Genomic DNA, 242,630 nt, shown 5'->3' on the forward strand with positions numbered 1-242,630 from the left:
TTTTCTCAAGCCACTAAGTTTGTGGTCATTTTTTTCAAGCAGCCCTAGGAAACCAATTCATTCCTATTTCATGGACTGTTCAGCATGAAACCCATCCCAGGGTACATGCTTCATGGTATCACATGGGATTCTTGTCCTGTGTTCAGAGTCGACTTCAGACCCTTTTCATTCTGTGAATACCCCCTGGACACCACTCACCCAACCAAAGAACAAGAATAAAGGTCTTAGTGTTTCATTGGGAGGGAGTAGATTTACCTATTTCCTATGGACATTATTCAAAATGCAAGACAACTCATTGGCAAAGGCCCTGATGCTGGGAAAGATTGAAGGCAGAAGGAGAAGGGAATGACAGAGGATGAGATGGCTGGATGGCATCACCAACTCAATGGACATCAGTTTCAGCAAGCTCCAGGAGATGGTGAAGGACAGGGAAACCTGACGTGCTGCAGTCCATGGGGAAGCAAAGAGTCGGACACAACAGAGCAACTGAACAACAACAAATCCCCACGCGCATCCAGATACAATTATAATTCGAAAAGACACGTGCACCCCTGTGTTCACAGCAGCACTATTGACAATAACCTGGACATGGAAACAATCTAAATGTCCATCAACAGATGAACAGACAAAGAAGATTCAGTACATATTCATATATACAGACATGCAGATGATATCACTCTAATGGCAGAAAGTGAAGAGGAACTAAAGGGCCTCTTGATGAGGGTGAAAGAGAGTGAAAAAATTGTCTTAAAATTCAACATTCGAAAAACAAAGACCATGGCATCTGATCCCATCACTTCATGGCAAATAGATGGATAAAAACTGGAAACAGTGACAGATTTTCTTTTCTTGGGCTCCAAAATCACTGTGGACAATGACTGCAGCCAGGAAATTAAAAGACACTTGCTCCTTGGAAGAAAAGCTATGAAAAACCTGGACAGAATATTAAAAAGCAGAGACATTACTTTGCTGACAAATGTTTATATAGTCAATGCTATGGTGTTTACAGTAGTCATGCACCATAAAAAAGGCTGAGCACCAAAGAATTGATGCTTTCAAACTGTGGTGTGGAGAAGACTCTTGAGAGTCCCTTGGACTACAAGGAGATCAAGCCAGTCAATCCTAAAGGAAATCAACCCTGAATATTCATTGGAAAGACTGATGCTAAAGCTGAAGCTCCAATAGTTTGGCCACCTGATGCAAAGAGCTGACTCATTGGAAAAGACCCTGATGCTGGGAAAGATTGAAGGCAGGAGCAGAAGGGGGTGACAGAGGATGAGATAGGTAGAAGGCATCACTGACTCAAGTGAAGTCGCTCAGTTGTGTCCGACTCTTTGCGATCCCATGGACTGTAGTCTACCAGGCTCCTCTGCCATGGGATTTTCCAGGCAAGAGTAACTGGAGCGGGTTGCCATTTCCTTCTCCAGAGGATCTTCCTGACCCAGGGATCAAACCCAGGTCTCCTGCATTGCAGGCAGACACTTTACCCTCTGAGCCATCAGGGAAGCCCTCAATGGACACGCATTTGAGCAAACTCCAAGAGATAGTGAAGGACAGGGAAGCCTGGTGTGCTACAGTCCATGGAGTCACAAAGAGTCAGACACTACTTAGCAACAATATATACAATGGAATAATAATCAGCCCCCCAAAATAATGAAATAATGCCATTTGCAGCAACATGGATGGACCTAGAGATTGGCATATTGGCATGCTACGTGAAGTCATAAAGAAAGAGACAAACACCATATGATATCACTTATGTGTAGAATCTGAAATATGACACAAATGAACATATCTATAAAATAAAAACAGACTCACAGACATAAAGAACAGACTTGTGGTTGCCAAGTGGAAGGGAGGGTGGGGAAGAGAAGGATTGGGAGTTTGGGATTAGCAGATGCAAACTATTATATCTAGGACAGATAAACAGCAAAGCCCTACTGTATAGTATAGGGAACTACATGCAACATCAATATCCTGTGATAAACCATAATAGAAAAGCATGTGTAAAACAGTATATGTCTAACTGAGTCATTTTGCTATATAGCATAAATTAACACAACACTGTAAACATCAACTATACTTAATAAAAAATTTAAGTAAAAAAACAATTTTTAATATCAATAATAGCCCCCCAAATTTTTATTCAAAGGAATCTGAATGAGACCCAAAGAATGTATTTTGAAAACATCTCCCATATGATTCTAACACACACACACAAAAAAACATGACTGACGTCCAAGTGAACTAACTAGCATCCTTTCTATTCAGTTTGTGACTGGGTCATAATGGGTAAATATTTTGACCCTTGTCCCTGTACACAAGCACTGCTCCGCCATCTCTGCTGACAGGGAGCATCACTGAAGCAGCCCGGGAGACCTAGAAGAGACAGCTAAGAGTATCTAGCCCATGGAGTTTCCATCTTGTCTGGGGAAGCCAGTTTTACACACATGCGCCTTGGGTACTTGCCACACAGTAGCTCTGAAGGGCAGGAAAGAGCTTCTCTTTTTATCTGACTTACAAACTTGGAGTATGTATATAATCCCTTTTTGTTAAAAAAAAAAAAAACTTTAAAGCATCCTGATTTTTTTTTTTTGATAAGATGTTTAAACCACTGACATGACACATTTATTTTTTAAGCAGGAAAGTGAGATCCAGAAAGCTTGAGTGATGCAACCTGGATCACACTTTGTCCAGGGCGCGTCTGCGCCAGCCGCCACAGCCCCAGCCACCCAGCTCCACAGCTGAGGCCTTGGAGAGCTGTCATCACAGGCCCTGGTGCTTCCGTTTTGGGTGCAAGAGCCCCCACACTCCTCCAGAGGCACGTGCCTGGGATGGCAAAGGAGCCACCAGCCCCTCCTCTGGGGGCGAGCTCCGGGCAGACCAGGCTCCTGGCCATTGTTGCCAAAGGCGGTTGTTTCCCTGCCTGAAGAATCTTCCCACCGATGAGAACTTCTTTTCTGCTTGTAGCTTTTCCTTCCTTAGAGCCCACCCTCAGGCCTCATCTCCGGTGAGGCCACATCCAGGACACAGGGCCGTTGCAGTGTTTCCTGGAACACAGTTGCAAGGCTCATGTTTTCACAGAGGAGAAAAAGAGAAGGAGGCATCCAACGATCAGTGAGCTGGTTCCAAGAACAAGCCCTTATCTGCTCTGGCCCAGCTCTGGACCCAGGGCCAGGCGTCAGCCTCACAGCTGGTGACCGGGGCAGCCAGGAGAGTCCAAAGCCAGGGAGGGAGCGTGCACTGTCCCAAGCTAGAGATGCAACAAAACAAAACTCGTGAGAGAACGGGGACCGTGAAGCTCTAGCTGTGCCAGGGCAAAGTACCGCCATGGAAAAGCAATGAAGTGCTAGAAAATTCAAGCCCTACACAAGGCTCCTGGAACAAAGAAGGCTCTGGATTGCTCGGTAAACTGTAGTCAAGTGGAGAGTCTCCCCCAGGGACACCCCACTGCAGTGAGGAGGTTACTTATTGTTTAGTTGCCTAAGTCGTGTCTGACTCTGTGCAACCCCATAGACAGCAGTCCTCTAGGCTCCTCTGTCCACAGGATTCTCCAGGCAAGAATACTGGAGTGGGTTGCCATTTCCTTCTCCAATGCATGCATGCATGCTAAGTCGCTTCAGTCGTGTCCGACTCTGTGCGACCCTATGGACAGCAGCCCACCAGGCTCCTGTGTCCACAGGATTCTCTAGGCAAGAATACTGGAGTGGCTTGCCATTTCCTTCTCCAGGGGATCTTCCCAACCCAGGGATCAACCCACATCTCCTGCTTGGCAGGCAGATTCTTTACCACTGAGCTAAAAAAAAGGAAAATGCTAGATGTGTTCAAAAAGCTAAGGGTCCATAAGATTCCAACAGTAGTTCCAAGCAAGTAGTGAGGAAAGGTGATACAAACTACTATATGGTCTACATGGTCAATAACTAACCAGATAAATATTAGAAATCAATAATTACTAGAGTCCAGGGGGAAGGTCAGGCAGGAAGGACTGGCAAGACTTGGCTTAATAATATCTATCATTTATTAAGCACTGAATACCTGCCAGAGTTTGAGGATTTCACTTTCAAGAACTCTACCAGGTCTGTATAAATACCTCCACTTCCATGTCTTGGCTATTGTAAATAGTGCTACTATGAACACTGGGTTGCCCATCAACAGATGACTCATTTTATATATACATATATACACACATATATATGTATAGTAATATATACAGTGGAATATTACTCAGCCATGAAAAAGAACAAAATATTACCATTTGCAGCAACACTGATGAACTTAAGAGAATATCACACTAAGTGAAATAAGTCAGAAAAAGACATATAATATCACTCATATGAGGGATGTAAAAAAATCATACCTATGAATCTATACTTAAAACAGAACCAACTCACAGACATAGAAAACAAATTTATGGTTACCAAAGGGGGAAGCAGGGAGGGATAAGTTATGAGTATTGGATTGACAGATACAAACTATTATACACAAAATAGATAAGCATCAAGGGTTTACTGCATAGCACAGGGAACTATATTCAACATTTTAATAACATAATAGAAAATAATCTGAAAAAAATGTATATACATATAACTGAGTCACTTTCCTGTACACCTAAAACTAACACAATATTGTAAATCAATTATATATATATGATGTATGTATGTATCCACTTCAGAGAACAGGGAACAGAAACCCAGAGGCCAAGTGATGTCCTGAGAAATTCAGCTGCGGAACCAGAGTGACAGAGAGGGTCTATCTGGGTCAAGGCCTTTGTCCAAGTTTCCTCGGCTTTGAACTATAAGGAGGATTTGGATACGGGCAAAAGGAAGGAGAAGTCATTCCAGGCTGGTGAAAGGAGCTTTTGAAAATAGAAGTAGTAAAGTACAAAAAAAAAAAAAAACACACACACACAAGGCCATTAACAGAGATAGATTTAGCTGGGATGGAGATTTCTAGAATGAGTAATATTGATGGAGTACTTGCTATACCAAGTGAAGTTCTAAGAGCTTATCATCAATGAAATATATCATTTCATTTAACCCTCACAACAACCCTATGAGGAATGAAGTATAATGATTCCCAGTGTATGGACGACGCTATAGATGCACAGAGAGGTTAAGTAATTCACCCAAGATCACACAGCTGGTAAGTGGGAGAGGTAGGATTTGAACACCATCTAGATTGAAAGTCCATGCTCTCCATCACCTTGTTATACTTGAAAGAGTTCCATCCTGACATCCCTAGAGTGCCCAGCAGCAAGGATGGCCCCTGAAGACATGAAGCATGAATTGCTGGCTTGTTGGATGAACTGACTGCTATAAATTATCTCTTTGGTGCCAAAATTTCACTTCTTCAATCCAGCCTTCATGCTGCGTCTAGAGGTGTAATGCTAAAGTATTTGGTTCCTTCAAAAATGCAATCCTTTTCCTCCTTTGAGGCAGGTCTGTCCTCCCTGCTCTGCCCTCCACCCTGGCTCAGAGGCAGAGCCACTCACTTGACCCCCTCCTTCTGCTGCATTTGTATGAAGCTCAAAAGCACTTTCACTTTTCCCTTTCATGCACTGGAGAAGGAAATGCCAATCCACTCCAGTATTCTTGCCTGGAGAATCCCAAGGACGGCGGAGCCTGGTGGGCTGCCATCTATGGGGTCGCACAGTCGGATACGACTGAAGCGACTTAGCAGCAGCAGCAGCAGCAAAAGCTATCTTGCCCACGGGTGCTTTGGCATCCTTACCATGACAATCCCCTTCCACGCTGCTTGGCTGGTTCCACTGCCCTGCACTCTTGGGTGTCCACTCCATTACACTATCTACTCTTTGAAGAGCTGTCATGGCCTTCCTTGTGTCCTTAATAAATGATGGTGCATGTACACATAAAAAAATGCATGAATCTATAGATGGGTTGGTCAATGAATGAATAAATGTGCACAGAGATGACAGGAAGGAAGGATGAAGGATTGGGATGCAGGGCTTATGTGGTACCCTGTACAGAGTGGAGAAAGCGGCGGATTCTATATCAGAGGCTCTGAAGGCTGCACAGAGCTCTATCTGACTTGCCAGGTAATCTAAGAAAAGTCGCATCCCTCCTCTTGGGCACTTTTTCCTTGTGCTTAAGAAAAAAATGTCTCAAAAGACTAGAATTGATGCAACTCTGCATTCTCCTGTTCTGACTGAAAAGTTCACTGTCAGACAAACTCATTAACGGATGTTTTGCGCCTCCACTCATGAAAAACAGCCACTCCGCTCCACCAGCGTCTTATTTGAAGCCACCCTTCTCCACCTCATCTCCACCAGGAGCATTGCTATCTCACCCGGGACCTCCTCTGGGTGTTTGTGAACAAAAGCCAGGGTCTTATCTGGTCACTCTCTCGTGCACCATCCTTGGAAAATGTGAATGGATGTGCAGGGGCCTCTCATAGTCTTTCCATCCCAGGAAAGGCGAGTAAGGCAGCCTCGGCTTTCTCAGAAAGATTGTGCAACTTCATGCCGCTATCGGGGCTGACACGGAGGCAACTCCGAGCCTCGGACCCTCCAGCTAAGTTCAGCTTCAGGTCAAGTCAGGGGCCCCCAGCAGCTCGGGGGCACAGGATCCACAAGGAAGTCATTCCAGGATGTGGCCAGAAGCAACAACAGCTCCCAGCTGTTCCCAGCCGCCTCCTGCCAGCGAAGGAGTTTGGAGTGGGGGTCTTCACACAGACGCGGCAGAAGGAGGGGTCAAATGAGCGGCTGTGCCTCTGGGCCAGGATGGAGGGCAGGCCCGGGAAAACAGATCTGGCTTTGTTGTTGGCAGCTCCTGCACATCACCCCGAGGCCCTCTGCAGAGCCCTCCCTCTCTCTGGTCCCCGGGGGGACCCTGACATCAGTTGTTCTGATGCGCTGTCCTTGGGCAATGACTTCAAAACCTTCGCTTCCAGCTTGCCTGAGCCTGGGAGCCTGACTCCACAATGCACTTTGGAGCCCATGCTTTGAAACTCTCTTAATAAAAGATAGTTCTAGAACTGCCCTCCCTCAAGTGGAATTGAACCAGCACCTACCTTAGAGTGAGTTTTGCTTGTAACCCTCACCCACCCCCCTTCTTTGGCCAGCTCCTTCTCAGCCTTCAGGTCTCGCCTGTGATATCCCCACCTCAGAGACGCCTGCCTTGGGACTTCCCTACAGGCCCAGTGGCTAAGACTCCACACTCTCAACGCAGGGGGCCAATGCCTCTCAATACAGAGGTTCGACCCCTGGTCAGGGAACTGGATCCTGACTTCCATAACTAAGACCCAGTGCTGTTGAATAAATAAGTAAACAAATATTTCAGAGAGGGATGTCTGTCTTGCCCACTCTCCCAATACCTATCCGTGCCCCTCCTCCTTCCCAATACATTCATCCTTTTTCCTGGTTTTTTTTTCCTTCTTGGAATTCAAATTGCATTTGTGCACGTGTGTCTGTGTAGTGATTATATCCCATGAGTACTTTTATCTCAGGATAGGGAAGGATATGTAGGCTTTTTAGTCCTCATCTACCAAAAAACCTACATGTTGCCTGGTACACAGTACGTGATTGATAAATTGTTGACCAAATGAATAGAATCATGAATTCATTAACATAGAATAGTATTATAGTCAAAGTCCTAAAAGAAAACTTTGTAAGAGCTATAAAGCCTTTAATATCTATATATTAACTGTTTGCTTTTATGTAAAAGGATTATGGAGATGAAGAAGGCAGTGGCATGTCTTCATGGAGTTCACAGGTGACTGGGGGACCAGACATGTGATTTGTAGATTACAACAGTGAGTCTCATTAAAAAATCCTCGTGAGTGGCCGTAAGCATTAAGATCCACATTTAACCAAAGGGGCTCTGAGGCTCAGAGACACCAAGGTCTTGGCTGAAACCACAGAGCACCTGAGTTATCAGAGCTGGAACCCAGATCTGCTGAATCTCAGCACAGAAGGTTTTCTACTTCCAGTCCTCTTGCCCTCAACTTGGATGGTTTATTAATTCTTGCACTTGAGAGCAGATGGGGCCCGAGTTCTGGGAACCCACATTGTTTGCCAAGAGTGCTTCTGATAAGACCAGGATATGGTCTTGCTTCTGGATGTGTTCCTCTGCTCCCTCCTGCAAGCCAGGGACTGGATCAGCCTGAGCAGGAGGCTTGGGGGACTGCTATCATCCCTCAGATATACAGCTGATACCCCCCTAAAGGCACTTTGTCGACAAAGGTCCATATAGTCAAAGCTTTGGTTTTTCACAGCCTTCCCAGCTCTAGGAGTTTTTACCGGGTTTATGCTCAAGAGCCTTCCCTTGGGTGCCAGCAAGCACGGAGGATGCAAACCATTAGCAAATGACTGCTCAGCCTGCTCTGCTTGGTTCTCTGGACGTCAGGTAGGAAAGATATGCTCTGACTTAGAAAGTGCTCCCTCCATGCCGAGGAAACCAGAATTGAAAGAGACACGTGTACCCCAATGTTTATCAGCACTGTTTGCAATAGCTAGGACATGGAAACAACCTAGATGTCCATCGGCAGACAAATGGATAAGAAAGTTTGTGGTACGTATACACAATGAGATATTATTCAGCTATTAAAAAGAACACATTTGAATCAGTTCTGATGAGGTGGATGAAATTGGAGTCTATTATACAGAGTGACGTAAATCAGAAAGAAAAACACCAATACAGTATATTAACACATATATATGGAATTTAGAAAGATGGTAACAATGACTCTATATGTGAGACAGCAAAAGAGACACAGATATAAGGAACAGACTTTTGGACTCTGTGGGAGAAGGCAAGGGTGGGATGATTTGAGAGAATAGCACTGAAACATATATATTACCATATGTGAAATAGATGACCAGTCCAAGTTTGATGCATGAAACAGGTCACTCAAAGCTGGTGCACTGGGATGACCCTGAGGGATGGGATGGGGAGAGAGGTGGGAGGGGGCTTCAGGATGAGGGACACATGTACACCCATGGCTGATTCATGTCAGTGTATGGCAAAATCACTACAATATTGTAAAGCAATTAGCCTTCAATTAAAATAAATAAATAAATTTTTAAAAAAAGAAAGAAAGTGCTCCCTCCAAAGGTGAGTCAAGGAGCACAATTCCGTCACTGGGAAGTGCAAGGTTTCAGACTCACCCCAAAGTGACTAACTGGTGGTCCAGTGGCTAAGACTCCATGCTCCCAATGCAGAGGGCCCCAGGTTTGATCCCTGGTCAGGGAACTAGACCCCACATACCATAACTAAGACCTGACACAGCCAGAGAAATAAGTAAATATATATTTAAAGAAAAAAAAGGGACTCTGACACCATCTATGTCACTTGGGGCCAGTTACTCCAATTTTTTGAACTTCATCTTTCTAATATGAAAACATAGATCCTCATGGTTATTGTGAAGACTACCTAAGACAAATCATACAACTCTGTGGGCACTTAAGAAGTGCTCATTCTGTGATGGTGCTCACCGCCTGCCCCCCTGGTTTCTAAACCTTTATTTCCTTCCCTACTCCCTAGCCCATGTCTCGTTTGCTATTTAGCTTTTGCTGTTTTCTGACTATTCCTCATACAGTCAAGGTCCTTTGGGTTCTGATCATCTCTTCTGGGGAGGAAGTTCCACTGCTCAATGGTCAGCATGCAGAAGACCCCAAAAGGAGGAGAGGTTCTGTTTTCCTGAGAGCCAAGAAAAGTGGCAGAGAGGAGGTGATTATGACCTAATCATTGAGTATATAAGGTTACCAGCTGGAGGAACGTGCAAGGGCCCTCAGAGCCTGGAGTGGCTAGCACATCCCAGTGCCTGTCGTGAAGCTGAAGCTCGGAGCTGGGCCAGGGTGGCAGAGGAAGCAGAGAGTGACCAGGTCTCCTGGAACCCTTGTGAAAGCCCTGGATGTCACCCTAAACATCTGAAGACCATCCTGAGGCTCTGGGTGGGTTCTGAACATGGGAGAGACATGATCACATCTGTTTTTAGCTCCAGCCAGCACTAGAAATGGGAAGAGTAGACAGGAGAGAAGCAAAACTAAAGAGTTAGAGACCAGTTAGGTTTGCCAGGCTTCGCTGGTGGCTCAGACGGTCAAGAATCTGCCTATAATGCAAGAGACCTGGGTTCAATCCTTGGCTCGGGAAGATCCCCTGGAGAAGGAAATGGCCACCCATGCCAATATTCTTGCCTGGAGAATCCCATGGACAAAGGAGCTTGGCAGGCTACAGTCCATGGGGGTCTCAAAGATCAGACACAACTAAGCGACTAACACTTTCACTTCTTAGGAGGTTTTCCAGGTGAACACAGGCAAGATACAAAAGGAGCCCCAATCAGAGCAAACAGGGATGGAGAAGACAAGAGAGTGGATCAAGGGACACACCTAAAATACAGCTCACGGGGTCTGATCATTGCTTGACTGGGGAAGCAATGGAAAGGCAGCATAAACGTGAGGTTCTAGCCTGCGAGCCAGGTTTCCAGTGTCAGCATTAACAGAGATTTGGGGGCAAGAGAGGCACACCCCAAACAGGGAGAGAGATGAGATTAGTTTGTGACACGCAATATTGGAGCTCCCTCTGGGACATACAGCTGAGTCCCAAAGAGATTCAAGCAAATGGATCTGGAGTGAAACCGAGACGTCTGGACTGGGTTATGGTCCAGGGGCCATTTGTCATAAAAGTGATTGATAAAATTTAGGGGACTAGATGGGGCTTCCCCGAGAGCTCAGTTAGTAAAGAATCTGTGCCTGCAATGCAGGAGGCCCCAGTTCAATTCCTGGGTCAGAAAGAGCCTCTGGAGAAGAGATAGGCTACCCACTCCAATATTCTTGTGGTTCAGCTGGTAAAGAATCCACTTGAAATGCGGGAGACCTGGGTTTGATCCCTGGGTTGAGAAGATCCCCTGGAGAAGGGAAAGGCCACCCACTCCAGTATTCTGGCCTGGAGAATTCCATGGACCGTATAGATGAGTTCATCATGGATAGAGATTCTGTTTTGAAAAAAAAAAAAAATGCTGAAATACCAGCATTTCAGAGGCATTTAGAGAAGGAGAAACAAGCTAGGGAAAGCATGAAGGAATGGACAGACACGAAGAGGAGCGGGAGGAAAGGCTTGAGAGGAGCTGGGGAGGGTGAATGGAGGAGAGGAAGCAGCCATACAGAAGCAGCCTAAATTCACACATAAGCTACAATGCACAGAACTGTGCACCAACATATGTCAATTTTGCTCTAGAATGATTGAAAAACTAAAACAGTGAAATACAAACACTGAAAAAAACAAAATCAATAAAAAAGAAATACACAAGTGTCTCCTAACCACAAAGGAAACCAATCTTGACATTTTGGCATATTTCTTTTTTTTTTTCCTTATGCATTTCTTTGACATAGAATTCTCAGGTGGCACAGTGGTAAAGAATCCACTTACAATTCAGGAGATGCGGGTTTGATCCCTGGTTCAGGAAGATCCCCTGGAGGAGGAAATGGCAACCCACTCCAGTATTCTTGCCTGGAGAATCCCATGGACAGAGGAGCCTGGCAGGCTCATCCATAGAGTTGCAAAGAGTCAGATACGACTGAGTGCACGCACATACATTCTGTTTGTGCAGTTAACAAGTCCAAGTGTAATCTTTCCTAATTTACATTACATTGCTTAAAAAATTACATGTGTTAAATAAATAAAGTGCTGCTGACACAGGGAGGAAGGACGGGAGGACTAAGGAAGCAAAGAGAGAGGGAGAGGAAAGGGACCATTGATACTGTTGAATCCAACAGAAGGGAAACACAGAAGAAGCCTGAGAAGACGATATGATTTCTTTCAAATCCATTTTAAATCCTACCTAAAGCTTAGAAGTATACATCCTTTTAGAAAGCTCCCTCCCCAATTTTCAAAGAAGGGGGAAAAAAACAGGCTTGCTTATTTTTTTTCTGGAAAGGAAGGAGGATGCAGTTTCAAGCCACGGTTTTCATCTCCCCGTGCGTGCAGTAACATCGCCATCTGCTGGACATGGATGACATCGCCACAGAGCATAAGTGGGAGCCCAGACCCTCCGCCTAACCCAGGAGTAGGTTCCTTCCACCCTCTCCCCCGTTAAACACTCTAGCACCCCCATGGTCACAAAGAAGTAAGCATCAAACAGTACCAGAGAGTAACCGGGAGAACCCCACTGAATGCAAGAGGCGCTGGATGTGATTTAAGACATCTTATGGCCAAAAGACAAGTAGATAGGTTGGTTTGGAAACTGAGACTCCCACCTCCCGAGCCCGGTATGCTGCTGGCCTGGTGAGACTCTAGAACTCCAAACAAGATCACGGCTTTGCCACCAACGGAGAAGCGCTCAGGGCTCACATCACAGCAGCACTCTCAGTAGTGTGGGGTTGGCCAAAAATTTCATTTGGGATTGTCTGTAACAGCATATTAAAAAAAACCAACCTGAACGAACTTTTCAACCAACCCAATAATTAAGTTGGTTGGTATGCCTCCAGTCGCCAGCTCCCTTTCTCCATTTCTTAGTAAGTTCTAGACTCAGAGTTATGAAAGAGGTATGATTAATTAGCCTCCTCAAACTTCATCAGTTCACAGAGAATATCTTTGCAACAAAGGATGCTTGGCCTGGCAAAGCCTGTCCTGGAAGACAAAGGGGTCCTCAAGAGCCCACTGGGAGAAGTGATTTGAAGTGAAGGATCTCTCCTTACCCCCTTCTGTGACCCTCACATATGAGACCGCCTGTCTGCTCACACATGATGAAGCCCTGTGCCATTGCCACGCATGAGCCTTCGGTTGTAGCTCAGAGACAGGACATGTCCTAGTCTCTCTCTTCAGGTAGATGACCTGCCGAGAGCCCCGATACGTGAGGCTGGGAGGTTCTCAAACAAAAAAATGAGCTTAGAGCGCAACTCTCGGTGTTGGACTTACATGAGCGCCGAGATTAAAACGCTTCTTGGGCTCAGACTGCAGCCAAGAAGACAAATGTGGGCCTGACCACTGTGTCCAGCAGGGGAGGAGGCCGGGGGGAAGCAAGCAGCTGGCAAAGGCAGGGATGAGGAAGAGAAGAGACCAGGGGCCCTGGGTGCCCACCAAGTCCACAGTGCAGACCCACGAGCCTGACCACGACCTCATCCTCCAGGGAGCTTCATACCAGGCTCTCTAGTCACTGCAACGCTTCGACGATAGAAACTCCTGGCAAAAGGGAAAAGGTTACGCCTCCCACTTACTGGCAAGGTAAGCGAAAACACAGTTAATTAAATTCTCAGAATGGACACTCGGTCTCTCTACCATGTCTGATTCCTCTTCTCTTGCTTAATGACACCATGCAGGGAGGCAATCAAGTCATGGGGGTTTGGATGTGTTACACTTTCAGTCACAGAGCGTGTTTATTTAGTGCCTACCTTGGCCAGGCACCATATGGACACACATGGGGGATACGACATTCAGTAAAACAGACTCAGGCACTATCCTCCCGGAGCTCACAGCCATGAGAGGCTCTGGGATGGGACGGCAGGGCTCCAGTCCACCGCTTCCTACCTGTGTGATCTGGGGCGGGTTGCTAAACCTCTCTGTGTCATAACTGTCCTCATCTGGAAAATGCAGACCATAATAGTACTGTCCTCCTAAGGCTGGTGAGCATTAAGTGAGGTTGCAGCTAAGAGTTTAAAGCTGGGCCAGAGAACACGGGAAGCATCTAATGAAAGTGTTAGTCACTCAGGCATGTTCGACTCTTTGCGACCCCATGGACGGTTTCCTGCCAGGCTCCTCCATCCATGGAATTCTCCAGGCTAGAATAGTGGAGTGGCTTTCCACTCCCTTCTCCAGGGGATCTTCTCAACCCAGGGATCGAACCCAGGTCTCCCGCATTGCAGGCAGATTCTTTACCATCTGCGCCACCAGGGAAGCCCAAGCAATCAATAAATATAGGCAATTATTATCATACGACAAGTCCTAAGGGTCTTCATTCTAATGTAATAACTGTACTGAACAGTGCAGATGACAGTGTTTGAAAGGGAGGCAATTACCCTGAGATCGCACTGACTTAAAACCATACTCAGATATCATGGTAAGCAGAATGATGGTCCCAAAGATGTCCATGACCTCAGCCCTGGAACTTGTAACTTTATGTGGCAAAAAAAGACTCTGAAGATGCGACTCAGTTAAGGATCCTGAGGAGAGTAGATCACCCTGGATTATTCAGGCGGGTCCACTGTCATCACACAGGTCCTAACAAAAGGAAGGCAGGTGGGTTGGATGCAGAAATAGAAGAAAGTGGGCTTCCCTGGTGGCTCAGTGGTAAATAATTCACCTGCCAATGCCAGAGACACTGGTTCGATCCCTGATCCAGGAAGATTCTACATGCCACAGAGCCACTAAACCCATGCACCACAACCACTGAGCCTGTGCTCTAGAGTCAAGGAGCGCAACTACTAAAGACCACGTGTGCCCTAAAGCCCCTGCTCCGCAAAAAGAGAAGCCACCTCAATGAGAAGCCTGCACATCGCAACTAGAGAATAGCCCACGCAGCAACAAAGACCCGGCACAGCCAAAAGTAAATAAATAAAATTATTTTGTTTTAAAAGAGAGAAATAGGAGAAGGTGATATGATTATGGGAACACGAGGGAGAAACGGGGATGGGATGAGATTCCTTGGCCACAAGTCAAGGAATGCGGGAAGCCGCTAGAAGCTGGAAAAGCAAGCAAGACTTCAGAAAGAAGAGAAGTGTGCTGACACTTGATTTCAGCCACTTAAGATTCATTTCCGACTTCTGACCTCCAGAACAATAAGAGAACAAATTTATGATCTTATTCACCACTAAGTCTGTGGCAATTTTTCACAGCAACAATAGAAGACTGACACATATTTGAATAAGAACACCGGTTTATTTCCTTACCATGTGTACTTGTTGAAACACAGCACTACAGAGCAGACAAAGCACTGGCCTCTGGTTGGAACCCTGCCTCTGTACGTTACTGTGTGTCTTCGGATAAGTTTCTTAACCTATCTGAGCCTCATCGTTCCATCACTAAAATAAACGTAACTAGTTCCAGTTGGGATTGCAAACACACACAGGAGGGCACTCAACAGTTGCATCAGTCTTTCCATTAAAAATACAGAGCCCTCTCCCCTTCCCCCCAAAAGCTGGTAATTTAAAGGCTTCCGCTTTAGCTCAATCCAGTGTTCTGTGACAAGCTAGAGGGGTAGGATGAGGTGGAAGGGAGGTTCAAGAGGGTGGGTACATATGTACACTTAGGGCTGATTCGAGTTGTTGTATGGCAGAAACCAACACAACATTCTTGTAAAGCAATTATCCTCCAGTTACAAATAAATTTTTTGAAAAAAAGCTCTAGCTTTTCTGCACTTTAATTAAGGATACTCATTTGAACACAGGCCACTGTCCATTTCTGAGTACTCAACTTCTTGTTGCTCCTAGAGGTTGAGACTGACAACCTAGATAACGTGTGTTTGCCAGAGATAGTATTTTGGTTTCTGTTACCCTGGCCTGCAGATAACCTGAGCCCCACCCAGCCCCGCTCTCCATCCCTACTGGTGAGAGTCAGACCCCCTGGCTGACAGTCCGTCCTCTGCTCTGCGGCACCTTGTTGTCAACACACCGATTCACCACCTTATTTTGGAGTGGCTAGAGAAACATCATCAGGATCCTCACATGCCCATTGGAAACACCACTGCTACTATTACTGCTACCAACAATAACGATGGCCAGAACCTGTTACTGCCAGTGCCCAGAGACTTTGTATAACACCCTGGGGTGGGGGGAAGCTTCATCCATCCCAATTTTAGGGGTTTTGGTAAGAAGAAAATGTAACCTTGATTAACAGAACAGCATGCTGGCAGTATGCAATAAAGGTAGTCCAGATTGGCAAACAAGAAACTTGGTCTTGTAGATGTCTCACTCCAAGAGAAAGTCTCCACCCACTTCCCCACCCCACCCCAGCCCCCATCTCTGCCCCCACCTCCAGCTACAAAAGGAGTTAAGGCATTCCTTCCACCCTAAATACAGTCAAAGAAGGACAAGAGGGTACCCGTGGAAGCACAGCGTGAATTCTTGGTGGGGACTGAGATGAAGGCAGAGTGACTGCTCGCCCGTGAGGACCCTGAAAAGAAGGATGGGGTTGTCAGGGAGGAGGGACTCACAGAAGGAGAGCTCACAGAAGGAGAGACTCTCTCCCTGCAGGGTCATCCAATCGCGTGGTTCTCAGCCTGCTAGTGACAGAGCTAGGCCACTCCCTCATGGACCTCATTTCACTGAATCCTCATGGGAACATGTTAGACAGGCGATATTGTTCCCAGAGGGTAGGTGAAGGGTCGATGCTCAAGGGAGCCTCTCATTGCAGCCTGGATCCAATCCCCCGCGCCCAGGGCCCGCGCTCTCCCCGGGCCTGGCCCTGCCACCGCCGCCAGCCTTCACAACCCCTCCCAGGATGGCCTCCGGAGCCAGCAACATTTCCAGGGCCTCTCACAGGGAGGCCCAAAGGCCTGGGTGGTCTAGAAACCTTGAAGCAAGCGCCGCGCTTTATCCCGGAACAAATGAGAAACGGGAAGAGAAGGTCCGTCCCAGGCTGGAAACAGCTGGGCCCAGCTGAGGGGCAGGATAAAATCACCTCTCGGCTCAGCACCGTCCTTCAAACAGAGGCCCATCGCCCGCGGGGGCTTGGAGGGAGGCCAGGGGTGTTTGCAGAAAACAGCATGGCCGGGCCAGGCCGCACAGCCTGGGGAAGGGGTGGCCAGGGATGTGGGCCAGCTGCTGGGGTGGGGGGCCCTGAGCCGGGAAGAAACACCCCCTGCAGCTCTGGGCACAGCTGGAACTCAGGCTAAACTTCCAGGGTCCTCCCTGCCTGTCGGGAGGTGCACACTTTCCCAGAGCACGTACTGTGCGTGGCAGGCACTGCACTGTGTGCTTTCAGGGATGTTTTCAGAGACAGAGAGCTTCTCAGGGTCAAAAACCCTCCGTTGCCAGCCTGTAGAGAGCTCTCCTCCATTTACGGCTCCACCTGAATTCAAGTTCAACCCTGTAGGCTGTGCTCAGTCGCTTCAGTCGTGTCCGCTCTATGCGGCCCCGTGGACCGTAGCCTACCAGGCTCCTCTGTCCATGGGATTCTCCAGGCAGGATTACTGGAGTGGGTTGCCGTGCCCTCCTCCAGGGGATCTTCCTGACACAGGGATCGAACCCACATCTCTTATGTCTCCTGTATTGACAGGCAGGTTCTTTACCGCTAGCCCCACCTGGCAAACCCATGTTCAACCAATCCTAAGCTGGGTCTTTTTCTTTGAACTGAACTGGAACACACAGTTCTGCCCCTCCTAGGTTCATGGCTGGTTCTAAATCTTCCGTGTACGTAATAATCACTGGTTTCGTGGGTCTAGTTAGGAGACGGGGAACGTATGTGTTTAACAAGCCTCTCCAGGTGACTTTTTCTTTTTCCTCCTGCCATACCGCAAGGCTTATGGGGTCTCAGTTCCCCAACCAGGAATTAAAACCCGGACTCCTAACCACTAGGCCACCAGGGAACTCCCCTCCAGCTGACTTTTTTTTTTAAAGATTTTTTTATGTGGACCATTTTTAATGTCTTTATTGAATTTGTTACAATATTACTTCTGTTTTATGTTTTCGTCTTTCGGCCGTGAAGCTTGCTGGATCTTAGCTCCCCAACCAAGGATCTAACTTGCACGCCGCCACAGAAGAAGGCAAAGTCTTAACCACTGGGCCATGAGGAAACTCCTCTCCAAGTGACAAGGTTTCTAGGTAGGCTGGCCCCAGATTGCAGTTGGAAGACACTGCTCTTTCTCTAGACCATGGCCTCCAAGCCCTCCTTTTTCAGCCCCCGCACTAGCATGTGGTACAACACCCCTGCTCTCAGAACGCCTGGCTTCTTCCTGGACATCCAGGCCAGCTTCCTGCATCCTCAGCACCTCGATAGGACAGCCAGCCCTTTCTAGATTGAGCTTTGAACCTCATCAGGCACCTGACTGAGACAATCAGCCCTGGGTCACACTAGTGGAGCTGGGCCACAGTATAGCGTTTGCCTGCGGGAGGACCTGCCTTGAAACACGTCTTGCCTGGCGGGTGCCTCTCTTTGCCTTGTGGGACCCCCAGCGTCCCTCCCTCCCTCACTTGACTCAAGAATGTCTTCTCTAGGCTCAGTGCCTTTTCCCAAGCCCACCCCGACCCGCTCCCAATCCAGCCTCGGCCCCACAATCTTCACCAACAGAGACTGCCCTTTGCCCACCAAGGCTCCACGGCAGGGGAGACGGTCCTGAGGATTCCAGAACTCTTGGGCATCACGAAAATATGTGGTCTGACAGGAAAGAGAAATAGAGCAAAGAAGTACTTCTCATAGCTCGTAAAGGAGGTGGGCCAAATGGCAAGAGAGGAGGAATAGGTCATTGCAACAGGCTGACACGGGAGCCCAAATGAGCCCCCTGGGAAGGGGACGCGTCTTTGAAGTTTCTGGTCTCAGCTTAAAGTTTAAATGCGTGTGCGTTCGGCCCCGCCACAGCTCTGTGTTGGTTTGAAGGTATAATTAATGTTTGAAATCAGTTGTGACTGAGAAGGGTGCAGGGGGTGAAGAAATGCATCTCATGTGGGATGACATGAGAGAAGAGCATTGAAACATACACATTACCATATGGAGAACAGAGAGCCAGTGGGAGTTCAATGTGTGATGCGGGGAACACGAAGCCAGTGTGCTCTGGGACAACCTACAGGGGTGGGATGGGGAAGGAGGTGGGAGGGGAATTCAGGAGGGAGGGGACATATGTATACCTAATGCCGATTCATGTCGATGTACAGCTAAAGCCATCCCAGTATTGTAAAATAATTCCCCAATTTAAAAAAAATTATATATATATATATATAAAGAAATCGTTCTCATGATTAATCCCCATCTCTGTCTACTGTATAACAGGATTTTAGAAGTTAGGTTTTAACACTCCAAGGTGGTAGAAAGAGTCTGATTCATTTCTCAGAGGTGCCCAGAACGGGTGAGGAAAATGCACGTGGTGCAGGAAGAAAGAACCAGACCATGAAATGAGCCCGGTCTCAAGGCTCCATGACAGGCTCAGGATTTAAAGCAGAGGGCAGTTAGGACTCCCCTGGAGGTCCAGTGGTTAGGACTCCGTGCTTCCAATGCAGGGGGCAGAGGTTCAATCCCTGATCAGGGAACTAAGATTGGCATGCTGCAAAGAGCAGCTAAAAAAGGGGGGAGGGAAATTAAAGGGAACAAGGAAGGTGGCATAGACCAGGGGTCCCCAGTCTCTTGGATCTAATGCCTGAAGATCTGAGGTGGAGCCGATGTAATAACAGTAGAAATAAAGCACACAATAAATATAGTGTGCTCGAATCATCCTGAAACCATCCCCCACACCAAGCCCAAGTCCATGGAAGGATTGTCTTCCATGAAACAAATCCCTGGTCCCAAAATAAGGCTGGGGACCTCTGGCGTAGGCAACGTGACCTGCATCATTGGTCCTGCTAAGAGACACAGATGCAGAAGAATGTGAGAATATTGCTCCCGGTGATGAGCAGAGAAAGAACTGACTCCCCACCACCAGAACAAAGAAAATCTTCTTGCTCAGGCCCCTCATTTTACAGATAGGAAACTAAGGCCCAGAGAGAAGCAACTCAGCCAAGGACCTCGTGGCTCAGCTCGTAAAGAATCGCCTGCAATGCGGGAGACCTGGGTTCAATCCCTAGGTTGGGAAGATCCCTTGGAGAAGGGAAGGGCTACCCACTCCAGCGTTCTGGCCTGGAGAATTCCATGGGCTGTGTAGTCCATGGGGTCGCAAAGAGTCAGACATGCCTGAGTGACATTCTCTCCACTTCACTTCAGCCAGGGGGTCTCGATGAGCTCGGATCTGGGCTGTGCCTCAGGCCTGCGCTCCGTCCCCCATGGCATGCTACTCCCAGCCTGAGCATCCCCCCTTCCGGTACCCCATTCCTATCCATCACCATGCTTCAAGGGCTTCTGTGATGGGCACCGCCGTGCAGTGCTCTGACCTGAAATAAATCACCGCAGCTAATGGTCTTCTTGCTCCCCATGACCGATGGCAGACAGCCCTGCTCTCACTCACTCGTGTAATAAAACAGCTGAGGCCACAGCGTGCCTTGAGGGAAGTGTGGGAACCAGGAGATGGGAGAGGCCCCCCGCGGGATCTTGTTCCCCTCCCCCATGCCTCCGTCCCCCCTCCCTCCTCCCCTGCCTTCCCTCTTTCTTCCCTCCTCCTGGCATCACACACATAGGGCACTATAGGCTAACAATTTCTTTGTGATGACTCCACCACTTCGGTCATTGGGAACATCCCTCTATAACACAACAGGGTCACTTTATGATTCACAGGGTCTTACTCTGTGTGGAAGCTGGCGGAGGGCAACTGTAGTGATGACCACCCACCCACACAGGAGGCTGCAAAGATGCCCGGACCCCTGCCCCCAAATGCTCCAGGTTGGGCAGCCCTCTGCTGCTTCTGGGCCTAGCTCCAGCCTCAAGAATCCCTGACCAGCTGCCTCCGATGGCAGCTTGTCAGACAACCAGCTCCCTCTCCCTCACTTGGATCTCGAGTCCTCCCTGCAGAGCTACACGGGTCAGCACCGCTCTGAAGCCCGAAGAATCCTATCTGTTCCCCCAACCTGGGAGAATTTCCTCCAGGCCCTGGGGGCTCAGCCAAAGACTTTCCTTGCCCAGGAGTGTCCATTCTCGAGATGCCGCTTTTCCAAAGGACACAGGCCTAAGCCATTTACCTTCATGGGTCTCAGTTTCCCCTTCTATAATAGTACCTTCTCAAAGGATTATTGAGAGATTCTATGAGTTGGTACAATTACAGAAGAGGAAACTGAGATGTAATGTATTTAGAACTCTGGCCGCCATATGGTAACAGCAGATGAGCAATTACTAGGTTATTAATGGTGTACAGCAGCTGCCCCCGCTCAAGAAAATGAATGATTCCTTAGGCTGTATTAATGAGACTATAATAAGCAGATTGGTGGAGGTGATAGTACTTACGCCATATCCAAACATCAGACCAACACAGAGTGTGTCTTCATTTCAGGGGGAATATTTTAAGAAAGGGCTTCCCTGGTGGTTCAGAGGGTAAAGCGTCTGCCTGCAATGTGGGAGACCCGTGTTCGATTCCTGGGTTGGGAAGATCCTCTAGAGAAGGAAATGGCAACCCACTCCAGTATTCTGGCCTGGAGAATCCCATGGACAGGGGAGCCTGGTAGGCTACAGTCCATGGGGTCACAAAGTCGGACACGACTGAGCTACTTCACTTATTTTAAGAGAAACTTAGATAAACAGAAGGACATTCAGAGGAGATGGATCCAAATGATACAGAAACTTAAGAAAAGAGTTAGTCACTCAGTCGTGTCCAACTCTTTGCGACCCCATAAACTGTAGCCCACCAGGCTCCTCTGTCCATGGAATTCTCCAGGCAAGAATACTGGAGCAGGTAGCCATTCCCTTCTCCAGGGGATCTTCCCGACCCAGGGATCAAATCCTGTTCTCCTGCCTTGCAGGCAGATTCTTTACTGTCTGAGCCACTGGGGAAGCAACTGTCTGAGCCACCAGAGAAGCCCCTCCCTGCAACAGAAACGTAAGACTTTCTTCTTTGAAAAGGGTCTGAAAACGAGAGATGGTTAATCGGAAGTAGAGATAATTTGAAGGAATGAAGAGATGGAGTAGAGGTCAATGCGTATTTCATCCTCAAATATATGAAAGGGCTATTATGCCATCTTCATCTTTGTGTCCCTGGCTCCTGGCAAGAGGCATGGCATTTTGGTCATATTTAATCAATGTTAGCTACCGATTGAGACAGCAACCAGGTAATCCACCCACCAGTGAATATTCTTATGGACAACATATGAACAGCCCTCACAGGCAGAGACTGATACGAGAAATGACTGGAAAATAAAATAGACATAAAGAAATTCACGTAAAGAGATTGCAAGAATAATTTGTACAAAGAGTCAGGGACTTTCTCTGCTCTTGGAGGAATCTTCTATCAATGTTCTTTTCAGGATGATGTGCAGGATGGTGATGTTGCTGAATGAGGGACAAAGAGGTGCAACTGGACACCAACACCTCCCAGATTTTGTAGGTGTGATCCTAGTTCCCTAATCAGAATTGAACATGCACCCTCATCAGTGAAAGCATGGAGCCCTAACCACTGAATCACCAGGGAATCCCCCAGATTTTATATTTCACGGACCAGAAAAAGATTTCCCCATCCAAAGGTCAGAAGACCGACAGAGGGCTGCCCACATTTTGCCAACAACGGATACGAAAACAAATTCAACTATCATCTGCTACTGTAGTCTGGAGAAGGCAATGGCACCCCACTCCAGTACTCTTGCCTGGAAAATCCCATGGACAGAGGAGCCTGGTAGGCTGCAGTCCATGGGTTCGCTAAGAGTCGAACACGACTGAGCGACTTCACTTTCACTTTTCACTTTCATGCATTGGAGAAGGCAATGGCAACCCACTCCAGTACTCTTGCTTGGAGAATCCCAAGTACAGGGGAGCCTGGTAGGCTACAGTCCATGGGGTTGCACAGAGTCGGACACGACTGAAGTGACTTAGCAGCAGCAGCAGCTACTGTAGTCATTCTGCTTTAAAAGAAAAAAAAAAAAAGCACATTTACATTTTAACAATTGCTTGCTTGCTTGCTTGCTTGCTTGCTTGCTAAGTCGCTTCAGTCGTGTCCAACTCTGTGCGACCCCATGGACGGCAGCTCACCAGGCTCCGCCGTCCCTAGGATTCTCCAGGCAAGAATACTGGAGTGGGTTGCCATTTCCTTCTCCAGTGCATGAAAGGGAAAAGTGAAAGTGAAGTCGCTCAGTCGTGTCCGACTCTTAGCGACCCCATGGACTGTAGCCTACCAGGCTCCTCCATCCATGGGATTTTCTAGGCAAGAGTACTGGAGTGGGGTGCCATTGCCTTCTCCTTAACAATTGCAGAGTAAAAGAAATCCTTTAAATTCACAAATTTAGCTCTCTGAAGCCTCAGGCTCATCTCACCGTTCTTCTGTGACCCAGTGAAAGCATCACTCAGCAGGACCGGATTAAGGGTCCCCATTTGGGAATGCATGTGTGCAATGAATCCTAGGTCCTTTCTTTATCTGGGTGTTTATGGTTCCTGACCCATACCTGGAGCCAGCACCTTAGTAGATATTCAATATATATTTGTGGGAGAAAAGACTAAATTTTGTTCAGTCATTTGATATCAGTTGGCACCCCTCACCCCAAGATAGAAATCTCATCTGGATAGACACAGAAGCAAGACACCTGTCCAACACCCCCAAACAGTGCATGCTGTGTTAGTCTCTCAGTCGTGTCTGACTCTTTGCAACCCCATGGACTGTAGCCCACCAGGCTTTGCTGTCCATGGAATTTTTCAGGCAAGAATACTGGAGTGGGTTTCCATTTCCTTCTCCATGGGATCTTCTCCACCCGGGGTTGAACCCAGGTCTCCAGCATCGTGGGCAGATTCTTTACCATCTGAGCCACCAGGAAGACCAAGATCCTCCTGAGCCAGGGATCAAACCAGCGTCTCCTGCATTAGCAGGTGGATCCTTTACCACTGAGCTACCAAAGTGCATGGAGGAAACCAAATGGATCAAAATTCATGAGGACAGGGGAGAAGAACATCTCGCTCTACTCTGGCTGAGCTCTGGAAAACTATCTTCTCTGCAGTACCTATATTTTCCCCACCACTAGGGATAATCTTCCTATTTCCATAGTGTTAGGCAGTTAACAAGACATTTTCATGTTCATTACATCGTGTATTCATTCATCAAACATATATGGAGCCTTCACCACGCACCAGACACTGTGCTAGGTTCTGGGAAACAGAGTGGGGAAGGTGAGCCTCACCAGACATGGCCTTCTCCACCTCCCCACACACAGGGGTGCCCCTGTCTTCGGCTCCCCTCGCTGGACTGGAAACTCCTGACAGAGCAGGGAGTGCACCCTTTTTATCTGTGGATGGCCAGCACCTGGGAGAATGTCATGATCAGAGAGTGAAGGAACCAAGGCAAGCTCAGCTGTCTCTCAGCTAAGTACTGGGGCTGTCCAGGTCAGGCACATCAAAAATAGTTGATGGGATAAACCCTGAATGCAGAGAGAGCAACATCATTTTCGAGGCCTAGAGTAAACTAAAAAATATAGGACCCCTTGTCCCAGAGGGAAGACAAAAGAGCCCTCAGAGGAGCTGAACTTTTTCCTCTTTCATAGTCTCATTTTCAACTAGTGATTGTGTGTTTGTATGTGCTATTTAACATGACTGTAAGGAATGAATCATTAGCGTGAATTTTAGTGTTCATCTTTATATTCCTCTGAGGCTGGGTTTAGGAACCTCTTTGAGCCTAGAAAGGGAGAAAGGACCAAGACAACATTCCCAAGCTCAGCAGGACTCAAACCCCCAGGGAATTCCAGTCCCAGTTCCACAAGAAGCGTGTCTTGCATACACACTGAGGACAGAGGTCATTGGATCAGAAACAGGAGGTAGAGAGGACCAGCCCTGGTCACCGGCAGTGTAGCCAGGTGGGTTCCCTTTTAGGACACAGCCCACTCCTAGCCCTGACTCAAGCACTGCCTTATGGAAACTTGGACCACTACCCCTCACCTGTGTGCCTCAGTCAAACCCGAATCTTTGCAACCCCGTGGCTGTAAGCCCGCCAAGCTCCTTTGTCCCTGGGATTCTCCAGGCAAGAGTACTGGAGTGGGTTGCCTTTCCTCCTCCAGGGGATCTTCCCGACCCAGGGGTCAAACACACATCTCCTGCATCTCCTGCCTTGGCAGGCGGATTCTTTACCCCTGAGTCACCCGGGAAAGCCCACCCTTCACCTATGACAGACAAAATGACTGAAATCTCTCTTCAAACACTGAGTAGAACTGTTTTGTATGTTCTTCCCTCTGCTCCCGTGTTTGGCATAACCATCTCTTCCTCTTAACTGAGATCTCATTAATTTTGATGTTCTTTGATGATCATCGGGTCTAAGGAGGCCTCCCAAGGCTCCCCGATGGTAGAAACAATGTGTCTGCTGCTTCTCTCTGGGTACCTGCATCTAACACAGTGCATGACACACAGTTAGTTTGTAAGTGTTAAATGAATGTTAAGTGAAGTAAATATTTTTTTTCTTCTGCCCTATGCATGTAATTCTTTTCTGGGTGTTTTGCAAATGCAAATTGTCTCTCCCATTAGGATGCAGGCAAGGTAAGCATTATAGATTTCTTTTGTCTGCAGTACAGTATAGCACTTGTATACAACACTCAAGAAATGTTTGATGAATGAATGGCTGGAAAACTGAATAAACAAGCAGTCGGGCACTTGCCCAAACTTGCTGGACTGAATTAAGCAGACCTGCGTGTGCAAGGAGGTGCCACAGCCTCACGACAGCCAACATGTGTTCTGCATTTGTCAGCCAGGCTTTCTTACACTCAGGCCCCTCACGTGGTCCTCACCCATCAGCCCGCTAATGGGACCATAAAGGGAAAGGATCCAGGGTCCTGGGCTTTCTCAGAGTCATCCGCTCCAAGCCCTTTTAATGTGAGTTCCTGACTCAACTGGGTGTGGAGAGAAGAGAAAAGGTGATGAATGGCCCCGAGACAGGGGAAACTCAGATACCTGACTTTGTTCTTATCTTGGGAAGAATGCGGCAGCCTGAAAGAGGTGGCAGCAAGCACACTGAGTCCTGATGAACTAAGAAACTCAAGAATGTCCCTTGATAAATGCTTGCTGGATAAATGAATGGGTGCTTCTGTTGCTTATTACCTTTTAAGTGAATAGGGTCAAAGGTTGGTATGAACCCAAGGCTCATGGGGTAAAATATTCTTTGTCATCTGGCAGGAATTATTACGGAGGGCAGACTGGGCCAGCTGGTTCACATGGCTAATGAAGGCAAGGTCACAGGTTTGAGGCCCCCTGGAGGCTAGTTATCTGCAGGCAGAGGAAAAATCTGCTTCGCAGCCACACTTGGTGCACTAACTCTGGGCAACCATCTCGCAGATTCTTGTGTTTGTCCAGGAGGGGAGGAGAGCACATGAGTGGCTTAGCTGAAAGCCTCCATCAGAGAGAAACAAGCGAATTCTTATTTGCACAGGATGTCTTAAGGATGATGACAACAACCATGCTAGCAGCGTCGATTGAGAAGTTGCTCTGTGCCAGACAGTGTGCGTGGATTTTCTCACTTAATCCTTACAAGCAGGTATCACCGTCCCACTTTCCAAGAGAAACCTGAAGCTAAAGAGGTTAACAAGACGCTTTCACACCCACTTATTCACGTCATCTAATTGAATCCCCTGCAGCTCTGTGAGGGAAATTTCATTCTCCTGCTTTTACAGATGAGAAAACCGATGTCAGAAGAGATTGGCAGACTTGCCCAAGGTCACCTGGCGGGGGAGTGGCAGAGGCTGGTCCCAAAAGCAAGGGTTCCCAAATCTAGTTTCATTCTCTGAACCATGAGATCAAGAGGCACTGTTTTTTTTCTTGACAAGCAGATTAATAACGTGGTCTTTACCGATGCAAAGGGACTAGTTCAAAACTCAGTGAAAGCAATCACTTTGACTGTTGCAAAGAAATACCACCTAAGGCATCACCTGGGCTAATCTCTTGGCCCCGAGGCTGAGAAAGGGGGCAGGGAGATGCAGAGAGAGAGGCAGCCTTAGAGCCAGGGGGCCTTTCTGCAAGTCCCAACTTGACCATTTACTGTTGCTAGGCTCAACAACTCTGGGTCCAGCGAGGCACTGTTCTAAATCACAACCCTTGGAAATGGGCATTAGTAGTTTTATTGTATGAGTAAGAAAAAAAAAGACTGAGTGAAAAAGAAGCTAAGCAGCTTTTCCAAGGTGATAGTGGTTTAGTCCTTAAGTTGTGTCTGACGCTTTGCAACCCCATGGACTATTGCCCACCAGGCTCCTCTGTCCGTGGAATTCTCCAGGCAAGAATACTGGAGTGGGTTGCCATTCTCTTCTCCAGGGGATCTTCCCAACCCAGGGATCGAACCTGGGTCTCCTGCATTGAAGACAGGCTCTTTACCATCTGAGCCTCCAGGGAAGCCCCCAGTTAAAAAACAGCAGAGTCGGAATTTCAATCGGGAACTCCAGCTCTAGTGCCTGCGCTGTGAACACAGGACTAAAACAACAATAATAATTGTAATAATAATAATACCACCCACCTTATAGGCTTTGGGGATCTGATGCACGTAAAGTATTACATGCAAAGTGTCTGGCCTGTAGTACTTATTCAATACAGGACACATTTTATCCTTAAATAAATTTCCCACCTCGGAAGATTCATTCATTTTGCAGTAGGTGCGTAGGACTATCTTGAGAAGCTACAGCTGGGTGATACACAGATGGTCCCAGGCAACCCAGGATTTGAAATTAAACATTCTGTGCATGGGCTGAGCTGCAAGACCTAGGAAGGTGGCTAGCCCAGCAGACTCCGGTGCGGGGTGCATTCACTTGTAGGGGAGCTAGCTCGGGGTTTCCACCAGCCACAGAAGACAGAGCACAGCAACAAGAAAAGGAGAAATTTATGCTCAAGGTACAGGATCTACATTGAGGAGGAGGGGAAGGAAGTCTGCCTTCAGCCAGCAAGACCTCAATCTGTGGGCTGGGCCCAGGGACAAGGATATAAGCCCTGGGGAGATGATCTTCCCAGGACAAACCCGGGCTGGGAAGTAGCTACACCGTGAAAATCAAGAAGGGAGGAGGGATGGGCAGCTGGTGTCGGGGTGGCTTCATCCCAGTTACTAGATAACTGGGCAAAGATGGAGAATAGAGGAGCAGCCCAAGGGGGACCTAAATGTTAGTTTCACTAACTTCTCAAGGGTTTCTAGAAATGCTCCATCCTTGGGATAGCTGGGGTCCTGAGAGCTCCAGCCGACAGCAGAAGATGCCACAAAGGCTGGGAACCAGGCAGGAGCCCACCAACTGAGCCACCAATGGGCGCTAGTCTCTAAGGTCAGGGTGGGGTTCTTGCATTCTGTAGAATGTTGGACTGGACAACCTCTCATATGCCTTCCAAGTATGCAGTCCCACGACTGTTAACAGGCTCACTCCCCTGTGCCACCCCCACCCCCTCCTGGAATGTCACGCGGTATCTTCAGGCTGGACCGAGGCATCTTAGGACTGCTTACATGATAACTGCTGCTGTTCCAAATATGGAGGCGGCAACAGTTCTCCAAAACCTGAACCTGACAGAGACATCTACCGAGGACCATCTTCCTACAAGATCAAGGCTCATCCTGAGATCTAGGACTCCACAGTCGTGCGTCTGTTCCCCCAGGGGATGCGATGGGGAGGTCGGAGCCCCTAGCGTGGCGCCAGGTATCTCGAGGAGCAGGGATGGGATGGTCCTGGGCGTCAATGGAGCTCTGTGGCCTCTGAGCAAAGGGAGGAACGCCCTGTCTGAGGAATGCAAACCTCCAGAGAGCTGAAGACAGCCGCTCTTTGCCATTATGAAACCCCAAACACTCTGGGTGTGGTGGGGTTTTTAAAAGCGGATTCTGCCGCCACTGAGGAGCCTTGGAAATGTGGACGGCATACCAACCCAAGCCATTAAATGCCCAGACGGCTCAGGACAGAGACGCGAACAAGGAGCCAATGAGTTTGGGGCTGAGTGTCTCAAAGAAATAAACATGCGGTGAAGGTGTTTCCATACCCGGTAAATACTGTCTTTCAGGGGGTTCAGGAGGAGACTAGACAGCCTGCCCCCACGATCCCCCCGATAAAAGAGTGACACTGTGTATCGAAGGAGCAGGCAGCCAGGCACAGAAGCCAGCTTTGCCAGCCACCTTTTAATTTATAGGCCGTAAATGATGGAGCTCATGATCTATTGCCCCTGACTCGGGGGGGATTTATCCTGGCTAAGAGCACACACAGAGCCACTGATATAAGTAATGGCTTTGGGTGGAAAAGGGTCAGGCTCTCGCTAAATGCTAAGTAAAGACGTTTGGAACAGACAGTTATATTACTGAGCAATGGCTCTGAATACATCACAGGAAGCAGCTCACACCACCCGTCCTGGCTGAGGTCGAGCTGGAGGAGAGGAAAAGCTGGGAGGCTGCATCCCAGGTAGGGGTGGGGTGGGGGGGTGGTTTGCCGCCGCTGCCAGCCAGCCTTGATCCCTAACGACCTTTCTTACCACCAAGCATCATCTTTTTAAGTCGTCCACTCACCCCAGCTCTGGCCTCATCAAAACCTGCTCTCAGGTAAAGGCTGGTTCCTCTCCTTCATGTGAGTTGCAGTATCACTGCACCTTGAGATCTGAAACTTCACGTGTTCCATGATCACTGTGATGCCAGAGACAGTTCAGTGTTGTGACAGCAGAGAGGCTCAGGAAGTCTTCATTGAGTGAATGGACAGAAAGTCTGCTTCTATTCATTCATTTATCCATCCATCCATCGGTCTACCCATCTAACCATCCAATCAGTATTTCCCAAAGGGCATGATTGTTGTGAAGACAGAACATATTTCACACTCAGTGCCAGGCTAGCAACAGAGAATTTACTCATGTTTCATTTTCACTGTGTGTGTATGTATATATATGTGTGTATGTGTGTGTGCTAAGTCACTCAGTTGTGTCTGACTCTTTGTGACCCTATGGATGGTAGCCCACCACACTCTTCTGTCTGTGGGGTTCTCAACACAAGAATACTGCAGTGGGTTGACATGCCCTCCTTCTCCAGGGGATTGTCCAAACCCAGGGATCAAACTTTCATTTCTTATGCCTCCTGCATTGGCAGGCGGGTTCTTTACCACTAGCACCACCTATAACTAAAAACTACTAAACTAAAACTCTGCGAAGTAAAACCTGATTGAGAAACTTGCATTTCCATGCTGAGATTTCAATACCCATGGGTATCTCTCAAAAGTTGCTAGAACAGTGAGGATATAGAAGATATGAACAACACTATCAACCAACAAAACCCAGTTGACATTTATAGAACACCATGCGATACCAGCGTAAAACATGTTCCTTCCAAAGGTACATGGAGCACTTAGCAAGATGGATTGGATCCTGGGCAGTAAAAGACCTCAATACACTTAAAAGGATTAAAGTCACACAAAGTCAGTTCCCTGACCACATGGATCATGTAACTTCTCTGAGATGCAGTGTTCTCATCTGAAACGGAAATAATGATGGGAACTTTCCTTTAGAGGGTTCATGTGAAGCTGAGACACACTAATAGGTAAAAGAGCTTCAACATAAAAGGCACTCAACAACATAACTATTAAAATACACTATGATAATGCAATGTAACTATTATAAGATACCAAAGCTAGTACGTTGGCAGGAGCCAGAATAGAAAACTGAGTTTGACAAACGTCAAAACATGTGCTTCTCCCAACATACAAATCAGGAGCCCTCATGAGGATGTGGTGAGAACAAATAGGAGGGTGCTCATGACCACATTTTATAGGCTAAAAACCACAAATTTACTAAAAGTGAAGTTTAATAACTATTATTATTAACACCCAAGACTGTGAATGTATTTATGTTCTGATACCAGGACATGCCGCAATGTTTTCTTTTTTTGCTTAAATTCCTCTTTAAGAGAGTACATTTTAAAAGCCAGTAACATGGTTGTTTTCTGAGCCCCAAGATAAAAACACACACACTCACCTCAGTACATATACATCATACATACCACACATATATCATGCATGAACACACTTATGAAAATTCTAAACTCATAAAATATTAATACTATTATGCATTCATATATACATGATTTATTATATATTAATGAACATACACACAGACATTGCAGCCATTTGTAATAACGCCACCTTAACACATATACAAACATAAATTATAAAGGCTTATAATAGGAATGTCAGTTTATAGTCATATGTTAACTTACCATTTACAGAGCCATTTCATATTCATCGCTTCATTTTAAGGTCTCAATTGTCTCACACTGGAGTCAGACTAGAAATCAGTCCAGCAAAGCATGGCGGGAAAAGCATGCATTCTAGTCAGGAGGATTTGGTCTGAAATCCTAGCTAAGTCTGTTTCAGAAGCAAACTCATAGGCATAATGATAACAAAATGTGTTTGAATGCAGAGGGAAACTGAAATAGGTATTAGGAAGGGCAACCTCAGGTGCATGTAAGCGACAGGCAGGGAGGTCTGCCTGGAAGAGGTGCCATCTACTGTCTTACAAAGTAACTGACAGACCATTGGTTCCCAGGGGATCTGGAATACACACACTTGTCTGCAAACAAACACACACAGTAAGAAATCACCTTCACTGGTTCCTCTTCCTCCTCTCAAGTCATAAACCTGGGTCCTCTCCCTGGGGCTACCCATGGCCCATCTTTCTTACACATATGCTATGGACTGAAGTGTCTCCCCCTAAAGTTCATTGTGTTGAAGCCCTAGCACCATTGTGACTATATTTGGAGATAAGACTTTTAGGAGATAGTTAAGATTAATATGGGGCTTCCCTGGTAGCTCAACTGGTAAAGAATCCGCCTGCAGCACAAGAGATCCTGGTTTGATTCCTGGGCCGGGAAGATCCCCTGGAGAAGCAATAGGCTACCGACTCCAGTATTCTTGGACTTCCCTCGTGTCTCAGATGGTAAAGAATCTGCCTATAATGAGGGAGACCTGGGTTCATAGCTCAAATGATAAAGGATCTGCCTGCAATGCGGGAAACCTGGGTTCAATCCCTGGATTAGGAAGATCCCCTGGAGAAGAGCATGGCAACTCACTCCAGTATTCTTGCCTGGAGAATCCTATGGACAGAGGAGGCTGGCAGGCTACAGTCCACAGGGTCACAAAGAGTCGGACACAACTTAGCAACTAACACTTTCAATTTTCTCTTTCTTTCAAGATTAAAATGAGGTCATAGAGAGAATCATCCTGAGTGAAGTAAGTCAGACAGAGAAGGAGTAATATCTTATGACATCCCTTACATGTGGAATCTAAAAAGAAATGACACAAGTGAATTTAATTATAAAACAGACTTAGAAAACAAACTTATGGTTGCCAGGGGGAAGGGATAGTTAGCGAATTTGGGAAGGTCGTGTACACACTGCTATATTTAAAATGGATAACCAACAAGGACCTACTGTATAGCACATGAACTCTGCTCAATGTTAGATGCCAGTCTGGATGGGAGAGAGGTTTGGGGGAGAATGGATACATGTATTACATATAACTGAATCCCTTCACTGTTCACCTGAAACTACCTCAACACTGTTAATCAGCTATACCCCAATACAAAAGGTTTTTGGTGTTAAAAAAAATTAAAATTCAGTTCAGTTGCTCAGTTGTGTCCAATTCTTTGCAACCCCATGAACTGCAGCACACCAGGCTTCCCTGTCCATCACCAACTCCTGGAGCTTGCTCAAACTCATGTCCATTGAGTCAGTGATACCATCCAACCATCTCATCCTCTGTCGTCCCCTTCTCCTCTTGCCTTCAATCTTTCCCAGCATCAGCATCTTTTCCAGTGAGTCAGTTCTTCATATCAGGTGGCCAAAGTATTGGAGCTTTAGCTTCAGCATCAGTCCTTCCAAGGAATATTCAGGACTGATTTCCTTTGAATGGACTGGTTGGATCTCCTTGCTGTCCAAGGGACTCTCAAGAGTCTTCTCCAACACCACAGTTCAAAAGCATCAATCCTTCGGCACTCAGCTTTCTTTACAGTCCAACTCTCACATCTATACACAACTACTGGAAAAACCATAGCTTTGGCTATACAGACCTTTGTTGGCAAAGTAATGTCTCTGCTTTTTAAGATGCTGTCTAGGTTGGTCATAGGTTTTCTTCCAAGGAGCAAGTGTCTTTTAATTTCATGGCTGCAGTCACCATCTGCGGTGATATTGGAGCCCAAGAAAATAAAGTCTGTCACTGTTTCCAGTGTTTCCCCATCTATTTGCCATGAAGTGATGGGACCAGATGCCATGATGATAAAAGTGGTGTCCTTGTAAGAAGAGGAAGATTCACCCATTCTCTCCCTCCGTCCCCCTCTCTCTCCATACACATGCGCCCAGGGAAAGCAAGAAGATGCTGCCTACAAACCAGAGGCTTGAGCGTGCTGGCAACCTGAACTTGACTTCTGGCCTTCAGACAGTTATGAGAAAATAACTTTCTGTTGTTAAACCACTGAGTCTCTGCTCTTCTGTTACGGCAGCTGAAAGATTAACATATCCACCCCCATGCTCTCGTCTGGTGATTTTACCCACTACATTTTTGTTTTTAATGATTTCCTCACATTTTAAAAATTGTCTCACTCCTTAGCTGCGGTCCCAAATTTCCCACTACCAGGTTGGATGCCCAGCCAGCACTGGCAACTCAATAAGCCTGCAATGGGTGTCGTGCCTTTGCCCTACTCCAGATCATTCTCCTGGCTTCCTTACTTCAGTTAGGACACCACCGACCTAATCATCAGGCTCAAGATGACAAATCTGGGCTTCTCGGGTGGTCCAGTGGTTGGGAGTCTGCCTGCCAGTGCAGAGTCACAGGTTCGATCCCCAGTCCAGGAGGATTCCACATGATGTGGGGCAACTAAGCCCAAGTGCACCACACCACATGTCCTAGAGCCTGTGCTCTGCAACAAGAGAAGCCACTGCAATGAGAAGTCCAAACACCACAACAAAGAGTAGCTCCTGCTCACCGCAACTAGAGAAAACCCACATGCAGCAACGAAGAGCCAGTGCAGCCATAATTAAAGAAAAAAAAAAGATGCCAAATTTTATTGGTTTCCTCCTTCTCTCCTTCATCTGCCATATTCTTCTGCAGTTTTTCTCAAAAATTTCCCTAATTTCAGTTACTGCCATTGGCAGCAACATGGATGTAACTAGAGATTATCATGCTAACTGAAATAAGTCAGAATGAGAAAGACAACTATCGTATCACTTAAATGTGGAATCTAAAACACAGCACAAATGAACCTCTCTTTGAAACAGAAAGGCACTCACAGACACAGAGAGCAGACTTGTGGTTGCCAAGGGTGGGAGAGAAGGATGGACTGGGAGTTTGGGGATGGTAGAGGAAAACCATCACATTTAGAATGGATAAACAACAAGGTCCTACTGTATAGCCTGGGGAACCATATCCAGTCTCCCGGGATAAACCCTAATGGAAAAGAATATTTTTAAATATATATTTACGGGGTGGGGGGAAGGTGGGTATAACTGAGTCACTCTGCTGTCGAACAGAGATTGGCACAACATTGTAAGTCAACTATACTTCATTTTTTAAAAAAAGAACCCACACCTCAAGGACGGTTCACAGCAAAACATCTAGAAATGCCAATGCTGGCAGCTCTGGGATTTCTGTGTAGCTGTCAAAATTCTCATGCACGCCCACAGGAGTCCTCTTTGGGAGAGCTACATGAATTTTTCTCTTTCCCATTATGTCATGAGCCCCACTAGAATGTAATACTATGAGGACGAGAACTATATCAATTTTATTTATGTCTATCTTACCAGTGTCACGCAGAGGACCTGGCAGATTGTATCCTCAATAAATCTTCATTGATTGAACGAATGAATGAGAGAGGTCAAACATTATTATTCTTGCAGTTCAGGAGCATTTAATCCAGAGACCTGCATATAGCATGTGCTGGCTAGATGTTTACTGGATTTCACTTACTTCAAAACATGTAAGAAAAGGAAAGTAAGATTTTCTGGTTTGAGGCTAATGCAAATTTGGGGAAGTAGCTGGCTTTGTGTTATCTACGTACCAACATCTCCAAAATGTGTAGCTTTTAATCCTGGAACTGTAGACTATTTCACTGGCAAATAAGCCGGGTTGTATTTTCCGTGTCATTCCCATTTCAATTCAAGTGTTGCTGAAGCAAGTGTCAAGGACATTAGAAAACAAGTGTTATCCTTTCTTAGATGTGAATGATGTCATTCTTAGCCATCTGTAAGAAGACATGCTGGCTTGTATGCACACCCCTCCTCTGACCCTAGGTAAACTTCCCTCCCTGAAGGGTCTCCCCACCTTGCTGTCCCCTCTGTGCATGGCCAGGTGACCCTCAGGGCTCAGCCTCCAGAATTTCTCTGCTGCTCTAGAAACACAGTGAATTTTAATGCCGTTGAGCAACTCTGTTCCAACACTCTTGGTGTGAATTGAGAACAAAGCTCTGGTTGCTAGGCAACTGTTACAGAAGGAGAAGGATCTCCAAAATAAAAAGCAACCCAGAATACACTTGACTGGAGTACATTTGCACTCTTAATTTGCAATTGGTTGGCGTGCACCCTTACCTTGGTCAGATGGTTTATTTCTTGGTTACTCTATAAGATTTGTTGTTGCTGTTGTTGTTCCGTCACTAATTCATGTCCACCTCTTTGCAACCCCACAAACTGCCACATGGCAGCCTTCCCTGGCCTTCACCATCTTGCAGAGTTTGCTGAAACTCATGTCCATTGAGTGGGTGATGCTATCCAACCATCTCATCCTCTGTCACCCCCTTCTTCTCCTGCATTCTGTAAGATAGCTCTTCAAATTTTTAACTAAGCTGAGAATCTTCTTAATTCTTTCCAGAGTCCCAGTGAAAAAACAAAGAGTTATGTTTCACTGTTGGGATTCTGCGCAAGTAGTGGATGCTCAGTGACTGTTTGTTAAATGAATTAATGAATGAATATGTGGGCACAGGGGCCTGTTCCTGCATCCTGAGGGGATCATGACATTGGTAGGTAGATAAAAACATGCTTATACATCTATGTGATCATTTTAAAAGAGTCCACAAATTCTTTGGTACCCCTCACTTCACGAGATGGAGCGTGAATGGGAGTTGGGCTTAGGGACTAACTTCTTTCTTTTTTCTTTAATCATTATTTATTTTATGTCTTTCTTAGGTCAGACCGTGAGAGGCATGTGGGATCCTAGCTCCCCAACCAGGGATCCCATGCACCCCCTGGATTGGGAACAGAGTCCCAACCACTGCACCACCAGGGAAGTCCCAAGGACTAACTTCTAACGAATACAATGTGGAGAATTCACGATGTGTGGTAGATTGTATGAGGCGTGGAAACTTTCTGCTCTCTCTCTCTCTCATCATTCATTCTGGGGGAAGCTATCTGCCATATTGTAAGGACACTCAAGGCATCGTGGATTGGCCCACATGGTAAGGAACCAAGCCTCCTGTCAACAGCCATGTGAGAGAACCATCTTCAAATCAGATTCTCCAGCCTCAGGTAAGCCTTCTGATATGGCCTCAGCCAACAGCAGACTCTAATCACATGAAAAACCACAAGCCCAAAACATCCAGCTAAGGTCGCTTCCAATTACTTGACCCACGGAAACAGGGAAACATATAGTAAATGTTTGTAATTTGAAGCCACTATGTTTCAGAGTGATTTGTTACACAGCAGTAGATAATGCAATCTTCTTTCCCCTTTTCTGAGATGACAGCTTATAAAATATAAATTCCTTGAAGCTGTCTTATTCTCTCTGTGTCCTCAACACCTAGCATCTATGTGTGGTCAGTCAACCATAGGTAGTAGCTCATTTAATGACAAACTTGCCCTTAATCTTTTATGGAAACCTGTGCATACATGAGGCGGGCATGGCAACCTACTCAAGTATTCTTGCTTGGAGAATCCCCATGGGCAGAGGAGGCTGACAGGCTGTAGTCCATAGGGTCGCAAAGAGTCAGACACGACTGAAGCAACTTAGCATGCATGCATGCATACATGTAAAAGAGCTTCCCTGGTGGCTCAGTGGTAAAGAATCCCCCTGCCAATGCAGGAGATGCAGGTTCAATCTCTGAGTTGGGAAGATCCCCTGGAAAAGGAAATGGCAACCCACTCCAGTATTCTTGTCTGGAGAATTCCACGGACAGAAGAGCCTGGCGGGCTACCACCCAGGGGGTCACAAAAGAGTTGGACACGACTTAGTGACTAAACAACTACCTCTCCTAATTGGAGTGAGAGGGCCCTACGTCTAGAAGGAATATTGGGCCTTGGTGTGTCCAAGGTAAGAACAGTGAACCATGGGCACAGCCTGAGAAGTCCACGAGAAGGAAAGGGAATCAATGGTCTCAGGTCTTAGATCCCACTTGGGGATTTTCTTGAAGTTCTCCTGAAGCAAAGTCATCAGGGGCACTCAAGCTTACAAAGACTAGTTGGATGGCTCTTAAAGATTGTTGAAAATGAATACGAATGAATCTAAAATATCTATAATCCAAAATAAACACCAGCATTTACTTCTTGAAAAAAACAAAGAAACAACAAAAAGAAACGGCCAGTGGGAGGGATAACCCTCCGGTACCTTGCTGACTGGAGCTGCCGTAACTGGACCCCCTCCTGCCTCTGCTCCCTGCCCACCAGGGAGGCAGGTGGGGTGTGCAAAGTAAACCAAAGAGGACGACAGGACACCTGCATTGCCCATATCCAGGTTCACGTGCTCTCTATCACCATCACGGGATGACACTATCAACTTGCAAATAGGTTACACACCCCCATAGATGCAGGGCTTCCTTGATGGCTCAGCGGGTAAAGAATCTGCCTGCAATGCAGAGACACAGGAGACATGGGTTCGATTCCTGGGTCAGGAAGATCCCCTGGAGGAGGAGGATCAAGACCAGAGACAAGATCATTCCAGTATTTTTCCCTGAAAAATCCCATGGACAGAGGAACCTGGGTGGGCTACAGCCCAAAGAGTCACGAAGAGTCAGACACAACTGAGCGACTAAGCGCATACACACACACACAAACACACACACACACAGAGATAAGAGAGGGTGAATGATAGCAGCCAATCACTGTCTTGCTTCCTCAGTGATGGTAAGGATGATGCAGACTAAAAGCTGGACTTGCCCTCCAGGACCCAATGGACTATATACAGTCCATGGAATTCTCCATACTTGAGTGAGTAATCTTTCCCTTCTCCAGGGGACCGTCTCAACCCAGGGATTGAACCCAGGTCTCCCACACTGCAGGCAGATTCTTCACCAACTGAGCCACAAGCGAAGCCCCCATGGAGAGCTAACTGTACTCTAATGAAAAGACCCTGTGATGCTTGCCCTTCTTTTTAACAACTGGTGTAAGCTCTACACATGTGACACATGTGAAACGTGCAAGGAAAGTAGCATCCAGCCTCTGATTCCACTTACTTATGGTCCCACTCCAGAGGGAGGGGACATTTTTAAATATGCTCAATTACTCAAGAATACCTATAAACTTTAAATAGCGGTTTAAACGTCCCAAAATAGAGAATCACATTTTTCTCTTCTTTCCACCCACTGCTTTTAAGTTTTCCTCACTCTGGTGGCTCAAATGGTAAAGAATCAGCCTGCAATTCAGGAGATGCAGGTTCAATCCCTGGGTCAGGAAGATTCCCTGGAGAAGGGCATGGCAACCCACTCCACTATTCTTATCTGGAGAAGGAGACTGGCGGGCTATAGTCCATAGGGCCACAAAAAGTCGAACACGACTGAGCTGCTAAACACAACACAGGCCATAATACCAAGGATACAGCCTTTAAAACTTCATGTGACTTCTGCCCTTATTTCCATCCATTGAAGGAAATCTTATTGAGTAGCAGCTATGTGCTAGATGCATGGTAGGATCCTATACAACTTATTTAATTAGATCCAACAGCAGTTCCCTAAGATGAGAAAATTGAAGTTCAGAAAGTTTGAATTCTCTACCAGAGGTCACACAGCTAGTGGTCTGTCCAACTCCAAACCCAGATTCTTGCGTCTGACCCCACCAACCAGTAACAATCGCCCTCTAAGTACATGAAGACAATCTTTGTTTCCACGAAGACAGTGAATCCCAAGATTTTCACCACCCTTGTTTTCCCATGTGTTAACCAAGGTTCCAAGAGTTTGAAAAAGTTTAATTGCCTGGCTGAATTTCTCTAGAAATAATATTTCCCTGCTTTTTGAAAAGCATGTAAAACTCTCAACCTGGGCTTTGGCTCAGCCTGAAAACAATCAGATTTACCACAGAATCCGTAGTAACCCCAGCATAAGCGGCTGACATTTTACAAGTCACAGTTTCTCTGAAACACTGAAAAGAGCTCTAAGTTCCCCGTGTAATTCGGGTCTTACTCCCCGCCCAGAGATTTTTAAGACAGCCGTTCCAATCCATGTCGTGATTAAGAGGGAGATTCTATTCTCAGGATATGAAAAGAAACCACTATTAACGCCCTCTGCCATTGTCCCATTTCTCCCAGCAGAGAGGAAACCGGAAGGGGGAGGAGAGAGAAGTGGGGGAGTGCAGGGAGGGAGCGTAGATGAGACTGAGAAGACAGATGCCCGATTCAGTCGGTCCCTCCGCAAATGAAGGCATTGCAAGCAGCCCCTACAAGCTTCCAGCTGGTTGACAATGCTGCCACCTTCTGGCATAAATTGGAAATGCGTGCGAAAATACCGCCAGTCACTGTCACCCATTGGATGAACTACAAAGATGAGATCCTATATACGAATAAAGTTTATAAAAACAAAGTTATGCTCCAAGGTCTCCCTGGCATCTGTCTAAACTATAATTCAGTAGAATTCTTTTTTAAAGCTCCTACCATCTAGTGCTTGGACAATTAGAGAAACTACTTCAATGGTCTCCCTATTTCCGTCCATGCATGGTGCCCGCCTTCCAAACTATTCCCCCAAAAGCAGCCAAAGCTTCCACTGACTCTTAACTTGGAAATGAATTTTTCTTGGAATGAAAGTGTTACTCTGGCCCAGGGGGGATCCCCAGCTGGCAGCCTGCAAGCCCAATTTGCAGCAGCTCAGATGCGTGTGTGCGTGTCCAGGGCAGTGTTCGAAATGACTTTATGGGGAAGGCACCTCCTACGTCCTCAGGATGCTGCTAACCCCCTGTGCATACGTGATACAGACATGCACACACACCCCTTCACAGGTTAAATTACCCACATGGTCCCTGAACTCAGGAAAGCTCAAGATGAAATTCACATCCACATGGACACCCCCCAGATGTGACATTACTTGGGAAATAGAATCTTTGCAGATGTAATTAGTTAAGCTAAGAAGAGGTCATCCTGGATGAGAGTGGACCTAAATCCAGTCTTTATAAGAAAAGACACAGAGGGACTTCTCATTTCCATTGCAGGAGACATGGGTTCAATCCCTGGTCAGGGAACTAAGATCCCGCATGCCATGTGGCTTAAAAAAAAAAAAAGAGAGACAGACAGACAGACATGAGCCAAAAGACTGTGCGAAGAGGGAGGCAGAGACTGGAATGATGCGACCACAAGCCAAGGAATTTCCAAGATTGTTGGCGACCACCAGAAGCCAGGAGAGCTGAGTTAGGATCCTCCCCTAGAGTGTTCGGAGAGAGCACGTCCCTGCTGAGTCTTTAGAATGTATTTGAGGAGACACAAAGAGAGAGAGAGAGAGATAATAGAATATAAAAAGTTTGACTTTAACACAAGGAAGTTCCCAAAGATCTGTGCAAGCCAAAGCAAGCATGAGAGTTTAGCTAAAAATAAAGTGGTTAATCAGAACAGGAGCACATTAGAAATAACTAGAAATCATTGTTTAAAAAAAAAAAACCTCACTTTTCAAAAGAGAAAGAAAAAATCACAAAGTAACTCGCCTGTATCCCTTATCTCTCCTGTGTCTTCAACCTTTCCCTCTGCACTGATACGTCCCATCGGGTTTTATTTATTTATTTTGGCGGTACCGTCTTCACTGTTGTGCAGGCTCTCCTCTAGTTGCGGAAAGTGGGGGCTACTCTCTAGCTGTGGTGCGTGGGCTTCTCATTGCAATGCCTTCCCTTATTGCGGAGCACAGGCTCTAGGGCATGAGGGTTTCAGTAGTTGTGGTGCGTGAGCTTAGTTGCTCCATGGCACGTGGGATCCTCCTGGATCAGGGATCAAACCATGTCTCCTGCATTGGCAGGTGGATGCTTTACCGCTGAGCCCCCCCCATAGAAAAGCCCCTCATCAGTTTTTAATCACGCACAAATGAAGAAGTTCTCACCCCACCCTCCAAACCCCTCGAGTTACTTACTGCCTTATAACAATCTTCTTTTGCCATCAACAGAAGGGAATTTTAGCAATGCCTACACTTGCCTCACTTCCCGGATACCTCAGTTGGTAAAGAATCCACCTGCCATGCAGGAGACCCCGGGTCGATTCCTGGGTCGGGAAGATCCGCTGGAGAAGGGATAGGCTACCCACTCCAACAATCTTGGTCTCCCCCTATGGCTCAGCTGGTAAAGAATCCACCTGCAATGCAGAGACCTGGGTTCGATCCCTGGGTTGGGAAGATCCCCTGGAGAAGGGAAAGGCTACCCACTCCAGTATTCTGGCCTGGGGAATTCCATGGACTATACAGTCCATGGGGTCACAAAGAGTCAGACACGACTGGGTGACTTTCACTTCTCTTAACACTTGCCTCATTTCTCAACCCACGGCCATGAGACTTTAGGACCCATCAGTCCACACAAATAGATCTTGCTAACCTCACCAAATGACACCCTTGTAGCTAAATTTCATGTGAATGTTTAATCCATTTTTAAAAAAATTCTCAGCAGCATTCAAATCTTTCGGCCATTTTCTCCTTCTTGGAGAACACTCCTTCCATAATGTTGGTGATTCCTCCCTAGGCTTTCCTCCTTGCTTTAGCCACTGCATTTATTTTCTGTTGTTTTTCAACAAATTACTACCAATTTAGCAGCTTAAACATCATTTATTTAATGACCTCCTGGTCTCTAGATCAGAATTCCAGACAAGTTTGCCTGGGCTCTCTGCTAAAGGTCTCACAAGGTCAAAGTCAAGGTCCTGGGGATCTCTGGGAAGAATTTGCTTCCAAGCTCATTCAGGCAGTTGGCAGAACCCAGTTCCTTGAGGCTATAGGACTGCCGTCCCCACTTCTTTGCCAACTGTCCGCTGAGGGCCTCATTCTCTGCTCCTTAAGCCTGCCAATTCTGCTTCTCACATGACCCCTCCTTCATCAAGGTTGGCAACAGCATGTGGAATCCATCTCACGCTTGGAATTTCACCAAACTGTTCTAACATCAGGAAATGCTGTTGGAAATGCATGAAGGAAATGCTCCACTCTCAAGGATGTCTTTGGTTAGGTTAGATCCATCAGGATAGCTCTGTGTTGTAAGACCAGTTGTGCCACACAACATAATCACATGAGTGAAGTCACAGGATCTGGGGACCAGGGCATGGAACCTTGGGAACCATTGCTAAAAGTTCTGCCCACCGTACCACCTCATTTTCAGTTCTCTTTCCTGGTTCAACCTTCTCCAACCAACCACCTTTACAAGTTAGGAAACCTCAGACTTGGTCTCAGGTACACTTCTCTTCCCTCATAGCTCCCCTCATAGCTCAGTTGGTGAAGAATCTGCCTGCAATGCAGGAGACCCAGGTTCAATTCCTTGGTTGAAGATCCCCTGGAGAAGGAAATGGCAACCCACTCCAGTATTCTTGCCTAGAGAATCCCATGGACAGAGGAGCTGAGCGGGCTATAATCCATGGGGGTCGCAAAGAGTCGGACACGACTTAGTGACTAAACCACCACCACCACACTTTTCTTCTTCCACATACTGCCTTTAAAGTCAACCTTATCTATTCTCATGCCTTAATGGCCATTTACAGAGCAGTCTCTCCCAAATTCACATCATCAATTTAACTTCTCAACTCCAAGACTATTATTTCAAGCTACCTATTTGACACTTTCACTGGGAGATCTCACAGACTTTTCCAATTCAATATGTCCCCAAATTAATAGGGCTTCCATTATGGTTCAACCGGTAAAGACTCCACCTGCAATGCAGGAGACCTGGGTTCGATCCCTGGGATGGGAAGATCCCCTGGAGAAGAGAAAGGCTACCCACTCCAGTATTCTGGCCTGGAGAATTCCATGGACTGTATAGTCCATGGGGTCACAAAGAGTCAGACACGACTGAGCAACTTTCACTTTCACCGAATTAATAGAAGATCTTCTCCCACTGCCTGACTGTCAGCCATTACTTCCCAAAGCACAGCATTACCAGAACCCAGGGCACAAGCCAGAATCTCAAACCCAGTTGGGTCAGATACATTACCCACTCTTGCTCTGCCCTAAATATTCATTCCGTCATCAAACTGTTAAACAATTAAATAGACATTTATCCAAAGGACACTACTTAACTGAACAAGAATCCTCATAGAAGTGCCTGCATGTCTTGTATTGACCACTAGGTGGGGGGCTTGCTTAGTTACACAGTTTAGGCCTCAGTGTGAAGAGAAGGAACATTACAACGGGTCCAGTGCAGTCAACACTGCTGCTAAGTCACTTCAGTCGTGTCCGACTCTGTGAGACCCCATAAACGGCAGCCCACCAGGCTTCCCCGTCCCTGGGATTCTCCAGGAAAGAACACTGGAGTGGGTTGCCATTTCCTTTTCCAATGCATGAAAGTGAAAAGTGAAAGTGAAGTCGCTCAGTCGTGTCCAACCCTTAGCAACCCCATGGACTGCAGCCTACCAGGCTCCTCTGTCCATAGGATTTTCCAGGCAAGAACACTGGAGTGGGTTGCCATTGCCTTCTCCAATGCATGAAAGTGAAAAGTGAAAGGGAAGTCGCTCAGTCATGTCCGACTCCTAGCGACCCCATGGACTGCAGCCCACCAGGCTCCTCCATCCGTGGGATTTTCCAGGCAAGAGTACTGGAGTGGGGTGCCATTGCCTTCTCAAATAATAACTAGTCCTCCAATAAAAAAGACTTGACAGCACCATTTATCACATGTAGTTTATCCTGACTTTACCTGGTCATGGTGTGACCACCTGTACGTTAATTGGCTTTTATCCAAAAGAAAAAGAAACCTTTTACAACAGGGAATAAGTTTGTACCCTAGAGCAGATACGCACAGAATTTAGGTCCTGCCCTTCCACAGAAACTGGGAGGGTGATACTAGGCGTTTACATTTCAAAGAACAGTTCTCAGGTCCTAGAGAAAGACATTCCTGGGTCCTAAAGCTGAGTTTTCAAAACAATTTATATACGTTTTCAAGAGAGGAGAAAGTGTTTTTTATTTTCTCCCAAGTTTTTTAAAACATTCTAAGGAAAAGAAGGGGTGGGAAATCTCTCCCCTGACTGTCAACTGGGAGAAATAAGCTTATTTTTAATTTGTGTTTGTTCTTACACAGCCTTCCCATCTGTAAAGTGGAAGAGACCTTCTCTTCAGAGTTGATGTGATGATTAGAGAAAGGTGTCCAGCGAAGTGATGGACACAAGTGTCAGGCGAGAGTATGCTCCCCGGTTCTGTCTCGTCACAACAAAGATTTGGAGTGACGGACATTAAAGCCCTCGGCGCATCATAGCTCTCAGGTCTTGGACAGACCATGTTATAGCTCTTAGACAAATCAGTGTTACAGCTCTATTTTATTTAGAAGATAGCAGGAGAATCCATCCTCGAAGTGTGAGGGCATGCCGACCCAAAGAGGCGAAGAGAAGAGAGTGGGGAAGCGTGCCACTGCTGGGGCAAAGAGAAGGAGAGAGCGCGCGCGCACGCACGCGGGGAGGAGAGAGAGAGAGAAAGCGCGCGAAAGAGGGCACGCACGCGGGTGGGGGGGGCGGAGAGAGAGAAAGAGAGCGCGTGTGCATGTGGGGGGGGGGGTGGTTGGGGAGAGAGCTTTGGCTCCTCCTTTGATATGTTTTTTTCCTCCCCCTGGGCCTGCCCTATGGAAATTGGGCTTAGTCAGGAGTGCTGTTCTAGCTGAAGTTCTCACTCTGGTCCTCGGACCTGCCTTTGTTCCATTTTCGCGGGCTTTTCCCTTCCTTGTCTTTTAGCCACCGCCATTTTGGACTCCTGTTTCCTATCCTAACTACCTAACACAAGCTTATCTTCACCCTCTCCAGGTCACCCGAGTGCTTCCCCAGGACCTGATGACCAGATCAAGTCTCTGCCAGCTCATAAACCCCCTCACCCAAGTGCCCTCTTCCAGTGATTCCCCTCGTCCCACCCACCTGCCCCTCATAGAAACTTCCTTAAGAATTTCCTATACCCTGTGTCCTCACCCCCTCCCTGGCACCCACACCTCAACCCACTGCAGTCTGTCCTTTGGTGAATGTACTCTGCGTGCACCACCAAGGAACACACACTTGATCATTCCTTCCTAGAACTCTCTTCTCCCCAGACACTGCCACACCATGATTTATGGGGTCTCCGTTTATGGGACCATTTCCACTCTGCTTCCTTGATGGGCTCTCGTCCTCTGACAAACACTTAACGTCTGGTCTTAGGCAAGACTCGGGCCTCTGTATATTTCTTACATGAAATTGGAAATCACCCAGGATGATGGCAGAATTAGATACAGACAGGTGAGGGAGGAGCTTCGAGGAGAGTAAGATAAGAGGGAACAGGAAGACAACCCTAGAGGACGGAGGGAAGAAGCCGATTTCCTTTCCTTTTAAAGGTGGTGTAATGTATACGTTATATTGAATGATGTTACAATCGAATATCATGTTTTCAGTCATGTCTGACTCTGCGATCTTATGGACTGTAGCCCACCAGGTTCCACTGTCCATGGGATTCTTCAGGCAAGAGTACTGGAGTGGGTTGCCATTTCCTCCTCCAGGAGATCTTCCCGACCCAGGGATTGAAACCTCATCTCTTATGTCTCCTGCACTGGCAGGCAGATGTTTCACCACTAGTGCCACTTGGGAAGCCCAATATCACGTTAGATCGTATATAATTGCCCTGGAAGTGCTTATTTAACATGTAGGCTCCAAGCCACTTTTGTGCAATACTGGATGGAGCTCAAGGACATTATTCTATGCGAGACAAATCAGCAGAGAAAGGCAAATACCGTGTCATCTCACTTATACATGGACGATAAAAATGCCAAAGTCATACAAACAGTAGAATGATGGTTGCCAGGGCCTGGGGGGTGGATAGAATGAGAAGACATTGGTCAAAGCATACAGACTTCTAGTTATAAGACGAATGTGTCTAGGGGATCTAATGTCAACTGTCATTAACAATACTGGATTGGACTTCCCTGGCGGTCCCGTGGTTAAGAATTTGCCTGCCTACACAGAGGACACAGGTTTGATCCTCGGTCTGGGATGATTCCACATGTCACAAAGCAGCTAAGCCCATGTACCACAACTACTGAGCCTGCGCTCTAGAGCCTGTGTGCCCCACCATGAGAAGCCACTGCAATGAGAAGCCCATACACAGCAGTTACAAAGCAGCCACTGCTCACCGCAGCTAAAGAAAAAGCCCATGCAGCAACAAAGATCCAGCACAGCCAAAAATAAATAAGCAAATAAAAATTTAAAAAACAATTGCATATTATATACCCGAAGTTGTTAAGAGTGTAGATCTTAAACGTTACCACAAAAATAATGGTAATTATATGAGGGGATGAAAGTGTGAACTAACCTAATTGTTGCAACCATTTTGCAATATATACATGCACCAAATCATCACACTGGACACCTTAACATTGTATATGTTATAGGTCGATATCTCAATAAACCTAAGGAAATAATAAAATGTGAACTAAAATAGAGGCCCCAGCTTCCTCTTCAGAAACCTGATTCAGTGAAAAGTGTTAGTCGCTCAGTCGTGTCTGACTCTTTTGCGACCCCATGGACTGTAGCCTGCCGGGCTCCTCTGTCCATGGGATTTCCCAGGCAAGAATACTGGAGTGGTTGCCATTTCCTTCTCCAGGGGTATCTTCCTGACCCACGGGTAAAACCTGGGTCTCCCGCATTGCAGGCAGATTCTTTACCATCCGAGCCACCAGGGAAGCCAGTGTAAGATCAGTGATTCTATGTTTGAATGATCATTCCAGGTGATTCTGATGCCAGGGGTTCCCAGGCCACACTGAGAAAAGCTTCTGCATCTGGCCTGCGGTGGAGTTGTTGGGGGGTGAGGGGGAAGTGGGGCACTAAGGGGCAGGGATGTGAAAGGATCCCGCAGGAAAAACCTGGCTTCTTCGCCATCCAGCCATTCTTCTCATCTCAGATTATGATAGATAGAAAACCTTTGTAGAGAGGCGAGTTTCAGGGCTGGGCGGGTTCTCTGCCTAGACCTCGGGCCCTGCCGAACAGTGACTTCCATTTGGGGCCAACTGGACAGCCTGTGTATCTCCTGAACTCCCACCCATGGATGCTCTGAAGACTCAAGGGAGGCTCAGAACTATCATCAACTGCAGGGCCAGATAGAGAGCTAGGAATGGTAAAAATCCATGAGCAGCAGGAGAGGTAATTTCATCAAAATTGAAAGAGGAGATCTCGGAGGGCAACGTAACTGGGAGGAAAAAATAAATAAAATCCACAGATTACGTGCCTAAAGCAACTCCCAGCAAAGAACCCCAGACGCTCGCATCATCCGCCACCAGCAAGTGGGGGCTGAACGGAGAGGAGCGGGCGGCACTGCCTAGGGTAAGGACCGGGCCCGAGTGCCCCGAGGGCAATCTGAGGGAGCTAACGTGAGATAGTAACCTAAACTGTGGGACAGCCAGAGAGAGAGAACTATCCCGCGAAAAGCCCAACTCTAAGGCACTGCCGGCCCGCTCACAGAACAAAGGACTGAGCGATACCAGAGGAGAGCTAGCCGGCTGCGGACCGCCCCATCCCCCGCCGGACACAGCGGGCAGGCGGGGCCCGCCAGAGCCGGAAAGGGGCAAACTCGGCTCCAGAGAGGGCAACCCCTACCAAACTGCAAACAGGCTCCCAGTTTCTAAGCAAAGACTGCCTGAGATCCCGGAGGGTCGACAGCCGCCGGGAGGGTCGCAGCCAGAGACCAGCTCCCCAGAACCGACACAAAGCACACCGGAGCCGGGCGCGCCTGTAAACCGAGACGGGGACCAGGGAGGTGATAAGCCGCACCGCCCCAACAGGGGAGAGCGCGCTCGCCAAACTCCTTGCCGCCGGGGCAGCTCCGACCGGAACGGCACAAGCCGCGGGCGAAACCGAGTCTGCGCCTTTGTGGAGTAACCGGGAGCCTGAACCTGAGCGGCTTAGACCTGGGAAGTGCACGCAGCTCAGGGCCCGCTCCCCGGCCGAGTAACCTGAAGCCTGAGCAGGGTAGACGGGAAAAGCACACACGCCGTGAGCGGGGGCGAACCCAGTGCGGCCGAGACACTGCGAGCCTACCACACACACGCCAGATTTGCGGTGTTCCTTCCTCCCCACAGCACGATTGAACAAGCGAACCTAAAGAGATCACCTCCACCGCTTTGTTGCAGGGCGGAAATTAGATACTGAAGAGATCTCCAAACAGAAGCCAAATAAACAGAGGGAAGCGCTTTGGAAGGGACAGGCAAACAGATTAAAATCCCTGTAGTTAATACCGGCTGCATTGAAAAGGACCTATAGATCTTGAAAAGTATAAGCAGGAATAAGGATCTATCTGAAACTGAGCAGATCCCACACTGCTCACAACAGCTCCAGAGAAAGTCCGGGATATATATATTTTTTACTATTATTTTTTTTTTTAATTTTTTTTTAATTAAAAAAAATTTTTTTTTCTCTTCTTTCCTTTTTCTTCAAGTCCTCTATTACACCTTTAACTTTCATTTTCATAACCCACTATTAACTTGCAAAAAAAAAAACCCTATTTTTGAAGCAAACTACATACATATATCTTATACCTTTTGTGTTTTCTTTTTTTAATGTTTTTTTCCTGTTTTACTTTTTTTTACTGTTTTACTGTTTTTTTTTCTTTTTACACTGTTTCCTTTTTTTCTTTTTTTTTTTTAGATTGTAAGTTTTATAAGAGTCTAACCTCTACTCTAGATTTTTAATCTTTGTTTTACATATTTGATATCAATTTTGTACATTTAAGAACCCAATCTTTAGGACCCATTTTTACTCAGGAGTGTGATCACTGGCCTGATCACTCTCTCCCCCTATTGATGCTCTTTCTTCTCCCCCAGGGAACCTCTATCTCCCCCCCTCCTCCTTCTCTTCTCAACCCAATTCTGTGAATCTCTGAGGGTGTTCTGGGTACCGGAGAACACTTCAGGAACAGGATACTGCCCAGATCTCTCTCTCCCCTCTTAATTCCTCCCTTTCTACTCATGCTCACCTCTATTACCTTCCTCCCCCCTCTCTATGTATCTCTGTGAACCACTCTGAGGGTTCCAAACTGTGGAAAGCACAGAGGGAAGTGCTTACTGGCTAGATTGCTCTCTCCACATTTGAATTCCCCTCTTCCCCTCCTGGTCACCTCAACCCACCCCCCCTCATCTCTCCATGTAACTCAGTGAACCTTTCTGGGTATCCCTCACTGTGGAGAATCTTTTCACCATTAACCTGAAAGTTTTATTATTGAGGCTGTATGGACGGAGAAGTCTTGAGGCTACTGCAAGAATAAGACTGAAAGCCAGGGGAAACATTAATTAATAAGAGACCATCCAATAGCCTCCATAAATACACTGAAACCAAGCTCCACCCAAGAGCCAATAAGTTCCAGAGCAAGACATACCACGCAAATTCTCCAGCAACGCAGGAACATAGACCTGAGCATCAATATACAGGCTGCCCAGAGGCACACCAAATCCATAGACATCTCAAAAATTAATACTGGTCACTCCATTGCACTCTAGAGAGCAGAAATCCAGCTCCACCCACTAGAACACTGACACAAGCTCCCCCAACCGGGAAGCCTTGACAAGCCACCTGTCCAACCCCAACCGCAGTGAGGAACCTCCACAATAAAGAGGAACTTCATACTACCAGAATACAGAAGGGCCACGCCTAACACAGCAATCTAAACAAGATGAAAAGGCAGAGAAATACTCAGCAAGTAAAGGAAAATGAGAAATGCCCACAAAGCTAAACAAAAGAGGAGGAGATAGGGAATCTATCTGAAAAAGAATTTAGAATAATGATAATAAAAATGATCCAAAATCTTGAAAGCAAAATGGAGTTACAGATAAATAGCCTGGAGACAAAGATTGAGAAGATGCAAGAAATGTTTATCAAGGACTTAGAAGAAATAAAAAGGAGTCAATATAGAATGAATAATGAAATAAAGGAGATAAAAGACACTCTGGAGGGAACCAACAGTAGAATAACGGAGGCAGAAGATAGGATAAGTGAGGTAGAAGATAGAATGATGGAAATAAACGAAGCAGAGAGGAAAAAAGAAAAAAGAATCAAAAGAAATGAGGAAAACCTCCGGGACCTCTGGGACAATATGAAACGCCCCAACATTCGAATCATAGGAGTCCCAGAAGAAGAAGATAAAAGGAAAGGCCATGAAAAAATACTCGAGGAGATAATAGTTGAAAATTTCCCTAAATTGAGGAAAGAAATAGTCACAGAAGTCCAAGAAACCCAGAGAGTTCCAAACAGGATAAACCCAAGGCGAAACACCCCAAGACACATATTAATCAAATTAACAAAGATCAAACACAAAGAACAAATATTAAAAGCAGCAAGGGAAAAACAACAAATAACACACAAGGGGGTCCCCATAAGGATAACAGCTGATCTTTCAATAGAAACCCTTCAGGCTAGAAGGGAATGGCAGGACATACTTAAAGTAATGAAAGAGAATAATCTACAACCCAGATTACTGTACCCAGCAAGGATCTCATTCAGATATGAAGGAGAATTCAAAAGCTTTACAGACAAGCAAGAGCTGAGGGAATTCAGCACCACCAAACCAGCTCTCCAGCAAATGCTAAAGGATCTTCTCTAAACAGGAAACACAGAAAGGATGTTTCAACACGAACTCAAAACAACAAAGTAAATGGCAAGGGGATCATACTTATCAATAATTACCTTAAATGTAAATGGGTTGAATGCCCCAACCAAAAGGCAAAGGGTTGCTGAATGGATACAAAAACAAGACCCCTATATATGCTGTCTACAAGAGACCCACCTCAAAACTAGGGACACACACAGGCTGAAAGTGAAGGGATGGAAAAACATATTTCATGCAAACGGAGACCAAAAGAAAGCAGGAGTCGCAATACTCATTTCAGATAAAATAGACTTTAAAATAAAGGATGTGAAAAGGGACAAAGAAGGACACTACATAAAGATCAAAGGATCAATCCAAGAAGAAGACGTAACAATCATAAATATATATGCACCCAACATAGGAGCACCACAATATATAAGGCAAATACTAACAAGTATGAAAGGGGAAATTAACAATAACACAATAATAGTGGGAGACTTTAATACTCCACTCACGCATATGGATAGATCAACTAAACAGAAAATTAACAAGGAAACGCAAACTTTAAATGATACAATAGACAAATTAGATTTAATTGATATTTACAGGACTTTCCACCCCAAAACAATCAATTTTACCTTTTTCTCAAGTGCACATGGAACTTTCTCCAGGATAGATCACATCCTGGGCCATAAATCTAGCCTTGGTAAATTCAAAAAAATTGAAATCATCCCACCCATCTTCTCTGACCACAATGCAGTAAGATTAGACCTCAATTACAGGAAAAAAACTATTAAAAATTCCAACATATGGAGGCTAAACAACACGCTTCTGAATAACCAACAAATCACAGAAGAAATCAAAAAAGAAATAAAATTATGCATAGAAACGAATGAAAATGAAAACACAACAACCCAAAACCTATGGGACACTGTAAAAGCAATACTAAGGGGAAGGTTCATAGCAATACAGGCGTACCTCAAGAAACAGGAAAAAAATCAAATAAATCAACTAACTCTACACCTAAAGCAACTAGAGAAGGAAGAAATGAAAAACCCCAGGGTCAGTAGAAGGAAAGAAATCTTAAAAATTAGGGCAGAAATAAATGCAAAAGAAACAAAAGAGACCATAGCAAAAATCAACAAAACTAAAAGCTGGTTTTTCGAGAAGATAAACAAAATTGACAAGCCATTAGCCAGACTCATCAAGAAACAAAGGGAGAAGAATCAAATCAACAAAATTAGAAATGAAAATGGAGAGATCACAACAGACTCCACAGAAATACAAAGGATCATAAGAGACTACTACCAACAGCTATATGCCAATAAAATGGACAACTTGGAAGAAATGGACAAATTCTTAGAAAAGTATAACTTTCCAAAACTGAACCATGAAGAAATAGAAGATCTTAACAGACCCATCACAAGCACGGAAATCGAAACTGTAATCAGAAATCTTCCAGCAAACAAAAGCCCAGGACCAGACGGCTTCACAGCGGAATTCTACCAAAAATTTAGAGAAGAGCTAACACCTATCCTACTCAATCTCTTCCAGAAAATTGCAGAAGATGGTAAACTTCCAAACTCATTCTATGAGGCCACCATCACCCTAATTCCAAAACCAGACAAAGATGTCACAAAAAAGGAAAACTACAGGCCAATATCACTGATGAACATAGATGCAAAAATCCTTAATAAAATTCTAGCAAACAGAATCCAACATCATATTAAAAAGATCATACATCATGACCAAGTGGGCTTTATCCCAGGAATGCAAGGTTTTTTTAACATCCGCAAATCAATCAATGTAATACACCACATTAACAAATTGAAAGAAAAAAACCATATGGTTATCTCAATAGATGCAGAAAAAGCCTTTGACAAAATTCAGCATCCATTTATGATAAAAACCCTCCAGAAAGCAGGAATAGAAGGAACATATCTCAACATAATAAAAGCTATATATGACAAACCCACAGCAAACATTATCCTCAATGGTGAAAAATTGAAAGCATTTCCCCTAAAGTCAGGAACAAGGCAAGGATGCCCACTTTCACCACTACTATTCAACATAGTTTTGGAAGTTTTGGCCACAGCAATCAGAGCTGAAAAAGAAATAAAAGGAATACAGATAGGAAAAGAAGAAGTAAAACTCTCACTGTTTGCAGATGACATGATCCTCTACATAGAAAACCCTAAAGACTCTACTAGAAAGTTACTAGAGTTGATCAATGAATATAGTAAAGTTGCAGGATATAAAATTAACACACAGAAATCCCTTGCATTCATATACTCCAATATTGAGAAAACAGAAAGAGAAATTAAGGAAACAATACCATTCACCATTACATCAAAAAGAATAAAATACTTAGGAATATATCTACCTAAAGAAACAAAAGACTTATATATAGAAAACTATAAAACACTGATGAAAGAAATCAAAGAGGACACAAACAGATGGAGAAATATACCGTGTTCATGGATTGGAAGAATTAATATAGTGAAAATGAGTATACTACCCAAAGCAATCTATAGATTCAATGCAATCCCTATCAAGCTACCAATGGTATTTTTCACAGAACTAGAACAAATCATCTCACAATTTGTATGGAAATATAAGAAACCTCGAATAGCCAAAGCAATCTTGAGGAAGAAGAATGGAACTGGAGGAATCAACCTGACTGACTTCAGGCTCTACTACAAAGCCACAGTCATCAAGACAGTATGGTACTGGCACAAAGATAGAAATATAGATCAATGGAACAAAATAGAAAGCCTAGAGATAAACCCACGCACATATGGACACCTTATCTTCGACAAAGGAGGCAAGAATATACAATGGAGAAAAGACAATCTCTTTAACAAGTGGTGCTGGGAAAACTGGTCAACCACTTGGAAAAGAATGAAACTAGAACACTTCCTAACACCGTACACAAAAATAAACTCAAAATGGATTAAAGATCTAAACGTAAGACCAGAAACAATAAAACTCCTAGAGGAAAACATAGGCAAAACACTCTCCGACATAAATCACAGCAGGATCCTCCATGACCCACCTCCCAGAATATTGGAAATAAAAGCAAAAATAAACAAATGGGACCTAATTAAAATTAAAAGCTTTTGCACAACAAAGGAAACTATAAACAAGGTGAAAAGACAGCCTTCAGAATGGGAGAAAATAATAGCAAATGAAGCAACAGACAAACAATTAATCTCAAAAATATACAAGCAACTTCTGCAGCTGAATTCCCGAAAAATAAACGACCCAATCAAAAAATGGGCCAAAGAACTAAACAGACATTTCTCCAAAGAAGACATACAGATGGCTAACAAACACATGAAAAGATGCTCAACATCACTCATTATTAGAGAAATGCAAATCAAAACCACAATGAGGTATCATTTCACACCAGTCAGAATGGCTGCTATCCAAAAGTCTACAAGCAATAAATGCTGGAGAGGGTGTGGAGAAAAGGGAACCCTCTTACACTGTTGGTGGGAATGCAAACTAGTACAGCCACTATGGAGAACAGTGTGGAGATTCCTTAAAAAACTGGGAATAGAACTGCCATATGACCCAGCAATCCCACTGCTGGGCATATACACCGAGGAAACCAGAATTGAAAGAGACGCGTGTACAGCAATGTTCATCGCAGCACTGTTTACAATAGCCAGGACATGGAAGCAACCTAGATGTCCATCAGCAGACAAATGGATAAGGAAGCTGTGGTACATATACACAGTGGAATATTACTCAGCCATTAAAAAAAATACATTTGAATCGGTTCTACTGAGATGGATGAAACTGGAGCCCATTATACAGAGTGAAGTAAGCCAGAAAGAAAAACAACAATACAGTATACTAATGCATATATATGGAATTTGAAAGATGGTAACGATAACCCTATATGCGAGACAGAATAAGAGACACAGATGCATGGAACAATTTTATGGACTCTGAGGGAGAAGGTGAGGGTGGGACATTCTGGGAGAATAGCATTGAAACATGTATATTATCATATGTGAAACAGAACACCATTCCATGTTCGATGCATGAGACAAGGGCTCAGGGCTGGGGCAATGGGATGACCCAGAGGGATGGGATGGGGAGGGAGGTGGGTGGGGGGTCCAGGAAGGGGAACACATGTAAACCCATGGCTGATTCATGTCAATGTATGGCAAAAACTATTACAATATTGTAAAGTAATTAGCCCCCAACTAAAATAAATAAATTTATAAAATAAAAAAAAATTAAAAAATTAAAAAAAATAAAAAAAAAATAAAAGATAAAAAAAAAAAAGAAATTGAAAGAGGAAAGTGAAAAAGTTGGCTTAAAGCTCAACATTCAGAAAACTAAGATCATGGCATCTGGTCCCATCACTTCATGGCAAATAGATTGGGAAACAGTGGAAACAGCAACAGACTTTATTTTTCTGAGCTCCAAAATCACTGCAGATGGTGACTGCAGCCATGAAATTAAAAGACGCTTACTCCTTGGAAGGAAAGTTATGACCAATCTAGATAGCATATTAAAAAGCAGAGACATTACTTTGCCAACAAAGGTCCATCTAGTCAAGGCTATGGTTTTTCCAGTGGTCATCTATGGATGTGAGAGTTGGACTATAAAGAAAGCTGAGTGCCGAATAATTGATGCTTTTGAACTGTGGTGTTGGAGAAGACTCTTAGAGTCCCTTGGACTGCAAGGAGATCCAGCCAGTCCATCTTAAATAAAATCAGTCCTGGGTGTTCATTGGAAGGACTGATGTTGAAGCTGAAACTCCAATATTTTGGCCACCTGATGCGAAGAGTTGACTCATTTGAAAAGACCCTGATGTTGGGAAAGATTGAAGGCAGGAGGAGAAGGGGATGACAGAGGATGAGACGGTTGGATGGCATCACTGACTCAATGGACATGAGTTTGGGTAAACTCCGGGAGTTGGTGATGGACAGGGAGGCCTGGTGTGCTGCAGTTCATGGGATTGCAAAGAGTCAGACACGACTGAGCGACTGAACTGAATTGAAAGCCACTTTTACTTAGTGTAGACACACAAAGGACAGGGAGTGAGGAAATAATCAATAAAACATAAATTAATAAAATATTAATTTAAATGAGACAAAGACTGAGACTGTTTAAATAAACTCTGCAAGTGTCCAGTGATTTAATTTACCTCCATGCATATAGGCAAAGATGGATATCCAATGAATGTCTAAGAACTTAACAAAGAACTTAAGTCTTTATGCCTTTTAAAAACTGAGATGCCAGTTTAAATAGATTTTTATGAAGGCAACAAAGGTGGAAGCCCATGTTAAGGAAGCAACTAGAAACTCAACAGAAGTTACTTTGACAGGGCATTGCCCAATTTCTGTCTTCCTTGTGTCTTGCCAGCCCTTATTGGAAATAGTGTCTGCAAAGACTGTCTTGCAGGAAAATATCTAGGTTTTTGGAGCTAAGAAAATAAAAACTATTTTTCTTCTTGATGAATAAAGAGAAAATTTCTAGGATAAATTGTATCAGCTAGTTTCAAGTAAGATAAGTAAGTCTGAGATCAAAGCTTTAAATACAAAAAGGCAGTTAGATTTTTAATAAATGGGATGTGGAGGCTGTAACATGTTTCAGCTACAAAGGTAATCAGAGTTTGTGATGGGGGCTCTGAAGGTAAGACAGGAAGAAGTAACAGAATGCCTAGAGGGAGGGTAGTCTGTTTACGTCTCTGAGGCGCTGAGTTGAGTTCAGACCTAAAGAATAAAAGAAGCAAGCAAGAGCGGGATGAAAGGGATCCAGAGAGGGGCTAAAGGCAATGAGGCAGGGCAGAGGTGGGTATTGTCAAGATGCTGGAGGGGGGAGGCTACAGCTTAGCCAACCTAGATGAAGGTGATGGAAAATGAGGCTCAGGAAGTAAGTAGATATCAGATAACACAGCCCTTAGACACCAGATAAGCAGCTTGAGAGCAGAGTGAAAAAGCTGACTTGAAACTCAACATTTAAAAAAAAAAACTAAGATCATGGCATCCGACCCTATCACTTCATGGCAAAAAGAAGGGGGAAAAGTGGAAACAGTAACAGATTTTATTTTCTTGGGCTCCAAAATCACTGAGGACAGTGACTGTAGCCATGAAATTAAAAGATGACTGCTTCTTAGAAGGAAAGCTATGACAAACCTAGACAGTGTATAAAAAGCAGAGACATCACTTTGCTGAAAAAGATTCATCTAGTCAAAGCTATGGTTTTTCCAGTAGTCACATATGGATGTAAGAGTTCAACTATAAAGAAGGCTGAGCGCCGAAGAATTGATGCTTTCGAATTATCATGCTAGAGAAGACTCATGCGAGTCTCTTCGACTACAAGGAGATCAAACCAGTCAATCCCAAAGGAAATCAACCATGAATATTCATCAGAAGGACTCTTGCTGAAGCTCCAATACTTTGATCACCTGATGCCAAGAGCCAGCTCATTGGAAAAGACCCTGATGCTGGGAAAGATTGAAGACAAAAGGAGAAGGGGGTGGCAGAGGATGAGATGGTTAGACAGCATCACCGACTCAATGGACAAGAATCTGAACAAACTCCGGGAGACAGCAGAGGACAGAAGAGCCTGGCATGCTGCAGGCCATGGGATCTCAAAGAGTCAGACATGACTTAGCAGCTGAAAAATAAGTGGCTTGAACTTCACTCCAAGGGCAATGGGAAAGCTCAGCCCTGCATCCTCAGTGACTCTCTCCACTGAAAAGCAATCTAAGAGTTTCTCAGGCTTTCACACGGCTGTTATCCGGGGCACCAACCCCAGCAGAGGCCTTGAGTGGAAACAGAGATGAGTCTCAGAAATGAAATGGAGATGAAATTTGTCTTCAGGACTTCACACCGCTCACATCTCCCACTTATTCACATCTCCCAAACTTACATCTTCAAGCCAGTCCTACCCATCTACCAAGGATGTTCAATCCATAAACACTCACCTATGCTAGTCAAGAAAAAAAATCATCCAAAGTCCTCCCAGCGTCATCATACTTTATCTGTGTGTTCCACATCCCACCCTGACTATGTCTCTGGACAAGGATGGGTGTGGAGAGCCCCAGGTTTGGCAGCAGGATTTCCTAAGGACTATTTTCCACCATCTAGACTTGTCTACTTCTGGATCTTCTGGTCAGAGGCCCTAGAGCTGGAGATTGATAAACTGCCCTCTAAAAGAACTAACATAATTTTGGAAAAGCCTTAAGAAGATGGCTTGCATACTCTCATACCCATCCCTCCATAAGAGAAGGGGGCCTCTCCATCATGCACACCAGAGACATCCTTCTTAGCCTATAAGCCAGTACCTTTCCATCATTTAGGGCTCCACACAGGCTCTGCACCCTTCAGGTCCTAAGGAGAGGAGTAACCTGAGAAGCTATCTCTTTTGCACTCTGACCCTCCTCCTCCTTTATCCCCCCTAGGAAAGTGTTGGATCAAGAGCCGTCATTTCTGAAGGAGTGCCGGACCAGAGGGGACAACCTATATGTGGTGACAGATACTGTAAAATTGGTCAACAGAACTGTCTTGCAGGACAGCAGCAGTGTGAATGCCAAGGGCAAATTCTCTATTCCTTGGAGTTTTTATGCCAAGGTATTGTGTTGTCCTGAAGCGGGGTAGGGCCCCAAGAGCACAGCCAGCCCAGCGTCCCTTCCCAGGGACTCTAGACTCTCTTAGGACCTGTTTTCAGGGGGTGGGGTGAGTGGGGTCATTACTCCCCACTTCTCATGGGCTGAGGAAGCCTGACCCCTGACCTGAGAGTCCATCTAACATCCTCCCTTTAGTATTTCAGTACATGGGATGATTCCATAGTGATAAAATGGGCAACAGATTTAATTATTTGATATTATATTTTGCTTTGGGCAAATGATAGATCCTTGAAATTACTAAAGTGTAGTCGCTGTACTATATTCTTGTATGGTTTGCTAGAGGAAACAAGCAATTATTGTTTAGTCGCTAACTCATGTCCAGCTCTGAGACCCATGGACTATAGACCACCAGGCTCCTCTGTCCATAAGATTTCTCAGGCAAGAATACTGGAGTGGGTCACCATTTCCCTCTCCAGGGGATCTTCTCAATCCAGTCAGGGATCAAATTTGTGTTTCTTGCATTGCAGGCGGGTTCTTTATCACTGAGTCACCTGAGGAGCCCAAGGAATCATTCAGTTCAGTCGCTCAGTCGTGTCCGACTCTTTGCGACCCCATGAATTGCAGCACGCCAGGCCTCTCTGTCCATCACCAACTCCCGGAGTCTACCCAAACCCATGTCCATCAAGTCATTAACACAAAACAAAACTTTGGCAGTTAAAACACCCTAAATATGGTGATACCTGAAGCAGAAAGTCTATAGATTCAGATTTAAATACATTCAAGCACATATGATGTACACAACTCGCTCACGGTGGCCAATTATAATCTTTTAAATTGATTTAAACAAATTAATATATCAAATATGTATGCAATATCGGCTAGGATTCACAGAGATAAAGAAATTTTGTCTGTGTTATAACCTGTTTTCTATGCAACATACTTTGTGTAAGTTGTCCTCATTTAAGAGATTTAGGAACTAAAAAGGGAAAAAAAAAAATAGCCTGAAATATGAACTAACTTTCCCCAAATTGGTTAACTTGTCCTGGGAGAGGCCAGATTCCACCTGCATCATTTGATTCCAAAGAAACCTGAAATAAATCAAACATGACTCCAGTCCGAAGGACATTTGGATGTTCAGCTTTGGCTTTCCATCTGCTTGGGCCGGGCAACTGGACTTTGCGAGAACAGGAGAAAACCCAGTATCCTTTCACATAGGACGACTGCTCACAGGGCCCAGCAAGGTTCTAAATATCAGCTCCTGGGCTGAGATGTTGTTAAAACAGCTTGTTTCTCACCCTGGCTCACGGCCGCATCAGTTTTGCCTGGTACCGCCTGTGTTTCAATGTGTCAGAGCTCTCCGTGGCATTGGTCTACACTCAACTCTCTCAGGAACTTGAGAGTAGGAGGCATCCTGAGGGACCAAAGTACAGATCTGATTCTGGAGAGCCAGTGACTCATGAGGCTGCCTGAGGACACTGTGCGTGTTTCTGGGGAACGGTTCCCGATCCAGAATAATTAAAATAATAGCATCTACAAAGAGTTTTTGATGATACATTTTTTTACTGACATGTAATTGCTTTACAATGTTGTGCTAGTTTCTGCTGTACAATGAAGTGGATTGGCCATATGTACACATATATCCCCTTCCTCGTGAGCCTCCCTCCCAGCCCCCCACCATCCCACTCATCCAGGTCATATGAGGATATATGTCAATCATCATTTGGGTCTCCTAGAATATGGGAATAATGTGACGGTTAGTTTTATGTGTTAGCTTCACTGGTCCACAGGGCACCCATATACATGCAATAAAAACATGACCTTGAGAGACATAAAGGTAAATACTGGACCAAAGAAGAAAAAAAAAAATGGGTAACTGGAAATCAGGAGCAGGATGGGGAGCGAGAGGTCAGGGGACTGCTGGGTCCTCGGCTCGTGAGCTTCTAGAAGCTCATGCATACATGACCTTGTTGCCTGGCTTCTCTCTCTAGAGCACAGGAGACGGATCGGGTCTCAAAGTGAGAGAGAGGTCGCTGACTCTGCCCCAGGGCACTGTGATGGCCTATAAGAGGAAGCAGCTGGTGTTCCTGGAGAATGGCCGGGGTGAGCAGGGCCTGAAGGGGATGAGTAGTGGGAGATCACCCAGAGGCCACCTTGGCTTCCCTCCCTGCTGGGGGAGGGGAGGAGCACGATTTCTCAGCCTCCCACAGCCGCCTCCAAGCCTGCAAGACTGAACCATGACCACACGGAGACCCAGAGTCAGTGTCCCACGCAGAGACGGACACAAGGGTGGCCCAACGCGGGGTGTCCTTAGCACCAGGCAAAGGGCAGCCCTGATCCCGACCATGTCTATGCATTCAAGGCCCCGCTGCTCTTGGCAGCTCACCTGGGGGAAGCCGCAGAGCCCCCCACTTTCCCATAAGCCCAGGTAAAGCTCATAAGACAGTGGCTCATCATAAACAGAACTGCAGATGTAAGGCCATTTCCTCCTCCAGGGGATCTTCCCTACCCAGGGATCGAACCCGGGTCTCCCACATTGCAGGCAGATTCCTTACCATCTGAGCCACCAGGGAAGCCCCAACAACACAGGAATTCATCTGTTAATACATCTTTCCCTCACTAGCCTCAGAATTCACAGCCCCCAGTACACACACCCTCGCTTTGGGTTCTGACTCGACATCAGTGAACCAGTGTCATCAAACAGTAACCACACACCCAGGAGGAACAGTGAGCACTGGGAACACAGCTCAGCATCCTTGGCATCCCCTCTCTCCCCTCCCAAATGCTGAGACCCAGCTAGAGGCCATCCTGACAAAGCTGAGGTCCAAGGGGAGAGAATGCCCTCAACACACACACACGCACACATACCTATGGCACCCTCACTGTAACATCTCATCAAGGCCGGGTCCTGGCATCAGTTGCCGCCTGTCAATAGCAGTAGGAAAGAACTGAGATCTCCAATCTCATGGGGTCAGAGGACCTCAGCTTCCGGAAAAAGGGTCAGTCCTACTGAGAGTAGAGACAAAGATGGGATTCACGGCTAATTTAGAGAGACACCAGAGACTGTGCAGAGGGCATCAGGAGATGATAGTGTTATTAAAGATCGTGGGGAACGACAAACTGTTATTTATTTAGGAGGGGATGAGAAGGAGCCTCATTTTCAAAAATATGTTTTCTAAGTGTTAGCGGGTAGGAACGGAAGCCAGCAGACGCAGGAGAAAGAGCGTTGTCACAGCCCTGCCTGCAAGTCGTGCCCTGACCACGAGGGGGCGTGAGGGGCCCCTGCACCATTCGGGCGGAGGGGGGGCGGGGGCGGGGCGGTGAAGGGAGGGGGCTTATGGGTGCAGGCGTGTGAAAGGATCCAGCAGGAATAACCAGGGCTCTCCTGACCTGGCTTCTTCCCTTTGCAGCCATTCTTCTCATCTCAGATGATGACAAGCGGAAAACCTTCCCAGAAGATGAGTTCCTGCGTTGCGCTGGGTCTCTGCCTAGACTTCAGGTTGAATGCTACAGCAAGCACGTGTGGAGCTCAGTCCTACCGAGAGGACCCCTCCAGCCAGGTCCTCCACCACCTCCTAGTTTCTTCCCCCGCTCTTGACCCAGACACAGGCCTCTTGGCCCGGAGACAGCCACCTTTCTCTTCTGAATCCTGAAGTAGAGTCCTGGGGGTGGGGGTGGTGGATACTTGCCAAGGTTCCCTGTCTCCAGGCATTGTGTCAGCTGAGAGGTGAGAAGTAAGGGGGGACAGGGAGGAGTTAGAGAGGCTGGGAGGGGGAGGGAGAGGAGACCGGAGGGGAGAAATAGCGCCTGAGTGAGCACGTCTTTCTCCTTCCAGAGAAACTGCAGGAGCTGCGGATGTCACTAGGTGAGCGAGTCATTCTAGAGCCGGGAAAGTGGGATTGGACCCCTCCACCAGGAATAACCTGGGCTCTCCTGACCTGTCTTCTTCCCCACCCAGAAATTCTTTCCATCTCAGATGATGACAAGGGGAAAGCCTTTTCAGGAGGTGAGTTCCTTAGCAGGGCAGGTTCTCTGCCAAGCCCCCGGGCCCTGCTGAGCCCTGACCCTCTCTGGATGCTAATGAGAGCGGTGCAAGGTGGTGAGCCCAGGTGTTAGTCTGCAAGGCAGACCTAGAGGGAAACTACCCTCCTTCCTCCATAGCCTGCTTTCTCTTCTTTCACAAGCCATAGACCTTTCTCTTCTGAGAAAGGCCACAGAGAAAGCCACTTTTCTCCTTCAAATACCAGGACAGGTAACAGGGGTGTGTGTTTGTGTGTGTGTCTTGGGGGAGGGGAGGTTAACTCTTGGTGAATGAGCCCTTCTGCTTATCTTTCCAGGGAAATGGCAGATGCAATCAGCGATGGGTGAGTGGGTGATCTTACAGCCAGGAAAGTCACAACCCAAGTCCCATGTGCTTGCCTTTTCAGTCCTTACCCATGGTGCTGGCTCTGCACCCTGGGCAAGGGGAAGGGGTGGACAGAAAGTGGGGGGTTCAGGGAAGTAGGGGGCAGAAGTTCAGAGAAACCGAGTGTCCTCACAGACTAACTCTTGGATGGGGAATTTAATTTCCCTTCTAGGCACCATAAGATATCCCATCCTCCCAATTGGTAAGTGTGTGTTTGCTGGGATTGGGGTGGGGTCCTAATGGCACATACCCATCTGGAGAGCAGAGCAGATGGCCCCTGCCTTTGCCACCACTGCCCGGGGGCCTGGCTCTAGTTTCTGTGGAATGGGAAGGGTCTGGGAAGGCCAAGGAGGTGGAGGGATGGGCTAGAATGGGGGGGAGAAAGAGTTTAAGCAAAAGGGAGGAGGTGTGAGGGGGGCAGAACCCTCCAAAATGTCTCAAGAGTAAACCTGGGGGATGAGAAAGGGAAATGATCCTTTGTGACTCTTTCCAGGAAGAATACAGGAACCCATTTGCCAAGGTCAGTATTTATGAAAAAGGAACCTGGGGCTTCCTGGGTGGAAAACTGCAAAGCTAAGTACCCCAAAGTTGATGTGCACACAACTTACAAAACTGAGCTCTACTTCCCAGCTGATGCTTTGTACAGCCCCACTCATTCATTCATTCATTCATGGATGCATGCATGCACGCAACAAACCCTTGCTGAAAACTATTTGAGCAACAGGCATTATTCTGAGCAGTGGGGATTACAGCCATGGACCAAACAGAAATTCCTGCCTCACTGGACTGCTCCCTCTTGGCAGACCATCTGGAGGCCACCTGAAGTCTCCTAGGGGAAGCAGAGAACCCCCAACACCATGCCTTGGTTGTGTCTGTGGTCACTGATGATACAGGCAGTTACACAATGAGATGGATAATCTATGCGTGCCATGTGCTACCCCCCCAAGCATTTTACTTAGCAAACTCATGTAATCCACTTAACATCCCACTCAACACATGTGGAAACCGGGCCCAGAGCACCTAAGATTCTCATCTCTAGAGCCCATCACGAGAATCCACGTTGTTCTAGACATGACCCAGAACTGAGCACTTGGTCATTTTCTTCCACTTCCTGTGACCTCTTTCTAGAATCTCCTTCTCGCCTCCCAGCCTTCTACTCCCCCCACTCCCTACCCCCCAACCCCTTCTCAGCACTGGGACTGTGCACCTTTTAACCTATTATGATAGCTTCATCCTCAGAGTTCAAACAGGCCATCCACAGAAATGCTTTTGGTTGGCAGATAAATGGGATGGAGGTGCCCAGCCTATCACACCAAAAACTTTCTAATCCAAGAATTGTCCCCCATTTTCCGGTTGATGTTGATGCTGAGAACAGATTTTAACTCCCTGCAAAACGAGGTTTCCAGGGAAACAGAGGCAGTGGCCGAGCTCCCCAGGGACATTCGAGATCCTCTTTTCCATACTATCCTGGCCAAGCTCAAGGACCAAGGGGCTCTGCAGGACCTCACCGACATGGTGAGAAAGGGGTCCCACTCTCCCTAAGGCCAATCAAAGTTGTGAAGGGACAGGTTTAGGATGCCGATGACTGAGACACCCAGGGAAGGAGGGCTGAGGCGGGGACCCCACACACTGGCCCAGCACAGTGACCAGGTCCAGGGCTTGCAGCCCACTTGCTGCAGCTGCTTGAAATCTCCTAGGGGAGGTGAAGAGCCCTCCCCCTCCTACCTGGGTTAATCACTTGTAAACTCAAAAGATACAGGCAGAATTGCACAACAGTATCTATTGCTATTACTATTATTATTGTTGTTGTCTTACTACTAATACAGGTCTCTTCTAGCTGGCTGGGAACCTTTGGGATCATACGGGCAGCTTCCTAAGTGAGAGGCAGGAAGACTCCAGAAATGTGTGGCTTGAGTCAAGACACATCATTTACCTCCTTGAAGCCTTACTGGGTAAGAATGACTTGAGGGAAATGTGGGAACATCAAAAATTTGGCCTCTGGACCCGAAAGGAAGGGATTAGATGCCATCTGCCGCCTCTCTAATGGGGGCTTCCCAGGTGGTGCTCATGGTAAAGAACCTGCCTGCCAATGCAGGAGACATAAGAGATGTAGGTTCGATCCCTGGGTGGGGAAGATCCCCTGGAGGAGGGCATGGCACCCCCCTCCAGTATTCTTGTCTGGAGAATCCCATGGACAGAGGAGCCAGGAGGGCTACAGTCCATAGGGTCAGAAAGAGTTGGATATGACTGAAGCAACTGAGCACACATGCACACTCTCTAAAATCTTTCTAATGACCTTCATCTCACATCATACCTCTCCGCAAGGTCAGGAGGGCTCAGTGAGATAAATTCACCATAGGATACAGAACCAGCCCAGGACCTAGAAAGACCGGCCCAAGTCCATCCAACCTATCACTGGGTGTGGATGATTCCAGGCTCCAGTCTGGACCATGTTATGGAGCATCCTGGAGACCATCCCAAGAGCAGAAGGAGGGAACTTGACCTTCACACCTGATGGGTTTTATTCCTCTGCCTCAGGGTTCCCCTCTCTTGGGGTCCCCTAGTTCACAGTGGGGGAAAAAAACACTGACTCCTCACTACTCTCTCTCCTCAAATGTCCCCTTGTCCCCAGTGCTGAGTGACATCCAACATGAGCTGCTGGCCTGGTCCATGGAGAAGAGGATCCTGCCCCAGCAGCGGGAGCTGGTGAGAAATCAACCCCCAGGGGCCAGTGTCCTGGGACAAGGGTGAGGGAACCGGGGATAAGAATGATCCTGAGGAAAGAGAGGTGACGTAAGGTCCTGCTGGCACTGGAACAGAGCCCGTGTGGCTGCTGGGAACTCCTCTGAGGAGCAGGCCCAGGGGATGGGGTCCACCTCAGGAGGGTGTCCATCTCCATGGCAACCCCAGCAGAGGGTGCCCACAGTTCTAACAGAGGCACACAGGAATGCACGTTTGGGGGGTTCATGCTTTTCTCATATGGTTGCCATTTGCAAATTGTCTTCCTCCACATATGTAAGTACATATGTGTACAGATGTATGCACATACTGCACAGATACACGTGTACACATATACTTGCAGATAACACTATTTAGCAAGGTCGATGTTAGTATCACCATTTGGCAGCTGAGGAACCAAAGCTCAACAATTTTCAGAAATATATCCAAGCTCACCCTGACCACGGGTCAGAATAGGATGAGACTTCTGGGCCCTTTGACTCCATCGCTCTCCTTCTCCCATGACCCTGAGAGGCTCTGGCTCTCAGGATAGAAGGTCTTGATTCCCGACCTCAAAGACTGGCCTGCAACAGCTGACCCTGTCTCCTCCAGGTGAAGAGCATCCTGGAGCCCAACTTCCCGTACCCCTGGAACATTCCCTTCACCCTGGATCCCAAGCTCCTCGCCTCGCTTCAGGAAGAGGGGTTGGCCGTCACCTTTGGCCTGCTGCAGGAGTGTGGCCTGAGGGTGGCACCCGACAACCCCAAGGGGACTTGGGATCTGGAGGCCAAGAAGCCCCTGTCTGCCCTGTACGGGTCCCTCTCGGTGCTGCAGCAACTGGCCGAGGCCTGAGCCCTCCCCGGGGGCACTGAGTCCAGAGAGGCCTGGCTGCACCCCAATCTAGCTGTGAGCATCCTCTGTGCTCAGGGAACATGGAGCCCCGCCTTCTGCCACTCCAGTTTGGGTGGACAGAGAAGGTAAAGACCAGAGGGAACATTCTAGGGTGATTGATGGAAATACTCTGTAACTCTGTATCTTGCTAAAGGTTTATGCATTTGTCCAAACTCAACAAATAGCATCTAAAGATCTGAGCATTTCATTGCATGTTTATTTTACTTCAAAGCAATGTACACAAAGATTGAACTCTCATTAATAAGCATTCTGAATTGCATTGAGTAAAGTGTACTGACATCTGTAACTTACTTGGAAATATATCAGAAAATAAGGTGAACTGATGGATGGATAGAGAAGCATGTGATCAAGGAAATGTGATAAAATATTTAAAACAAGAGTTCTTTTTCATTCTGAAGTATTCTTGTATGTCTGGAATTGTTTCAAACTTATAACTAACCCCACCGCCCAACGCACACACACAGAGTTATACCTGGCGTCTGTCAGTCAGCCTGGGAGTTTTCAGACAGTGCCTTCTGAGCTGTGGGTTCAGTTCTTCCTTCATTTAAGGAAGATTCACTCATATCACTAAACACATTATCCATTCTGTTTGTTGAATTCTCTATTTCTCAGTGACCAAATGTCCTTGTGTTGTGCTAAGTTCCCTCATTCATGTCTGACTCTTTGCGGCCCCATGGACTGTAGCCCACCAGGCTCCTCTGCCCATGGGATTCTCCAGGCAAGAATACTGGAGTGGGTTGCCATGCCCTCCTCCAGGGGATCTTCCCCACTCAGGGATCGAACCTACGCCTCTTACGTCTCCTGCATTGGCAGGCGGGTTCTTTACCACTAGCCCCACCTGGGAAGCCCACATATGTCCTCTGGGTCCTCTAAATACGTTTTACCTTGCCTTTTCGCTATAATCTCTCCTTTTCCCTTTTGCATTCTCTGAGACCACGGCAGGTCTTTCCTCAGTGTCTGTGAGCCAACCCTCAACTGCAGCATCATTCTATTGCTTTCTAATTTCTTAGCTCAGAAACTGTCGTCCTGATATTCAGTTTGGTCTCTTAGTTTGCAGTCTCCCTTTTGGCTTACGTCTTGTTGTCTCTTCTTCTCATCTTTAAGGACTTGTTTTACTGAGATTATTTCACTTCAACACAAAATAATTAAGGACACTGTGGGCTCTTCTTTAACTTCTCTACCTGAATGGATTCTGCCGCTGTCTTTCTTTCCTCTCATGTTTGCATAGATGCCATGTGACCCTTTTTTTATTCATCTTGCTCGTCCCCAGGATGTGAAAACATGGGTTATTGGTTCCAAAGAGCCAAGATGCATATGAAAGGAATGATTTCAGTGAGCCCAGACTACATCGTCCCATACATAGAAAAAGCGTTCAATTCCTTAACTTGACATATCTGATCTCTTTAATTAACGGCAATCTTCTGATGTTCAGACTACCTGCCCTTGGTTGCAAAACTCCTATACATCCTAGCTCCTCCCTCGCCTCCTCGGAGCAGTCTCTCAGAGCTATCGGAAACATGTCTCCTGGGCTGCAGTCCTCATTTTGCCCCCAAATAAAACCTAAATCGCAACTCTGACCTTGTGTAAATAGTTTTCACCACCAGCATGAGTGCCTCTGTCGAAAGCCCCTCTCTGCACAAAGATGGAGCGTAGGAAGTTTTTCTTTCTTCCACACCACCTGAATTGAGACCTGTGTCTCTTCCAACACAAAGGACTGTTTGGAGCCTGTTTCTACTGGCATGAAAAAAAGAAAGGACTTACCTGGGCTCTGAGAAGTCCTGCACGGTTGGCCTGGACTCTGTCCTGTCTTGTATGGATTTGCTAAATGCCTGGAGCTTGGGTTCCCTCACCCAGGAGAGGCATTTGCTTGTCTCTCCACACAGAATACCTGGAGTCTTCAGAGAGGTCAGCGTGTGGTGGGGGAGGGGTTCAGGAGTCTTAGCTTCCTTTAGAGAATTCACCCGGCTTGTCTGGGGAAGAAGAGGGGAGCTGGCTACAGATGTGGTTACTCTTTTCATTAATATGGCTTTGCTTCCCCCCAGACACTTCCTTGGGTTCAGGGTCACCCCCTCTTCCCAGAAGCGATGCCTCGTCTTCTCCTCCCCGATCCCATCTCCCCTTCCTACAATGTCTCAACCAAGCAGATGAGAATGAAAGATTTATTTTACTTTTTTTTTTTCCCAAAAGATTTATTTTTAAAACTCTGGGGCTTCCCTGGTGGCTCAGTGGTAAGGAATCCGCCTGACAATGCAGCAGGCACGGGTTTGATCCCTGGTCCGGGACAATCCCACATGTTGTGGGGCAACTAAGCCCGGGCGCCGCAACCACCGAGCCTGCGCTCTCAGGTCCACAAGTACTGAAGCCCGTGGGCCCTAGAGACGCCGCTGCCCTGAGAAGCCTGAGCGCCGCAACTGGAGAGGCGCCAGTGCAGCAAAGTAGGCCCAGCACAGAGATAAATAAACCTGCGGCCTTAGGCTCAGAGCCCCTAAAGGGGTGCAAGGCACTTAAGCCTCCCCCTGCTCCATAAGATCTTGTTTGACTCCTATTGTTTTCCCTGCGTTGAAAAGTTCTTGGGGTTTTTTCTGTTGTTAATTTCATGATAATTAACTCTCTTTTCTCTTTCCACCCAGCAAAAAGACAACAGAAGGATACATTCCGGAAGACTCTCCTGTCACTAGAGGGGCACACAAGTGGCCAGAGAGAGCCTCTTTTTCATGGAAAGTTCCAGGGCAACCATCCCCTCACCTTCTCTCCCAGCTGGGAGTTGTGAGAGCAGTCTTTCCCAGTTGACTCCCTTCTCCCAGTGCCTCACTGGGAGACTGGAGGGTTAGTCTAGCAGGAAGGAGACTAAAGGATTCTTCCTGGGGACCTGGCGCAAGAGAAAGTCCTACTGATGTAGATATTCGGTATCCACAAAAAAATGCACAGCAGAGGTCTTCAGCGTTGGGTACACACAGAAATCAACTGGGGTGCTTTAAAAAATACTAATGCTGGGTTCCACCCCCACAAGTCTTGATTTAGCTGTTTTGCAGTGAGAGCAGGTTTCAAGCGGTTCAAGAGCTCCCCAGCTGATTCTAATATGCAACCAAGCTGAGTACACTGCTGTCTGCCAGGGAAGCTCAGTCACTAAGCTCCACCCACTGCTCAGAGCTTCCAGTCTGATTTTTGATGCCCCTCCATCAAAGTGGAAGCGGACAAGCATCGTCAGATATCTGAGAAACAGTTGAGGCCAAAACTAACAAAAAGCAACTGAGAGGGCCGTACCCTGGTGGCTCAGTGGTAAAGAATCCACCTGCCAATGCAGGAGACACGAGTTCAGTTCCCAGGTTGGGAAGATCCCCTGGAGAAGGAAAGAGGACGCAGGCCTGCCTGGAGTTGACAGCTGTGTCACAGCTCTACCTAGTTATTGCCAAGCAGGAATGTGAGCTCCACGGTACTGTTTTTGTTTTTTGTGATTTTCTTTTTGAGAAAAGCTAAAACTTGGATTTTGATGGCTCAGTTGGTAAAGTATTCACCTGCTAACGCAGGAGACCGGGGTTTGATCCCTTGGTCGGGAAGATGCCCTGGAGGAGAAAATGCAACCCATGCCAGTTATCTTGCCTGGGGAATTCCCATGGACAAAGGAGCCTGGCAGGTTACCGACAGCAGCATCACAAAACAGTTGGACTAAACAACAAAATTTTTAAAAGGAACATTGAGGAAATAGAGCTCTTAGAAATTAAAACTATTATCACAGAAATGAAATTCAAGATTAAAGGATAAAGTTGAGGAAATTTCCCAAAAAGTAGAGCCAAAAGCCACAGGATAAAAATGAGAAAAGAAATTTAGAAGGGCAGTTTAGGAAGGTGAACATTTGGATAAAACAGGTCCCTTCTCCCAAAAGAGAACACACACACACACAGGGAATCATCAAGAAAACTATTCAAGAAAATACCCCATAATTAGGACACATATTTTGAGATTTAAAGAGCCCATTGAGTGCCTAGCACAAACATTGATATATGAAAATGAGCTCATACCACAACGTTTCAGGGACATTTCAGAACGTGTGGAATGAAGTGAAAATCCAGGGGAAAAACAGATTATTTACAAAAGATCAGACATGAGAATGCCTTTAAAATACAACCACTGCAGACTAGAGGCAATGGAGCAAGGTCTTCCTAAATTTTGATGGAAAATTATTTGCAATTTAGTAGTCTATATCATGAAGGTAGAATAAGGATATTTTCAACCAAAGTTGTTTTTTTTTTAATAATTAGTGCCCATGTTCCCTTTTCCAGAAAGTTGTAAGAGGATGTGATACACCTAAGTGATAGGAAGCCTTGGGGAGAGATTTCTCCAGGAATATGAAATTGATAAAATACCTGGAATCTGGGCATAAGAGGAAGAGATTTAAGCATTTGGTGGAATTTGGATTTAATTAGATATAAGTACATAGAAAATAGAAAGAAAAAAAAAGGACAATGAGAAACTATCGAAATCCTCCTGGAAATAAAAAATAATTACAGTTTATTAATAGCTGAGTAGAGTTTACAGAGTCACAGTAACAGTAAAGAACAAAGAATTATAACTCCAGAGGAGTGATGGGAGTCCTGTGGGTCTAGAGGTAGGGGGGACCTAAATTCTCATTTTCCCTGGTGTAAGTCCACGTTTAATGCTTACAACTGAGCAAGCTTATTATGTAAGTGAGGACAGATACAAAAGACCACATCTTGTGTTATCTCATTTATATGAAATATCTAGAATAGGCAAATCCATAAAGCACATTAGTGGGTGGGATCGGGTTCTTGCGGGGGAGGGTGATAAAAATGTTCTAAGATTGACTGCAGTGATGGCTCCACAATTCTGTGAATGTAGTCGTAGTCGCTGAATTGGACACTGAAGTGTGTGTGAATTACAGTGAACTGTGTGTGAATTACATCTCAATATAGTCCTCAAAAAGAGAAAACAACAACAAAATGAGTTCAAAGTGATGTCTCTGGGGAGGCGCTGGGGGGTGGGTGCAGGGCTGGCGGTGAAGGGGGCATCAGAAGTTTAAAAAAAAAATTACAAATCTGGGAACAATTTGATTCTTTACATGAAAGAAAAACAGCACGCATATTAATATTAGTGTACATCCACGGCACCCTTGTTGAAAGTGGGAGACTCACCCCCATGGGTCAGGGTCAGGGGTCAGAGGGAGGGGTGGGAGACTCCGCGCTCCCCTGGGGCCATGAGCCGGGCTGGAAACCCGAGTGGTCCGGGTGGGCGTCTGGAGGGCTCCTGCGTGGGGCGCAGCCTGGGGTTCAGCACAGTCACCCCCGTCACTCGGAGCCTCAGGTAGGGACTGGGGGGCGGGGACCCGAGTCCTGGGGGGACAACGGGGTTGAGTGCGAGGGGATCCCCCAGCGGCCTCCGCCGGGGAGGTCAGGCCCCGGCGCCCCCCTGTCCTCTCCCTGCGCCTCCCTCCCTCCCGGGACCCCTTTTCTTCGGAGGGCCTCTCTCACAGTCTCCCCATGAGGCCGAGTCCTTGGCTGTGGCGGCCCGTGTCGCACACTGTCCCCCCGGGGTCCTCTCAACAGTCGCGGCCCGAATTCTCAGGTCCCCTCGGGGCCCGACGGCGCCCCTCCCAGCGCTCGGCCGGGCGCCCCGCTGCAGGCCCAGTGCGGGAACGTCTGCAGCCGCCCCACGCCGGCCACGTAGTCACTTTCCTCCCTAAAAATACTACAATTGGGAGCAGTTTTCTCAGAACCCACTCCAGTATTCTTGCCTGGAGAATCTCATGGGCAGAGGAGCCTGGCGGGCTACATACGGTCCATGGGGTTGAAAGAGTCGGTAAGACTTCAGTTCAAGTTCAGTTGCTCAGTTGTGTTGGACTCTTTAGGACCCCATGGACTGTAGCATACCGGGCCTCCCTGTCCATCATCAACTCCCAGAGTTTACTTAAACTCATGTCCATTGAGTCGGTGATGCCATCCAACCATCTCATCCTCTGTCATCCCCTTCTCCTCCTGCCTTCAATCTTTCCCAGCATCAGGGTCTTTTCAAATGAGTTGGTTCTTCACATCAGGTGTCCAAAGTATTGGAGTTTCAGCTTCAGCATCAGTCCTTCCAATGAATATTCAGAACTGATTTCCTTAGGATGGACTGGTTTGATCTCCTTGCAGTCCAAGGGACTCTCAAGTCTTCTCCAACACCGCAGTTCAAAAGCATCAATTCTTTGGTGCTCAACTTTCTTTATAGTCCAACTCTCACATCCATACATGACCACTGGAAAAACCAAAGCTTTGAGTGGACAGACCTTTGTTGGCAAAGTAATGTCTCTGCTTTTTAATATGCTGTCTAGGTTGGTCATAACTTTTCTTCCAAGGAGCAAGCCTCTTTTAATTTCATAGCGATTGAGATGCTGCCTCCCAGACTCAAGAGTCCTTAACACTCCTACCAAAAAAAAAAAAACCTAAAATTACCATCTAAGACTGTACTGGCTGTACATATGTTACATTTCTCTTTGCCCTTAAACACTTAAGACCAAATATACAGATGAATATTCTAATATTAAGTATTATGAAATTCTATGAGAGTTAAAATTTTCCTCTGATACATAAATTAAAACATTTTTGTGGGGCCCTGGGCACCATGCCTAATGGAGGAGTCAGCCCCTCACTTCCCTTCACCCCTTACACTCTCTCCCCCATCCACAGCAGGGGACAAATCTGTCCTCTTGGGTTGGAGCCCACAGTCACGTCCGTTGGATGTAGTTATAAGCTCTTCAAGTCTCTCCTTTCCACTCGGTTGTGCTCCCGGCTGTCCAAGAGCTCCTCCTGAAACTCACACACTGGTGTGCAGTGTTGCTGTCTTGCTTAGGAGCCCTCTGTGGCTCCCCAGTGCCCTCCGAGGTAAGGTGCCCACTGCCATGGCAAGTGCTATGAAAGACTGAACAAAATGCAGCTGCCCCCACCAGCTCACCCCCCAAACACCCTCCACCCCAACTTTGGACCCTGCCTAGGACCCTCCCAACTAGGAGGGTGAGCCAGACCCTCAAGGGGACAGCTTATCAACCTGTGCCAGCACTGTTCTAAGTGCTTTACAAACAACTCGTTAGTCCTGGTCACAATCCCCAAGAGGAGGTATTGTTATAGACAATAATAACCTATTAATATGGGCTTTCCTGGTGGCTCATACGGTAGAGAATCTGCCTGCAAGGCGGAAGACCTGAGTTCGATTCCTGGGTCAAGAAGATCCCCTGGAGGAGGGCATGGCAACCCACTCCAGTATTCTTGCCTGGGAAATCCCCACAGACAGAGGAGAGTCTGGCGGGATACAGTCCATGGGGTCGCAAAGAGTTGGACACGACTGAGCGACTAAGCACAGCACACATAAATATTTTATGTAAATATGTATATACTTCTACTTAACAGATGAGGAGACCAAGGCACATTCCCAAGCGAACAGCTGTTCAGACTGAGGCATCCTTGGTCCTGGAGTTTCTTGGGGTCCCATGCAGGCAGGTGGGGGGTGATTGGAAGGATAGTTCCAGGGGGTTTTGACCACCTGTGATTTCCACCTACATGCTGACTTTAGCACCCAGGCATGGGGGTGGGGGGTCCTCTGCTCAGGGGCTCTCCTTCCTCACTGTGTTAGAAGCTCAACCGACTGACAGCTTCACCAGGGCCCCCCAAACCCACAGCCCTGGGTGACACCTGCCCTTCTCACCCCTCAAGGAACATGTCATCGCTGTTCTCAAGGGACATCAAGAGCCTGGTCAGAGAGCTGGGCCGGAAGGGCGAGCTGGTGCCCATGGATAGCCTGGCCAGCGCCCTGTGCCTGCGCCCCTTCTGCCTGGTAAGGAAGAAGCACAGGCACCCCCTTTGGCCTTGGGACACCCCCTTCATCCCCACGGACTTCTCCCTCGTGGACGCCCTGGAGCCCGGCTCCCCCATCCCAGGTACCTCCCGGTGGGGCTGGCAGCTGGCAGAGTGGAGGGGACTGCGGGGTGGCTCGAGAAAGAGTCCACCTGGGGGAGAAAGCTGACGCCCCCTCTACCCAGGCACACGTCAGGGGCACCCCCAAGCAGCACGTGCCTGCCATGGGGAGAAGGGTGCACCGTTTCCTCCCTCCTGTCTCGGCTCTCTGATGAGTAATCATCATCATCATTTTAATCACCATAATGGCTGACATGCATGAAGTTCTTTCTGGGTGGCAGGGACCCTGTCGGCAATTTCCTCAGTAAACGCTGACCACCGCTCTTGGAGGGAAAACCCTGTCATTCTTCCACCCCTTTTAGAGATGGGGAAACTGAGGCTCCGGGAGACTAGGGCTTCTTGCCCCAGGATCACACCGAGCCGGTAAGATGTGGAGGCCAAACTGGGACCTGAGACAGAGGCCTAGTCCCCTGGCCCCCTGGCCCATGCCTGAACCTCTCTCCCCACAGAGGTGAGCCGCAGCGAACCCGTTCACTTCCAGGAGATGGCGGCAGGAGCCGTGACCAGGGGCGTGAGCCTGGGCACCAGGCAGCAGGGGAGCGAGACGGGCAGCGGCACGGTGAGCCGGCTCCGTGCTGGCTGTGTGGATGCCCTGGGTGCCCCCCACACACACCTGGGAGGCTCTGGTGGAGGAGAGGTGGGTACATCAGCCAGGCGGGCTGGGCTCTGCTGTCCGTGGGCTCAGGTCCCCAGGGCCGGGAGGCAGTAGGGAAAAGCCCAAGGTCCCAGCCACTTGAGGACCTGGCGAGAAGCCTTCTGAGGAGTATCTTGGGATGGGGGGAGTCCACTACTAGCAGCAAACCCAGGGGCAGGAGCCCCCGGGGAAGAGAGAGTGGGCAGTGAGAGGGACTCATTTAAGTCAGAGATTTCAAACCCCTCATTGTTTTTAAGGCCAGAAAAAGAAACAGAAGTGTGGTAGCTGCCAAGGGTGAGGCAACAGGACATGGTGGGGACTCCAGCAAACTGGGGACACAGGCCTGCTGAAGCTGACATCTGCACCTGCTTATTCCCAGGCAGGAATGTGAGCTCCGTGGCACCGTCTTTTTTGAGAGAAGCTAAAACTGGGGTTTTGGTGGCTCAGTCAGTAAAGAATCCGCCTGCAATGCAGGAGACCGTAGTTCGATCCCTGGGTCAGGAAGATCCTCTGGAGAAGGAAATAGCAAGTCATTCCATTATTTCTTGCCTGGGAAATTCCATGGACAGAGGAGCCTGGTGGGGTACAGTCCAGGGGGTCGCAAGAGTTAGACACAACTGAGTGACTACATCATCACTATCACCAATTTTAATATTATCTCAAAATTTTTCAACACCACACGAACCAAGTAACATTCGCCTTTTGCTCGATTCAGCTGGCAGGAAGCCAGGTGGTAGCCTCTGGGCTGGTCATTTTACGTCTTGCAGAAGACAGATGTCTCAGAGTCCTCTGTTTCTCCCCTTTCCAACCACCCTCACCTGACCTTGAATTCTAGTCCTGAGTACAGGCCAGGCGCCCGCTGTACCCGCCCCCCTCTGCCCATATCAGCACAGAGTCCAGGCTGCCCACTGTGGAAGGCCCCAGAGCCAGGGGGCCCTGTAGAGCACCCCCCAAGCTCTGTCTCTTCTCCTGCCCCCACCGGCATCCCTGGCAGGAAACTGAGGGCTTCGAGACCCTCGTGCCTCCAGGAGTTGCAGAGCCGGAAGAAGGAGAGCCTATATGTGGTGACCGAGGCCATGGAGGCCGTGCAGGACGCCACGTTTCAGAGCCGAGCAGAGGGAGCCGGGCAGCTGTCTCTCCTCCAGCTGGGCCACGTCCAGGTGCAGGGGGTGCCCTGGGGGTGCAAATGTGGTGTGCTGGGGGTGCAAACATGGTGTGCCGGGTGCTGAAAGCCACCAAGGAGCCCACCCCTCACTCCTGCCAAACCACCCCATCTCACCCAGGAGTGTGGAGTCCCTGGACCCTTGTGTCAACTCTGCATTTTAGAATCACCTGGAGAGGTATCTTGTTGATATTTGACTTTTTTAAAATACCAGTTCACACGCGTGCACACACACACACGCACACACACACAGTTTTCACTGGTGTGGACTAGGGCCCAGTCGCTGGTGTTCTGAGTCTCCCAGGTGAGTCTTACCTGCTGCTGGGGAGCAGTATCACAGTGCAGGGGGTTTCACATCAACTTTGAAATTGGGTGTGTCTGGGTGCCAACCCCAGCTCTGCCCCTGGGTGGCTGTGTGGCCTTGGGCAAGTCATTTGGACCTCTGAGCTTGACTTCTCTGGTCCTTGAAGCTGGGCTGGAATCAGGGTGAGACTGCAGCAATGTGAGAAGAGTGCCCGCAACGTGCCAAGGGCAGGGACCGACCAGCAGGGTTCCTCTGACCTGCCTTCAAGACCCAGACTTGCTCCTCATCAGCTCTGTTCTTCAGCCACGCAGCGTCCATGGGCTGCCTCCAGTCCCCACTGTGACGGGGGAGGCGGGGCCCCACGCTAGCATTCTAGGGCTCCCGGGGATCTCGACTCCCACAAATCGAGTTGCACTCACAGCATCACCTCCGGGCCCCACCTCTCACCATCCCCATGAGTGCAGGTAGGGGCCGGTCACCTGGAGGTCAGTTTCCAGGCCACCAAACTGGATACCGTCCAGGAGCTCAGACGTACAGAACGGTCCCATACTCTCGTCTCATCCGTTACTCAGGATAGTTCTCTTGCTTCTTGGTAGCACTTCTCTGGTGGGATCCGGTACTGATGGTGGCGCCACTGGCCCCACGTCAGGAGTCCCAGCTTCCGGAGAGCCCCCTCTGTCAGCTGCCCTCTGACAGAGGACGACCTATGGAGGTTCTCGAACTACCACGCCCCGGGCTTCCTGCTCAGCCCTTCCCCAAGTGAACCCTCTAAACTATGGACGACACATAATGAGGCAAAACAAAACTCATTTCTTTGCAGTGGGAACTTTGAGCACTTTTGCCATGCCACCGTGGATTGCTTTGACCCCAGAAAGCCCTGGGGACTTTCGGAAATGTCTCACGTGCAACATATTTTGCAAAGTGCCTTCCTGCTGTGCCAGAGTGATCCCTGCCTTTGCACCTTCCTCTCCTCCAACCTCAGCAGCCCCTGGTCATCATGTCGGTCTCCTGCAGCCCCTCTCCCTGTGCCCGCCATCCCCCGCTCCTGTCCAGCCCTGAGACCCCTTCCTGCAGGTCCTAGAATCTCCCCGCCCCCTCCCAGCTGCAGGGTCAGAGCACTGTGGCCAAGGAGAAGGCAGTGGGCATCCCACAGGGCACTGTCTTGGCCTACAGGGTGCTGCAGCTGGTGATGGAGGAGGACTGCTGGGGTACGTGGAGGCTGGAGGAGCTGGTTGGGGGGTGCTGAGTAAGGGGCAGGAAGAGGGAGAGGGAGGCTGTTTCCTCGTGGGCCTGAGCACTCATGCCTTTCCTAGCGGGCTTCCAGGCCAGATCTCAGGGAGGCCTCACCACCCCGCCTGAGCCCGGGTTGCCCCGGGGGGTGGGGATGGGGCCGAGGCATTGGACCTGAGGAAGGGAGAGACAAGAGAATCACATGGACCAGAGGTGGACCTGCTCATTGGTGGTCCAGGGACTTTTCTCTTTTCTTTACCCCTGCTCCCACGCAGCTGTTCTGTACCTGCCTGAAGGGAAGCTCTGTAGAAATGCCAGTGGAGGTGAATGACCCCTGCTGGGAGCTCAGGAACCCAGCCAGAAATCACCGCTTCTCCAGAGAAGACCCTGATCCCGTCGTCGGGGCCCCCTCCCACCCCACGCAGTCGCCCTGTGTCACTCGGGGGCAGGGAGGGCCCTGTGTCCTCTCCCCAGGGGGTGGAGATGCGCTCGAAACACCAGGACCAGGCTGTGGGGAGGACGGTGAGCATGGGGCTCGTGGGCCGGCTCCAGGAGCCAGCTCCAGCCTTGGTCTCCCCACTGCACTAGGGGAGGTTGGGGCTTTCTTCCCAGGTCAGGAAGATTGGTGATGATGTCTGGGCAGCGTTGGGTACCTGGAAGGCTCTCCAGAGGCGGCCTGTATGGTCAACAAAACAGGGGTGGGAAGGCAGGGCCCTCTGACCAGCCTGCCAGGTCCACCCACCCGCCCACCCACCTCTGCAGTGGCACTGAGACCCTGAGAAGCCCTGCCTTAGCCATCCTGGAAGGGCGATGGGGTGGAGAGGGGCTCAGTCCGGGGGTCCGAGCAACAGACAGTGGGGCAGAGAAGTGGCCTCTCCGTGAGCTGAAGCATCAGCCCTGGGCAGGGTGAGTGACTGAGGAGGAGGAGAGGGAGGTGGTGGAAGGAGGAAGGTGAGGATAAGCCCCATGGGTGTGCAGCGCCTGGCATGCAATAGGTGCTCAGAACATGCTGAGTGCCTACTGTGTACCAGGGAAGGCAGGAGGGGTGAGCACAAAAAGGCACACTCTGCCTGACGTGGAGCTTCCCCGGGGCTGATCAGGGTGGGGCTGGCGCTAGGCAGGAGCCTGGGCACAGGACACAGCGGTGCCAACACCTCTACCAACAGGCAGGGCCACCAGCTAGGAGCCCGACTTCCAGGGCCTGGGGAGGCAGGCAGGGGCTCAGCTGGAGGCCCTGGCCAGGCTGCCCCCAGAGCCACAGCTCTCCCAGCTGGGCGCCCTCTGGGAGTTGCTCCAGAGCCCCTGGGCCCTGCAGGAGCTCAAAGACACGGTGAGGGGCCCAGTGGTCAGGGCAGGGAGCGGGCAGGGGAGTGAGCGGCAGGAATGGGAGATGTTCCGGGTCTTGGTGGCACACGACCTCCTGTGGCCCCGCTGACTGGGCGCCACCCGGCCCCAGCTGCTGTGCGAGGCTCTCCCTGAAGCCCAAGGAGGGACCTTGGTCCAGTGCAGCTGGCGCTGGACCCAGGCTTGTCCCAGCCTCCCTGGCATCGTGAGGGGCTGGGGCCCCAGGGAGTGGGGACGGGAGCCTGGGCAACAGGGAGCACGGACGGAGGACAGAGGGGCACCCACGGTTGCCTCTCCTTGCTCTTTCTCGCCGTCTCCCCTGCAGCTGGAGCAGGCCTTGGACACCGGGGTGCCGGGACAGCTGGGTGGCCCCGGGATTCCTCGGGTGGCCTATTGCCCTTGAGAAGCAGGGCCATCCTCTGCATTCTCAGAGCACTGGTCGGTAAGAGGACGCCATGGGCTGGGGCTGGAGGAAGGGCTGGGTTCTCGTGCTGGCTTGGCAGGGGGAGCCTGGACTGGTCTCACCGTCCCCCGGTTAGTAACCACCTCGCAAAGCCACCAGTCCCACAAACACCCTTGGTCAGTGAAGCCCCCCACACATACCCTTGATGGATTGTGATTTAGGAAAACTGAGGGCCATGAAGTGGTCTTACTGAAGGCCACACAGCACTTCCAGGGCAGGCACAGATCCCGCCTTCTAGAACCTTCTGGGGGAAGATGGCCCCAGAGATCCCGGGTGGGGCATGTCCCCACCTCAGGGCTCCAGTATCCCAGCCCATCCTCCCCGAGGCCACCAGGTCCCTGAGGAGAGGACCGGGTGCTGCAGGCCCGTGGTGGCCCTCACCCCCGTCTCCCCACAGCACTGAGTGACACCCAACCCTGCCTGCCGGCCGGGTGCCTGAACAGAGGGGTCCTGCCCCAGCAGCTGGAGCTGGTGAGAGCCTGGGGCGGGGGCATAAGGGGCGCGCTGGGCTCCGACCCCTGTGGACCCAGACCACCATGGCAGGCACACGCAGGCTCATTCAAGGGTTAGGCTTGGTTCCTGCCTCGTGCCGGGCCCTCTGCGCGGGCCTGAGAACACAGGCTGGTCAAGTGGAGACTCCAACAGGTGATTGCAGACAGCGCCCAGAACAGGAGACGCGCTGGGTCTTGTGTAGTTTATGTTGGCAGCTGTGGGGGCCCGGGGGGGGGGGGTTCCGAAAGGGGGCCCCTCCACGCAATTCAGGGATTAATGGATGAAGAGATGGGGTGGGTTTCCAGGCAGAACAGTGTATGCAGTGTATTCAGAGCACTGGGGGTGCTGGAAACCAAGGCCCCAGGTAGCTCAGGGAAGGGCGTGTTTGGGGGGGCACGGTCCTTGGGGCCCCAGTTCTTCAGGGAGCAAGGCCCCAGACTCAGGTGTGGTGGAGGGGTTTGGGTGGGGTGTGGGGGCCAGTGATCAGAGGCCCCAGGCTCCCGCCCTTAGGGTGGGTCCCACTGCTTCCAGCCTTGGGAGGCCTATATGTTTGCCCCAGGTGATTCCTGGCAGGTGGCGAGCATCTTAGAGCTGAACTACAACCAGAGGAAGGACACAGACTTCTCGCTGCCCCCAGAAGTCCTCTCCTGGCTGCAGCGTGAGGATGCAGCTCTCACCCTGAGCCTTGTAGAGAGCTATGGGCTGGAGCTGCGGGGCCCTGGCCACCTAGTCACCCAGGACCCTCAGGTGGTGCTGCAGCTGTCTGCGCTCTGCATGTCCCTCGCGGGGCTGCAGCTGCTGGCTGACCCCAGCCCCGTGGCCCTCCAGGCCGATGCCTGAGGAGGGTGCTCCATACTCCCCGAGGGGCCCTGCCGCCGTGACTCCAGGGAGCGGCTGGCCCAGAGCTTCCACGCAGGGCTGGGTGCGGCTGCCCCTCCGGTGGCCCCAGGTGACGGGGAGCTCCGCCCGGCTCAGCTCACACCCCTTTCCCTTCTCAGGACCAGCCCCCAAACCTCAGTCGCCTATCCAGGTCTGGGGTAGCGGGGGCCCCAGTTAGGCTAGAGTCCTACCTTGGATCAAGATTATTCCAGGAGGGCCTGTAGAGGCTGGTTCCAGAACACCCTCCCCATCGCCGACAGTTGGGTAGCTCTGGGCATATCCTGCCCTCTTTGTGCTTCTTTCTCCTGTAAAATCACCCCCACCCCCATACAATGGAGTGATCAGAATTCCTAGCTCGTAGGATTGTAGTGAAAATTTTAAAAGTTGTAACTAAACTATTCAGCACAGTGCCTGGGTGTCGGCTATTACTGTCCCATGTCGTTAAGAATGGTATTGCTGTTGTAGAAGAAGCTGCCCGACCTCTCTCCAGGTTCACAAAGGACTTGGCCAGCCTCCCCTTCATTTCAGCACCTTGCCGCTCTCCTTCAGCCTGTTTCCCCACCTGTAAAATGAGAGAGGTGGGTCAAACTGCTCCGTTGTCATCCAGCTGCACTGTTCAGGGATTTCACTATGGACCGGGGTGCAGGCTAAGAGCTGTGAGTGTTTGTGTGTGCAGTGGGGAGGGTGGGTGTGCACACGAGTGTGTCAGGCCTTGCATGGGGAGTAGAGGAAGAGCCTGAGGCCAGGACCAGGTCTCCCTACTCCCAGATCCATGCTCTTCCTAGCAGAGCCCACCCAGATGGAAATGAGTAAGTGCTCAGAGGCAGAGAGATCACTCAGCAGGATCACTTGATATATTCTCTTCTACCGATGAAACTTGTCTGACAAAACAGTGGTCACTGTAAAAAAAGTTTCAGAAAGGAATGAAGAACATTTTAATCTCCTTAATCCACTTCTCAGAAATAACCAATATTGACATTCTGATGTTTATCCTTTCAGTATTTTTTTCATCACTCATACAAATTATCTTGCAGAAAAATTCAGTAACTTAGTTTTATACACTTATTTTTTTAAAATGTAGTATATTGTGTCCATGCCATTAAACAGTCTCCGTGACCTGAGAAGTGAGGTTTCAGGCAAGAGGACCTTTGCAGACCTCACACCAATCCCTGGAAGGCCCTCTTCTGGAACCAATGCACCAATGTCACGCTTTCACCACATTTGAGCGGCCTGTTGTCTGGAGAGTGTGGACACGGGCTCCTCCTTGTGGGGAAAACAAGAACACACACACTTTCCACTGCATTGCCAGAATTGTCCAGCCCATCAGATAAGTCAAGCCTCTTGTTTTGCATTGTTGCTTCATGGGCTCAGAGAGGCCCATGTTTTAGTAAGTTAGTGAGCCAGAAGTAGTTTAAAAGGGATTAATGTATAACTCATGTGTGTCTTAAAGGACATTAAAGGAGTCCATATACATGATCTTCATGAAAATCCTTTTCCCGCCCCTCACTCCTGTAGCTGCCCCAGCCCCTCTTCCCGCCCCTCCCCTAAGTGCCCCTTAAGCCTTCTCAGCCCCCTCTTCCTCCTCAGGCACCCTCCCCTCTCTGAACTTCATCACACAAACTGGCCAGTCTTCTCTCCCAGCAAGAGTCTTCCCTTTTGCAGGGGAGGGAATGGATGTCCAGTGGCAACAAAAGCCTTCTCTCTTGTGGTCTGGTGAGCACATAATATTCTTCATATGTCTTTAAGTTAAACTTTCTTGAAAAGCAGCTTTTGCCTCAAATGAGAGGTGGTCGTAAATGAACCAACACTGTACTAATTAAATCAAACTGGTTCTATTGTAGAAAGTGAGGATTCTATCGTCATCAAAGTCGGAGAAAAATAATATAATGTTGAGCAAGGGCTCTGAGGCCAGTAGATTTCGACTGAAAATTGGCCCTGTCAGTAGTTGTGTGACCTCAGGCAAGTTCTTCACCTCTGAACATGTCTTCTCATGTTTGCGCCCCTTGAATAGCAAGCTTACATACAGTGGTTTCCTCCCTTTGGAGGACCACTAGCGAGCCCACCCACCGGCCCTCATGGGATGATTTTTGTCTGAACTCTCCTTTCAGCAGCCAAGTCCAGGGCTCCAGGAGCTGTTGGCTTGGGGCCGGCCACAGAGCTGGGATAGGTGAGCTGCCCTGCAGCCCTGGGGGTCTGGGCACAGGTGCCTCCTTCACCTTTGACCACCGGGAGAAGCTCTCCCCTCTCAGGACCCCAGAAGCCAGTGTTGCCTCAGCCGCTACTCCAGGACTGAGGTGGGACCATGGAGATTGACTTTTACAGATGGGGAAAGTGGGGCCCAGGGAAGTCATAAAGCAAGAGAGGGGCAGAAAGGGATCAAACCTGCAGAGTGGAGACTCTCCTCTACACAGACTGTCCTGTGGTCCACCCTCCACAGCCCTACCCCTCCTCCCAGCCTCTCACGGCCAAATGCTCTCTGGAGGACCCCCCCCGCCTCCACCAGACCAACGGATGCCAGGTGCTCGGGGCAGAAACCCTGCCTGGAGCAAGGAGCCAGTGTTTCCAGGACCTAGAAACCACCCCTCACTCTGCAGGGCACACTCCCGGCACCCGCCCCCAGCCCCTTCCTCCCAGGTGCTCAGGCCCTAGGCTAGGATGGCCCTGGACTCTTCTCTCACACACCCACATCTGGTCTGTGGAGGGTCCCTGGGGTCTCTGCCTTCAAAACATATCCCGGCTCTTGTCCCTGCTCACCGCGTCCACGCAATGACCTGCCATCATTTCTGCCTTGGTTACTGCAATGGCTCACCCAGCCTCCCTGCCTCTGTCCTTGCTCATTTCATTCTGTTCCTGGCACAGCAGTTGGAGTGAACCTTATCAAATACATCAGATCCGGTCACTCCTTCGCTCTGAGCCTTCTGATGACTAGACTGAAAGCCAGTCTTCTGGTGGCCTCTACAGCTCTGCCCTCCCCACTGGCTGCCTCTGCTCCCCATACGCTCTCTTCTTACACCCAGAAAACTGCTGCTCTCCTCCACGATGGCCCCACCCAGCACCCATCTTCAGTCCTAGGACACTGTTTAGGTGGGCTGTGAACAGGCACTAAAGTTTCTGACACCAGAATGTGCTGTGAGCCCTGCTGGAATTACCACTAGACCAGAGCGCTGTGTTTAAAATGATTATGCTGCTAGTTCTGGTTTCAAATAGGCAGTTAATCACCTGCCCAGTTAGAGAAATGGCACTACCTCACAGTTTCAGTATTCTTGCCTGGAGAATCCCATGGACAGAGGATCTTGGCAGGTTACATACAGTCGATGGGGTCGCAAGAGTCGGACATGACTGAGCGACTAAGCGCGCACACACACACACACACACACACACAGTAAGTTCTGGCTTCCCAGGTGGTGCTAGTGGTAAAGAACCTGTCTGCCAGTGCAGGAGACCTAAGAGACGTGGGTTCAACCCTTGCATCCAGAAGATGCCCTGGAGGAGGAAATGGCAACCCACTCCAGTAATCCTGCCTGGAGATTTCCATGGACAGAGGAGCCTGGTGGGCTGCAGTCCATAGGGTCGCACAGAGTTGGACACAACTGAAGCAACTTAGCACCAGTGCAGAGCACCACAGTAAGTTACTATTAATCAGTTATAGGATCTCTAAAGGATCATTAAAATTGGGCATCTTTGCCCAATAATACCCTCCTAGACTGAGGAAAGTAGTCAGAACTGGTGCTGGGGACAACTCTGGGGTAAGTGGAGAGCCATACACATTCATGGATATGACACCTGAAATAGGCTACAATACAAACATCATGATGGTCATAACGAGACACGCAGGCAGCATTCCTGGTGCACACGGACAGTACAGTACCAGCAAGCACAGCCCCCAGGGCCACAGTAGAAGGGTAGGTATTTCAAGTATTCCATTTCATGAACGCAGACACATGAGACTCATCCAAAGTTACAAGTTTTAAACGCAGCTCCACCACCTTGGGAGTCTGTGCTGTAACTGTTCACACGAATGCAGCATTTGGCAGACAGTATAGATAAGACATGTACTATATGACATGGAATCAAACGTTAGAGATACTGTCTCCATTCTCATTTTACTGACTAGGAAAGTAAGAGTCCCAAAGAAGCAATATGGCTGGGGTTTCCTGAGTTTTAATCTACAGATCTTTCCACTGCCATCTTCTAGGATCACCATGTAAAGACTGTGAAATACGTGAAATAAGGGATAATTTTGTAAGAATTTATAGAGTAGCAATTACTGCCATCTCAAATGGAATCAGTATGGCATTTTAATTTCAAAGACCAGGGTTTGAGCACAAATGCCTTAAGTCTAAAATACTTGGAGCAATCTTAAAATAGTACAGCATGCTTCTTAATCCAAATCTCTAAAGTGGGAAAACAGCCAAGTGAAAAGTTCTACTCATCCAGAGATAGGTTGAGGGCTGCAGGAACAGGATGAACACATCATGAGGGCTGTCGCTGGTGTAAGACATGACTTCATTCTGTGGAGGAAGAGGCACCGGGGCCGGGGCACCGGATAAGTAAAGCGGTACCGACCAGGCTGGTTTTAGAGGCTAAGAGGGGGTAAAAGGCTTAGAGTGGTAGGAGATTCACCTGCAGAGCGGAGTCACATCTCCCTCCAGCACACCGGGCAGACCTGCTTATTAATCCTGGTCCTCTTTCCTGATGAGCCCGTGGCCAGTCCCACAGTCCTTCATTCTGAGGACAGACATGAACAGAGATCAGACCCGGCGGACCGTGCTATCTGAACGGTAAATACTAAACCAAACTAAACCTACTTTCTGGAAGCAGAGATGGCTCCTTATAACACAAGGCAGCACCGTGCTTCCAACACATGGAAGCTGTTGTTCCGTGGTTCCAACAACCTCAACTTCTTTAAGGTTCTCAAAGACACCTGTTCTTGGAACTAGAGATTCGTCAACTTTCTGAGGGCCATATGGCCTGTCACAAGAATTCCATTCTGCTGTTGTAATGCGAAAGAAGCCAAAAGTAACATGTAAACAAATGAGTGAGGCTGTGTTCCAATAACATTTTATTTATGGACCCTGGAATTTGAATGTCATGTATTTTACACATGCCGTAAAATATAGTTTTGACTTCTGCCAACCTTTTAAAAATGTAGAAACTATTCTTAGTTCATAGGCTGCACAGAAATAGGTGGCAGGAGGACTGGCTCGCAGAGGAGTTTGCTGAGGCCTGGTCAGAGGTTGAGAGAAACTTCTACTTGTTCTCTGATGCGGAGACCACAAACTACATTAACTGCAAAGGCCGCAGCATTATTACTCTATCTGTTTCAGCTGTGACACTATTTTTAATTTATATCCATTCAAGCACTTACACTTGGCACCTCCTTAGATCCACGTACTGGGCAAAATCCTTAGGACACCGAAGGGACATCAGACAAGGCTCTTAAGTTCTCACGGGATGAGTAAAGAGGTCTGGTGAGACGGCAGCAGTGTTTGATGAGACACTTGTATGAGAATCCTAGGGCTGCCACGACGAACTAGCCTCAACTGCGTGGTTTAAAACAAGACACGTTTATTCTCTCCCAGTCCTGGAGGTTGAAATTCTGAAGCCAAGGTGTCAGCAGGGTTGGTTTCTTTGGTGAGGCTCTCTAGGAGAAAGTTTCCCAGCTTCGGGGGCTGCCGGTGACTCTGGGTCCCTCAGTTTGCAGACACACGGCTCCCTCCACTCATGCCTCCATCTTCACATGGCCTCTGCTATGTCCAGTTCCCCTAGCTGCAAAAACCCTTTTTTCCAAATGATGGGGCATCTCCAGGTTCCAGGTAGACTTACCTTCGGGGAAGGGGGACTATTTAACCTTACATCCTCTTTATTGGAAGGTGGCTCGTGTTATCCCCAAGGTTTCATCAAGGAGGCGACATAAGCTGATCCCCCAAAGATGAGAGCTGCTATTCCTCAGACGAATGTGAGGGAGGAAGGAGATGACAGGCTCAGGGACCAGTGGGACCCAAGTATGATACCGAGTGGAACAATCTGAGCAGCACGCAGTTGAGCCTGGCTGGGAGCAGGCTGTGGGTGGCAGAGAGGTAAGCACGGATTCTATCACGACAGGCTGTGGGCATGGGCATCTGGTACTAGTGAGCCAGAGACATGGATGGAATTCTCTGGGATTTTCTCCCAGATAACCCTGAACCCAGCATGGTCGGACGAGACAAATTTTAAGCAGCTTCTCCCCATTAGGACACTTTATGGTTAAGATTTATGATCTTAAAGTAATATGCACATGAAGTTTCCTACCACTAGTGACACTGTGGCCTTCAGTTTCTCCTGCGAAGTCCCCCGTATACTCACTCTCCTCCCAGTATTCAGGACTGTTCTTCCCTCCACATACTATTTCAAGTTGCTTCCTTCCAGCTCCTGAGAACTGCCCTTCAAGCAAAAGTGTAGTTTCCCTTCTGTTGCTACATCCATGCAAGAGTAAATGAAGGATAAAAGTCAAGTATGACAAGATTTCTAGGTCTTATCTTTTCTGGTGGCTCAGTTTTGGTAAAGAATCTGCCTGCAATGCAAGGTTCAATCCCTGGGTCAGGAAGATCCCCTGGAGAAGCAAATAGCTACCCACTCCAGTATTCTTGGCTGGAGAAATCCATGGACAGAGAAGCCTGGTGGGCTACAGTCCAAAGCGTTGGAAAAGGACTTGGTGGCTAAACCACCACCACCACTAGTCTTGTTGTACTCAGCAAGATTTTAAAAGCAATTAAAGTAATAAAAAAGACCCAGCTCTCCCCTAAAAGAAGGGGTAAAATGTACTGTACACAAACATTCCAAAAATGCACATAGGGAAAGCTCTAGAGACCTAGAAACAAAACATCAGTAAGCCAAACCACACTTAGAAAAATGAAAGCTGATTTTTATTTTATCATCAACAGCCATTCTTTAAACATGAACATGCATACGTAATAGTCTACGCACACATCACAGTTTTTTAACGTTAGTTAATAAAGGTTAAACACACAACATACATCCTTACAAAAAAAGTCAAAATGCAAACTTAAAACTTTAAACAAATGTCTTACTAATTTAAAAAAAGTGTGTGTTGGGTACCATTTGTACAACACAGTTAATTTAAACATTTTTATTTTGGCTGCACATGAAAAAAGCGGCAGTAGAAAATAAAGTCATTGAGGGTTTTTAAATAGCAGAATAGGCAGTTTTGCCATGCAGGAGAAGCAATATTAAATATTAGTTTTCAAAAAAAATCCACATTTAAAAATATTTAGTTCAAGTCACAGAATTTTTCTCAGTAGAGACCCCAATGCGATGCATAATTAGCTGCCTTAGATGGCCTGTTTGAAAGGACAATATCCCTTCAGAGTATAACTTTACTGATTTTGGCACAGAAAAGAAGTCTTAAGATCAAGAACGTGATTAAAAAAGAGGGAGAGGAATAGAGGAAAGAAATAAAAAGCAAGAGTAAATGAGATAGTAATTGCAATCACTAAAAACTGTGCATTCTCAGTCACTGCAGAATACTGTCTTCTGTCTACAGCAGGCGCTTTTCCAGAACTGTTATTGCAGCATGGATTTAATCTGCTTGGAGGTAGTCTCATCATTCAAATGTTTTGTTGTGTACCTACAAGGGGAAAAACATCCATTTTAGGGGGTTAAACAAACAAACAAACATAACCTGCATCAGGTTCTATAATTAGTGAAAGAAACAACTGGCCAGGAGAGCTTGTCTTACAAAAGTATGCCTTTTCAGCCCAGCTTTACCCCTGTTCAGGTCCCTGCTGGCTGATGCTCCTCCTACCTTTACACAGAATATCCAATGGCTGTTTTACTCATTTAAAACTACCTACCTCATTGAAAAGGTTTGGTTAGATTCTACAGTAAACAATTATCTATAACTTCCCTCTCAAAGGAAAATAGCTGCCCAGTATCAAAGGCTGGCAAATTATAGCCCATGGATCAAATCCAACCTACCATCTATTTTTGTATGGCCTGTGAGCTAAGCATATTTTTACATTTTTAAATGGTTGAGGGAAAAAGTAAACAAACAAAAAAAATAGTATTTCACGTTAATGTGGAAATCACATCAAATTCAAATTTCAGTGTTTATAACTAATTTTACTGGAACAGAGCCATGCTGATTCACTTAAGTATAGTCTATGGTCACGTTCCTGCTACAAGGGGAGAGCTGAACAGCTGTGATAGATGCCACAGGGCCTATAAAGGCTAAAATATTTGCTTATTCTCTGGTCCTTTACAAAAACGGTTTGCAAATTCCTGTTCTCCTTTGTATTTAAGACAGTTCATCCTCACATTTTTATCAAGAAAAGGCCAACAGCATCTGATACAAGTGAAAATAACATAATGTGTATGTGAAGATGAATGGCATTATTTCACTTTACACATAAACACAAAAGTCCTTTTCCAAGTGCATATGACTTTTCTACTGAAGAAAAGCAACTAATACTATTTAAGTTTAAGAATAAACTTAATAGATTAATAAAGAAGGTAATTATCTAGCACTGAACCTGAACCCCAGCTCTAGTTTTGTTTCTCTTTCTCTTATGATCAAAGAAACTTGGTTCCATTTCTCCATCTGTAACATACAGACATGGCTTGCTGCTTTCTCCTCATCACATAGTGTCAGTTGGAGGGAACTATATCATTACTACAGAAAAGTATTCAAAACAAGCAACTATATATATATATATATGTAACTATATTATTTAAAACTTGACTCCGAGGAAAAGGAGGGAGTGAGCATCTGAAATAAATAAGCTATTCACTTAAAAAAGAAAATAATGCAGCAAAAATGTGTTATATTTTGTAGAGACAGAAATAACAACACTTGCACAGCACTTTGGGGATTCCAAAATGCTTTTTTAACAGTATCTTCTTTGCTCTGAGTGAAGCATGTTAAGAGCTAGGTTGGTTTAGTTTAAGCAGTGTTTCTCAAAGTACCAACATTATCTACAACACACAGGGTGCTTATTTATAAAGTGAGGTGCCTGCACCGCCCCCCTACCCAGACCTAACGAAAAGACTAGACTCTCTGGAGATGGTAACCTATGAATCTGTATTTCCTTTCCATCCAGATGATTTCAGAGGACAATGATTAATCTCAGAGTAAATCTACGGTTTGATGATGCAGTATCAAGTATACGGGATTTTAAGAATAAAACCCTGAATCTGAAAATAGACTCCAAGATTTATTAGTCGTATCATCTTTAAGTCTCTCAAGAGCTTCAGGTGCCTACTGTAGAATGGAGACACCCCCACTGGCCCATACCCATCAGCTACCTCACTAAGCTGTGGTGAAGATTCAATAAAGCCCCAGACATGAAACTGCACGGTAAATGTACGGTGATATAAAACTGTTACTAATTATAACCATTACAACATTGCAACAGGTATACTGGTTAACCTCACAAAAACTCCCGGGGGGGAAATAACAACCAGACACAGAATATGTGTTTCACTATGAGTAAGAACAGCTCAGGAGTTATCTCTGCAGCGAACTTTTATTTTCTGACTTCAATGATATTATTTAGAAAGGAAAACTACAGCTGCCAAGTGGCCCTCTTTCTCTCAAACACAGCCTGTTTGGGGCGGATGTCAACACCATTGTACTCATTGCCACTGCCTTCCTCTGTCCCACACCAAATTACTTTTACATTGTGAAAAACAGAAGTGAACTCTGCATTTTAAATTACTGTTGAAAGCACCGTCCCTTCAGGGTAAATAAATGTTACACTAAAACTTCCTAGACTTCTATTATTTCTTACTTAAGGGAAAAAAGAGTTCCTGTCACTTGCTGGCTTTGGAAGAGCCTGCTGCTGCTGCTGCTGCTAAGTCGCGTCAGTCGTGTCCGACTCTGTGCGACCCCATAGACGGCAGCCCACCAGGCTCCCCCATCCCTGGGATTCTCCAGGCAAGAGTACTGGAGTGGGTTGCCATTTCCTTCTCCAGGGCATGAAAGTGAAAAGTGAAAGTGGAGTCGCTCAGTCGTGTCTGACTCAGTGACCCCATGGACTGCAGCCCGCCAGGCTCCTCCGTCCATGGGATTTTCCAGGCAAGAGTACTGGAGTGGGATGCCATTGCCATCTCCTTGGAAGAGGCTAACCAATCAGAAAGGAAAGGGCTTGGAAGAGAGCTAGGGATGACTGCGACATGGGGAATCCTCAGAAAGGGATCAAGCAGCAAGAATCACAATACCGTAAATATTGTTATACTCAGTGAAAAGGCTCCAGAGTAAAAAATTCAAAGAACTTACGGTTTTTGATAGGCTTATGGTTGAAACAGTGTGATATAAGGATTTTTTTTTTTTGGTTGTTGTATTATGTTCCTTAATCATTCTGGTTTTCACTTAGAATACATCTTCTTTTTATTTATTTTTTAATTGAAGGATAATTGCTTTACAATGTTGTGCTGGTTTCTTCCATACAACAAGAATCAGTTGTTAACTATACATATATATATATATATATATCCCCTCCCTCAAGAGCCTTCTTCCCATCCCCGCCCCTAGAATAGACCATCTTTATTTAGACAGTCAGTGCTTACAGAATACTTTTCATCATCTTAATAAAATAATTTCATGGTTCCACTCAGCTGAAATGACACAGCCTAGATTCTACTTAATGATGCACCAGATGTGACTAAGTGTCCAAAAAGAATAAACAATCTGTTTTGCTCACAAAACATGTGAGGAAGGTAATACTATATTAGAAATCAGTTTATTCTATTACGTGAACTACAATGCACTACAATGGCCTATGACTTCCAAAAGGCACTGAATAAATATCTGCGTTCATATAGTTCTTGTGTTCAAACACAAAACAATCAAGTAACAAGCAAATCATCTTTTATGTTAGGGAAATGATAACTACCAATTAAATCTCTGTAATCAAGACTCTATAATGGGTTGAGATTTTCATTTAAAAATAGTCCAGGATTCAAAGGAGCTTTAGTAACTAAATCAAGTAAGTCTAAACTGAGAAGACAGACATCAAATAATGTCTAGACTGCTTTATTTTCATTATAAAAAATGCACAAAAGTAATAAAGATCTGTAGTATGAACACAGAAATATAATTATACTATACTAAGGGAAAAGTTCAGCTATGAAACAGTTCGTATATTATTATTTTGTAAAAGGTAACTTTTATATAAAGCTATGACTATATACACGGAGAAGGCAATGGCACCCCACTCCAGTACTCTTGCCTGGAAAATCCCATGGACGGAGGAGCCTGGTAGGCTACAGTCCATGGGGTCGCTAAGAGTCGGACACGACTGAGCGACTTCACTTTCACTTTTCCCTTTCATGCACTGGAGAAGGAAATGGCAACCCACTCCAGTATCCTTGCCTGGAGAATCCTAGGGACGGCGGAACCTGGTAGGCTGCCGTCTATGGGGTCGCACAGAGTTGGACACGACTGAAGCAACTTAGCAGCAGCAGCATGACTATATACAAGTATTTTAAAAAGACACTCTGGAAGGATATGTATCAAAATGTTAAAAAAAGAAAAAAAACTGGAAGGGTATATACCAAAATGTTAATAGTGGTTTATTTCAAAATAGTGAGGGTTCTGTATTTTCTTCTTAAAATTTTCTTGTTTTCTGAGTTTTATATAATTGCTTTTATTAAAAAAACAAAAAAGCAGTCCTTCCTTTGAGGCGGGGCAGAAAAGTGAAAACCACACTCTTCAGCAAAGAAATGAAGCTGCTATTTTCAGTGGGACACACACACATTCTTCATTATAAAAAATATTGTGACCAATATTTGAAAGCAAGACTATCAATAAGCAAAATGAGATCTTCACATTTCTAACATTTATGTGTTACTCACACATTGGAACAACATCTCAACACGTTCGCCCTATCCACGTGTACCTGTGAGCATACCCACCTGAGAGCATTGAGAAGACCTTCTACGCTGTTAGGAGGTTGGTCCTTAAGAACTTTGATACAGCCTTTCATCTATGTAGAAAATGAAACAGAAAAGGTGAAACATTGATTTTTCATCTAACATTCATTCTCAAAACAGTTAATTCTTAAACCAGCTCCGTAACTATGGCGCTCATGAGAAATTACACACTAGAAATGTCAAAACAATTATTCTTAGAATAGAGGGAAAAAATCTACTCAAGTGTTATTTTCAGTTTGTCAATCAAACAAAACTTTTTGGAAACTAAATCAGATGAACAGAAGCACCAAACACACTAATGAGAAAACTAAGGGTTTACTAAAGTAGGACTTTCTGGAAAAGGTGTTGTGTAGCCTTTTAAAGGATGGAATGGACACACTGGTAAGGAAAAGAGGCACCTTCCAGGTAGATGAACCGTATAAATAAAGTAAGAAAGCTCATCACATGCAGAGGGCTAAGGTGAATCGCACAGGGCAGTTCACAGAAGGCCTCAAAGTCAGGAGGACTTATGGGGAACTGATGAGGATGGCAGCAGAGACTTGTCACAGGCTTCACAAAAAGGGAACAACTCAATGAAAATGATTCTCAAGGAAGATGAGCCTGATTACCGTGAGAAAGCACAGCATGGCAGAAACACCACAGGCTTTGGAAGCCATGGAGATGTGGGTTCAAAATCCAGGTACTATTCACTAGCAATTACATTAAGAAATCTCTCTAAACTTTATTTCTCTATTAATACAGGGGAAATAACACCTACATCCTGAGTATTTTCAAAGTTAAATGAGAGAGCAAATGTTAAAATTCCTGGGACACAGTAATGACTCAATAAATGCTGACTTATTTCTCTTTTCATAGGATAAATGAAGACAAGAAGACTAATCATCAGTCCTCTACATATGAAATGTCAAGAGACTGTCAAAGGGTAACTGAGAAGACAATTCTCAGTAAATACTGGTTAAAATTCTCATGAACCAGATGTGAGAGTGAGGCGAGAAATTACAAAGTAGAGAAACTCAGGCTACAACCACAAATTATGATGACTGGGAGGAGAAGGGACAATATATAGTCTTCAACTTTCTTCACTGGGGCACCTCTACTGGCTTTTAATACATACTTTGAAGTAAATCTTTTGCTTAAAAATGGCCTTCGGTCAAAGGAATGAAAGAATACAATAAAAAGATTTTTTTATGTTTCATTATTTATTTACATATACTGCCAAATATGTGGAAGTACCACTTATGAATGACACTTCCCCACAAGGAGATACTCTATAAAACAGTGCAGCAACCTTCGGTCATTCTATTCCACCTGTATCTAGGCTGTAAGAAATACCATGAGAGAGGAGAGAAAACCAAAATCTACCATTATCACAAACTGTAAAACTAAATTCTGAGTCAGAGTGTAGCCAACCAGCTCTTTAAATAAAAGTCTAGGGTTTCCACTTATGTTTGAAATTACTGGGAATTACATAAAATAACAAATATAACTTACATCAATTTTTGAAGTTTTGGCGAATGCTCCCACTGGATGCACATGGTCATAGAGTATTATGACGCCCACCATTACCCTCAAGCAGAATGACACTGTCTCTTCATTTGTAAATCTGCTTCTGTATTCCCTGGAGGGTAGAAAACATAAAGGTGGATGAGGCCCATCACAGACTCATGAGCTGGATGATGCTCAAAGTTGTATCCTGCTGATATATAAAAGGGACGCTGAGACTATACCCTTACCTTCTCCGCAACGAGATTCCCAGAGAAATGAGGGGGCGGAACAGTTATCACGTATACACTCTGGTCTCTATATGCATGTTGGTATCTTGCCCCTTCTGCTCAGCGGAGATCAGACAATTTTAGAGAGATTAAAAGTAGCCCCAAAGTAAAAGTTTGGGGATGGGTGCTTTGAAAGGCTGTCATCATCAATGTGATGAGAAAAGCCACTAGCTTAATAGAGAAAGTATTGGCATTTATAGATGCTAACTTGATCTAAACATATTACTGTATTGCAGAATTTTAATATTCTAAAATTCAATCATAGTCTTCTCTCAAATGGGAAAAAGGAAACAGCACTTTTAGTCTACAAGGAATTCAGCATGGCATAGCGAAAAGAGTCCAGTACAGAATGGAGACACCCAAGCACATGCGTGAGGTCAGTCACCATGCACAAGCCTCTGCACTCCCCAGGACCCTGCTCCCCTAGATGAGAATGACGATGCTATGAGGATAAGTAGTTTCTCTCTTACTTCAAAAGGTTTTCCAATAAGATGAGTATATAATATTGTTTTGGGAAATGAAAAGCTCCACAGAAACTAAAGTTATATAATAAAACCATATACTATTCAGGAATATAAGAAGAATTCTTTCTGCCTGCTGACAGGAAAATCCAGACAGAAAACATTGTGGTACATGTTACAAATGGCTTGATAGAGAGGAGAAACCCAGAAGAGAATTTAGGTTAGTGTTGGGGAGAAAAAAAAGACGACTGAGAACTAATAACTAATGTTGAGAGAAAGGGATAAGCATTTAAGAATATTTCTAGTCCTCTAGCAAGAAGGCAAAGTGCTCTTTGAAAACAAAAGAGAATATCTGAGAGGCATAACCAGACGAGCTTTAAAGTTCTTCCCCTATCCCCTCAAAAGCACACAAAAACCCTATTCTGAAGCATCTGACTGGTCTGATGAACCTGAAAACCAAATGTACTTTATACATTTAGCCAGAACCTACATTAAGCTGTGTAATTATTTTAATTTTGTTTCTTACATACTTGGGATATATTTAATTCCACCTTCCAAATATGACATATTCATATCTTTGTCAATCATTTCAATAGGACTGTCAAGGTGAAAAAGATCAGCAAATACTCACGGTGTTTCAAGCATGACTCTGCACACACTAGCCATGGTGCTTAGACAATCTGTGGTATTTTCTATTGGTAAATTTTTATTCTGTAAAAGTGTACAGAGAACAAAAGAGTGATGAGCAGCTATTACTTAAGAAAAATTTAAAACCTAGCATAACATGAAAAATTATCAACTTTAAAATCCGATTCCTCCTCTAAATTTTGCTTTAAAAAATGCACTAGAAAAAAAAAATGCACTAGATTCTAGGTACTGTTCTAAGCTCTGAGGACACAGCTAGGAGCAAGACAGCTGAGATCCTCCCATCTCTCAAGAAGCCCTTACATTTGAGAGCGGGTGGGAACAGCCTCGACATACAGACAAGGCCCCAAGAGACATGCGATAAGTGGATTTGATCCTAAGGGCCCCGGGAAGTCACTGGAGACCTTTCCCCCCTCCAAAACTTATTTATTTTTAATTGAAGGAAAACTGCTTCCCAATATTGTTGGCCTCTGCCACATATTAAAGTGAGTCAAGCCACAGGTATACATGCGTCCCTTCCCTCCTTAACTTCCCAAACTGGAAACCTTTTACGCAGAGGAGGAAAGGAACGTGGTTTGGGTCTTAAGAAGACTACCTGGCTGCATTCAGGAGACAGGCCCACAGTGGGTCAGAGCATGAATGCAGAAATCCAGGTAGGAAGAGGTGGGGTGCTCCAGAGAGGTAGCTCGAGGTAGTAAAGGGTCAAGTTCTCAGACTCAGGGTACACTTCAATAAGGAGAACCAATAAGACTGCCTTGTCTGATGGAGTGGATATAGGGGTGAGATAAGGAAAGGAACTGGGGATGATAACCCTTAAGTTATCTGGTTGTACAGTGTCAAGACCTCACTGTGGTCAGGAGACCATGGAGGTGTCGACTATCCATCCTAAGGGTGACTGCCAATAGGCGGCAGGTGTGCACATGTGGGGCTCAGGGGAGAGGACCAGACTCTGCACAAGGCGCATCTGTCAGCCTAGAGGGTCTGTAGTGGACTCACTGAGCCCATCCTATCTGCACACAGGCTGAAGAGGAATGACACAAAGAATAACTTCCTAGGCAATGCCTACCTCTGAGACAAACTTCGTTGTAGCATCACTTAAGGTTTTCAGCATTGGGGTTGCCTCAGCATAAAACAAAGACATTCGATTTGCCAATTCATTATTTACTTCATTTTCTCCTTCTGCCTGTGTGGAAAACAAGGACACTTAATATCAGCTCCTAAGTTATTAAAATAATATTATAAAAGGACCTAGGCAAGGTGCCTATCTAATGCTTGCTAATCTATTAATAATAAATATATTTACATTTTAGCCCTCAAATGTACACAACTTACATTATCTTTAGCAAGAAAAAGATTCAAAGTAATATAAAGAAATTTTTTTAACAATTAACTTCTTTAAAAATATTTTAAATGATATTAATCCATTAAATGAAACTTGAATAGGCTGCCTGCTGTATACAAGAGACCATCTAAATGCCACGGAGGACAGAAAGATGACTATGACATCACACCCTATTAGGAGCAAGCAAGCATCCACGTAGCTTATCTTAGTAACATGCTAAGAGACGAGGAATGAAGTGGGGGATGAGATGAGGACTAAGACTAGAAGGAACTAAAACGGATGCATGGAAGGGCTAGGCTTTGGCAGGTGTTGATGGGCAGGTACACACAGCATTTCAACCAGTCAGGGGGCAGAGCATGCTTTCAAATGACATGGCAGAGTGTAAATTCAATGAGGTCAGTGTAATAAGGGACAGCAACCAGTGAAAAAAAACTGGAAGGGAAAGCTGGGGTCAGACTAATCTTAGTTTCAGGTCATGTTTTTCTTTTGTAGGTAATGGGAAGCCGCTTAGTGTTAGAAGAAAAGGAGTAACAATTAAGCCAATCTTCAAAATAAAGTTAACTACTGACGGCAGGCTGTACCAAATAGAAAGAAATCGTATGCCAGAAAATAAGTTCTGCAGCTACAGAACAGCTGCCAAAAAGAGTGGGAATTAGGCTCTCAACTGGGACAGAAGTACTAAGAGATGGGAAGTGGGGCAGTGAAGAAATCTGAGAAAAATGGCATTTGATAGCGAATGAACTGACCTATAGTTATTGAGAGCAAAAAGGACTACAAAGATGATTTCAACGTCATTGGTCTTGAATGATGGCAGGATGGCTATAATAGTAAATTGGGTCATTTTATTTTACTTTATTTTACATAGTGACTATGAAAAAGACAGACGATGAGGTCAGCCTCACAAAATAAACTGGTTTATGCCAAACCAAACTAATATATATAACAGATGCTTCATTAAAAGAAATCTTGCTTCTGCTCCAGGACTGTCTTAAGAGCAACGAATTCATAAAATATTTACTCAATGGTCTCTTTTGGTTTTGTTTTTTAACTGGAGGACAATGCTTTACAGTATTGTGTTGGTCTCTGATGATCCTTTGGGTTTTTGTTTTTTTTTTAACCTTTTATGCCACCTAACACTCCTTACAAACTTACATAGTATTTCTTCATTAAACTATCTACTTGAGGCCAGGGATGATCCTAGAAATTTTCTGTTTTTCATACAAATTAGCGTGATATAGGTCCTCAAAATATCTAGAGAAAAAGAGTATTTTTCTCACACTTAAGGTTGGGATTTGATGTCTAGGAGAAAAAAGTATTAAACAGCTTAAAATGAGACGTTGAGAGGCTAACAAGCCAGAAAAGATGCTATGCTAGCCGAGCAACAGGCTCAGAGCCATCTTCTCACACGGCGGTGCCAGACAACAGACGTGCCTGAGGTCCAAGACCTCGCTCCCCTTCCCGCCAGGGTTAGTGCTGTTCCCATCCGGGGTCAACCTCTCCCCAAGAGTCTTCCCATCTAAGAACATAGGGACAAATAACTCATAACCACTAATTCATGAAACTTTTCTGCAGTTAAGATGAGAGAACAAAGAGAAATTTTGTATCAATGTTATATAGACAAAAAGCAGTTTTACTGAAGCAGCCATGGAACAAAGAACCAAGTAGAAAAATAGGTAAATACCATATGGTTTGCTACATTTTGCTCTTTCTTCCCACAGCTGTGGATGCCCATAATTATTAACTTTACTACTATCTTTAGCTTTATCTGAATGAATGAATGAATCTGTAAAAGATTAAACTGAGCAAATCAAGATCTGAATTATTATTATCATGCCATAATTCAAGCTTTAACTTACTGGAACATTATTAATCCTCATGCGACTCAATGTTCTCCTGTAATAGCTGAAGTCATTCTGTATGGCAGGATTTGTCATCTAAAGAGAACATTTATGAAAGAATAAGTTATTTGCTAAAAGATAGTATAAAAGTTAAATGAAGTATCTACTAGAGTTGTAATTACTTAATTAACATTCTCAAATTTGTAATACCACTTTAAGAACTAAAACCGTTATCATCCAAGATGACCATCTGCACTTACAATTATGTAACACTGTGCTTACTGCCCTGATTTGCTAACTCTCTCGTGACGGACACAGAACACTGTGCACACTGGTTTTCAGTCACAGTCAGTACACTGTCCTTCTTTCTTCTCAATTTCAGGTAACATATGAAAAGGCTGCCCACCAAAAATGGTATTACCAAATAGACAAAAACAAAAAGGAATGTGTAGCCACTTATTGTGGGTTATTACAATTAATATACAGGGCAGTTGTCAAACAGACTAAAATTTTATAAATAAACCATTTGTGTTCAAAGTATGAATAAAGGAGAACAGCTATGATATAATGTTTATAAAATGCTGAGGTTAGGAATCCAGCTCTTCCATTTTCTAAACAAGGTACATGAGGTGCTGGAAAGTCAGAGGACCTGCTTCATCGTTAGTTACTATGATAGAGCCTAAAGTGGAATTAAGGTCTCCTGATATGGAATTTAATGCTTCTTTTTTTACATGCACTCCTTCCAGCAAAAAGGATGTTTATAAGTAGATAGGGGGAAGGGGAGGATGTAAGAAAGAAGACAGAAGAAGGGAAGAAGGGAAAGAGGGAGAGGGGTAGGAGAAAGAAAGAAAAATCAACATTTTTATATATTAATAGAAGAATGCTGGAAAAAAAAACGGGATGAGTAGGAAAAAAATATTAGAAAATGTCAATATTGTTGTTTCAGAGATACTTTTTAAAATCAAGTTAAATGAAAACTGAATATTGAGCAATTTGCTGTTTGCTATGCTATACCAAAGAGCCTGCATAATTTTTAAATCCAGCTTTCCATTTTTGCTGAGGAACAGCAGACACTCATTCCATCACATTTTAATAAGGGCTCCAGGCATTTCCTCCTAGTACTCATTGAAAAACGCATGATTTTCCTAACAAGAAGGACCAGCAGGACAACCCTACCTTGAGTTCATCAAACCGGAGTGTAAAATGGAGAATTTCTGCAAACTGTTTAGCAAGAGCCTGCTCTCGCTCTAGATGCTGGGTGGGAGAATACGGGGTACTTGTCAAGGCTCCCAGAAGACCTCTTAACGCTGCTTCTAAAGAACAAAACGTTAAGATATTGTTTGCATCTATTTATTAAAAAGTGAGCATTTTTAAAATGTTGATTTCAATTTCCATAAAAATAAGGTCTCTTTAAAAGCTAGATTATCTAAACATCACACTCAAACTGAGTACTGTTTACCAGAATAGAAACCCTGAAGTGACTAACTCAATTTCTGTAAACCCAAATTCAGAATCATGAAGAATATGAATCTGAATGAAATATCAGGATCAAAGGACAAATCTTACATTATTTTCACATTCTACACAGTGTTGATTTTTATGAAATGGTTACTGTGACTACGTCTTTCTTCGTGAAACTATGGTCAGTCATATCTGTATGTGGGTATGAATGAATTACCAACTTCACATACTTTGTGCTGTTTATTTATAAACACAAACTACTTTATTTCAGCTATGAAAAGAAACCAAATATGTGGTTTAATAATTAGCTTCCTGAGTGTTATTCAGCTTGCTATCTCAGGTCCATAATATAAATATTCTAATTCATTACACAAATAAAATTGTCCCTTGAAACAACTGCTACTTTTGGAATGCCAGACTGTGTTTAAAAATGGAAATACTAAAAAAAAAAAAAAAGAAAGAAATACTGATTTCACTTCAAAAAAATCCCAGAAATCAAGCTAATACTGTTACATACTACAGAATCAGACAACAAGGCTAGATTCTATTCAGAGAAAACAAAGTTTATAGAGTTAGATGGTGGTCTGCCATTTATGAATAAATGCTAGATTAATAAAGATATTTATTAATGAAAACAAATTTATGTCATATCATCAACCTTTAAAGAGCTGGAAAAACTACCAACTCTACCATTTATTTGAGACCCAATTATGAACTAATATCCATACTTGTATACTTAAGCTAGTCTGTCATTTAACTTTCACTGTCAACTATGACATGGGCATTACAGATGGATAAACTGAGTTTCAAAAGGTCAGACCCCCAAGGTATATTTCATAAATGCCAAGTGCTTCTGACTTCACAGCTCTATTATTTCCACCGTAATAAGCTGTTTTTCATATAAAATGACATTCTAACTAGCCTTCCATAACCTTATAAAAGATTAAATTATTGATTAGTACCAAGAGTAAGTATTCTTTATGCGTCTATTATGTGCCAGGTACCGAGCTAGACACTGTAATCCACACAGTAACTTCAAATGATAGTTATCATCCTTTTTTAATAGTAAGTTAAAAAAATGTTTTGGTGGTCTAATACGTGTCAGGCACTGGGTAAACAGATGAAGATGGACACACTCTAAGCTCACACAGAGACCAATTATACGGAGAGAAGACAGACAACTTACTACAGCTGGGATATGTACTAAGAAGGGTATGGTACCAAGAAAAGGTATAAAAACGGAGCTTCATCCAGTTGCAGACTCAGGGAAAGACTTGCCTGAGTACATGACACTTGGAGCGAGACTGAACTGTGTGCAAAGAATGAGCAAGAGTCTGCAAACAGACAGGGCAGGGAGCCCAATCCTGAACTGAGAGAAGCATGACTGAGTAGAGAAACTGCAAGACAACAATACAGGTGGAACAGAGAGGAACCTAAGACTAAAACCATACGCATATCATCTGTGTGCCACACAAAGCACCCTGGCCTTGTGACCTTAGTGTCCCTAGAGAAACTAAGCAGGGTAGTGACATCAAATTAGCATTAACTCTACTTTGGACTTCCCTAGTGGTCCCGTGGTTAAGAATCTGCCTGCCAGTGCAAGGGACTCGGGTTTAATCCCTAGTCCAGGAAGATTCCACATGCTGCAGGCAACTAAGCCTGTGAGCTACAACTGCTGAGCCTGTGCTTGCGAGCCTGTGAGCCACAGCTACTGAGCCTGGGTACACAGAGCCTGTGCTCCACAACAAGAAAGGCACTGCAGCGAGAAGCCCCAGACACGGCAACTAGAGAAAGCTCTCAAGCAGGAACAAACACCCAGCCAAACATAAATAAATAATTAAAAATAAAAACTCCATCTGCAGCATGGAGAATGGACTGTGGGAGTACAGACAACTTATCAAGTGGAGAAATAATGACAGATCAGGCCACAAAGTAGATCCAGAAGGGGGAACAAGGCATGACTAGGAAGAGGAGCCTCTTTCAGAGACCAGAGCCATATATTCTCTTACCGACTGCCAGCCATCCACTATCAAAGACCAGTCTGAAGCCTCAGAAGAGAACCCGAAGGATATGGACTGCAGGGGATTTGAAACAGCCAAGAGAGATGACCACCATTATTGTGGGCACTTCAGAACCTTCTGAATAGGTTTTGGTGAATTCAGCCCACTGAAGAGGAGTCAATGTGTTGGACAGACTCACTCACTATGATCCCTGGAGGGGGCCGCTGTAAGCCCCTGGAACGGGAGGAAGACTAAGGAGACACAGAGCAGTTTGTGTACTGTTTGGACACACAACCTTCCCGTGGACAGCTGCCTCAACTGGGAAGGGCTCTGACTGAAACAAGCAAGTACAGGATGCTTCTCAGGTCAGCATGGTTAGACATGTTGGCAAAGCTCAGCATCTTCCGAATCAGGCCAGTGGTCCCTCTCCAGGAGTCCACCCTGTGGCTGATCTGTAGTGCTCGAGCCAAGCAGCCTTCTCTTTGAAACTCTGAAGGACCACAGGCACCGGCAGTTTGTGTGCTGCTCCGTGGGCTGTGTGGTGTTTCCTCATCTCTGGCTCAACAGCGAGGAAGAAAAGAGAGAACAGAGGTTAAGCGGACTTAAAGCAGAGGGTTCAACTCATGGGAGGTCCAAGGAGGACACTGAAGTTCACAGAATTTAAAAGATGGAGCCAAGAGCACACAGCTAATAACCACCAACACCAGAATTCAAACACAGGCCATCAGGCTTTGAAAGCCTAAACTCTATTATTATTGCTTCTTCTAAATACCTAACAAATATTTGATATATCAGATGCATGTATTCATTAATCCATCATTCGCTCACTTGTTCAACACTGAGCAAGCAAGGATATGCATCCTGTCAGCAAGGAAACTGGGAACGTGAACACATTACCAGCCAAGAGAAGAGGAGTGAACCACCAGATCTTAAATGTGTACTTTGCTCACACCTTTACAGAAGTCCTAGCCTACACAACCAAGGGTCAAGGCTTCCACATGACAGAAAGAAAAACCGAGAGCTTTTTGCTACTACCCATGTTACTACAAACTCTGGTGAGATGGAACACAGCACTTGTGCCAAAACACACACCACTTACCTGATGTCGTTCCAGTAGTTAAAATATGAACGTGTAAGCGTGCCTGGTTTGACCTATTTTATAATTATTCTTTTTTTTTAATTGGCAAATGCTAAGAGACCAATATGCACTCAGTATGCCAGCAAATTTGGAAAACTCAGCAGTAGCCACAGGACTGGAAAAGGTCATTCTTCATTCCAATCCCAAAGTAAGGCAATGCTAAAGAATGCTCAAACTACCACACAATTTCACTCATCTCACACGCTAATCAAGTAATGCTCAAAATTCTCCAAGCCAGGCTTCAGCAATACATGAACCGTGAACTTCCGGATGCTCACACTGATTTTAGAAAAGGCAGAGGAACCAGACATCAAATTGCCAACATCCGCTGGATCATCGAAAAAGCAAGAGAGTTTCAGAAAAACATCTATTTCTGCCCTATTGACTAAGCCAAAGCCTTTGACTGTGTGGATCACAATAAACTGTGGAAAATTCCGAAAGAAATGGGAATACCAGATCACCTGACCTGTCTCTTGAAAAACCTGTATGCAGGTCAGGAAGCAACAGTTAGAACTGGACATGGAACAACAGACTGGTTCCAAATAGGAAAAGGAGTATGTCAAGGCTGTATATTGTCACCCTGCTTATTTAACTTCTATGCAGAGTACATCATGAGAAACGCTGGGCTGGAAGAAACACAAGCTGGAATCAAGATTGCCGTGAGAAATATCAATAACCGCAGATACGGAGATGACACCACCCTTATGGCAGATAGTAAAGAGGAACTAAAAAGCCTCTTGATGAAAGTGAAAGAGGAGAGTGAAAAAGTTGGCTTAAAGCTCAACATTCAGAAAACTAAGATCATGGCATCTGGTCCCATCACTTCATGGGAAATAGATGGGGAAACAGTGGAAACAGTGTCAGACTTTATTTTTCTGGGCTCCAAAATGACTGCAGATGGTGACTGCAGCCATGAAATTAAAAGACGCTTACTCCTTGGAAGGAAAGTTATGACCAACCTAGACAGCATATTTAAAAAGCAGAGACATTACTTTGCCAACAAAGGTCCGTCTAGTCAAAGCTATGGTTTTTCCTGTAGTCATGTATGGATGTGAAAGTTGGACTATAAAGAAAGCTGAGCACCGAAGAATTGATGCTTTGAACTGTGGTGTTGGAGAAGACTCTTGAGAGTCCCTTGGACTGCAAGGAGATCCAACCAGTCCATCCTAAAGGAGATCGGTCCTGGGTGTTCATTGGAAGCACTGATGTTGAAGCTGAAACTCCAATACTTTGGCCACCTCATGCGAAGAGTTGACTCATTGGAAAAGACCCTGATGCTGGGAAGGATTGGAGGCAGGAGGAGAAGGGGACAACAGAGGATGAGATGGCTGGATGGCATCACTGACTCGATGGACATGAGTTTGGGTAAACTCCGGGAGTTGGTGATGGACAGGGAGGCCTGGCGTGCTCCGATTCATGGGGTTGCAAAGAGTTGGACACAACTGAGCGACTGAACTGAACTGAAGAGACCAATCTGAACGCGAGAAGTATCTATGCAGCATCGAAAGCATTTAACTTCAAAAACAGCTGGGAACTGGCAACACACAAGAAAACTCTTATTTAAAGTAGTGGTGATACTACTAATAAGTAGAACTAATTATTTAAAGTAGTAGTGAAGATAACCAAGAGGAAAACACCTAGGCCCCCTGAGGTTACAAAGCTATTTACATAAGATATTTGACTGAAAGAACTGACTGCTATGCTTGAGGAAAATAAATTATAATTCTTACTTACAGTAAGAAAAGGACAATTTACATAAATGCTTCTATCTCAACTATTACTTGTCTTTGCATTTGACAGCGTGTACTGCATCTAAGGAAAAATAGCAATTCTCTTACTTTTTAAAAAATATGGACATTAAAGAAAAACAAAACAGAACTTCAACTTTGAAGCAGAGGTTGACACAAACGGTCAAGTAGTTTACTCAAAGACATAAAGAGAGCAAGATATAAAAACCATGATGCAGCAGGGACCCACTGCAACTAGAAAGCACAGGCCTTGACTAACAGACACAGAGTCGGTTTGCCCCTTAGCTTCGACAGCTGAGAGGAATGATCAATTGATCAATTGTTGCCTAAGCTAATGATTTTTCCAAAGCAACGAAAGACTTAAGACACATACACACAAAACACAAACAATTACCAATTTTTAAAATGTGGCAACTAATTAGGAATTTTTAAAAAACCACACAGGCAAAACAAATCATATCTCAGGTCTAAAGTCAGCTTATAAGCCCCCAAATGGTATCACCAACTCAATGGAGGTGAGTCTGAGCAAACTCCAGGAGATGGTGATGTATAGGGAAGCCTGGTGTGCTGCAGTCCATGAGGTCACAAAGAGGTGGACACGACTGAGCAACTGAATAACTGGCTTCTATCTTACTGTACTAGTTTTATTAAATTGTATGTACTCATTTAGGATATATAACATGTTTATATGATTCAAAAAGTAAAACTATATAAACACGTCAAAAACTTAACCTGAAATGCTTCAAACTTCTGACACAATCTACACCAATTCCCACCCCATGCTCCCAACTTCACCAAGTAAAAAGCTCTTCCAATTTACACAATCAATTAAATGACTAAATCTTACCTGGTGTCTCTTCCTTCCTCAAGAAAAAGAACTCCAATTCTACTTATTCACTGCATTAAAGGCACAATTCTGATCTTGGAATAATTTTTCCCACGCAAGGGAAAAAGCACACGACTCTGAATTCTTTTTATTTAATAACTCTCTCGGTAACTTCACACATACTATTAGCTTCCTAGTTCTCATCGTGTACAGTTTTAGGAACATGGATTTGATCAAACTTAGGAACACAAAAATCTAAATCACCGAGGAGACTGAGGATTAGGTCCCACACATGGGAAAGGATTTGCTCCAGAGCTGGAAAGGAATTCTACAGGCAGTTCTCACAATAGGACACTATGGGCTGCAAAAAATCGGAAATCTTCTCATAAAAGTTTTAATTTGTTGAGGAAAATGGTCTAAATAACTTAAAAGACCTAGCTGAACAGGAAGACAGCAGCATGAAGCTATAATCTTACAGTCTACCAAGCTGCTTTACCTATGAGACATACATTTAGCAGTGTGAACATAAAATCTTGTAAACAGCTGCCAGTATCAATAACTTCCTTTTTCACTGAGGAAGTCATAATGATAAAACTTTCCACTTACCTAACCTCTGAGAAAATTCATAAAATTTCTTTAATTTGCCTACTAGTGGAACAACTGCACCCCATGCCTTCTCTTGCAACTTCTCGTCTGCTGGATGCTGGATTGCCTTCAAAATCCAAAGAATAAAAATAATCAAGATTTATAAAAAAAATCATAACAGTATTATTTTTACATTAAAATATAGGTTTTGGCAAACATAGGAAATCCTGGTATAGTCTATGAAATTCAGTATAATGGATCCAAGAGAGCTGAAACTGGCCTTCTCAACTCCAGGGGTACTTTAAACCTAGTATAATACAGTTTTCATCACCCTTGCAACGGATATAGATAGAAGAGAGTAAAAAATGACACAATGTATGTTTGTCAGGTATATTATGCCTTGATACCTGTTAGAATCTAAAATCTAGACTCTCAAATTTAGAATCAAATACAAGATACCATTTTATACTGTTTCCCATATCACAAACAAGCTTTCTTAGAAATTCTTTAAGAATTGTTTTAGTGGAATAGAAGGAACAAAAAAGGCAGGTGATAAATGAAATAAGACCCAATTCTGGGGAAAGGGCAAATAAACTCTCAATAATTCAAATTCCAAGGTCCAATCTAGCTTTAAAAAAGCTACCAAACACCGAAGAACCTAAATCAACCTGAAAAATGTGATTTAGAAATTGTCACTTATCCCTTCCCTATAACTAAAATCCTATTCTGGAATCTAAATTTTTTTAGGTTTTCCTGAAGAAGGTGAAAAAGTTTCAAATGTGAAAAAGGAGAAAATAAAACATAATCTAGAGACTCTATTGTAAATATGAATATGCTCTTTCTCTGCCCAGTCTTCCAAGTCATTGTGCAATCATTTGTAAGTACAGAGGGCTATTCCCAAAGAAATGCATATTATTGATTTCATCTTCCTTTCGCTTATAGATGCTTTTCTTCACCTTTTTTCCATAATCTGGTCTGCTTTTTCTAACATCTTCACATGAGCTTAAACATTCCATCTGAAAGGTGAAGCACCTGCTTACAACATTATCAGAAGATAATGGCACATTCAGCTTTTCCTAAGACACTAGTACTCTTGACTCCATCCATACAAAACCAGAAAGAAGCAAATAAAACTGAAACTAGATAGATTTAGAAGATGCTTCAAATAAATTAGTGACAAGCTAAATAAATGGCTATATACATTGTTTAAGCAAATTGCTTTATAAGCATGTCATTATATTATCTTTTTTACATAAACAAATAGGAGTCTGAAATGAATCTCACTTAAATGACTATCTAGAAATAACGTTATGTTAAAGAAAACTGGACTTTACAACATGTAACAATCCTTATTTCACATTATGTTAATATGACTATTTCAAAGGGGCTATGATATTATTCTGATGTGCACAAAACAATCCTTTTAGCCTTTAAGCCAAATTTCAATGGTTTTATGTCAAGTAGTAAAAATTTGTTCATTTTATTATTTAGGGAATAAGCAAACAGATATAAATTTTAAATTTATTTTCTTCTCTTCAGAAGCCTATCCAATGTCTCTTGCAAGGATTTAAACACCATTTTCTAAATACCAACTCATTCTCATAATATTAAAATGCTCCAGCAAATGCCACCCACTGTCAAGACTGAACAGAGTTAACTATTTCTCTGGGTGTGCCTTGCCTGGATTTAGAACCGAAGACACTGGCTGCTCTTCTATGACAACTGTTTATGGTTCTCCTTATACTTGTGACTTTCCTCTCAGATCAGTTCCACTGCTGTTAGATAACACTTTTGACATAGCACCTATATCACAGTCCAATGTGAAAAAGGGCACTTAGTGAGATGTCAATGCTTTTTTAAAATAAGTGATGGATACTTTAAAAAACAAAATAACATGCAAAGTGCTATGGCAAAAGAGTACAGGGAAATAAATTATTGGGATTTGAAGGAAGGCTAGGGACTGAGCAGGAAAAGAAAAAAAGAAGTGCCATGTTCCAGACAAAAACAAAGGCAAGGAACTGTACATGCATTAAGACATTAGGGAAACAAGCAGTCCAGTGTAGGAGAGGTAAGAAGAATAGAAACAGGTGAGGCTGTCATGGAGTAGGCATTGTAACTTTTATTTTCAAAACTGTTAAAATGTTTGACATATCAAAACATTAGCAGAAAGTTCTTATTTCCCTCTTTAGTGGTTTATTCTAGACAATAAACTTTGTTTATTTAATAGATTCTTTTTTAAAAAAAAATTATCTTACTTATTTATTTGACTGCATTGGGTGTTAGTTGCACCACACGGGATCTTTGCTCTTAGCTGTGGCATGTGGAATCCAGTTCCCTGACCAAGGATCATACCCAGGCCCCCTGCACTGGAAGCACGGAGTCTTAGCCACTGGACTGCCAGGGAAGTCCCTAGATTCTATCTTAAATCAAATTTTATTCACCTTTAGAGTCATGTTTAATAAAGTGCTATTTAAACAAATATATATATAATTCACATCATTAGCACAGTAATACCAGTAAACTGTCAGTCTATGTTCTATGTGTCAGCTTCTATGTGTCTCTTCTGATAGATTATCTACCTTTATCCTCAAAACAACTCTATGAATTGCTTCCAAATTTTTGCTATGATGAATAAGGCAGCCATAAACATTTTTACATTTACTTCCCCCTTGAATGATAGCCTTCTGGAGAGTATTTTCTAAAATTAAGTATCTGACAGAAGAGTATAGATGATTTTATAGATCTGATTTTACACCTTGTCAAACTGACCTCCAAAAAGATAATGATTCTACAATGTCACTTGCATTGATTAAGACTTTCGTAAAAAAACAAAAAAAAAACCTGTTTCTTCATAAACCAACCTCCATTAAACTTTAAACACTTTGTTATTCTATTGTGTGCCTTCTCAAAAGGCAGGAAAGTTGTTCTATTAAGTCAATTAAGTCTTCACACTGACCTATGACAGTTTCAGTAGTCACATTTGTTCTTTACACATTTGATTCATACTTAGCTTTGATATGTTTAGAAAACTTGAAATTCACAGAAATGGTTACATGCCTTCATTTACTGAAATTGCTAAGGTTTTAACTCAAGCCAATGATACTAGCAAGATTAGTCTTCTTGCATTTATTCTTCAATAGTTACTAACTGCTTAGCAAGCACTGTACTAGGTGCTGATAACACAAAAATAAGAAAGAAACCTTCCTCAAGCTAGAAGGCTGAAGAAATAGACATCATATATCACTGATTTTAAAAAAAAGTGGTGGCTACCATTAAAAAAAAAAATGTGCAAAGTGCTATGGCAAAAGAGTACAGGGAAGTAGAAGATTACTGGGATTTGAAGGAAGGCTAGGAACTGAGCAGGAAAAGAAAAAAAGAAGTGCACATTCCAGACAAATACAAAGGCAAGGAACTGTACATGTGCAAGACATTCAGAAAATAAACAGTCCAGTGTAGGAGAGGTAAGAGAATAGAAGCAGAAGGTCAAGGAAAAAATGAAACAACAAAGTGTGAGCTATGCCTTCAAGAAATATAATGAGAAAAAAGAGACAGAGGGTCCAGAGGCCAGGGAGTTTCTTTGGGTAGTACAGGACATCCAAGTGTATGTGTGCATGCATGGGGAAGAACTCAGTAAAAGAAAAAGATGCAATTAAGAGAAGGAAACTAAAAGAGTAAAGTTTCAGAGGGTGGAGAACAAAGGTAGAGAAGTTAGTCTTGGTAAGAGGCAGGGACACGGCTTCTTCTGGGGGAAAAAAAATAAAAGAAATGGAAAGAGATGGATGAAAACCTGGATAAGTTCAGAGGTTTGGGAGAAGAAAGCTGAGGGAGACCACACCCTACATTTGCTCTCTGGCAGTGTCAGACACAGTTGCGGGGGTCCAGACCACAAAGATGGTGTTGGCTTTCTCCTAGGAAGCTTAGGAGGAGCAGAAAGATAGACTGGCAGAACAGAAAAGCCACAGAATGCTCGATGCTCTCCCCTCCAAAAACAGTATGAACAGTACCCCCATGGATACTGTAAATTTCAGGTACGAGAGTAAACCAAAAGAATTCTCTTTAATATATATAAATTACATAGTTATAGAACCTTGCTTTCTGTTTACCCTTATATCACTGCAACAACTTCTGAAATAATGCAAGCGATCTTCCTTTAAATAACTCTGACTATGCAAATAGACAATATAATACAGGAAACAATAAAGATTAAAAAGAGGGACAGTAATTTTCACCTCCCGTATTTCATGGCCAGCTCCTCTATACGACTGCAAGTCCTCCAGGATGCCTTCTGCATCTTTTAGAACCACATTCACCTGGTTATAAATTTCCTTCTCAGACTCTGTTGGCTGGGCATCTAAATAGCAGGAAAGCACAAGAAAATTTACAGTCACATGATTTTTTTAAGCACATGTATAATAACTCAAGTATTAAATAATCCAATTTTCTAAAAAGTTGGTTTGACTTAACATTTTTTCTAATGCTAACTTCACACTTCTTAGAAAAGACTGTCATTTTCCCATAGTCCTACATTTGAATAGCCTCAAGTTGGTAAATATCATAGAGAAGCCAAGGAACAACAAACATTACTATTCAAGTTACAAATCATTGTGTTATATTAAACAAATGAGAGTTGTAACTCAAAAATTTTATTGTCAGTGTATACTCACTGTTTCTACTATACTCACCACTAACAGTAATGACTATAAATGCATAAGTAACTATTTAACTCAACAGAAATGAAAAGCCAACTAATGTACCTGGCTCATCTACAGTTTAAGACATAAACTACTTTCCTATAAAGTTCACTTTAATGATTGAGTTTTGATATAAAAAATTAGAAACTAAGAAAAAAGACTTCAGTGGTTCTAAAAACTACTTTATACTCTGACCAATGAACTTCTCCACTGATGAACAAAAGGTGCAGATTCCTATGCAGAAGAGTTTGAGTTATGAAATGGCTCCAGAATTACTAGGCTGCTGCTGCTGCTAAGTCGCTTCAGTCATGTCCGACTCTGTGTGACCCCACAGATGGCAGCCCACCAGGCTCCACCGTCCCTGGGATTCTCCAGGCAAGAACACTAGAGTGGGTTGCCATTTCCTTCTCCAACGCATGAAAGTGAAAAGTGAAAGTGAAGCCACTCAGTCGTGTCTGACTTGTCACGACCCCATGGACTGCAGCCCACCAGGCTCCTCCGTCCATGGGGTTTCCCAGGCAAGAGTACTGGAGTGGGGTGCCATTGCCTTCTCCAGAATTACTAGGCTACTAAAAACTAGATACTTTAAGATACAATATTATCACTGAAATTTTGAAATACTAATGCAAAAACTGAGTTCCTATATACTTGGGACTGAGTGAGAAGAAAAATGAAGAGGGAAATATAAAAAGCATAGTTAGGAACATAAACATATGGGCACTTCCACCATGTGTGGCGTTAGCCACAGAACAGGGTTTAATAGGTGAGCAGTTCTGGGTTTCTCTGGATTTCTCTGCTAAGGCCTGAGGTGCCAAAAATCCTGTTTTTAATATATTGGTCATTTGTTTCGCTAAGGATAAATCTTTTTTATTCAATACATTTGATTTTTGGTGGGGGGAAATGAGGGAAATGGATGTTCTGTGAGGAATCTAAGTTTTTCATAAATCTTTCCAACTAGACTATATTCAAGACTACAGACAAGGCAAAAAGCACTTAAAATAATAAACATTATGATTACCATAATGTTTTAGAGAGCAATTGTGGTGTCAGAATTCCTCCATGTTAAAATTTTCTTACACTCTGGAGGGTAGGGGAGGCAGACCAAATTTATAAAATGAATTAAGAACATTTCTCATAAATATCATTTACCAATCATATATTACTAGACATAAACTAGTACCTAGACTTTTCTGCACATACTCCACCTCACCATAAATACACAAAGATCTATTTATTTCTTTCCTTAAAAAATTTTTAAAAACTTAGTTCACACATGAAACTAGGAGTCCAGGTGCTTAAAACCTGGAACTTTACTTTGTGTTTAAGGCAAGTCATAATTCAATTTCATCTATTAAACTTGCCAACTAGTCAAAAATATATCACTTATATTTTTAAATCAACAATTACAGTACCAAATTTTACTTTAAACATATTTAAGACAGTACTACAGCAACAGTAACATTCACATGCAAAGCCAACTTAATAATTTGTGTTCTCAAGTTTGTTTCCTTATATTGAAAATCTCCTTTCAGAAATCATGTATTTTTTTAAAAATGAAACTGTTATGATAAATTACACAAGAGGAGTCAACTGAAAAATTTAAAAGACTCTGTGTCCAAAGTTATAAAGGTATTACTAGGAGCAAATACTGATATTATAGCTAAATGATTTTTTAAAAATCAGAGTTTGCCCTTTAGCAGTAATATTTTTTTCATTTAGCCAGACCATATTCTCCAGTCGTAATTAGACACACACTAAAAAAGAGTACACCTTAGTTGTAACTTTTTATACTTACACCAGATGCAGTAGAGAAAAATTTTACATGCAAAAAACAGCAGTTTTATACTTTCCATATGAAATTATGAAACTACAGACATAACATCAATAGTAGACACGTATCATAGTTTGAATTCATGAAGTGGGAATTCATGACAAAGGACAATATTTGACTATTATATATTAAAAGATATTTGTGAAGTTTGAAAACCCTAAACTATGTATTTTGGGTGTGGTGACTAGCTGTTAACAGAAAAATATAACACTGAGAATTATATACAAAAGAAATATTATCAAGAAGATTTAAATAGACCTTGGAAGTGGTTAATCATTATTAAAGGTTTAATAAGTACGAAGAAATTTAAAAATAAAGGAGAAGATTCCAGTTTCCCTTAAGGGTGGGAAAAAATACCCAGCACCACACTGATTAAACATTTTTTAGACTGTCACAGGAAAGTCACATTTATAATTTTGAAAGCTGCTGAAGACTGCTGTAGAAATGAAGACAAACAGAAAGAGCAGACAGGTAAGCACTACTTTACTGATAGCAAGTCATGCAAAAGGGTGACATATTTGGGAGGGAAAAGGACTGTATAAAGTAAAGCATTTTTTCTCCAAAATGGGATCAACCAAGACTTGTCACTTTGATTTTTCATAACAAAAAATGAAAAATTTAATCACTTGAGGAAAAACATATCACTTAGCCAATTAACAAAAGGACATTCATTTGATTGCAAAATGTTATCTACTACTGAGAGTAGGCATAGTGATTACTCATCAAGCTTAGTTTTAAAAGCTGTTCAAGGGAAATTAAAGCATGTTTCAGTTGCTCTTACTATTTGAAGGTAAAATTAATTATTTTAATAATTTCACACCAGTTTCCTACTGAAGAGTCACTGAAAGTAACTGCTAAAATTTAAGTTGTTATGGTACAGAGACAAAGATGAGCTACAAAAGGAAAAAAATTTTAAGTCACATAAAAACTGTAATTGTGATAAGAGGTTTTTCTGCTTTCATCTCACTCATTCATGCAGTAAATATTTATAATCCCACTGAGGCAGGGTATGTACAGTACATACCACTGTTCAGTGTATAAACTTAGTACCTAGTAGATTTTCCATAATAAATACTTGTTGAATGAATGAGAAGGTATAGATTTATAAATATGCCTCCAGCATGTGTTAAAGAAGGCTATTATGCATTTTTATATCTAAACAAATATAACCCTACATCATTTTAGAAAAATAAATATAAGAAAATGCCATCAGAAATTTCAAAGTACAGGGCCAAAAGCAACTGAAAATATATAAAAGGTAAAATGGAAAAACAAAAGACTAAGAAAGTGGGTACTGTCAAAAATTTTTTTGACTGGGGGCCGAGGGAACAGGAAGCACAAAAGACACAAGAATTCGAAGAAATGTATGACTAAGTGGAAAGGCTCTTATAACAAAGAACTAGAGAAAGTAAGAGTCTATTTCTCACAAATAACCACCTATATTTACTCTTCTATTTGGTCTACCTGGAGTTACACAAATCAAGGTTAACTAATGAATACTGAACTTCTGTGGTCATGAAGCACCTTGCTAAAGTTGGGAAAGGACATAAAAATAAAAGTCCCTCTTCTCGCAAGATACAATTGCGTGAACTAATACACATAGTAGTTACTCAGGCTAAAGATCTGTCATTAGAATGAGCTATAAATTAACAATGTCATTATAAAATAAGAAATTTCAAGAACTAGAAGAAGCTGTACAGGCCCCAATTCGGTGCTTTTAATATGCTGTTATTAGCATAACTGCCACCAAACTTTATGGGGCAACTCTGGACTTACATATTAATTAAACCACTATTATTAAAATAAAATCATATAGGGATAATTTAAGAAAAAGACCCTCTTTCTAGTACCTCGAGTAGATACTATGTTTCACTGAACACAGAATGTTACTTCATGCCTTAAGGCTTTTTTAAAAAATCATGTTGTTCCTTCTTCTCTACCATCCTGCACTAAATTAGCATAAAACATTCTTATCACCCTTCACAACCCAACTCGAATATCACCGTCAGGAATTCTCCCGTCATGCCCAATCCACTCACAGGTAAAGTTAATCCTTTTCCTGGCCTATACTTTGAATGATGTAAATAATTAGCTTGCACTTCTATCTATTCTACTGGATTGAGAACTCCCCAAAGGCGAGGGTTGTATCTTAGTTATCTTGGCATCCCCAGTAGCTATTGGCTGGCACACACAAGGCAAGCTGAAGCAAAAAACTGTGTGTGTGCAAGCACACATATTAAGGGCTAATGATGTACTTTAAAGACAGTCTTCATTTTGTAAAATACAGGGGTCCATTAAATCATAGTTCAAAATTACTAGAATAGTTAAATTTTTATACAGCTTGATGCAAAATGCCAATATATCTGTCTGTATGGTACTGTTTCTATAGCTGCCCAACCATGGAGCTGCACTGAACTAGGTAGGCTTGACCAATTAGAATGATGGTAAGAGTAAAGCTAAATTATTCTGGTAACTTAAAATTACAGTTTATCTAGAAATAAATAATTGTTTAATAACTTTAATAACAGAATATGACTTTATTTTCATTAACCTAATGAACTGGCAAATCACCTGTGTTGGCAATTTTGAATCTGGTATAAAATGGTTAAAAAGAAAGGAAGTTTCAGGGGGTCACTATAGTAGCTGAACGATAAAATACACTTTTACAAATGCACATTTCCAAAAAGAAGACAAATATGCAAATGGATAAGAGATAAAACTGATTAAGACAACTCTGATGTTAGATTCAAAAGAAAACATATTTAAAAATGTAACTAAGAATTAACAGGGACAAACTCTGACCTAGTTTGCAGTCTGTTTTCACTACATTTCATTTACAGGTTACCAGTGTCAAAAGTTTTACATTGGCTGACATAAGCAACAAATACTTAATTAATATCTGCCTTTAAGAAGTTAACACTTTATATGTAGTTCTTCACTGTTGGTTATTCTTGTTATTAACTTTAACCTTTTCCTGCTACTACATTAGCTATTTAAAATTTAAGGATAACGATCCAAACCCCCACAGATTAGAAAACCAAGATCAAATAATATTTTGAAAACTACAGTAAATTCATGCTTCTCACTTGACCACAACATAATGCTAGGTTTATAAAAAGATCAAGTGCCAAGTCTTGAACAAGATCTTGACTATATCCAAGCCAAGATTCTGCAAATGTAAGGAACTTGAGACAAAGATAAAAAGGAGACAGAACAGCAGAAAAATATATAGGAGCAAGTTTGAAACAGATGCAAGTAAACTAAAATACAGCTCTAATGTAAGCTGCCTCATCTGAAAGAATAATCCTCAAATCAGCAAAGTGCTCAATATCCCCAAGCTGATTAAAATTCATGCTAAACATGCATTTAAAATAGCATTGTTAAATTGTTGAGAAGGGTCAAGAAAACTCACATTCAATAACATGGTTCTCTAAAAACCAAACAATATGGTCCTGACGTTGACATTACTACTCTTCACTAGCCTGCACAGAGTATGCAAACTGTCAGTATGAAACATTAATAGGAATGTAATAAAAGTGGAAAATTATCAGAGACCACAGATTGCCCCGTCAAATGGAGACAAACTATAAATTAATGTGCTCATATGATCTGTCCTGGTTTAAAGAAAAAAAATACAAATTATTCATAAAATAGAATGAACTGTATAATATGACATAAACTGAAGTTGATGGAAAAAATGCAACGTCTCTGGGGGGATTTATTTTAAAAATCATAAAAAGTCTTAAGTGTGTAAAAAACATGTTCAAATGTTTTAATCTCAGATGAAAATGCAAGTGGTAACATGATTTATAACCTAAAGGCTCTTCACCCTTTCCTAACAATTTTCTAATGATCAGTTAAAATAGCAACATTCACACTAAAACACCAATTGAATATCATTGTTCCCAATTTGACAACCAGACAAGCTAAAGCAATACTGACAGCCAAAAAAGCAAAAGCTTTTCAACATGCACAGAGGTCAATGACACTTACCTGCCACTCTTAGACCATATTACAATAGGTCATGCAACATAAAACAAACAAAAGGCAAATTACTTAAAGGTCTGTGAACCCATTATTTTTCTTTTTATTTAGAGTTAGAAAAATATGAATTCCTGAAATAAATATATAATAAATTTAACTTTTAAAATCAGTTATCTGCAAAGATTAAATAATTAAGGTTCACACTTACCTTTTAATATTATGCCCAAATTACTGAGCTTTGAATGGCCTTCATGAACAGATTTTGTATTCAAAGTATTTCAATAGGTACATAGAGTAATTGAAACCTAATCAATTTTTCTCAACTACAGTAAAATTTCCCCCAAATATTGCTTCTAATTAACAAATCTTGAAGAAGCATATCCTTTCCACCAAAATCTTTTCATAAAAATGCTTTCAGAGCATCTCAAATGTTTTTATTAGAGATCTCAAATTATAAAGTAATGTCCAACTAAGAGATATAAATCTCTTATAAAAATGCAAGTAAAAATATAATCACAACTTAATCTAAAAATATGACTTCCAGTTCTAGAAGGCACAAGAAGTTTTACTCAAACAATTCATAGCTCAGTCATGCAAAGCAAGTTAAAAAGATGGCAAAGTGGAAACATTCATTTAGTGCAAGACAAACGCAGTCTACTGCAGGCAAAGAAAAATAGATATAAAATCATCTTCTCACTTTCAAAATCAAGGAAAAAATTTGGCCCCTGCTCAAGGTCTGTGCATGTCAAAACTTTAAGAAGATTCCCCATGTTAAGGTACCTGTCAAGACAAGAATGAGAAAAGAGAAAATATCCCTTTATAAAAAAGAACATCTGAAATTTAACTTAAAAAAAAAAAAAATCGCAACAGGGAAAATGTTCATTAGGCCATGAATTCGTCCTTCAGGTTACCCAGACTGTGCTCGGGCAGACAGCAAAGCAGGCTCTCCAGGTGCTGATTTGTAGGACCTAGAGGTGAAATGTAGTTTTCCTGTACACAATGGCACAACTGTTGCTCTAATTCTTCTTAAAATTCTCCCAAGTTTCATTAATGGCCTTATAATGAAAAATTCTTTAAGTATTCCAATAGTGCTAGTATTCTGAAAAAGAAATTTCTGATCAAGAATTATTCACAGGTAATCTTGTTTAATATTGCGCTGAAACAACAATTTATTTTAAAGCCAAATGTTAAGAGTTTCGGCCACAGCTCACCTTTGCTTTCATCTTAGAGTAGCAGAATATTACACTACTTCCTGTATGCCGTTCAACAAAGAATGTATTTCTAACCAAATTTGGATTCTCAATAATTTGTGGAGGTTATTTAAAGAAATGATTCTGGATATGCAGCACAACTCTGATTCTTCATACGAATAGAATTATTATAGGATTATAAGCGACCAGATTGCTGGGCAGTCACTGAGGCATACTATTAGAATATTCATCATAAGGCTAGTTGCTTCATGGACTAATGAAAGGACAGCACTGGCTACACACTCAACATGATTCGGCAAATGAAAAACTAAATTATACATATGATGGTGATGTTTGCCTACGATTAAGAAAAAGAGTCATGCAAACTTTGTGTGATCCCCGTATTTTATTAACAAATAGCCTGGCTGGCCTTCACTCTGGTGTGAGTATTAATTTATCTTTCACCTTTACCATTATGCACCAGCCGTGAGGGGCTAAGAGACTTACTTTCAAAGTCCAAGAAAAAATGTGCTGCATTGTGGTCTATGTCCCTGGTTAGCACCTTAATGAGATTACCCATGCCAGCAAACCTAAAAATAAAAATGGCAACATCATTTAGTTCCAGTAAAAAAAGTTTTAAGCAGAGGCCTGGGATTCGGCAAAGGCTGGCTTGCTCATGATTACCAACAGGTGCGGGTTTATATGCTTCTGGCATTGAAAATTTGGAACAACAAAAACACGTTTGGCTCTGAGTTTATAGCTCTTGTCCCTCTTTTCCACATATCAAAAAATTTACATAAAGCAAAACTGGAAAGAAAGATCAGATTTTTACATATAACTTACAACAGTTACATTTCATTAACATCTATGCTAGTGTTACTCCTTTAAAATGCTTGAGGCATATATTCTCAATTTAAATTAACATTAAGAATAGATTTCTCACCTAAGGAAATACTGAGACCATTATTTTTAAATACTGGGGATATTTTCCCTCCTGTAGAAGCAAATCCTATTAGGAGTATAAGGAAGACAGTATTCAAACCACACTTAACCATTAAAGACTGAAGGGAGATACCAATTAATGACTCATTTTTTTAATTTTACCAAACATAAACCAGTATTTCTACATTTTCTATATTTCTAAGATTAATCAAACTTTTTATTATTTAACTCATAGGTTGATTATTCAACAATATCAACTGTACACAAAGTATGTAACTTAGGAGTTAATAGAGCAAACCAACACAAAGGGAGCCAGCAAATATTACAATTCTTTAAGTTTGCAGAGGAAAAACAATGCACTGGTATAAACCTTTCCCAAGAATTTGCCATGACTCAGTGGGGATGAAGGTGTAAGGAGGGGTCAGGATCCTCCAGGAAATCAGATTCACACCTTGAAGATGTAGCAGCTATAGGGAAGGCAGTCTAAAGCACCACAAACAGCCCATCCCCTCCTCTCCTCTAAGCTCCATACTTTTTCTCCAAATATGGAAGCTCTGGTAAAGGTACATGAAGTGAAATATAAAGTAGCAATATTTTTATCAATGAAAGAAAACACCTTATTACTCAACCCCTATGACAAAAAAATCTGAACCGAGTTAGCACCCTGGCCACCTGTGCTGTGCTCCCTTCCTTCACCTACTCCCTGGACACCGGCATATGTTCCTAACTCTAAGCTCCCAAAGAGGAAAAAAGAGTCTGCGTGTAACGGTTATTCACTTTACAGACCAAAATCTGATGAACTGGTATACACTTCTTAGAAATGTTAAAAGCAATTTAGTTTATTCACAACAATAGTTAACACTGAAGGGACCCCTCCCTTAAAACAATGCCCCTTATAGCAGCAATAGGGATCTATGTTCTTTTTGATACTAAAATTCCTATTACACAGAATTTCACTGAAAGGATTTTGTACAATGTATGCCACAGATGGACTGTCTGAGATTAAAACTAAAAGAGAAATATTTCATCTTAATTATCTTCTACACTGTAAAAAGTTTAATAATACCAAGCTTTTATATACAAGAAAATATAACCAAAGAATGATCTCAATGTATTACTAAATCTATTCAATAAATTTTTTAGGAACATTTGGGAAAAAACTATTTCACAGCTTCAACTTTTAAAACCTTTCAAATATATATGGAGTATGTTTCCAAACATATATAAATTCTGTCACTAACAAGAACTAAGACCAAATATACAAAGAATTACCTACTGGTATCAAAACTTCAACCACAGATGGAAAATCAGCATGTGAAAGGACAGTAACTGTCTTTAAGAGGAAAAGGCAGCACGCCATTTGGTGTTAAAAGAGCTTAATCTATGGAATCAAATCAAAAGTAAAACTCTACCTAAAGAGCTGTTTGCCTTGAGGATGGTAGTCAACTTTTCTGGGACTCGTTTTCCTCAGTAAAATACACATTTCACAGTAACCATCTTAAAGGGTTATTATGAGAGTTCAATGAGATTAAATACCGATTTATTAGCACAGTGTATGGCACACAGAAACCATCCAATTAAAATGTTCCCTGCGTTATAAACCAAAATTCACAAAGTAACTTAAAAAAAATAATAATGGCTCTGTTTCTTTTAACTCAAACCACATTTTTCTAAATTGCAAAACCCATGGCCCACTTTTGTCAAGAATATTGCTAAAATGCTGCCCTATAATTAGTCCTACGAGACCACCACCAGGTAGAGGAGAGAGGCAGAAGGGAGAGATTCAAGTTTCCTTACCTTAGTACTTGGATGCACTCAGTTGATCCTCAGGGAAAATAATGAAACTAGAGAAGTGTATCTGCTCCATTTTTCTACATCTCCTTCAGTAAATTTCTTCCACTACTTAGTCCTTCTTTAGAGGCACCGCAGCCTAACGTGACACTAACACCCCTCACCCTGCATCATACTTGGTCTTGACCTATTCATTCTTCACAAGTACACAAAGATTCAGAATTCTTTTTACATCTTCATCCCAAACAGTGACTCTTAGCTGGAAAATGGCCCAGTTTATCTAGCACAGGTTTCTCAACCTCAAGACTACTAACATTTGGGGCCGAGTCTGGTGGCTCAGCTGGTAAAGAATCAGCCTGCAATGCGGGAGGCGGGAGACCTGGGTTCGATCCCTGCATTGGTTAAGATCCCCTGGAGAAGGGAACCCACTCCAGTATTCTGGCCTGGAGAATTCTATGACTGTATGTATGGTCCATGGGGTTGCAGAGTCAGACACAACTGAGCGACTTTCACTTTCATGCCTTTGTTGAGAGGGGTCTGTCTCACTTTGGAAGGTCTTCAGCCGCACCTTGGGCCTCTACACACTAGATGCCAGTAGTAACTAACCTGCCACACAAGTTGTGACAGACAAAAGATTCTGGAGAGCGGCAAATGTCTCCTGGGGGCAAACTCCACAGCACACAGGAAGGAGGCTGTGCAGGCAACCCACATCATGTGTTCCTCTGAACAAAAACTCATGGAATTTTTCAAAGGTCTGAAAATGGTTCATTATAATATTATCAGTTGTCCTATCTTTTAATGGTCTTCCCTGTAGCTCAAACGGTAAAGAATAGCCTGCAACGCAGGAGACCTGGGTTCGATCCCTGGGTCAGGAAGATCCTCTGGAGAAAGGAATGGCTACCACTCCAGTATTCTTGCCTGGAGAGTCCCATGGACAGAGGAGCCTGGCGGGCTACAATCCGTGGGATCGCCAAGAGTCAGACACGACTGAGTGACTTAACACTACACTACACACTATCTTTTAATAAAGTCAAAGTTTTACTCGCTCAGTCCTGTCCGACTCTTTGTGACCCCATGGACTGTAGCCCGCTAGGATCCTCTGTCCACGGAATTCTCCAGGCAAGAATACTGAAGCAGGTAGCCATTCCGTTCTCCAGATCTTCCCAACCCAGGGATGAACCTGGGTTCTCCTGCACTGCAGGCAGATTCTTGATCATATGACCCACCAGGAAGCTGCTTATTTTTTTAATAATAAAGAAAAAAATTAAAACCATATTCCTGCTGTCTTGCACAGTTTACAGTAAAAAAAAAAAAACAACAAAAAAACCCTCTCCATCTCCAGAGTGATCGATTTCAATGCCTAAGAGTTTGCTGCTGCTCAGTTGTGTCGAACTTCAGGTAACCCCACGGACTATAGATCACCAGGCTCCTCTGTCTATGTGATGCTTCAGACAAGAATACTGGAGTCGGTGCCATTTCCCTCTCCATCTCCCCAGTGTGACTGATTTCAATGACTATGACATAACAGTATTTGTCAGTTCTGTCAGGTACTAGACTGCCAAGGTTTAACCCCCACGCCCCCACAGCTCTGCCACTTCTAAGCTTTGTGACTTTAGTCAAGTTTCCTCACTTCTTCATGCCTCAGTTTTCTCACCTGTGTGCACTCAGTCGTAACCAACTCTTTGTGACCCCACGGACTGTAGCCCGCCAGGCTCCTCTGTCCATGGGATTTTCCAGGCAAGGATCCTGGAGTGGGCTGCTATTTCCTTCTCCATCTCATCTGTGAAATGTATATAATAATAACCTCCACTGCAGAGGGTTCGTAGATCACTGAAAGGGTTAACAGAGTGTGAGGAAAACCTTCAGGCCCACGCCTGGCAAAGCAGCCGTTGCCCTTCCTCCGGCTGCTGTCCGAGTGGCCTGACTGACCCGCAGGGTCTGCTCCCAGCGGCAGGACCTGTGCACATGAGACTCTGGAACCCGCATGTTTCCCGCCCTTGGAGGAAGCCAGTCTGTCACAAGCCAACATGCAGTTGAGAGTCACATGACATGTCCTCAAGTCCTTCGTTTCTCATTCTATTTGTTCCCAAGTTTCAGCTGCTGTCAATTGCCTCAGTTCAGTTGCTAGATTTTCCTCTGGTTTTAACGCATCCTAGTTTCTTTCAATCAATGTCCCTTTTTACCTTTTTAGTTGAGCAGGGCCTCTGTCATTTGCATCTAAAAGAGTACTAATACGATTTCTGAATTTCAGATGAATAAATGAACCTGATACAAAATACATAAAAGATTTTTCACATTATATAAAACTTGGTCCAAAATACTGATAGACTTGAGAGGTACTATTTCAAAGTTAAATAATAAAAATTACTATTTACAATGCTAAACTGTAAGTCTGACCATCTGAATTCAGGAGGAAAAAGTAAAGAATTTCCTTTTGATTTACTTTTCATTGTAATTCTTGGATTTAAACTAAATATTATAAATATTTACTAAAAAAGCTAAGAAGAAATTTAATATGCAGAAGTCAGATATAGTTTACTTCAAGTGTTTGCAAGATTTCTGGTGGAATTCTGTGACCATGAGCTCTTATTTATGCTTGTTTCAAAGCTGGCAGCTTATCTGGAAAGGAACATTTTCTTCCTGGCAGGTAGTCTGTCAAATGTATTTCTGAGCTCACAAAAGGCACTTAATAAATACATTAGACCATTTTCTCATACATCTGAAAAGAAGTTTCCTTAACTAGAGTAACAGAAGCCCCTGGAAACACAACTATATGGTACAGTTAATGTGCTATTTCATCTTTCTTTCCAGAAAATTCCTAAGAGATGCTGCTACTTCATTTACCCTTTTGAGGTCGGGGCGGGGGGGTCTTATAATGCGGTCTCCTCTGCCTAGAATGCTACTTTCAAGGGTTTTCCTCACAGCTGGCTTCTGTTCATCCCTCAGCGTCTATGTGTGCTTAGTCACTTCAGTCGTGTCTGACTCTTTGCGGCCCTATGGAGGAGCCTGCCAGGCTCCTCTGTCCATGGAATTCTCCAGGCAAGAGTACTGGAGTGGGTTGCCATGGCCTCCTCCAGGGGATCTTCTTGACCCAGGGATCTAACTCTGCCTCCTACAGCTACTGTATTGCACACGGATTCTTCACCACTGAGACACTGGGGAAGCCCCTCACCCTTCAGGCCTCAACTCAAATGCCCCCTCTTCAGAGAGGCTATTGTCCCTAACCTTACCAACAGTAGCTGTATCCCTGCCCGGTTATCTTCCATCACATTGCCCAGCTCTCTCCTTCAGCATACCTAACATATTCTGAATGACTCTGGTTAGTGTCAGTTTTCTTCACATCCAGTTTATAAATTTAATAAATACTTCTTGGTGGGGGAAGAAGGAAGGAAAACTCAAACATACTGACAAGATTCACTATAAATCACAGTTTCTTAAACTTGACATTTGAACCACATAATTCTTTGTTTGAGGGCTGTTCCCTACATTGTAGGATGTTCAGCAGCATCCCAGGCTGCTACCCACTAGACACCTGGTATCACCCTAAAACCCAGCTGTGACCACCAACACTGTCTCCAGATAACATCAAATATTCCCCAGGGGGCAAAACTGCCCCCAGTTAAGAGCCACTGCGTTAAACGTGTGACCACAGACATGAAGTGTGTTCTCAGGTTAGCTGAGCAATCCTACTTCTCCTCTCCCCACCTCTACCAACTGACTATTCCACAGGCTTTTAACAAAAATCGCCTCAAACCTCAACCAATGTATATTCCATCCTCACATGAAGAAATGACCTCCTTATATTTTTACCCCCCCAAAAAACAGGAAAAGGAAACACCTACTGTCCTTTCTACCCCCCTTATTTCATTAACAATCACTTGCTTTACCTCTGCACCTGTTCTGACAAATGCCCTTCCTTCGGGGGCCTGTTCTCCTCTATATGAAAAGCAACCCTTCACATCCTCTCTACAATCGCATCATCCTGCCCATCCTCCCTATAGCAACCTGTCAAACGAGCTGTCTGTAACTATGTTTTCCTATTTTTCTACCTTTCATTCTCTCAGCTCATTCCAGTCTGGCTTTTATGCCCACTACTACTACGAGGAAGCTGGTTCTCTGTTAAGTTCACTGAGACCTGCATCTGGTAAAATCCAAAGGCCAATTCTCACAGTTCAACTCACTGAACCTCTTAACCTCTTAATAGCCTTTGACCCAATTTATTATTTGCTCCTTCCTCAAACACTTTCTTCATGTGACATTTAGGGTAATACATTCACCTGAGTTTCCTTCCTGCTTTACGGCTATTCTTCTTCTATATGCTCCTCTTCGGCATACATGCAGCTATTTCTCCTATCTTAATACAAAACAAAAACTCATCTTGATACTATTTGCCTCCCCAGCTCCCACTCTATTCCCAGCTTCTCTGTGCAGGAAAATTCCTTAAGAGGAGTTGCGTACACTCAGTGTCTTTTATTTCTCTGTTAAGTCCACTCCAACCTTGCTTTTTGCCCAATCCTATACCACCAATGGCACCCCACTCCAGTACTCTTGCCTGGAAAATCCCATGGACGGAGGAGCCTGGTAGGCTACAGTCCATGGGGTCACTCAGAGTCGGACACGACTGAGCGACTTCACTTTCACTTTTCCCTTTCATGCACTGGAGAAGGAAATGGCAACCCACTCCAGTATTCTTGCCTGGAGAATCCTAGGGACGGCGGAGCCTGGTGGGCTACCGTCTATGGGGTCGCAGAGTCAGACACAACTGAAGTGACTTAGCAGCATACCACCAAAACTGCTCTGGCAAGGTCATCAAGTAATACCCATTGCTAATTCCAATTATCAGCTCTCAAGTCCATACCTTATTTCACCTGTCAGGAGCATCTGACATAACTGACACTCCCCCCTTAATACACTTTCACCATTAGCTTAAAGGATGCCCCATCTCACCTCCCTCACTGCTCCGCAGCCTGCTTCTTGCCACCATCACCTCCTGCCACGATGCCTTTAAAAGCCTCCTAACTGCTTCTACCTTTGCCTCCTACTACAATCTCTGAGGCAAAGCAATCTTTCAAAAATACAAATGGACATCTTTACTCCACTCAAAAACATGCAACAGCTTACTCCTACACTCAGAATAAAATCCAAACTCCTTACCAGGTCGTACAAAACCCAGCATGATTTTTCCCTGACTCACTCCAGCCTCAACTCCCATCACTCTCCACAACAGCCTGCTGCAGTTTCTCTAACACAGCAAGACTTCTCTCTCCTTGGAATCTCTGAACTTGCTTTGCCCTGGCCTGGGATGCTCTGCCCACAGACCTTTAAGTAACAAGCTATTGCACTTCCTGTGGTCGTTGCTTCAATTAGATCACCTCGGAGAGTGCTTCCTTCACCAATCCGTCCATTATACCTCTTCTCTCTTTCTCCTCTCTATCCACTTTCCAAACTGATGGTTATCACCATCTAACACATCCTCATTCTTTTGAATATCTGTTTAGTCTGTCTTCAACTGCAAGGTGAACTCTAAGGAGATAGGAGTTTTGCTTTGTACACTACTCTATCCCCCACATCTAGAATAAAGCCTGGGATGTTGCAGGTAATAATAAATATCTGTTGAATAACTGCATGATTAAAAATACACAAAGAACTTCCCCAGTGGTACAGTGGATGAGAATCTGCCTGCCAAGGCAGAGGACACAGGTTCAATCCCAGATCTGGGAAGATCCCACGTGCTGAGAAGCAACTAAGTCCGGGAGGCACCATCACCAAAGGCCGTGCCCAGAGCCTGTGCTCCACAACAGCGGAGCCACCGAGCCACCGCAGATGCAACCAAGAGCAGGCCCTGCTCTGCAACCAGAGAGCTGTGAGCAGCAAGAACCCAGTGCAGTGGCTTGGGGGAGAGGGGTGGGGGAGAGAAATAAAAATTTGTCTGTAAAATTATAGGAGTACTCCAAAGAGGAGAAAAGAAATACCAAAATAAACACTGACAACTGAAAACTCTTGAAAAAATAAGGAAAAAAAAAAAAGACCTGAGAATTTAGGAAAAGCTTACTCCCTTCTCAAATACTATGAACATCAAGAAAATTACAGTTTGCCAAGTTAACTTACAAAGAACCTAATATCCTCCCACAGACATAAATATGGCTCCAAAATACAAATAAGGATGCAGACTGGCCAACACCAGAATTCTGATCTTTGTAAACCTGAACTTCACTCATAACATTAAACAGTAATAAGCTTTAAGGTGTGGGTTTAAATGTTAATTTCCTTTAGACGATATATCCTCCAAAGAAACTATTTGGGAATTCTTCACATCTTCTGATAAACAATTAAAATCACAGTGTTAATTGTGCCCCCTCAAAATTTTATGAGGAGGACAAATTCCAAAATCAAGCCAATATCCATTATCATCTTCAACTCGATAAATGAATAAAGAACACAAAGAAATATGAACTGTTAAGAGAAAAAGGAGATACTGAAAAAATTGTTCATTCTTTCTAACAAAACTTAAAAACAATCAATTACATAAGAATGCTTTAATATCATCCCATTTCTTTTAATTTATGGTGACTAAAAATGCGTAAATGTGAAAAAAATTTGTCAAAATGATCACTAGAGACAACCATTTTTAGTGTTAAAGACTAATTTCTTCTATTTACCCAAGCTCTGAATTCAAGGCAAAAAGGTCTTCTTTTGCCTAGGATTACATATGATCATACAATGTTCCTGAACTATATTCTGTTGCATATAAAATTTTACTTAATATTAAATATGCTATTTCTCAATCTTACAGCTATTCAGACCTCTGAAAATCTTTAAAATCAACAAGACGGTGGGTATGGGATTCAGCTATGCTTCTGCTTTACTTGTCTACCAAGAAAATTTCTGATTCTCATATAACCTGTACCATGACTCTGAAGCAGTATTACCTGGATGGAAAATCAGTAATGAACATTATGACACCATGTTCACTGACAATGGTACATACATGATGAAGGCCAGGAATGACTAAAGAGTCATAAGCTTACATTTTGTTCACACTCTTCAGTTGTGTATTCAGAAACTATTACACAATGTAATGTAACAAACTGTAGCTTGTACAAGCAAAAAAATAATAAATCCCTTTAATAATTCTCCTTCCAAAGACAAACTACCAGAGATACAAGAGAGTCCAGAATTGCTTTGTGACTATATTCAACCAAATAGTTATTACATGTTTAAAAGTCTGCCTTACTGTAAAAAGTATCCATATTGTACTCTGAAGATAATTAACACCACCTTCAGCAAAAAATATTACTAATAACTTCCACCTGCTAGAGCCTGTTAAAATAACCAAATTCACGTGCTCTAAGAGAGTAATTACAGAAATATGATATGACACACCCTGAAAAAAGCCTTCCATCAATCTGCTACACAGAAAATGTTGCAATCTGGTGAATAAAAAAGAGAAAGGCAGGTAGAAACTCATAGGGCTTTGCTATCTTGAAAGCCATTACATAACTGCAGTGCAATATTTCTAGGTCTAAGGTTTAAGGATAAACATTTCTCAAGAGATTACACAAAGCAGCAAGTATAGGCTAAAATAGTAGAAACTTGAAAATAATTCAAGTGATATCAACAATCTCACTTGGCATGTTTGCTTCTGAAATAATTTCAGGCACCATCTTCTTCAAACATTGCACCAAGTTCTGTTTGTAGACCTGCTTCTAGACTGCAACATCACCACCATTTGAAAGCACATGCCAATTTAATATTGCAAATAACAGCAGAAGTGACTCCAGGAGTAAGCTAGCAGCTGGCAATAGTATAGGAATAAAAAATTTTCAATAGGTCAAACTTTTAAATCTATTACAATTAATACCATTATAATCATTTTGATAAATTTTCAGATTTATTCATCTATATCAGATGTTTATTCTACAATGATTTTCAGCTTTGGCCTTAGGTGAATATTGAAAAGTGAAAGCATCAGCCAGTCAGTCATGTCCAACTCTTTGTGACCCCATGGACTGTAGCTTGCCAGGCTCCTCTATCCATGGAATTCTCCAGGCAAGAACACTGGAGTAGATAACCACTCCCTTGTCTAGGGGATCTTCCCAATAATGATATTCAGTTTTGCCCTTAACTGGATATTAATTATTCGTCAAATGTATATTCAGCGTGGTAGTGGTTTAGTCGCTAAGTCATGTCCGACTCTTGCAATCCTGTGGACTGTAGCCTGCCAGGATCCTCTGTCCATGGGATTCTCCAGGCAAGAATACTGGAGTGGGTTGCCATTTCCTTCTCCAGGGGACCTTCCCGACCCAGGAATCGAACCTGGGTCTCCTGCATTGCAGACAGATGATTTACCAACTGAGCTAGGGGGAAAGTCAAAGGCAATACTCGATATAGGGCAGGGTTCATATTCAATAAACATCTAATGAATTAACTTAATGACTGTAAACAGGTGAGTCCAATGATATTTCTTTAATTTAAAGGATCAGTTAGGTACACAGTAGTTTAAAGGAGAAGTATGATCACAATTCCTTCTTAGCTTCTGATATAGCTGCAATTCACACTAGGAACACAGCAGTTAATGGTATTAAACACACTAGTTTTATGTAAGAAGCTGAAAACCCCCAATAGGTGAGCACCAGTATAATGCAGAGAAATAACCAATTCAAGCAAATCTGCCAATAAAGCATCTGCAATAAATAACGTGATATTAAGCTATCTGCTCTCCCGATGGCACTGCAAACGTACATCACACACTCACCTTCCTGCTCCTACTTCTCCCCTTTCCTCCACGCCTTCTTCCCAACAAGAAAGCTGCTCAACAGAATCATTGACACAATGACAATGACAGCAACAAACACCTGCTCATTACATAGTACAACCAAGATTTCCCTTCTGCTCCTGACCTTACTGTTTTCTCATCTTTTTTGTGGTAAACGTGCTTAAGCAGAACCTGAGCTCCCAGGACTGCAAGTCTCCCCCCATGTCTGGTTCCACTGAACTTGCAAAATAAGGAGACTCCTCATTCTCTCTGTGACTCTATATTCATAGAACTTTTCCCCCTCGCACCTGAACCCTTAGAGCATGAGCTATCCAAGAACAAAAATTTGGAGAGGAAGCATGAAACTGCTGTTACTGTCGTCCTTAATTCAACACGGATAAGCGAGTGCTGAGGAGTCAGAGGTGGACTGTGATGGTTATTCACCTATTTCTCACTCCCCACGCCAATCTTTCTATAACCTGCTTTGTGATGCTGGGCAAGGAAGCTGTCAAGTTCACGTCCTAGACTACTTTGTCAGCTGAATGCTCAGTATATTCTGTCTGGGGGAGTCACAAAAAGAAAACTGGAAGGTGGGAAGAAAGAAGGTCCTTCTTTCTGTTTTTCAAGTTCTGTTAGCATTTTCTGTGAGCAAAAGGCAGCTATGGTTCCAAGCTCTAGTTTCTATGGCACTCCTGGCGGCAGGGAAAGGCCTGGCCGCCCTCTTCAGAGGTCTAAGCATCCAGTCTTCCTCCTTCAAGCATGTAAATTCTTCCTAACCCACCTCTTGCCTTTTGCTTTAGAAGTGATGGTTACTTCCTGTGGGTACCATTAATATCTACGCTACCTCGTGTGATATAACATATATATACTTGGTCTTTATCACCAGTTCCTTACACAGAGCTCCTAAATCCCTTGAACTTCTGGGGTGGCAGGAGCCTCTTTTGTTTTTGTAGATGACTCTTGGCAAGCCTCTAGTTAGCTTCAAGATGGGGACTGGTTGCCACGAAGCCAAGGCATGACCAGACAGCTGCAACTTTCAGCGCCATCTCCTGACCTCTTGACATTCAGACCGGGGCGGCCCACATCCACGTGCCCTTAGCCATTCCTCTCTACTGAAGTCTGGGTTGATGCTGAATCAGAGAGAGCCTTGGACATTAGGTTAAGAAATTTTATTTTTTGCAATGAATATATTCTCTATTCTCTGTAAAGGAAGGGTCATGGGTGGCTTTAAACATTTTTTAATTGTAAAAAAAGAATTGAGTTTGATCAAAGGCCAATGACTTATCATCAGTCAGGCTTGCATTATGAAGCTTCCAGGCTGGTAAATGCAGCTACTCACTGGAAGAGTGGGACAGCCCAATTCCACAGAGACAGAAACGTCTGTGCTCAGGATACTTCCAGACCTCTCACCTTATGCACCTCTTCATCTGGCTGTTTATCTGTATCCTTTATAAAATCCTTTATAATAAACTGAAACAAGTACGTAAAGTGTTTCCCTGAGTTCTATGAGTCACTGATCAAAGCAGATCACTGTATGTGAGGAGGGGGTTGTGAGAAGCCTTGATTCATAAGGGGTTGGTAAGAGGTAGAGAAGGCCAAGGACTTGCGCCTGGCATCTGGAGTGGGGACAGTCTCAAGGCACGGAGCCCTTAACCTGTGAGGTGTATACTCACTTCACACAGTTAATGTCAGAATCAAAATGAAGTGCAGGACACCTAGACGGTGTCTGGAGAGTTGGGGAATTGGTTGGTGTGAGGGAGAAACTCCACACATTTGGTGTCAGAGGTGGTGTTGGAAAACAGTCCAGAATGGGTGATAGAAGTGTTGTACGTAAAAACACAGACCCCAGCATCATTTTGCTTGGGCTTCCAACACTTGTGTAAATAAATTCATACATTAAATTTCCTGTTTTAAAATACTTAGCAAAGTTTCTGCCTTCCTGGTTGAAAGCTGACTTATACAGAGGGACTCAAAGAGAATAACTTAATTCTTAACCTTACCAATACTATCTAATCTAGCATCACCATGTATTAGTGTAGCTCCTAATAAGGTGACACTTTGATTTTCCTTACTCTGAAAAATATAAAGAGCGAGAAGCAGGATCTAGGTGTTTCTAGGTGCCCAGCTACAGTATCATTATAGCAGTACTAAAATCTCACAAGCACATGTCAGTATCAATATATTTTACTAGTCTAGCAATTTCATGGAGTTAAGTTATTGGCCTTAAAGAAATGTGACATAAAGAATGGAATGAAAATTGGGGGATTTTGATTTCTAGTTCTGACTCTATCACAAAATCTGTGACTTTACACAGATCAGTTTACTACTCAGACTGAACCTCTCACATCTCTTCTGGCTATGATTCTACACATGGTATGATACACCTTTCCTAATGCTGACATCTAGTGGATACACTTAAATTTAGTATTTAAAAATGAATAATCTTAGTTAAGCTATTTTAAGTAAAAGACTCACTAGGATGCCTGGTTATGTACAATAAGTACAATAAATTAGGAGACCAATATTGCTCCTTAAATGAAAGTGAACCATGATAAAATAATATTACATCAGATTGTCCTGGTATCTTTGAATTTGATTCAGAGATTACGGGTACTCTTCCATATACTCAGCCATTAAAAATTAAACCACTATGCAAATTAGCTGCCTGAGTTGCAAATTTAGAAGAAAGCAAAGAAATGGTTCCTGCTTGCGAGTCCTGCATTCAGGGACAGACACAGGATATAACAAGGGCTAGTACAAAGTTCTAAGGTAAGTGACTTATGAGTGTATAAGATGGTGTATGATGGAAACATGAAAAAAAAAAATCCTGAAACTCAAAAGTACTTGTTTTATAAGGATTTATTATGAAGGTTTCTCTTTAAAAACTATGACTACTGAACAAAAACAGTATTCTGAATTCACTTTCTTAAAACCTACCACTATTTTGAAATCATGAAAAAATTATATGTATCAATACTTGTATATGGTAAAAATACATATATTAAAATGCAAGGGAATGATAACCACAAAATTCAGGATATTGGTTATCTCTGGGAAGGCACAGAGCCATAGGGCTGGGAAACTTCAAAGGTTTAGGGAATACTCTAGACCCTCAATGGCTGGTAGATTCATGGGATTCTTTTTAAGCTTTTAAATTCCTAAAAAAACTTTAGCCTCAGGCAGACATTCTATTATACAGTCACTACTCAATAAACATTAGTTGAATTAATGAATGAATTAAAATTCAAGTGAAAAAAGCTTGTTCATCAAAGAAGAGCAAATTTAAACGAAGGGCATCCGTAAAAGGTGCAGCTTTAGGTCAAATGAAACAAACTGTAACTTTACAAAGTAGGTGATAAGCTTATGGAATGTGCTACCTGCAAAGGAATAATTATAAGTTCCACAAAAGCTGAGAAACTCAATTAAGGGCAAGGCTAACAGGCAAAGGTTTACTGCTAACACATTAAAGCTGCTCTAGACAGCAATGATATCTTCCCACAACACTCTTTATCACCACTGAACAAATATGCATTGGTATTTCTCATGTTCGTATGCATTACAGCAGTGAGAGCCAAAATTCTTAAAATCTTGATCCTAAAACCTAACATTCATCCTCAGAAAAATCGCCTTTTAACATATCTTGGCAGGGAGGTTAAGGGCTACAGAGATGTTCTCATCCACTACATACACACATTCTGCCTCATTCTCCCAAGAATGAGACCCTCTGATTTCTCTCCCAGCCACCAAACTACAGCAGAAAGAGCAAGGAACTCGGGCCTCACTCCCAGGTAAGGAGGTCTCAAGGTGGTAAAAAGGAGGAAATACAAACTCACCATCATTCTTTTCCCTCAGAGATTTCAGAGCAGGAAGGAGAGGGGGAAAACAGGAGACCTCCAAGCTCAAAGAAATCTGCCAGTATTTGATATACACAAATAAGAATTTCTAGTTATTACATTATGACTGTAATGGTTAAGAGGCTCTTAACAACTTTCCTTCAGGGATTTCTCTGGTGGTCCAGTGGTTAAGACTCAATGGTTCCATTGCAGGGGGCACAGGTTAGATTCCTGGTTGGGGAACTAAGATCTTGAATGCCACAAAGCACAGCTAAAAAATTTTTTTTTTAATGTAAAAAAAAATTGTCCACTTTCCCTCATAATTTGAATTAAAAGATAAAGTATTCTCTGAAGCAAGAATTCCTTTTTTTTTTGGGTGGACTGTGGTTTCTTCTTCTTCTTTTTTTTGGCTGCACCAGGTAGCACATGGGATCTTAACTGCTCCACCAGGGATCAAATTTTTGCCCCCTGCACTTGAAGCACTCTTCCTAACCACTGGACCACCAGGGACGTCCCTGTGGTTTCTCCATAACGTTAACAGTCACCATGAGGAGTGAAAGATAACCAGACAGAAAGGCTTAATATCCAATCATCAACGAATAAGAAAATCTTAGACCAGGAAGGGACCATCCACATTGGCCTTGGACTGATTCTGAGCTTCCAAAGCAGTGAGAAATAAATTTCTGTTGTTTATGAACCACCTAGTTGGTGGTCCTTTGTTAAAGCAGCCCAAACTAAGACATGCACTAAAATGGAAGACTCAAGCTTGACCATCTAATCTTAGTAAGAATGTATTCTACAACATCTATTTATGCCAAGCTGTAATCGAGTCTCTGCTTAAATACTTCACTCTGCATGAGTACATCCAAAGAGGAAGTCTTTCTGTTTTCAAATGACACCTTTCTAGACTTGTCAATTTTTAAAAACTTTTTTAGAAACTTCAGCCAATAATCAAATGACACACACTTAATCTGACATGAACCCCACCCTCAACCACCACACAAAACTTGCATGAAGCTGAAACTTGTTAATTTCTCCTCCTTGGTCCCAGTTTTCACTGGCCTCCTGGAACCAAGCTAACCAAACAATCCCTGTGCCGCTTGACAGTGCAGCTTTTAAGAACATCTTTAAAATATGGTATCAGAGTCAGATTACAATGACAGAAAGAATCAAAGGACCACAACCAAAAACAAAACAGAACAAAACCCCCACAAATGTTCTATTCAAAACAAGCAACTGGAAGACACTTGGTGACATTTTACAAGTCTTGACCTTTTTTTGTGCTTCCGTAACACAAGCATCAGACCACTTACTATTCGCATCCTCCCTATGACAATTATGGCATTTCTTGTGTTAAACTTCAAGTATCTCAAACTGATACGTTATTTTTTACATGTTTATTTCATGTTCCTTGAACTAGAATGTGAGTTCTTTGAAGGCAGGATCTCTCCAAAGTTTAGCTCATCTTCTACTCCCTTTTCTACAGACTATGTTGCTGTTTCTGTGATTACTGATTAGCAAACAGAAGTTTTTTCAAAGCTATTTCTTTTAGGATATTTCTTAAGGAATGGATGTATAACTCTACTTCTTTAAGATTAGTTATACAGACATAAAAAACTACACTTACTCAAACATGATGGAGAAAGAAAGGTCTAACGGATTTTTCACAAATAGGAGTTCTTTATCTGAGGTTCAGAGAGAGAATTCGGTGATTTGTGAACCTGAATGGGAAACTTCTTACTAACCTTTATGTGAAATTTTGCAATTCCTTCAACTAGGATTATAGGCAACAAGTCACAGTAGGATTAGAAATACCTATTGAATGTGTCATTGATAAAAATCACAAGTATTTTCATATTACAATTACTGCAAATTCATCATTATTTAAAATTACAGTACTTAACAGAATTGTCACTGAAGCTTATTCTCTAATGTGAGAAGCATATGTAATTATCAAAAATTTGTATTTTTAATATTTGTTAACTGTATTTCAATAATAACTGGCTTCTTTTTTAATTCTATGCACTTTACTTCATAAAATCATGGATCATTATTAGAATTCATGAAACAACAACAAAATAAAAGGGGGGTAACTCCTGCCCTATAACAGAGAGTGTAGGTGAGGTGATTACAATTTTAAAGAATGGCCATAACTGTCATAATCATATCCATTCTAATAAAATGACAGGCGAGTTTTGAAATATAAATGCCTGCTTATGATTAGAAAAAACATAGAAAGGGACTTTAAGCTGATCATTTTTCACTTAAACAACACAAAGTATATCTATAGAAAAATTAATTTCCAAATACCTATCAACTTGTTATAATTAAAACAATCACAGGACTGTAAATGGTTAGGTACGCAGGACCCTTTAACAGTGACTATTTACTGTTGTTGCGTCCTTTACTTTTAAAAAATTTATAAAAGGACCAAAATCCATTATAGGTAGAATTCTTATCTAAGAAAGTATGTAAAAATGTCTTTCCTTCTAGCTAGCTTCAAAATAAACACATATATTTTATTTTTAACTACTAGAACTATGGCTTACACTTTTCCTGCTCCGCTATACTGGTGATAGCTAAAATGACTTAAAAAGGAATTCAAGGAAAAACACATACCTCTCCTACTGAAAGGAAGCTGTAAAAAAAAAGTTCCAATTAATCTACATTACTTCCCATTCTAAGCCAGAAACTAAACAATATAGGGTATTTCCTACAGACATTTTTAGCAGTTCAATAATATGCACAGAACATTTTCCTTAAATTATGTTTAGCAGGTATCATTTTTCTTTTAAACCATAACTTTTCACTTGTATTTGAATAATCATTTCCCCCAAAGACATATTTACCTTCAGCCAGTGCTGGTGATTCTGTTCGTGTCCCTCTTATCTGTTTAAAGAAAAGAAAAAGGAAGACAGTCTAAAACATTACTATAATTTAAAACAAAGTTTAACTTTATTAAAACTAACTTTAACCACAAAGTTCATCAATGCTATCATATATCACATCCATAAGCCATATCCTTCCCCTCTTGGGTTAACAACTATTTATGGAGGACTTACTAAGGCATTATCTTAAGCCCTGAGAAATATCAGTAAGTGATATACCCTAGTTGTCACCATCAAGATATTCAAAGACAAATAGGTGTACCAAGTACTCAGTTCTCATCATAGCTTATGAAGCAGGAGGTAACAAGAGAAAAAAATAAAGAAATTCTTTATTCAGATGCCAAGAGAAAAAACTAGTAATGTCTCTTTATTCTTGTAAAATTATCAAAAGAGGCATGTTTCTATATTCTTATCACAGTTTAAGTTCAGTTTCAATGTATTAGGAAATCAGTTTTACTGCAAGTACTAAGATCCTTATATTCCATGACAATAATGCCAGAGGCACATCTGGCAAAACTCACTGAACCACAAAGTCCTCTCGAGGACTGGTTTTACTATTTCAAAGCCTTATTAAATAATTTTAGGTGAAATAAAGTTTTCAGAATGTGTTTAACTTTGCAACTAAGAACAACTATAGCTATATGACTAGCTGAATTCACATAGAATGAGGGGAAACATTTGACTAATGTAACTAATCACTTTTATGAGAAGATTTCTTTCCCTATTTATCTGGTATAACCCAAGAGTCTGAGATTAACAAATATAACAAAACTTTCTATATATAAAAGATTGGTAACATCTTGAGGGAATTGGCAGTTTTCCAAGTGGTACGTGATCTGACACACTGTTCCCAAGGTGGAAATGTGGTGCTCTCTCTCTGACAGAGTAAAAAAAAAAAAAAATATATATATATATATATATAGACACACACATATATAGGAACCAAAAGATGAACAGCAGATTGGCAACCTTAGGGTCCACTGAATTAAAAGTTCTGATTCTAGGGGAGAAGGGAAGGCACTTCTGTCAGGAGATGCAAGAAGAGTTCTGAAGCAACAACCAAACAGGATAATAATGGGGGAGGGTCCTGTAAACTGACCCCTAACCATGAGGACTTATGGCAGCTCCTACACAAGAGACAGTATACAGAGAACCCAGGGGATTGGACTGAGGCTGCCATGCACACTGACAACTGTAAATGGACAACTATAGCAACCACAGCCCAGAAAGGATAAAGTAACCACAGGCACTGATCCCTTGGGGAAGAAATTCTGGGTCACTCTACCAGGAAAATGCTTCGGCCTGTTGAAGGGTGCTGGCTGAAGGTGAGGACAGTCTATAATTAGTAGCTGACTGAACTAATGAACATTATTCCGCTAACCTTTCTGTCATAAGTCTAGTGTAGAAACTGTGGTCAGCCACCATCTTGAAACCTTCATAGTAGGTGGAACTAAATGGCAAACAGTTAAATGGTGGGCTGGACAGGACACCCTCATGCCCCGCCTCTCATTTCTACTCCAGCTGAGGCGCCTCCCCGTAGCTTCTTGCTGCACTGGTGGGGCTCACTTCCTGCTCAGAGGCTTTGCAATAAGAGACGCCTGCAGGAACTCTTAGGCCATCCTGAGTCATAATGAACCTGGAAGTATGGAGGTGTTAATACCAAGAGCCTGGGCAATCACTGGCCACTGGGGAGATGAAGTCTGGTAGACAAACACCCTCTTCCTCCCACCAACAGGCATACTGTTCATATCTTCTCAGAGGGCTCCTTCAAGATCAAGCCCAAATGTTCACAGAAGTGACCAGGTCAATAATACTCCCTTAGACTGACTTTCCTTTTCTGTTTCACTTGCCCTAGTTGTCCAACTTCTGTTTCTTGTTAACATTTCCCCTAAGAAATCACCTGCCTAAAGAGTCCCTCTCCTGGGCTCTGCTTTAGGAGGTGAAAACAGGTCTAGACACTTGTCCTTCAGGACACCACACCTCCTTTCCTTTCTGTCCCACCTCACTGGATGCTCCCTCTTCATCTCCTGTGCTGAACTTCTCTGAAATCCCTGAACGCTGACATGTCCCAGGACTCAGTTGCAAATCCTCTGCTCTCCTTGTGACCTCATCCTATCTCATAACTTTCTGAATCTAAATTTAGCAAAATTTAAAACTTGCTCAAGTTTATCCAGTCCAGACACTTCTCTCCATCTCTGCACTTTCATAGCACTGCCTACTCAGTATCTCCACTAGGATGTTTTAACAGATAGCTCATAGCTCAAACTTAACATGCTCAAAACTGAACTCATCTCACTTCTCATGCCTGACCTACACGCAGTCTCCCCCATCATTTGATGACACTTCTATCCTTACAGTTGCTCAGTTAAAAACCTTGGATTTCTCTGCAATTACTCTTTCTCACATATCCCTTTTCAACTAAAACTCTCACTACCTAAAATCTTCATGCTTTCTATTCTACCTCCTATTTACTCACTGTTGAAGGTTGAGCTGCATTAACAGTATTAGATCTACTATTACTTCTGTATTCAAGAGCCTCTAGAACAGGTGGTGCAAAGTGAGATGCTGAGATCATGTCGGAAGTGCTAACTGGGGCTTCGTTTATAGAGTGCCATAGCTACTAACATGCCAGGCTAAAAAAGCAGGTGATCCACTGCTAGGTACCATTTTGAGACGTTATAAAGTAATTGAGTAAGTTTTGGAAACATTCAGTAGGCCAAAAGGAAGAGTCTGAGGGCTGTATTTGGTTGATGAACCATCAGTCTGCAACTTCTGCTTCAGAACTTTGTACTGTTTCTAATTGCTGCTATACTATTAATCCTTAATCTGTTGTTATACTTTTCCTCGATCAGACAGAAGATGAATGGGAGCTATTTATGTTCAAAGCCTAACCACTCTGGTTTTCCTCACAAGCTCCTCGTGGATCAATGCTACTACAAATGGAATGAATAAACACATTTTTGCTTTTCCTGCCAAAGGAAAACTTCCTTCCCTAAGACCCATTGCAGCCACCCAGAAATAAAACAAGTGGCTTGGCTGGCCACTTGCATAAACCACAGAAGAAAAACCAGTGCCACTTACGTAACACCATGGGGGAAAAGCTCTATTGATTCTGTTTAATTCTTAATAAATCAAGAAATAATAAAACACCTGTAATTGTTTTCACCCTTTGAAATCAAACGTCAAGTCATAAGTAGTGAATATTAGATAATATGTAAATTAGACAATCCAACATCTTATATCTATAAACCTAGAGGTTCTTCAAATAAGTGTTAAAATTTCTTTGCCTCCAGCAAAACATAAAATAGAAGTGTTACGACTTCAGAGCATTGTCATCCACGTTTACAGCCTTGTAGTATTTCAAATTATGGTACATAAATCTAACTGCATTAATAAATGGTGTTGAAATAATCCCATGGAAAAGTCCAACCTTTTCCACCTAGGTTGCAGTTCTCCTCCACTTGGTTGTATGATAAAATCTAACTGAATTCAATTTTTTTAAGTTCCCTTTAACATACACAGAGCAATTTAAAAAGCTATCTTAGAAATAGAAAAGAGCACTTGAAATAAAGGGCCTACTGATTATACTCACAGATCAGACAATGTTACAAAAAGTACATTATCACATAATTCCAACAAATACCTGATAAGTTTTAAATCTGAGAACTTGACAAGGTATTCTGTGTCTATTTGAGAAAAAGGAGACATGCAAGTCTATAAAAATTTTTTGAGAGACAGAAGAACAGGTGAGATGTATCCATCCTGCTGCTAAGTCGCTTCAGTCGTGTCCGACTCTGTGCAATCCCATAGACAACAGCCCACCAGGCTCCTCCGTCCCTGGGATTCTCCAGGCAAGAATACTGGAGTGGGCTGCCATTTCCTTCTCCAATGCAGGCATGCAGGTTAAGTCGCTTCAGTCGTGTCTGACCCTGTGCGACCCTACGGACAGCAGCCCACCGGGCTCCTCTGTCCATGGGATTCTCTAGGCAAGAATACTGGAGTGGGTTGCCATTTCCTTCTCCAGGATCCATCCTACTCATTAGTAATTAAAATTTTTTGGCCCTGGGATAGATATACAGTGAGGGGAAGAGATCAGAAATTAGAATAGGTCCAACTGAATTTAAAGGTTTAAAAAAGAAAAGACCCAACACCAAATATTTATCACAAAGTCTGCTTATGTATATACCACTAAAAGAGATATCCTAGGAGATACTATGATGAAAAAGATTGTGCACTCTAAAAATGTCTAGTCTTAGTATAGCAATTAGAATATTTAAGGTGAAAATGAGTATCATGAGAAATAGCTACACAGAGTGCTGCGGCAATCACGGAATTCCAGCTAGGAGTAGAGCCTGGAAATTAGGTATTAGGAAAGATTTTATGAAGCTATGGAGCTCTGGTAGCTGAAGTAGATTTTGGAAAATGAATACAATCTAGACAAGAAGAAAAAGAAGGTAGAAGGTACAAAAAGAACATTCCATGTGAGGAATGTATAATCATCACAGGGCAATGAAGAAAGAAAACTAATAAATCGTGATGAAGTAATTCCACACTAAACTAAGATACAATCTTCTCACCCTACATAGACTAGACAAAGAGTTTAACCTCTTAAAGAACAAGACACTGTTGTATACACTAGTGTGGCTGTGGAGCCTGAGCACTTGAGTCCAGACATGTCATCGGTGCTGCTGTGTGTTTATACACCAGGCTACCGCTGCTCCACAGTGTGGGGAGAAGACCCTGATCCCTAAACCCACCCATGATCCCAAAAGTGACATTTCTGTGCTGTGCCTGACATACAGATGCGGCCCCTCTCTGCAGAGGACAATCTGAAGAATTATCCTGGCTATACCCAACACAAATCTTTGTTGATATCGGTTAAAATTTTTTATGATATGTAGAGGTCTTGATACCCAATGCCAAATTGCTTTACATCTCAATCTATAATGCCATCAGAATTATGCATCCTGGAGATGAACTTCATTGTTTAAAAAGTAAAAGGTGTGCACTACGGTGTGTTTCTGCACATACACATACAATATGGTGCCTTCTTTCACAGTGTTTTTATTGAACTACTAAATAAAGTTGACTCTTTTTATTCTGCATTTGTAAAACTAGTCCTTTCTCATTTTTCTATCAAGATCTTACTTATTTTTAAGAGGATCACTGTCACTTTTGAACTCCTAGATCAGACACTCCGTATAAATGCATATGATAAAGTTAGACACTGTCTTCAAAGACGATATACTAGGCTGTCATTTCATAAGCACTTAACTGTGTTTGAGACACACTGTGCATGATTTATTTCACTGAAGACTAACAATCTAATCAGATTAAAATTATTTGCCTCTTTTCCTTGATGAGGCTTTAAAGGGTGAAGTAGCTTGCCCAGAATCACGAGAGAGGGAGAGGGGAAGGGAGGCAGGGAATGAGTGGGAAAATTATTTTTCAGAAACTGTTCAAGCAATAACAGTTATAATATTCCTCTCTGTAATTGTTGACTTTCTGTAAAGTCAATATTGGGTTAGCCAAAAAGTTCATTCGAGTTTTCCTGTAACATCGTATGGAAAAACCTGAACAAACTTTTTGGGTAACCCAATGTTACTTTCCCATTAACATCCTCTGTAAAATTACAATGATTCTTTAAAGAATAAACCACAGTACCATAACTGGAAAGGCTGAGGCAGTAGCTTCATAAAGATGACCACTAGGCTTTGGGAATGCTGTCCAGAACCTTCTTATTGATCTCTTGGCTGCTGTCATCACCAAGCCCTGATAACTGGACTTTCTACAATGGAATTTCTCTAAGACCTAAACTCAGGTATGTTTTGGAACACACAGCAATAAGCATACTGTAAGATGCATTTGTGGACAACAGGTACTGTGATCATGCCAACCTAAAGATTCTACAGGCTTAAGTACATTCTGTAAAGCAAATACATAACTCATTTTGCAGCTGCAAAAACTCAAATTCTTTCAAATAAATGTTTGTTTCAAAGAAAAGATACGAATTTTTAGTGTGGTTCATTTAATCTACTTCATATATTCAAAATCCAAAATAAAATTTACACATACGATTAAATTTTAAAGGAATTATAAGAAGAGTGGTAACAGGAAAAATAAAAAATTACAATTCTATATATAAAGAAAATACCATTTTCCCCCATGGTCAATTTTGGAAAAGATCAAATAAATATCTACTCATTTAATTACACATCCCCCTAAGAATATACAGGCTCCAAAATAATCAGTCATTGTATTAGCACTGAAATGACCATCCTTTCCAGCTTCTTCCCTGCTTCATCACCTCCACCCCTCCCACTACCACCCCTCTTTCCACTCCCACCCCTTTCCACTCCTAGTCCTACTCTGAACTAAAAAGTTAAAAAAAAAAAAAAAAATTGGCTCATCTCAGGAAAGCAAAGTTGGTTCAGAAAACCTAGAACTGCTTTTCACCACATTAACAGATGTAAGCAAAAAGGACTGGCATATGATCAGGTCAAAGATGCAGAAAGAGCTCTTCATGAAATGAAAATGATTTTAAAATGATTTATGTTTAAAAAAAAAAAAAAACCTTAGCAAAATAAGAATAGAAAGAATAAAAGATGTCTACCCTTACCAAGGCCTATAATAAATAGTCCTTAATGAAGAACTGTTAAACATTCCCTCTAAAATCAAAATGAGACAAACATGTCCACAATCAATACTTTTACTCAACACCGTATGCAGGTCCTGGCCAACTTTATAAGTTAAGAGAAAGAGATTAAAGGTTAAAAAAATTTTAAGGAAAAAACAATTCATGGGTTTGGCAAGGTAGCAATATTTTTATCAACATGAAAATCTCAACTGCATTTCTATTTTCCAGTAAAAAGAACAAAAGAGAATTTTCCCCACAGACACAATTCACAATAGCAAAAAGGAATCAGTAACCAGGAATAAACCTAACAAAAGCTTTGTAATTTCTGCATGGAAAACAATCATAAAACTTTAAGAAAGCCATAAATAAATGTAAAGACATCATGTTCATAAACAAGACAATACTGTAAGAAATGTCAATCCTAAAATCCATGTTAATATTCAATGCATTTCCAACCCAAATCCCCAAAGTATTCTTTTATAAAACTTAATACGCTCATGCTAAACTTTACATAAAAAAGCAAAAATCAAAAAACAGTCAAAATGCTCAAGAACTCAAAACAAGACAACCTGCTCAATCAGACATCAAGATGTAAAGTGAAACAACAGTAATTAAGACAGAATGGAATTAATACAAAGACAAACTGGCAAATGAAAGCACAGTCGAAAAGCAGAATGCACAGTCCAGGAATACATACGGACCTTTACGAAGAGGAAGCAAATGCTCAGGGACTGCACTACAGATCACTGGGGAGAGACTGCTGCATAAATGGAGCTAGGGTGATTGACTGTTCATAAAGAAAGTAAAATCTCTATGCAATACCACACATAAATAAATTCGCATGGGATTAAAGACTTTAATTTGAAAAGCAAAAACTCAAATTTTAGAAGAAAATACAAAAGTGGTTCTTTATAATCCCAAGGTAGGGAAGGAGAGCTCAATTTAGATAAAATATTAAAAGTATTAACCACAAATGAAAAGACTGATAAATTTTATTATATTAGCATCAAAAACTTCTGCTTATTGACACTTTAAAGAAACTGAATATACAAACCACTAAGCTACAGAAAGCTATTGATGACATATGTAACAGAGAAAGGATCAGTATCTAATATGTAAAGAACTGCTAAGCTCAGTTAAGAGCAAGACAAAGAAATCAATGAAACAATGGACCAAAGTCATAAAGAGGCATTTCAATAAAAAGAAACACAAAAGTTAAATCCTCAGTCTTGACATTTATAAGCTAAAACCACATGAAATACCATTTCACACCCATTTGATTAGTAAAAATTAAGAGCTTTAACAAGAGTGTTGACAAAAATGTTTATCAACAGGTACTCCTCAGATACCCTGAATGTGGGATTATCAATCGATAATCACTTTAGGTGATAATTAAGTGATTATCAATCACTTTAGGAAACATTTGGCATTATCTTGTTGTTCCATGTCCAATTCTAACTGTTGCTTCCTGACCTGCATACAGGTTTCTCAAGAGAGGTCAGATGGTCTGGTATTCCCATCTCTTTCAGAATTTTCCACAGTTTATTGTGATCCACACAGTCAAAGGCTTTGGCATAGTCAATAAAGCAGAAATAGATGTTTTTCTGGAACTCTCTTCCTTTTTTGATGATCCAGCGGATATTGGCAATTTGATCTCTGGTTCCTCTGCCTTTTCTAAAACCAGCTTGAACATCTGGAAGTTCACAGTTCACGTATTGCTGACGCCTGGCTTAATAGGAAAAGGAGTACGTCAAGGCTGTATATTGTCACCCTGCTTATTTAACTTATATGCAGCAGAGTGCATCATGAGAAACGCTGGGCTGGAAGAAACACAAGCTGGAATCAAGACTGCTGGGAGAAATATCAATAACCTCAGATATGCAGATGACACCACCCTTATGGCAGAAAGTGAAGAAGAACTAAAGAGCCTCTTGATGAAAGCGAAAGAAGAGAGTGAAAAAGTTGGCTTAAAGCTCAATATTCAGAAAACTAATATCATGTCATCTGGTCCCATCATTTCATGGGAAATAGATGGGGAAACAGTGGAAACAGTGTCAGATTTTATTTTTGGGGGCTCCAAAATCACTGCTGATGGTGATTGCAGCCATGAAATTAAAAGACAGTTACTCCTTGGAAGGAAGGTTATGGCCAACCTAGATAGCATATTTAAAAGCAGAGACATTACTTTGCCAACAAAAGTCCGTCTAGTCAAGGCTATGGTTTTTCCAGTGGTCATGTATGGATGTGAGAGTTGGACGGTGAAGAAAGCCGAGCGCCGCAAAATTGATGCTTTTGAACTGTGTTGTTGGAGAAGACTCTTGAGAATCCCTTGGACTGCAAGGAGATCCAATCAATCCATCCTAAAGGAGATCAATCCCGGGTGTTCATTGGAAGGACTGATGTTGAAGCTGAAACTCCAATACTTTGGCCACCTCATGCGAAGAGCTGACTCACTGGAAAAGACCCTAATGCTGGGTAGGACTGGGGGCAGGAGGAGAAGGGGACGACAGAGGATGAGATGGTTGGATGGCATCACTGACTCGATGGACATGGGTTTGGGTAGACTCCGGGAGTTGGTGATGGACAGCGAGGCCTGGCGTGCTGCAATTCATGGGGTCGCAAAGAGTCGGACATGACTGAGCGACTGAACCGAACTGTTAAAGTGAACAGTCCTACTCTCAGGTATACACCCAGAGAAACTCTTGTATATGGATGCCAGGAGAAATGTACAAGCATGCTCAGAGAAGCACTATTTGTTACAAAAGAAAAAAAATAACAAAACACTGGAAACAACCTACATGTTCAATGATAGGAAAATGAATACACTGTAACTTTTTCACACAATGAAAATTTACAGAGCAGTACAAAGGAGCTACAATGACTGAGAAGGATATGGATGAATTTCAGAAACGATGAACTCATCAGAAGTCTTAAGAAGATTACATAATGATTTTTACACAGCTCAAAAACGGCACAATTAAAATACATATTATTTAGAGACACAGGCAATTGTGATTTTTTTTTAAGCTATATAAGTGATAAACACATAATACAGGAAAAGTATTTTCCTTTAGGGGGCAGCATGGAGACTGCATAGGGAAGGAACAAAGCAGTTTCCTAGACCTTAATCAGTGGTGATTTCACTTTATGCTTATTAACAATTTATAACTTATTTATCTTTCATATATGAAGTGTTAAAGCACATTATAAGATGGTTCAGGTAAAATGATTTTGTGAATTCTTGATCTGAATGTCACGCTTATAGTGACAGGAAACAGCATGTTTTCTCCTATCAGTGTTAAAACAACAAATCTACATGCAAAGCACAAAGGTGAATGATACAATTTACTACTCTTTCAGGAATCCGCTCCAGTTTCAAAATAGCAGAAGTTTTTGAGATAGGCCTTGCCTCCTTCTAAAGTGTTTACAGTAAAAATCCCTCTTATCTCCATCAGAATAATCAGAATCAGAAGTTGTTCAATTCAGAAAAATTCTTCAGATAGATAGATAGATATAATATATATGCACATTTATCAGCTAATCCTGCTATGAAGACCAAGACACATTCTTTGAATACAAGTCATTTCTAGAGTACTGAACACGATTTCCTGCATAGCCTACTGAGATTTTTCAAGCTCTCTGTGGTGAAGGACAGCTGTTTCATTTTTAAATTTTCCACTCATGGTTGAAAGGGAAAAAACCCAGAACACTAACATGATAGAGTTAAAAAAAAAAAAAACAAAAAACCAGAATACTAAAAAAAAGAAAAAAAATAAAGTTTTTAAAAGACTTACAAAATACAAATTCCAATTCTCTGCAGACTGGCAACAGTTTATGAACTAGCGTTGGTTTACAAAGTATAACATATAAAGCATGAACTTAGGAGCCAGGCTGTCAGGCTTAGCTCCAAACAAGTTAATCTCTCTCTGACTTTGCTTGTTCATCTGTAGAGGGGATAACAAACAGTAATACCTACTTCAGTGGGTTATTGTGAGGAGTAAATGAATATATGCTTAGCACTTAAAACAGTCCCTGACATACAAGTAACCTATAAGTGTAAGCTGATGCTGTTGTTGTTATTGTATAAACCATACCCACAAATACATGTTTTCTAAAACATCTGGTTGCCTCTTTAAAATGTAATGAGAAATGAAGACAATGAAAACAGAATGTTTTATATTTTTAAGTTTCATAATTTTATACCAATCTTTTATATCATTATTAGTGCCCGATCACAACACTTCTCTCACAGTCAATCAGTGATTGGTCACTGTGAACATCTTCTGTCCAGGTCACACAAAGACTGCAAAGCACATAGTTGTGTCTCCTCCTTGTCTCCCAGTGACAAACCCACAGGACATTTTACAAAAACGGACAGCCAAACAAGAGAACTTGACAACAAAGATAAAATTACAGTACAGAAACAGAAGTGATAATGTCGGAAGTCAAATTCTAATAGAACATAAGTGGGGTTATAGAAAAAAATAGCCGACTGCAAGAATGCTGACACTTGTCGCCATTAAGGAGACTAAATATGTAGTCAGAGGAACTCTGTGGAGACAAACTTATCAACAAGAGTGAGGAAAGTGGTCGTGAAGAAAAGGACGAAGATGTCCCACAGGAAGTGATGCCAGCAAAACAAATTCTCATTGAAAGAACTCAAGAGTGTGTCTTATGACACTGAGAAGGCAATGGATGAAATGCTGGAAGCTGACCCAGACCTACAAGTATGACAATTTGGCCAAGGCATAAAAACAATACTCCATATTGCAAGCTATACCACAAGGGGGAGGAAAGGCATGTGATTTCACACTTTCAATTACAGCAAATATTATAGATCTAATCCATGTAAAAATATATAAATATCAAAAGGGCTAACCTACATTAACAAACGAAAATGGTCTTTCGGAAGCAAAGAACACAACGTCCATCCACTCACGTCCCTTTCTACAGCTGGCTGTTCACCGAGTGCCTTTCAAAACCACACTTCACAGTAACAGAATCAGAGACAAGTCCACCATTGGAAAATCCAAAGTCCCAAGGCTAAGTCCACTTTTTAATTTTCTCTAGCCATTTTTCCTACTGCTGGAAATATACAACATAAGCAAGTGTTTAGCAGCAATATCCCCAAAGTGCCAAATATTGAGATAATGCTCTACAAAAGTATGTATTTAAGTGCAGTGTATTCTCAAACTTCTGGGTCTGAACTGCAATACCACAAATTTCAAAATACAGATGGTTATACTGAGTCATCTATGCAATTTTTAAAAAAAGCTTTATTCCATACACTAGAGTGAAAAAAAAAACAACAATCTATGCAAAAAAAAACTAGGAACTACTAATAAAATCAAATGTACACAACACACTCTTAAAATTGCTTAATCCTTACATAACATTAAAAATTAAGTGAAGTAACTGGCAAATCCTGGCTGTTGTAAAAGGTAATTTGTGTTGCTTACAAACAACATAAGCCAGTGCGCCATTCAGTATGGGCTGCTGCAGCATGCCATGAACCAAGCCAGCACTAAAGACCTGATCATGCTGGGCCTGTGAGCTTCAGAGAGAAGGTCTGTGCCTGGGATGTCACACTGTGCTCTCCTAATTCCAGAGAGTTCTGTGACCAAAACATTTAATCATCTTCCCGACAAAACTACAGATCCACATGTAAGGTAATTTGACAGAAAGAAAACCTCAGCTTTTAAACTTGAAGCAAGAATCTTAAATTTCCCAAAGTTTCAATTTCTTCATCTATAGAAAGGACTATAATATGTATTCATAAAATTGAGCGACCCAGAAATAAAAGTTCGAGGGGCACTTATTCCACTGTCTGGCTCTTTTCCCAGGTCTTAACATGTCACATTAGGCCAAGAGCACTCCCTCTGCAGGGATGCTGTCACTGCCATTCTTGTAGTTTTCAAGGCCCAAAGAGTTTAAGCAGCACCAGAGGTTAGAGAATTTCTGTTTGTCGATTCAACACTTTATTGTGTCCCTAGCCATGCTTGAGATACAAAGAAATAAGCCAAACTTTATCCTGAAAGAGGCTAATGACTCCCTGTGGAAAATGATACTTGCACATGTAAAAAGTAACAAGTCCTTAACAATTCTGCCCATACTAGATCACTGTTACAGATCACAATTATAATAGAAAATTTATAGAAAATTCCACAAGAATCTTTTTTCATGGGCCCCATGACACATCATATCACTAGTCATAATGTCTGGCTCTTTTCCAGGACCGAAAGCCTGTTCACTGTTGTATCTCCTGCACTAAGCACAATGCCTGACACATTGTAGTCTCCAATGTGTATATGCTGGCTGAGTGAGTGAGTGAATTAAGCAAACAACGTGATAAATGATTTAAGGGTACCAGAGTAAATGTGACTTATTTAGAGTTATGGCTTCATAAGACTGGCCATTCTGCCAAAAAGATTTCTTTAGGAAAATGAGAGATAAGGAGAGGTCATTTAAAAAAAAAAAAAAAGTAATGGGCTAACTAGTAAAATTTAGAAAAATGTGTTATTTCCCCTATTTAAATTAATAAAAGAGATTTTAAATAAAATACTCTCAAGTGGGCACCATGGTTTTATAGGTAATTGTTCTTCCAAGCTAACAAAATTAATTTAATTGCAGCAAGCAGATAACCACTTTGAAGAGATACTGTATACCTGATAGGTAATATTACTTCTCAAATATCTGTTTAAGCAGCCATCAAACAGCAGATATTTTCAAAATTATTAAAAAATGCTGTGTCATACTATCTTCTTTAAAAAATAATGCTACTGTTTAGTAATGGCAATTTGACAAAGATTAGAAAAGGACTTCCAACACCAGATGTCACATGCAAGGCAGAGTATGAAATACTGAGTAATATATTTGAAAGATGGTAACGATAACCCTATATGTGAGACAGAATAAGAGACACAGATGCATAGAACAGTCTTATGGACTCTGAGGGAGAAGGTGAGGGTGGGATGTTCTGAAAGAATAGCACTGAAACATGTATATTATCATATGTGAAACAGAACATCTTTCCAGGTTCGATGCATGAGACAAATGCCCAGGGCTGGGGCAATGGGATGACCCAGAGGGATGGGATGGAGAGGGAAGTGGGAGGGGGGTTCAGGATGGGGAACACATGAAAACCCATGGCTGATTCATGTCAACGTATAGCAAAAACCACTACAATATTGTAAAGTAATTAGCCCCCAACTAAAATAAATAAATTTATTAAAAAAAAAAAAAGACCTGTCCTCAAGAAGCTCCCAGTCTGAGAAGACAGGTAAATAAATTATGACCATACAGTGTAATTAAGTACAATGCTACACTAGAGCTCTGTGGATAAAATACTTTCAGAAAACAGATGAAGAAGTAATTGAATTATGCCTAGAGGACAGTGTTAGAGAAAGCTAGAGAAGTGATGACCTTTGATTTTGCCTTTTATGTTTAAAAACACCACCACTACTAACAACTTCCAAAGATATTTTTTAGATAGTTTAAATTAAGTAAAACATTTTTACAGGATTTCTTTAAGCATACCCATTAACCTAGAAAAGGAGAATATTCTTTCCTCCTAAAAGAGGCATTTTATTTTTTAAATTAATTTATTTATTTTAATTGGAGGCTAATTACTTTACAATATTGTGGTGGTTTTAGCAATACATTGACATGAATCAGCCACGGGTGTACATGTGTCCCCCATCTTGAATCCTCCTCCCACCTCCCTCTCCTTCCCATCCCTTTAGGTCATCCCAGTGCACCAGCCCTGAGCACCCTGTCTCTTCCATCGAGCATGGACTGGCAATCTATTTCACATATGATAATATACATGTTTCAATGCTATTCTCTCAAATCATCACACTCTTGCCTTCTCCCACAGAGTCCAAAAGACTGTTCTATACATCTGTGTCTAAAAGAGGCATTTTAAATGCTATCCACCTGATTTCTAACAAGCGGCACAGAATAGATTAATGCAAAAGTCCTTAAGAAAAAGCTTTGTTAAAATGAGACTGAGGCAACATCAAGAATCCCACAGAACAACAGATTAGATATTTCAGTCACACTAAGTAACAAAACTACACCAATTTTTTCAACAATTATTATCGCATTTGCTATGCATGTTTAAACTTTAATTGTCTTTTATTTCCACTTACTGGAGAGTTTAGTTAATTTCAGATACTGACTATTCAAGTCTGAACTTACAACAAGGGGGAAACATATCAAAAAAGGACACATACCTTTTATTGTAATTATTTCACAATATATGGAAATCAAATCATCATGGTGTACGCTTTAAACTTATGCAGTGATCTATGACAATTATTCCTCAATAAAACTGGAATAAACAAAGAATAAGGGAAAAAAATGTACTATTCTAAAACTTAGTCTTTAATGACCAAAGTGTGTGTGTTAAAGCTTTATGTTTAAAACACTGTCCAAACATGCTACACATCCTAAGATAAAATTGATTTTTTTTTCTGTGTCTATCTTCTCTTTGAAAAAAAAAAACCTTACATATCTTACAGCTTTTCTCTTAGGAATGAAAGTAGCCATATGATATCTAATGGATTTAACAGATACAAAACATCAATACACACAAATACAAAAGCATCACATCATACAGCTTAATTTCTCAAAACAGCTGGTAATTTCTTAATAGAATGCTGTTTTTCCTAACTTCAAGAGGCTTTGCAGAGATACATAAGTGGAAAATAGTCAATATTTCCACATTTTGGCATACATAGTATATTACCTCATGCTGCCTATTATGCAGTAAAGAGGAACTGTCATAGCCTGAAATTACTGTCAACATATACACATACCATTTTGTGGTACATGCTCACAGCAGTGTATCTGAGTGTTACTCTAAAACATTAGTATAAACACAAGAAGACAAATCAATAAAATAAAACTTCCCCAACCTATGCAGAGAAAAAAAAGTTAGTACTGTGCTATCTTTATTTTCTAGACTTAAACACCTTAGTTTAAATGATTTAACAGGTTAATATCCACAAGCCAAATGAATGTATCATTGCAACACAATAATTAATTGCCGTAATTAATACTTTCACATCATCAGTAATTTTTACGTACGTATTTTTGACTGAAAAAACAAACAGAAAAAGCTGGTAGGCACCACTTCAAATGAGGGATCAAACTTAGTATCAAGAAATGTGACAATCATTGTATGCCTTCTCATGTGATACATGGAGAGATCCTCAATACTACCCTCTGGAAAATACTTATCAAATATGCTATACCTCAATCTATCCATAAGGAGACATAAAACAGAAAAATCCAAATTACAGAACAACTGCTAAGACCATCTGCCTGGGTGAGAGGCAGCAGGTGTGTGCGTGCTCAGCTGCCCAGTCATGTCCGACTCTTTGGGACCCCACGGACTGTAGCCCACCAGGCTCCTCTGTCCATGGGATTTCCTAGGCAAGAATACTGGAGTGGGTTACCATTTCCTCCTCCAGGGGATCTTCCCAAATCAGGGATCAAACCTGTGTCTCCTGCATTGGCAGGCGGATTCTTTACCACTGAGGTCACCAAAAAGAGCAAGAGTTCTATTCACGTTAAATGTTCCAGATCAGTTCAGTTCAGTTCAGTGGCTCAGTCGTGTCCGACTCTTTGCGACCCCATGAATCGCAGCATGCCAGGCCTCCCTGTCCATCACCAACTCCCGGAGTCTACCCAAACCCATGTCCATCGAGTCGGTGATGCCATCCAACCATCTCATCCTCTGTCGTCCCCTTCTCCTTCTGCCTCCAATCCTTTCCAGCATCAGGGTCTTTTCCAATGAGTCAGCTCTTCACATCAGGTGGCCAAAGTATTGGCGTTTCAGCTTCAACATCAGTCCTTCCAATGAACACCCAGGACTGATCTCCTTTAGGATGGACTGGTTGGATCTTCTTGCAGTCCAAGGGACTCTCAAGAGTCTTCTCCAACACCACAGTTTAAAAGCATCAATTCTTCGGCACTCAGCTTTCTTTATAGTCCAACTCTCACATCCATACGTGACCACTGGAAAAACCATAGCCCTGACTAGATGGACCTCTGTTGGCAAAGTAATGTCTCTGCTTTTAATGTGCCAGGTCAAGGGCTTCCAAATGAAAACTCAGAGAGTCACACGAGCACAGTGTGTAGGTCATGGAAGGCCAGCCCACAAACACTGCACCTCCACCCCCATGACTTCCGACTGATCCAGAGAGGGGTCCTTAAGGAATCACTCGTACTGGCAGCAGCAAGAGCGCAGTGCCAGTGTCCCAACCAGATGACCACCTGGGCTGGGCTTTCCTGGGCTCACCCTCCTTTCACTACTGCTCAGTTGTTTGAGGCTGCATTCCTAGTCTCTCTGCCAGTTTTGTGAGTTACTTGCAAGCCTCCCAATACATTCCTTTTCCATCCAAATTACCCTGTCAATTTCTGCAGGCTGCAACCAAAGATGCTTGAATGAATTATAAAGAATATTCTGGACTCAAATACAATGCTAACTATAACTTCCTTCCTAACTTAAAGCCATTCCTATAAATAAACAAATCTTAACTATGTTACAAATGGAACTCTGAGATGCAGACTATAAAGATATTATGAAATTAAAAGTGACATAAATCAGCTTTTTGAGACATTTAAGAGGTGCCAGTATTACTAAAAATAACCCTTTAAGTTTCAAAGTACAAAATTTAAATGCTAAAGTATAAGACCACCCAGAAAGAAGAGATGACAAAACACCAAGAACATTTTAAACTGTATCAATCAAATAAAAAACTAAAATAGCTTTCCAGAAAAAGAAAACACTGATGCATGTTTTGAGAAGATAGAACACTAGAATGATACTGATTTTTACAAAGTGTTTTCACTGGGGTAAGAAGCCTTCTTTTTGCTTTATGAAAACCAAACCATGGGCTTCCCTGGTGGTTCAGTAGTAAAGAATCCACCTGCCAATACAGGAGACATGGGTTCAACACCTGACCTGGGAAGATCCCACACACCGAGGAGCAACTAAGTTAGTGCACCGAAAGGAAAAAAGATCTCCAAGAACAGTAATGAAAAAAATTCTCCACCTGGGTCTACCTTTTCTCTAGATCCCTACTTCATATGCTTCCTCACTAAAAACTAACACATAAGTAAAACTACTTTTCACTGTTTCTGAAAACCTTTCACAATTCAACTCAAAATTGAATTTTTAGCTATATTAAAAGCTCACACTTCTTATTACATCCTTGATAATAGTATCCAGTAGTCATTTAAATCCTCTAATCCATTTGGTATTCTAAAGAAGTACATTCAGAGGAAGTAAAACATATGTGAAGGGGAGTAAGAACATTTAAAGCTATAGGAAACATCTGCTTCTCAGAGGAAAGAGCGCTAGTAATATTTGTGAGAACTTATGTGTACCATGCATTTTGTTATAGACCATAATCTCTTTGGAAAACACTAGAGAGCAGATGATGTTACCCCTTTTAGGAAAAGTAAATGATGGAAATTAACCTCAAAAACTGGTTTACTTACCTCATGTCAGTGCTAATAAGGCGTTGGTTTGGCTCAAGCTGAGATCTGTCTGGCCCTCAAGGCAGTGTTTTATCCACAACAAATGCCTCAATGGGCACATTCTTCTTATAAAAATTTGTTTTCACTGATATTTTTCTTATTAGAAAAACAACAGTAACCATTACCCAGAACAAGCAGAACCTGTGGGATGTAACCATAAAGCAACTGTCTGTTCACTGTTGTCCTTTAAAGTTATTCTTTGGTGATAGTTAGTGCCCCTGAATTTTTATTCAGGCAAGTCTATGACTTTGATCATTTTCAAGTTATAAAAACACCGAGCTTAGAAACTGATAGACTCTGTTTAGCACTGTATAATTGTCAAAATTTTTCATTCAAGGTTAGAGCTTCTCCTCTACGCCCGGCTCTGCCTAAGGCAGGCTGCTGTTTAGTCGCTAAGTCGAGTCTGACTCTTTGAGACCCCATATAGCCTGCCAAGCTCCTCTGTCTATGGGTTTCCCAAGGAAAGAATACTGGAGTGGGCTGCCATTTCCTGCTCCAAAAGCAGGTTAGCAGGCATTATTAGAGGGCTGCGCTTTACCCCTTACTTCCTTCCACCCAGTAACCCTGGGTGGGGCAATTAAGGGTCCCTGTAGGACATGGGTCCCTGTAGGACTCTCTTGGCTCACAAGTGCATAAAGCCAACCTGTGAGGAACTGCTTCCAGGGTCCTGGGACGCTCTCAGCCACTCCAGGCCTTTGAGATCTCTCACTGCATTCCCTTGATGGAGAACATGCATCTGCACTGGGCATCCAGTCATTTATTCCCTGCTCCATTCCACACCACTTTGTTTCAATGGGCTCTCTCTCACTAGTGGCCCTCATAGGATCCACAGGAAATCATGTAACCCTTGCCCCAAAGAACAAGAACCTACACAGGTCCTTTTCCTGTGCTGCCAGAGCAAACAGCCTCTCCTTCACCCAGGCATGAGACAGACAGACATCAACCTACTGTGTCCCCCAAACCGAAGCAATCGCTGAGTAAGCCCTCCAAGTCACTACCCGAACTCGGGGTGGGGGGAACACTGAGATGGGAAGGGGGGAGTCAGAAGAAACTCACATCAACTACTTGGTTCAAAAAGTCTTCCAATTTCCAACTTCCTGAATCTTTATATACCAACAGATGGGATAGGTGTTAGAAGTCACAAGATCCATTTTCTGGCTCTTTCTTTTGCAGGACCTGCATTGTGTTCTTACAACTCATTTCAGAAATTTGCATCTACTGACTTAGAGCTAAATTCAGAACAAAAGAGTTTCATTTTAACATCTTATTACACAATATATTTAATATTTTTTTTCTAAAATTTCCACCAAAAGCAGGAAGAAAAATCTCTAATTCCCCCAGTTAGTCACTGCTAACTGGTTTTCATTCTGTAGAGTCTACTTGTCATCTGAAAATTTCTTATTTCAAGTTTTAACTTTTAAAAATCATGAAAAAAAAAGCACTCATTTATATAATTTCATCGAGCGATCCAGTTTCCCACATAACCTAAGCATGACATTCTCAGACGAGATTGGGCACATTCAGGGTGATATGGCCATAGATTAAGTATGACATTTTCAAACACCAAATTTCCACTGAACCAATCAACGTGCGGGGTGGCTTTCTGAAACTTGTCTATGTCACTCTCCAAAGTCAAAACCTCTATAATGGCTCCCTATGGCCAAAATTAAACTTTAATCTTTTTAAATGAAGCATAATCTGTATGGTCTCCTACATCTGTAACACCTCTAAATGTGACTTTAAACCATGTATTCATCATAGAAAATCATGCTGCAAGAAAAATGTCAATGTCAGAGCAGTTTCTGATCATGGAAGTGGACCTACACTCAGAAGAATCTGGTCAGCTCCACGATGGCTGCTGAAAGTAGTGAAGGACCCAGCTTCATCAAGTCTACGAGGCTGAAATCACCAAGGACAAAAGCGCAAATATGCTACTCCTTTATAACTCAGTAAAAGCCAAGCTTGCAGCCCCAGATCAGCCCCTACATGACTGTAAATGCAACTATCACTGCACATACATGTGTAATTTATTGGCTCCACACTCACTGTCACAACTGCCAAAAAGTTTACCTAATACTTCACAGGAGATTTCTGCAAACTAAATGTATTTAAAACTGGATCTGGGGATTAATTTTTCAAAGTTTCACACATAATTTGCCATCCATTCACAGAGCACACACTTAAAATTTTGAAGGCCATCTTTCGGCAGATGAGTGAGAAATATGTTCCATTTAACATGTGACCAAGAAAACAACACTCATAGTTCTCGGCCCAAAGCATCTTCACTCTTCTCAGAAGTTTATGTCAGTAAAAACGTACAGAATTTAAAAAGCGCCTGAAGAAAGAAAAATAATCATTTCTCTCCTGAAGTTGACAATAGAGGCATTCACTCAAAATGTACACAAGAACAAGGAGTGTGGGCAAATACTGACATGTCTCTCTGTATAATTGCAGAGGGTGTGTCTGCACTCATACAACATGCATATATGTGCAGAGGTGTCTGGAAACATGTTCACCAAAACACTGACCACTTAGATGGTGATTTCTACTTTCTTCTTTTACTTTTCTATATAATTTCAATATTTAAGAGTATATTTTTTTTTACAAGAAAAGAAGAATGCTATATTATTATGGTATGAAAAGCTGCAGTAGTGCTCGCTTCGGCAGCACATATACTAAAATTGGAACGATACAGAGAAGATTAGCATGGCCCCTGCGCAAGGATGACACGCAAATTCGTGAAGCGTTCCATATTTTTTTAAAAAAAAAAAGAAAAAAAAAAAAAAGAAAAGCTGCAGTAATCAAAATATGTGGTACTGGCAGAAGGAGAGACATGCAGACCAATGAAACAGAAATGAGAGTCCAGAAATAAAGCCATGTATCTATGGTCAGTTAATTAACAATAACGCCAAGGCAATTCAACAGGGGGAAAGGACAGTCTCATTAACAAATAGTGCTGAGACAACTGGAGAGTGATATACAAAAAGATGAATTTAGACATTTTCCTCACACTATACACAAAAGTTAATTTAAAATGGATCAAAGACCTAAATGTAAGAGCTAAAACTATAAAAAAACTTTTATAAGAAAACAGAGGAGTAAATCTCATGACCCTGGATTGGGCAAAGATTTCTTGGGCGCAGCATCAAAAACACAAATCTATAAAGAAAAGAGAAACTGACTCTGTTAAAACTCATAAACCTCGCAACTCAAAAGAGACAATGAAAAAAATAAAAAGACAATTTTTCTTTGTCTTTTTGTCCCATCGACTGGGAGAAAATACTTACAAATCATGTATCCAGTGAAGAACTTGCATCCAGACTATGTAAAGAACCCTTACAACTCAGACAACCCAATTAAAAAATGGGCAAAAGATCTGATAAACATCTCGCATAAATGATAGAAAAATGGCTTTAAAAGATGTTCAACATTAGTCATTAGGGAAATGGAAATCCAAACCACTGTAAAGTATCACTTCACACCAACTAATAAAATTGTCATAATCCAAAAAGACAATGAAAAGTGCTGGGAGGATCTGGAGAAACTGAAACTCTCATACGGTAGTCTAGATAGAAAGTTTCAAAACAAAAAAAATTAAACACAAATTTACCATGAGCCAGCAATTCCATTCCTAGGCATCTACCCAAAAGACGTGAAAACATAGTCACACAGATGTTCATAGCAGCATTCTTCACAGTGACCAACAAGTAGAAACAATCCAAATGTCCATCAACTTGTAAATGGATAAAAAAAAATGTAGTGTATCCATATAATGGAATACTACACAGCAAGAAAAAGGAAATTATTGGTGTATGCAGATGACACTTGAATAACGTGAGTGTGAACTGCACAGATCCACTTACATGTGGATTTTTTACTAATAAATATGCAATACGGTAAGTACTACACAATGAGGTTGGCTGAACCTAACAATGCAGAACTGAAGATACCGAGGGCAGACTGTAAAGTTGCAGATTCTCGATCGTACAGAGGGTCAGCTACATAGTTCAAAAGTTAGCTGAACTCAAAAACACGAACAAACTTCAAAAGCATTATGTTAAGTGAAGAAAGTCAGACACACAAAAAAGCATGCATTGTATGGTTTCACTTATAAGAAATGTCCAGAAGAGGAAAATCTATAGAGATAAAAAGTAAGTACAGAAGTCCCCTCTTATCCAAGGGGAAGATGCTCCAAGACTCCCAAGAGAGGTCTGAAACCTCAAATAGTACTAAAACCTACATACACCCATGTTTTTTCCTATATACACATACCTATGATAAAGTTTAATTTATAGATCAGGCACAGTAAGAGATTAACAATAACAATTAATAATAAAACAAACATAACGACTTACTGTAATAAAAGTTATGTGAATGTTGTCTCTCTCAAAGTATCTTATTGTATAAATTTAACCCTTTTTCCATCTTCCCTAAGAACTTATACACCATGGCCATAACTTTTGCAGTTTGAGGTGTGACAGCAAAACAGCATAAACTTCTTTTTCCTTCTTCACAATTTCACAGATTTGTTCTTACCTTAGATACCAGACCATCTGACCTGTCTCTTGAGAAACCTGTATGCAGGTCAGGAAGCAACAGTTAGAACTGGACATGGAACAACAGACTGGTTCCAAATAGGGAAAGGAGTACGTCAAGGCTGTATATTGTCACCCTGCTTATTTAACTTATATGCAGAGTACATCATGAGAAATGCTGGGCTGGAAGAAACACAAGCTGGAATCAAGATGCCGGGGGAAATATCAATAACCTCAGATATGCAGATGACACCACCCTTATGGCAGAAAGTGAAGAACTAAAGAGCCTCTTGATGAAAGTGAAAGAGGAGAGTAAAAAGTTGGCTTAAAGCTCAATATTCAGAAAACTAAGATTATGGCATCTGGTCCCATCACTCATGGGAAATAGATGGGGAAACGGTGCAAACAGTGTCAGACTTTATTTTTGGGGGCTCCAAAATCACTGCAGATGGTGATTGCAGCCATGAAATTAAAAGACGCTTACTCTTTGGAAAGAAGGTTATGACCAACCTGGATAGCATATTTAAAAGCAGAGACATTACTCTGCCAACAAAGGTCCGTCTAGTCAAGGCTATGGTTTTTCCAGTAGTCATGTATGGATGTGAGAGATGGACGGTGAAGAAAGCTGAGTGCCAAAGAATTGATTCTTTCTGAACTGTGGTGTTGGAGAAGACTCTTGAGAGTCCCTTGGACTGCAAGGAGATCCACCCAGTTCATCCTAAAGGAGATCAGTCCTGAGTGTTCATTTGGAAGGACTAATGTTGAAGCTGAAACTCCAATACTTTGGCCACCTCATGCGAAGAGTTGACTCATTGGAAAAGACCCTAATGCTGGGAAGGATTGGGGGCAGCAGGAGAAGGGGACGACAGAGGATGAGATGGTTGGATGGCATCACCGACTCGATGGACATGGGTTTGGGTAGACTCCGGGAGTTGGTGATGGACAGGGAGGCCTGGCGTGCTGCGATTCATGGGGTCGCAAAGAGTCGGACACGACTGAGCGACTGAACTGAACTGAACTAGATCTTAGCAACCTCAGAAGACGAGTTTTTTTTTTTTTCTGATTAAGTCAAGAACTTTCACCAAATAGTTCCAAGCAGTCTTTTCCAGTATCCTCAACTAACTCATGACAAGGTTACTTAAGAGTTCCCATTTTACAGAAGATGAGGGAAAAGTGTATATAAAGATTAGGCACAATGAATTAGTTAAGAAGTCCTGATGTACAAAAAATGTGACCTTGCTACAAGGCGGGGAGAACAAGTGCCTGGGACAGACTGCCTTAGGGCACCTGTTTAACCTGTATTTTATAACTTGAGGACAGCTTCCTGTAATATCATAAACCAGGCACACTTTTTGGAAAACTGTTTTTCCATCTCTCACTTGTGAGGCCCAAATAAGATCTTAGAAGGGGTCTGAGAGACCAGAGGCTGTAAAATGACTTCACAAAAAGCTTTGCTTGTATATCTAAACTAGGAAGAAATTTTGAAGTGCTTAAATATTTTTAAAAATTATTTAAATGCATAAGGTGTCTACCTACCCAAGCTAGGCAAATTGAGAATGGTTTACAAGCTGAATTTAATTTTAATAAAACGAAGATACACTATCATTTTATAAAAGTTGCTTGTAAAGAAAGAACGCTGAAAAGCAGCTAAAATGAAGTTCTTAAAAAACACACATTAAATATGCTAATAGACTACTAAGAAGGGATCAGGGACACATACCAAAGACAGAGCACTGGCCAGTTGTCACCATGACACACACTGTAATGGAACTTAGGCACACCCATTTCAGAGGGTTGCCAACCCAGGCTACATATTTTGACTATTGCTTCAACATACGGTTCTATAAATAAAAAGAAGAAGCTTTAGTTTAACTATATTCACATTTTAATATAGGAAGTCCCACTTATCTATTTCCAAAACGCTTCAGCCTCTCAGTTTTAGGCATCAATCTACTTTCACCCAGTAGCAACTCAGAACTAGCACCAACATACCTAGCAGATTATTTTACATTTCCAAGTCTAAATTCATGTACACTTTAAGGCAAATGAACAGAATGCCATGAAGCTGATTTCTCTGTACTTTCAAAAACAGCTTGGCGAATACACTTACTTAATATCAGAACACATTAAATATTTAAGTCAGAAGAAGTTCAAACGTAACAATCTTCAACAAGGAAAGTCAGCTCTCAATACTCCACAAGAATGCTTGTTCACAGAAAATAACTGAAAAGCGCGCTTTAGAAAACGCAAGTTGATAAAACGGAGCCCTACCACTTAACAACAACACAAATAGAAAACTGCAAGTTTAAGCCTCTCTCCAACTAACTGCCCTAGCCTCTCACTCTCCTATACCTACATTATCTCAAAATCTAAAGAAAAGGAAGCCTCACTTAAAAACACTGTGTTTGCGACCCAAGCTGGCAGAGAGTAAGAACATAATTACAGGCTGTACTTCAAGCCAAACTTCAACTTTTTCTAGCTGTGTGTTCTTAAGCAATCTTATCTACCTCTCGGATCCTCAGTTTCTTCATCCGTGATAGTGAAGATCACCTACGACTCACGGTTTTGGGGGAAGTTTTTTAAATTAAGTTTAATAATATTTGGGCTTCCCTTGTGGCTCAGCTGGTAAAGAATCCGTCTGCAGTGCAGGAGACCTGGGTTCGATCCCTGGGTTGGGAAGATCCCCTGGAGAAGGGAAAGGCTACCCACTCCAGTAGCCTGGCCTGGAGAATTCCATGGACTATACAGTCCTTGGGGTCACAAACAGTGGGACACGACTGAGCAACTTACACTTAATAATATTTGTGACTGTGTGTGCAAGTTGCTCAGTCGTATCCGACTCTTTGCGATCCCATGGACTATACAGTCCATGGAATTCTCCAGGCCAGGATACTGGAGTGGGTAGCCTTTCCCTTCTCCAGGGGATCTTTCCAACCCAGAGATTGAACCCAGGTCTCCCGCATTGCGGGCAGATTCTTTGGGCTCCAAATATTTTGTGAAGCTGTTAGCAAACATTCTGTCACACCAGAAGGACGAAACAAGTGCAAAAAATAACATCAATGCTAGTGATACCACTTTGTCTAACCCTATCAGTGATGGAAATGATCAGAATTTGTCACACATAGGATATTCCAGGTGTGGAAGTAGCATATACAGTTGGAGGTGTAGGGGAGGTTTCACCTTTCAAAAAATCAGACACATTAACAAAAACAAACAAAAAATAAATACACCACCCTTACGGCAGAAAGCAAAGAAGAACTAAAGCGCCTCTTGATGAAAGTGAAAAAGGAGAGTGAAAAAGTTGGCTTACAACTCAACATTCAAAAAACTAAGATCATGGCATCCCATCACTTCATGGCAAATAGATGGGGAAACAATGGAAACAGTGACAGACTTTATTTTCTCGGGCTCCAAAATCACTGCAGATGGTGACTGCAGCCATGAAATTAAAAGACCTTACTCCTCGAAAAAAAAGCTATGACCAACCTAGACAGCATATTAAAAAGCAAAGTTATTACTTTGCCGACAAAGGCCTATCCAGTCACAGCTATGGTTTTTCCAGTAGTCATGTATGGATGGGGGAAGGCAATGGCAACCCACCCCAGTACTCTTGCCTGGAAGATCCCATGGACGGAGGAGCCTGGTAGGCTGCAGACCACGGGGTCGCTAGGACTCGGACACAACTGAGCGACTTCACTTTCACTTTTCTGCACTGGAGAAGGAAATGGCAACCCACTCCAGCATTTTTGCCTGGAGAATCCCAGGGATAGGGGAGCCTGGTGGGCTGCCGTGTGTGGAGTCGCACAGAGTCGGACACGACTGAAGCGACTTAGCAGTAGCAGCACCATGTATGGATGTGAGAGTTGAGCCATAAAGAAAGCTGAGCCCCGAAGAATTATTGCTTTTGAACTGTAGTGTTGGAGAAGACTCCTGAGAGTCCCTTGGACTGCAAGAATATCCAACCAGTCAATCCTAAAGGAAATCAATCCTGAATATTCATTGGAATGACTGATGCTGAAGCTGAAACTCCAATACTTTGGCCACTTGATGCAAAGAACTGGCTCATTGGAAAAGATACTGATGCTGGGAAAGACTGAAGGCAGGAGGAGAAGAGGACAACAGAGAATGAGATGGCTGGACGGCATCACTGACTTGATGGACCTGAGTGTGAGGAAGCTCCGGGAGTTGGTGATGGACATGGAAGCCTGGTGTGCAGCAGTCCATGGGGTCGCAAAGAGTCAGCAACGACTGAGTGACTGAACTGAACTGTAATACAGTTTGATATAAACAAAAGCAAAGTAACCCCACTCCTTGCATCAATCCACAACAGTTTTCTCACATTTCACTTTAACGTTCCTGAAATTTTTAAAGATCACAAGTAATTTTTTTCCCCAAATCAAAAAGTATCTGAACATGTCACACACTACTTTTTAAGTGAATGTTATTAGTTAGCAACTCACCTTGGGGAAAATTAATCCCCAAATTCACGAAAGTCATTGCATAGAGGTTTGCCCTCAAAAACAGGTCAAGCAAATGAACACCAACAAATACACATACTGTGTTCTTACCACATGTCAGCTACCTCTCTAAAGTCAGATTTACTGAAATACAATTTACATATGTTGGGAAACAATTTTTTATAGGTCTGTGTTTTTAACGTGCTGCAAGCAGAGGTACTGACTGTCTTTTTGCTCTGTACTATATTTTCAAGGACATCTGTGGAGCAAACAGCCTTGAGAGATAAAGAGAGTGACTCCCTCTAGAGCAAAGGACAGACATGCTTACTGCTCATTACAAAAGATTTGGGTTCCTTCAATGAAGGGCTTCTCTCCAATAACATGAACCACTAAGGGTACCTGAGGGTCAGGAAATTACACTATTACAAATACCGATACTCTGGCTACTGCTATTAATATTACTGAGAGGAATCAACTATCCTTCAGCTCTTACACAGGAGACTCCTGTCTTCTACCAGCATTGTTGAAAATGTGGCAGGGAAACTTACTAGATGTAAGCAGGATAAGATCTCAGGTCGTCATGGTTCTGGACAGTTTTGGCAACATGAATGGGATACTGACAGAGCCAGGACTCAAAGAGAGAGGATAAAGGTCCCTGAGGGCAGAGTTCTGGGAAATGAGAAGACACACTAGAATCTCAGAGTGATTCTAGTGGTGGGTGGAGAGAAGACAGGAATAAGAATCCACTGTCCTGTTCATGAGAGGAGTTGAACTCATGTTTAGAAACTGAGCAGTGAGAAGGGAGATCGAAATCGGGCACTGAAATGATGACTTGGTTGTTACTCATTCTTCCCTGGGCTGGCAGAGGAAGGGATGTGTCATGACAATGCGCAAACAAGTCCTGTGTCTCCAGGTGAATAGCTGTGACTGCTGAGCCAGAGTCCCCAAAGCTAAAATAGATTGTCTTGTAATAGACTGTAATAGCTAAAATAGACTGCCTAAGTAACGACTACCTTGCTGAAAATAAAGAGCTTTGGATGATGGACCGAAAAGAAGTTCCTCTGGCTGAATTACAAGGGAATGACCAGAAGTGAATGCAAAGCCTTGACTACTGGTACAGAGTTGCTCTCTGCTACATGCCCCCTTCTCATGATGTACTCTGCATATAAGTTAAATAAGTAGGGTGACAATATACAGCCTTGACTTACTCCTTTTCCTATCTGGAACCAGTCTGTTGTTCCATGTCCAGTTCTAACTGTTGCTTCCTGACCTGCATACAGGTTTCTCAAGAGACAGGTCAGATGGTCTGGTATTCCCACCTCTTTCAGAATTTTTCACAGTTTATTGTGATCCACACAGTCAAAGGCTTTGGCATAGTCAATAAAGCAGAAATAGATGTTTTTCTGGAACTCTCTTGCTTTTTCGATGATCCAGCGGATATTGGCAATTTGATTTCTGGTTCCTCTGCCTTTTCCAAAACCAGCTTGAGCATTTGGAAGTTCACGGTTCACATATTGTTGAAGCCTGGCTTGGAGAAAACCACACATACCCCTCAAAAGCTGGCCAGGAAACTTTAGAGAAGGACTCAAGTTTTATGGCTCCCTTGGATACAGACACCCATGGGGTCACTCTCTGATCTCGTCACACACCCAGATTCAGCGAGTAGGGTCAGTTCAGTTCAGTCGCTCAGTCATGTCCGGCTCTTTGCGACCCCATAAATCACAGCACGCCAGGCCTCTCTGTCCATCACCAACTCCTGAAGTCTACCCAAACCCATGTCCATCGAGTCGGTGATGCCATCCAACCATCTCATCCTCTGTCGTCCCCTTCTCCTCCTGCCCCCAATCCTACCCAGCATTAGGGTCTTTTCCAATGAGTCAACTCTTCGCATGAGGTGGCCAAGTATTGGAGTTTCAGCTTCAATATCAGTCCTTCCAATGAACACCCAGGATTGATCTCCTTTAGGATGGATTGGATCTCCTTGCAGTCCAAGGGACTCTCAAGAGTCTTCTCCAACACCACAGTTCAAAAGCATCAATTCTGCAGCGCTCAGCTTTCTTCACCGTCCAACTCTCACATCCATACATGACCACTGGAAAAACTATAGCCTTGACTAGACGGACTTTTGTTGGCAAAGTAATGTATCTGCTTTTAAATATGCTATCCAGGTTGGTCATAACCTTCCTTCCAAGGAGTAAGCGTCTTTTAATTTCATGGCTGCAGTCACCATCAGCATTTTGGAGCCCCCAAAAATAAAGTCTGACAACTGTTTGCACTGTTTCCCCATCTATTTCCCATGAAGTGATGGGACCAGATGCCATGATCTTAGTTTTCTGAACGTTGAGCTTTAAGCCAACTTTTTCACTCTCCTCCTTCACCTGCATCAAGAGGCTCTTTAGTTCTTCTTCACTTTCTGCCATAAGGGTGGCGTCATCTGCATATCTGAGGTTATTGATATTTCTCCCAGCAGTCTTGATTCCGGCTTGTGTTTCTTCCAGCCCAGCGTTTCTCATGATGCACTCTGCATAGAAGTTAAATAAGCAGGGTGACAATATACAGCCTTGACGTACTCCTTTTCCTATCTGGAACCAGTCTGTTGTTCCATGTCCAGTTCTAACTGTTGCTTCCTGACCTGCATACAGGTTTCTCAAGAGTAGGGTGTGGGCAGCATTTACAGTAGGGAAGGAAATGAGTGACTTATGGCTGAGGCTCTCTGGGACAATTCAAAGTCCTTGTGTTGTTGCCTCTACATCCATCCTACGGTACAGTATGAACTTCCCCATCCTGTAAGTCCCAGAGGGGACTCTCCCAATCAGGAAGAGTTGCATGCAGGAAAATGCTAGTACCTTTGGGGCTCCACAGCCCTAAGAACCATTTCTGGTGACAAGTCTCTGTAACTCATGATTTTACTGACTGGAGCCTCTGATTAAGGTGCCACCTGGAGGTGCCCCCGGGGGGATGGACTCTTCAGCCTCCCTGACACAGCTATCAGGCCCACTGCTTTTGTTAAGCTGCAGAAACTGAAAGCCTGACTCAGGGAGGCTTCATGAGTTCCAGTCTGATGCTTCTACTTTGGGGTTGGTCAGCTCATACTCAATGACTAACAAGATGGGGAGTCAACTGAAAATGTGTATTTGAGAATATATCTGGATTGCCTTAGCTCCACAACATCTCAACTTTACATGAAAAAGAGGTGGAGAGCCCTCTGGGGAAACTCATCCTCTACTTTACCACTGGACACAAAGTTATGGGCTCAGTAGAGCCCACATCCATAAACCCTGTATTGCCAGACCATCCATTGTCAGTACTTGAGCACTGATCACTATCAATTCTTTCATGGACTTTAGCAAAAGCCTCTGAACTCGCTTGACTGTATGCAGTCTTACTTTACCTTCAATCCATTCTCCAAAAGCTTTGAGAACAACCTTTTGAAAAGATAAATGAGTATTTCTCTCCCCCTTTAAAGTCCTATAATGGCTTTCCGTGGCCTTCGGTCCAAACTGCCCTGAACCTGTTAACATGACTCAGCCAGCCAGCCTCACAGCGCACTTCCTGTCCACCTCTTTCCCACATCTTCATACCCTGCAGTACTGCCATACAGAACCAGTAACTGTTTCTAAGATGTACAGGATTTTTCTCATCTCCAGGCTTTGGCCTCTCCTTCCTATGTCCATGCGTTTCTCCTTTTGCCAGACTGACTAATGGTCCACTCTTCAGATCTCAGTTTAGATGGCATTACAAGATGGATGTTTATCCTGGCTCATAAGATTAGGTACCTACTAAATTCATACTGTCTGTTCTCCTCCATCTTTGCTTCTACAGTTAAAAAGGGACCACTAATATTTTATTCACTGTTGTGTAACCCTGCTTATGTGCTCAATAACTATTTGAGTAATCAACAGCAATCATATACCACATATTGTGCCAGGTGTCAAAGAAATACATCAAAACAAAAAAAATTTTAATGGTCATTCAACTTAAAAATGCATCACTTCAATAAAATTACATTCTTTCTCCCCTATTATGCTGCACTGAAATAAATACAAAAATCTCACAACAGGGTTGGGAGGCATGTAGCGAAGATAGTATTATTCATATCTTACAGATAACCTGAGAATATTAACACTATCAGGAAAGAGCAAATCAGGACTTAAATGAAATGTTTTTGTCCATACATACTAAAATTTTACACGGAGATTACCAATAAGAGCACAAATCAAGAACTCCCTGGCGTCCAGTGGTTAGGACTACAGGCTTTCACTGCTGATGGCCTGGGTCTGATTCCCGATTGGGGAACTCAGATCCCACAAGCCCTGTGGTGTAGCCAAAAAAAAAGAGCACAAGTCAACAAACTACAAAAGTCCACTTCAAGATGTAGCCAATCTCCGTTCTCATTTAAATTAGTGCCTTTAATTCTCCATTATCCACATTAAGAACAGAAAAATGGCATAAATAATTCCAAATATAGAAATACAGGAAGCATTACTATAAACAAAGCTAGTGGAGGTGATGGAATTCCAGCTGAGCTATTTCAAATTCTAAAAGATATGCTATTAAAGGGCTGCACTAAATATGCCAGCAAATTTGGAAAACTCAGCAGTGGCCACAGGACTGAAAAAGGTCAGTTTACATTCCAATCCCAAAGAAGGGCAATGGCAAAGAAGATGTTCAAGCTACCATACAATTGTGCTCATCTCACACTGCTAGCAAGGCAATGCTCAAAACCCTCCAAGTTAGGCTTTAGCAGTACATGAACCAAGAACTTCCAAATGTTCAAGCTGGATTTAGAAAAGGCAAAGAAACCAGAGATCAAATTGCCAACATTCACTGGATCACAGAAAAAGCAAGAGAGCTCCAGAAAAACATCTACTTCTGCTTCACTAACTATGCTAAAGCCTTTGACTGTGTGTATCACAACAAACTGTGGAAAATTCTTATAGAGATGGGAATACCAGACCACCTTACCTGTCTCCTGAGAAACCTGTATGCAGGTCAAGAAGTAATAGTTAGAACCAGACATGGAACAACGGACTGGTTCCAAACTGGGAAAGGAGTATGTCAAGGCTATATACTGTCACCCTGCTTATTTAACTTATATGCAGAGTACATCACATGAAATGCTGGGCTGGATGAATCACAAGCTGGAATCAAGATTGCAGAGAAAATATCAATCATCTCAGATATGCAGATGATACCATTCTAATGATAGAAAGCAAAGAGGAACTAAAGAGCCTCTTGATAAGGGTGAAAGAGAAGAGTGAAAAAGCTGGGTTAAAACTCAACATTCAAAAAAACTAAGATCATGGCATCACTTTATGACAAACAGAAGGGGGAAAAGTGCAAACAGTGACAGATATTTTATTTTTCTGGGCTCCGAAATCACTGCAGATAGTAACTGCAGGCATGAAATTAAAGACACTTGCTCTTTGGAAGGAAAACTATGACAAATCTAGACAGCATATTAAAAAGCAGAGATATCACTTTGCCAACAAAGGTCCATACAGTCAAAGTTACGTTTTTTCCAGTAGTCATTGCACGGATATGAGAGATGCACCATAAAGTGCCGGAGAATTGATGCTTTGGAATTGTGGTGCTGGAGAAGACTCTTGAGAGTCCCTTGGAAAGCAAGGAGATCAAATCAGTCAATCCTAAAGGAAATTAACCATGAATATTCACTGGAATGACTGAAGCTTAATAGGGTTAGGGTTAATTTACTGGAAGCTCCAATACATTGGCCACCTGACGCGAACAGCCGATTCACTGAAAAAGACCCTGATGTTGGGAAAGACTGAGTCCAGGGGGTGAAGGGGACAGCAGAGGATGAGATGGTTGAATGGTATCACCGACCCAATGGACACAACTCTAAGCAAACTCCAGGAGATAGTGAAGGACAGGGAAGCCTGGCGAGCTGCAGTCCAAGTGGTCACAAAGAGTAAGACACAACTCAGCAACTGAACAACAACAACAATCCCAAGTAATAATATCTGGGAATATGAAATATTTTTTTCTGGTGTTTCTGAAACTGACCTCAGTATTTAGTGTAATTTGGATTATCTGAGAAAGTGCCAATTTTATGACTGAGAGAAGGATTTTTGGGCACAGTGTAGATAGACACAGTGAAAGGTGTCTATCAGTTTAGATCTAGCACAGAGCTGACATAATGCACCAACTAGAACACATCAAGTAGAGATGACTCACAAGGCAGAAAATGACTGTACAGGACTGAAAACTTCAGAATGTTGTATACAACAGTAGCAGAACATCATCTTTTCAAAATAAACTAAAATAGCTACAAAAATATATCTTTGCATTAGGTCTTCTACTGAAATAAAATCACCCAGTGTCTTTGAAAACAGCCATTCTCACCCATGGCACGTACCACAACCAGGATGTGGGGCATGTCACAAGAAATGGCATATAGCTAAAGGATCAAAATTCTAAGAATGATTTCCTTGTTTAAAAAATTTTACAAATGTCACTCATTTGCATTCCAGTATACTTGTGTGAGTGGGAAAGGGGTGAAGCTACAGCCAGTGGACAGGAAATTATAATCCTGTATATGCTCACAGTAGCTCAGACCATAAAGAATCTGCCTGCAGTGCAGGAGACCTGGGTTGGACCCCTGAGTCAGGAAGACCCCTGGAGAAAGGAATGGCAACCCACTCCAGTATTCTTGCCTGGAGAATCCCATGGACAGAGGAGCCTGGTGGGCTGGAGAATCCCATGGACAGAGAAGCCTGGTGGGCTATAGTCCATGGGGTTGAAAAGAGTCAGACACGGCTGAGCAACTGACATGTAACACATATGCTCACAGACAGTAGAGAAGAGGGAACATTATCCATCCTGTGTGGCAGGTGAAAACATTTGGAGACTCGCTGTTTTAAGTATGCCTTCTAAATATATAACATAAAATACAGGACCTCAAATTAGTACTTTGAAATAATTTTAGTGAAGACTACAAGTCACAGAGGCCTGGGTTGAAATGCCAGCCTTCTTGATCCTACTTGGGCAAGTACTTGGACAAGTCACCTAAGCAGTTTGAGCCTTACTTTGCCAATGCTACTTAAGAATTAACCAGGAATTAACCTACACCTTGCACGGCTGTATAGAGAACGTGGCACAGAGGTGTTCAGAGTAATAATGAAGAGCAGAGATCCAGTCCTCTATCTCTGTGTCCCTTCAGTTACCTAAACTTAGTTTCCTAGTCTGTAATACTACCACCTATTAGAATTAGGGTGTTGTAAAGATTAAATGTCTTACAACACTGCCTGGCAAGCAGCACACACTAGATACGTGTTAGTTACTATTAACATCCTTATCACCACCACCACTGAAATATCAAGTAAACATTGCCACATTATCAGATTTGTCACTTTTCTACTATATGAAAAGATGCTCCTTGAAAAATTAATCTTATTTAGTGAACTGATTATAATATAGGATGAGCTCACACACTCAAGAATTTTTATGCTGATTTTTAGAAACTTTAAATATATAAGAAACTACCTGAATTACCATTGGTCATGAATGCTGACAAGATACATACATCAAATATCCATTTTCAGTGAACAAATCCCTTCACTGAGCTAAAGCATATCACAAACTGATATGTCTATTGTAGTTTCTCCCCAAAGATTTCAAAGCAGTTTAAAATAATTATATACAGCAATCCTCAAAATGTACATGTTACCTGAGAAAACTGCATCTGAGAGCAATCAACAGCTTTCGCTAAAACTTTTGCTACATAATTACAAAATGATGTTATAGTCTAACTGTTCCAAACTTGCCATTCATTTGATTAGTCAGAACATTTATTGCATATCCACTGTGCACCAGGCAGGCACTGTGCTAAACCCTGTTATAGTAACAGAAAAGGAGAGACCAAAAGTAACAGTGGGTATGCCACTAACAATATAATCAAATATTTTGAAATTTTGTTTTCCTTAAACAGTGAAAAGAGCAAATTATATGTTCTAACAGTGGAGTGCATCAATAGTTAATAAGTTAAGTAACCTCATAAAAGTGACAGTACAATATTTTCCCCAAGGAGACTAGGATTAAATGAAATAAACATCCGTCTCTACTGCTCAATTACTTACTAAGTAAAGGTAAATGACCACTTTAAATGAGTCAAATAACCTCAAGAATTTTTCACCCATTTGAAGGGGGAAAGTTCAGAGAAATAAATCTTAAGTTAGCTGTTAAATGTCACTTGTGATCTATCAGACATAAAGTACATTCACTCAGTTTCACTCAGCATCTGAAACTGTATTTTTGCTGGGGCGAATAGGGTCAATTTACTAATCATGCCTTCCTTTGATCAACCATTTTTTCTTAGGAGAGAAAAATCTAGCCTTGACGCAATTTATCAAATAATCTAGAATTCATACTTTTTTATCCTACATTTTACAAAACGAGAGTTTTCTCAAGTAGCTACATAACTGTTAAAGTTTTAAAGAATTTAAAATATATATATTACCCAACAAAATTGCTCTGCCAAAAAAAAAAAAGCAATCTTGACTCCCAGTTAAGTGCTTAAAGTGGTCATCCAAAACCTGAAAGGGGACAAACAGCCAACCACCTTTTTAGTACCTACCTCTCCAGAAGAAAAGGGCTGTTAGACAAATGCTATTACTATTGACAGCACTTGTATCAAACTGACATGCAGGAAGGTGCACTTCAGGACTAAGTACCTTCCTTGGAGTTCATTATTATGAACTATGAATGTCACATTAGAAAAACTGCTGTCTTTTCATTTTATGAATGCTGAATCAGGCAGTTGTAGTTAACTACAACACTTTACAAGCAGGCTATCAAATAAGTCCCAATTACCAAGTTATTCCAGACACAGAGCTTCTGTTTCTATTATTAAGTATAATTAAAGAATTAAAAGGATCAGTTTAGTTTTCTTGATACATTAGTCTAAAACGATCTGCAGTAAGTCTCTGAACACCCAAGTGACTGAAATTCCTTGAGCTATACAAAACACTCCTCTGGAATGCCAGTCTTTCAAACGGCAAGACTATAAGAACACACAACTGATACACATTCTCCACATTACACATGAAGGAGTAAAAAGATTTCAAACTCAATAAATTTACAGGAGGGAGGGGAGAAAAAGTGGAAACAAATGCCCCAAATCTTTGTCTTCTCCAGAATGGCATTTTGTAGCACTGCAAGAATTCAGGCTTTTCATCAGTATTCTGCACACTGGGGGACATTCAGTAACTGCTGGTGACAGATGAGCCGAGAAGAAGCCTCACCAACATACAGTATTCACAACATACAGTATTAACAGGTAATGTTGCAAATCAGTCATGGAACAGCGGGAGAAGGAACGTGGAGGAGTTGAAAGAGTAACAATCTTCGGCCAAATTTTACATTCAGAGCAAATCAATCACATACTTCGCCAGAAAAAAAAAAGATATTTGGTGTGATCCAGAATAACCAAGAGGACAACACACACACAGAGCAAGTGCCACTTCCATTACAGTTTGACAGTCATGCATTTGGATAATTATAGTAGAAACGTGTGTTTTGGAAACACAGCTAAGACCACACCCTAGGACTGAGAACCGGGACTTCAAATGCTAAGGATCAGAGGTCCACGCAGCACCTGAGTCGGACGGTCTCGTGGCACAGGTGGAAGGGGTCGGGGCACCAACTTCAAGGCAGGTGACCAGGAGGGCCGCGTGTCCGGGCGAGGCGTGGCGGAGTCCGAGGGAGAAGGGGGTGTGGATCCGGGGACCAGCACCGGGAGGGAAGGAGGGAAGGAAGGCGGCCGCTGGGAGGAAAGGGAGTTGGGAGCTGCGGGTCGGGGGGCGACCGTCGACTCGGGAGGGGAAGCGCCCAGGAGCCAAAGGTCACGGGCGGAGGCAGGACTGGGCACGGGAGGGGGCTGCGAGCACGCGCGCGGAGACTCGAGTGGAAGGAGGCAGGGGCGGAGAAAGGCAGACCCGAATGAATGAGCGCCGGGGCGGCCCAGGGCGCGGAGGAAGGGCCCGGGGCGCCCGCGGAGGTGCCGCCGCAACGCCGGGGGTGGGCGCCGGCGCGGGCCCCCGGTGACGGTAGTGGGGGGGATGAGGAAGCCCCGCGCCGGTCCTACCGCGCCCGCTTCTCCGCCAAAATGGGGTCGCGGAGCAAGCGAGCCAGGGGTGTGAGGGAAGCGAGAAAAAGGGGGAAAAAATAAACCACTCACCCTCCGCGCGAGCCTCCAGGCGCTCTCTCAGCCCCGTTCCTCCGCCCTCCTCAAGCCGCGGCGGCGGCTCCTCAGCGGCGCTAGGGGGAGCCCCGGGCCCGGAGCGGGGCAGCGGCGGCGGCCGGACCGGGAGCCCCTCCGCACCTGCCCCTGTGGCGGAGCCGCAACGAGCCAGACGGCAGCGGCGGCGGCGGCGGCTCCGGGCGGGGAGGGCAAATGACCCGGATGTACAGGGTAAAGGCGAGGAGGGGGAAGGGGGAATGCCAGGAAGTGAGGGCGCCGCGGACCTGTCCGGCCGTGCGCATGCGCCGCGCGCCCGCCCCGCAAGGTAAACCCAGTCTTTCTTCCCCGCCCCCTCTGCTCCCTCCCCTCCCCTAGGGGGCGGGGCGAGGCCGGAGACAGGTGGTCGGGAGGGCTTAGCGAGGAAAGGAAGGGGGCGCGGCTACCTTCTCCGCTACCCCGCCCTCCTTAAAGGGGCAGCACCTTAAAGGCCGAGATGGCTTCTGGGTGGACCGGCGTCTTGCAGGCTTCTCATTTTACAGATGGAAAAACTGAGGCTCAGAGGTGACAGTGACCTGTCAGTAAGTTCAGAAATGGCAGAAACTGGAACTCGAGACTCGCAGATCAGGACTCTGCTGAACCCATCAAAGTCGCCACATCCCATCACCGCCCCCCTACACATGGGTGGGTGGGCACGCCTCTCCCTCTCTGCCAGGTGCTGATTGAGACTCAAACTCCCAGATACTGCAGATGCGCTTGGCAAGCTCCCCAGAGCCGAGAGGTACACCGTTATCGCCTGCGATGGTATCGTGGAGACACCCTTGGGAGGTGTTAAATAATCATGCTGAGAACAGAAATCAGGCGCCACTTGAGACTTGCATGGTGCTACACATAGCACTTTCAGATAAATGAGACTGTTCTGGGGTCTGGTCTGGGTAACGCTATCTGATGGACAGAGAAGTTGGATGTGGTAGAGGGCGCAGCTTCTTCATTTTCTCCAAATTCCCCTTTCACTCTGAACATAAATGTTCCCTCTTTACTTACAAAACAAGAACATCCCATCTAGCTAGCTCATCCTAATCCCATTATGAAACTCTCAGGTTTTTTTCATTAATGCCAGAGTGTAAATAATGATCACATCTCCCAGGGATATTTTCAGTTTGACTGCTAAGCAGATAGTAACTATGAAGGTAAATGGTTCTAAACATTTTGAGGTCAAGATCCCTATAGAAAATCCTATAAAAGTATGCACTTTTCTCTCCAGGGAAATGCGTACAGGAACACAAGCTGCACACAATTTCAGGAGATTTTTGGATCCCGGAAGCCTATCTATGAAACCCTGATTATGAACCCTTGTTCTAGTCAAATAGGTAAGATCCCAGTAGTGATCTGGGCCTTACCATAGGTAGCCAAGCAGACACTCCTTGCTCTAGACATCGAAGGCAGCACTTAACCTTATGTAGCTTTCTGTCTTCCTCTTGAGTTACATAGAGACCAAGTGATATTGGCCATATTACAAAGAAATGTGATAAGAGTGTCATGGAGAGAGTAGGTGGCTTTATCAAGGCACACACTAAGGGCAAGAGTCCTAGGCCTCAGACTTTTACTCTAATTATCATACTTAAGGATGATCTGGTGGTCTTACACTGTATCCGTTATAATCTTCAGCAATTTCAATGGAACACAGGGCACTGATGTCTTGCAAACAATGATGCTAACAGAACAGTCTCCACAATCCAAGAACTCTGATCCATTTGTCTGATACACGGACACCTACTCTTAAATAACTCTGGTCCATATCGACCCACTGTCCTCTATTTGAATCAGAGAAAGAGTTCTTACACCTGCTCAGTCCCTTAGATACGAGCTGCCAGCAACCACACACCTGGAACCGAGTCTCCCATGGAGAACAGGAGGAATCTCCTCTGTAATATCCTCAACACGTGAACATCCAGTTTAGCTCGAGTATCTCCAATTATGTGGAGCTCATTATCCTCTAATTGTGAGGAGCCTCTTTTTTTAATTAATTATTTTGGCCTCACTCCACAGCATGTGGAATTTTCTCAAATGGGGACTGAACCCTCACCCCTGCAGTGGAAGCAGGGACCATTGGACCAGGAGGGAAGTCCTAGGAGCCTCTTCTTTTACACTGGTCAGAAATCTGATGCCCATCAACTGTCATTTATTGGTCCGAATTTTATTTCTGGAAAGTGCTGAGGTCCAGACATGATGCTGGCCTGGAGGAGCTTACAGACCAGCAAAGGAAACAATCCATTTGATGAGTGATAACTGTAAAATAGAGGATGAGTCCCATGAGGAGGATAGACTGCTTTTTTCAGAGACACCTTTCTCCTTATCAGCCCTACACCTGTTCCTGACCTGTGTAAGCTCTGCCACTATCCCATGTGGGAGGTCCTGGAAGAAGCGACAGAAAACAAAACCCTAGGAGAAGTGATGAATTTACTCTTCCATGATCCCTTTTTCATCCTTCTGCATAAATATAATCACATTTCAGCTATGGTCAAAGTCTCAGGTTGAATAAAAAAGCAGAGGATGCAAAAAAAGATGTTTACATAAAAGCACTAGACTCGAATGATGATTTAACCACAGTGGCTTGCTAGCATTTTTTTGTTTGTTTTGAATCCTTAGTATATGTGTCAGGCACTGTACTAAAAGCCCTTGACTTGCATTTCCTCTTTTGCTTTTTACAAATTCAGTCACTGAGTCATTCAATCAACACAGTTTTGCGCCTCTACTGTGTCCCAGGCACCATGCTGAGGGTTTAGGGTGAAGTCAGTAAGTCATGTGGTTCCTGTCCTGGAAGGGCTCAAAATTCAGTAAAAGGGCTGTAACCCCACAATTACAATACGGCATGATTCGTTGTAATTTTGGAGGGTGGAGCAACTAACCCTTCCTGGAATGGCTGTGAAGGCTTCAGAGAGCATGAGCTTGGTCTTGAAGAGATGGGGGAAGGGCCAAGAAGAAAAGTCACATGGGCAGAGGAAGGGGAGGTCATGACATGCTGGGGGGAAGGCTGGGTGGTTAGAAAGGACCTCCTCATACACCATCCTAAGGAGTCTGAACTTGCCTCCTGAAGGCAACCACCAGTAAATAAAAGCTTCTAAGCAAGGGAGAGACATAATCAGATGTGTTTTATATCAAGATAACTCTGACCACAGTGTCCAATGTGGACTAGAGTGGAAACCAGCAGACCAGAGAAGCTGTTGTGAGGTCCAGGAGAGACATAATAAGAGCCTGTTCTAGGAAACTGGCAGTGGAGAGAAAGAATGGACACCAGAATTGAGATATTTACTGATGTATTATTGAATCTACACATGTTTATGACTAGTGGAATTTAGGGGAAGAAAAAGCAGGAGCTGTGGGTCATGACCCTGCGGTTCCTAGCTTCACAGATTAATCTGACAGTGACATCATCCAATCCCAAAACCTTTACAGTTTTCATTCCTATTCTCTTCCAACGTTTATGCATGTAAATGAACACTGCTTCAGCTGGTATCTTCAGATATGTGCAACTACCTCCTAATATCTTTTTCTATTTTTCCAGGCACATTTATCACTTTAAGGCTGCAGAATATTTCATCATGTTGAAATAGCTCTGTTTCCTTTCAGTTGCTAAAGGTCCACACCCTGCACGCCTGGTTCACCCTGGACTCATTTGACTCTGGGCATTTTGCAAGGGATGAGTTGAGCGAGGAAAGGGAGCCTTTAGGTGAAGGGTATTGGAAAAGCGTAGCCTCAAGGGCCAGGAAAGCTGCAGCTCTCATGGGAGACACTTGGGCAACCCTATCGCATGTGGAAATTACAGAGCTGTCGAAAAGTATCTATTGACCATGGGACTCCTAATGTCTACTCTCTATGGCAAACCTAGACAGTGTATTAAAAAGCAGAGACATTACTTTGTTGACAAGGTCTGTATAGTCAAAGCTATGATTTTTCCAGTAGTCACATACGGATGTGAGAGTTGGACCATAAAGAAGGCTGGGCATCAAAGAATTGATGTTTTCAAACTGTGGTGTGGAGAAGACTCTTGAGAGTCCCTTGAACAACAAGGAAATGAAACCAGTCAATCCTAAAGGAAATCAACCCTGAAATTTCATTGGAAGGACTGATGCTGAAGCTGAAGCTCCAATACTTTGGTATCTGATGCAAAGAGCAGACTCACTGGAAAAGACCCTGATGCTCGCAAAGATTAAGGACAGGAGGACAAGGGGCTGACAGAGGATGAGATGGTTGGATGGCATCACGGACTCAACGGACATAAGTCTAAGCAAATTCCAGCAGACAGTGAAGGACAGGGAAGCCTGGTGTGCTGCAATTCCATGGAGTCACAGAGTCGGACGTGACTTGGTGACTGAACAACAACAGTTCTCTATGGCCTAATCCATCTCATCCATTCACTCCTTCATTCATTATTCCCTCTTGGAGCAATGCATTCTTGTGAACCACTAGGCAATAAAGCAGAGCTAAAAGCACCAGGGAGCTGTAGCCCTGCCAGGGTTTGAAGCCTGTCCTACAACCTTCACAAAGTAATCTCAGAACCTCAGTTTCCCCACAGTTTGTTCTAAAAATTAGACAAAATTTGTTCAGTACTTGGGACAGAATTAAGCCTACATTAGGTTCAATAATTATTTTCAGTCTTGGTTCCTTCCCTCTGCCTCCTGGACTCCCAGCAATTTCCTCAGTTTCTAAGCATATCTACAGATGACAGTGCATGTGCTCAAGTTCAGAGCCTCAATCTGCCAGAGTGAAGCAGGGCACTCACCTCCTCTCTCTAACCTTCCATTTCCCTTCTGTGAAATGGACATGAAAACGTACTCATAGGAATGTTTCGATGCTCTTATAAATGCTGTATAGGAAAATCTCCTTGGACTGAAAGACCAAACCAGTCCATGCTAAAGGACATCAACCCTGAATATTCATTGGAAGGACTGATGCTGAACTGAAGTTCCAACACTTTGGCCACCTGATGCTAAGAGCCGATTCATTGGAAAAGACCCTGATGCTGGGAAAGATTGAAGGCAAGAGGAGAAGGGGATGACAAAGAACGAGATGGTTGGATGGCATTACTAACTCAATGGACATGAATTTGAGCAAACTCCGGGAGATGGTAAAGGACAGGGAAGCCTGGCATGCTGCTGTCCATGGGGTCAGAAAGAGTCGGGCACGACTGAGCGACTGATCAACAATAACAGGAAAATGAGTTCAAAACCCCAAAGTACTCTGTCATTACTATTACTGCTATTATAGGATAGACGTCACTGTTTTCTTGGTTTCTCTCCACTAAAAAAAAATGATGACCTTAGCATAAATTCCATGGATTTTAATCGATGCGTCAAAGGATCTGAACATTCCTATGGTTCTTAATTTGTACGGTCCAATGGCTCTTAGAGAGGATTCCATGAATAGCTGCTGCCACTGTTAACTCAAATACACCATCCAGTTTGTTTAAGCACCAAGATTATAGCTTTTGTTGACTCTGTATCAAGTCTTTGTCCTTTATCTAACTTTCAGGGACTTCTCTCAACTGCTCTCCTCCTCCTCTTTGAGCAATCAGTGAATACTGAATCCCTGAACAAAGAGGCACCTTCCCAGATATTTCCACCACAGCCCAGGCTGAGGATGAAGACTCAAAGGTCATGCCTTACAGAGACGAGTATCCACCCAGTGGGTGGGTTTGATGAATGCAGAAGAGGATGGGGAAGGAGGCCTGGGGATCCCTGAGCAGGGCTCAAAGCCTGTCCAGCGTGAAGGATGACATCAGAGCTGCTCCTCAAAAAGAACCAAAGAACAGACTCAACAGTTCAAACCCCATACGTTCCTTTGATTTAGCAAAACATTAACCAATCTCTCAGAGATCATAGCACAGAAGGCAATGGCACCCCACTCCAGTACTCTTGCCTGGAAAATCCCATGGACAGTGGAGCTTGGTAGGCTGCAGTCCATGGGGTCGCTGAGAGTTGGACATGACTGAAGCGACTTAGCAGCAGCAGCAGCAGCAGCAGAGATCATAGAGTTGTCCGTATGGCCACATGCCCCCAGAGTTACAAGGTGTATCCCTGAGCCTCCTCACATTTCCAAGTATAACACAGTGCTCCTATGTGGGCAGCTGCAGTTCAAGTCTCACCAACCCTCTGAGTGACCCTCAGGAAGGCAGCATCTGCTGGCCCCTCCCTACCCCAAATACACTTGCCATGTAGCTGCGTCTCAGCCTCCTCTAGGGTCACTCCTCGAACTGCTCCCCCCATTCCTTCCTAAAGTCCACTTTCCCATCCATATTCCCCTCGTATGTCACTGGCTTTTTTTTTTTTCCCCCTTCTAGCACTTACCAAAACCTTTAATTTATTTTTGAGCTTAAAAAAATATTTTAAATTAAAAAAAAGACTTTCAACACAATGTCAGCTCAGTGAAGGCAGAGGCGGGGGCTACCCTACCCACTCCTACACCTGTCACTGTGCCCACCCAGCTCCTAGACCTCGATCAATACATGGAATGATTTGGGGGGTAAAATTTGGGTTTAAAAAAAAAGAGGTTTCTGGCCCCCTCTACCTTTCTTTCACTCTGACTATATGAATAATATTTACATGTTGATTGCAGAAAAAATTTGAAAATTCAGAGGAGCAAAAGGAAGAAAATACAAATACCCCATGAGCTAACCTCCCATACCATGTGGACATGCTTTCAAATGTTTTTACTATGTCTATACGTATGTGAAGATAATGCATTTACTTACATAAAAATGGTTCATATTTTGAATTGTCATCTGCTGTATTTCATCTCATGATCTATCTTAGTCATCTTTCCTTAACAAAGGTACTTTAGCACCTTGTTGTTAAAGACTCTATAATACATACATGTGGGACCCTGTGCCACACCACAAAGCATTTAACAAGTCTCCCAGTGTTAAGGTAAAGGGGAGGTTTCTTCAGTGTCAACAAAGGTAACATGCTGTAATACAGCCCTCTCCTCTTCACTAGCCTCCATTTTCCGCTCTGTGTTTGTATTGCTTTTGAGCTGTATTTCTACAGAACTCTACTCCCCACCGCCCATTCACCACCTGGAGTCATTAGAGTCCCCATCAACTAGAAGCAAAATTGTTTGCAGCCGGAAAAGCTTGACTATGATGAAGCCAGGACGACGTCGAGGAGTTCATTTCGGGAATGTGCTGCTGATACAGGCGACAGAAATAAAGAGCATGTCTTTTTGCCAAGACTTTAACGTAAAAAGAAGAAAGGAGAGACTTTGTACATCTTCACGTCTCCTTCCCAAGCCCTGTTCTATGGCCAAGTTTTTCCCAAGAGGGATGGGCTGGTCCATGGAGTTTACTGATGTCATAAGCAGTCTGCGGGCCAAAGCCTATGCCCTACTTAGAGAAAAACTGGCTGCAGAAAAGTCTAAGATGACATGGGAGGGGGTGCTGGCCTTTCCCATGAACAGTCCTCTCAGCCCCTTGTGTGGTTCAAGAACCTCTTGGCATTTTCAGCTCAAAAGTCACACCCTCCGTGAGGAAAGATCTCCCCCTGCCTACCTGGAGAAGCAGACTCCACTCCAGAAGGATCCCTCAGTATCCCAGGGTGCCCACAGCCTGACCCACCTGCCCACCCCTAGGGCAACTGGGTCACCTTGTCAAGATGCATAGGCATAGGAAGGGGTCACGGAAGTTGGGGCTGAGATGTTTTAAAGTCAGAGATGACAGCAGAGGGATGGAAGGGAGAGGAAGGGCTGGGTGAGCCATTCATTCCTGGGCTTCACCCCGCTGTGACTTAGAAACCCAAAGAGAGATTGATCAGCTGTTCCCCCACCTTATATGGCACCCCACCAGAGGCAGAGGAAACTATAAAGAAAGAGAATCCCTTGTTGGTTACAACTATCACAACACTGTCAATCCACTATACTCCAATATAAAATAAAAAGTTTTTTGAAAATTTTTAAAAAAGAGAATCCCTAATTGTGTCAAGGGTCACTAATTTATCAATGCCATTTAAATAAGATTTTGTGTGAATTTACAGTTACCAAAAGAGAAGGCGGGTGGGATAAATTAGGAGTTTGGGATTAACAGATATGCACTAATACAGATACAATATATAAACAACAAAGACCTACCTGTAAGTAGGAACTATAAGGAACTATGGGATTCCCTGATAGCTCAGTTGGTAAAGAATCCACCTGCAATGCAGGAGATGCTGGTTTGATCCCTAGGTTGGGAAGATCTGCTAGAGAAGGGATAGGCTACGCACTCCAGTATTCTTGGACTTCCCTGGTGGCTTAGCTGGTAAAGACTCTGCCTGCAATGTGGGAGACCTGGGTTCGATCCCTGGGTTGGGAAGATCTCCTAGAGAAAGGGGACTTCCCTGGTGGCTCAGAGGTTAAAGCGTCTGCCTCCAATGTGGGAGACCTGGGTTCGATCCCTGGGTCGGGAAGATCCCTTGGAGAAGGAAATGGCAAACCACTCCAGTATTCTTGCCTGGAGAATCCCATGGACGAAGGAGCCTGGTAGGCTACAGTCCACGGGGTCGCAAAGAGTCGGACACGACTGAGCGACTTCCCTTTCCTAGAGAAAGGAAAGGCTACCCACTCCAGTATTCTGGCCTGGAGAATTACATGGACTATATTGTCCATGGGGTCCCTATGAGTCGGATACAACTGAGCAACTTTCACTTTCACAAGGAACTATATTCACTATCTTATAATAACCTATAATGGAAAATAATCTAAAAAACAATACACACACACATAACTGAATCACTGTGCTATACACCTGAAACTAACACAACATTGTAGATCAACTACTGTCCCTGTGCATGCTCAGTCGTGTCTGGCTCTTTGCAACCCCATGGACTAGCCCGCCAGGCTCCTCTGTCCATGGAATTTTCCAGGCAAGAATACTTCAGTTTAAAAAAAAAAAAAAAGGAGATTTTTGTATATGTTTTCCAGAAATATCATGGTTACAGGAAAGAGAAAGGAGTTTGGATTGAAATATGGTAATGACAGAGGCAACTACTACTGCCAATACCTCTGATCAGTGGTTTCATTTCGGCTGATTTCCACTCATTTTCTAATTCAATCCTTATAACAACATCAAGAGAAAGATTTTACTGCTTCCAGTTTCCAGATAACAAAATTGCAGTGAGGTACCAAAAAAAAACGTTAAGTATTTTGCTGGAGGTCACAAAGTTACTAAGAGATGGAGCCAAGATTAGACCCCAGGTCTTAGAGCTCTTGACATGAATGAGTCACTCAAACGTCCTTGCTTCCTACCTGCCCCTTTCTTTCTACAAATATTAACTTAATCTCTCAATGCCCAAGCCTCATCTAAAATACTAGATGACTCAATTTTTTTTTAAGATCTTTTTTTTTTAATGTGGACCATTTTTCCTTTAAAGTCTTTACGGAATTTGTTACAACATTGCTCTTGTTTTAAGTTTTGCTTTTTTGGCTGTGAGGCACGTTGAGATCTTAGCTGCCTGACCAGAGTTCAAGCCTGTATCTCCTGCGTTGGAAGGTAAAGGCTTAACCACTGGACAGCCAAGGAAGTGACTAAAGTACTCATCTTTAATAGGCACAATAATCACCTAACTCACTGCTATTGTCAGGGTTAACTAAAATAATAGATGGAACAGGAAATCCTCCATATTCAACCACTTTTTACTCGAAAAACAGCAGTGACATACAAATAAATCTAAGACATTCCTGGCGGTGGTAAACTCCTAAGTGGTTAAAACAATTATATGTTACAGATTATTTATTTTGGGTTTTGAAATTTGCGGTTTTAGTATTCAGACTCGGAAGGCTATATGTCACAGTGGCTGAGAGCTCAGACCCTGTACTCAGAGTCTGAATTCCTCCATGCATTTTCTCATCTGTAAAAAGTAGGAAAGTAATGGTATCCACTGTCAGAATGATGTTATCTCAAGTAAAGCAGTTAGGGCAGTGCCTGGCAAAGGTGGTGATGGTTTAGTTGCTAAGTCATATCTGGCTTTGCGACCCCATGAACTATAGCCCACCAGATTCCTCTGTCCATGGGATCTCCCAGGCAAAAATACTGGAGCAGGTTGCCATTTCCTTCTCCAGGGGATCTTTCCAACCCAGGGATCGAACCCACGTCTCCTGCATTGCAGGTAGATTCTTTACTGATTGAGCCACCAAGGAAGTCCTTGTTTGTTATTATTGTTAATTATTAATTAACCTAGTACCTTCATTAAGGTAGTATTTGCATAAAGCTGCCCGTACTAGCATTATGTATAATAAACACCAGAACTAAATTTCCTGCAACAGGGAAACAGCATAGTTGAATTTGAAAGAACTGTCTTTAGAATTAATGAAAACCAATTTAATTACAATTTAAAAGCTTCTGCGTTGCCACTTAGGGGCTGGATAATTCTGAACAAGTCATTTCATTTCTCTGGATTTGTTTCCTCACTTTGAAACTGAAGGGTCTGCTCTCAATGACTTTTAAGTCCTCTCCAGATTTAAAGAGTTCTAAGGTTCTCAATAAATTATAATCCATCGATATCAAGGATAATAAGCAACCCCTAGGTACATACAGCGATAGTGGTAAAGAACATGCCTGCCAACACAGGAGATGTAAGAGATGTGGGTTCAATCCCTGGGTCAGGAAGATCTTCTGGAGAAGGGCATGGCAACCCACTCCAGTATTATTGACTGGAGAATCCCATGGACAGAGGAGCCTGGCGAGCTTCAGTCCACGGGGTCTCAAAGAGTCGGACATGACTGAAGTGACTTTGTACACAGCACATATGTACACAGAACGATGGTAGCAACATGAGACAATATTTTATAAATAGTCCCAACCTTCTTTAAACCTACTTTTGTTCTATGACATTAATTACCTCCTAACAGAATTTGTACTGTGCTTATTGTGAATCTCTATGAATAAGGCAGAAGCACCAGGACGACAGGGATGTAGATCTGGTCTGTTCACTGATCTGTTTATCCCCAGGCACCAGAGCAATGCCTGGCACATACTAGGAGCTCAATTAACATCTGTTGACTGAAAAACTGTGAATATTAAGTTTAAAGAGCCAAGTACAGAGACTTCCCTGATGGTCCAGGGGTTAAGACCCTGTGCTTCCAATGCAGGGGGTGCAGGTTCCATTCCTGAGAGAGAAACTAAGAGCTGGCAAGCTGTGTAGAGTCACCAAAAAAAAAATTAAACAAAAGAGCAAAGCACAGAAGTATATACATAAAATAGAATGCCATTCACATAAAATATCTACCCTCATGGGGAAACGGCAGATGGGATCAGAGAAATTGAAACTCAGTGACAACGTGAGAGTAGGGATGAAAGAATTTTATTTTTCTTCAATGTTCTGAATAAATTTATCTGTTCAAAGAGATGGCATTAGAACATAGAAGCACGTAAAGAAGAGAAAAATGAAGGAGCAATGGAAGACATGTCCAAGGAAGATGGCAGCAGACCTGAAGGAAGGGGCCAGAGGGCTTAAGCAAATAGGAGGCTCTTGGAGGTTACTTATTCTGTGAATGGAAACAGTCACAGGGGTAGAAAGAAAACTAGGTAATATGATGCAGAAAAGAAAAGCCAATTTATTTTGAACTTTTAATTACAAGCTAATATCTATTAAACTATTCCCAAGTTGATAGTATTTCCCCATTCACTGCTTCAATCAACAGAAGCTTTGGTGAATCTGATATTCGGAGGCCTTTGGAGGGGCCACCTGTTACTCTTGATCTGCCTCTGTGGATGCAAGAAGAATGCAAGAGGCCCACAAACCAAAGTTAACTGGTAAAATGTAGGTCTTTTCATGATTCAACTGATCAACCAGGGTCACACCCTGGGGAAAACACAAAGAGTACAGGAAACAGCCTTCTCTTCCAGGGGATGAAAGACACACGACCTTATTATCATACAAAGCAACACACAATTGCCAAAGAAACTGATACAAACAGCCTAGAAAGTAAAAGGAAAGGATCATTCCTTTTGGTTTGGGGGAGTCAGCGTTGGGGGTGTGGGGAGAGATAGGGAGGAGACGTCCAGCCCTTATGCTGAACTTGATCAAATCACCGGGACCCTAGTGCTGTTTGTGGGCTTCATCTTGAACCTTTCACCTGGCCCTACCTTGCTTTTGGGATCACGTGCTACTCCGAATGCCTCCAGCCTCCAACTGCTTGCCTGAGCTCTTCATCACCGCCAGGCATCTGAACTTTGAGCAAAGCAGGTCAGAGCCCCTGCTGTGAGAGTTCTCAGGACCGGTGTTACTTATTTCAAGGACATATCATAATTGTAATTGCACGGTGATTTGTGTACTTCCTTGAACACTGTGAGGTTCACCAGGGCAGGAGCCATGCCTGTCATGTCAACCCTGCATCTGTAGTGCTAGCACAGAGCCGGGCACCACACCTGGCACAGGCATGCACTTAAACCATGGCAGCTGGTCCAACAGGTGACAGGGGTCCAGCCTGAGTTAACCCAGTCCTAGGGCCTTTACCCTACTCTGAACCCCCAGCATGGCCACAGCCCTGGAACCAGGGAATGGATCAGCAGCACAAGGAGGTGAGATGTAAACTGCCCCCCTCTTCTCAAATTAGCCAAAAGGATGAGGTCACCAGCTATGTGACACAACAGTTGAAATACAGAGCTTTAGACAGTATGATGTGAATATGCCAAACAGGACATAAGAGCATGGAAAGAGTTTAGATACACAGTTTCAAGGCCACAGAAGAAGAGATGCTGTATAAGGTTAAAAAAGGGAAAAAAAAAAAAAAGAAATCTTTCCAGGAGAGAACCAATATAGTCCAAGTTAAAAAGAAGCTTAACTGGTTTAGCTAGTTTCCTCTCTAAAATCCTGGGGCTGATTTCACATTAGAACACAGGTTGAGGAGCGGGAGGGAGGCTCAAGAGGGAGGGGCTACATGTGTACTTATAGCCGATTCATGGTAGTTGTACAGCAGAAACCAACACAACATTGTAAAGCGATTATTCTCCAATTAAAAATAAATTAAAAAATAAAACTTAATATCCATTGGACGAAAAAAAAAAACAAAAAAACACAGGTTTAATCAGAAAGCATCCATCCTTAGTTTTAATGCAGAGAAAAGGGTAATGCCACCTTGCCTGAACTCTGGTCTTGTTTGAACCCACAGACTCAGAGAAATGTGTGTGGTTCTTATTTCAGCATTTATTTAACATTGTTATTTAATAGGCCACTTATTATTCATGAGTGCCTGCATCAGAGTTTCTGAATGAATCACCCAATTTTAGGCAAGGACAGAACCTTGGAATTCATTTTTAATTCAACATTGTACTCTTAACTAAATGGTGGAGTCCAAGACATGTCCAGAGGGGGCTCACAGAACACAATCCCCTAGGCCTGGACTCTGAGCCCAGAGTGAGGATCACACAGGTCCCCATCTACACTATCAGAGAACTGCTGAGTTGGTTTCCAAAGGTTAGACTGGATCATTGAGGTGTCAACACGATCCCGCAAAAAATCTCTACTAATAAGCAGTGTGCAACATTTGATGTGGTATCTGGTGTGATCTTCCAGGGTAAATGAGATCAACTTAAACATTATCCTTTGACTTTCCTGGTGGTCCAGCGGTTAAGAATCCACTGCCAATGCAGGGGACATGGGTTTTCAATCCCTGGTCTGGGAAGATCCCACATGCCATGGGGCAACTAAGCCCATGCGCCACAACTACTGAAGCCCACGAGCCTGGAGCCCGTGTTCCACAAGAGAAGCCATAGCAATGAGAAGCCCACACACCACAACGAAGAGTACCCCCACTCAACACAACTAGAGAGAGCCCATGTGTAGCAATGAAGACCCAGCAAAACCAAAAATAAATGGATAAAATTTTTTTAAAAAACAAACATTATCCTTATTTGACCCTTCATTACTCACAAATCTCTTTCAAGGTAGGGGAAAAAAATGTTAAGATATGTGTACTGAAGGATGAAGAAGTGAGTGGAAATGAAGATTTCATGGGACTTCCCAATTTCCCTTGAGTAAGGGAATGGTATCGTTCCTGGTAGTAATACTGAACTACTTACTCACAGAGTTCCTGTAAGTACTATTCCTTGTGCCTTTGCCCATGCTGTTCCCTCTGCTACAAACATCCTTCCCACCCCTCTCATACTTCCTGTCCAAACTACTCACCAAGACTCCAGTCAGGCATCTCTATGGATATTGGATAAGGATTCCCATGTGAATTAGTTTCTGTTTTTACCTTACAGTAACACATAGCCCTACCTAACCTGACAGTCCTTCTAGGATGTGTCAAAAAGACCAGCTGTGACATGACGTTTGCATTAGCACCATGTATTCCATTGAGAAAAGTGCTGCGCAAACACAGGGCTATGTTTTACTAATTTATTACACCTGATTCCTTGGATTGATTTTGATGGATGAATCAACCAGCCCAAGATTAATAGCCTGGTTTACTACACTCATTTCTCTTTCCAAGCCACAAGCCAAAATAAACTCACCCTCAATTTATAACCTTGCAACATGTTCTTTTGTATATCGACTTCTAAATCCACTGTGGTTATTAAAAAGGATGGTTGCATCTGTCAGGATAGGCCATGTTACGCTGTGGTAACAAACAAGCCCTAAATCTCAGCCCCAACGGATGACCACAGTGGTCACTGTGGGATCAACAAGAGAAGCCCAACAACTCCATCTTTCTAGACTTCACCTGACACTTTGGATTAAGCAAATCTGTAGCTGACATCAGTTTCAAAGACATGACCTCCTCCTTTCCTTATTCAACCACCTATAACGCTGTCTTGCAGGGTTGCCACGCAGATTAGATGTGATCCTGCTTTTTAGATACTCAGGACACTGCCTGCCTTATAGGTAGCAGTTGGTAAATGATACATGGTGGCTAGTAACACTGTTATTACCATTATCTCTTGTTCTTATTGTTTAGTCACTAAGTCTGGTCTGACTCTTTTGTGACCCCATGAACTGTAGTCCACCAGGCTCCTTTCCTCTCTGTCCATGGGATTTTCCAGGCAAGAATACTGGATGGGTTGCCATTTCCTTCTCCAGGGATCAAACCTGTGTCTCCTACATTGGCAGGTGTACTCTACCACTGAGCCACCAGGGAAGCCCACTATTATCCCTACTCATCTTCAAATAATAATAATAATATTGTTATTATAATTCTCATACGCCAAGGGCTCCTAAATTTGTCTGCAAATTGGAATCACCAGGAGATTTTTATAACTACCAGTGCTTTTGTCTCAGCCCAGAATCAGAGCATTAACTCATCTTGCGTGTAGCCTTGGCTTTGAAATTTTAAAAGATCCCCAGGTGATTCTAACATACAGACGAGTTTGAGAACCACTGTCACAGAGGCAGCAAGATGCACATCTCTAAAGACACATATGTCCAGGTGTACACACACTCACCCACATACATACAAGCTGGTCTGCTCCCAGGTTTCATGAATCCTGCCACCTTTATGACAGTGGTGTTCATATCATTCAGGTGAGAGAGGTTATATGAGGCAACAAACAACCCCTAAATATCAGCCCTAATAACAACCACGGTGGGCCCCCCTCGAGGGTCAACTGGATGAGCCCAGCAATCTGGCTTTTCTGGTCTTTACCTGATGCTAAAGGCTATGCATTTTACCTTCAGACTTCACTTCCCCTTTCATAAGTTTGCCAGGCTCACAGTAAATCAGAACCAAAAACATGATACAAGTGTGAACAGACTGGGAGGAGATTTGGTCAGAGGAGAGCCACCAAAGGCTACTAGTAACTGAGACTATTTCTTTGTTCAACTCTCCATCCCCAAGACCCAAAACACAGTAGCCAACTTAATAGAAATGTGAATAGGTATTAATAAATGAAGTATCATCACTAATAACCTGAAAAAGAAGTGGAAAGCAGACACAGGATCTCAAAAATACAGCGTCTAAGATGAAAACCTTATGGGTCAGGTTGTCACCAACCATCAGGTTGATTTCTCTCTTTTCGTTCATTTCTCTCAGGTTGAAGTTACATCTGCAGAGGTGGAAATAAATGAGATCAGGAGATCTATGAACAAAAACAAGGGCCTTCAGTAGTAAAGAATCTGCCTTGCAATGCAGGGAACTCGGGTATGATCCCTGGATGGGGAACTAAGATCCCACATACTGGGGAGCAACTAAGCTCACATGCTTCAACTACTGAGCTCACACACTAATTAGAGAACCATGCGAACCACGGAAAAGACCCCACAGACCACAATCAAGACCCCGACACAGCCAAATCCACAGTCAACTAATTTAAAAGAATGTACACACACACACACACAAAGGGCCTTTCACCTGGCAGCAAAGCACCTGTACGTTGGGTGCAGGCAACAGTATGACACAGACATCTTACCACCAGCACACAAGTGATTTTCAGCAAATCATCTCTTGCTCTGTTGGATGCTAAGTCTCTGCAAAATCTGGAGAAAACCAGAAAATCCCGCTTGTTTGCCCTAGTTTTGGCAGCTTAATTTAGGAATCACACTGGGCTTTCCATAAACACTTTACCAAAAAATGTACTCTGTGTTGTGAACATGCGAGTTAACTTGGGGCCCAGGGGGAGGAAGCATTGTATACGATTCCATAATAGTTACTCTACTATTTTAAAACCAAATGGAAGCCTCAGGCAGCAAAGTCAAAAAAAGAGAGAAATCATTTTCGTAAAAGTATCTGAATGCAACCATCTCTCCTGATGCATTGTGAGCTGTCAATGGTTCTGCTTTTCTCAGAAGCTCATTCAATTATCTCTTACTTATCTGGACCAGGGAGAGGCATTTGCCTCCCATCTAGAGTTAAAGAAAAAAAAAAAGGAGGCAGGGTCCTCTAACAAAAGCCTGAAATGAAAAGCAATAACTACTCCCAAGGCCCTGCTTATTGTGGAGGAGTCATTAGGCAAAGCTTTGAAAGGTCTCTGTTAGCGATCTGTTTTCTCCATGACTATCACTATAAGGACAGGAAGAAATATGGGGATCCACAGCCTCAAAACACCCTGCTTCTCTCCTAGGTGTGCAACTGCGGGCAAGCCACTTAATCTCTCTGATCTTGTTTCCTCTCCGTAAAATGGATACACCTACATGACAAGGACACTCTAAGAACGAAGAAAATATGTAATGCATTTTTACATTCAACAATGTAAATACCCCTTCCTCTGATCACTGTCAAACTCTCAGGAATGCACTAGAACGCGAACTTTTTAAGAGTAGGTACAATGCCTTACTCATCTTTCTATAACCAGATCCTAAACACTGCCCCTTAGCGACAGCAGTTGCCTCTTCAGCATCTATTCCATTTCTCTCCCGCCAAGCAGCATCCCTCATTCATTCAGACCTCATCTCCAATTCCAGGGGTGGGTCCAGAATGGTCTAAGCCAATCAGTGTTATCCTATTTCCTCTGTCACCATGATTGGTTGAGAGACAGAGGTGTGTCCTGTGATGATCCAATCCGAGGGAAGCTCAGAAATTTTGTTCAATGTCTCTGGGAAGAGATAGGAGCTCATTCTTCCCTGAATGTGAACAAGCTATCCACTGGGCTACCTCCAGCACCCACAAAGCACCCAGTGAAATATTTCCCAAGTATATGAATAAAGATGAGTCTGTGGATAAACAAAGAGTGATGAAATCAAGATTCTCAGAACAGAACTGCAGTAAAACCCTGTTAGTACACAGACTGCTGGTTCTGCAGCAGGTAAATCAAAGACCAGGGAATGAGAGAGGGCTTCGAGGCTGACAGATGTGGACCAAATTCTGGTCCTAGAATTCTAGTGACTATGCTTGGGACCTCAGGCAACCTCCTAAGCCACAATTTCTGTCTAAGTCACAATTTCTCTCTGACAAACACAACTACCACAATTAAATAAGAATTTTTTAATGCATCTATAAATAGGGAGAAAAAATTGAGAGAATATACCCCAAAATATTAATAGCAATTAGTCCTAGGTAGTTAGATAATGGAAAGACTTTTAGTTTTCTCTTTATTTGTGTGTGCATTGTTGGATTTTCTATAATGAACATAAATTGGTGGTCTAATATAAATAAAATAAAAAGCAGGACGATGGCAATTAAAGCATCTAGCCCAGTACCCATGACACAAAGTAGGAAGCCAGCAAATGTTCTGTCCTTATGAACACCCCTCAAACGTTTGGGAACAGCTATCATATGTCTATTTCTTATTAAATATCTCTGCTAATTTAATGTCATCCTTACATGACTTGATTTCAAGGCTCTCTGCAAAGGCTCCATCTGTTAAAACCCCACTCCGGATATCATTGAACTTGCTCACAGTATCAGCCGCAGAACTTGTTTGCTCATTCATCTGTTAATTCATTCACTGAGTAAACACTGATTAAAAACTTACTATATTGGACATCTTGCTTCTGCCTACCCCCCATTCACAAATGGTTTCCAGATTTCTCTGCCTGTCTTCATTCTCAGTTCCTGGGCTCTGGGAAGAGCAGACCCTACCCCAGCTTCTTCGGAGGCTGGCATTTGATCCCAGGTGACCAATCAGAGCATCACATTCACCTGGCCACTGCAATGGGTTAGGAACAGGCATGTTACCCAGGGAAGACCAATCACAGACACTGAAGAAGAAATCTCTCTTGCTGAAATTTCTGCTGAACTGTTGGAAAGGGTTATTTTTTTTTTTCCCGTTGCTAGAACTGCTGACATATTTTGCCACCACAATCCAAAAAGAAATCAGAGGCAGCGCTGGGAGATGGAGAAAACCTGTGTAAGCCTTAGCAACACAGTCTAAGGCTCCATGCCTTCAGTTCCATCCCTGCACTTTGCAGCTACATAAACCAGCAAATCCCTTTTCTGTGGAAGGCAGTTCAACCTGGGGCTCAAAAGAAACCTAACTCGTGAAATTCAAAGTGCTCTGACATCAGCTGCATGCCGGCTATGCACAGATGAAGCCAAGATGATCCACACCATCTTTCTTGGCACTTAGTCTGATGTGGAGATAGCTACAAACAACTACACTTATTTAAAGCCAGTAAGATAATTGCTTCAATTAAATACTACTCAGAGCAAGGGGAGCGCAGTGGGGTGCAGTCAGGACAGGCGTCAGCTAAGAAATAGCATTTCCACCCTCCTCTGTACCTGCATTCAGGCAGTGAAGATAGAATTACTGGTTGGGGGGGTCAAGATAACACTGTTGACATACAGTCATCTCACAGTAAACTAAAACCACTACAGTCCACGTTGCACGATGGGAAATGATACTTACAAGCTCTGAAGGATACACTCTGGTTGAGACCACAAAATAGAAACAGCCACCAGCAAACAGCCCTCCCTTGCAAGAATTTCACCCCAATGTTACAGATGATGCTACACTCTTAAATAATACCCAGGTTGGTTTTTTTAATTTTGATTCCATGAACTTACGTCTTCACTCCAGTTTTCTTGCCCATTTGGATGACTGTTGATATAATCACAAAAACATCATGACAGCCCGCTGAAGATGAATGACCTATTTACTAACAAATGATAAAAGAGAGAGAGCAAGAGTAAGCCTCTGGTTCCATAAGACATTTCCTGATGAGTTAGAAATGTGACTGATCTTGGAAAACAACAAGGGCAACAACAGAAGCACCTCTGGGAACACCTACTTTGCTAAGAAAGGCCCTGAAGGTGGCTCTTTTTAAGTGAACAGAGCTAGTGTCTCTTAGATCTTTGATGATGCAAAACTCAACAGGAGAGTTGTGCAGATAAGTCAGAAAAGGACACCGCAGGACAAATTCTCCTTGCCTTTGTGGTTTCCAAACACATCAGCAATTCATCTGGTCCGGGAACACAGCTCCAACTTTCCAGAGCAAAGAATCTTAGAGGTGGAAAAATTAATACTGATGGAACACGTCCACGTGGTCTCAAGAGAGGTGCTGGGGATGTGGCAGGAGGGACGGATGCCTACCAGATAACTGGGATTGCTAAGCAGCAGCTGGGTTCTCTCTGTTCCCAAAGCACTTTAAAGATTTCTTAAAGTGCCACGTGAATTCCACTTCCCCTTCTTGCCTGCCACGTGACTTCCCACAAAGACTTTGCCACCCCTCTTCCTGAAAATGGGATTATTACTCTTCACACATTGACCAGGCCACTACTGGAGTCCAGGCAGAGTCAGGCAATGGAGAGACCCACAGTGTATGACAATGCAGCCAAGTGCCTGGTACTTCGCATGTGCTCAGTAAATGCTGGGGATCAGCAACCCCATAGAGACCTGCCAATTTCCTCTAAAACTAAAAGGGGGTCCATGTTGAAAGCCCCCAAAGGGAAGTTTTTTGTTAATGAGTTTGTTTTTTAACAAGAACAACATATATTTGTGCTTAAAAAAATTTTCGTTTAAAAAAGGATATACAATAAGATATCATTCATCCACCCCAAACCCACCATCACCTAGACTTCTTCTCAAGAATTAAACGGTACTGCCCACAACCACCTTTTTTGGTGTGCTTCCAGCAAAGTCTATGCAAAATCATCAAGCTTTTGTATGTGTGTGGGTGGGTTTGCGTAAGCACTAATCCCTTTTTTTTTTCTTTCCCCAAACATGGGAGGGAGCATACCACACACACTTTTCTGCATACAGCTTTTTTTTTTAAACCTAAGAATGTATCCTGGAATGAATGGATAAAGAAAGTGTAATCTATTATATATATATATATATATATACATACATATACATACATATATATATAATGGACTATTATTCAGCAGTAAAAAAGAAGGAAATCTTGCCATCTGCCACAACAAAGATGGACCCTGAGGGCATGATGCTAAGTGAAATAAGTCAGAGAAAGAAAAACACTGTATTATCTCACTTTTATGCAGAATCTAAAAAACACCAACAAAAAAATCCCTAGGCATAGATGCAGAGAATAGACTGGGGGTTCCCAGAGTTGGGGGTTGGGAAATATAGGTAAAGTGAGTCAAATGTACACACTTCCAGTTCTAAAATAAATAAGTCATGAGAATGTAATGTACTGCATGGTGACTATAGTTAATAATACTGTATTCTTGGACTTCCTTGGTGGTCCAGTGGTTAAGAATCCACCTGCGCATGCAGGGGACATGGGTTCAATCCCTGGTCCGGGAAGATTCCACATGCTGCGGGACAACGAAGCCTGTGAGTCACAACTACTGAGCCCGGGCTCTGCAACAAGAGAAGCCACCACAACGAGAAGCCCAGGCACGGAAACAAGAGAGCAGCTTCCCAGTGGCCCCAGCTGGAGAAAGCCTGTGCGCAGCAACCAAGACCCAGCACAGCCATTAAATAAATACATAAATCTTAAAAAAAAAATACAGAATTCCATATTTGAAAGTTGCTAAGACAGTAGATCTTCAAAGTTTTTATCACAAGGAAAAATTGTGTAGCTATGCATGGCAACGCATATTAACCAGATTTAATGTGGTGACCATGTCGCAATATACCCAAATATGGAATCATTATATTGTACCCCTGAAGCTCATAATGTTATATGCCAACTATAAAAAGAAAAACAATTAAAAAAAACAAATGCATCCTGGAGCTGATTCCTTCTTGGTATATATGACGTATTATTTTAAACAGTGGCCCAGTATTCTCCTGTAAGGATATACCATAATCTCTTCCATCAATCCTTTTCTGACATACATTTATTTCACTTGCTTCCAGGGTCTTGCTATTTCAAACAATGCTGCAAGGAACTTATATTACACATATCTTCACACTATAGATAAGATGTGTTACTATAGGAAAGGTGGGATTTATAACATAAAATCCTTGGAAACTATATAAATATGGGCTTCCCTGTGGCTTAGCTGGTAAAGAATCTGCCTGCAGTGCAGGAGACCCCGGTTCAATCCCTGGGTTGGGAAGATCCCCTGGAGAAAGGAAAGGCTACCCACTCCAGTATTCTGACCTGGAGAATTCCATGGACTGTGTAGTCCATGGGGTCGCAAAGAGCTGGACATGACTGAGCAACTTTCACTTTCACTTTCATATGTGTGGGTGTGTGTATATATATTTATATATAGGAAAGATGGGATTTATAAGATAAAATCCTTGAAGTTGCAAGAGTCAAAAGGCACAAGCAGTTAAAATGCTGGAATGGTCTTCAAAGAGTTTGGACTCACTTTTACTCTCACGAACAGGGTCATAAGGATGCCAGTCTATCCAACTACATTCACAAAATGATTTGTTTATCAAATTCAAGGGAAGAAAGGGAGGCAGAGCTTCACTCTTGTCCCACGGTCTCTTCCCGCTCCTGTGATACCACACATGATCCTACTACTGCCTGAAAATTCTGCCCCTTGGACGCACAACCCGGAGATCAGAGCTTAAAACAGAATGAACGTCAGCACTAGTGTGCTGAGCTGGCTCGGGCTGGCTCCAAAGAGCCGACTGTGCACATCTCTTCCCAAACCCGTGTTCAGTGACATCATGTCGGTAGCTTGAAATTGTTCATGGTGGAAGTATTGATACCACAGAGATGGGCAAATGCTAGTCAGGGCTTCTCTTTTTTCCCTGAGACCTCTGTCAAAACATCAGCCCATTGATGCATACTACAGTGGAAACTGAGGCTCTGCTGCCCTTTTTTGCAATATGTCTGCTCTCAGTAGGATCACAAATTCTTGGAACCTAAGAACTGGAGGAGATCTGAAGGGAGAGCTGATCATTCTGTCTTCTCATGCTGCCTCTCCCCTAGTCCCTGTGCTGAGACATAAGCAGACTCTCTCCTCCACTTCTTTATGTCTCTCCACCGTAGTCCCATCTCTTTATTGCTTAGTGCTTATTCTTAATGATACTCTACAGTGTAGTAATCGCACACACGGACTCTAGGCTACACTAAAAGACAGACATAAAAGACAGCCAGGGGTCAAAGCCCAGCTCCGTCATTAGCAGCTCTGTGACCCTGGGCAAGCGGTTTAAACTACTACACCTTAGTTTCTTTGTAAAGCACAGATGATAATGATAATGCCTTCCTTAGATGTTTGTTCTGAGGATTAAATGAGTTAATACAAGGACACAGAACAGTGGCTGGCACATACTAAGGACTCAGTTCAGTTCAGTTCAGTCGCTCAGTCGTGTCCGACTCTTTGCGACCCCATGAATTGCAGCACGCCAGGCCTCTCTGTCCATCACCAACTCCTCAAGTCTACCCAAACCCATGTCCATCGAGCCTGTTTACTAAAGACTAAACAGACGTAAACTGTTATTACTGTCTTCCAGTTCACTAAGTATCTTTCATGACATCTAGTCTGTCAGTTAATGCTTTTGTTGGATTTTAATTTCAATGACTATTTTTCACTTCTATGTGGCAGCTTTTCAAATCAACTTATTCTTTTTCTACCTTTCATTGCATTTTTGTATCCTCTTCAGATTTTAATCATTTAAAAATACACTGTCTATAGTCTCTTTTAGATGGTTTTTTACTTTCAACTCAAAGTCACTCCTTTCCTGAATAGTCCATATGATTTAATTATGCAGTCATCTTCAGAGTTCTTTTTGTTGGGAGTCTGTCAGGTCTGGGTTGTTGAAATAACCCAGTGGAGTGACTGTGTAAACACACAACACAATCCCTAGTGTTGTGCTAGAGAGTCCCACAGTAGACAGCCAATTTTTACGTTAATTTCTCAACTCAAGTTCTTATATCTCATGATAATAACAATATAGATTCCACACCACATATGGTATAGCCCCAGATTTTTCATTTCTTCCTGGTGACTTTCTTTCCATTCAAAAAAAGCTTCCTCTCTGTTTCTCCTGACAGTGGACCTCTTCCAGTCCTTTTTCATGAAGACGTGTAATGTTTAAAGCTCCTGGAAATTCATGTCTACCTTGGGCCCAAGTCTCATTTCTAGGCCCGTTGTGGTCTCAAAACCTTAACCCCCAGACTCTACAGCTGCTTTGTGGGTGCAAAAGCCCCATAAGTTATCGTGCCTTCAGCTCATATAACCATTTGGCTTGGATTTCTCTCCATTTTTGACACTTAGGGATTTCCCTTTCTGATGAGCTCCCCTAGATATAGTTATTATTTTTCGGTCAACTCTGAAAGGGACTGTTGGCATCCCCTTTCGAAATTCGCATGTTGGAACCTAACCCCCAACATAATGGTATTCAGGAGTGATTAGGTCACGAGGGTAGGGCCTTCATGGATGGGATTAGTGCCCACTGAAAAGAGACCTCAGAAAGCTCTCTTGCCTTTTCCACCATGTGAGGTTATAGCACAAAGAACCAGGAAGTAGGCCTTCACCAGACACTGAATCTACCAGCATCTTGATCTTGAACTTGCCAACCTCCAGAACTTCAAGAATTAAATTTCTGTTGTTTATATGCAACCCAGTCTACGGTACTCTGCTATATATAGCAGCCTGAATGGATTCAGACAACTCCTTACCAGTGAAAAGAACTTGGGAAAGTTACTTCTCTGAACCTCAGTTTTTGAGGGCTATTGTGAGGCTGAAGACAATTCAAATAAAGCTCTTAGTTCGGAAGCCAGGTGGTCACAATCAAATTCGGTTCTGTCACTTACCAACTTGGTAACCTTGAACAAATTACTTTAACTCCAGGGCTCAGATTCTTCTCCTGCAAAACAGAGATATAGCAAGGATTAGGCAAGTCACAAGTCCCCAGCACACAAAAAGCCTCTAGCAAATCCTAATCACTACTGTTTTTTTCCTGTACCAAGAATAAAAACCCAATATAACATTTCTGTCCAGTAGCATTTCAAGCCAAATAATATTTCTCCAGAACATTATATTTTACAGAAGATGTTTCACAAATGTTTTCCTCATTTAACGTTCAAAACAGTCTGGTGTATGACAAATAAAGAAATGAAGATATTTAAAAAAAAGGAAATGGAAATTCAGAGATGTCAAGTTGTAAGAGTTCTTTATATATTAAAGTCAAGTAAACTTGCTGAAGGCTGCACAGCAAATAAAGAAAAAACCCAAATCACACTCCTCTGATGGAGGGGCATGGTTTGGCTGGACTCATTGTCCCAGGGACATAGAGGGTGGAGCGTGGCTGTCCTTTCAGACTCACAATGCTATGATAAAGGATGCTGGGACTCTGGGCTACCTCAGCAAGTCTGGGTCTCAGAAAAACACTCAGCTCAACTTGAATGTGAGCTGGTCTCAGTCATTCCATCTCTGACTCGCTTCCTGCTTTAGGTTTCTACACCACAGAGAAAGGAAAACAAACGTACATTACACCATCCTTGTCACCCTCAAAATCTCTTACAAAGAGATTCACAAAAACTTACGAATCAAAGGGAATTTTCAGAAAACCCAAGTTAAACAATATCCCATTCAAACCCATCCACCAGCATCAAGTGTGAAGATCAGAGCAAGGTCTGCAATGTCTAGACACTCATTACTGCCTGCAAGAGAAAAAGAATGCTTTTTTCTGGCTTTCATTTTGATTAAATCTTTAGCTGCCTGAGGTGTCTTCTCTTTGCTTGTCAATGGGGACTGAGACTACCGGAAGCCACTTAACCAGTCTCCCTTTATTCACAAAAGATTTGGGGGCCCTGCCTAATAGTCGTGGGAGAACGTTATCAGCCGATCACGTCAACCACTCCGGCTGTGTCGCCAGCAATCAATCCTCTCGTTCGCCAGTACAGCTTTCCTTTCTGCTGTTGCCTGAATGTGGTTTAAAATTCCCTTTTAAAGAATAATCACAAAACTGCTCAGTGGCCAAAGAAAAGAGCCATTTCATTTAGAACAACATAGGCATATACCAAGTTTCCCTGGTGGCTCAGTGATAAAGAACCCGCCTGCCAAAGCAGGAGACGCAGGTTCAATCCCTGGGTCATGAAGATCCCCTAGAGGAGGGCATGGCAACCCACTCCAGTATTCTCACCTGAGAAATCCCATGGCAGAGGAGCCTGGCGGGCTGCAGTTCATTGGGCCGCAAAAGAGGCAGACGTGACTTACCGACCGAAAAACAACAAAGCATACTCACAAGTTTAGACCTCACAGGTAAGCACAAGGTCCACACTCTGTGTGTGTGTTGTGTGTATTCACTTACATACAACACACACAGAGGCGCACACACAGACGCCCAGAAACACGGTGACGGTTCTCTCGACTCTGCTCGCTATGTTTTCCAATTACATGAAGATTTTATTTTCTTTCTTCCTGATTCTTTGACCAGATTTACAAAGCAGAAAATAAGACAAGCTGTTTACTTGGGAACAATTTTTTTAAGGTCCTGGGCGAAAGTCCTAGAAATTAGAAAAAAGTATACTAACTTGCTCTCACAAAACTCTTTAAGAACATCAAGATTAAGCTGGTCTTTCCATCACTCAGAGACAAACCAGGAAAGAGAATATGTATCCCCTAGAAGGAAAGTCATCTCAAAACAAGGGTGACTTTCTCTCACTTCCTCTCTGTGGACAGAGAAAAGCTGGACTATGACTCTAGAAACCGATCTACCGCCATACCACTCTGAACACGCCTGATCTCATTTGATCTCAGAAACTAAGCAGGGTCAGGCCTGGTTAGTACTTGGATGGGAGACTCTAGAAACTAGATCTGACCTTTTTGTTCTCTTTAGACTTATAGCATGGGCTCCAGTCCCTTCTTGGTCTTTCAGAGCTGTGTGACTTTGGGTAAGTCACTGAACCTTTCTGAGCTTCTGTAGCCGCTGCTGTCAAGTGAGGACACTCATTCACTTAAGACCTATCTGCTGAGCACCTACAACATGCCAAGCATGTGGCCATGGGATTAATTCCAGAAATTAAACTGTCCCAGCCACAAAGAGCTCTCATTGATTAGTGGAATAAAGACTTCCTTGGAAGTTCAATGGTTAAGATGCTGTGCTTCCAATGAGTACAGGTGCTGGGCAATCACAGAAAAGGGTATTTAATTAATTCCACAGGGGATGAAAAGTGCTGGGTATAAGGAAGACTTCCCCCAAGGAGGTGTTATCTAAGCTGTGAACAAAAAGACAAGTTAGAATTTGCCCAGCTGAGGGGGATCCAAGCAAAACTGGCAGCATATGGGAAGGCCCGTAGGCAGGATGGCTGGTTCACAATGTCAAGCGTAAGAGGCAGAAGAGAGACATCGAGTATGTAGACCTGGACATGCAAGCAGGTGGGCTTGCCAGGGCAACTTGCCTGGACTAGGAAACCTCTCAGCATCAAGCATTCACAGAATCCTAGCCACACCAATCACAAGACCCTTGGACCAAACTCCAGGACCTTGACCTAGGGTTTGGAGAGGGAAATGGCAACCCAATACAGTATTCGTGCCCAGGAAATCCCACGGACACAGGAGCCTGGTGGGCTACAGTCCACGGGATCGCAGAGTCCGACACGAATGAGCAATTAACACTTTCAAACACGTTCAGGGTCCCTCCCAGTCCTAAGGGCTGACCCTGTGGTCTTTGAGACCCCAGATCCTCCTCTTGGCCTGACAGCCCTTGCACCAGCACAGCCAAGTCCCTGAGTCCACTCGGGAAAGTGCCAAGCCTCCCACGTGGGCCCTGTCCTTCCTCTTTCCTTTCCCTTCGGGAGTGACTAGTCGGTGACTCAAGGAGGGAGCCGTCCCCTACTTGTCATTTGTTTCTTAAACAAAAAAAAAAGGACCCAGGACTCACTCACACAGTCATTTGCCCAACCTCCTTCTCCCACCCAGCCCCTGACCTAGCTGAAGAAATGCTGAATTATCTGTGTACACTGTCGCCTCCAGGACACTTGAAGCTACCTGAGGGCGGACACTCGTTTTGGTCATTCTGGTGTCCTCCACCCCTGGTATTGACCCCTGATTCATACCAGGTCCTCAAAAATGCAAATGCATGCAGACGTGAATGGGTTTAATGTCTCTGCAAAGGAGTACCCATCCAGAGCTGCCCTCAGACAGCAGCTCTGAGACCAGAGTGGAAAAACCAGAGAGGTGTCAGCTCAACACCCTTCCCCTAGGGCTCCCTAAGCCACTGCAGATGCTCAGCAAAGCCCCATTGGAAAACTAACACCCCCACCACTCATGATACCAGTGAAGAACCTCAGGTCTGAAAGGATGATATGACTTGCCCAATGTCTCTTAGCTAATGCGATATGTTTTTAAAAAGGGGACATCGGGGACTTTCCTGGTGGTCCAGTGGATAAGACTCTGAGCTCTCAATGCAGGGGGCCTGGGTTTGATCCCTGATCAGGAAACTAGATCCCGCATGCCACTACTAAAGATCCCACATGCCATAACTAAGACCAATTAAACAAATACTTAAAAAAACAAAAAGTGGGACAACAGTCTTAAACGGAAGGCTATCTACTTGCCCCTACCAGAAACGTTGCTTATTTTAGGGGAAAATACTTGGCAGTTCTAATGGAATCTTCCCTTTACCTGACCACCAATTACGTCACACTTTCAAGACCCTGGGATTCTCTAGGCAGGACTAAAGCTCCCATTGAAGCACACCTATTTTTGAAGATGACTAAAAAAACTTTTTTAGGGGTCTGGGTATGTTCTTGGACTAGGGATCACTTTTTAATTCTCTATAATGTAATCTCAGGCTATAACAATTTTTAAAGGAAAGCTGAGCTCCCTTAACACTCTTGTTTTTTTTAATGTTTTGATATTAACTTTACTGTGACAGCAAACACAATTTTTAAGGAGGCCATTTTGACCTATATAACCCTTCTACCAAAAGAATTCCTTATAATTCCTGTGTCCTCTTATTAAAGTTTTTATTCACAGATCGATACTCTGTACCAATGTATGTATTTCATTTAAAGGAACCCAGGTGGCACTAGTGGGAAAAGGTCCGTCTGCCAACGCAGGAGACATAAGAGACGTGGGTTTGATCCTGGATCGGGAAGACCCCCTGGAGGAGGACATGGCAACCCACTCCAGTATTCTTGCCTGGAGAATCCCATGGAGAGAAGAGCCTGGTGGGCTACAGTCCATGGGGTCACAACTGACACAACTGAAGCGACTTAACACGCACGCACCTTTTAGAGTAGAAGTTACTTAAGCAAAACAAAAACAAAAAACAAACGAACAAACTTATTATGCAAGTCAATGGCATTACGTTTCTGAAACCACCACAGAGCAAAACCCAGGTGACAAATTAAGTGCACCTGGAAATTCTGGGTCTGAGACATTGAGGATAACATTTTCTAGCCTGCTTCATTCAACCATTATTCTGACACTTTCCATATCCCATTTAATAGGAAACAGACAAAGGAAAACAGATGTTTTACTTATATCCACCAGGCACAACAAACTCCCAAAGCTTGCAATAGCTGCTTATCGCTGAAGAGTTTAAAGCAATATTTTTGTGCCAATGAAATAACATCTCAAATGGCCTAGCACACTGTTCTCACTCCGGCTCAACCAAAATTCACAAGAGCAGGAGGAAAATCTTTAAAAATACCACTGCTGGGTCCCCAGCCTGCACAATTAAAACAGAATCTCTAAGGATGAAACCTCAGCACTATAGTTTTCCCAAGATCCCTAGGTGATTGTATGGCACAAACAGGACTGCAAACCATGGGTTAGGTTAACTCATTAGTCAAAGAAAGCCCATGAGAAATCTTATCTGCAAGTGATGAAGGCATTGTAATTAAATAAAACAGCAGATGTAGAAGTACCTAACAGGGCCTGTTACCCAGAAGACACTTAATAAATGTTAATTAAACAAAAAAAATAATAATTCAAGTAATTACTCCTCCTCAGTGAATTCACCTTGTAATTTTATTGGCTTGTTTATCACTTGCTGTTTTCTCTTAGCCTTGATTCATTCTATCCCTATGTTAACAATAATATCTATATGTTAATAAAATTATAAACATATGCCTATAATCCTGTTCAATTACAAGAGCTCTGTACTATTTCCAACAACTGTTAATCACTTATTTAATAAAACTTTCCCCTAGAACAGTGGCTAATATGTACTAAATACTCAACAGATGTTAGTTATTTATAATAAGTATTATTATTCAGGATTCATGATAATCTGTGTAACTTAGGCTAAAATTTTATTTATACTATTCAAAGGACTTAGTGAGAATGTAAAAATATTAGCAGGGCAATATTTTTTTAACTTTTTATTTTATATTGGAGAATAGCCAATTAACAATGTTGTGATAGATTCAGGTGGACAAAAAAGGAACTTGGCCATATATATATACATATATATATATGTATATATATGTATCCATTCTCTCCCAAACTCCCCTCCCATCCAGGCCACTACATAACACTGAGCAGAGTGCCTGTGCTACACAATAGGACCTTGTTGGTTATCCATTTTAAATATAGCAGTATATACATATGGTGGAGAAGGCAATGGCACCCCACTCCAGTACTCTTGCCTGGAAAATCCCATGGACGGAGGATCCTGGTGGGCTGCAGTCCATGGGGTCGCTAAGAGTCGGACACGACTGAGCGACTTCACTTTCACTTTTCCCTTTCATGCACTGGAGAAGGAAACGGCAACCCACTCCAGTATTCTTGCTTGGAGAATCCTAGGGACGGCGGAGCCTGGTGGGCTGCCGTCTATGGGATCGCACAGAGTCGGACAGGACTGAAGCAACTTAGCAGCAGTAGCAGCATACACATATGGATCCCAAACTCTCCAGGGCAATATTTAACAAACTTTAAAAAAAAATTTTAAGCACATTCATTCTTTTTATAAATTTGTGAAAAAATACTAAATGTGATCGCTGCACAGGTAACTAGCTTATCTTGCACATTCAAGTGGGCCCGGCAAAAGCTACTTGTGAACACTCAGCAGTTTCCACAGTCACTTGGAAAAGCTAACACTGCAATTAGTTTAAAGTGCTCTCTTAATCCAACTTTTCCCTACCACTGCCTCCCTGAGCCTGTATTAGGAAGGCGATTTTTCTATATGTTCACATTACCCCTCAGTTCTAAGAGAACAAAAATTTGTTTAAAAAAAATATATATATATATAAAATTTCTTAATCAAGATGAGAAAGTTTTATTAAGAACATTTCCAAACCTCCTGTTGCCCTGCTTGGATGAATTAAGCCAGTCGGCATCTGTCTCCTGTTATGCTAAGCAGAGGAGGCATTCAACAGCCAGACTGGAAGATCTACTGCATTTGGTCCAGGATCACACTGTTAGCAGGAGACCCTTCCATGGTTCACACCTGAGCATGCCACCGTGTGCTTCCTTTCACCTTCTAACTCCAAACATCTGCCATTTCATGTTTCAAATCAATATACATGCAAAAATAATCATGATGTGCACTTTTCTATATGTACTGTTGTTCAGTCACTAAATCATGTCTGACTCTTTGCGACCCCACAGACTGCAGCATGCCAAGCTGCCCTGTCCTCCACTATCTCCCGGAGTTTGCTCAAATTCATGTCCATTGAGTCAGTGATGCCATCCAACCATCTCATCCTCTGTTGTCCCCTTCTCTCCCTGCCTTCAATCTTTCCATCATCAGGGACTTTTCCAATGAGTCGGCTCTTGGCATCAGGTGGTCAAAGAATTGGAGCTTCAGCATCACTTATATGCATATTATACATATAATAATTATTATACGTATCATAACAAGTATCACTGGTCTGAATGTTTGTGCCCCTCCTCCAAATTCCCATGTTGGAATCCTAACTCCCCAGTGTGATGGCTTTAGGAGGTCAGGCCTTTGAGAGGTCATGAGGGTGGAGCCCTCATGAATGGGATTAGTGCCCTCGTAAGTGAGACCCCAGATAGCTCCCTCACCCCTCCCATCATGTGAGCACACAATGAGAGGAGAGCCCTTGCCCAAGCATGCTGGTGCCCGGATTTCAGATTTTCAGCCTCCGGAACAGTGAGAACTATATGGCTGTTGTTTATAAGCTCCCAGTCTGTAGCATTTTATAATAGTAGTCCTGACAACCACAACAAAGTCAAAAGTGACCACACATGGGCCTTTGGCGAGTAATAGCTTGGCTTGCTCAATAAGAATATCATGATTGACTATCACATGTCAGACAGCTCCAGAGGTACAGGGAGATGGAGATGAGGACAGAGTTCCCACCTTCAAGGATCTCAGGGCCCAAGGACCATGTGTGGATTGGCTACTGTGACGCAGTGTGACTCTGACCAGGGCTGACAAGGAAATGCAAAGGATAGGGACACAGGGGCAACCCTAAATATTTAGAATCAGAAATTAGGAAATGAAAATAAATAAGCATATAGGAAATAAATGGTTGTAGATAACAATGTTAAGATAACTATTGCAGCTTTCATCAATCGTACTGCTCTCTCAACTCCCGTCACCTAATCTTGACAATCATATGCCACTTTGGGGACCTCCCTGGTGATCCAGTGGCTAAGACTCCAGGCTTCTAATGCATGGAGTGCGTGTTTGACCCATGGTCAGGGAACTAGATTTCATATGCCGCAGCTAAAGATCCTGAGTGCTCAACTAAGACCCAGCACAGCTAAATAAATAAACAAATATTAAATATATATATATCTATCCTGTGATAAACCACAATAGAAAAAGAATATATATATATAATCACTTTGCTGTACAGCAGAAATTAACACAACATTGTAAACCAACTATACTTCAATTAAAAAATAAATTAAAAAGGAGGTGAAGGAGGAAGAGAAGACTTCCTGGAGATTGAACAGCCAGACTCAGTACCATCTCATCAAAACCGGAACCCTGTGAGTTGTTAGCCCTAGTCCTACCCTTTTCAAACTGTGTCACCATTAAAGACATATCACGATTTGCTTGAAAGCATGACATGGGTGAAGGCAGAGAATGTTATTGGGGGTGTCTGGTCTAAATGCCTGGTTTTATAGGTGGGAGAATCTGACACATGGAAGGAAAGGAACTTGCCTGCAGTGAAGACAGCAGGATCACAGCGGAGTCAGAACCAGCTCCCAAGATTTCCGACTCCCAACTACCCAGAGCTGACTACTGAGCTTCCAAACTCCTTCACCTGATTAAACGCATCCAGGTGTCTGCTCTCAGCTCAGGCGCATCCTCTTTAGGGAAAGGCTTCTGGGGACATCCTATCTGATACTCCCCTTTCTCAGGGCACTCCTCCCAGATTATGTTGCCACTTCATCAGCTAGCTTCCCCCTACCCTTGACCTTGGAGCAACTCTTTGTTCAACTCTTGTGTCCTGGACCTGAGCACAAGCAGGAGGTCTACGTGGACACAGTGCAGTGAACAGAGTGACCGAGGTCTCAGGTTCCTGGGAATTTCCCAGCATTAGCCAAGCAAGTCCCAAGTCCCTGAAAATCCCTCGGCAAACCAGGACAGCTGGTCGCTCTATTAGTGGACACCAACAAAGTGAAATGGGGCTTCCCAGGTGGCACTAGAGGTAAACAGCCTGCCTGCCAATGGAGGAGATGAATGTTCGATCCTTGCATCGGAAAGATCCCCTGGAGGAGGGCATGGCAACCCACTCCAGTATTCTTGCCTGGAGAATCCATGGACAGAGGAGCCTGGCAAGCTACAGTCCATAGGGTAGCCAAGGGTTGGATATAGGTGAAGTGATTTAGCACGCACACAACAAAGTTAGACAGCTGGTTCACCACGTCCCCACCTCTAACTGCCCTCAGCCGCTATGCAAGCCGGGCCCAGAGCCGTGTCTTGGCCATGTGATCACTCTAGCTCAGCACTGATACAACTTTCTGCACTGCTGGAGATGTTCCTTATCTACACTGTCCAATACGGGAGTACCAGGCCCAGGTGACTACGGAGGAGCTGAACTCTGGCCAGTGTAACCAAGTTTTTAATTATATTTAATTTTTATTAATTTCTATTTAAATAGCCCCATGTGGCTACTAGCCACCACACGGAACATGTTGTCTCTGGTTTTACATAATGGGAACTACGGTCCACCTCTGTGCATGGAATGAGCTTCAGAGGCAGACTGACCATGGTTCGAATCCTGACTCAGTCATGTGCAAATGTGTCACAACTCCCTGGGGAAGCTTGTTTCTCCCTCTGTGATCCTGACAAGTTGACTACGAGACAGTGTTCAGAAAGTGGTTGGTTCCTGGGAGAACTTAAGCAAAAGGATTTCTCTGGAAGCCAATAAACCATATCTATGTAAAAATGCTAGAAAAATACGATTCTGAACCCAAAAGAGCGCAAGGGCATCATCTCGACGAGACTTCCAACATCCCTGGCAGGTTCAAGTTCAGATTCTAAACTGCCAGGGCTGTGCTGCTTGACTGGTCCCAGGCCTGTGACTGGTTGTCACTGAGCCCCACTGGAGCAGTGGGCACTGGGTCCTGGGAGATGCTGAGACTCTGAGGCCATCTGAGGATGGTCTAGGGGCAGGGATCCAGGCCCTGCCCCGAGCAGTGAGGAGGCAGCACCCAGAGGAAGCCCAGGTGCCCTACAGGGCTCAGGTGCACCCCGGGCCAGCCACCTAGTGCCCAGGGGCACAGGACACACGGGGCCCAGCCTGCATCTGGCACATGGAAGAAGAACACCACTCCCGTTGCCTCTCCCAAGGGCCAGGACACAGTAATGAGCTGGCAACCAGGAGCAGCTGTGAAGCCCCGGAGGCATCTGGTTTCTGGAACCTGTCCCTGGCCCTAATGAATCCACCCCCTCGGCAGGAATGGGCAGCAGGTCCCCGGAGCAGGCTGAGGATCACAATCACCTGGGGAGCTTTTTAGCAACACTGTTCCCAGACTGGGCACCGGTGTTTGCAGAAAGCTCCCAGGTGACTGCGGCACGGCTGGAACTCAGTATCTGTCATCTGAGGGCTTGGGAAGGTGGTTCTGATGAGGACAATTTAGGCAGCGCTAGGGGGCTTCCCAGGGGGTTCAGTAGTGAAGAATCCACCTGCCAAGCAGTAGACATGGGTTCGACCCCTGGGTCGGGAAGATCCCCTGGAGAAGGAAATGGCAACCCACTCCAGTATTCTTGTCTGGAGGATCCCATGGACAGAGGAGCCTGGAGGGCTACAGACCATGGGGTCGCAAAGATTGGACATGACTGAGCACACATGAGCACGAGGCAGAACTAGGGCTGGGGAGAGAAGTCCCCTTGTTAACAGGTCCCTCCCTCTGGCTGCAGGGACAATAGTCAGATGGTAGGGGGACCCTGACACTAGAGCTAGGCCACAAGTTGCTCACCTCCCTCCCGCCCCAACTAGCAGAGACCCTTGCAGTTCACCAGGCCCGACCTGTCCCGTGTCTCACGTGCAGCCTTGGTGGGGAGGGTCCTCCTTCCCCACTATCCCCAAAGCACCCCAAGCAGAACTCCTAATCTGTATGCCTCTCCGTCCTGGTGTCCCAGGGCTGCACCCAGCACCGAGGAACCCCACGACAGATGCTATTATTGTGGTTGTTACTCTCATTTCACTGAAAAGGAAACCAGAAGCTAGCGACAGTATGACTCACCCAAGGCCCCATGATGCTGGGGCAGGGCTGGGACAGGAACTCTGGGTGCCTGGGTTCATTCCCTCCCTGATACCCCAGGTTGAGGCTCACTGCCTCTGTGTCCACCCTCACCCACACTTTTTCGCCTCCCTCTTACAAGTCAGTATGCAGGCTCTGACCATCAGAATAAATGCTTATTAGCATCCTCAGGCTCTGATTTATAGGACGCCACTTATCCTCAAAAGTTTCCCTGGTGGCTCAGCGGTAAAGAATCCGCCAGCAGGAGATATGGGTTCTCCTGGGTCGAGAAGATTCCCCTGGAGAAGGAAATGGCAACCCACTCCAGTATTCTTGCCTGGAGAATCCATGGACAGAAGAGCGTCGCAGAGATTCGGACATGACTTACCTACTAAACAACAAGTTATCCCCCAAACAGTCCATAGAGTCTATGAATACCCCTTGGGCAGTATACAGGGCAGTGGTTTTTAGCACAGCCTTGGAGCCTGACATACTCTAATTGCCACTGAGTAGCTGGGTGATCCTGCACACATTTCTTAACCTCTCGTGGCTTGGCTTCCTCAGCTGTAAATGGGGATGATGGTATTTACCACTCAGGTTTGTGGAGAGGATTCCTGAGATCAGTCAAAGGGATCAGATGGGCTCCATGGCCGGCCAGCAGGAAGTACCAACAGCTGGCAGCTATTACTCAGGTGGCAGGCGCCACCCTTCTTATCACCTACCCCACGCTCTGTTTCAGACCCACAGAAGCCTCCAAACTATGCACCCTCTTGTGTCCCTTTTCTTCGCACAGGCCACCCTGGGCTGGCGCACCCAGCCCACTGCCCCAGGCCTGGCCTGTCCTCTTGGGAGCACCTCCCTGGAGGACCAGGTGGTTGGAGTCATCACATCATCCCCACCCCCATCCCCCCCGAGTCCCCTGGAAAAAAATAAACGAGAAGTAACTCTTTCTATTCCTCATTCCAGACTTCCTGAATTTAAATCAAATATTTGCACACTCTCCAAAGCCTATAAACCTGAATTGCTCACAGGAAAAACAAAAGAAAACTTAGGTGCAAAGAGAGTAAGTGTGGGCGGTCGTGGCCTCAATGAACCTCACAGGAAAGGGCATTTGATCTGAATAACCACACAGCCCAGCTGAGGGAGTGGGGTGAGCAGGAGAAAGCTGCCGTTTACAGGGTCCATCGATCTGCACAAAAATCAACGGTGCATTCCCTCTGTGGGCGGTCCGTGGAAGCCCTGGGGTGGGGGGTGGGGTGGGAGTGGTGCGGGGTCGGGTGGTGAGTGTGAGGAGGGCTGGGGGAGGCAGGCAAGTGAGCACCAGCTCCCCAGTGCCACCCCGACAATGCTCAAACAGGAAGTGCTGGGCTGCTTCACACCACCATGGCTGCCCAGTTGTTAAAATCCCGAAGGACTTGACCCAGGCTGGGAAAGAGGTGCTGTCCGGAGCCCCTCTCCCCAGCTGCCCACCCCCACCCAGAGCCCCCAGACAGGCCCCAGCTAGGAAAGGATGAATGTCAAGCACTGTGGAAACTTCCAGAAAGGACTCTGGTGGTTGCCCACTGTTAAACATTCTGAGCATCAACCCTGGGCACAGTTCAGAGGCACGAAGAATGCAAATGACACTCTGAGGGATTCAGAAGAACAAGCCTTCAACACACATTTGCTGGAGGAAGAGAAGGAAAGACTGACTCACGGGGCAGCAGCACCTGGGACGGGCCACGGACCCACAGTGCCTCCCTCCCTCTGGGCCACTCACTCCATCCAAGCTCAGACACCAGTCAAACGAAAGGCAAGTCTGCCCTGACCTCCCACCCTAACCCACCCTAACCCTCACCAGGCAGAAGGGAACTTTGGGGCTCCCCCCTGCCCAGCCTCCAGCCCCTCTGTGATGGCACCAGTGTCCTCTGGGGCACCCCCTGACCTGACCACCATGTGCTCCAGGGGCTGGCGTGTCACCCAGGGGAGGGCTGTCAAAGCGTGGAATCTTCCAGAACTGATGCTGAGTCAAGAACAAGCAGGTGACCAAAACTGGCCAGTAAGAGTCCTCTCAAGGCTCAAGAATGGTCATGTGACCCTAACTGGCCAATAAGGACCTTCTTGACACTTTGGCTGAAGTCACCAGGAAAGGGTATCCTTCTCCCATCACACAGGGCTGTTCACATGAAAGGTTGAAAGCCTGAATCTGTCTCACAGGGAGAGACCCCCTGAGAAACAAGGTGGAGGAAGGCAAGGCCAAGAAATAGCGGGAGACAAAACCCAGCCAGTGTGGTCTGCGCCCATATCAGCCACCCCTGACTGTTTCACAATAAATGATCTTTTTCAAACCTAAGCCAGCTTGAGTTTGGTTTCTGTCACTTGGAACCCAGAGCATGGACTGATTCATTTCTCAGTGGGTGCACGAGAAGATGCTGGTTGCTACCAGACCCCGCTTCCTGCCCTGGCTACCAGTTCATGTGACTTGGGGGCTTACTGATGGCATCTGAGAGGCTGGCTCTGGGCCCCACGCCCTCTGCTTCATACAAAGAGGGCATCTCTCTCCCACTGAACCCCCAGAGTCTGGTCTCTTGCCCTCCATCTCACAAGCTATGAACACCACCAGTTACCTGTTCTAATACATGGAGCTTTCAGTGGCCCCATATGGCCCGAAGATCACAATGCAAGTCCCTCTAACGCAGCTCATAAAGCTGCCATCCCAGGACCTGATGACATGAATTCTCCACACGAACCCTCCAGTCCAATCACGCACACCTATGCCGAGATCACTCTCAACTCCAGGTTCCCAACCCCAAGACAGGAAGTGTTTCCAACCCATGCCAGCTCATTCCAAAAGCTCTTGCAGTACAAGGGTGACCCCTCATGTTCTGAAACCCACATCCTGCCCACTGAGGTCACAGCCCCCACTCCTCACAGGGGTGAAGGCAATGTTGAAAGAACCTCATCAACACAGTCTTGTCCCCCAGAACAACTATCAGGACTCTCTCAAGAGCTTTCTATCACCCACCAAAGCCATAAAGTGGCTCTGAGTCAAGCCTTTGTCATGTAAATTAAAGCTTCCCACCACCACCCCAAGTTTTCGTTGAAAAATCAGCCAGCTGTGTACATTTCATCCAAAGTCATAGGAAAAAATCTACAGATAAAGTTTCTCTTGGCATGGAACACAAACTGACAGCATTTATAATTACAGAGAGTTCACTGAAAGAAAGAGTTCAGAGGACTTCCGGTGCAACCTTCCCATTTTACAGAAGTGGAAACTGAGATTCCAAGAAGTGAAATGACACCCCGGGGTCACAAAGACAGGAAGCAGAGGAGCCAGGACAAAACACCAGGTCCTCTGCATTTTTTCCCCTCCAACAGTTTATAAGTAATAACCTTACTTCCATTTACTCTATTACAATACTAATTCATACACACTCACTTAAAACTGTGAGCCATGGAGAAGTGCTGTATGTTTCGATATTTTCTGCTCTTTGCATCGCATCTTGCTGAGTGTCTGAAAACGGGGTCTCTGTTTCCTGGCAGAGGGGCTGGAGCCCTCCAGGCCTGAGACCTGGTGCGGTTTCTCACCCTCGCCACTGCCCGTAAACAACACCAACAGGGACAACACAGACAGTAACAGCTGCTGGTTGTGCAATGAGAGGCAACCTCTACTTCCTAATGTGGGCCTGGGTGGGGAGGTAGGGGGTGGGCTCTACAAAGTGTCTCCCCTACCCTGGACCCAGCAACTTGTCATGAGGATGTTTGTTCATCACTCAGTGTGGCTTGTTTTGTTCTCTGTACATCCCATTCATCTCTAAAGAAAACGCCTCTTGCAGGGTAACAAAGATTTCAGAAACAGCCTGGAGCTCGAATTTCTGGCAGCTTCTTTCACTGTGTGGCCTTAGGCAGGTCGCTTCACCTCTCTGGGCCTCAGCTGCCTCATCTTCAAAAAATGGCATAAACATCATCCACGGAACAGAGTTGGTGGAATCCCTTGAGCTCTACTTGAGGCCGTGGCCACTCGGTGGACCCAGGTCATCACCCTGAATTCCCAGAGCCTTTCTCTTCCCGCTGCCTATCAATTGCTCAACATACAGGCCACGATCATCCTCTAACTCAGCCCTACCAACACCACGGCATCCACACCCGCCTCTCGTGCAGGGTCAGGCCCTAGGTGTCTGCCTTCCTGCCTGGGGACTAACCACTCCTTGGTATGACACCCCCCAAGGTCCTGCCAGCTCCAGGGCCCAAACTCGACAACCTGGTCACCCCGGTCTGACCAACAAGCCCCACTGTCAAGTTTCTGCTCAAAGGCCTCAAAACCTCTCCCAGTCGCCATAAAATTACTCAATTCTTCCCTTGTGGGATCAGATGGAATTTAAAGTAAGTCACTGAAATCTACACAGCCCTTCCCACACCACATGTAATGCCTGTGAGATTTCCTCCCCATCTCTGCCCCCAAATCAAGCCAGTGTCTATTCACTGCTGTCACTGGGGAAGCGAGAGGTGTCCACCTGCCCAGCAAGCCGAGACTGAACAATCAGGCTCTCCATCTGGCTTTCATTGGTCAGTCCTGCCCTCCCCCAGGACAAGGTCAGGGCCTCTCACCCCCCAACTCCCTCTGGGCAGACATCTATCTATAGACGGAACCCTGTGTTTTCTCCCCAGCCCCCAATTCCATCCACCGAGTCTGGGGAGTCTAGACAGACTCTGATGAGAGGGGGAAGCAGAACTTTCAAGCAGAAGCTGGAACGGAGTTGGGGGGGTGGGGGGCAGGGGCAAGTATGTGCTAATGTGTGGCCTATCTGCTTGGGGTGAAAAAGAAAGGCATGGATCCACCTGCCAGTGCAGGGAACACAGGTTCGATCCCTGGTCCGGGAATATCGCACATGCTGCAAGGCAACTAAGCCCATGTGCCACCACTATTTGAGCCCATGCTCTAGAGCTCGGGAGCCACAACTACTGAAGCCCACGCACCCTAGAGCCCCTGCTCCGCAACAAGAGAAGCCACTGAGATGAGAAGCCCACGCATGGCAACAAAGAGCAGCCCCCCTTTGCCACAATTAGAGAAAGCCCATGTGCAGCAACGAAGATCCAGCACAGCCAAAAATAAACAAATATAAAAGACAGGGATCTGCAGCAACCTGCATGGACCTAGCGATTATCATACTAAGTGAAAGAGGCCAGAGAGAGAAACACAAATATCACATGATATTGCTTATATATGGACTCTAAAACAGTGGTACAGAAATAGACCCCCCCCACACAGAAAACAAACTTATGGTTACCAAAGGGGAAAGCAGGGGAGGAAAAAATTAGGAGTTTGAGATGGACACATATACACTACTATATACAAAACAGATAACCAACAAGGACCTACTATATAGCGCAGGGAACTGGACTCAATATTTTGTAATAACCTATAAGGAGAAAGAATCTGAAAATGAATATATATATGTATAATTGAACCACTGCTGTATCCTTGAAACTAACACAACATTGTAAATCAACTACAATTTAAAAAATAATGATAAAAGAAAGGATATTGAGTTAACCCTTCAATTCACTGTGTCTCACTGACCTGAGCTTTCTGCCCCACTGTTTATATTAAAATATAAATATCATCAGGTCTCATCCAATACCAAATCCCCAAATTTTTACGAATGCCCAAAACAAACCTGGTGATAAGAGAGTGTAGGATTGATCAAGGATCAGGAATCTAGAACCTCAACAGACTGTTAATAATAATTTCTTGAGTAGTGGGGCTTATACTGGGAGTGGGTGGAGGGGAGCCATCATGAACTGTTGGTGGGAATGAAAAATAGTGAAATCCATTTGGAAACCTGTTTGTCAGTTCCTCAAAAAGTTAAATACAGAAATCCACACAACCCAGCAAATTTCACTCCTAGGCATCTACCCAGAAGAAATGAAAAGCCATGTTCACAAAGGTTAGCACACGAATGTTCATAGCATCGTTAATCCTAACAGCCCCAAACTGAAAACAACACAGATGTTCATCAACTGGTGAGTGGAGAAATGATGCGATATACAGCACAACAGAATATTTTTTCTACAATCAAGAGGACCGAAGTACTAACATCAACAATGTGGATGGACCTCAAAAACTTTATATCCAGTAAAAGAAGCCAGACACAAGACATCACATCTTCCACTTACGCTAAATCATGTCTGACTCTTTGCAACCCCATGGACTGCAGCACACCAGCCTTCTCTGTCCTTCACTATCTCTTGGAGCTTGCTCAAATTCATGTCCATTGAGTTGGTGGTGCTATCTAACCATCTCATCCTCTGCCGCTCCCTTCTCCTTTTGCCTTCAATCTTTCCCAGCATCATGGTCTTCTCCAATGAGTCAGCTCTTCCACTTATATGAAGTGTCCCAAAGGCAAGTTTATAGACATTTCTACAGAAGTACAGGTACAAAACCCGCCTGCAATGCAGGAGACCCCAGTTCAATTCCTGGGTCAGGAAGATCTGCTGGAGAAGGGATAGGCTACCCACTCCAGTATTCTTGGTTTTCCCTGGTGGCTCAGACGGTAAAGAATCCCTTGCAATGTGGGAGACCTAGGTTCAATCCCTGGATTGGGAAGATCCCCTGGAGAAGGGAATGGATACCCACTCCAGTATTCTGGCCTGGAGAATTCCATGGACTGTATAGTCGGACACAACTGAGTGACTTTCACAGGTACAAAAGTAGATCAGTGGTTACCTGGGGCTGAGGATAAAGATTATTTGTAAAGGGACATGAAGGATCTCATCAGGGTGATGAAAATGCTCTAAAAACTATATTATGGGCATGGCTGCACCCTTCAGTAAAATAACTTAAAAAATCACTGAAATGGGTAGACTTTAGATACATAAAATATACCAAGCATTGGTTTCCTATGGCTGCTCTAACAAATTACCACAAATGTAGTGGCTTAAAACACAGACATACTGTCTTATAATTCTGGAGACCAGAAATCCAGAATGGGCTTCGCCGGGCTGAAATCAGAACCAGGCTTTCTCCAGAAGTTCCAGAGGATTGTTTGTTCTCCCTTTCCTGGTGGCTGCAGGTACCCTGTGGTTTGTAGCTTCAAACCGGCTTCAAAGCCAACAACGTCAGCATCTTCAAATCTCTAATTCTGACCCTCTATTTCCATCATCAAACCTCCTTCTCTGACACTCACCCTCCATTTTCCTCTTATAAGCCCCACCTGGATAACCCGGAAAGAGCTTCCCATCTCAAGATCCTCAGTCCATCAGCAAAGTCCCATTGTAAGGTAAGTATTCACAGGTCCTGGAGATTAGGACCTGGCCATCTCTGGAAGGACATGATTCTGTCTGCCACATACCTCAGTAAAGCAGTAACGAAAACAAATAAAAATAGCCCATGCAGGATGTGGCCAGCATGTAGGGCTCATGCAGGTGAGCTTCCTAGAAACCCCTCTGCTGAAGAAGGCTTCAAGAGCCCTGTCCTAGGGCAGCTCATAGGAATTGAAAAGGTCCTCACTTGGCTTCAAATCTAAGAGGCAAGGGGATAAAAGAACAATAGAGCCTGGCGAGAAGACCCAGATCATTGGTCAAGTTCTAGATGAATGAGAGGATGAAGGGGGGAGAATGGGAGAAGCGCTTTTACTTTCCACTGACTTGACCCCCGCCCTGGTCCTCCCCCATCATCGCTGATTCTAAAGAAAAAGTTTCATGTCTGCACAGATGTGAGCATTTTGGTGTTCTGAAATTTCCATCTCACTGATTATTTTAAGAGAACCTAAATTAAGTTAGTCCCCAGACAATCTCTGATTTTGACAAGCACTTAAATCAATACGTATGGAGCCACTCGGAGTTGCTCCCTCAGCAAATACCTGGACCAGACTGTCCTTATCAAGGTAACAGAGGACAGCGACCAGGACGGAGCTTGTGGAAAGAAGCCTGTTGCCTTCTCTCCCTTCACGCCTTAGAGGGGCCACCTCTCTGCCTAGTCTTCATCAAGGTTATGGCCCTTCCCAGCATTTGAAAATGGCTTTTTCTTCCCTGTCTCTTCTACTAGGCTGTGTGCTGCCGTGTGTCTAACACAGTGTGGGCACGCGCGCGTGCACACACACACACACACACATATACATGAATGGAAAAACAAGCAAAGAATAAGACATGTTTAAAGAAACAACAGGCTCAAGAGCTGAAATGGAAACTCCAGAAGCACAAATATTACCTCTCTTTGGTCCTGCACCCCTAAGCCCCAGCACAGTGCCTGCTGGCACTCAGCACGTGCTCAGTAAATACCAGTTAAAGGGATGAATGGCCAGGAAGCTCCTGGTCGCCAGGATTAGGGACTCTTGGTCTCTGCACCCCTGTGTCTGGGAGCACAACGCCTGACACACAGTAGGTGGCCCGATGTTTACACACCTGACCTGTAGCAGACTGGGTCTTCGAGGAATGGGATCGGGCTGGGTGGTGTCAACACCACAAAAAGGGAGGCAGGAGATGGGGAGCCTCCAGAGCAAGCTCCCCCACCTCCCATAATAGGGGTGGGGTGCCTCACTCAGCCTCGGTGGTACCTGTCAGTCAGGGTTACTGGTTACAGACAACAGAAAAGAAAAAGAGGAATTTGATGAGAAAATTAGGGGAAGCTCCCAGAATTCCAGGCAGGCTGGAGAACCAGTCTAGGATAAAGAAGCAGGGGAGACTGGGCCAAGTATATGCCAAGGGATGTCTGCTTAGGGTATTCCTGACTTTGAGGAACCTCTAATTCACCTGCATCACTGCCACACTCAACCTGGAATCTAAGCCACGTGGCCACTTGGAGGCCACATGCCACAGCCTGAGGAGCTAGATGTGGGGAAAAAAGAACATCTAGTCCACCTAGTCTGTACTAGGTTTCAGTACTGGAAGTCAAAGCTCCACTCCCCTGCAAGATTTACATCCCGGGGATTCCCCCAGACAGGAAGGTGGGAAGGATGGTGAGATATAGAAAATACAGAAAGTGCCCATAAGACACACCAATTCACCGTACTGCAGACCCACGAGCACTGTCTCACCATAACTGGTCCACAGAGTGGACCCAGGGTGGAGGAACTGAGAGAGGCCACTGACTGTCTACCCAGCCCCAGAGCCAAGTGTGAACAAAGGAAGTGTTTCTTAATCTCTCACCACAGAGAGCAAGTGTCAAGCAGAATTTCAAGCATCTGCTATTGCAAAACAGCTAACAGAGCAGCATCAGGTCGCTGCCAGAAACACCCCTCTCTACCCCGTAAAGACGTTCGGCTTCAGCTACATCCGGGGTAACTTCATTGGCATAAACTGAGGTTCATTCGTTCATTTGTTTGTTCATTTATTCAGCGAACTGTTTCAAGATCCAGATGGGCTAGGCCTCCTGCTGGGCTCTAGGGTTACAGAGATGAATCAGTTATCATCCTTGGCTTCCAGAAGTTCAGCTGGCTAAAGGAAAGGATAAAAAGCAAGCAAGTTCTGCACGGGGGATGGCAAATGTAGCACAGAGTTAGTGATCTGAATATAAGCTGCAGACTTTTTTTTTTTTAGCAATTGCTGGGCATCACTCCATTTATAAACACACACACACACACACACACACACAACGAGCTACCTCCTGAGTCAGCCACTAGCCCTAGGACCTAGCCCAAGGTCTATATGTCCAACTTTAGATCCCATTAGGAAGGGCTACTGGCCACTGAGTTGGCTTTAAATGTCCAGCCTTGGACAGTTTCCATCCCTGAGTCGCAGGGCAAAAGACAGAGGCTGACACCATTACACAGACGTCTGTGCTCTAAGGGAGATCCTAGCTCTTGGCGACAGGTGGTCCTCAGGAAGCTGGGAGATAAAGGTTGCCCTAAGTGCCCCTGCTCTACCCTCCACAAATCATAACACCAACAACTGCCCCTTGTTCTACACTTTCTGGTTATAAAACACCATTACACTTATTTGCTCATCCGTCATTCATTCTCCAAATACCTATTATATATGAGCTACTCTGCTTAGAGGTAGGAATCTAAAGAGTAAGAAAACACAGCCCCTACCCTTTAGGATGCCACTTCCTCCAGGAAGCCCGCCTTGACCTCTTCGGCTGGGTTGCACGTCCCCCACCCCAGCTCCCTGTATCACTGCTGGCTCTCTCTCCATTTCAATTCCCCGGCTTAGATGAAAAAAGACTCATCTACCTCTGACACCACCGTCCCCTCCAGGGCCTCATATGGTGTCTGACACAGTGGAGACAGAATAAATGCCTTGAGGAAGCCCCAGTGGAACAGCTGAGAAGACAGAGGAGAAACCGAAACCCAGGGGACAGGGCAAGTAAGACTCTTTAGGTAAGAGTCTGGCATTATCCTTCCACCCTTTGGTTTCTAGATCAGGAAGTCTATCTCAGAGGGCCTGGGTGACCTGCCCAAGATTCCTGTTCATACAACTAGCAGAGCCTCTAATCCCACTCTCTTCATATCAGCTTCCAGACCGACTAGACACCCCAACCAGCTGCTGGTTCACTTTCTCCCCAGCAGTCACAGAGTTTCGTCTGCCCTCCCGTGACCAGCTTGTTGTTGGCACCTACTGTATTCCTCACCCTCCCCCAGAGCACTGTTCTAAGATACAAGGAGATGGGAGCCTGTGATTAAAACAAAGAAATGGATTCCTAATGATGGAACGTCAGGTACTCATTTATTCATTACACACATATTTACTGAACACCCACGGGATGCTCTATTCTAGAGGTGAAGGAGTAGGAGTGAACACAGACAAAATTCACTGCTGCCCGCTAAGGTCTGATGGTGTTACAGAAAGGTGGTGTCCCTCTAGTGAATAAGTGAATGAATCAAAGGTAACCTCAGGTGATCTATTGCAGGTAATGTCGATGTGATGTAAGCTGACTCAGAGCACCTGATCTGCTGTGGGGCAGGGAGACCACATAATTCTTCATCCCCAGGTCTTTTTCTACTAGCTACTAGGGGATCCCCTGTCTTATTTTTTTCAACAGTCACAGTACAAGAGAAATAGAATGAGCCTCCTTTTCTGGCCATTGCTGGCTTCCTAATTAAAAGTCAAAGATGTGTGTTTACTCAAGGTCTATAAACACAGATCCCAAAAAAGTGTTTAAGAGAAAGCAGATGAAATGTGGGTAAGGACTAGCTAATAAAATCAGGGGGGGAAAATGCTGGGAGTTTTCAACCATGACCGTGATTAAACAAAACTTGCGGGGAGGATGCTCTGAGGGCCAAGGTCCAGAAATGTGTGCAGAGCCTGAGTTTCCAGGGCAAAATGTAAACCATAACTTCCTGCTGAATTAATTGGTCCCTGGTGGGAGAGTCAGGCTAAGTTGCTCTGGACCATGCAGCTCTTCCTGCCTCACCCCTCTCCGCCTTCTGCCACTAGGTTGTCACACAGCTCGTCAAGACTGCATTTAAAAATCCTGTTTACTTGCAGCTTCGCTGGGGACTGTGTGTGCGCTCAATCGTGTCTGACTCTCTGCAACCCCATGGACTGCAGCCCACCAGGCTTCTCTCTGTCCATGGAATTCTCCCGGCAAGAATACCAGAGTGGGTGTCATTTTCTTCTCCAGGGGATCTTCCCGACCCAGGGATCGAACCTGCGTCTCTTGCGTCTCCAGCATTGGCAGGAGGAATATCACCGAGCCACCTGGGAAGCCCCAGTCTCTGGTAGATTGAAAGAGGCACCTAATGAAGCTCTGCAAGTAGATCAAACCAATCAAGCCTAAAGGAAATCAGTCCTGAATATTCACTGGAAGGACTGATGCTGAAGCTGAAGCTCCAATACTTTGGCCACCTGATGTTAAGAACTGACTCACTGGAAAAGACCCTGACACTGGGAAAGATTGAAGGCAGGAGAAAGGGACAACAGACGATGAGATGGTTGGATGGCATCACTGCCTCGATGGACATGAGTTTGAGCAAGTTCTGGGAGTTAGTGATGGACACGGAAGCCAGGCATGCTGCAGTCCATGGGGTCGCAAATAGTTGGACACAACTGAGCAACCGAACTGAATGAAGCTCAGAAGCTGAGACCATCAGAACATTCACTATCATCAGGAGGCTTCAGTCTCCTCATGTAATCATTGCACCAGACACTGGCTAAGGTCCCTTCCAATGACAGCTGCCCACAAACTGTTCTCCTCAACCCAGGCAGGAACCAGGGGTATGGAGAAGGACCTCTCTTCTGAAATTTGGGTGCAAGTCTGGCCAGAATTTGAATATGAGTGGCAGAGATGACCAGGAGCCCCAAGGATCCCCCTAGAAAGTCGATGACATCCCAGAGATCAAAGTGGGCAAATTAAGGCTGACACCCTGGGCCAGCCCTAATAAAATGCTAATGAACACATTTCCACAATTAAAGTAAACAATGAGAGCGTCACCAGTGAGGCCCAGAAAACAGTCTATGTCTTTGATTAAGCACTGATGAAATTCCCCATCACTGCTTTAATCTGGCTCCCCCGGGAGTTTCATTGGCTTTGTGATGTTTTCAAAGAAAATGATCTTGAATATATTAATACATGATTCCCCAAGCTACTAAACAGAGCAATGGGCCCTTCTGCCTCCACCCCTTCCCCAGGGCATGCAGCAGTTTCCCAGATGAGTCCTCAGCCTCAGACAATGGCAACCTTGGCTCTTTTTCTATAAAAGATGATCTTTCTCACCAGCGTTTACTCTCTGCTGGTCCAGCTCCTCTATCAGAGTCTCCACTTACCAATGACTCTCTGCATTTGAAGCTGAAGCCAATCTCCTTGGGCTGGGACCAACCTCTCTTAAAGCTAAGGTCCTGATAAACATCAAAGTACTCTTAGCAAACTGATTTGGTTTCCATACCAGAGCAGAATCCATCCCAAGTCAGCTCTACACCCACCTGGATTCTCAGCCATTCTGAGTATTAACTCATTGTTTAGCTGCTAAGTCATGTCTGACACTTTGTGACCTCATGGGCAGCATGCCAGGCTTCCCTGCCCTTCACTATCTTCTGGAGTTTGCTCAAACTCACATCCACTGAGTCAGTGATGCCATCCAACCATCTCATTTTCTGTTGCCCCCTTCTCCTCTTACCTTCTATCTTTCCCAGCATCAGGATTCTGAGCCACTCTGAGTATAAATGATGAAGAGGAAAACACATCGAAGGACGGCTCCTAAGCTGAACCAATCCACCCATTTGCCTGTAGCTGCTTGAGTGCTGCTGCCTTTTGCACATGCTGTTTCCTTTGTCTGAAATGCTTTCCCCAGCAGTGGCCTTTAAAATTCAAACTGTTACCTCATCTATAAAGCTGGGTTCAGACCATCCAGGCAGTTCAGTTCAGCCTGTCCTGAGTGTGTGAGCCTGGTCCACATATGGCTAGATGCACAGAGAAGAGGAACTTCCCCTCAACTGGCTGCAGACCCTCCCAAAAGCACTCCACAGCTATAAGGTACTGTTATTAGACTTTAGCCTTTATTTTCTGTCATGAAAGCCCCTTTCTGACTTCTTTCCCTTCCTTGTTTTCTTTTTTCTTTTAAGGTTAAAGACATGGTGTTTGGTCAATACAAAGTAGAGCAGCCAGCCAGGAAGCTCATCTTTAATTCAGCGCCAACAACACTCAGCTGGGCTCGAACTTGGGACAAAGAGCTTTTTTTCCCAGTGCATCTACTCACAGAAGCCTGTTCCTCCAGTCAGCTCGCAACTATTCCCCCAGGGAGGGCTCAACCCAGGCTGGGAGGCTTGCAGGGGCGTGGGGTGTGGACAGGAAAGGGAGATGGGTGGGGAGAGCAGGGCAGACCTAGGACAGACCCCTCCCTGCAGTCCAGAGCGCAGCCAGGGCCTTCTGGGAAGACACGGGTGACAGCACCCCCAGAGTGTGGCCCTTAGGAGAGGGACACAGGGAGGTGGCAGCCTATTGCACTCCCGGCTTCCTCCTCCTATAAGGATGCTCCATGACACCTCCGCCACAGAGAAGGGAAGGGGCGTGAAGCAACTGGCAGGGCTGCTCACACAGCAGAGGCAAAGCCTTGCGCCCAGCAGCGGGTTCCCAGTGCCTCCCGCCCTCTCAGCAGCAGACGACGCCCATACCCTCAGGGAACGAAAACCTTGGTGTGGCTGTGAGCTTCAGCTATGCCCAAGGACGAAAGCTTTTACTAAACCTGAGTTTGGGTAGGCTCTGGGAGTTGGTGATGGACAGGGAGGCCTGGCATGCTGCGGTCCATGGGGTCGCAAAGAGTTGGATGTGACTGAGCAACTGAACTGAACTGAACACCGGATAGGCCACCTGTTAGGAGTTGAACTACATCTCCTGGCTGATGAGGATTAAATGAGATGACGGGCCCAGGCAGAAACCTCTCCCAACACCAGCTTTTTAACGGTTATGTTCTAGTCCTGACGCTCGAAAGGGTGAGGAAGAGGAACCGGCATGACTCAGCTCTACGGCTCAGGGCTCAGTGAGCAGCTGGAGCTCCTTTCATCTGGCCAGAGCAGCACAACTGCCTGATTCACCTGTCGCTTCCTCTGGAAGGTGACTGGGAGCAGAGGGCCTGGTATCGGGCCCAACAGGAGAAGAGAGGAGGAAGGGAATGGAAAAAACAAGGGCTTTTCTGGACACTCAAAAAATAGCTGTTGGGCTTTCCTGGTGGCTCTGTGATAAAGAATCCGCCTGCCAATGCAGGGGACATGGGTTCGATCCCTGATCTGGGAAGATCCCACATGTCATGGAGCAGCTAAGCCCATGAGCCACAAGAGAAGCCACAATACTGAGAAGCCCAAGCCCTGTACCTAGAGAGTAGCCCCCAATCGCCACAAGTAGAGAAAAGCCTCTGCAGCATCAAACACTAAGCAAACCAATAAATAAAATTACGTAAAAAATAAAAATAAATTGCCATGATTGCCCAGAAAGGTTGATAAAGGAAGGACCCAGCTGGCCACTAGCAAGAACATACACCTGCCTTCCCAGGATGACATGGCTCCCAGGCATCCAGGCGGGGTGCCAGGGCACCCACTGGGTTTTCTCCAGAGAGAGCTCTTAGGAACATTCCAGTCTCTGCATGTCAGCAGGTGCATCTCAGGTGCTATTCGACTTCCCCACCCCGACTCTGACTGAGTGACAGCCCCATAACACACAGGAGAATAAGCTCGAAGGTGGAATCAAACCCTTCCCCCCTCCTGCCCCACCTACTATGTTCAGGAACAAGAGATCAGGTTCCTTTTCTTTGTGTTTTAAATGTCTGCAGTCTTGACACAAAGATCAGTTTAGCTGGAGAGAAGCATTCTCCAATCCCATCCCCAGCCATGATTCTGGAAGGGGGGGATCCCTGGGGGAAGGGGGTGGATGGACATTCAAAGGGTCATGCATCTCGACTATTCCTCATTTACTTCTGAGAGGGAGAGGGCAAGGGTGAAGTCAGAAGTATGCAAATTTGCTTTTCTACACTTCCTCTGCATTTCACCACTGAAACTTTGAGAAACACCGCTTGGGAAAGAGAGAGTTCCACTGGGGGGAGGGAGAAGGGCCTCAAGGTGGTGGGGTCATCTCTGAAGGTCAGAGCCCCCTAGGGCCCAGGACACCCTGTCAGATCAACTCCAGGATGGGGTGCTCAACCACATACGTGGGCTTCCCTGGTGGCTCAGTGGATAAGAATTCACCTGCCAATGCAGAGGACACAGGTTTGATCCCTGCCCCAGGAAGATTCCACATGCCGTGAAGCAACCAAGCCTACGAGCCACAACTACTGAGCCCGAGTGTTGCCCGAGTGTTCAGTGTTGCAACTGAAGCCCGAGTGCCTAGAGCCTGTGCTCAGCAACGAGAAGCTACTGCAATGAGAAGTCCAGGCACCGCAAGTAGAAGAGCACCCCCTGCTCACTGCCAACAGAGAAAAGGCCTCGCAGTAACAAAAAAAGACTGATTCAGGCTCCACTAGGCCAGAAGTTGTGTCCTTCCCATCTACTGGGTCTCCCACACTGCGGCTGGACCCCCTAAAACTCTCCAAAGTTAACAGCACTCAAGCAGCTGAGACCCCTGGAATAATTAATTATTAACATATACGTGTAATACGTGGCGTGCCACTGGGTCAGGACAACTACACATTCTCACGATGTCCTCAGTCTATCACAAGGTACAATGGAAGTATATCTCATGTTCATTTAATTTAGCCATATTCAACTATACTCAATAGTATATCCAACTATACTCAAAGGGCCACTTTTTTTTTTTTTAAAGAAACTTGAATGAAAGTGTACTTTGCCTCTTGAATTTATGTGTATTTATTTTTTGGGATACCGTACATTGTGTACAACTGTACAAGTGTACACTACTGTTTGCATGATATGTTCACACACACGGGATAGCATAGCATCACATATACAAAATCACACGTGTGCAAACGATCCCTCAGGGGCAAATTAGGAGACTATCTCCTAATTCACCATGCAGTTCTGCCTGCTGGGTTGATTCCTGGACTTCACAACTGAGATATGACGCTTATGTTTTTTCTCCTTCAGTGCTTCTGAGTCTTGAAGGGTGTGTCTGTCTGATAGGAACTAGCAGAAAATCAGTTTCGGGTTAGAACAGGAAACTGGGCCTCCAAGGCTGGTAAGCACTGGGAAAGCCACCATGGCTCTGCACTGTGGCCACCTCCCAAGGACAGGCTATCTGGTCACAAGAACGCCTTGCTGGGCCATGAGCTGGCCATGTGGGGCTTTCACCTCCCTGGTCTGATGGCTCATTCTTTCAGTGAGTGGTGTAGATGACTTCCAAGTTCCTGTGTGACTCTGGGCAACTCATATCGTCTCTCTGGGCCTTCATGGGCAGTCTGAACAAGTTCCCACCTTAGATGAGAATCAGAGCTTCCTAGACAAGGTTACACTGTGTTGAGATAGTGACCTCCTCAGCACTTCGGGCGGGTGACCCTGGGGTCAGCCACCTCCAGCCAAGAGATGCTTCCTCTTTCACTGCCCAACCCAGGCTTACAAATTCTGTTTTCCTGCATGGGTTGTGGCCTGAAAAAGCCTGAGAAGGATGAGACTAGGTGATCTCCAATGTTCTTTCCATCTTACACCAACTGCCCCACCCCCAGCAGTTAGAATCAGGCGGTACACAGGCAAAAAATCCTGCTACGTGGGGGTTCCTCTAACTCAGTGACAAGGCATCAGAATTATCTGAGAGTGCGTGTTGAAAATGTGGATTCCTGGACTTCCCTGGTGGTACAGTGGATAAGAATCCACCTGCCAATGCAGGAGACAAGGGTTCGATCCCTGGTCCAGGAAGATTCCACATGCCTCGGGGCAACTAAGCCCATGTACCACAACTACTCAACTCATGTGCCACAAGTACTGAAGCCCATGTGCCTAGAGCCTATGCTCTGCAAAAACAGAAGCCACCTCAACGAGAAGCCCAGGCACTACATCGAAGAGTAGCCCTCACTCGCTGCAACTAGAGAAAGCCCACACACAGCAACAAAGACCCAGGACAACCAAAAATAAATAAATAATTTTAAAAAAAAGAAAATGTGGCCTCTTGATTCTCTCTCTTGATTCTCCCACCCAGGAAGCTTAAACATACCCAAGTTATAGTTAGATAAAAGAAATACTGGGGAAGAGGAAGCACAGGCATAGAATACTCTGGCAAATTCACACACTGAAAATGGATAGCAGTGTGGGACTACCATGAGCAGAGCAATTCATCCCGTATCCACCTTATTGTCTCAAGTCTACAATGACCCAGACTCTAAAACCGGGGTTTTCCTTTCCTATTCAACCATCCACCCCAAAGCCTGAACCCACAGTACACTTCCTTCGCCCAGATCTTTGTCTTGTGGGGGTGCGTATGGACGAAGGAATGTGCTACAGGTCCCAACACCAAATGCAACAAGAGATGTGTTAATAGCACAAGTCAGTTTCACACTGAAATTTACCAAAAACCTCACTATTCAAATTAGCCCAAGTAATCTACCTGCAAGAGTAATTTACAAATCCTCAAATTCCTGGGATGACAAGTTCATGGAAGGTAGCTCTCACCAGTGATGGTTGGCGGGGTGCCTAGCATAAGCGGACGTTCCCTCAGAAAACCACCTCTGTCTTCTAGCAACACGAAGCAGCATCCAGCCGCAGCCGTCTGCTCCCTACAAGACAACTCCCTTCGTAGGTTTTCGTTATGCTCGAGGTACACTCAGAAGAGGTAGTAAAAACAGTAGGTGGGGACTTCCCTGGTGGTCCAGTGGTTAAGAATCCCCCTGCCAATGCAGGGGGCATGGGTTCCATCCCAGGTCTGGGAAGACTTCACATGCTGAGGGACAACTAAGGCCGTGTGCCATGACTACTGAACCCACCCACTACAGCTACTGAAGCCTGCTCACCCTAGAGCCTGTGCCCCACAACAAGAGAAGCCAGTGAGTGCAATAAGAAGCCTGTGCACGGAGACTAAAGCGTAGCCCTGCTCGCTGCAACCAGAGAAAGCCCTCACACAGCAGTGAAGACCCAGCACAGCCCAAAATAATAAACAAATAAACTTAAAAAAAACAGTAGGTGATATTGAAGCTGGCAGAGATAGTACTTTGAATTCCAGCTCTGCTTTTTATTAACCTCTAAGTGTTCTCTGTTTCCTCCTCTAGAAGGTGGAGATAATATTACCTAACTCACAGAGTTACTGTAAAGGTAAGAACCACCATGTGGAAAGTACACATTGTCCATGCTCGATAAGGGAAAGCTGCTGTCATTACAAGGGAGACCAAAAAAACCACAAAAGCCCCAAATCACAAAACCCCACCATGTGACATTTACGGGAGCCCTGTCATCAGGGAGGTCCTTGCCTGGGCCATAAATGCCACACAAAGTGTCGGAGATGCTGTCTCACTCCCCACCTCCCGCTCCCCTCTCCACCCCTTCAATCACCCCACTGCTCCGTCCTCTGATGCCCATCCCCAAACCCATCCACAGTGCCTCTCCGATTCCTGAAGGACAGGGTGGGCTTGGAGGGGCTGGGTTCTGGTGAGCCCAAGGAAACAATCCGAACCCTGCCTTCTTAAGCTGCTCAGGCCCTTAGGGACTTGTGTGGGTTGGCTGGGGGCCACGGAATATTTATTCCCCCCAATGGACCCATCACTGGCCCAGCGCATAGTAGGTACGTACTTACTTAGTGACTCCTGTTGAAGAGCAAGATGGATCTGCTTTCTCCACAGTGAACTGAACACCCGATAGCTATGAAGGCTTGTTTGGAAAAGACTATGAAATACCCCTCCACTTTGGTTCACAGCCTGCTGGATCTACATGCACCCACTGGTTGTCCCTGGCGCCCCTCAGAGCTCAGGGAAGTGCGCAGAACTAGAGTTCAGGGGAGCAGGGCCGACATTTTAGGATGTTATTGGCCGAGTTTCACTTCCTTGCTGTCTTCTGTATTTTACTTCACCTCTGGTTTTGAGCAAAGCTGGGGCCAGGCCAGCACACAAACTGGCAGTGGAGGCCTCCGCTGGGCTGCTCGCTCCTCCCCCCTGAGTCCCAGCAGACAGTCCCTGAGGCTGACAGCAGACAGGGGACTCGATTTCTAAGCACTTGTGAGATGCCAGGCCCCACTGAAGAGCCACAACAAGCTGCACAGCAGGCACTGGGGTGTCGGGGCACATGAGGCAGTTTGCAAACAACTCCACACTCAGGGAGTCGTGAGTGAGCCAAGAGATACCAGGCCGTGAGGTCCATGGCTCTTCCCCCTTTCAAAGCAGAACCCCAGAGGCGCCAGGTCCCTTGGTTTTGCATTAAGGCACTACAGCAGTTTGAAAGTATCTTACACAAATACCTGCCCTTGGAACTTCCGTGGCAAGTCCAGTTGCTAAGACTCTGTGCTTCCAGTGCAGGGGGCAAGGGTTCAATCCCTGGTCAGGGAATAAGATCCCACATGCAGCATGGTACAGCCAAAAGATTAAACAAAACAAAAAGAAAGACTTGCCTTCCTATCAAATCCATATTCCAAGGATATGCCAGAAGGATACAGCCCTGACCTGAAATCAGCACTCAACAAAGCAGTTCCTGCCCAGCTGTGACTACGTCCTTGCAGAGAGGGGGTGTCTTTTTGGAGTGTTTCTATTGATACGAGGTGCTAGGCTAGCAGCTTGTCAGGACATCATCATTTAGCCCTCCAAACAATCCAGAGAGGAGGTGTTACCAGCCCAGCTCTGTCCCGGGAGGTTCTGGCTCAGCAAGGTGCTCTAATTTGCCCAAGGTCACATAGCTACTTCGTGGTAGGGCCAGGACACCTCAGCTTCACAGCCCAACAGTATTTGCTGAGTGGGCGCTGGGTTTAAATTCCAGAGAACTCCAAGCGGCCAGACAGGGCCCGTCCCAGTAGACTCCTTGAGCAAGTAAGCCAAGGATGGAGCTTTTCTGCCTCAAGCCTCTTCCCATCCTCACCTCCTCGCATGCCTTCCCATCACCTCCTCTTCATGACTTCCCCTCACCTCTTCTGCATGCCTTCCCATCCTCACTTCCTCTGCATGACTGTGGCACTGTCCCTCCCTGTCCTGGTCTGAGGATGCTGACCGAGGAGGGGAGAGGAGGCCACGTGTCTCTGACAGGGTGTGCGACTTCAAAGCCGTCACTTTTCCCATGTTGGGTCTTCTTTCCCACTGTGGGTTTAAGGGCTTGGTCCCCTGCCCAAGGAAGGTCAGGAGCAGAGATATCTTTTGTGCTGGGGAAGGATGTCCAGCCCCCAGGCCCCCTTGGCCTCAGAGTCCGGTGCTAAGGCAGCCCCAAGGTATTCACGGGCAGATGCTCGGGAGCCAGGAGACCTCGGTTCCAGTCCTGCATTTGTCTCTTGGGCAAGACACTTCCCCCTCTGGATCCCAGTTCCCTCATCGGTTTAATTAAGAGCATGGAGCACCTGCAACTCTGAGCATGCAGTTCCTGCTCAGTCCTTCCCAACAGCATCACGTGTGAAGGCTGCCACACTTGCCCTGCCTCCCTCTCTTCCCTCCCCGACTCCCTGCTGGGCAGCAGAGCACCTCTGGATGGATAAAGGAGGGCTCTTCTCCACCCTCCCTTCAGGTCCTCACCATCTTCTTATCGTGTGATATTTGGGGCACGTCTGCTTCCTCCACTAACTAAGCCATCAGCTGCCGGGAGCCTCCAGGGTCATATGCCAATTCACATCCTCAGTGTCGGTTGGGTCCCAAGTGAATGAGAGGGTAGGGACCTCCAAGCTCTCCCTACTGGAGGAAAGGTCCACAATGCTGAGCATCACGTGGGGAAGTGTCAGAAATGCAGGCTCTCTGCTCATCCCAGCCTCTGACTCAGAATCTGCAAGGGAATCCTCAGTAGGTTTGGGAGACTCATACACTCCAGTATGGGACGTGTTGCAAGGTACCTCCCAGCTCTGACATGCCCCTTCCCCACAGACCTTGATTTGACCACCTAGACGCCTCCAGACTTGTGGGCCTCAGCAGGGCTCCCTAAAATGTAGCTCACTAAATGTACCAAGGGTTTCCCTGGTGGGGCCAGGGGTGAAGAACCCACCTGCCAATGCAGGAGATCCGGGTTCCATCCCTGGGTTGGGAAGACCCCGTGGAGGAGGAAATGGCAACCCACTCCAGTATTCTTGCCTGGGAAATCTCACAGACAGAAAGGAGCCTGGCAGCCACAATCCATAGGATCACAAAGAGTTGGACACGACTGAGTGACTAAGCATACACACAGTAATCAAAGGACATTCACCTTAGTAGCCTTCTAGAAGCCTGCTGCTGACTCATAAGCAGGATCTGAAACGTGCAGCCCCTCAGGGTGACTCCTGCCAGGTGTGACCCACGGGCCCTCTGAGTCTCAAGGAAGCCCAGCGGCTTCAAAATGTTGCAGCCCCTCCCTCAGTGCTGTGGATGAGGCTACCCCCACGCTCCACTCCCCCCCCCCCGCCTCATGAACCCTCAAAAGCAGATGACTGCATGGCAGCCAATATTTAACAGCAGAGACAAACAGACTAGCAGCCCACCTGCCCCCTCACGGGCCCTGCATCCACACTCAGAAAATGTTCTTCCCTTATTTTCTACTCTTGACATTTACTCAACTTCAAAAGAAAAGGAATCCTTCCAAAACACGCTTTCAGGTTTTATTTTTAATAAACCCTGAGATTCCTCTAATGGCTTCAGATTATCCTAAATATTTATAAAAAAAATCATTCTCAGCATCACTTCTTTAAACAAATCTCCTCGCCGGCTTCGATTATTTATGAATTTATGAACACAACGTCTCCTTCCCCTGGGACGGATGGTAACATGTAAGCCTTTGGAAAGGAGTGGGGGGGTGGAGGGAGGAAAAATCAACAAGACAGAACGTAAACTCAATGAGTCCTCAGTTGACTCTCCTTGACCAGCTCTGGTACAAGAATCTCTTCATTTGGGGGAAACACCATACTGTGGCCAGTCAACCACTGGTTTGGGAAGCATGGAGACTTGAATCTAGGAAGAAGCTGTAAGCCAAGGACTTGATCCCAAGTGGGAACTGGAGCCCTGTTAACAGAGGCACAGGACGATGGGACTGGGGCCCATACAGAAACAGCCCAGGACTGGTGGGAAAGTAATGGATATTTGCTGAACACCTACTATGTGCTGGGAGACTCCCCAGACCACTTCTGCATTGATTGTCACAACAGCCTTTCCAGGTGGCAATTATTATTCCTCATTTGAAAGATGAAGAAGGCCCAGAGAAAGAGGAAGTGTCTTGCCCAAGGTCACAGAGCTAGCAAGCAGCAGAAGAACCAGGATGGACAGCCAGACTCTCAGGCCTCCAAACCCAAACCCACACTGCCTTTAAAGCAGAAAAGGATGAGAGAGAATAGAGAATGGAGTTAACTTCATGCATCCTTGGTTACAAAGTTATTATCTTCCTTTCAACCTGGTGAGGCCAATCACCCCTTTCAAGACTATCAAACACTTAACTCCCAAAGTTCCACAATGCAACAGAACTTTGCCCATTGAGAATCCAGGGGGATCAAGTCTCAGATGAAATCTGGAAGTAGTGGATGCAAAGGTTATAAGATATATGAAATGAGAGTCATAGACACACAGAAAGCTCACTTTCTGAGAAGAGAGGACAAGAGAACTTTACCCTCAGGGATGGATGAAAAAGAAGAGCCTTTACCAAGTGCCCCAGAGGAGGAGAAAAAGAATAAAATCCACCCTTCTCCCACCCCTCCCTCAATTTACTTCTCTCCAGAAGCTCCAATTCAAGTTAAAAAAGAGAGATGGGTCTGGCCTTTGAGATGCTTATGCTCTCTCTAGTGAAGGATCATTACTGCTGCTGTTGATAATAACAATCATTAATGATGATGGCCATTTATTAGGGGCCTGGGCTGAGAGCTTCATGTACACTACTGCAAGGAGCAAAACCATCCCATTTTACAAATAAGAACACTGAGGTTCTGAGCAGGGAAGAAACATGATGACATGCACAGGGGCAGTAAGAGGGGACACTGAGGTGTGACTCTGGATCCTGTTCAGGACGCCAGTGAACTAGATGAGATGGGGCAGAGATAAGGAAAAGAAAGTTCCAAGAAGGTCGTGATCTGTCTAAGGCTTCAAGCCAGCACCTAGCTAAAGTGGGTCAGTTTTAAAGTTGAATTTTTCACTGACACAACACCATCTCCACAATGCTCGTTGGAAGATGGTTTTGCTGGAGACAGCCAAATCCCAGACCACTGAAGTCACGGGACAGTGGTCTCTTCAGGAGTCCCTCCTGTCACAGGCTCTGGGTCCTGAAGTAAGAACAGAGACTGGGATTCCATGATGGGGAACCAAGACGCACTAGGGAGGAACAGCCAAGGAACAATATCAAGGTCACCTACAGGCCGGTGCGTTGACCTTAAGGTGGAGACAGATTGAACTTCCACAAAGAGCAAAGGGGAAACCATCACTCTTTTATTCATTCTGTCAAAAACAAAAACACAAAAATAATGGATACCAGCATATGCCAGACAGCCTGCCAGGTGCCAGGAGAACCAAAAAGGCCCTTCAGGTGGGAGCACGGTCCACAGGAAAAAGAGGGAGAGCTCAGCGGATGGAAGACTGAAGTGATGACCTTGAATCTGCGGCTTTATTGGCTAAGGGTCTTGGGCCAAGTCCTATACTTTTTCTGAGTCGTAAGATGAGAATAAAATCTCTACTTCATAGGTAACTGTGGCCACTCTATGTCTTCAAAATGAACCTGTGCGAGCTTAATCTGTAACTGGCCACTGCACAGAGGTGCCTGCTCTTGCCTCTTAAAATAATAGCCACACTCAGGTTCATCTCCTGCCCTCCAGAAGTTGGGAAAAAGAAAAAAAAAAAAAAGCACAGCTAAGGATCCTGAGAGAGGTGCACACAGGCCTGTGGGAGCTGAGAAACGAAGCGAAGGAATGGCGGTCAGAGAAAGCAAAATTATCTGAAAATATCCCAAAGGACATGCAGAAACACATCCTGAGTCTTTATCTGAAGGCCATTTCCAAGTACCCGTGTAGATGAGAACAACCTAGCCTCCTTCAGCACACATGCTTTGCCCCTCCCCATGCCTGAAGTTTAGCAAGCATCCAGATAATGTAAATTACAACCTGCCTCGCCATGAAAACTGAGGCCAGATGACCACTTCTGCATGCCCCACCTAGGAGAAAACCCACCACGCTTACAGGAACCCCCAGGCCTGAGAAGTCAGCCCAGCTGTCAGCCCTGGCAGCCCGCCCAAGCCAGTCATCAGGCAGTGGCAATCAAAATGATTCCTTTTCATTTCCACCAAATGCAATCTTCCAAGAAGAGGAGAGGCTCAAAGTCAGAGTTTAAGCTCCTCTTCATAAGGAGTCAATATTTTCACAGGATAATCCTTCTTGGGAAGGGGGTGGATTACATATATCCCAGGTGGCAAAACATGGCTCTCTGGGGGCTGTGGAGAGGCCATTACAGGGCAAGGAAGCCAAAACGTGGAACCACACCAGGCCACTCACTCACTTCTCAAAATTCACCATCCACCTGTTCACTGCACAGACATCTACGTGCCCCAGGCCCCCCTTCCAGGCGGTGGGGATGCAAAAATGAAAGGTGACTGACAATGGCACTTCCCATCTCTGCGCTCTCTCCAGGCCAAGAAATTCACGCTCACTTGCTGGAGGCCCAACTCAGAGCAGCCTGATTTAGAGACCAGCGCCTAAGACTCAGAGAGGGCAGGCGACTTGCCCAAGGTCACACAGCTAGCAAGTGACCCATCAAGGAATTAAACCCAGGTACAAAGTTCTCGTGACACTCCCCAGAGGGGCCTCCTTCCCGCTCAAGCCCTCCCCGACCAGCTCCATTTCTGCAGCAGGGTGAGGATCAAAGCCCGCCCCGCTGGGCTCCAGTAAGGGAAGTCCTCGGTTCCTCTTTCCTACCCCCCCCCCGCCCCCACCTCTCCGCCACACAGGACAGACAGGTTCGAGACCCACGGTGTGTGCGCGCAGCCCCAGGAAAGCCCTGTAGGCTGCAAGGGCATACACCCGTTAACTTCCATTTAAAAAAAAAAAGGTGATTTAAAGATAAAGAGCACAGAAGAAGCCCTCTTTAAACACGGGCGGGTGGTTACCCCAGGAGGAAGTCTTGAAGCCAGTGGAGATTTTGTTCACCCCCTCCAGTTCCTCAATTCTAAAAGACTGGCCTTCCAAGCCCCCAGTGGAAGTTACCTGGGGGAGGGGATGCAAGGCGCCCGGGTCAGACCCTGCGCCCTCACCTGGCTCTCAGAAGGGGTCCGCCGGGGAGCAGTCACCCCGGGTACCCCCTCCCTCCGCGCGCCGCCGCGCGCTCCCCGCAGCTGGGTGGACCCGGACGGCGGCCCCGCGGCGTGCGCCCCTCACGTCCGCCCTCCGCAGCCCACCCGAGGCGCACCCTCCGGGCGCCCCGTCCCCGCCCCGCGCCGAGTCCCCCACCCTCGCGGCGCCCCTACTCCAAACCGCAGGACGCCCGGCGCGGCCCGGATCGCATCCCTTCCCCTCCCCGCAGCCATCACGCGCGCGCCCCGCACCCCACGCCCTCCCCGGGGGCAGGTCGGCTCGCAGGGCGCGCGCGGACCAGCCGGGCGGCCCGGGCTGCGGCGCCGGCGGAGCCCGGGGCACGTACCTGGCGGCCCGGGCGAGCGGCGAGGGGAGCGCGGGCGCGGGCGCGCAGGAGCCTCGGGCGCCGCCGCCGCCGTTTCCGGGTTGGCGGGTCTCACGTCACCGCCGCAGGTTTGCAAGCGGCCCCCGCCGCGCCGGCACAGCAGCAGCAGCAGCAGCGGCGGCCCCGGCGAGCGCCAGGCGAGAAATAACTATAAAAGGAAGAGACGCGTAGAGGAGGAAGAGGAAACGCCGTTTACCTTCAAGAAGCCGAGCCGCCGGCGCTCGCACAAAAGGAGGACGCCCGCCGACGCCGCCCCGTACCCGCCGCATCGCGGGGCCCGGCGTCAGCGCGCGCGGCGCCCCGGGACCGCCCCGCGCCGGCCCCCACCCCAAAACCCGGCGGCGGGGGCGGGGGTCCGGGCCGGGGCCCGGGGTGACCTTGGGCATGTCGCGGCAGGCAGCCGAGCGGCCGCGTGGGGGGCGCTCGGCGCCCTCCCGGCGGCGTAAACGCGGAAACTCCAGCTCCGGGAGGCGCGGGGCTGGCCCAAGGTCACAGCCCGTGAGGCCGGGCTCCCGTTCGAACCCTGAGTGCCCCCGACCTGCGGGACAACCCGGTTCCTAGCCCAGGGTCCGCTCCCCCCTCACCTGTCCGTGGGGAAGGATGCTGGCCTGCCCGGCCCACCTGGCATTGAGGCGGTGAAGGCTGGTGCATTCAATACACTCATTCAGCCCTCAACGCATCTTCACTGAGGGCCTACTGTGTGCAGCTAGGAATCCAAACAATACCTGCCTTGGGGGTGGGGGTGTCAGGCAATACATATCTGATGTGTCTGGTGGTGCTAAGTGCTAGGGGGAAAAATAAAGAAGGGCCAGGGGCAAGAGAGGGGGTGCCTCTGGTGCTCTCATAGGAGGCTCTCCAAGGACTTCTAGCACAGAAATTCCTAGACAAAAGGCTCCTCACTGAAATTCTAATTTCGGGTGTTATGAGAGACCGCATCTTTTCCCTCCTCTGTAATGGCATAGAGTGATTTTTCTCCATACAGCAGGACATGCCTAGGAAATTGAAATGCTTCCCTGCTCCCCCAGCCCTCAAACCCTATCATGGTCTTGAGATTCAGCCACATTTCCTGGGAATACAGACAATATTCTTTAAAGTCTCTTTCCTCTGACCTCTAGCAGGACACCAGCAGTCACTCCAAAAGCTTCCACTGTCTTTTCAACCTCCAGCTCTCTTGGATGTGCTGCCGACATGCGGATGTGACCACTCACCAGATAGTAATAGTGAGAGCTGACTTACCTGATTATCACTCATTTCTTTATGGCGCCCCTTCTAAAGCCCTGTGCAGGGAGCTGGGGGGGGGCGGAGGTGCTGAGATGTTAGGATTTCAGCAGGACTTCTTAGAGGCTCCTGGTCCTGGGGCAAGATGGAGGACCATGTGAATCCACATCTGCAGGAAAGCATGACTGTATAGAGGAGACAGGGGGCAGGGGTGTTTACCCAGCTTGGAAGGGAGGGAACCAAAGAGGACAGCAGGAGGAGATCAGAAAGCCCTTCCTAGAAGTTGTGAGAGGCATTAGAAACCCCTGGAAGATTGCCTGAGCACCCACACTCATCCTTACAAGAGGGGAACAGATGCCTTGCCTGCGGTGGTAGAGGGTGGCGTGGGGAGAGGTGGAACCTGGGTCTTGAACTATGAAAGTGAGAAACAGCAGGGGAAGGGTTTGGACTTAGACACAGCTGAGCTGAGTTTAGTTTCTTGGCTGCCTACAAAATGGGTATCAATTATGCAGAACATTTTGGAAATGCTGACCAGGTGCCAAAGGCTGTGCCCATCTAATTCTCACAACAGCCCCATGAGGTAGGTTCATCACGCTCAGTGTCTTGCAAGATACTGGAGCCAGGAGAGAGAGGGAATTTGCTCAAGGTCAGACGAATTGGATAGTGGTGGAGCTGGGCATAAACCCAGATTGCTTGGCTCAAAGCCTGCACTTAGCCACTCTGAGCCTCAGTTTGCTCCTCTGTGAAATGGGATTGATCGTAACTACTTCATTAGGGCTGGGGAGGGGGCAGTGGTTAAATGACAGTACATGTATACTGTGAACCTAGCAGATTAATAGGACCCAGGAGAGAGCTATGATCATTGTAGTTGTCATCATAAGAATTGTTAAAGGCATGGGGGTAGGAGCTTTCTGGCACACTTGGGAACTGCAAAAAGCTCTGCGTGATTGTAACATAGAATGTAAATGTGGCGGGAGGGGGGCGGGGGAGGCGAGGGGAGGGCCGGGAGCGGTTAGGAAGCAGGGAAGAGTAAGTGAGGGCCTGGGCAGCGGCTGGATCTCACTTCCCCTGCACTCCACTGAATTAAGAGATGCCTGAGATGAGAGATCCAACTTATATGCATGTGTCACTGGATACAGGGAGGCTGAGAGGATGATTCTCGCCTTTGACCTTGGCTCATTCAATCAGGTCCTGATAGATATGACAAATTCAAGCAAATGGAAACCTGTGGATAATGCCTGGGAAAGCCTCTGGCAACTCACACTGCAGTGACTTGCTCTGTTTCTCTGGGGTATCACCCCTGACAACAGCAGGTAGAAGCCTATGTCTGTTTGGGATGTAGTAACCAAAAACCACAGACTCCTCAGAGTTTCAGAGGCTGGGAAGTTCAAGAAAAAGATGCTGGCATATTTGGTGTCTGGTGAGGCCTGCTTCTTGGTTCATAGGCAGCCTTCATCACTGTGTCCTCACATGACAGAAGAGGGGAGGGAGCTCTCTGGGGTCTCTTTTATAAGGACACTTACTAATCCTATTTATGAAGGCTCTGTTCTCATGACCTAATTACCTCCCAAAGGCCCCACCTCCCAATACCATCACATGAGGGGTTAGGTTTCAACATAGGAATTTTGGAGGGACACAAACATTCAGTCTGTAACATGTAACACCCAGCATCCTGAAAATAGTACTGATTTTGAAGTCAGGAAGGCCTGACTACCATTTCCAGCTGTGTAACTTAGGCAAGTCATTTAACTCGACTCCATTAATTGCCTTGTCTGTAAAATGGGAATAATGACATTCATTTTCTGTTGTTGAGAAGGTTACATGAGATAATGAATTCTGAATGCTCTGTAAGCTGTACAACAGCATGCACGTTTTAGTTTCAATCTTAGAATCCTGTCCTCCCATTGTGCATGTGGTCCACTCATCTTTCAAGCAAACTATTAATAGCTATCTCTTTCCATCATGTATTCAAAAGCCCCTCAAAAATATGGTTTCCTCACTGAGCATCTGCTTTTTCCCAAGAGTGCATGCTCTTATGTGTAGAAGGTAACAGAAGGTAGCAGTCAGGTGGCACAGGGATTCTGTTTTTGTCCCGCTGATTAGTATTTTACAAATAACAACTTACTGATGGGAGACATAGTAATACATCTTTTGTTACCCTAACGTTATTGACCAGGGTGTTTCGATATTCACTAGCATAACAAATCACCAGCCACAGGAGTTAGTTTCTGCAATCCGCTCCCCCACCCCAGGTCAGTACTATGTTAAACAGATTCCACTTGCCATTTAATACCACTGGGCATTAAAGTAAACTCAGTGACATAGTTCTTGCCTGGTTGTGAGGGTCCCCTCACTTGCAGCCACTCAGAACCAACAGACTTAAGAAGGATTCAAAGCCTGAACCCTCTAGAGGCTGCCTCCCTGGAAGGGTGGGAGGGTCACCTGGAAGGGGGCTTGCAGGTGGCTCAGGCTGCCTCCTTCAGGCTGGACAATCCTCAGCAGGAGGAGAGAGAGCTGGCCTTCGGAATGGACCAGGGGTTCTACCCTGCCATGCAGAACCAGGGCTAGTGAGGGATGGTTTCCAGAGGCCAGGAGAATGGGGGTAACTGCTTAAGAGGTGCAGGGTTTCTTTTAGGGGTTAACACATTCTGGAACTAAAACAGGGTGGTAGTTGTACAAGAGTGAATGTGCTAAATACCACTGAATTGTTCACTTTAAAATGGTTAACTGTATGTTGTATGTCCAAACTGTATCTCAATTAAAAAATTAAATAAGAATTAAAACAGTATAAGAGTTTTACCTGAATAAAAAAAAAAAGATGGGAGGAAAACAGTTGGGGGATGGGGAAAGCTAGTAAGCAGCACCTTTAATATATTTTCAGTATTTCAACATCGCCACGATAGAGCTGACAAATGAGCCAAAATGTCAGAATCTGGGCAACTGGGCACAGAAACTCCTTGTGAGCCATCAGGAATTAGTATGGAATAATGAAGTCTGGGTATTAATATTTTTATTATTATTGTTATATGTTAATTTGTGTTTCTAAGACAAGAGCCTGGCATACTGGAAAAGCTCAGGGTATTTTCCCTGACTTTAGTTCTCATCAGTCATAGGGCCTTGGGCAAAGTACCCAGCCTCTCCTGTTTCTTTGTCTCTTAAAATGGGATGCTGCTGCTGCTAAGTCGCTTCAGTCGTGTCCGTGTCCGACTCTGTGCGACCCCACAGACTGCAGCCCACCAGGCTCCGCCCGTCCCTGGGATTCTCCAGGCAAGAGTACTGGAAATGAGGACGGCATTTACCCCATAGGGTCGTTGTGGGGACCAGTGGGGAGCACAGGTATAATTTCACCTGGAAGATGCTTAATATTGATAAATGGCTCTTACTATATGACATATTCATATTTTCCAGAACATGAAGCTACGGAAAAAACAGACCAAAGAATTTCGCGGAGCGGGGGGCTACTTTAGGATGCACTGCCAAGGCTCTACAGTCCTGGAAATGCACAAACCAAAGCACGCCTCCAAGACCGATCTCACACGTGCCCTGGCATAGCACGTGGCAGGCCGGGAATGAGTGACTGACGCATGCGCAGCTTGCTCTGCTCCCTCTCCGCCCCTCCCGGAATCCGTGGACACGCATGGCTTGTCACTCGTCCGTTGCAAAATGACAATTACCACTAAGCGCAAGAGAGCAAAGTGAAAATACTGCAAACTCTCTGGGATCGTGTTGTGAGGGTGCTGGCCAGGGGAAACTAGCCGTAACACTAGAAGAGCCTAAATCCTGGAGAAAGGCTGGGAGTGATTTAAGAGCCAGTGCTGTTCAACAGTTACTTACCAGGGAATTGCTATGTAAATGGGTCAGCTTTCATCATGCAGAAAAACTCAATTACTTGGAGGTGTGATCTTGTATTAGTGACATATTCCCTGGGAAATCAAATGGCCCTACGTGAGAGGAAACAGAAATCTTTCCCTCTGGTCACACTGAAATAAAAGCACTCTCTAAATGACTCATTTCTCAGAGCATAAAACGTCTCTCTACTCTGGTCGACAAGCATAGGTGTGAGCACATACACATGCACACACACAGGCATGTACACCTGGAGGCAAGAGTGTATTTATATGAGTTATTTTTAAGTTATGAAGGTAATTGCTGTTCGCTATAGAAAAATTGAGAGGAAAAATATAAGAAAGCAAAACTTATCCATAAACCTGTCCATTCTTTAACATTTTGATGTATTATCTCTCAGTCTTTGCAAAACACAATTTAATACAGTTGCAATCACATTATATGCACAGTCTTTCTTTGTTCACTTCTACCTAAGGCTGTTCATCCCACACAGATTTAAACAACAGACCGGGTGGCCACTGCTGCCCTGAAATCCACACAGGCGAGAAGGGAAGGAGCACGTGAGAGAGAAAGCACTGTTTTCCCTTCACTGCCATTTCCTCCAGGGCAGACACTATGTCTTGTTCAGTACTGAGGTCCCGGCCCTTAGAATGGTACCCAAAACATTATGAGTGCTAAATGAAGGCATGCTGAATAATGAATGGATGGGTGACTGGTGGAGATACCTTACCTGACAGGTCCAGAACTCTGCCGCCTGCCCACCTGAGCAACAGGGAGTGGTGGGGACTGTGGTGAAGGGGACGTACACCCATCTTCGGGCATTTGCATTCCAGTGTTTACAAAAAAACCCTCTGCTGTGTCTGCAGTGGGCAACCTCTCAGAGCAGTGTTCTCCAAGGGCAGTCCTTGGATAATAGCAGCAGCATCACCTGGGAGCTGAAAAGGAGAAAAGTCTCTGCCCCTTCCATCCCTGAGTCACCCACTCAGGAACCTGGGGATGAGGTCCAGCATCCAGGGGTTTAACGAGCCCTCCAGGTGACTCCACAGTAGCTAATATTTGAGAGCCACGGACTCAGAGTAATGGTTCATGGGCCTGGTGCGTATTAGAATCACCCAGGCAACCTGTTTACCCTCCAATACCTGAGCCCAAGCCCGAGACTGTGATTTAATTGATCTTGGGTGGGGCTCAGACTTCAGAATGTTCTCAGAGTTCTTCCGATGCTTTTAATGTGCAGCCAGGGCTAAGGAGCCTGATCTGGAATGGCAGAGAGGCAGCAGGTGGCTCTTTTATTCCTCTCAGATTCTTGCGCCTTCCCACCCAATATGCTTTCATCATTATTGTGAATTCAGCACTGTGATCAACCACAGACTTTTTTTTTAATTATGAAATAGTTCATGCATACAAAGCTGCATAGAGATCAATATAATAAACACCATTAGCTCTGTCATATCATTTGGTCATTGTTGTGGCCTGACTATGTCCCCTCCAAATTCCTGTGTTGAAAAGTCCTAGCCCCCAGGACCTTAGAATGTGACTGCATGTATGCGTTAGGGCCTTTAAAGAGATGAGATTGAAAAGTGAAAGTCGCTCAGTCGTGTCCAACTCTTTGCAACTCCATGGACTACACAGTTCGTGGAATTCTCCAGGCCAGAATACTGGAGTGAGTAGCCTTTCCCTTCTCCAGGGGATCTTCTCAATCCAGGGATTGAACCCAGGTCTACCTGCATTGCAGGTGGATTCATTACCAGCTGAGCCAAAAGGGAAGCCCAAGAATACTGGAGTGGGTAGCCTATCCCTTTGCCAGCAGATATTCCCGACCCAGGAATTGAACTGGGGTCTCTTGCATTGCAGGCAGATTCTTTACCAACTGAGCTATCAGGGAAGCCCTACTACAGTTAAAATGAGGCCATTCGGGTGGGCCCTAACCCCCAATGACTGGAGTCCTTAGAAGAAGAGGGGATTAGGACACAGACACATACAGAGGAAAGGAAGTCATCCACAAGCCAAGGGGAAGACCTCAGATGAAACCAACCCTAACAGCTTGATCTTGAACTGTGAGAAAATAAATTTCTGTTGTTTAACCACCCAGTCTATGGGTCAGCCCTGGGAAACAAATACAGCCATATTTTCTCAGATTTTCTGGAAAAAAAAACAAACAGATTTGGAGCTCCGTCTAGTCCCTCCCCTGTTCCTCATTTCTCTCCGTCCTCCTCCTCCAGGGTTACCTTTCTCACCACGATCTGAAACAACGTTAGGTACAAGGATTCTGGAGCCAGAACAACTGGGTGGGATTATTGGTTCTACCATCTACTAGCTGTGTGACTTTGACACATAATCACCCTCTCTGGGGCTGAAGGGTCCTCATCTGCAAACTAGAAATATAAATAGTACCACCACTTCTGCATGCTGTTTGGAGGGTTAAATTAACTACTATTTACAAAACACCTAGGATAGTGAGTGCTGAAGAATTGATACCTTTTAACTGTGGTGTTGGAGAAGACTCTT

The 242,630-nt window shown here is 44.4% G+C and overlaps 4 protein-coding genes, 1 long non-coding RNA gene and 1 other non-coding gene across 27 annotated transcripts; 5 read left to right on the forward strand and 1 right to left on the reverse strand.

Annotated features, from left to right (window-relative positions):
• Positions 1-57,583: 57,583 nt before the first annotated feature.
• Positions 57,584-66,534, forward strand: LOC145510781 (gasdermin-C-like). The gene is made up of 13 exons (XM_081502982.1): positions 57,584-57,603; positions 57,961-58,129; positions 60,114-60,219; positions 61,533-61,592; positions 61,958-61,987; positions 62,081-62,128; positions 62,460-62,486; positions 62,700-62,729; positions 63,021-63,047; positions 63,903-64,042; positions 64,365-64,479; positions 65,160-65,233; positions 65,858-66,534. Exons 1-13 carry the CDS (start codon positions 57,584-57,586, stop codon positions 66,095-66,097), a joined length of 1,086 nt encoding a protein of 361 aa, XP_081359108.1. The 3' UTR covers positions 66,098-66,534.
• A 4,803-nt stretch (positions 66,535-71,337) lies between these two features.
• LOC145510782 (gasdermin-D-like) lies at positions 71,338-75,102 on the forward strand. Its single transcript, XM_081502983.1, has 4 exons — positions 71,338-71,476; positions 73,858-74,081; positions 74,568-74,755; positions 75,010-75,102. The coding sequence occupies exons 1-4, from the start codon at positions 71,370-71,372 to the stop codon at positions 75,100-75,102; spliced, it is 612 nt and encodes a 203-aa protein (XP_081359109.1). The 5' UTR covers positions 71,338-71,369.
• A 2,289-nt stretch (positions 75,103-77,391) lies between these two features.
• LOC145511208 (gasdermin-C4-like) lies at positions 77,392-81,036 on the forward strand. 2 transcript variants are annotated; one of them, XM_081504054.1, is made up of 6 exons: positions 77,392-77,426; positions 77,724-78,354; positions 78,615-78,778; positions 79,118-79,234; positions 79,653-79,726; positions 80,321-81,036. In XM_081504054.1, exons 2-6 carry the CDS (start codon positions 78,077-78,079, stop codon positions 80,585-80,587), a joined length of 900 nt encoding a protein of 299 aa, XP_081360180.1. In that variant the 5' UTR covers positions 77,392-77,426; positions 77,724-78,076; the 3' UTR covers positions 80,588-81,036. The 2 variants fall into 2 exon arrangements, with proteins under 2 accessions (XP_081360180.1, XP_081360182.1); XM_081504056.1 differs by lacking the exon at positions 78,615-78,778 and having other exon boundaries at positions 77,398-77,426; positions 77,724-77,771; positions 80,279-81,036.
• Positions 81,037-87,509: 6,473 nt separating this feature from the next.
• CYRIB (CYFIP related Rac1 interactor B) lies at positions 87,510-235,333 on the reverse strand. Of its 21 annotated transcripts, none has more exons than XM_081504047.1 (15): positions 235,258-235,333; positions 198,183-198,235; positions 136,240-136,279; positions 136,010-136,028; positions 118,577-118,659; positions 117,577-117,659; positions 110,603-110,724; positions 106,395-106,500; positions 99,792-99,928; positions 98,634-98,711; positions 96,502-96,618; positions 95,422-95,501; positions 94,049-94,175; positions 92,540-92,610; positions 87,510-88,253 (listed from the first exon to the last, which is right to left on the reverse strand). In XM_081504047.1, exons 6-15 carry the CDS (start codon positions 117,647-117,649, stop codon positions 88,190-88,192), a joined length of 975 nt encoding a protein of 324 aa, XP_081360173.1. In that variant the 5' UTR covers positions 117,650-117,659; positions 118,577-118,659; positions 136,010-136,028; positions 136,240-136,279; positions 198,183-198,235; positions 235,258-235,333; the 3' UTR covers positions 87,510-88,189. The 21 variants fall into 21 exon arrangements, with proteins under 21 accessions (XP_081360173.1, XP_081360171.1, XP_081360172.1 ...); XM_081504045.1 differs by lacking the exon at positions 235,258-235,333 and adding an exon at positions 235,023-235,099; XM_081504046.1 differs by lacking the exon at positions 235,258-235,333 and adding an exon at positions 235,023-235,099 and having other exon boundaries at positions 198,048-198,235.
• On the forward strand, positions 157,117-157,223 carry LOC145511881 (U6 spliceosomal RNA). The gene has a single exon (XR_014058240.1). It is a non-coding gene; the product is annotated as a U6 spliceosomal RNA (small nuclear RNA).
• Positions 221,933-223,813, forward strand: LOC145511209 (uncharacterized). Its single transcript, XR_014057633.1, has 2 exons — positions 221,933-222,379; positions 222,469-223,813. It is a non-coding gene; the product is annotated as an uncharacterized LOC145511209 (long non-coding RNA).
• Positions 235,334-242,630: the final 7,297 nt, after the last annotated feature.

The sequence above is a fragment of the Giraffa tippelskirchi genome, chromosome 6 (assembly GCF_054371585.1).
Source record: "Giraffa tippelskirchi isolate mGirTip1 chromosome 6, T2T-mGirTip1v1.2.pri, whole genome shotgun sequence".
Lineage (NCBI taxonomy): Eukaryota > Metazoa > Chordata > Mammalia > Artiodactyla > Giraffidae > Giraffa > Giraffa tippelskirchi.

Excerpts from the sequence above, each read along its gene's own strand:
- CYRIB (XM_081504035.1), bottom strand. The coding sequence starts at position 117,649 with ATGGGGAATCTTCTTAAAGTTTTGACATGCACAGACCTTGAGCAGGGG. Across the intron at positions 99,929-106,394 it reads TGAATTTTCTCAGAGGTTAG|AAGCAGCGTTAAGAGGTCTT; the intron begins GTAAGTGGAAAG and ends TTTGTTCTTTAG. Across the intron at positions 92,611-94,048 it reads CCAAAACTTCAAAAATTGAT|ATGAAAGGCTGTATCAAAGT; the intron begins GTAAGTTATATT and ends TTTTCTACATAG.
- LOC145510782 (XM_081502983.1), top strand. The coding sequence starts at position 71,370 with ATGAGCCGGGCTGGAAACCCGAGTGGTCCGGGTGGGCGTCTGGAGGGC. Across the intron at positions 74,082-74,567 it reads GCCCGGCTCCCCCATCCCAG|AGGTGAGCCGCAGCGAACCC; the intron begins GTACCTCCCGGT and ends CTCTCCCCACAG. Across the intron at positions 74,756-75,009 it reads GAGGCTCTGGTGGAGGAGAG|GCCAGAAAAAGAAACAGAAG; the intron begins GTGGGTACATCA and ends ATTGTTTTTAAG.
- LOC145510781 (XM_081502982.1), top strand. The coding sequence starts at position 57,584 with ATGGGTGTGGAGAGCCCCAG. Across the intron at positions 61,988-62,080 it reads GGAGCTGCGGATGTCACTAG|AAATTCTTTCCATCTCAGAT; the intron begins GTGAGCGAGTCA and ends TTCCCCACCCAG. Across the intron at positions 64,480-65,159 it reads CCTCCTTGAAGCCTTACTGG|TGCTGAGTGACATCCAACAT; the intron begins GTAAGAATGACT and ends CCTTGTCCCCAG.
- LOC145511208 (XM_081504054.1), top strand. The coding sequence starts at position 78,077 with ATGATGTCTGGGCAGCGTTGGGTACCTGGAAGGCTCTCCAGAGGCGGC. Across the intron at positions 78,779-79,117 it reads TGCAGGAGCTCAAAGACACG|CTGGAGCAGGCCTTGGACAC; the intron begins GTGAGGGGCCCA and ends TCTCCCCTGCAG. Across the intron at positions 79,727-80,320 it reads TGCCCCAGCAGCTGGAGCTG|GTGGCGAGCATCTTAGAGCT; the intron begins GTGAGAGCCTGG and ends GATTCCTGGCAG.